Source organism: Peromyscus eremicus, chromosome 5, assembly GCF_949786415.1.
Source record: "Peromyscus eremicus chromosome 5, PerEre_H2_v1, whole genome shotgun sequence".
Taxonomy (NCBI): Eukaryota; Metazoa; Chordata; class Mammalia; order Rodentia; family Cricetidae; genus Peromyscus; species Peromyscus eremicus.
The window spans coordinates 110,045,019-110,333,376 of NC_081420.1; the positions used below are offsets into that span (position 1 = coordinate 110,045,019).

Consider the following 288,358-nt stretch of genomic DNA (forward strand, 5'->3'; position numbering starts at 1 on the left):
CACAGTAACCCAAGTACTTTTTCAAGGTCAATAAAAGTGGCAGAGATCAGTAATCAGACGGTAGCCCAAATATGAGGACTCGAACGCCAGTTATCTTGAAAATGTATGTGTGGCTTTAAGTTAATTATCTTAGTTTCAGTTTTCTATGTATAACAGATTCATCACCAAAGAGCAATGTGGTGATCCACATGGCACATTAATCAAATGCCAATTCTAGCACAGCCAACTTGTAGCCCTCTGTTTCCTGCCTCATTTTTTCACTTCTACAAATACTGTTGTGATTATTTTGAAAACAACAACAAAACAAAAACAAAAGAAACCCACCTAGTTATATAGTACACTAAAACAAAAGTATGTTTTAAGAAATGGACGTTTTCACTTTATATCATTAGTTTTCAAAGACAACTTGAATTCAACATAGTGAGTACTTAAAGTAAAACCCCATATTCCCCTTCAAACCATAACAAAATATATAGCATCAAGGATGGAGAGATTATCAAATAAAAGTTTGTAAAATTGTATATAGAAAAGTGAAGAACATTTATATTTACAAAAAAGCCTTCATAAACTCATTATTGTCTATAATTAATCAACTGTGAGAAATATTCAATATAATTTATCTCTGTTATGTTACCAAATACCAAGTCAAACTGGATTAAGAAAATTTACCTAACACTCAATAAAACAGATGCTTAGAAATTGTATTTTGCTAAAAAGTAATGTTTCCTCACTTGGACTCTGTTCTGTCACCTCGTATCTATCTCCTTTACTGTGAATCATCTTCTAATTTCAGTCAGAGTATTTCCTAACCTATTTCACCATCTCCCTACACAGCTGAAGACATCTTAGATTTCAAAAGAACAAAGCCTCACAGAAGAGATCACCACCCCAGACAAGGGTAATTTCCATGAAGGTGAAGACTGCATCCTGAAATAGAAGCAATCATCTCCTGAAAACAATTTGTGTTCTCAAGAACTGAGAACATGTTCAGATTGCTTTGTTGGACCAGAACTAGTGCCCCAAAAGAATACAACACCACATGCATCCCGTTGCTTTATTTCTGGATTCTCCAGTTTAAATCACAAACTCATCAGTACCTCAAAGACAGAGTTTCTGATCCAGCTTGCTAATGTGACCACATTGAATGGCAGTACTGTTGCTGATTTTCAACATTGCTCATTTCTTTAGTTGCTATACTGGAAAAGGGTTGCCAAGCACAGAAATGTTGAGGAGCTTAAAGCCATAGTCTGCTTTTTGGTGAACAGCAGACTGCACTGTCTGTGCCTTTCTTCTTGGCCATGTTTTAGTTTCCACACCTCAGAACTTCCTTGGGAGAGGGAAGCAAGAAGAGGAGGTGGTGGTGGTGGTGGTGGTGGTGGTGGTGGTGGTGGTGGTGGTGATGGGGTAATGAATGAAGCACACTCTACTCATACGAAAAGTAATCACAACTCTTCAGATGCTGCAGGTCCTGAAGGGAGCATTTTCCCTGTACCATAAGCACAAAATAGATTAAGACAAATCAGAGCAGAACAGCCAAAAGTAGATAAGATGCTGTGATCCCATTCAAGTTATTCATCATTTACCGTCCCCAGATTTGCTGAAATTCTATCTCCTCCCTATTTCCTTAATTCCTCCTCCACCACCATGTGTCTATTTTCTTATAAGCAGCTTAGAGTATAAAGAATCGACATTGAAACCATCAGCAACTTTGAAGAATGCAATTAGACAAAAAGGCTTTCCTGTGAAGATTCTAGCTTTCTAATTTGGAAGTGAGTTTAGCTAATAAACACCAGAGAGCTCTCCTAATTTACAGAAGAAGAAAACGAAGGAGAAATAGAGAAAGAAAGGAGGAGGAGGAGGAAGAAGAGACCAAGGAGGGAGAAGAAGGAAGGAAGGAAGGGAGGAAGGAAAGGGAAAATAGAGGGAAAGGAAGGAAAAGAGAAAATAAACCTAAAAAGCCTCTGGTATGATTGCTTCTGCCCTCAGGCAAACACACTAAGTGTATCTGGGAATTGACTGCCAGGGCCTTCCCATCTGCTGAAGCAGTCACAGGCTACCCTGCATAGCCCACTGCCTTCTGTGCATCTCAGGGAACTCGCTGGAGACGTTCACTCTAGAGCTGTCAGCTGGCGAGGCACTCCATGGCCACCTTTGACCTCTGTCCCTAACCCGCACAGACTCATTCCAGGCTGTCACACTGGATCATCCTCTCTGGTTCATTGCACAGCATTCGAGCCAACAATCGGCATGTCCTTTTTCCCATCTGTACATTTTAGTTTAGGCTGGGTCAGGAGAGATGTCACTGTTTCTCTGCCTCATTCCTGACAGCTCTCTGATCTTCAGCATTTAACTTTATAAACACCCACTTGCAAAGCCTTGAAGTCAAGTGACAAATACGCTGGTAAATTCAGCATTGTTAGAATATTTGTTTGTTTAAAGGGGCATGGAAGCGCCCTTCCGAACACAGGCAAACTCTTTTGTTTCCCGTCTTTTCCATCTCCCTGAGTGTTACAAACTGTTAGCATCACATTCTATTCTTCAAGGCTCATTTCCAGTGCCACCTGCTTTGAAGAGCTTTCTTCAGTTGTCCCACAGCCAGTGAGGATTAATCACTCTTGTGTCATTTCTAAGCATTTGGTACTGCATATTTCCTCTCCGTATTTCTTCCAAGCAAACAAGGTTTACTACTCACTTCATTGTCTTCTCTCTTGAAGTCTCTTACTAGCCGTTCAGTATATAGTGATGGGCAGGTAGTCTCATACGTCTCTCAGTCTAACAGGGCACTTGCATGACATTGTTTATTTAAGAAGGACGAGTCTAGGAAATGAAAGTAGCTACAAGGACAGAATTATTCATTATCCCATGGGGGTCAAAAAGAGACATATAAAACAAGGGTAGTAATTTTAAGAACAAAGTCAATTCAATTTTTTTTTCCCAACAGTTACTAGGTACTCCATAATGATTTAGACATTTGGTATATTTGTCATGATCTGTATACTCTCCATCACAGTCACAACAATAACTTGTTACCATATATATTATGGAGGTTTACTCCATACATAATTAAAATCATGGATGTTATACATTTTTCAGCACAATAATACTTAAATAGTTTGTGCTTCATCCATACTGGGGGAAACAGAGAGGATACCAAAGTACGAGTCAACATGAGGACACTGTTAGTAATTTTGGACCAATGGGACTATCCCAAAGACACACTGGCTAACTCCATGCCACTATTATCAATGCATCCAAAGTAAATGAAATTAAATGACAATAGCAATTCGTAGCAATCGAAGAGCTTTCCTCCACTGACTTCTCTGATTTTTCAATATCTTCATCTTACCTTGGATGAAAGATCTCCCCTCCAATGCATAAGATATCAGGGGGAGCATATGTGTGTGCACGTGCGTGTATTAATATGTGTGCATACATGTACACATATGCACATGAGTGCATATATATTGGAATTCTTACTGTACAGAGGATTATTCAAGTCTGAGTGTGCATGATACTGTTACAGACCTAGCATGAGGAAATATCTCTGACTTTATAATTATTTTCTTCCTTTGCAGTAGTTTATCCTAATAATAAAATGTATTTTTCCTGACTTAAGTTGGGAAACAGCTGGTAAAATTTTCTACCTAGCAGAAAAGAGGCCTATTACATTCACAGATGTGAAAACAGGAAGACAAAACACTCTGACTTTTGGTGGGTTATGGTTGCAATCTGAAAGCACTCCAACAGACTCTTCCTTTGAATACTTGTAACCCCGCTGGTGGTATTTTTGTGCAAGACTGAAAACTTTCAGGATATAGAGAGGCCTAGCTGGTAAAAGTAGATAGAGGTGAGCTTTTGAAGTTCATATTAACCCCTGGGTTTGGGCTCTGTCTGTGTCCTGGTCTACTGTGAGGTGATTAGCCTCTGCTGCTTACTCCTGTCACTATGAACTGAACTGCTCTGCCATGATGGTCTGAAACCAGGAGCCAACATACATCTTCTCTCCCTGAGGCTAGTTCTATATGATATTGTGGTCACAGTAAGGCAAAGTAACCAATGCATTCTCATCTAAGTGTTTAACTAGATTGTGTGGTCAAAAAAACAGGTTAAATTCCAAGTTTGCCCTTTCTACTCCTGAGGCAGACCTTTATAACCATAATCTCTTCTAAAGGGATGACTTGGGCAGTGAGAAAAAAGTAAATCTTGCCCCCCTTTAAGTAGTCATTACAGTCAGTTCAAAGCAAGGGTTTAATCTCCTGGTATTCATACTGACATATAAGCCAAGACCAAGGAAAAAGTGTTTGCAAGAGTCCTATCAATCTAAAGACTGGACAGCTTACAAAGTTGTTAAAGAAAATAGGAAGTAGGTTGTTTTTCAAGGCTCTAGCATCAGAAAAACCCACATGTATTAGAAGTAGCTGTGTGTTATGCACAACCTACTTAAACTCTTGGAACCACAGCATCCGGGTCAGTACCTGACTAGTGATATGTACTTCAAAGTGTTAATCTGAGCTTTAAACAACATTGTGTGGTAATAGTACTGTGAGCTAAAGTAAGACTTCAACACCATCCTGTGTTGACTCTGTTTCTTGCTTCTTCCCATGTAAGTCAGTACATAATACATGTTTTATAGATACAATGAGGAACTGAAAAACAGCAGTAGGAAGTGTACGGAGTATGCAGAAATGAACACAAACTTCAATTTAGGAACACAAGTTGCTGTCTTCTGTTAGACAGGACAGAGACAGCTGCCTGAAAGGGGATGGTTTCAAACTGAAAACTACACAGCATATGGAACACAGCACCCTAGAGCTGAAGAACAGTTGGTTCCGTGGACTGACTTGAGAACTTGGTATCGTGAAGACAAAGAAAGCCCCTGTGATTACAATGTTGAAAGGTAGAGGGAAGAGGATTCTCAGAGAGAAGCCACAGTTTTAGAATCAGCTATAATTAGAGTAACAACTCGAAAGGATTTAGGAAATTTCCACAGAGGCCCAATGCCGGTTTTCAGTCCATGTGATAGGAATTCCCCCTACCCCGGATCTTTCAAATTTCTTACTGTGTCTCTAATCTCTGCAGTCCCTCTAGAATCAAGGATTTGGTTTTGCTTTTCTGTTAAGGTAGAAAAGACTTTAAATTTTGCTTTCCTACTATATTCTGTTCAGAGATATCAGTGACGGGATTGTGTCTCTTACATTTCTACTATTAAGTATTTCTGACCCGCAAGGAATAGCCATGAAAGATGTTCTGGGATACACTAGATATGCCATGAAATGGAACTGAACTAAAACTCTATTAATGTCTTGGCCTCTGTATCCCTATAGTCTGAATACTAGACTGTAGTGGCACTTTGTGTGTATGGTAGTATTGAGTGACTGTTGAGAGTAATAGTAGCAATCCCTGAAAAGACTGGTTAGTCTCCCTTTCCTGTAGCATAACCACTTTTGAATTAGTCAGGAGATTCTATGTTAAACCTAAATTGATACTTGAGGTATATAATTTGTATGTTAAGATCATTCATCATCCATTCCTCTTTGCAAAACCTCTAAGTCAGTAGACAAAGTCTTTTTTTGTTGTTGTTGTTTGTTTGTTTGTTTTTGTTTTTCAAGACAGGGTTTCTGTGCATAGTTTTGGTGCCTGTCCTGGATCTCACTCTGTAGACCAGGCTAGCCTCGAATTCACAGAGATCCGCCTGGCTCTGCCTCCCTAGTGCTGGGATTAAAGGCATGTGCCACCACCACCCAGCAGAAAGTAGATGAAATTTTAGGGCTCTATAGGAAGCCTAATTTTTATTGTGAATATTCAGTTCCTGCTTCTCTTCACTAGCCATAGGGCTATTTGCTTCATGACATCTACATTCACCTTGTATCTGTCTGGTTAGTGTCATGTCTCAGTCACTGTCACTCAGGAACAGTACCTCTCCTGGATTCTAGAAATCTATGCCGTAGCAGTATTTGACATGTGTCTTAGTAACTTTTCTCATTACTCTGAGAATACAGATAGAATTTTGATAGAATTTTGACAAAGGCAGAGGAGAGTGGGTTTATGTAGGCTCATGGCTTCATGGTAGGAAACACATGTAAGAAATTGAGAAGTGGTTTTTCTTAGATTGCTTTCTACTGATGTGGTAAATACCGTGACCGAAGGAACTTATGAGCCAAAGGGTTTATTTGGCTTACCTATTATGATCATAGTCTGTTATTTAAGGAATTTGTAGTAGGAAATCTAGGGAGAAACTGAAGTAAAGACCATGGATAGATGCTGGTTATTGATTCATTCTCTGTGGATTTCTTTATTTACTATTTTTTAAAAATGTATTTTATTTGATATATTTTAATGAAACTGTAGTTGTATCATTTCTCTTCACTTCTTTCCCTTCATTTCCATATCCTTACCAAATTGATAACCTATTTTTGTTTGATTATTAGTAGTACATATATTGTTACAGATATATAAATACAACTTAATGAGTCAATACAGTTTGTGATTTTAAGGCTACCACTTAATATTAGATGAGCAATTTGAGTATCATCACAGAAAGACTAAATCTCCCTTCCGTGTCATCATTAGTGTGGAGGTTTAAATAATAATGGCCCCTTTAGGCTCATGTATTTGAATGCTTAGTCACAAGGGAGTGGCACTACTTGAGAAGGATTAGGAGGTATAGCCTTGTTTGGGTACCTGTGGTTTTGTTGGAGGAAATGTGTCCCAGGGGATGGGCTTTGAGGTTTCAAAAGCCCAAGCCATGCACAATGGCTCTCTCTTCCTGCTGCCTACATCTTCAGATGTAGCACTCTCAGATACCTCTTCATCAACATTTCTGCTTGCATACCACCATGGTCCTCACCTTGCACCCTGCCATGATGATAATGAACTAGACATTTGAAACTGTAAGCAAACCCCAATTAAATGTTTTCTTTTTGGTCATGTTGTCTTTTCACAGCAATAGAACACTGACTATAATAATTTGTCTAAGCATGAGCTCGCCTGAGATTTCTCCTTTTCTGCATTAGCTGTCTACTGATATCGTCACTGGTCAAGTTATTTTTAGGAAACATAGTCTTACAGCCAACTCCCTGATCCTCTAGCTTTTGTAATCTTGCCATGTCTTTCCCTTATCCATAGTGTTCCATGAACATTTGGCATAGTAGCTGTGTTGATGACATACCCACTTGGGATGGACTCCTCATGATCTGTTATGTCTGCATTGTGACCAGTTGTGGATTCCCACAATGGTCTCTGCTTGCTGAAAAGAGAAGCTTCTTTGATGAGATGTCAGAGCTACATCTGCAGATATAAGTTTTATAAGGTAGTAAGGCCTTATGCTGGTCTAATAAAGTGGTGATAGGAGGTGCTCTTCAGGATTTATGATGTCACTAGCCCCAGAAAGCTGACAAGGTTTTGAATACTGGGTATGATTTCCCTGAGTGAGCCTTAAGTCCCATTAGACAGTTGTGGGTTAACACTAAAATATGAGTAGCACTGTTCTAAATTTAGAATACATTGCTATGCTGGTCATGGTGGTGGTGGTTCATAGATACCACAGATCATGGATGGGTGGGATTATTGATTCCTTAACTTCCTTGGAAGCTTGCATTGTACTTTCTTGTAGAATGAAAGCTGCACAGAGGAAGGAAGCTTTGGGGTTAGATCCTGCATAAGTCATCTGAGTCCTGTGGTCCTAAGTATGTAGTCTTTTGAGCAATAGGGACATATCTTCAACATCTGAGAGGGAACTAGGAGCAATAACAATAGCCTATATTGTTTTGGGAGTCACTTGGACTACCCTGACCAACAACTCAAACTAAGGGTTCTTATGAATGGTACTAGAATTTTTGGTTAGTAGTCTATGTCTCTTGTGGGGAACACTGTCAACCCAAGTGATATAACTTCACTTAATGAGAAGGATTAGGAGTTGCGACCTTGATAGTGGAGATGTGTTAATGAGGGAGGTATTCAATGTTTCAAAAGCCCATGGTTCTCTCCCCTTCTTCTCCCTCACCCCATCCCACTCCTGTATCTCTCTGTTTCTGCATCCTTAGAACTCCAAACACAGATAGTCTTCTCCAGCTGTGACGTCTATGAACTACAACCTAACCAGAAAGAAACTTAATAGGGTGAATATACCCTATAGCACCATTTACCACATCTGGGACATGTGGTGACACTACATGAGCTCCAAGGTCCACTTCTTCTACAAAAATCCATACTTCCTATAGTCCTCAGGTGGACTCCATCTTGGACTGACTCCACTTAGTATCTGAAACTTTTTTCCATAGACATCTATGTCATGGCAATGGTACAACATTCCATATCTCCTCCAATTTATCTCTCACTTTCACAGCTTTGAACATTTGGGATTGTAGGGTCCTCTTCATGATCTTTCTTATTATATGTTGTTTTGTCTCAGTAGTGTTTTTAATGGAAGCTTGGATCTATCCTATATAAACCTTGCCTTGTGTATGTCTACAAGGTTGTACTACCTAAATGATACAAAGCTCTGTTACCAATACTTGGAAATTATGGGAGTTTGTTTTGACTCTTGGGTAGTGTTCTAGCTAGTTTCATGTCAACTTGACACAAGGTATAGTCATCTGAGAGGGAGGAACCTCGATTGAGAGAATGCTTCCATAAGATCAGGCTGTAGGCAAGCCTGTAGGGCATTTCTTAATCAGTGATTGATAAGAGAGGGCCTAGGCCACCTTGAGTGTGGACATTCCTGTGTTTGTAGTCCCAGGTTCTATAAGAAAGCAGGTTGAAAAAGGTATAAGGAACAAGCCAGTAAGCATTATTTTTCTGTGACCTCTGCATCAACACCTGCCTCCATTTTTTGTGCCTTGTTTGAGTTCCTATCCTGACTCCCTTCAGTGATGGACATGGAGGTATAATCCAAATAAACCATTTCCTCCCCAACTTGGGCTAGTCATGGTGTTTCATTAGAGCAATACTAAACATAACTAAGACAGCTAGACTTTACTTCCAGAGTTAGAGTGTCAAGTACAGTCACACAAAACTTCTACTGAGCCAGGAAACTTTGTGTTCTTGTCTCATAAGTTCAAAAATGACATTAATTGACCACGGTGATGAGTTTTAATAAGAAGGGTTTTATGATAGGAAACGTAACAGAAAGAAGAAGGACATTGCTCCTTTGAAGCGAGGGAGTTCTCTAGGGGTAGAGTACCAAAAGAGCCTCACTAACTTGGATTTAATAAGGCTTTACTGGATGGAAACTTGGAAAAGGCAGGGAGATGAGCAAGTCAGTTCAATTCTCATTCTAGATGTCTAGATGCTTCTCAGCCTCAGGCATATCTTATTCTCATCTACTGTTTCTAGAAAAGATAAAGTGCTTCTAGTGGGAAATAGATAGGGAGAATTCAGACTCTGCCTTCTGGCTCCCTAGACAGAGACTGGGATAAAACCAAAGGTATTTTGGCTTAAACACTTCAGGCATCTCTGTCCTCTGTCATAAATGCCATTTTCTACATTGTCAAAACATTACCAGATTTAAGCCAGGGGAAGAAATTAGTCAATTTCTGTGTCATTTTTACCATAAATTACTTTTCTATCTTCTTTTTTCTTCACTGCCAGTTTGACGTAAATGTATCCAGACTCCTTTTACTATAGCTGCATTGTTGGTGGAGAACCTGCATGATTGAACACAGAAGCTTTTCCCTAGGTAGCCCTGCCCAAGCAGAATACTTCTGTGTCTTCCTTAGGGTTTCTATTGCTGTAAAGAGACACTATGACCATGGCAACCCTTATGAAGGAAAATATTTAATGGAGGCTTGCTTACAGTTCAGAGGTTTAATCTTCCACCATTATCTTCATGGTGGGAAACAAGACAGCATGAAAGCAGACATAGTGCTGGAGAAGCTGAGCATTCTATATCTTGATTCCCCAGGCAACAGGAAGTAAACTGTCTGAGTGTCACACTAAGCATAGCTTGAACAAAGGAAACCTCAAAGCTCACCCCCACAGTGACACATTTCCTCCAACAAGGTCACACCTATTCCAACAAAGCCACACCTCCTAAATAGTGCTACTCCCTATGAACTTATGGGGACCAATTGCATTCAAACTACCAAACTGTGTTCTCTATCAAGGTACCCTTTTATCAGGTACACTATTTTTATTTATTTAATTTTTTTCAACTTTTATTCTTGTTCTTGCAGTGCTAGGAAGCACTTTACATCTTCATCCCAAGGCCTTTAGGCATTCTCTTTAAAGGAAGTCTTTCTCAAGTTGGAAACTTAGTTCAGTGGTAGTGCTAGCCTACAATGCAGAGATCCCTTGATTTACCCAGTACTGCCAAATGTATACATATTCAGGCATGCAAATACACACATGCCAACACTGAAGAAATAAACTCTCTTTCAAATCTGTTTGAGATTTTATACCCTGAAGCCATCTATGGGAAGTTTCTTTATTTTAAACCACCTTTCCTGTTATCCTAATGCAAATCGTCATTTTTTAACTGTTCTAGCTGCTTTGCCCAAACCTGCTTGCCTGATCTGTTGACAAATATAAACACATTCAAATTTCTTTGCTTGCCAAACTATACATTTTTTAACCTTTCTGCCCTGCTTTCTTTCCTTGAGTTCTCACTGTAAATCTAGCTAAAAGAATTCAGTAATTACCCACACAGACTAGAGAACACACTGTCTTGACATTCTCTATGCTTGTGACAGAAACAAGGATAACCTCCACACCTCTATCCCAGATACCTGCTTCTACTAACTATGCCACATGTAACAAAGGTCACACAACCTCTCCCAAAGCACCAGCAACTGGAAATCAAGTGTTCAAATATATCAACAACTTGGAGGAGGCGTTTTACATTCAAATCAAAATACTATTATTATTTGTCATCTCTAGAACAAAGTTCTTACTGAGCTTGTCAAGAATATGAATTCTTTCCTCAACAAGATATTTTTCCATTATTAATACTAACCCGTCCAACCCTGATTAATTTCTGAAATCAGACAGGATCAAGTGTTACAGTTTTAGTGAAGGTTATTTCCCAATGTTAGTGTAGAGAATTTTCCTTTAACCTCACAGAGCTCATAGTTTGGAAATGGCCAAGAAGGTCATAAATAGTCTCTAGAAATCCCGTCTTCCTCAGCTAATAATTTCCTATTTTTATGTCAATAATGTTCAAGCAGCTCAGCTAACCTCAGTAGAGGATCAGTACAGGATGTCTTTAGGGCCATGAGTCAAGGCATCAAAAAACCTATTCTAATTAAGATATATATTTCTCAGCCATTCCAACTGAATCTAGAATACCTATTGAGAAGATACACATTAATAAAACCAGATCAGTTCTTCATGCTATTCCACACACTCTGGTATGTTTCCTTCACAAAAATTTTCATCCAAATTCCCCCAATTTTCTCCACATGTGAACAGGAAAAATTACCTTTTATTTCCTTGCCATGGATCATACTTTGCATATGACACTAAGGAAACTGCTAGAAACTGAGTCCATGCAAAGGGCTGGAGCATGGAGAGGAAAAGAACACCAACTTAGGACTCAGGGATTGGGAAGATCAAGAATCTACAGCAAGGAAATATCTTTATTTCTTCAAGAGATCAAACACACAGTTTTTATTATTTTTTAATTTTTGTTTTCAATACATCCCAACCTCAATTTCTCCTCTATCTCCTCCCCTCACCTCCATCATCCCTCTCCCCCAGATCCATTCATTCTCTATTTCCCTTCCAAAAAGAGCAGACCTCCCAGGAATTGCCACAGAGCACAGCATAAGATACAATAAGACTAGGCACAAACCGTCTTATGAAGGCTGGGTGAAGCAATCCAGCAGGAGGAAAAGCATCCCAAGAGGGCCAGAAAGAGTCAGAGGCATCTGCACATCCACTGCTAGGAGTCTCACAACAAACACCAAGTGAACAACCACAACATATACACAGAGGACCTAACACAGACGCATGCATGCTCCATGATGGCTGCTTCAGTCTTTGTGAGCCTCTATGAGCCCTACTTATTTAAAGCCTGTGGGCCGTGTTCTCCTGGTATTTTAGACCATTCTGGCTTCTATATTTCTCTGCCTCCCTGTAGCATGAACCTTAAAAGGTCTTATTTATTAAATCAAACCTAAGGCCAGTTACTGTGGTGAATGCTGGAAGATCAGAGAAGCAGAACAAGCTATAGCTACCTCACCTCGCCAGTTCCTCAGCTGATCCTGTTTCCTCAGACTGGGAGCCTCTGAGTCCTCATCCAGAATGAATCTCAGCTGAACCACTGTTCCAAAGTCTGAAAGCTTAACCAGCTAAAAGCTTCTAGTTTCTGGTCTTCACGCCTTATATACCTCTGCTTTCTGCCATCACTCCCTGGGATTAAAGGCTCACTTTCTGGGATTAAAGGCATGAGTAACCATGCTTGGCTGTATCCTTGAACACACAGAGATCCAGGTAGATCTCTGCCTCTGGAATGCTAGGATTAAAGGTGTGTGATACCACTGCCTATCCTCTATGTTTAATATTGTGGCTGTTCTGTTCTCTGACCTCAGATAAGTTTATTAGCATGCACAGTATTTTGGGGAACACACTACCACCACATTTCCCCTTTTTTTCCTAAAATTAAAAAAGCTTATAACTAATACAAGAAAAAAACTATATCCAATAAGTATATACAATATATACAGTCAAGAATTACATTAACGATGTCTAGTCCATTAACATTTGACAGGCTCAGATGAAAAACTTCATTAATATATAACAATGTCCAATCCAGTAACATTTGATAAACTCAGACAAAAATTTTTATTGCTTATCCAATTTAAAACAAGTAGTTCATTTTTAAAAGTAGATTTAATAATTGACCTTTTTATCTTATCATATCCATATACTCTTCTTTTCATAATAGATTCAATAATCTACCTTTTGTCATTTTTATATCTTCCCCTTTTTCTTTTTAGAGTAGATTCAATTATCTACCCATTTATCTTATTAATTCTTTGTCTTTTTTTCTCAGAGTAGGCTCAATGATCTACCTCATATCTGTATTCTCTTTTTCCTTTTCCTTTTTTCTTTTTTTAAACAAAAACTCTGGATATAATCTCCTTGTTCAGCTTTTTTCCTGACCATTAACAATTAACAACTTGTAACCAACCATCATAAACAATGACAATATCCATAACTCATTAAACAACGGAAAAAACACACACCCCACCTCTTGGGAATATGGGTGTTGTTTCTTAAAATTACTTCCTGCTTTCTAGGGGTGAAGACATCTTTAGAGAATTCTGAAAAGAAAATTTTGGGGTTAATTATCAAGTCCTGTATCATTTGTCCAGTATCTGCATAATGGGAAAGTGCAGGGCTTGTCTCAAGTCCTTGTTCGAGTAGTCTGACAGGCTGGATCATCTCAGCTAGCCATCTTGAACTTGTCCTGAGCAATTTGTAGTCCAAAGTCAATCTTTCCATGGTGTTAATCAGCTTAATGGCTTTATCATAGTCCATGTGGAATCATCTTTGTGGGGTCCTGTCATCTTTTTGAAAATTTCAAATTCCAAAGTTGTTGTTAGGTATTGTCATGGTCATGGTTCCCTCAAGATTATTATTTTTTTTTTTTGTGCCTCCTCTGTGGTTTGGAGTAATCACAGTCTGATAAATGTCTGTCTCTCAGAACCATGAATGTTCTTCCCTAGAAGAGAAAATCTTCACAGCAATTTCCCCCCACCATTTGTCTTGCCAAACTTTTTCAAACTGACCTTTGTAGATGCTTTTTTGTAACACGATGGTCCTGGCAATTCTTCTCTGAACAAGCAGCAGTAAACCCTTAGTCCAAGGTAGCAGCATCACCACAATCACCAACATGATGAGAAGGAGCCAGCAACTCAGAGCAGCAGTCCCTGCCTCCATGGTACAGCTGCCACTGTTTGTGGCTCGTCCCAGGCCGAAGCTTCTCTTTAGCAAGCCTCCTAGGCTGGCCTCAAACTCAGGATCCTACTGCCTCTGCCTCCTTCAGTAAATCCAACTAGCTTGTGTCACCAAAACCAGCAATGTGTAGCTCAGGCCTGAGCTGGGGCTTGAAAGGCCACAGGCAAGTGGCTTTTTCATGAATTCATACCACAAACGTTGGGCGCCAGATTTAGATATAACAGGCTTATTAAATAAGAAACACAGGGCCAAATGCAGAGTTAAAAGCCCAAGAGGTCAGAGTAGTAGCTAAGAGCTAATACTAAAAACCCTTTCTTACCCTTCGCTCCCGCTGTCATCCTTCCCCTCAGAAAGAGACCTACTTCGTGTGTATCTGTCTTTTTATTGACTTTCTGTTCTGCCTTCTCATTGGTTGTAAACCCAACCACATGACCTCCTCATCACTGCCTGTCTATACAGACCTCCAGGTCTTCTATGGTTGGTATTGAGACTAAAGGCTTGTGTCTCCATGCTGGCTGTATCCTTGAACACATAGACATCTGTTTGTCATGTGATTGGGATTAAAGGTGTGTGACACCACCACCCAGCTTCTGCTATGGCTTGCTATTAGCTCTGACCCCGAGGCAACTTTATTTATTAACATACAAATAAAATCACATTTCAGTACAAATGAAATATCACCATACCTCCCCTTGATTCCATGGGTTCAATAAGCTCCAAGGGGAAGGAGTTGATGAAGATCTCCAAAATGGGCTCTTTCCACTTAATGTTTGGCTGTGGATCTCTGCATGGGCTCCTATCAGCTGCCTGCAGAAGCCTCTCTGATGATGATTGGGCTAGGCACTGATCTATGAATATATAAGGATGACATTAGGGGTCATTTTATTGTTTTTTTGTTGTTATTTTGTTTTGCTTTGTTTCTGTCATAGGCCTTTGGGTAATCCTGCATCCAGTTCCTCATCATCCAGGCAGTGTTGGGCATGGGTTCCTGCTGGTGTTGTGGACTCAAAATAGACCAACATTGGCTGGCCACTCCCACAAGTTCTAAACTCCCAGAAAATCTTGCAGGCAGAGTAGATTATAGGTCTAAGTTTATGTGGCAGGGTTGATATCCCATGACTACCTCTGGAAGCCTTGCCTGGTAACAGAGGATAGTTGGTTCAGGATCCAAATCTTCCATCACTAGGAGTCCTCCCTAGAGTCACCCTTGTAGAAACCTGAGCGTTTCCATTGGACTAGGTTTCTACATCACCCCCATAAAACACCTTTTAATTTCAGTCATCTTTCCCCATATTCTCTCCTTCCATTCCTCCCACGACCCTGATCCCTCCTGTTCTCAGTCCCACCTGCTCCCAGGGCACTCCCAAAATCGATTCTATTTCCCCTTCCAAAGGAGATTTACATGTCCCACTTAGACCCCTTCTCATTACTTGGCCTTCCTGGGTCTTTGGATTGTAGCATGGCTATCATTAACTTAACAGCAAACATCTACTTATAAGTGAATATATACCATGTTTGTCTTTCTTGGTCTGGTTTATCTCACTCAGGATGAAATTATTCTACTTCAATTCATTTGCCTGAAAAATTCTTCATGTCATTTTTTTTTAGCAGCTAAGTAATACTCCATTGTGTAAATGTACCATATCTTCTTTATCCACTCTTCATTGAGGGACATTTTGGTTGTTTCCAGTTTCTGGCTATTATGAATAAATCCCAAATGAACATAGTTAAGCAAGTATCTTTGTGGTGTGATAGAGCGTTCTTTGGGTATATGTAGAAAAATGATATAAGCTGGTCTTGAGGTAGATCAATTTCTAGTTTTCTGAGGAACTGCTGTATTGATTTTCTAGTGGTTGTACAAATTTGCACTCCAAGCAGCAATGGAGGAGTGTTCTCCTTGCCCTGTATCCTTGCCAATATGAGCTGTCACTTGTGTTATTGATCTTAGCCATTCTGACAGGAGTAAGATGGAACCTCAAAGCTGTTTTGATTTGCATTTCCCTGATTGCTAAGGATGTTGAACATTTCTCTAAGTGTTTCTCATCCATTTTGACTTCCTCTATTGAGAATTCTCTATTTAGATCTGCACCCCATTTTAACTGCATTATTTGTTTTCTTGATAACCAACTTCTTGGGTTCTTTATATATGTTGGGTATTAGCTCTTTATCTGATGTTGAGTGGGTGAAAGTCTTTTCCTATTCTGTTTTGTTCAATTGATGGTGTCCTTTGCCTTCCAGTAATTTTTGTTTCGTGGGGTCCCATTTATTAATTGTTGATCTTAGTGCCTATGCTATCAGTCTTCTGCTCAGGAAGCTGTCTGCTGTGCCATTGTGTTCAAGGCTATTTCTAAATTTCTTTTCTATCACATTCAATGTGTCAGGCTTTATGCTGAGGTCTTTGATGCACTGGGACTTGAGTTTTGTTCAGGGTGATAAATATGGACTTATTTTTAGTCTTCACCCAAATACCCAGTTAAACCAGCACCATTTGCTGAAGATGCTTTCTTTTTTTCCATTATATATTTCTGGCTTCTTTATCAAAAATCAAGGGACCATAGGTATGTGGACTTATGTCTGCATCTTTGATTTGGTTCCATTGGATCAATGTATCTGTTTTTATGCCAATATCATGTGATTTTTATTACTAAAGCTCTGTAGCATGGCTTAAAATCAGGGATGATGATACCTCCAGACGTCATTTAGGATTTTTTTTTAGCTACCCTGTTTTTTGTTTTTTTTCCATGAGTAGTTGACTATTGTCCTTTCATGGTCTGTAAAGAATTATGTTGGAATTTTGATGGGGATTGAGTTAAATTTGTTGATTGCTCTTGGTAGAATAACAAATTTTACTATGCTGATCCTACTGATCCATGAACATGAGCAATTTTTCCATCTTTTGATATATTCTTTGATTTCCTTCTTCAAAGACTTGAAGTTTTTAATCATACCAGTCTTTTACTTGCTTGGTTAGATTTACTCCAAGATATATTATTTGTGGCTATTGAGAAGAGTGTTATTTCCTTGATTTCTTTCTTAGTTCATTTGTCATTTGTATGTAGGGGGTCTACTGATTTTTTTGAGCTAATCTTGTATCCAGCCAACTTAAGGGATTTATTTATTCCTTTAAGGGATTTATTCATTTCCTCTTTAAGGACTCAATCGTCTTTATAAAGTTGGTTTTCTTGTGATTATTTTTCCTTGTGAAAGTTGATTTTATTGTGAATATTAAAATATCCAGGGCTTGCTGTAGTAGGATAGCTTGGTTCTGGGTATTGCTGATTATGCTGGTCTCTAAATATCTGGGTTTGGGATGGTTATAGCTGTAGGTGCTTATATCTGTGTTTGTCTTTGTTGGATGGGTGTTTTCACCCTTGGTTTCTGTTTCCTCTCTTGTCTTATGGTCAGAATGACCCCTGGTTGAGCAGGGATCTCTGCTTTATTTGGGAGCTGGACTTCTGGTAGATTAGGTGGTCTCTGGCACAGCAGTGGTTTCTGACCCAATTGGGTGCTGGGAACGGGTGATTGGGAGGGTGCAGGACTACAAATAGCATAGTCGATCACCAGGAGAGTAAGAGTAGGAGAGTTTGGCTGAAGGGCATCCTACCTGGACTTCTGGAAGCCTATGTGGTCTCTGGTATAGCAGGAAGTCCCAAACATCTATTTTTTACTGAGAGGACATCAAATGTAACTGGAGAAGAATCTGATGTCTTTAACATTCCACATTAAACTTCATTTTAATAGATAAGCAATGCCGTAGTTTGACATAAAAGAATCTCCTGTATTAAATTGTAAGTCAGCTATTCACATATTAAATTTTATATTTTCTAAAAATATTGAACCATTTCCTATAGAAAATGTTCATTCATAGAAGACAAATAAGCATGAAAACTTCTTGGAAACTTAGTTTGATGCCTATCATTTTCTTCTTCCAAATTTTCTTATAAACATCAAGCAGAGCTTAGGGAATCCTCCTATGGAAGAGGAGAAGGAAGGATTATGGGAACCAGAAGGGTCAAGGACACCACAAGAAAAACCACAGAATCGACTAACCTGGTCTTATAGTGGCTCAGAGAAACCAGAAATTGAACCAACAACCTGGGTGCCTGTATGGGACTGAACTAGGCTCTCTGCATATATGTTACAGTTGTATAGTTTGACCTTCTTATGGGACTCCTAAAATTGGAGGAAGTATTGTGGAATATTTTTAACTATGTAAAGTTGTGTTACATTTGTTTATGCTGTGGAATAGTACCTTAACAGTGTAAAGGTGTGCTATATTTGTTGGTGCTGCATTGATTTAATGATGTAAAATGTGTGTTTAATTATGTAAAGATATGTTGCATTTGTTTCAACCTGCCTGCCTAAGGCACCTGATTTGTCTACTAAAGAGCTGAACGGTCAATAGACAGGCAAAGAAAGGATAGGCAGGGCTGGCAGAGAGAGAGAAATTATAGGAGGAGAAATCTAGGCTTGAATGGAACAAGAGAAGAAGGAGAATAGAGGAGAGAGTGAGGGAGACACCTGTGGCCAGCCAGTTAGCCTCCAGCCAGCAAACACAAGAAGCAGTGAAAGTAAGATATACAGAAAGACCTCTTGTGGTGTGGTTGAGCATTCCTTGGGTATATGCCCAAGAGTGGTATAGCTGGATCTTGGGGGAGATGGATTCCCAATTTTCTAAAAAAGCCCCATATTGATTTCCAAAGTGGCTGTACAAGCTTGCATTCCCACCAGCAGTGGAGGAGAGTTCCCCTAGCTCCACATCCTCTCCAGCATAAGGTGTCTTCAGTGTTTTTTATCTTAGCCATTCTGACAGGAGTAAGGTGGTATCTCAGAGTTGTTTTGATTTGCATTTCCCTGATGATTAGGGATGTTGAGCAATTCCTTAAATGTCTTTCAGCCGTTTGAGTTTCCTCTGTTGAGAATTCTCTGTTTAGTTCTATAGCCCATTTCTTAATTGGACTGTTGGGCATTTTGATGTCTAATTTCTTGAGTTCCTTATATATTCCGGATATCAGTCCTCTGTCAGATGTGGCGTTGGTGAAGATCTTTTCCCATTCTGTAGGCTGTCGCTTTGCCTTGTTGATCGTATCTTTTGCTCTACAAAAGCTTCTCAGTTTCAAGAGTTCCCATTGATTGATTGTTTCTCTCAGTGTCTGTGCTACTAGTGTTCTATTTAGGAAGGGGTCTTCTATGCCAATGCATTCAAGACTACTTCCTACCTTCTCTTCTAGCAGGTTCAGAGTAGCTGGATTTATGTTGAGATCCTTGATCCACTTGGACTTAAGTTTTGTGCACGGTGATAGATATGGATCTTTTTGCAGCCTTCTACATGTTGATATCCAGTTTTGCCAGCACCATTTATTGAAGATGCTTTCCTTTTTCCATTGTGCACTGTTGGCTTCTTGTTCAGCTATGTTCATATCAGCATTGTTTGTAATAGCCAGAACATGGAAACAACCTAGATGCCCTTCAACTGAAGAATGGATAAACAAAATGTGGTACATATACACAATGGAATACTACTCAGCAGAGAAAAACAATGACATCATGAGGTTTGCAGACAAATGGATGGACCTAGAAAAAATCATCCTGAGTGAGGTAACCCAGACTCAGAAAGACAAACATGGTATGTACTCACTCATAGCAGGATACTAGATGTGGAACAAGGATGACTGGACTGCTACTCACATCACCAGGGAGGCTACCTGGAAAACAGGACCCTAAGAAAGACACGGGGATCGCCCAATGACAGAGAAATAGAATGAGATCTACATGAACAGCCTGGACATGAGTAGGGGTAGTGAAGGGTAAGGGTCGAGGGAAAGAGAGCCTGGGGGAGTGGGAGATCCCAGCTGGATCAACAACAGAGAGGGAGAACAAGGAATAGGAGACCATGGTAAATGAAGACCACATGAGAATAGGAAGAAGCAAAGTGCTAGAGAGGCCCACAGAAATCCACAAAGATACCCCCACAACAGACTGCTGGCAATGGTTGAGAGACAGCCGGAACTGACCTACTCTGGTGATGGGATGGCCAAACACCCTAATTGTCGTGCTAGAAACCTCATCCAACTACTGAGGGATCTGGATGCAGAGATCCATGACTAGGCCCCGGGTGGATCTCTGGGAGTCCAATTAGCGAGAATGAGGAGGGTTTATATGAGCAAGAATTGTTGAGACCAAGGTTGGATAAAGCACAGGGACAAATAGTCAAACGAATGGAAACACATGAAATATGAACCAATGGCTGAGGGGTCACCAACTGGATCAGGCCCTCTGAGTGGGTGAGACAGTTGATTGGCCTGATCTGTTTGGGAGGCATCCAGGCAGTGGGACCGGGTCCTGTGCTCATTGCATGAGTCAGGTATTTGAAGCCTGGGGCCTATGCAGGATCGCTTGGCTCGGCCTGGGAGGAGGGGACTGGACCTACCTGGACTGAGTCTACCAGGTTGATCTCAGGCTGTGGGGAAGGCTTTGCCCTGGAGAAGATGGGAATGGGGGGGAAGGTGAAGGGGGAGGGAGGGGGAGAACAAGGGAATCCATGGCTGATATGTAGAACTGAATTGTATTGCAAAAAAAAAAAAAAAAAAAAAAAAAAAAAAAAGATATACAGAAAGAGAGTAAAAAGACTCAAGGCAAAAGCTAGATAAAGAGAAACAGGTTATTTAAGTTAAAGAGGTAGCCAGAAACAAACCTAAGCTAGGATGAGCATTCAAAATTAATAATAAGTCTGTGTCATGATTTGGGAGCTGGTTGGTGGCCTAAAAGAAAAAACTTGGTACAGAGCAGGGATTGTCTGTCTCTGATGCTTTTGCTGGCTTTTGGGATACAACTTCTAAAACAGGATGCCTTGCCCAGTCTTAATACAAGGGGAGCTGCCTAGTCTTACTGCAACTTGATATGCCATGTTTCATTGATATCCATAGGATGCCTCTCCTTTTCTGAATAAAAACAGAAGAAGGTGGGGGAGAGGCAGAGAGGAGGTGGAGGGGAGGCAGGGGAAACTATGGTAGGGATGTAAAAATGAACATAACAACGTTAAAAAATCGTTTTTAAAAAGCAACCAATCAACCTCATTTTACTATTTGTTTCCATTAAAACATTCCACAGGCACTCAAATTCAGGAGACAAAAGATGACAATATCTGTAACTATATTTCCATCCTTTACTCAGCACTATCAATATTACATATGCTACTGGAAAGAGGGCAATCAACAATTTGTAAATCTAGTCATGCTAATAAAGCAGCTTTAGATACACTCCTACACTTTCCCAAGCCATTTGTGAAAGAAAGAAAGGAAAAAATTTCCAAAGTAAAACATCCACATGAGGGTTATGAATAAAATGTTCATTATAGAGGGAGGATGTTGGAGAAGTGAAGAATAATTTGGAGAGTATTAAACTCCGTATTTGTCATTAAAGCTCAGAGTCAAAGTCAGTAGCTCTGACTGTACAGAAAGAGAGAGGGAAACTTTTTTATTATTCATTTTATTTTTATTTTTTAGTTAATTAATTAATTAATTAATTAATTAATTAATTTTACATCCTGACCCCATCTTCCTCTCTCTGTTATTTTCCCCTTCTCTCTCCTCTTTCCCTCCCCCTAATCCACTCCTCCTCTGTTTCTGTTTAGAGAGGGGCAGGCCTCCCATGGGTATCAACAAAGCATGGCATATCAAGTTGCAGTAAGACTACACACCTCCCTTGTATTAAGGCTGGGCAAAGCAATCCCATATGAGGAACAAATTCCCAAGAGCCAGCCAAAGCATTAGGGACAGTCTGTGCTCCCATTGTTAGTAGTCCCACAAGTATATCAAGCTACACAATTGTCACATATATGTAGAGGGCCTAGGTTGGTCATATGCAGGCTCCCTAGTTGTTGGTTCAGATTCTGTGAGTTCCTATGAGCCAGATTAGTTGTTTCTATGGGTTTTCTTGTGATATCCTTGATGCCTCTGGCTCCTACAATCCTTTTTTTTTTTTCCAAACAGTATTCCTCAAGCTTGGGCCAATGTTTGGCTGAGGCTCTCTGCATCTGTTTCCATCAGTTACTGGATGAAGGCTGACAGAGGTAAACTTAGTGCCTCTCGATGTGACATTGTAGTTTCTGTTTCTAAAGAGAAGGATACATCAGTAGACCTGTGCAGTTGCTGGGAGCTGAGGGAGCAACACACCAGGAAGGAAAGAGGACAGAAGAGATCAAGGATAAGCCGTAACTCTCTCATTAGGTTTACATCTAGTCATTCCTGTACCTGACTCAATTAATTTAAAAAAATAAAGGCTTATGCCTCACTTCGACCTTCAAATTCAATGTACTAGTGAAATGAAAGGATCTGGAGATCCTTAGAAAAATGACAAAGCTGCTCGATTCTAGAACGGGGACAACGAGATGTATGGTACACCTAGAAGAGAAGACAAAGCTGGGAAACAATGAGATTCTTAAATAGCAGCAGACATAAGATAGAGGCTTACCGCAAGGATGGAGGAGCCACATCTCCAGACTCACCTGGGAAGATATAAGGTAACCTAAGAAATAAAATAAATCATGTCACTATGAAGATGTAATACAAAATTTTCAATGTATTTCTGTGAGTTTCTACTCTTAACAAATAACGAAGAAATAAATAAACGGATAAATAAAATGGAAGACATGTGTTCCTTAAAGAAGAAATCTGAGCAACTGTATAAATGGGGGGTCCTTTCTATTAAGCAGAGTCTATCTCCTTTTGAGTATGGTTAATGATCAGTGTTTCAATAGCAAAGATTAGAGTACAGGAATGAATGATTGTGTAGTATAGGAGACTGTCAAATACCACCTGTGCTAGTGAGGGTTCTCTAGATGAACAGAACATATAGAAAATATACATATTGCAAAGGGGATTATTATTCTAGTTTCACAATAGGGGATAGGTATATACTGCAGAGGCTGAGAACTCAGTAATTGTTCAGTGCATGAGACTGGATACCTCAGCAATCCCTACCAGGCACTGAAGGCCTGGATGATTGCTGGAAAGCTGCTTGACTTTGGTCTAGATGGGAAGGTTGAAAAAACTGGCTTCTGTTGTCTGAGTTGCACAAAGGCGGCTTTGGCAGTAGCAAAGGAGAATCACTCACTAGCAAGGAATGAAGGCAGGCAGAAAAAAACAACTGCTTTTCCCTCAGACTTTTTGTATCTGGGCCTTGGCCAATGATGCTGCCTTCTCTCAGAAAGGGTCTTCCCCCCTCAATTAATTGTTCTAGAAAATACCCTCATTGACCTACCCAGAGTTAGGTATTTTACTTGAATCCAGATTTTATCAGTTCTGAAAGAAAGACGACCTCTAAAAGCACCTGAATGAAACCATAAACATTAAAATCACCAATGGTTAATCACGCAGCTCTCAGTTACCCTATGTTCTGATGTCTTGCTTTTTTGATTCTTATGCTAAAAAAATATCTACACAGAAATAAGAAGAAAACATCAGTCACCCAATTTGATGGGCATTTTACCAAACAACAAATATGTCACAAAACTGCTATGTTCACTAAAAAAGAAAAACTGAGAGACATTTATAGATCAGAGAAGACTAAAGTCATGACAGTTGAATTCAACATACTTTGAATGGCATACCAGAACAGAAAAATGACCGTTGATAGAAAAGGGGTATGTAAACTATTAAACCATATTGTAACATAACTCATTGTAAGTTTTGGTGTACATATCACTGTTCTATAGAATGTTAACATTAGGCAAATTCAAGGAAAAAACTATAGTATAGTTTTTGTGAGTTAAACAAATATTGGAAAATAAAATCTTGTTTAAATTTGTAGGATACTCTTAGTTCCCATTTTTCTTTTTGATCTATTCTAAAATCCTAAGGAGCACAATTCTAAACAATCTATGTTATACCCAGCCTGATAAGAGATGAAGGCCATGATCAAACAGTGGAAGGAAAACCAACTTCAACTTAATCTTCTGGAGTTAACTGTTGGAGGTCCTTGTGTTGTCACATCAAATAATACAAAGTTTTAGCTCTCTTTCTCCTCATATGCTGTTACAAATATGACACTTTTCCTGTCATTGTTACAGGCTTTTTTTCAAGGGTAAAACTCTTGAAAATTAAGTTAATCATATTTTTTGAGTTAATCATGTTTTTATAGTTTAAACCAATATTTGCATTGTTTACTCTTTAAATATGAACTAAAGAAGAAATATGGTTGTCAGCTAGAATTCTGAATGAGGGATATTGCAGATTTTAGAAAATGAAGGAATACCAAAGTCCTATTTTGAGAAAAAAAAAAATCTAAGGATCCTTCAAAAAAATAGTAATCCAACACTTACTTTCTTTTCATAGAAATAAATTAATGGGGATGGAGAGATGTCTCAATGCTCAACCTGATTATAATCCCCAGCACACATATATCGACGCACAATCATTAGTAACTCAAATTCCAAGAAAGTTGATGCTGTCTTCTGGCTTTTGTGGTTACTGCATGCAAGTAGTACACAGACATACTTATGCATATACATAAAATAAAAATGAATAAAAAAATAGAGAATTAACAAATGCTCCTATTATTTTCCCTTAATTACTAAGAAAGATGCCTTTAAATACACTCTCTTAAAATATTATTTTGAAAATGTTAATCAAGAAATTCTACAGAAAAGTTGGAAGTATAACAGGAAAATATGCTTAACTCTGTCACTTATATATGCCACGTAAAAATCCGTCATGTGGTCATTCCTTTTATCTACTCTTGTTTTGTGTGTATGCATATTCACATTCATCCTAATGTTTATTTGCTAAACTGAGTGGATGAAACTTTAAGAGGACAAAATCTCATTTTCAGTTTAAATATGTTGACAGTTTCACAAGGAACCATTATTCACCATCTATTTATGTTTAGAATTGTGACACTCATGAAAGCCGGGTTCATTTCAAATTCAATCTGTGGCTCTACATGTTATAGTCATTGGAAAGCACTTGAAGCTTGTAGTGTTATCCTTACTCATAGTTAAAATTCTTGTTCTATTTCTATCTTGAAGATTTCTTCTGTTGTTTTAGATGGTGGTGTGCCTGGTAGAAGTAAAATATTCCTTTTAAATGTTTTATTTATGTGCTCATAGATGCATGTGCTCATGCCATGGCACATGTGTGATATCAGAGATTAATTCTTGAGTTTCCATTCCTGTCTTGTTTTGAAGCAAAATCTCCTTCATTTCTGCATTTCTGCTGATAGACAATTTTCAAGTCTCTCCTCAAATCTCTACATAGGAGAGCTGTGATTACAGCTTTGAGCTACCTCCTCTGGTGCTTTATATGCAGGTTCAGAATTAATCTCAGGTTGATATATTTGTATGTCTAATGATTTTACCTGAGGAACTACTGCCTCAGCACCTGTTTCTTCTTTTTGTCTTGATTGTTTATATATATATATATATATTACTAATATTAGCTTACTTATATACTTGAAGTTTTATATGCTGCTTCATGTATTTCCTGTATTTACATCAAGTGAGATAATGTCTTTTGTCTAGATTCTCATTTGTTTGTGATCTTCCCTCTGGGAATAATGACAAAAGCAAAAATAACATTCTAAACCAAGAAAGTCTCAGACCCTTGAAAACAGATGGTACCCTCGTTCGTGACAATCTAGTTATTACAGAAATACCTCTTATGAGATTGAATTCATATTCTTAACTTCTGGTATACTCATGTTTTAGCCTGCTAGACTACCCTGCTCCGAAACTATTTTATCATCCAAGATGATTATCACAGCAAAGAGATACAAAGAAAACAGATCTTGTACTTCTTTTGACCTTTGCCTTCTTTATCACAAAGGATTAATCATCTCCAGTCTCCAGTGGACAAAAAGTATTAATAAGATAATATACTAAAACATTAGAGAACATTCTAGAATCACATGTGGATTCATATAATGGTTCACGAGGTACCTATCCTATCCCTGAATGTATTCTTAGTGATCAGGTGTTTAAATCTCTCACCTTAACAAAACAGATGCATAACTCCATGCTAAAAAATGATGTAAATTTCTTGGGGTGGAATTTATAATTGTATAGAGAAATAATATTTGAATCACAAGATACATTATAAAACAATCTCAGATTGTAGGTAGAATAATTAGTTGCATTTCAATTATTTTGAATTTAAGAAAATAAATCATACAAATTTCAAAATTGATTAGGTGATAAAAATTATTTATTTTGTGAAATACACAAAAATATTTAACAAACATTTATTTTATTATGAATATGAAGAAAGTGCTTATGAACCAAGGAAAGAAATAAACAATAAGCAAGACCCTATACCACCTTGTTAAACTCAGTGAGCCATAAAACAAAAGAGATTTGTATGAAGGGAGAGGTAGACAATGAAGACATTTGTACGAAGGGAGAGGTAGACAATGTGGTAGGAAGTTGGGAAAGGGTGATGTGTGAGAAGGTCAGTGTACATTACGTTCCTTTGTAAAACTGTCAAAGACCACATTTAAAGAATATAAAATTACAAAGGTAACATCCATTTCTGTGCACAGTTTGTTACACAATTAATTTCTATATAATACGTAATACTGATCAACATGAACTCTAAAAAACTTACAGATTTGATGGGGATGAGAAATGTAGGGACCAGGGAAAGGCTTAGACCAAATAATATGTTTCTGAAGAAGCTACTTGGGAACCTAGATCTTACAGTCCAAATAATAAATAGAAGGGGATTGTAGAATGTCTGGTACTCAGAAGCAGAGAGGAAGGAATACAGAAGCTAAGGCCTGAAGTGGCTCTTGAAAGAGGATGGTGGGGAAGGAGAGGAAAAAGGAGACTGACAAAACTAAGGGTATTTGAAGACGTTTTGTGGAACTCCAGAAGTTTCTAAGCTAAGATACAATCTAATTTCAAAAGAGAAGTTTAAAAGGAGGTGCTCCACATTAGCAACCATGTTGCTGCTAGAAGACATGAGTTATTCAATGAAAATCTCAGAGCCATGCACAGGTTACATCTCTAAACGTTAATGGTCCCAGAGGTAGCAAAGGAACTCAAAATGATACACCCCATTGCCAGTAGAGTTTGCCTCCCACTATACTGAGAGTAAGATCCTATTTTTGAAAAACAGTACACTTTTGTCACAGGACACAGAGAAATCAATCTTAAATTGAAGTAAAATATCTTCCTGCTGACTGGCATTCAGAGTGCTGGAAAGTGCTATGTAGACTCCTGGCAGAGTAAAGAAATCAATGGTCTTACCTAGAGCTGCACCATTCAAATAAAATATACAGTGTGTCTGGTAAGATGTGTGCACTGGTATAACAGTGGCAAGACCGATTATAGGGATAACCAACTGCTTTCTTGATTGTATTTGAGGGCTGTTTCATGGGAAGGAATCCATGCCTGGTACTGTAAACATAATCAAAACTCATGGTTAGGAAAGTTATAGACTCTAGTGGGGAAGCTATTGATGACATATTGCTATTCATGTTCCTAAAGTGCCTTTTGAACATTTCTTTTTATTCATATATTATATATATAATACAATAATATAAATCTATATAACATTTTATATATATATATATATATATAAGAATTCTTTTGGAGCATTGAAAACTTTTAATGAGGCATAGATGCTATTATTTATAGAGTATTATTTCATTAACTCACGGAATATTGATTGAACACTGTCCCATACAGCAGATACTATTAGTTTTGATACTGAGGAGATAGTAGTGAACAGATGTAAATTCCTCCCTGTGGACTTCATGTTTAGTTGGAGGTAGAATAAAGTAACAACTAAGTGTAAGAAATATATAGTGTATTTTCTAATAGGGAAAATCCAAAATGAATTGAAGAAATGGGGTTGGTCAGAGTGAGTGCTCCCTTAGAAGACAATGTTTATGTAGCTATAGAGTCTGACTTCTAACAGATAAATTTCCAAGGCCAAATATTCTGATGGAGTAGCTCACCTGAAACGGATCTGGAAGAGCAAAGCACAGAAAACAAGAGAATATGGAATGAAGAGGAAACGTGAACGCGATCAGAGGTAGGATGAATCTAAGGTTGGGGGCAAAGTTAAGAGCAGGTAGTCATTAAAAATTCACAAAGGCAATCATTGGACAGCTTTAAACAGAGCAGTGACAGTTTGTTTCAATGAGGTCCTTATCGCTGCTCTGTAGGCGACAGGCTATCAAGTGACAAAGTAAGCGACACTTCTTCACCACCTGACACTGGGCAAATTAACATGTCCACATTCTACAGCCACACACAAGAAACGAGAGTGTTTTATGCCAGGATAACTAATCAGAATGTGCGAGTAGTTTGCTTCGGAATTCATATGATCTGGAACCGAAGGAAGATGGCAAAAGTTTGTGTGGGCTTAAAAAAACGATCCTCACATGGACAAAAGCACAGACTCTACTAGGAACCTCTGTGTATATTTTAGTTATTGAAATTAACTGCTGTTTTCTTTCTTTTTTTTTTTTAAGACTCGTGAGTAAATGGGTATTTAGTTAGGGCCACATGTTCAGCCTGGTCTCAAGTGTTTATGCGTTTAATATTTGTTTAACAAGAAATCTATAGCTAGTTAATTAAATAGCATGCTTAATATCTCATTTTCTTCAGTCGTATGGGTAAATGCTAATTAAATTCCTGAGAATGCTTCAAAATGTAATGTAATAATGAGAACAGCGTCACACACATATTGGTACTGCAGATTTGAATTAATTACATTGCAAGTAGATTTATCTTTCCTATATTTATACCTCAATAGGTGCTTTTCTCTGACAACCATTGGGGATTTAATTTCCATACCACCACATTATTAATTCTAAATTAAATATGTGTAGTAGTTGTTTAAAACTTACTGAAGCTAGAATTAGTGATGCTTCTTCTAGGTATCCAAATTTGAATCCTCCTGCCTGAAATTCCTGTTGTCTTATGCAGCTATAACATGAATAAGGATGATTACTAAGACCATAAGAGGAACATAAATTTTGCCTTAGAAATAGTCTAAGGAGTGTGCTGAACAGTACTTCATCAACATCTTGAGAGTTAAAGCTTGCTGTCTGGTCAATCATGTCCTGTAGAAATATATATGTTTTTGCTTTCTAATCTCATTGTTTCTTTTTATCCTTACTGAGGTTGCTGTCTGAATTATGATCCCACCCTGTCTTATTTTAAACAACTTTTTGTAATTACCCTGTCCTCATGTATCCATTCTTGATACGTCACTAGAATGATCACTCATATCCAAATCATGAGACTCTCATTCTTTTAAAAGAGTGTTTTATCTTCAATCACACACAAGTGGAGAGAGAGAGAGAGAGAGAGAGAGAGAGAGAGAGAGAGAGAGAGAGAGAGAGAGAGAGAGAGAGAAAACCCCGGGTGGATTGGAATTCACAATTCTGCTGTCTCAGTTTCTGGAATGCTGAGGTTACAAGTGTCTGCCAACATGCCTGCCTTTATTCTGGGATTCTTTATCAAGGACATGTTACTACGTCTTGCTTCTGTGTTCAACATCATAAAATTCTCAATAAACTTTCACTTTTGTGTGTAGACTTGAATCTACCCTTCCTGTCTTCACTAACTGCAAACAATTTCTTGCAATAGGCATGCAAGTTCATCCAACACAATACAAATATTTGTGCTGGTCCTAGATTACCATGTGTCTATTTTATTTTCTTTTACTTAAATTTACTTTTGGAGTGCTTATTGACAATGCATGAACTGGGTTATGAAAAGAACAATAAGCTTTCCTTTCATGTCATGATCAGTTTTCTCTTTAATATTCTCCTGGAACACTTCTCTTTATTGGAATTATTACATATTTTCTGGTTATTGGTTTGGCATTTGCTTTCAGCCAACAATTTCCTGATGAGAACTTAATACACTTATTTTCTAATCATTTATTGTTATTCTCATTTGCTTTCTAAAAACAGCTTTGAGAGAAAAGGGTTTATTTGGCTTATATATCTCAATCAGAGACAATCATGGAGGGAAATCAGGGCCAGGATTCAGGCATGAACAGAGGCAGGAATCCTGGAAGAAAACAGCTGACTGGCTTGATGCTGTTGACTTGCAAAGGTTTCCTATATAATCCTAGGGAGGTGGCATCACTAACAATGCACTGAGCTTTCACACAACAATCGTTAATAAAGAAAGGGCAGAGAAAGTGATAACCAGGAGTCATGTTCTATGTTTACAGTACTAGTTGAGTAACTTAACAGCTTTAATTTTAAGGTAATTTTCGATAGTGGAAATTGAGGTGGATGTAAACAGCTCAAATGCATCTGGATGATCTACACTCAAGCAATCAAAATCTCTATTTTAACAATCTGGTCATTAAGGAAAAACGTTATATTTTAAGAAATTTAAGAAAGTAAGCATAGCAGGTGCAGGTGCTCATAAATATTAGCTTTCATTATGACAAGCAATTTGCTTGTATTGGTAACAAAACAAAGGTTTAGCAACTTCTTCAAGGTAAGTACTATACAGCAAAGATAACAATGCCTATCCTGTTATTTGTTCTACAATAAATAATGAATGCATAGCATATATAAATAAACAAGAACAAATAAATAATTTAAAGACTGCAGTGCCATCAAATTATACATTTATTCCAAGAAGATAAAGAATTTATCTTTTTATTATGGTATTACTATTTTTGGTAGTGTGAAAAATTTTAAGAAATTAAAAAAAAATATTTCCATATTTGTTTTTTTTATTTTATAATTTGATTTAATTTTACATATCAGCCACGAATTTCCCTGTCTTCCCTCCTCCCCCTCCCCCACCTCTCCCCAGCTCACCCCCCATTCTCATCTCCTCCAGGGCAAGGACTCCCCTGGGGATTCAGCTCAACCTGGTAGATTCAATCCAGGCAGGTCCAGTCCCCTTCTCCTAGGCTGAGCAAAGTGTCCCTGCATAGGCCCCAGGATCCAAACAGCCAGCTCATGCACTAAGGACAGGTCCTGGTCCCACTGCCTGGGTGCCTCCCAAACAGTTCAAGCTAATCAACTGTCTCACTTATCCAGAGGGCCTGATCCAGTTGGGGGCTCCTCAGCTGGATCAAGAACAGAGAGGGAGAACGGGGAAAAAGAGACCATGATAAATGAAGACCCCATGGGAATAGGAAGAAGCAAAGTCCTAGAGAGATCCCCAGAAATCCACAAAGATACCTCCACAATAGACTACTGGCAATGGTCGAGAGAAAGCCCGAACTGACCTACTCTGGTGATAGGATGGACAAACATCCATATTTGTTTTTATTTTATTTTTTTATTAAGAATTTTTTTTTTATTCAGTCCACATACTAAACATAGAAATGTAACTCAAGCCAATGATACCACATACTTTGGTGGCAGGACATAAAGAAATAAGTCAAAAAGGCAGGCCAGGCAGTGGTGCCGCACGCCTTTAATCCCAGCACTCAGGAGGCAGAGGCAGGTGGGTCTTTGTGAGTTCAAGGTTAGTCTGGTCTACAAAGTGAGTTCCAGGACAGTCAGAGCTGTTACACAGAGAAACCCTGTCTCAAGACAACAACAACAAAATTTTAAGAAATTTACAGAAAGATAGTTTAAAGGGAATGACTGCAAAAGAAATGAAAATAACTTACAAACATGTATACAAATATTCATAGGTATGAATTTTTTAAAAAGTTTGGAAAATCAGAGGATTATAGGGCTAGGAAAGAAAAATAATCAAAATTTCTTTCATATTGCCAATCTTTTTATTATTATTATTATTTTTAATTTCATAATTTAATTTAATTTTACATATCAGCCACAGATTCCCTTGTCCTCCCTCCTCCTACCAACCCCCCATCCCTCCTCCTGCCCACCCCCCCATCCCCCCAATCCACACACACACACACACACACACACACACACACACCCCGTTCCCATCTCCTCCAGGGCAAGGACTCCCTTGGGGATTCAGCTCAGCCTGGTAGATTCAGCCCAGGCAGGTCCAGTCCCCTCCTCCCAGGCTGAGCAAAGTGTCGCAGCATAGGCCCCAAGCTCCAAAAAGCCAGCTCATGCACTAAGGACAGGTCCCCGTCCTACTGCCTGGGGGCCTCCCAAACAGTTCAAGCTAATTAACTGTCTTACTTATCCAGAAGGCCTGATCCAGTTGGGGGTTCCTCACCTATTGGTTCATAGTTCATATGTTTCCACTAGTTTGGCTATTTGTCCTGTTCTTTTTCCAATCATGGTCTCAACATCTCTTGCTCATACAATCCCTCCTCTTTCTCACCGATTGGACTTCCAGCGCTCCATCTGGGGCCTGGCCGTGGATCTCTGCATCCGCTTCCATCAGCCATTGGATGAGAGTTCTACCATGGCAGTTAGGGTGTTTGACCATCCGATCACCAGAGTAGGTCAGTTACTCACAACTCCAGGGAGGCTACCTAGTAAAGAGGATCCTAAGAAAGACACAGGGATTGCCCAATGACAGAGAAATGGATGAGATCTACATGAGCAAACTGGACGTGAAGGGGGGTAATGAAGGGCAAGGGCAGGGGAAGAGAGCTTAGGGGAGCGGGAGATCCCAGCTGGATCAAGAACAGAGAGGGAGAACAAGGAAAGAGAGATCATAATAAATGAAGACCCCATGGGAATAGGAAGAAGCAAAATGCGAGAGAGGTCCACAGAAATCCACAAAGATACCCCCACAATAGACTACTGGCAATGGTCAAGAGAAAGCCAGAACTGACCTACTCTGGTGATCGGATGGCCTTATTGCCACTCTTAATAATACCACATAGCCCATTAGAAGATTATTTACATTTTAAAATTATTTTTAATTTTTTTTATACAATATATATTTTGATCACATTATTTCCACTCTCCTATGTCCTCTCAGATCACTACTACCTCCATTCCCAACCAAAGTCATAGTCTCTCTCTTTCTCTCAAAAAAAATCATGAAAACAAAAACTAAAGACAAACACATCAAACCATAACAACAATAACAAAAAAAAGTACTCACAAAATATTATATAATCTCAGAATACCTTTTTACAGGGTTTACTTATTTCATATAGTGGTTTGTGGTAAAGCTAAAGACCTTCCTTTTTCAATATTAAGAGAAACAATTCATCAAAAGTCTTGGATATATTTATTTGGCTTTTAGTTACTAACACAGAATATCAAAAGAATAAATGTAAAGAAAGGGGGTCTTTGTTTTTTTGTTTTTTTTTTTAATTTTTATTTTGCAATACAATTCAGTTCTACATATCAGCCACAGATTCCCTTGTTCTCCCCCCTCCCTCCCCCCTCACCTTCCCCCCAGCCCGCCCCCCATTCCAATCTCCTCCAGGGCAGAGCCTTCCCCACAGACTGAGATCAACCTTGTGGACTCAGTCCAGGTAGGTCCAGTCCCCTCCTCCCAGGCCGAGCCAAGGGACCCTGCATAGGCCCCAGGTTTCAAACAGCCGACTCATGCAATGAGCACAGGACCGGGTGCCACTGCCTGGATGCCTCCCAAACAGATCAGGCCAATCAACTGTCTCACCCACTCAGAGGGCCTGATCCAGTTGGTGACCCCTCAGCCATTGGTTCATAGTTCATGTGTTTCCGTTCGTTTGGCTATTTGTCTCTGTGCTTAATCCGACCTTGGTCTCAACAATTCTCGCTTATATAAAGAAAGGGGTCTTTGTAAGACGAATCTTAAAAGGTCTTATTAATAAAAACCTGGAGCCAGATACTAAGGTTAAAACTGAGAGATCAGAAAAGCAGAAAGAGGCCAGCCATGTTCTCTCCACTTAGAGATGCTCAGCCAAAAAGAGACTTACTTCCTGTGTACTCACGCCTGTATGCTTTTCTGTTAGGCCATCTCATTTCCTCTCTCTGCCTAGCTACATCACTTCTTCTTCCTGCCCAGCTCTGTCACTTCCTGTCTGTCTGTACAGACCTCCAGACCTTTATGGTTAGTGCTGGGATTAAAGCTATGTGTCACCATGCCTGGCCAGTTTTCAGTGTGGCCTTGAACTCACAGAGATCCAGACAGATCTCTGCCTTCTGAGTGACAGGATTAAAGTCATGTGCTACTGTTGCCTGACCTCTATGTTTACTATAGTGGCTGGCTTTTTCCTCTAATCCTCAGATAAACTTCATTGGGGTACACAGATAAAATTTCACCAGAGAGGTTTATTGGGATTACAGTTTTAGCTTTAGAAGATTTGATCTATAGTTGAATGACCCATTTTAGCCTGTGGAGATGTAGGCATCATGGTAGGGAGAGCTACTTGTACAATTGTCACCAGGAAGCCATGGGAGAAACAAGAGGGGAACAGGATATCAGTATCTCCACTAAGGGTACGTTTCCCAAAGATCCAACTTCCTCTCACGAGGCTCCATCTCCTAAAGGCCTCAATGACTTTCTGTAGCACCCTAGGCTGTGCCTTTGGATCACACTCCTGACTCAGACTATAGCACAGGATTAATAACATGATGGGAGTCTTTGCATTTGTGCTACATGGAATGGGATGTCCTTAGCTCGACCATTGGTCCTTCCCAAGTTCTGAGGAAAGTTTCATTCCCAGCCATTCGCTAAGGTTTGATTTAACTTTACTGTGTTATCTTATATCTATTTTTTTCTTCTTATATCTAATTTTATAGTTTAAAATTTTATTCAGAATTCAACACAAACAATGAGAAAACTATTTATACTCATGGGGGAGGTAACTGGTGCTTAATTGCCCATTACTAAAGGATTCATGGTGTGTTTATTTAAAATTTCCCATTGAGAGGAAACCTTTGCATGTGAGTATGGAATTATGGCATTTGCTTTGTTCCTTATAACCTAAGAGTCTTTTGAAGATATGGAAGAATCTCTAATTCTAGCTGTCCTTACTGAATGTCACTGTTTTTTCATTCCATCCTGCCTTGCATATCATTTCTTTTTTTTTCTTTTTTAATTTTTTAATTTTAATTATTATTTTGTTAATTTTTGGTTTTTTGAGACAGGGTTTCTCTGTTTGGTTTGTGCCTTTCCTGGAACTCACTTTGTAGACCAGGCTGGCCTCGAAATCACAGCGATCCACCTGCCTTTTGCCTCCCAAGTGCTGGGATTAAAGGCGTGTGCCACCACTGCCCAGCTGGATATCATTTCAATGCTTCTAGATTTTAGCTAACCTTTGTACCCTGCCTTTCTCCTTCCTGTCTTGTGATCCATCCAGCTTTCCCTTTTGAATCATGTGTGGTTCAGAGTACCTCCTTGAGTCTATCTTTGCTTCCATTTATATCAGTTTTTTCTGTCCGGGGTCAAAATTCCCTGACATTATCTACAAATGTACATACGCACACACACATTATCTATGTGGGATACATCAATTGCTCTATGTAATAAAAGTAGGAGAAAGATGAAATCTTTTGTGTGGTCAGTCAATATACTGAAAAGAGGTGTCCAATCATTTCTTTCATGTCAAAATACATTTAGAACTTTCATATGCTTCTTCCTTATGCTACAGTCCAGGTCATCTGCTCTAGCCCTCTCTTTTTAAGCCAATAGTACTTAGGTTTTGAGGAGTATCAGAGTAACTGAAGAGCTGGATGAAATGCATGTTACTGGACTGTGCTTCCCTTGAAGTTCTCTGTTAGCAAATTGGGGTGACATCAAGAGAGTTTAAACAATTTTATTGTTTTATAGCCACATACATTTATATAAAAAATTTGGTCCTTTTACTCTGTCCATCTTCCCCTCTTTCCCCACATTCTTCTGGAAGGCTTATCTCAGCAAGTTCCCTTCTTACCTCCATGTTGTCCTTCTGAATTTCCAGATGATGCTGAGGCTTAAGTTTAGGGAATTTCTTACCAAGAATCGTTGTATCACATAAGCCCTGGCCCCAGTCACCATTATAACACAGTTCAAACACTTTTGAACTCCCTTTCCACAATCTCAAACACATGACTGAGACTAACTAGAAAGCTGCTGTGATGTTTAATATCATCAACCCAAAAGGATCTAGAATCAGTAAAGACAGTAACTTTTGGTTATCCCTGTTAGGAATGATCTTAGGTTGTGTGATGCAACACCATTCCTTGGAGTGGGGTCTTGGGCTGAGTAAAAAAGAAACTGAGCTGAGCAGCAACATCCATCACCCCTTCCTTCTTGATTATGGATGTAATGTGATTTGTTTCCAATTTGAGGTTTCATTCCATCATGGTGATGAAGTCATTTTGTCAGGAGCTTGTGACAGAAGGAAACCTCAAATTGGAAACAAATATACACTTTCCCCAATTGAGTTGCTTTGGTCAGAGTATTTTATCACAACAATAGGTAAAGTAACAAGACAACTATTCTGTTCATTTATGAACTGGGTGTTTATAGAAATCTTACTAACCCCAGGCACTAAGTTTAAACACTAGTCCCAGAAAGACTGGACCATAAAGCCAGTCTTACTATTTATGTCAGAAATTCTATTATCTTTCTTATCAGTGCTTACAACTGTTCCTTAATCCTTGGATTGCCATCACTGGGAACTCCATGGTAACACTTGGCCTTCTTTCCCACTTCTAACCTGTATAATCAGAATTTTCACTTTATGAAGAATCATTCACTTAGTTGAATCAGGTGAAAATCGGAACTTGAGAAATACTGCTTTAATATGCTATTATTCCTTTAGGTGAACATCCAAGTTCCTCTTTTGTGGACTTTGAGAAAAAGTAGTTAACAATGTATCTTGTCTGTGATAGAGAGAGAAAAGAAAAGAGGAGCAGCCAAGAATAATTGTCATGTGTCAAGAGTTACATGGTCTATGTTTAAAGCTTTAGTGCTTAGCCTGATGCAAGCTTATTTAATCTTTACCACAGAAAGTAACTAATAATTATTGATTATATTGACCCAAATTGCCTTCACTTATAAGCTTATTATTGAATAAAAGAAAACTAAAAATATATCATCAAAATGGAAGAAGATATCAAATATCCTGTCTTAAGGTGATTGGTTTCATTATTAAATTTTGTTCTTTAGGGATGCAAAGTGATTAGGAGATAGCATCCACTTTGTTTTTTTTTTTTTTTTTTTGAAGCAATGGGTTAACCATAGAATTAGACATTTTATTTGACAAAGTGAATCCTTGAGAAGATGTTATGTTTCTCATACTTGTTCCATAAATTAACACTGCATCCTGATCACTATTTCCCTTTTCTAACTCCTCCCAGATCCTCTGGTGTTTTGATCTTCTCTTTTCCCCAAATTGGAATTATCATTTAGAATTGTTTTGTTTTAAGAGATATCAACACTTGACATTTTAAACATTTCAAATTAAGATGTAATAAATAAAATAAGGATTATAGAAATCTAGAATTTAGACTAAAAACTTTGACCTTGAGGGTATGCAACACTTGGGACTACTACATCCAGAATCATGATCAATAGTGACTGTTATAGTTAGTGGGCTATTAAGAAATGAGGGAGCACTGGGCAATGGTGGTGCACTTCTTTAATCCCAGCCCTCAGGAGACAGAGGCAGGTGGATCTCTGTGAGTTCAAGGACAGCCTGGTCTAAAAAGTGAGTTTCAGCACAGAGCCAGGATGACACAGGTAAACCCTGTGTGTGTGTGTGTGTGTGTGTGTGTGTGTGTGTGTGTGTGAGAGAGAGAGAGAGAGAGAGAGAGAGAGAGAGAGAGAGAGAGAGAGAAGAGAAGAGAAGAGAAGAAGAAAAGAAGAAATGAGGGATCATCTGTATCCTAGATGTTCAAAATTGATTGGAAAAACATCAAATGTCAGCAATATCCAGTCTTAGTAAGAAGTTGATGTTTAGTTTGATGTATGACTTAACATTTTCAATGAATTGTTTACTATATAAATATTTCGAAATGATAATAAACATGTTTTGATATTTATAAATCATCACCAGAGGACTGTAGCTGAAGTTTTCCTTGCTCCTGCCTAGCCCACGGTCAGGACAAATCTCTATCACTAGTGTCCCCCAAGTAAACACACAGAGACTTGTATTACTTATAGACTGTATGGCCATGGCAGGCTTCTTGTTATCTGTTTTTATATCTTAAATTAATCCATTTCTATAAATCTATACCTTGCCACATGGCTTGTGGCTTACCGGTATCTTAACATCTGCTTCTCACTGTGGTGGCTAGCAGCGTCTCCCTCATTCCGCCTTCCTGTTCCCCCAGTTTACCTCTCTGCTAGTCCCACCTATACTCCCTGCCTGGCTACTGGCCAATCAACATTTATTTATCAATCAATCATAGCAATACATTCACAGCATAGAGAACATCCCACAGCAGAGGACAGAGCTTCTTTTTGAAGTGGTTGAATGATGAACAAAAAAGGAAAGTATATTTCAAACCAGGAAGATCCACCTAAATTTTGTTGATCAGTAATTAACATCAGAAATTAAAACTCAACTGCTTTGTTTAGGTTTGGTAGAGGATACTTATGATCCCAGCACTCATGTAATCCCTGACTATGAACTTCAGGCCTTATGGTCTTAATATTGAGTCCATCTGTGCTTAAATCTGAAGATTTTTGGGAAAGATACATGACATTTTCAAACTGAAGAAATAAGCCACAAGCAGAACATAGAGTTAATGCCTCCCTAAATTGCAGGGAATCTTAGAGTTTATCACATTCTTTTGTCTTATTTCATTTCAAAGATGAAAAATTGAGTCTCACAAGCACCAGAAGGACCTTCTTGAGGTCAAACATAACTTGATTAGAACTAGAATCCAGAGACCAGAGATTGGCTCAGTGGTTAACAGCATTTGTTGTTGCCTGCGTCCCAAGCTTCAATTCCACATGGAGGCTCACCTCCTCAGGAACAAGGTATACATGTGGTACACAAATATATATGCAGGTGAAACATCCATATGTATACGGTAATAAAAACATATCTGAGAAAAGGGAAGATTTAGAAACCAGGTCTTCGGAGTTCCACTTCAATGTGTCTTTGTGCCACAATTAGATAGACTGATTAACTTAAGTTGCTAAGTAGGCCAAGGCACTGAAAGGGTTTATTCTCATCACCTTCTGCTGTTGTGTAAGTCCCACTCATCAGCACCACTCCAGCTCCACCCTCACCTAATCTCTGGTATTCATTCTACCTTCCACTGCTGTGTAAAATTTCTGCTTAAGATCCAGCACAAGCCTGCTTACGGGAAATTGTAGGACAGAGTGTTTCAGAGATGCCTGGAGGATATATTTGGTTATTGATGCTCTCAGATGCATGAGCTGTATTCTTTTGAAATGGACAGATGATGACAACAGCTCTTACTGAAGTGGTGTTTTCTTCCCCTCGGGGCTTTGCTGCAGGAGGCATGAGAAATATGGGAGGATTACTTCATTTTGTTTATTTATTTATTTAGTCATCTTACAATCTGTGGTCATCACCTCCTCTCATCAAACCCTGACCCACAAATTCAATTAGAGAGCTTTCCTGGAAATCTGCTCTTTCTTGAGGTTCACCTGCAGGGTAAGAAGGAATACATGTTGGCCAGAAGTCAAAGACAGTGCAAACATCCTCTGATCAAATTACTTTAAGTCCATATTTCTATTAAATTTCCAGTAAAGTATGCACAATAAATCATATCATGTGAAATTAATTGTTTCAATGAGGCATTTAATTTTGCACAATCCATTGCTCTGCATGTATATTAGCTAAATATTTATGAGTTGATTATTTCCAAAGCAGTCAGATTTGTTAAGGGTGGAAGATAACTATCTTTGCATATGATTTGCCAAGATTTTTTTTTCTAAATGATTACTAAAGTGTCAAAGTTGTAAAGAATATTTGTACATTTTATAAAAAATTAAACATAATGATTTAGCTTTTCAATTATGGCCCAAGCCTATTACATAAAGCATGGCATAAAGTCTATCAGTTTAAAGGCATCTTGCACATGTCTACCCATCAAATTATATATCACAACCAATAGCTTCCTCCTTCAAGGAAGTTGCTCATTGTAGGGACACAAAAATGTCACCTTAACCTTGAAGTAATAATAACATTAAGAATCCCAATCAGGAAAATAGCTTTCTTTTTTGTAAAGAAAATGGAAATAATTGTGTTCAACTGTATAATTTCTTTGAATTTTTTCATGATGATATAATTAAAAGCTAAACAAACGAGTAATAAATCTGATATAAATTTTTCCTTTGGCTGTTTTGTGATCTAGGAGCCAAGGCTGCTCTTATACCTTCTCTGTTTCTTCACTACAACATCTGCAAAGGTCATCTAAGTGCTGCCTGTTCAACATGACATTTTATCTGAAAGGGATTTACTTAGTATTTGTATTTGAATATATTTTTTTTGGATTTGATAGAATAAAATGGATGTCTTAAAAGGGAGGATGGAGTAAACGGTGTGGGAGATGATAGCTAATGGACAGAAATTGTTTGCACAATCATTGGAGCAATTAATGCATGCTCAAGATATTCTTGTGTGTATAAATGACAATATAAATTCATAGAGGTACAGCATGAACATTGATTTTAAGCAAAAAAACCAACTTCAGAAGACTATGATACATAATTATCAGAATAATTTTAACTAAGCATAGCATAATGATACTGATACATGCCTGGAATGCCAACATTCAGGAATCAAAGATAAAAGTATCAATTTTGATACTAAACTGGGCTACATAATGAGACTCAATCTCAAACAAGCAAACAAGACATCAGCAAGAAAAGAAAGTTGAATTTCTACTTGTCAAGTTGATCTAAATACTAAGATGCTTTCACTTGTGACACATGTCACAAATAGAGCTAAGCACTAACCATAATGATGGTAAGTACTATCACCCATGTGAGAACTAAGTAATGCTAAACTTAGTTCTTTTTTCAAACACATTTTCAAAACATGGTTAAATAAGTCAAAATTTGGCAATTCAGAAAAATAAACATTACATGTTCAAAGACATGCATGTGAAGAATGTAGATATGAATTTGTGAGTGTGTGTGTGTATATGTGTGTGTGTGTGTGTGTGTGTGTGTGTGTGTGATGGAAGTAGAAAGACAGGGATGACAGAGGGATAATTTTAAATAGAGAGGGGACAGGAAAATACAGAAGTGTAATGATGAGCCAGTGTGACACGAAAGTAGAAAGGGTTATTTGGATGGAGATCAACAAGAGAGGAAGGAGAAGTGGGAGGGAAGAGAGTTAAGAACTTTTCTTTGGCCTTCTGCATTATCTATTTTTCTTCCTGTCTAATTCACTACCACTCTTCCATCTTTCTTACTAAGGCTACCAGAGTTAGCTTTCTAATATGTCAATATGATCTGTAGACAACATTACTAATGATAATCCTGTGATAAAAAGGAGAGGATGCATATGAACTCTAAGGAGGTCAATTTACAGTGCCATATTGACTGGAATTAGAATTACCTTGGAAGCATACCTCTGGCTGTGTCTATAAGGATGTTTCCAGAGGGATTTCGCTGAGAAGAGATGACCAGTTCTGCATCCAAGCAGCATCACTATTCCATAGGCTACGATATTTTGCTGAATAAACAAGGAAGTAAAAGAAACCCACTTTAGCATTAGCATTCATCACTGATTTGTGACAGCACACTCCCTGTGACCCCATCTCACTCTTCAAGACCCTTTCTATCCCCAGTCCATGAACTGTATTGCCTACGCCTTAAGTAAAATAAATCTCTGCTTGATTTACTTGATCCTTGTTGGAACTTTGGTTACAGAAATGGGAAAATTGATTACTACAGAACACTGGTAAAAGGCCTGAGTTCATTGCTTCCATAAGCTAGAACTTGTGGTTCCGTGCTTACGGAAGGGGTTTGTGGGAGGAATATGGAAGAATTTTGGAGCAGGAGGTTAACGAAAACTTCAAATATTGTAAGCAGAATGACTGGGCCATTCAGGTAGGAGTTTGGAAGACAAGATGGTGGCAGGTATACAGATGGTGGAGACTGCTCGAGAGGTTTCAGAGAGGAGCAAGGTTGGTCTCCATGACTGAGATAGAAGCCATTAGTCTTATATTGTGGGGGGGAGAAAAAGATGGCTTACATCTACGCATATCCTGAAAAACTGAATGAAACTGAATTCAGAAATAATAGAATGAGTTGTTTGGTCAAAGGTTTAAGGCAGTGAAACCTTTAGACCATGGCATGGTTATTCTCACTGGGCTTATTGAGGTTTATAATGAGAATTGAAATAAAGAAGACCTTAAAAATTGTAGTTTATTACAGACAGGAGTGAGAATGTGCTTCAAGTTGCAGAAAGGGTGAGTGGATTAAACGTATCAAAAATTTGGTGCATTTTTTTTAAAAAAAACAAAGAATGTCTTACTTTGCAGTAGAAAAATAGGAAGGTTCTGTGAGAGCAATAACACGCACTGAAAATTCCAACTTATATAAATACAAATTCACTTGAAAGGGGGAAAGCCTGGCCTGGGATTGCTACCATCGAAATTCCCTGCTAAAACTGTTTTCCCAATTTCTGCTTTGGAGGAACACAAAGGCTGCTACAGTTATAGTTCACGAGAGTCCAGGTACAACTCTTGCTGATAGTAATATTTAGCTTCATCCCGAAGCTGCTGATTTTACAGGCATTCAAGTTACAAGAGTAAGGGGGGTCTGGAGGCTCGCAGAAATGTTGCAAAAAGCTGCTGAGGCCAGGCAACATGCAACAGGGCATTATTTTCTGTGCTGAGCTACTGAGAAGGCTATGCATGAAGCTGTAAATGTGCAGACTAAGTTATAATGGAGACTCCAGGGTACTGGAAATTCCAGGAATACAGGAAGTATGCTGAGGAAATTTGTAAGTACCACGTAGAGCCAGGCCAAGAGAGAATTCACATGTTCTAGAGACTATAGAGGTGGACAGTAGGACTGAGCTGCCTGTTGCAGTCCAGAAAATGCCAAGAGCACTAGATTCCAGACACAGAGTTTTGAAATTTGGTATGTGCTCTTCAAGCTTCCAGTCTTGCTTTGGACTTTGCTGTTCTCCCATTTCTCCCTCTAAGAATGAGAATGTACTCAGTGACATTGTACATTGGAATTGTGCAAGTGTTTTATGTTTGTTTTTGTTTTGTTTTTACAATGAGCTTATGATTAAGAGGTTGCCTTGAATCTCAATAGGAAATTTTAATTTGGAGATTTCAGTGTTGGACTTTATAAGACTTGGGGGAATTAGCAGACATGAAATCATGAACACTGGAAAATCAGAGGTGAAATGCTGCAGCTTAAAGGTGATGTTTCAGTGATCAATTAGATGGAGGATTTTAGTGGTTAATCTCCATTGTCAGTTTGAATGAACTAGGAGTCACCTGGAGGACACACTTCTGAATAAAAAGGCAAACAGGAAGATGTCATCTGCACATCAACATTGACCTCACTTCCTGACATTGACAGGATGTGACAAACCAAGCCCATCCATTCTGATTTGCGTTCCTCAGCACATTGGACTTTATTCCTTAAACCCTGTGAAAAATCAATCCTTTCCTTCTTTAAGTTGCTTCTTGCCACATATTTGCTTACAGCAAGATAACAGTGACTAAAGTAAACTTTTAATTGCCTGGAGTAATTACTTTGAAATTCACATTTCTTTCTGAATGAGTTAGCTAAATTGTGAATTAGAAATCATATGGTATAAACATTATAACTGATTTGCAACAAACACTGTATTTTAATATGCATGTTATTCATTGACTAATTAAATCAATATTAATGGGTCAGTTGTGGGTCCAACACCCTATTAGGCACCGAAAATTCAATAATTCAAATTTAAGTACTATGTAATCACTTTTGTAAAGCATGTCTCATAAAAAATTTGAAGATTATCATGTAACTGTTAAATTGGACCCAGAATGTTTGACCGTGTGTGTGTGTGGGGGGGTGAGTGTGCATATGAGTGGAATAACTATGTGTTCCTCTGGCCAAGGTTACAGAAATCCTCCCTGAAGGTAACATACTGGATTAAGGTCATAAGATCTGTGTCTTAACTATGTGGGGGGTTTTCAGATATAGAATGTGTTCTTAAAGAAAAGATTTGTACATAAATGATCAAAAAGTTTAGACACTCAGAGGTATATGTGTGATACAGTGTAGGAAACATTAGTTTTAAAACTGTTAAAAATCTTTTTAGAAACACCATTTGAAAACTCATTGAAATCATGATGCATGATATAACTTGGCATGATGAAAAACATGAGCTTATGGCAAATTACACCTACATTTAGAGATGATAAATTCTACAACTTTGAGAAATTTTATGACTTGTGTGACTCTGGTTTTCTCTCTGTTAGGTCTCATTATTAAAAATAATGTCATAACAGGCTTTAGGTTTTAATATTATCAGAATTAAATTAAATAATTTCAATGATACAGAATTAAGTGAAACAATTTACAGAAATCACTCTTAAAGTTGAATGTCAAATGATCATTCTGTAAATGTCACCTCCATCATTTTGATTTTACTTGTAAGTCATATCAAATGGACTTTATTTATAATACATCTTCTATACCCACAGAGGTGTGTCCTCAGAATTGTTACTTAAAAATGAGTAATACTTCTTATTACTTTTCTTTTTTATTCCTCTTTATGACTTTTTAAAAATCATTTCTACCCCATATTAAACTTATATTCAATAGCTCAAATGCAGCTACAGTCTTAGAGATTAATAATGAAGAAACAGTCAGGGTATTTTATATTTGAATGGACTAGTAAGTTAAAAAAAATTAAGAACTGGACTGTATATCGGTGAAATTTTAAAAATTTCCATTGTTTTATACTCTGAGGTATGAATTTGTAGGCATTTAAAAAACTTGCATTTGGCCAGGCAGAGGTGGCGCATGCCTTTAATCCCAGCACTTGGGAGGCAGAGGCAGGCAGATATTTGTGAGTTCGAGGCCAGCCTGGTCTACAGAGTGAGATCCAGGAAAGGTGCAAAGCTACACAGAGAAACCCTGTCTCGAATCCCCCCCCCCCCGCAAAAAAACCCTTACATTTCTGAAAGAAATCAATAGGTAGGTATCCATGATAAAATCAGTTAAATCATCAGTCAGAAAAATTTTAGGGTATTGTCATCATTATGTTAAGAGGCAATATTGGCCTCTGTGATCACAACACTCCCAGGATGATGACAGTTGTTTATCTCACAAATATGCAATGCTCACCCTGCCTTTCACCTCTCAGTACTTTCATTCTGTCAACAGTCAGCATTTATTATCTGCAGGAAGAAAGAGATTATCTTCAGTGTGGCTTTTACTATGATTAATGTGAAGAATAATCATTGAAGGGTACAGTTTCACAAAGGAAACAAATGCCTGTCTTTATGGATTATTGAAAATCATAATGTTTCATCTTGTGGAGGAAAATGAAGTGATCAAATACCAGTTTGCAGCATTCAAAGGGAATACAGATAACATTCAGATATAGTCAGTGATCATCCATTAAAGCAAGCAATGCATTACATGCTATTCATATATGCATTAAGGCTGTTGAACAAGATTCACTGTGCAGTAGAGGAGAGAGGAGAGACAAAGGCAAGCAAGCTTGCTTCTTTGATGTATTGACAGACGTAAAATGTTGGAATTTCTTTTAGCTTCATGTTTATAAAACACTTAAGTTTTGATTTGGCCCTCTGAAGATCTCACAGAAAGAAACAAAAAAGATTTATACAACTTTCTTTGCTCTATGTAAGTTTTTATCAATTCCTGCTCCCCTCTCTCTTATCTCCAGAACACATCCTAAATCTACGCACTTACTCTATCTACATTAATATCATCTATCTCCATTCATATTTGCCTGGATTCTCAGAAGCCTCCTCACATTACTAAAATCTTTTCTCAGTTGAAAAACCAGAGTAATCTTTCAAAAGTACAAGTTGTGCCATCCAATTCCATTGTTTAAACATTGTTTGTGGTTTAGGATTAAATTTAAAATAATGTCTGTACTGCTAATGAGGACCATTAATTGTAGCTGATCTGGAGTTAATAGCCTGGTGTTTGGCATCCACTGAGTATCCTATGACCTACTGAGTGCAGTTTTTCTCATTTTAGTTCTTCTATGAGACCTCAGGCTTTCATTCATTTTTTTTTTCAATCTTCATGTATGTCTACTACTATTTCCTTAGCACAATTCCTGCTTATACTTAGGATCCAGTTAAAAAGCACAGATCTAGACAGGCAGTGGTGGCACATGCACTCGGGATGCAGAGCCAGGTGGATCTCTGTGAGTTCCAGGACAGCCTGGTCAACAGAGCAAGATCCAGGACAGGCACCAAAACTACATAGAGAAACCCTGTCTCAAAAAACAACAACAACAACAACAACAACAAAAACCAAAACACAGATCTAATTTTGTCACAATAGCATCCTAATTTCAGGTGTGAAAATACCCTTTGTTATCTCAGCCTATGTAAGAAATCACTACATGATGTGGTCTCTGAATATTATATTTAAGTTGCCTAGGACTCTATCATGTGGAAAGGAATTGGCAGAGCTAATCTATATCTGCAGCACTAAACACTGGCAAGAGTACCTCAGAGGCTTGGGATAGAAAATGCAAGATTTAGCCTCACTTGTAAATGAGCTATGGTAACAAAACATACAGACCTGTGATTGCTGAGGCTCTTGGGCACTTTTCCTTTGCCTCTAGGAAATATTTCCAAGTGCTTTTCCCAACAAATAAGTCTTTGTGCTGTTGGATTTCTTGTCTGGTGATTTCAAACTCTCAGGAAGTACAATTCCAGACTCAGCTTTCAAACCCACATAGTTAATGTTGTTTTCAATACCTAAACTTGAGAGTTTTTCTCAATAGTAGGTAACTACTACAGTTTTTAAAATTTTAATTAATTAATTAATTTACTTTATATCTCTACCACAGTATCCCCTCCCTCTTCTCCTTCCACTCCCTGGCCCTGGGCCCTGTCAATCCACCTCTCCTCGGTATTAACTCAGAAAGGGCCAGGCCTAAAACCGGCATCAGCAAAGCATGGCATATCAAGCTACAATAAGATCGAGCACCTCCCCCTGTATTCAGCCTGGGCAAGGAAATATGGCATGAGGAATAGGTTCCCCAGAACCAGCCAAAACACCAGGGACAGACCTGCTTGCATTGCCAGGAGTCCCACAAACAGACCAAGCTACACAACTGTCACATACATGCAGAGGGCCTAGGTCAGTCCCATGCAAGCTCCATGATTGTTTGTTCACACTCTGTGAATTCCCATGAGCCAGGCTAGTCATTTTTTTGTGGGTTTTTAAATGTGTACCATCACACCATCTTATGGAGAATAAGAAAATAAAATAATGGCATAGAATCAAAACAAGGTTGAAAACCACTGTAATTGAATCAGGTTAGGCAACTGATTGGGTTCAGCTTCTGTACCAAACCCAGTTCTCTATCCACAGGTATACTATTCCTTTTAAAACTATATAGGGTTATTGAGGTACAATTAATATTTGTCTCAAGTACAACACAGATTGTACAATTATATAAAGATTATATGACTAAATGTTCAAAACTCATATAATTAGTAAGATCTATCTGCTGTCTACCAAAATTTATGACTGATTTAAAACCCTTTTCTCTTTTTCTTGTGTTGTCTTTTACACAGATCTATGTAATTACTGATTAAAACTTGCTTTGCCCAAGTTATTGTCTTTTGCTGATAAGTTTGCTTTGAACATCTCTAGATGAAGTATTTAGGTAGAAATTACTGCTTCTTCTTCAGGGCTTAATACCTTAGGTTAGGATGTCTGATTCACATAGCAGGAAACTTTGATTACTTGAGACACAGCCACAAATAGGAGTCATTTATGTATGTATGCAGGAGCCAACATGTATGGAAATCCCAGAAGTTTCACGTTCTTACCAAGAACTGGCACATATGCTGTTTAATATCATAGCCACTTCAAATGGCACTGGGTTTTCGTTCACTGTTCTCCAATGGCTAGCTCTGTGTTTTGCTTAATATACTTAATTTCTATCCATAATTCACTTATTCGTGTTGCTATGTCTTTTCAAATGTTTTAAATGGTTCTGATTGGCTTATATACCTTGATACAAAGTTAATGAGATTGTATTTTATATATATATACTTATGTTATGAAATGTCTCCTGTTACCTTGTGTATTTTTCTCAATTATTCTTATTTTTGAAAGCCAACTACAAGCTGGAGAAGAGGTAAAACAAAACAAATACTGATGCTCAGTACAAATTAAGTTGGATTAAATCAGAATGTCTGGATAAGGGTGAAGGACTTAAACCTTACAAAAACTTCCTAGTTTGAGAAGTCTGATTCATTTATTCTGGTGGGATAGTTAGGGTATTTTCTCATTCTGACGTTGCCAATGAGAAATAGAAATTTAGAGATGTGATAAGTGAAAATAACCTAGATAATAAGATGAAGCAATTATTAAAATCAAGATTTAATTACAAGGCGTTTGCACCCAATTATTCCCATGTTGCTAAGCCTGTATGGTACAAATGATGGAAAAAAACTTGTCTGAAGTTAGCAATAAGAACAACAAGAGATGTTCAGAAGAACCAAAAGAATAATGCCCTAGTTTATCACAAAGCTTACTCAGAAGCATTTGATAAATGTCATGCAAATGTGGGAAGTGAAATGGCCAGTATTAAACAGCTTTATATAAAGCCTGCCCCACTTTAATATCTTTCCTTCTGAGGCTTCAAATGCCATGCTTTTCTGAAGTTTATGAGGAAAACAGTTCTTTCACTGTTGTCCTTTCTAATCTTCCTGTTATTAGCTCAGTCTGTGGACCACTGACAGCTACAGAAGTTGCATTTGTAGGACTGACACTCTGATTTTTCTGAAAGCATTTCACTCTGTACTTGAGACAATCTGCTATCCACAGAAGAAGGTAATTATAGTGCGTAGGACCTGCATTGCAAGCATTCCCCTCTGTCCGCCCATTTGAATTTTGCCTGTCTTTTCAGACCCAGGTCCAATTCCTTTTCCTTTGAAAAGTTTTCCTTGACCCTTCTAATCCTCTTGTGATTACTGTCACTTCCACTTACATGGCAATTTATCAGGAACTGTCTGATGACTTATAGTCTTACTGTTTTTCTTCAGTACTTATTTTTTCCAGTGAACTGTAATTTATTTTAATCAAATATAAATTCAGATTTTTCTTAAATTATCAGAATGTTTGTTCTCTTCTAAATTATTAAACAAATTTGGTCCTTACAGAATGTTCAATACTGAATAATACACTTCTGTGTGGGTAAACACTTTAATTGATTTCCTTAAGTGTAACTGCAACAATTTATGACCTATTCTTTTCCTTAAGATCATTAAATGAAAAGCTGATCTTACGCCAAGCATCAGGTCATCAATTTCACAGAACCTATTATTGATGTCCTTTAGATTTTCTAGCATTGGTTAAATATTTTGTCTATAATAGTTGCCTTCAAGAATTTGAGCATATCAACATTAATTGAGAAATTAGTCATTGATTATTTTGGGAAAAAAAGAAGAATGATAAAAATAAATCCAAGGAAGTATATCAAAGCAGGTACCAATGAGAGAGTGGTAGAAATAGAAAATGATGGTCTGAGTCGGGCAGTGGTGGTACACGCCTTTAATTCCCCCACTTGGGAGGCAGAGCCAGGTGCATCTCTGTGAGATCGAGGCCAGCCTGGGCTACCAAGTGAGTTCCAGGAAAGGCACAAAGCTACACAGAGAAACCCTGTCTCAAATGCCCCCCACAAAAAAAAAAAAAAAAGAAAAAGAAAATGATGGTCTGAGTTCAGCTCTCATCTCACTGAGATGCTGATTAATGGTTTAAGGGGCTTCTGACTGAAATGAATATCCAGGTATGTCTCAGAAGATGAAAAACAATATCTATGGTAAGAAAAGTTGAGGGCTATGTGAGGATCTAAGGACTCTCGTGGCCTTTGCCTGTATGCAGTGATTGTAGAAATTAGAGCCTAGCTGTCAGATATTGCTATAAAGCTACTACTGCACAGGGGACAGTTATAAGCACATCGTGTATTGCTCTGATGTGTGATTTTACAGTGTCAATAATTAGAGGCCAAGTTCTTGACTTTCAAAGAAAATTGGTGAAATAGTGAATAGGATCACTTTAGAAGAAGGAAACTTTTGATATTTCTTCATTTCACTCATTACCTAATCAAGTTACTGGATCTCAAAGAAAATACTTAGACACAAGTATATTCTGTTGTGTAACCATGTTTCTATGAAAAGGCTAAATTGTCTGTATGACTCTGTAGTGGGGGAGGGACACTCCCTCTTCTCATTTTCTATACATATGCAAATATATTTACATATGGAAATTAAAGTAAAAGACACCTGAAAAGTCAAAACTAAAGGCCTATTATTTCTCTTTTGTCCAGTTTCATGTTGAGATGGTAGCAAGCATTTAATATTGTCTTTCCAATTCTACTGCCTCAGTAGTTTCTACACTTTAAGGTAAGATCATCTGATATTTATTATGTCTCTCTCCTCTTTGTCTTGAGATTGATTCATTAGGTGTATATATAGCTCATGGAATTAAAAAGTTGTTCATATAAATTATTTTAACATACTTGAAAACATTTCAATTTCTTATCTGGAGTTTTGCACATTTCTTTTTTATTTATTATTTGTGCCTTTCACATCATGTATTGTGGTGGTATTGTGTTTCCCAAAATATTGTGCAGTCTAATAAACTTATCTGGGGTCAGAGAACAAAATAGCCACAATATTAAACACAGAGGTTAAGCAGTGGTAGCACACACCTTTAATCCTAGCACTCCAGAGGCAGGGATCTGCCTGGATCTCTGTGTGTTCAAGGATACAGCCAGGCATGGTGACTCATGTCTTTAATTCCAGGAAGTAATGGCAGGGGACAGAGAGGTATTTAAGGCATGAGGACAAGGAACTACAGGTCTAGTTAAGCTTTAGGCGTTTGAGCAGCAGTTCAGCTGAGATTAATTTTGGATGAAGACTCAGAGGCTTCCACTCTGAGGAAACAGGATCAGCTGAGGAATTGGCAAGGTGAGATGGCTGTGGCTTGTTCTGCTTCTCTGATTTTCCAGCATTCACCCCAATACCAGACCCTGAGTTTGTTTTTATTAACAAGACCTTCTAACAATTTGTGCTACAATGTATGTGTTTTTAATCACGTTCTTGAACCAACATCATTCCTCAGACAGTAATTATAATACATTCCTATGGGACTGTGAACTCCAAGATGGTATTACTTTATGATATTCTTCAAGCCTCAGGTCAATAGATGTGTGTAGGATGCGAATCGGCTAAGTCTATGACATGAACGTCCAAAATGACATTACTTAAGATATTTTCCAGGCTTCAGGTGTAAGATGCAAATGAGCTAATGCCATGGTCATAAAACCTACATCTTAGATGTTGTCTTAGTGATTTACAGATATACTCTAAAATCTAGCTTACACCCTCTTCAACTACACTCCTGTACCAGTTCCATGTTTTTCTTTGTGATTCATCCATTTTGGTTTTCTTATCAGTGATCAACTGCACTGAACTCTTCCCAGAACCATTCTGTACTCTGCCTCCAATGCATAACTGCCCCTATTCTCTGCCCAGTGAGTTCTTGAACATCAGAGTATTTGATATGTACCTCCCTCAGTGTCCCACGGTTTAGGCCAGAACACGTTCTTGTACTTTCCAATGGAGCCAGTTCCCTTTTTAGCACTTGGTCCCATGTATAACTGTTGTAACTTATTTCTGACTCTCCATGAATATTCCATTTTCCAAATCTCCATACGTGAAGTTCTCAGCCAGTGAGACCAGGTTGTTGTGCCTGATGGTGTCTCTTGAATCCCTTTTCTCCATTCAAGTTCTTATACTCATTGTGTATTTTAAAAAAGAGACTTCTTTCTAAGTGTTTATTGAACTTTCCAACTCATTGAGCCCAGTTAAATTCCCAACATTCATTATTTAACAACTTTTTGAATATGAAATTATTTGTAAGCAAGGTTTTGATTCATTGGTACTTCTGTATTTAGACACCGTGGAAGGAGGGGGATGTAAACAATTGCATTTCTCACATTGCTGCAAGCTTTGGATGAAAGCTGCAGTAGGTCTGGCGTCTGTCGGTAGTCCGTTTCTTGGTCTTTGTAAGGAGGCATTAATAACTCCATAATAGAGGAATTAATACTATTCAGGAGAGTTCTTCTCTTATGATCTAATTGAGCCCAGAGACCCTGATTCCAAATGCTATCATATTATAAGTTAGATCTCAATTTAAGAATTTATACAATGGCAAGATTATTCAATCTACTATAAAAAAGGAACAAAGATATTTTTGATTCTTACTTTCATTTATTTGGTCAATTTTCTCCTTTGGGGCGTTGTTTTTCTTTTCTATTTGTTTTATTTTTATTTTTATTTTTATTTTTATTTATTTATTTGTTTGTTTGTTTATTTATTTATTTATTTATTTTGGTTTTTCGAGACAAGGTTTCTCTGTGTAGCTTTGCGCCTTTCCTGGACTCACTTGGTAGCCCAGGCTGGCCTCGAACTCACAGAGATCCGCCTGGCTCTGCCTCCCGAGTGCTGGGATTAAAGGCTTGCGCCACCACCGCCTGGCTTCTATTTATTTTATTTTTAAATACAGGCTTTTAGTATGTATCACAAGCTTGAAACAGCTTCCACTCCAACACTGAGCAACCTCTGTATACTAGCTTGTCAGTCCACACTCTCATCTTAAGGATAAGAGAAAGAAACTCTGGACATGTACAGATATTTGTAAGCAAGTGGGGCTGGGTATTAATGTTCAGGGAGGTTTCTTTATTATCTTTAGTTTCTTAAATTCTTACACATTTGTGTTTTGAGAAAACTACTTATCCCCGAGAAATTCTTTTTTGTGTGTGATTATAATATAATTACAACAATTTCCCCTTCATTTTCCTCTTTCAAAATCTTCTCATATGCCTCTTCTTGCTCTCTTTCAAATTTATGGACTCCTTGCATTGTTATTGCATATATATATGCAATAACAATATATATATCCTAAATAAAAAAGCTCAGTCTATATAATGTTAATTATATTTATACATTCAGGACTGACCATTTGATACTGGACAACCAAATGATGTGCTCTTCCCTGGGAAAGACTATTTCTCTTAATCTCAGCATTCTTTAGTGAATCTTTAGGGAAGTAATATAGAAAACATGAGAATATAGGTATGTGGAAGCCTTTAAAGCAAATAAACTTTGTTTCTTTCCTCTATAAGGCATCCTGTAAGACCTCCGTGATGAAGCTGGACCTGGAATAATTTAAAGAAAATATGATAGAAATTGTTTTTATTTTATGCTTTAGTTTTCCAATGCAACTTTCAGTTTGTACATTATTATCATTGCCAATAACTGATTTAAAAATATTATAAATAAAATATGTAGGAGTCATAAAACTCTAGAGGCCATGGACTCCACTGGACAGAAGCTAAGTTTCTTTCATGAGTTTTTTCTCAGCTAGACTCTTAACTAATTCCCTTAACATTTCCATTTATATGTACATGAGCAATTGGAAAGGTTCACATCTTTCCAATGGAAAATGTTGTAGGGATCGCCGACTTTGTAGGGGGAGTCATGTATTCTGCTTCTCCTTGGGCTGTGTCAGGAAAGGGAAAGCCTTTCAATTCTCTCTCCAGTTGTCTAGGCTGCTCTTCCCTGCAGCATGTTAATTGCCTGTTTCCAAGGACACAGGTTTAGAAAAAAAGTTAAGAATAAATGCTCTCACTGCTGACAATCCACACATTATCACCTTAAGCTTAACCTAATTAGACTGAGCCACTCGTCAGACGTGTTGACCTTCAGAGAGAACATTGTTAGTGTCTGCAGTCAACCATGTATATTTCTTAACAAATATTACCCCTCAGGAAAGATAAGTAAGATGCTCATACCGAACCTATGATTTGTGAATAGTTTTGACTCAGTTAGTGCCTGTTTGTTCAATAAGACCCTCAAAAAAAAAAAAAACAACATTCATAATAGTATGTTATATTAATGAGGCTTTGCTCATTCTTTAAAATTTGTATAGTGATTTCCCAAACATTGTGTGTTAAAACTAATCAGTCTTTATGAAAACTGGAAAGATCTGAGTTGGGAGAAGAAAATATACTTTCTCAAATGTTACAATCTTCAAATATGCTAAGAAAAGGTACAACCCAAAGCAAATTATAACATGTTGGGGGTTTTCTGTGTCATTCCCAGGTAAGGGGCTGGGATCTAATTGCTTTGGAAAACACAGTACCTTTTTTTTTTTTTTTTTTTAACAGAAGAATTGGTACTCTGCTGTTGGGATTACTGCACCAGAAGATAGGGAAGTTCATTAGAGTCTTGAAGAAAAAGCTACTTAGTTTATTCACATTTATAAATAACACAGTAAGGGAAAATAAAAAAGCCACTGGAAAGAAAACACTGCTATCTACCAAGTACAATAGAGTGATTGTGCCAAATGCAGGGTACAATTGCAGACAGTACTTAGCATCCAACAAGTAAACACATTTTCTTGTTTTTGTATTGTGATATATTGTGTCCCCCAGTATATTGTGTACCCTAGTAAAATTTATCTGGTGTCAGAGAACAGAACAGCCATTAGATTAGGCATAGAGGCCAAACAGTGGTGGCACTTGCCTTTAATTCTGGCATTGTAGAGGCAGAGATCCATCCAGATCTCTATGAGTTCAAGGCCACACTAGGAACAGAGCCAGGTGTGGTGGTACACACATTTAATCCCAGCACTTGAGATCTCATGTCTTTACTTGGGAAGGACACACGCCTTTAATCCTAGGACTTGAGATCCCATGTCTTGCTTAGTAACGACACATGCCTTTAATCCCAGGAAATAATGCCAGGAAGCAGAAAAGTATATAAGATGTGAGGACCAGGAACTAGAGGATTTTAAGCTTTTAGGCTTTTTAGCAGCAGTTCAGCTGAGATCTATTCGGGTAAGGACTCAAAGCTTCCAGTCTGAGAAAACAAGATCAGCTGAGGAATTGGTGAGATGAGGTTCTCTGTGGCTTCTTCTTTCTGCCTGATCTTTCAGAATTTACCCCAATAGCTGGAGCCAGGTTTTTTATTTAATAAGGCCATTTAAGATCCATGTTACATTTATTTTTGTTTGTTTGTTTATTACTACTACTACTACTACTACTACTACTACTATTATTATTATTATTATTAATAATAATTGGAACCCCTGTTTTTCAAACCGTATTGGTGCTTAATATACTTTGAAACTAACTAAAATGCTTTGTTGAAATATAGATTCCTAGGCTCCAACTGAGACTTATTAAATTTGAATTAGAGAAAGGCCCCAATTCTGTATTTTCAACAAATACTGGTCCTCACTCCGCTGACATTTGAGAAGCGTTATTCTTCATGACAGTTTGAAAATCGTGTTTCCTTTAATTCTTCCCATATAAATCCAATGCTTCATGGAAAAAAAACATGGACTCCAATAGCTCTAACTCCACAAGAAACTGATATTCTAATATAATTCAGCTTGACTTCATGCTCTGTCACTATTCTTCTCTGAAGCAGTGGCGGGGTGGGGAGAAAGCTGTGTTCCTAGGACTTGCTTTCTTGAGAGGATCTCAAGCATAGCTTTGGCCTAGCCATGGGACAAGAAAGAAATTAGCAATGTTGGCGCTTAAGAAGACAGTAATTTAATGCTCATCGAGGAAGAGAATAATAGCTGGCTCCTCCAGTCCTCCGCACTCATATGGCAAGCCTTTCTCAAAGTCACCCTGGAAAATACATGACATTTTTATCACAGTCATTTTCAGGCTGGGTCATTATCTTTAACCAAACATTTGCACCACATTTTGAACAGACACATATATCAGGCAGGCAGTAGGTTGTGTTAGCAAATTCAAGGGGAGACTTTTCCATGATCTTTCAGGGCTTGTCAATCAAGAGATACAGTGATAAGGGAAAAAGGGAGAAAATGTCACAGGAAAAAGTAAAACCAAATGACAAGCCCAGTTATCAACGCAAAGGACTGAGGCTGGAGACTGAGGTTTTAGCTAAATTGACATGTCTCTTGATATAAATGGGTAGCACTTAGGAGATAATTCTACACAGTCAATCTCACCATGAAATCCCAGGCTGTTCATATGTTAGTGTTGTGACCTTGGGGAACTGACTCAACTACATGGGAAACCAGATATTAGAGACAAGACAATCTTTAACTGCTTTGCTAAGTATAGCAGCACCTCAAATACCATGCACATTCACATTGTCACTTAGGTGATCTTTATAAATGTTTCATAGTTACTCCCTAGGTGCTAAACAACTTGAGTCCTGTTAACTTAGGTGAAGAAAAGCATCTAGCCTCTTTCTTCCATGTGCTAGTCTCCCTTACAAGAAGTTTGCAGATAGAATGGCTTCAGCCCTTTTCAACTTTCTCCCCTTCCCTTGTGAATATCGCTGCAACATGTAGTGTGTTGACATTGTACAAATGACTCTAAGGTAGTAATTTATGGTGCACTGGGTGCAATTTGTTTTTCGATGTCCAATGAAGCAAGGTGTCAACAGTTTATCAATATACGACACGAGGTTATAGATCAAGCTTTTAGGAAATATAGCTGTGTATTCTCAAGGTAGATGCAGGTATGTATAAAGAGTTTCACAGAGGGAAAGGAATCTATGCCTGGTTGAATTTTAAAAGCCTAGAGAATCTGTGTAGTAATATGTCTAGCTTTGGTATTTCATGCGCACAGGACTTGGAGAAGTGATTCACTGTTAAAATTTGGGCTGTAAAATAGAATATGATATGACTCCAAATACTATACAACTCCAGCTTAAATGAGCAAAATGGACCTTTATGCTAACAATGATTTGAGCATTAATTACTAAATAAAGGAAAATAGTAAATAAGCAACATTTAGAGGAAGAAAGAAAGATATATACTAGGTACTGGTCTTGATTCTAGAAACAAAAAGATGGCAACATAAATGATGCTTCGATTATAGTAGACATCACAAATGTATGATTAGTGTAACAAAGCTCACTATTACATGACAGGACCTGCAGTTGTGTAAGTAAAGAAAACATACATGGGCTACATAAGGATATTCACAGAAAGCCTCACTAAAAATAAGAAAATCCTGAGGCTCAAGTCTTAAGAGGCTTTCATGCAGTCTTCGGGCAGATTCACAAGGGGCACAGTCTTTATGAACTTATTCTGTTAAAAGCAATGAATAGACTTTCTTTTGTTTTTATTTTTTCCCAAGTAAAAGGCTTAGATAAGCAATTCTGGGTCAAGGCAGTTAGGTAGAATAGGAAAGTCCAGCTTAATTAAAATGTCTATCTGTACTCAACACCTTATTTCACTGAGATTTACTCAAGCAGATATTTGTTGTTAATCAAAAGTCAATTGATTTCCCCAAAATATTTATTGAGACTTAACAACTCAGTTATGTGTGTTGCGTGGTTGTTAAGGTCTCAATAAATCTGTTTTTCCAAATCAATGGGAATTTAATTAAAATGCAAAAAAATAACTATATGGTTTGTTTCAAATCCTTATTTTACACAATTAATAGGATGCTATTAAGATCCTGATTTAGTGACAGGAGGGCAGGGAGGATTTAGTGTCCATTAAATAGCCTGTGAGTACCATAGCAGCAGGAGAGGAGACAAGGGGAAAAAGTAAAAAAAAAAAACAACAACAACAACAACAAAAAACAGCTAGATGTCTGCTGTGGAAGCTGCCAGAAAGCAGTGGGAGGTAGGCTAAAGCATTACAAGGTATGACAAACCTTAAATTCCAATTAGTCAGGACACAGGCTTCCCAGTACATCCGAGTCACATGAAGTTGGGTCACAGTGACTTAATTCACATCCTTGCTTCATCACTGTTCTAATGGCAATGGAAGTAGCACTGGAATTAATTAGCAATACACACACACACACACACACACACACACACACACACACACACCGCAGTTCCTTTACTGCTATAGTGACTGTGATCTTATTTGAAACGCGTCTTCCTAGAGATGATCGAGTTGGGATGAGATTTACCTAGATGCAGGCTAGTCTTAATCAGACAACTAAGATCCTTACAAAAGCAGGTAAGAGACACCAGAGGAGATGACTATGTGAAGATATAGAAAAGGAGGAAAAAATTAAAGTGACACTTCTATAACCCAAGGAAGGTGAACATTTCTTGCAGCAATATACTTATAGAACTTTGGAGGATGAAGGCCCTAAACAATTCAGAGAGACCACAGCTTTATCAGTACTTCCAGATTGAATTTTTAGCCTCCAGAAATATGAGAAAATACATTACTACAATTTGTAGTATTTTGTTATGGTGGACATTAAGTCAATGCACATATAAATAAATCTCTTGTAAAAGAATTGGTCCTTGATATACTAATCTGCCCCAGTCATACTAGAGCTATGGGAAGCCAGACCAACCCAAGATTTTCTTAGAGCCCCAATGAAAGGACAAAGGGAACTTTATTTATGTGTCTTTGTTCAGGAGTGAACTTGGCAAGACCTGTCTGGTGCTAACTTGGCAAGACCTGTCTGGTGCTTGAGCCAGTGCCTCAAAAGAGTCAAGGTTGTGCTTTGGAGGACCCGATTCTTCCCCCTGGGCTGTGGTTGTCAGTTCGGCAGCTGTGTCAGAGGTACCCTGTTTTCTTTTTGTCAACATTTCCTGACTTAGCTCTCTACTGACTTTGGCCACTTTCCCCCTTACACATAGTATATAAGCTGTTATGTTTCTCAACAAATTTACTTGGCATAAGTCATTAGCTTACGCAAGACCTCCTGGTCCCAGCCTTTGTTTTTGTCTCATCTCCTTTGTTTGTTATCACTGGTTCTCTCACTTGACACCTTGTGATTTGAGACCCTTATTTCTGCTGATTCAGGCCAATGGGACAAAGACCTTCCTAAGAAATTTATCTCATTCATGTGGCATAGCACTTCACTCTTTTGAGTCTGGAATGCCTTACCCACCAGTCTCTTTCTCTCCATCTGTTGAGGTTCACTATTTCACCTTGATCAAGAAATGTTCACTATACATTCACGAAGAAGGAAGCTCTTTTCCTGGTCTTGCTTTATGTTGATTTCTCCTTTTAAAAGACAAATCCTTATGAATTTCATAATTTAGTTATGAGATAATAAAACGTAATGCTTATTTAATTAATAAGTACTAAGGGCTAGTTTGGACAATGTATACATTTATTCAAGAAAATAATCTAATGTGTATTTTCTGTGTACAATATTAATCCCATAGATATTTCATTGGCTATTCATAGCCACAGTTAGCAGTCACAAAGAGGTAATAAGTAATACTTTTACTTTATTTTTTTACTTTAAAATGGAAAGTTATTTCTTCACAGGGTAATAGTCATAGCAGAAAAGACAAAAGCCAAGACTAGGCTTTGTAGCAGAGACCATGTTTCCAAAGCAAAGACTGGAATGTCTACTTGGTAGGGTTGGGGCAAGGACTATGAAGGTAACAACTGTAATGCAATTTAACAACTGTAAGTAGTTGTTCTAAGCTCTCAGCAGCATTATTGAATGGCTTTTCCTGTTTACCATGTCTTTTAGGAGAAAGGAACAACAATAAGAAAAGTCTCAGGATGCCGATGATTCTATCTGACCCTGTTCCAGCAACAAAATTTTCTTTTATATGAACATCCTAGAAAGCTGTTATCTGATGCTGACTTTAAAAAATAAGTAGGTAAGACAGGTGAAAGGGAAAGATGATCTTTTGAGCAAAGCCAGCTGGAGCTATTAGACTAGGTCACAGAAAAGCATTTAACTTCCAGTTGTTCTTAAGTGTATTGATTTTCCCCACCATGGCACCCCATAGCAGGCCCAATGGGCAGCTGACCTTGAGTGACCTGCCACATCAGCCAGCCCCTTCTGCAGTTTAATAACTGTCAATTTCTCACAATCTTTTCAAAGTAAAGGCTTTGGGCATGGGAAATGAAAACTGAAAAACTCTCTCATTCTCCCTGCTTAATAACCTCATGGTGCCTCTTCTGAGTTAGCTCATCTGCACAGAAATTGAGGAAAGGAGAACAAGTAGCATTGTAAATACTCCAGCAGGTGTAATAGGGTTAGAAAGCTGGCATCTTATCTAATTAAAGCTACACAATGGAGGAAACAGCTTCTATTACATATGTGCTCTTTACATAAATATACATTCAATTTATGAGTCTCCCAAAGGGCCTCTTTATGCTTAACATACAGGCAGCACAGTACATCTCAGTTCAAGACCAAGTGTGGGTGGACAGCACTGAGGAAAAACACTGTCTCTCTCAGACATGTACAGGCAAGTTTTCTTTCTGTCATTGTTCCATAAAGAGAGCAGTGTAACAACTATTTTCATTGTATTAGTTGTGGGTAGATCTAGAAGTGATTCAGACTGCAAAGGTAGATGTACATCAGTCATGTGTAAGTTCTACACAATTTTTTTATGTGGAAGTTTGATATTCATAAATTTGGACAGCTATAGGAGTTCCCATTGCACAGCTCTATGGATAGAAAGTTCTAACTATACTTAGCTTTCTCTCTCCAAATTTTACTGTTTGCCATGTCCTTTTTTTTTTAAATCTATAGCTTTGCATTCTGTCCATTCCTGTGGCAGACATAATAGGAGCAAATACATTTGAATATATCAGACTATGATAAAATGTCTTCTTAATAAGTAAGAAACCATTGAGATAATTTGTTGAGTCTTTCATTCTTTCAGTCATCCAATTAATGCCACGCTAGTGCTACGTGTACCTCAGGCACTGAGCAGCATGTCAGATTCAGAAAGACCAAAGGCTCGACATTTAAGATTCACCAACTAATGAGAAATATTTAGGAGGTTATTTTCTTGACAGCAGCATAAGAACTCCAAAGCAAAAGTTGTATGTGTTCTGCTTTTCCTCATCTGTCACAAGTCTCATTCTTTCCCAATTGTCAAATCAGGACATAGCTATTCCATTTTATAGATAAGGTAATCAAGGCTAAGTGATGTTAAAAGGTACAGAAAGAGCATTGCAACTTAGAATGTGAAATGTAAGTCACATAAATAAGTGAATAAAAATCCACCTCCACTTTTTATACTCTGTAAGACACTACTTAATTTCCATTTATTTACACTTAGGAGTTAATTTTCCTCACTACAATAGTAGGCACAGAATGTGAGGGTTGATCTTGAAACTCTCAGTTTTCCCCTGAACACACTTGCAGTTATTAGTTTATGGTCTTCCTCATCCCCTTTTCAATGAGTTTCTCTGGGTATGATCCTTGGCTAAGACTTGACCTATCATTTAGATGGTGGGCATCACCTAGTAGCAACCATTGTTCTCAAGCTTTCCATCTCTTTTCCTTTTCATCATTCTGAGGCTGAAGCAAAACATAGTTAATGAAACTACGTTGTCTAAAATCATGAGCTTATGCAGGGAGGAGTGTTGTCAATCAAAGTATAGCCCAGCAACAGGTACTTATTAATAGCTGGTACTTGTGAGAATAGCTTTCTATTGGAAATGGAATCTTTAGAGGTATAATCAAAGTAAGAGAAATATATGAGAGTGGGCCTTGATACAGTATCTCCCTGGTATCCCTGAGGGATGAATAACCAGCTATGTGAAAACAGAACACATAGGACAAATGCCATATGATAACGGAGAACAAATTGAAGTGATGCAGTTACAAGCTGATGACTGCCAAGGAATAACGGCAAGCACCCAAAGTCAGGGGGAGCCAAGGAAAGATTTAGCTAGGTCTCAGAAGGAGCATGCTCCATTTGTTACCTCACTTTACATAATCACTCCAGAAGTGTAAAAGAATGAATTTCGCTGCTTATAAATCACATATTTGTATCACTTTGATGATGTAAACTTAGAAATCTAATATAAGGGAGTCAAAAAATGTCTTAATTTTTTAAGTCTGTCTGGTTACCTTAGTCAGGATGGTATTTTCTGGTTCCATCCATTTACCTGCAAACCTCATGATGTCATTGTTTTTGTTACAGCCAAGTAGTACTCCATTGTGTATATGTACTACATTTTCTTTATCCATTCTTTGGTTGAGGGACATCTAGGTTGTTTCCATGTTCTGGCTATTAGGAATAATGCTGCTATGAACATAGTTGAGCATGTATCCTTGTGGTATGATTGAGCATTCCTTGGGTATATGCCCAAGAGCGTTATAGCTGGGTCTTGAGATAGATTGATTCCCAATTTTCTGAGAAACTGCCATACTGATTTCCAAAGTGGCTATACAAGTTTGCACTCCCTCAAACAGTGGAACAGTGTTCCCCTTTGCTCTGAATCCCCTCCAAAATAAGCTGTTATCAGTGTTTTTGATCTTAGCTATTCTGGCAGGTATAAGATGTTATCTCAGAGTCATTTTGATTTGCATTTCCCTCATGACTAAGGATTTTGAGCAATTCCTTAAATGTGTTTTGGCCATATGTACTCACTCATAAGTGGATATTAGACGTAAAGCAAAGGATAACAGACAACAACCCACAGCTCCAGAGAAGCTAGCTAACAAGGAGGACCTAAGAAGGATATATGGATCACTCAGGGAAGACGAAATAGATGAGATCTCCATGAGTAAAATGGGGGTGAAGGGAGGCAATGGAGGGTAGTGGATGGGGGATGAGAACATAAGGGAACAGGATGGTTGAACTGGAACAAGGACGGAGTGGGAGAACAATGAAAGAGATACAATGATAGAGGGAGACATCATGGAGATAGGGAGAAACTGGGAGCTAGGGAGGTTCCCAGGAATCTACAAGGATGACCCCCAGCTTAGACTACTAGCAACAGTGGAGAACGTGCCTGAACTGGCTTACCCCAGTAATCAGATTAGTGAATACATAGAGCCTCCATCCAGTAACTGACGGAAGAAGATGCAGAGATCCACAGCCAAACACCAGGCTGAGCTCCAGGAGTCCAGTTGAAGAGAAAGAAGAGGGATTCTATGAGCAAGAGGCATCAAGATCATAATAGGGAAATCTACAGAGACAACCAAACCAAGTTAGTAGGAACTCATGAACTTTAGACCAACAGCTGTGGAGCCTCCATGGGACTGGTCTAGGCCCTCTGCATAAGCGAGACAGTTGTATAGCTTGACCTGCTCAAGGAGCCTTCTGGCAGTAGGATCAGGATGCATCCCTGATGCATGAGCTGGCTTTTTGGAGCCCATTACCTATAGTAGGACACCTTGTACAGCCTTGATATAGGGGGAGGGACTTGGACCTGCCTCAACTGAATGTACTGGGCTCTAATAACTCCCTAAGGGAGGACTTACCTTGTTGGAGGATATAATGGGGATTTGGTTGTGGAGAAGACTTGGGGGCGGGAGGAGAGAATAGAGAGGGGGATCTGTGGTTGGTATGTAAAATGAATAAAAAATTTCCTAATAAAAAAGAAGAAAGCCTTCATTCTACATCCAAGGACTGTGATCACTCCAGGGACCTGCAGTACTTGGTCCACATTTCTGCTGTACTTGATGTTCAGAAGGCTGTGAGCCTGGAATCATGTCATGTTTGGACTGCAAGGAACAAACAAACTGCACATCACATTAATTAATTTCTTTCAGCTCAGTGGATTTTGATTGCAAGAAAAGTGGGTGAGTAATCAAGGATGGGAGTGAAGATCCAAATTTCCCTTCTTAATTTACTGTCTTCTAGTCTTTACTAGTCTTTTCTGTGAAGTTATTGTGATTTAAATGTTAGATACTTCCCCGTAGGTTTATGTGTTTGAATACTTGTTCTCTAGCTAGTGGAGATATGCATAGTTCAGTGCAGGTATGCTTGAGCCAATCAAGCCACTGTTGCTACACCCCCATGGCCAAGGGCAGTCATGAGGACCACACCTCCCCAGAGAAAGCAGATGAGTTCAACCATGACCTTTAGTTGAACCAAGAGTTGTTCTTCCTGGGAAAGAAATTAAAACAACTGGAGGAAGATGAAGAGGAACCTTTTTAAATATGTGAGCAAAGTTATTCTGGTTTGCTTCAGTGAATGATTTCCCAGAATGGAAGGAGCAAGGCACCAGTGACATAAAGCTCCTGAAGCATAAGAGAAAGGGATCATCCATCTTCTCATGAGGAGGGACAAGACCCTGAAGATGTGTGCCAGCCACTATATCACACTGATGATGGAGCTGAAGCCTGATGCTGGCAGTGACCGCACCTGGGTCTGGAATACACAAGCCATCTTTGTTGATGAGTGCCCTAAGTCTGAGTTGTTTGGAATCTGCTTCTTCTTTTTTTTTTTTTTTTTTTTAAATTTTTATTTTGCAATACAATTCAGTTCTACATATCAGCCACAGATTCCCTTGTTCTCCCCCCTCCCGTCCCCCTCACCTTCCCCCCAGCCCGCCCCCCATTCTTAAATGATGAGAATCCACAAAAGCTCGAAACAAAGTTTGAAGAATGCAGGAAGGAGATTGAAGGGAGAAAAAAGAAAGGAAGGCAAAAATGATAATGCCGAAAAGGTGGCTGAGAAGCTGAAAGCTGTTTCTGTGAGGGAGCCTGAAGAGAAATCTGAGGAGTAGCAATGAGTAATCCTCTGTCTTTTGCCTTTTACTTTTTACCAAGTTGCCCCACCCTTTAAGGTTTGTTTTTATTTTGTTTTGTTTCCACAAAGGACTTTATAAAGAACTGAATTCCAACCTGCCTACTGTTTTTTATTTTTTTTCCTCCCTAAGTTTTGACACCATGGAACATGACTTCAGAAGTCCATTCCCCAGTCATGAAATTGTACTTTGCTAACTTTTTTTCCATAGGGGAAACACTTATTTATAGTCATCAAAAATAATGAATCAAAACTGCCTTTGAAAACCAGAGAAAAGAATTATGACAAATGTGACAATTTTGCTTTATTATTAGACCTTTCTTCTGATAATAGAGATCTTTCAAGTTTTAGTAGGATTTACACACACACACACACACACACACACACACACACACACACACGCTCAAAGATAATTAGAGCATCAGTAGTCTGTTAATAAATTCATAAATCCATACTACAAGTTACAAATAATTTATAGTATTTGAGTGAGACTGGCAAGATTGCTCAGTGGATATAAGTGCCTGCTGCCAAGCTAAGTGCCGGGGACGGCATGTAAGATGGCTGATATGGTGCCAGCAGAGACTGGAGAAAAGGGGACCTGAGATTGTGGACCACCAACCCTCCATGTGTTCCCCTCTGGATCTTCTGCTTAGCATGCCTCTAGAGGGTCAAGGCAGAAATGCCTACGTGTCCCAAGGTCATGCTTTATGGTGTACACATGTCATGTCCTTCTCCATATACATACTTCTTGTAATACTAGTCTTTTTCTTCTATCTGATCTTCATGTTCTGTGTTCTTAGATCAATGGTGATTTCTGTGATACAGGAAAGGAGTGAAATAAATTTCACAAGAAATCATACAGAGATGATAACCCAGACTGGGGTTAAGGCAGTTATGTAGTTCATAAAAAAGAACCTGTAGTCTGGGGAAGCTTTTTAGACTTGTATAAACTGTACCAACTGTGTGGTCAACTACAGCACATGGTATAATGTGTATCAACACACTGGACTTAAATTGGCCATGATACATAATTCAGTTTCTGAGGATATTCCAATGACATTGTGTAAAACTTGAGACCCTAGGAGGTATTGGATGTGGTATGTGGTATGTGGATGAATAGATTGGATTACAAACTAAAAGTGTGGAAACCTAGAATAGAAAAAAAAAATAGTGGCCTCCACCAAGAAAGAGAGATGACTCAGAACATGTCATTTCAGCCACCAAATTTTAGCTACATCTCTCAGATACTTTTTATTCCTCCTGAAGGAGTGTGGAGATAATGTGACAATTGATGGAGTGATTGCTACAAGCTTTATCAGGTTCCTAGATTAAAAAGAGTTGCCAAGAAAGGTGAGCTTCCTTTCATAGAAGCTCTATAAATTAGATTAGGTCTTCCTTGAAATTGTTGGATATAGAAGGACAGAAGTTCCTGACTTGCAGAGACAGATTTTTTATGTGAGGTCATTGTAGCCCACCAGTCATAGGGCTTAGTGTTTGCTGAGGGCTGAGGAGGAACTTAGGTGGCTACAGGTGTCTTGAGGTTGGAGCAGACTGTGTGAGAAGGAAATGACTGGTACATTGACCACTGTTCTTATTTTTATCCTGTTTGTGAAATTGCATGTTGCTTGCTAGCCTTTGGGTCAAGTGCTCAAAAGATTATATAACCATTAATAATAAAAATAGATTATGCTTGCTTTGGTGTTAAGTCTGGGGTAGTTCCTGTGTTTAGTAAAAGATGATGAAGAATATATTGGTGATTTTCTAAAAATAATCTTTGGAATCATGAGAACATTTTGTATTGGATGATTCCCCCTTTTCTTTCTGTTTCCCCTTTACTTATGATAATAAAAGATTGAGGTTGAGGTTACCAGGACAAAAGCAAAAGCTAAAGAAGCTGTAACAAAAGCTAAAAAAAGAAAGAAAGAAAAATTTTTAAAAAACTAAAAAAATCATCTCTCTCTCTGCTTCTTGAATGGTTACCATGTGACCAGCCACCTCATTCTTCTGCCACCAGGCATTCCATGCCATGATAGACTGCATCTCCTCAACCATTAGCAAAATAATTATTAATGATGATGATGATGATGATGATGATGATTTTTTCCTTAGGCTTTTTTGTCAATTATTTAACCACAGTAATGTGACAGGAAACTGGTGTATAAAGGGTAATGTTGGGAGAGTGGGGTTGTGGCTTCAAGGTCAGTATTTAAACTCCTTTCTCTTCTCCCTAGTTCTTCCTCTTTTACCATTCAGAACATGTCATTTCAGCCCCCAAATTTCAGCTACATCTCTCAGACTGCAGAAGACTTTGCTGTCCACACAACCCTTAATCCAAAATAGTTAGATGAGTTATTTGGGTGACTCAGTTTTAGAATCCTTTCTCTGTGTGTTTTAAATTTGTTTTTGGCATAAAATTGTAAGGCAGTGACTATTTCCAGTGACAAAATCCAAAGGCTGTGGTTCTGCATGTATTGGCAGCTTGGCTTCTCAACATGCCGCATGGGAGAAGCCAGAGCCTAGAGAGATAGAAAGTTGCCAATAAACTACAGGAGGCAACTGTCCGCACCATGGAGACCTGGCAAGATGGTCCTCTCTGAACAGAGAAGCACTTGCTTTCTGTAAGGTGACTGAACATTATATTCAGTGAGAAACTATTATTTTCCATAGGTGAATGCCTATTTTTAAGTGTCTTATTTAATTTCCTTTATAATGCAATCAAATAAGTAGATATTATAGAAAAAATAAAATTTGCAAAAGATAAAACTATGCTATGAAAAAGGTCAGATTATGAACAATCGATATAAAGCTGGAGATAGGATTAGAGAGGTGACTCAAAGCAAGATGCCAGACTTCACTATCCACCCTTAGTAATGTGAGATAGAACATGTAACCAGTACAGAAAATCTAATGGAATCTCAGCACAGGCCAAGCACCGTCAATTCATGCTTTTGAAAACAACTCTCCAGTGCATATGAGAAAAAAACTTGTTGATAGACAGCAAAACAAGAAGCAAGAACCAATTTGGAAGTTATTATAATAGATGCCATGAGACTTGCAAGGCTGGAAAGTGTTGAGGTACCATAAGGAGTGTAGCAGAGGCAACTGAAAATAGTAAGTACTTTGGCAGGACATACAGATCTAGTTGGGGAGCTTTTTCTGAGACTGATCCATATATTCCAATGTCATATCATAAAGGCACAATCCAAGGAAAAAGTTAATACCCATAAGCCAGATTCTTGAATTGGCACACTTAAGCAATTTGCATTTTTTAGGTGGTGGGTGGAAAGCATTTTTATCTTTGCTTACAGAGACTAGAATATAATCAGGTCTGCAATGGAAAGCTCCAGGATGAACACTTGTGAAATAAATAGTCATTTCCATTGTCCTAATATTCAATGGGGGACGGTGCCTTCAACATAGAGGGGAATATGGGGGCTTAGAGATGGTGATGTTGCACATTAAAAATTAATGATAAGCAAAAGTATCACCTTCCTCTAGTGGCCATATTCCTTGACCTCCAGATACCTCTCAACGGCACCTCAGAAGAGATCACATCAGTCTCTAATTTCAAAGAATTGAGTCTAGCAATGTGATCACCAAACATATACTAATATTTGTCTTCAACAAGTCCCTAACTTCAAAATGAGTAAGAGCACATCATCAACCCTGTACTATGGCTCTGGCTGGGCAATTCAGAGAACTGCATGGCATTTGTAAATAGAAAGGAAATTACAGTTTTAGAAAGAAATGAAAACAAATAGGCCAAACAAGTACAAGACCTTGCCTACCAGGTCGTTTCTGTGATCCATCACCAGTTGCATTGATTTCAAAGAAGAGGTGCAAGGACTGAAGAGAATGATAGAGGAGGCATTTTGCAGTAGTGTCATGTGCTTGGCTGCAGACACAGCCTGCTACTTCCTATTAGAAACTTGTTTCCTGCTACTTTCCTTGGGCATTCACAAGCCCATAAATTCCTCACACTGAAGGATATTTATATCTCATATTCAGTTTTCTTTGAACAACTGACAAAAATGGTGTTTTTGAAATGTTCATCATAAAAGATTTTTCTTGCTCCCTCATGAGGATTTTTTTCTGGGATACTGTCCCCAACAGTATCACAACTGGATTTTTGATCACAGTGGAAAGCATTTGAATAATGGTGTGCAAGTTTGTAAGTAAATGACTTAGGATAACGTTTTTTGTGGAATTTTCTTATCTGTGCCTTTAATGTAATAATTGTATCCAGTCATGGCACTGTTTGACAGATAAAGCATGAGACAAGAAGCAGCAATTACAAGATTTTTTTACTAACATGCAAGAGTTAAAAATGGTAACCTCATATGGTTAGAACTGATGCTTAGTGAATCCTAATCAAATGTTTGGTAGAAGCCAGGTGGAGAGACAATGAAAATACAACCTTATAATCTGAACCTAGATACTTTGCCAAAGTGCCCACAAGGGGATGGGCAATAATAGCAAAATGTGTCAATTAGAGAAATAAAGGTTGCCAAAAGTCTACTGAAATAATCTAGGTGAACAATATTAAAGATACAGTTAGGAAAACAGAATTAGATTGAAAAAGAGAGATAGATCTCAGAGGTAGATGACACAGTTTGATAAATTGTTTCATAGATTGAATGAAAATAATTTAATTTAACATCATCATCATCATTTTAAGTAAGGTTATATCTCCCATAACTTCTTTGGTGCCCAGTTCATGACACCCAAACTGAAAGGTACGTTAAATTATGGAAGCCAACGTTTGGTAAGAGATGTTTAGATGGAGAATGGTCCATGCAATCTTTCCTCAGTGCTTTTGAATCTCAGCAAAAATGCATGTCTATCTGAATTGCTACTTTTCTTAGATGGAAACTATAAAACTGGAAAAACCACCTTCTGCTCAGGGGAACATTTATTATCCAAGTTTTAATCAAACAACCTCTTTTATTTTGTTGATATTTCAGCATGGATTTTTGGTTCCAATCACAATTGATCTCTGGGAAGGGAAGGTGGGACAGGAAAAGAGCATCATAAGAGAAGAGAGTCAGGGAGGATTTTTGGAGATAAATATTTGTAATGTAATTACAGATCTATCATCAACCCCACTATAATTTACTGTCAATCATCATGCTGATGATAGGATCTTCCTTCTGCGGTATAACTCTCATGCACTGCAATTATCTCCAGGATGAATCTTCATGCTCAACCTCCTGCCAACACAGAACTATGTGGAAACTAGTTTCAGCATCTGATATTACCCAGTGCCCCACCAGGTAGGTCATCACAACCTTCAGTCAAGCTAGTTGTGTACGTGAGGCTTTGTCTAGAGTGTTAGAAACAAAGGTTGATGCTTTCTTACACACTGCCTTTTTCTGACATCTGTAACTCTTCTGAATGACAGGTGGGAGGTAAAAGTTTGGAATTAAAAGGTTTGTGTCAGTCCTGTTATTTAAATGCTACCTCTACCTCTCTTTTTCTAATAGATATATTGTAGCTTAAAATATTTTTTCTCTCTTTAATATTTCCAAATCCACTTACTGATGAATATGTTTTCTTCTTTTGCCAAATTAAAAAAGAAATCATATCAATATTTACTCAACAATATTATATAATACCGTATTACCTCTTCTTTTCTATTCCAATTACTGCATGATATTAATGGGAATAAAAACTATTAATAGAATGTCTGGTTACTTAAATATGTTAGTATGACTCCACATGTTTATAACTTTCATATATTTATTTATTGTCTGAAATTTGTTTAACAGCCTGTTCTTATTTCTTTGAGTCTTCTGAAGAAGGAACCCAGCATCTTGTCTGTCGGTTAAATACATTGATACAGGACATTTTTTAAAGCAGGTCTTGAAGAAGGACTATTAACTTATGTTAACCAGATAAACAACAGCTTGAAGAGAGCACAGAGGTTGAGAAAGGAGCAGTATTTTACATTATATATATCTTTTAAAAATGCATTCAAACTACAGACTGGAACAGAGAAAAATCCAGAACAAAGTATAGATTTTTGACACAGTTTAAAATCAATATGTGATATGACATGCTGATATCAATATATTTTAGACAGCATATGATTTAGTTGCATTGGTCTGGAACTGCACATGGATTTATTAATTTTTGTCTTTATCATTCTTTTTTGGTTAAACAAGTGTTTACTTAATTAATTAATTTATTTTTATTTTAAAAAATTTCTTTCCTTTTTACATACCAACCCCTGTTCCCCTTCCCTCTCCTTCTCCCATTCCTCCCCACCTACCCCCATCCCACCCCATCCCCTCCTCATAGAGGGTAACATCACAGCAGAAGATTATGTAAAAGTCACCAGGGCCTGCAATTTCATGCTCCATAATTGTCCTGTGCTTGCACATTTGCTCCAAACAGCTTCTACCTCTATCTGTCCCTTGGTAGAGAGAATGGTGCTTAACTCTCAGCAGAATGCTAAGGACCATGCAAAGGTAACCAGATATACAAGTAAGCAACTTCAAGCTTCTGTGGAAAACTGAAAAATCAAAATGTAGCAAAGAGATACTAGAGATGTGTAAAGTGTACACAGCAACCCTTGTATTGCAGAAGAATTCGAAGAAAGGTAAGTAGAAAGGTAGATCCAAACCAAACAAGTGCATTGTGCTGTGACTGTGAAAAGATTAAAGTGTCAGGTCATTAGAAGGCAAAACAGGTGTCCTGGCTCTGACAGCTAAGTGACTACCTTTTTACCCACCCACAACTACTGCAGTCAAGTGAATATCAAGTTAGTCTCCTGGTTCAGGGAAAGAGATCTGCGGCCATCTCAGCCATTTTGCAGGCAATGACATCAAACATGAGACCAAGAAAACTTCTGGAGTAGAAATCAACAACCGTCATTTGCAGGACTGTAAAGAAACCTAGAAAAGACTTTTTCAGAGATTTGTAGCCATGAGCAAATGGACAAATCTGCTGTGGGATGTTCTGTATGTTAAATGTGTTGCTCTGATTGGTTAATAAATAAAACACTGACTGGCCAGTAGCCACGCAGGAAGTATAGGTGGGATAAGGAGAGAAGAAAATGCTGGGAACAGAAAGGCTGAGGCAGAGAGACGCTGCCAGCTGCCATGATAAGATGTTAACATACCGGTAAGCCACCAGCCACTTATAGTGGCAACTTATAGATTAATAGAAATGGGTTAAGTTAAGATATAAGAACAGCTAGTTAGAAGCCTACCACGGCCATACAGTTTATAAGCAATATAAGTCTCTGTGTGTTTACTTGGTTGGGTCTGAACAGCTGCGGGACTGGCGGGTGAGAGAGATTTGTCCTGACCATGGGCCAGGCAGGAAAACTCTAGCTACACAAATCTGTAAAACAGCAAGCTGTAACTGTTCTTGCCTTTAGTAGTCAGTCCATTAGGGAAGTCAAAACAAGAGTTACAAAGAACATGGTATGTAATTGTTCTAACCTCTTTAGTTTCATCTTCAATTAGTAAGCCCTGCAGTCCAGGAAATGTGCTAATCATTTACATATTGGAGTTCCATGGGATTCTCCACATCTTTCCTAAGAGTTAGTAATGATATGGTCTCCACCTCTCATATGCCTAAACTAGAGTCACACTTCTTGCATTTTTTTAATTTTTTTTTCTTTTCACATGTAATGTGTATAGTGTGTGTGTGTGTGTGTGTGTGTGTGTGTGTGTGTATGTATGTATGCATGTGCCCACATGAATGATGATGTCAAGAATCTTTCCCTCTTTCTTATTTTTTTTTGCAGCAGGGTCTCTCAGTTAAACCCAGAGCTCCTAAATCTAGTTATTTCCATTAGATTGCTTGCTCAGCCAATCCTTTGCCTCTGTCTTCCTTTAATGGATGGAAATTGATGTAAGGTGTCACTCTCCTCAAGTTTTTTTGGCTTCTGGTAAAGGGATAGGTCCTCTTTCCTTAAACTTTCTTTTTGTTTTTTTAACCATCTCAGCAGCCACCTCCATGTTCCTCCAGGTTAACCAACACATGATCCTCTCACCACAATCTTCCCAGATCATAAATGTGCACCAACTTCTAAAGCTATACCTGATCATTTTGCCTCTGCTTTTATTTCATGGCCACTTAAGACAGGGAATAATTCAACTACCCTGGAGAGAGTTAACACATCAATTGTGAGAACATTATTTCATCAGTCAAAAACTAAGTCCCTTTAATCCACTTAGTTATAAACTTAAAGAGATGTGGGGACAACAAAAACTACTATCTTCAGATGAGGATTTTCTACTTTAAATTTTGTAGCCCTCTCTTTAGCCAACATGGTGTATAGCCAAATTCACTGGGTGAAAACAGCATGAAGAATTTGTGATGTCTTTGGGAGATTAATGTAATGAATAGAGTCTTCGTGAAAAATAAGAATGCAATCATTTAGACTGACCTCCAAAGCCTATATTTCGTCCACATTTTCCATATCCTGCCTGTGACACCAAGAAGACAGGAGATATAAAGAAGACCCAGGGAAGAGAAAACACTGAAAACAAATTCAGTGTGGAAATGAAAAAAAATAACAAACTTGCTTTATTATTAAAAGTATTGTCCCTTAAAAGAAGAAGCATGGTTCTACATGCCTGTGAAGACATAATAAATCCTTTTTGAATGTTCTGTAAGGCACAGCTACAAAAGTAATGTGCTCTATAATGATGGTAAAACTCATTGCCATCCATCATGTGGTGTGTTTATGAAGGGCATCCAAATTTTAATTAGCTTATGCTAAATGGCTTTAGTATCCATTTAGGCAAAATGTGATTCTTGGTAGCCCTGTTTGGAAGGCCGCTAGGAAAAATAACTCATGGAATAAAATCACCAGGAGGATTGTTTCATCAACGGACACTGATTCTAATAGAAATAAGGAAATTAAGTACAAACAGAGAAGAGAGACGAGAAAGAATCATTTGAAACGACAGAGGTAAGAATTTGCAGTGGTAGCAAATTAGAGATATCCACCACTCTTACAAAAGACAGTAATTACCACTCTACACTATTACATACAGAGATTTATCATTTCTGGAGATGTGATGTCATGTAGATATTCTTCAGTGTGTCCTGTAAGTGCTGTACTATATTCATGTTCTGTGTTTGGGATAACTTCTAAGCCATACATTCAGAAATGCCTTCACTCAAATTCTACTTCAATCGTTACTTACTAAAGGAGTGGGATTTACTAAGTGACTTCACTTGCTTTGTTTTTCAAAACCATAGTTATCAGAAACAAGAAAGCAGAACAAATTGACTCCTAATTTCTGCTTTAAAGTTTCTCCAAAAATTAAAAATTACATTTACTAATTAAAAATATTTTAAGCAACTAAAACATTTAAATCTCAAGTCTACCTAGTTTTGATTTTCAATAAGTATTAAGCATGTGAGCAGAAAGGCTGAGAAAATTTTTCTATCTTTAAAGTCAACATATTATGAATTGCTCTTATTTGATTTATGTGTGAAGTAGTTGGTATCTAAGCCTTTTTCTTCTTTTTTTCCCTTTCTGAGAAAATTACTTAATAACCTCTTTTTTTAATTCATTTTATATACCAACCACAGATCCCCCTCTCATCCCTCCTCCTGTTCTCCTCACTCCCAACCCCCCCCCCAAACCACCCCACTCCTCCTACCCTCCTCCAACAGGGTAAGTTCTCCCAAGAGGGGACAGCTAAGCCTAGTACATTCAGTTAAGGCAGGACCAAGCCTCTCTGCACTTTATCAGGAGTTAGCAAGGTGCCCACCCTTAGGTAATAGGATCCAGAAAGCTAGCTCATGCACCAGGGATAGATCCTGATCACACTGCAAGGGGCCCCTCCAACAGACCCAGCTTCAGAACTGTCTCCCATATGTAGCTTTTTTCATGGTTAATATCAATACTCATTTTGAAATTCTGTAGTAACCCTTGGGGTAATCAGGATTTTAACACTTGCATCTGGGAAAGTTCAGGAATAGGAATCTTCTTGAAACATGTTTGGAAGAGAAAAAAAAAAAGATGATGAGGTTCTTGTCTGCCTATTACCTCAGAGATTTCTATAAGTTATGGTGTATTGTTGTGCATAATTAGAGAAATTATCCATGACAGCACGTTCCGGGTGACTTAGCAGAAGCCTTTGGAGGGGGATATAAGTAAAGATGGGGCATCTTCAAGTTAGGGAAAGGATCTAGAGAATGGTGTATTCAAAGACAAAGCAGCCATTTGGAAAATGTCGCAGTGTTCTGGAGAGTTTCAACAGTTAGGAAGGTATAGGGAATATGTAGGTGTACTAGAGTACAGTTGGGACTGAACATTAGGCTGATGACAATTTTAAAGAAAAGGTTCAGAAATTCTCTACATTCTTCTGTCATAAATAGTCTTTATTGAAATGGGGCAAGAGAAATTAGAAGAGGAAGGGGCTATAGACAGTCTGAGAGACAGATACAGGGGATAAGTTCAATTAATTAATTATTTCATGTTAGGATTATCAGTAAGGGAAATACATCATGTTTTTCAGCTCAGTTTACTGAGAAGCTTCTTGTTAGCCACGGGAATGTAGCTGTGCCTTCTATTCTGTGAGCTCCAGTGTACCCACTCCTAGGATGGGTTAACAACTTTATCTCTATATTCCTTGGCTGGTAATACGTGATGAACCCACTGCATTGCTTCTGCCATGTAAATTAGTATTTACAAAGCCTTTTCCCACATGCTATTATTATTCCACACCTGGCTGGGTCTGTCTTATAATGGCAGAGACCAGCCAAAATATCTATCAATTTCCCTTTTGCCTGCAGGAGGAGTTAAAATATGACCATGAAGATTGCCTGCTGAGACAATCAAAACGAATATTTACTTAGGCTAGTAATGATCAATGTCTTCTGAGTAATATGGAAATTGAGTTCAACACACAGAATAAAGCCGAGGCTCCGAAACTAAGTGAAACAGCATTGCCTAATGTACTCCCTGGCATAATTGCTTGTCTTTCTCTGCAATTTTCACAATACAGGGATCGTTTATGTGCACTTATACATTTTACTGTTGACTGCATGACTGTACAACACATTTGGGAGAACGGAAGTCACAGTAATACGAATTCATCAAACATCCACAACTGCCTCTCTTTAACAGCCTCTAAGGAGAGACACAGCATCACGTCATTTCTGAGTTGTCAGAAACTGTGGCAACAAAGCCTGGAAAGCTGAATAGGTACTGAATTCAGTTCTTCCCTTATCTGGCAACTGTTCTTGGTACTTAGCAAATTACTAATGAAAATTCCAGCCAGAAGGAAAAGAACAGGGTGAGAAGTGTTAGCATCAACCTGCCTCACAAAAAAAGTTAAAGAACTCAGTATGTAAATAGTTATTGTCGGTCTTGCTTTGAAAATCTGGTGGAAAGCGCTACTTTGTAAAACTGCTTCAAACATCTCTTTGGGAGTTGTGGTACCCATACATCTTCTAAACTGTACATGAATCATGTAAATGCTGTGTTGGATCTTGGAGCAAGGTAGTTTGCTCCTTTTTAAATACTTGTTCAGGTGTAATTAATTAAGGATATTGAATTAATTTACTACTAACATTTGCTTGATAAAGGACACAAATATGTTTCTTCTGTCTTGCTGAATTATGCAGTCCCATAATGATTGCTGAAATTCAACTAACTGAACCAATCTGGAACAATAAATGTCTGAACACGGGGCGATAGAAGGTTTAATTCTGTGAATTCTTCCTATGACACATATTTTTTATAGGTTTGTCTAAAGTGAAGAAGTCACTCCTTCTCCCTACCCACAACACTGGATGGAATACCAATATTATCTAATTGTAAGAAATAGTGATTTTCTTTTCATATGGAGATTTTACTCTGTACTTTAGTCTGTACCTAATGTTCTATGAACAAATTAACTCATTAATGTAAGTACTGTGTGTGTACTACTTAGGAAAGATAACATGCCTATTCAAAAATTCATTTGGATATCAGATGGTTCTTAGCCATGAAATAAAATTTATAAACCTTGGAATTGTTTTAAAACCTTGCTGAGTCTAATTTATATTGTTCAACTATTATTGGGATTTAGGCTGGCCCAGGAGTTTGTTCAGCCTATTAGGAGTCACACAATTAAAGGAAATAGATTCTCCCTCTTGCAAAAGCCATAAAATGCCTATAGCTTCTAAGCTAGTTGTGGGACTTCACACCCACATCTCCCTGCCTCCATGATGGGATTTTCTCTGGCTAAAACTTACAGAGTTCTTGTGCATGCAGTCACAATCAATGTGATTTCATATGTTCAACTGTACTGCTGTGTTCTGAAAATACTTCTACCTTGAAGCTAAGTACCACCTCTGGCTCTTATAATCCTTTTTTTCCCCTGTGGGGCATGGTGGCGCATACTTCTATTTATTTATTTATTCATTATGAAATTTTTTATGCATTTTAGATATCAATCACAGATCTCCTTCTTTCCTCCTCCTTCCCCCGCAACCCACACCCCATTTCCTCCTACAAGAAGGTAAGGCCTCCCATGGGGAGTCAGCAAATCCTGGTACGTTCAGTAGAGGTAGGTCCAAACCCCTCTCCTACCTCAAGGTTGTGCAAGGTGTCTCACCATAGATAGCGGGCTCCAAAAAGCCATGCTCATGCACCAAGGATGGATCCTGATCCTACTGCCAGGGGCTCCTTAAGCAAATCAAGATAGACAACTTTCTCAATTATGCAGAGATACCAGTCCAGTCCTATGGAGGCTTAACAGCTATTGATCTAAATTTCATGAGTTCCTACTAGTTTGGTTTGGTTGTCTCTGTAGGCTTCCCCATCATAATCTTGATGCCTTTGCTTATAGAATCCCTCTTCTTTCTCTTCAACTGGATTCTTGGAGTGCTGCCTGGTGTTTGGCTGTGGATCTCTGCATCTTCTTCCATCAGTTACTGGAGAACGGCTCTGCGATGACAGATAGAGGACCACTCCTCCACTGTTGGTGAGAGTGCAAACTTGTACAGCCACTTTGGAAATTAGTATGGTGGTTACTCAGAAAATTGGGAATATATCTTCCTCAAGACCCTACTATACCACTCTTGGGCATATACCCAGGGAAAGTTCAATCACACCACAAGGCACATGTTCAACTTGTTCACAGCAGCATTATTCGAAATAACCAGAACCTGGAAACAACCTAAATACCCCTCAACTGAAGAATGGATTAAGAAAATGTAGTACATATACACAATGGAATACTACTCAACAGTAAAAAAACAATGACATCATGAAATTTGCAGGCAAATGGATGGAACTAGAAAATATCCTGAATGAAGCAACCCAGACTTAGAAGGACAAACATGGTATGTACTCACTCATAAGTGGATACTAGATGTAAAGCAAAGGATAACCAGACTACAACCTAAAGCTCCAGAGAAACTAGCTAACAAGGAGGACCCTAAGAAGGACATGTGGATCATCCAGGGAAGGCAAAATAAATGAGATCTCTATGAGTAAACTGGGGGTGAGAAGAGGCAATGGAGGGTAGTGGAAGGGGGATGAGAACATAAGGGAACAGGATGGTTGAGTTGGAACAAGGACGGAGTGGGAGAGCAATGAAAGAGATACCACAATAGAAGGAGACATCATAGGGATAGGGAGAAACTGGGTGCTAGGGAAGTTCCCAGGAATCCACAAGGACGACCCCAGCTTAGACTACTAGCAATTTTGAAGAGAGTGCCTGAACTGGCTTCCCCAGTAATCAGATCAGGTGAATACCCTAACCTTCATTTTATAATCTTTTAACTCCTTTTTCCATGAAGAGCCCTGACCAGTAAGAATTGGGGGTTGGGGTGAGAAGTGAAGTGTGATATGTAAGTCCCTTTTCAGACTAATCACTTCACAGTTTCTTATTCTCTGCCTCTTCACCAGTTGAGGGTCTTTATGTTCATTTTCATCTATTGGAAGAAGCTTCTTTGAAGAGGGATGAAAGGTACATTTAACTATGGGTACCACAAGAATTCATCAGGAGTTGTTCTAATAGTATACTCACATAGCAGAATCTTATTAGATTCTCCACTATAGTCTATAACCTATCAAGTCACAGGGATTGACACAATTAACTTTCCCAGAAATTGTTTCAATTGTAGGTGGAAGTTTTTCTGTGTCCCAGCTGGCCACTGGTCAGGACAAATCTCTCCCACTCACATTCCCCAAGTAAGCACACAGAGGCTTACATTAATTATAACTGCTTGGCAATTAGCTCAGGCTTATTACTGACTAGCTATTATACTTAAATTAACCCATAAGTCTTTTTTATGTTTAGCTATGTGGCTTGGTACCTTTTCTCAGTTCTGCCTTGTCATCTTGCTTCCTCTGTGGCTGGCTGGCAACTCCTGACTCTGTCCTTCCTCTTCCCAGAATTCTCCTCATCTGCTTGCCTGCCTATACTTCCTGCCTGGCTACTGGCCAATCGGCATTTTATATATCAGCCAATCAGAACAACACATATTTCCAGCATGTAGAAGGATATCCCACAGCATTCAATCTTAGGCAGATGTCCATAGATCCAATTAGAAAATGGTTTTGTTTTTCCCATAATATTTCTGTCACTATTAGAACACTGAGGGTATCTTTTAAGGCCAGTTGTTTTTGTCACAAATACACACACACACACACAGACACACACACACACACACACACACACACACACACACACACACACACGGAGAGAGAGAGGTGGGGGAGGGGTGGATTTTCCCAAAAAGAATTGATTTTAAAACAATTAATAAAAATAAAAGCAAGGAAGAAACATGAAAGAAAAAAATGATGGCTTTCAAAATATCAGGAGATTGTATTGAGTCAGAAGGCTCAGTTTGTAAAGTACTTGCTATAAAAATGTGAGGACCTCTTAAAACCCCAGTATCCATTCAAAAAGTCAGACATGGTGCCCAGTGACTATAACTCCAGTCTTGATTGAGTGGAGGCAACAATATCTCTAAAGCTCAATGGCCAGCTACTCTGACTAAGAAAGTGAGCTCCAAGTTCACTTTCATCCTTCATCAAAAGACAAGAAGAGATGGAGAGCAATAGAGGAAGACACCTGAGGTTGACCTCTTGTCTCCACACAAGTTCACACAAAATATAACCCCCCTCTTCCTCTTTCCCTCCTGCCCTGCCTTCTCTCTCATAATAATCAAGCACCATGGATCTGTGAAACACATAATATGTAGGAGAGAAGCCCTTATATTTTCCTAGTTTAATGCATTGAGAGAGTTTCTAGCTAGCAATTAGAAGAAAGCTCAGCAAAATTTAGCAGGTTCCTTGAGCTCAGTGGGCAGAACCACAGTCTGGGAGACCAGAACAGCTGGAGTCTGTGGTAGACTGATACAGATAAGAATTCAGAGAAAACAGAGAACCTGAGATATGCAGAGGATTCCACTCCGGAATTCAACAGAAAACACATCAGACTATGTCTGAGGATTTGATCAAATACAGGAAAAGTATTTGAAAGAATGATAAGCAACATCATGTCATGTACACAAAGAGAAATGGTGACTGTTTTCACTGGAAAAGTGCAAATTAAAATTCATGGATTTGAAGATAGGCCATGTTTCACCAATGACATGTCCTTCTTAACAGATAGAGGAATGAAACAAGTGGTAGGTATTGACTTGTTTATATTCGCATGCATTGATCCCCATGTACAGTCATCACTACCTACATTATGCTAATGACAAGTCCATGGTGAGTCATATATTTATTGCACATAGAACATTTTTGCCTTCTTTTTCCAATTTAACTTTTTGTTGATTCTTTGTGGATTCCAAATTATGCAATCCCAACCATTTCTCCATCTCTTCCCATTCTCCCTCTACCTTTGCAACCTCCCCCTCAACCAGTATAAAACAAAATAAAATTGAAAAGAGAAAAAAAGGAAAAGAAAAATCTCATCATGGAAGCTGTAGTGTGATCCAGTGAGCCACCCAGTATATCCTGTAGTCCAAATACCACTACTTGCAAATGTTCATTGCAATGAGTTATTGGTCTGGTTTGAGGCCTCTGGTTTTTGAAATATCATCAATACTGGGCCCTCACTTGGGGCTTTTCTTGGATATCCTGTAGTTATTCTGTGTCTTGGAGATCCTGTAACTTTGGGTCTGCAGGACCAGTCTCTTCACATGCTCCCACAGTTCACAGATGTGGTGGATGATGGGATAGGCCAAATCATAGCCCTTTTTCTGGGTCTGGTTGGTTGTTAGGTTGTTCAGCCAGCCAGCTCTTCTTCATCCTCAACAATAGGGTAAGCTCTCTAGTATGACCCAGCCAGCTCACCCTATGTGGTAAGCAGAAAGGGGCAGGACTGGTTTTCCTGCCCCTCACCAGCTGATCAGGCCTTGCACTTCACCTGGTCACCACAGTAGTGCTGATCCTGCTACCGTGGGCACATCTCTTCTACCATGTGGTGGTGAGGGAAAGGAAAAGACGCCCTCCCCCTCTTCATTCCTTGCCACGTGCAACAGACAAGAGTTGATCCTGTCCCTCACCACTTCTCCTAGGCTACATAGTAGAGCTGACCCCATTGACAGGGGTGTAGGTGAGCTAACTGAGAACGTGAACATGAGAGATCTGGCCCTGCCCCTTATCTGCCATATGGAGATATGGTGACATGGGTAAGGAAGAGGAACCCCCCGAGCCCTGCATGCTCCTCTCTGCCTATGGCAGGTGGCAGAACTGTCCTTGACCTCAGGAGAGTGAGAAAGCTGACTCTTCTCCTTACCAGTTGCAGCACTGTGCAGAGAGGCCCCTACACCTTACCTGGGCAACACAGTAGAGCTGGCCCTGGTGGTGTAGGTGTGGACTATCCAGCCCTAAGGACATGAGAACAATATTTTGCATTTTTATATCCTCTAACCTTTCATGCAAACAAAAAAGGAAGCTGGTTGTAATCATATTATATCTACTTACATAATTATTTAATTTCATCTTCACATGGTAAATTTCAGTCATTGACAATGCCTCTGGTGGAAACAACTTAATAATTAATTAATTAATAGGTATTTTTTATCATCTCAAAAAAGTCTTGCTCTGTGGCCCTAGCACTCATGGAAATCTCACTGCCTCAGCTTGCTGAGTGTTACCATCCAGTGGTCCAATCACTACCTTAGTTAGAGTAGAATGTTGGTGTTTAGTTTCCTTTGCCGGGAGACTTCCACATATTTGTTGTTACTGAGGCTCATGTGCTTTCTACCACAAACTTCAGTGACAACTTTTTTCCATGCACTGGAATATAATCAATTCAGTTTTAACATTTTTTGCCCTGAAATTTCCATATCCAAAATGACTTTTAAAGTTATATTAATTTTGATTTTATCTTTGTGTCCTAAAGTTATTTGACTTTTCACAAAGTATGCTATCATATATTCACTATTTTGCTCTCATACAGAATATTTTTAATACATTAAATGTCCCTGGTTTTCAACTATTCAACTGTCATTTTCCCTCAATTTGAACCCCTAGCAACCATTGATGTTTTCTGTCTCTGTAGTATTACTCATTTTTAGAATATTTCATAAGAAGAATCTTATAGCATGTATTCTTTTCAAACTCACTTCTTTCATGTAGTTTCTTTCATGTAGTAACACATATGGAATGTGCCCTTCCATATCTGTGCATAGTTTATTATCTTCTCCTTGTTAAAAAAGTAAAAGACAATGAATACTTAATCACTTTGGGTGACTTGGTTGTTTTGAGCCCTTTATTCCTGTAACTGAATTAAGACAAACTTAATATAGTTTATAACTCTAAGAACATTGTTGAGGCTTATGAGAAATAGGTAAGAAGATCATAAGCTCCAAGAAAATATTTCAATGTCAAGAGGTCATATGAGAGATGATAAATAAAAAAGAGAGCATTGTTTAATCTGCCTGTTGGCTATACAGGAAATCTTAATTAATTAGTATAGAAGAGTACAGTAATGGAACATTTATATCCAAATTCCCCAACCATACTTACAAAGAAATTGCTTTTCATGTTTCTTGCACCTTGTGGGGTTCATGAAGCACTGAACTTTCATTTCTTTTGCTCTTGCATGATTTAGTTTTATTTTTAACAGCCTCTATCAGTGAGATAATCCTTGTCTTATGAATAACATGTGACTGAGCTAGTTCTATGAAATAAGAGCAAGTACTCCAAGTTAGATGGAGAAAGGACAGAACTGCCGAGATGTCTTGGTAAATAATAGAGGATAAAATGATTGTAGAAATTTGTTCGTGTTCATTCAAAAGTTCTATCATGTAGCTTAGGGATTTTTAGAAACCTGAGGCAGTGTAAAGCCCAAACCACATTTAATAGTTTCACAACTATGCTTGTATTACTTTTCATCAGAGGCATAAAAATCAAGCACAGTGATATGTTGAGACTTTTAATACCACCTCAAGAAAAAGCATATATACTACTGTGCACTTGAAAGTGGATATGTGCAGTTCATAACAAGTGATAAGCATTATGGTTTGGATGAGAATTGCCCCACATGCTCATATATTGAATAATTGGTATCTAGTTGGTAGAACTATTTGGAAAGTATTAACAGGTGTGGCCTTGTTGGAGGATGTCTATCTTTCATTGCTGATATTTTTTCCTTATCAATATTCTCCTGGGAATCGTGACACTTAGACTCAGTCTAATGAAGAAATGAAAGATTTTTCTATAGCTATTATGCAGAAAAACAAGAGAATCACTAAATATGAAAACTCCACAAGCACTTTCCTTGTTTTACACAATTATATATGTATTTAAGTTAATCTAGAGAACTCAAACATTCATCATATCACTTCATAATGTTTTTCTTCTAAATTTAGAAATGAAAATACAATTATTTCCATTTCAGTAGCAGAGAATGTACTTTATATCCACAAATCTCTTGATTCATTCCCTGAACCACAGAGAGTCTATCTCAAATAAACCATCAAAAATAATATTAATAAGCTATGTTAAATAGTGTATATATCTACTTTCTTTGTATGTATGTACAAGCTCAAGTTCAGCACATTCTATACTACCAGCCTACATTTACAGCTGCTAAAATGGAATGTTTACAACTTTGGACTAACACCCCACACACACACACACACACACTGAATGTTGGAAACAGAACTTAATGGCCATTATACTGGAAGCTTTGAAGAAATAAGTGTGAGAGAAATGCACATAGTACAGGCCCAGCCTATGAGGTTTTGGAGCGAAAAAGAGACTGGATCCTAAGCAGAAATGGAGCCACTCGTGTCAAATTTGACAGAGACTCTTGACTAAATACACTGAGAACTTCTCTGAGGAAGAATTTCAGAGAATTTTCAAGGATTATGTTTTTTGGTGGAGGAAATTTCCAAACTGTAACAGTGCGAAGTTGTGTGGGTTCTTACTGATTACTTTTTGCAGAGGTACAGTGAAAAGAGAGCAAGAAGTGGGAAGAAAGAAATACGAAATTACTGTTGGAAGAGGAAAAGAAAACTAAGAACTTTAGGGTTGTACCCATGACATGCTTATAAAGGAGACTATTATTGTTAAACAGTTTAGTGCCAGTAAACAGGAGCCTGCAGCTCTGTGCTGGTATAACAGGAAAGATGTTTGATAGCAAGACTCTACTGAGCTAAACCCCAACTGCAAAGGAACAGATCTGGGGGAGAGGTGTCCTGCTCTTGTAACACAATTGCCTGCAGAAGCTCTTTGCATGTATGTATGTACGTACGCATGCAGCTTCAGTATATTTCAATTATTTTGAAAATAATTGCTCACAAATGTAGGTGCTGCCAAAAAGTGATGATATAAATGAGACAAATGATGACATGAGCATAGTGTGACAGTTTAGTAAGGAAGAGAGTACCAACAATTCTAATAAAGCAAATATGATCAAATCTTTCTTTAAATTCAATGTCAAGTTGTAACTCCACGTGTTGCATTTTTATTGGCAGGTAATGTATTTATGACAACTCAAAACACAGTTTCAAATATATCAAAACATTATTTTCCCAGAAATCTTGAGATTTTTTTTGCAAACTCATATCAAAAATAAGCCTACATATTTTGCTGATCACGGGAGAGTTTAGCCAACATGGCAAAACTTCAAAATTTATAAAATTATTTGACTTTGTTTGAGATCACCACAATTTCAATTTTATTTGCAATATTGTTATGATTTGAAACAACTCATTGATAAGTTGTTTCTCTATTTTTTGTTAAGTTGTTTCTTTCCTTGGAGATTCATGTTTGCTTCATTCAAATTTGATGATAGATGCAATAAAATTCTAAATATGTGAGTCACTTTTTAGCATCAAATTCTGGCACCAATTTGTTTTTGATACCATAAAATACTTAATAAGATGTGCTAACCATAAAATGTTTTTGGTATTTAATGTAGACTTAGTCAACTTATTTCAGTAAAGTAAATGAAAATGCCATAATCATCATGAAGCTATTCAAGGAGAGCCTATACTGGTGATTACTGGATCCTGTGGACCATTGGAAATTAAAACTTGATGACAGCCTGTACATTGCTACCATGAGTAGTGCTTATGTATATAAATTTTCTTGATGCACTATGCAATGTTACATTATCAGCCTTGATTTTTGGATGGCAATCATGTATTTTTTATTGATTTAATTTTTTTATTAAGACTTTTTTATTCTTTTTATATACAAAAGATCCCCCTCTTCCCTCCTCCTACTCCTCCAGCCTCCACTCCCCAAGTCCACCCCCCATTTTCTCCTATAAGAAGGTAAGGACTCCCATGGGGAGGTACATTTAGTAGAGGCAAGTCCAAGCCCCTCCCCCTGCCTCAAGGCTGTGCCAGGTGTCCCATCACAGAAGTGGGCTCCAAAAGGCCTGTTCCTGCACCAGGGATGGATTCTGATCCTACTGTCGGGGGGCCCCTTAAGCAGATCATGCTACACAACTGTCTCGCGCATGTAGACTGATTTTAAAATGTCCCTTTGTTTTACTTACCATTGCTGGGATGCAATCTGTAAGCAGCAGATATGTTGACAATAAACAAGGAAAATTGCTTTAACACTTATTTTCCATGCTTTGTATCAATATATTTTAATGATGCTAAGGAAGTCATTTTTTTTCACTGACACTGTATTTGTCATCAATACCTTTAATAAAAATGACTACTTGAGCTACATTAGAAATATTGGTGTCGTCAACCACCTTAAAATCATGGTATTTAAAATTTGCCTTTCTCCTCCTCAAACTTTTCTAGATTTGTTTTTTAATTTGCCTTGCCAATTGTCTCGTGAGGCAAACTAATTTTAAAAATATTTGCCCTCCTTAAAGGCATATTAGAATCTACCATATTGTCTATGTATTGCCTAATAAACTCATCATCAGTAAATGCTTTTAATTAATTTGTTATTAAATATTACACCATATAATAGATTGTGCAATGGAATATATTTGAGAATTAACAAAATAAACCCCAACTTTTGTTGGATAAATAAACGTGCTCAGACTTGATCAGTTCCTTTAATTTGTCCTCAAGGCAGCGTCCTTGATACCATATTAATTTGGCACCACGTTCATATACTTAATGAGTTTTGGGTTTACAAATTATACATTAAAACTTTGCACAGCGTCTCAACAAATTAAGCAATGTCTTACTATTTGTCTTTAGAAAAACTTCATCTATCTTTTTTTTTTTTTTTTTTTTTTTTTTACTAAATAATCTTCCCTCATAACATCTTTATTTTTTTCTGTTGTTTTCTTTTGAGGTACTTGATAAGTCAGGCTGGGATTAAAAATAATAAGAACAAGGAGGAAAATTTACTTTTATTATAAAAATTCAATGATTTAAAATAGTAGAATATGGGTTCTTCTTCATCTTAGATGCACAGATATTGTAGAGTGAAGGGATTTTTATTATAAAAATTAAATGATTTAAAGTAGTAGGATATGGATTCTTCTTCATCTTAGATGCACAGATATTGTAGAGTGAAGGGATGATTGAAAAGTGCAATAGTCAGTGCAGGAGATGCAACCGAGTTTTGGAAGCACCGCTATTAATAAAATTTAAAAAATTACCTATCTTCTAAATAATTTTAAATGCCTGTTTTGGGGGGTCATAGTTTAAAACACTGTTAATAATTGCTATTTCTCTCACCAAGTTGCTATGAGCACAATAAAGTCTACTTTTATTTTATTTTATTTTGGATAATAACATTGGAAGCCACATAACACCATAAAATGGAAGACACGCAGGCATACAAATCATAAACTCATCCCTATGTCAGTTTCCTATGACATTTCCAGCATGACCTGTCATCTACAAAGTTTATGATCTCAAGCTTCACAATCATGCTATAAAATTTGCAATAATGTTTCCTAATGCTTGGAGTAAGTTTGCCATTGTGCAGTAGTACTGCATAGTTAGCTATTCTTGGATATATACAGAGCACAGACCATGGATTGGATACCCCTGAATACATTGTCATTTCTAGCACTCACCAAATAACAGTAGGGGGTTTCTGAGCCACAGTATAACATATATAATTCCAATGCCACAGTCCAGATTTTCCAATATTTAGAGTCTCCTTCACAGAATTTATTTGTGGTGAAAAATTTCTTAGAGTGACAATAACAAAACCTTTAATTAACGGAAATTCTGTTTACTTTTAGAATATATCTGCCACCAACTATTGAAGTTTGCATTATTCTGAGGAATGTGATAACACTGGTATGTAACTCCCCTGCTAATTTAAGCAATTCCTTCCAAACTAGCACATCAATCCCCCCCCCCATTCAGCTGATCAAGATGAGTCCCTGCCTGTTGTCTGCTGCACATCAAATATTGTCACATGGCTTAAATGTACCCTATTTTATTGTCAAGGAAGCAAACCTCTACTAAGGAGGTAAAATAATTAATTGATCCCTTTTGATACAAGTACATGTTCTACTTTTCATATTCAATGAGATTAGGAATTGTCAAAGTTAATCTATAATAGAGGAAAATCATTTCATTCTGAGTTCATGTCTTGAAAACCCTGATACTACCACTGTCTCAAGATAAGTTAGAAATGAGTCTTCCTACAATCACTGTTAAGGTTGGCATTGTAACAACTCCTACAGTAAATATAGGCATAGCAGTTGTTAGAAAGAGAATATAGAAGACTTATTTATCACTCAGTGGTATGGAGTGGGGATGGAAAGTTAGACCAGGAAGTTTCCGTGGAGAAATATTATGATTATAGTTTTAAAGGATAATGGGTAGAAGAAAATGAAACAGTTACGAAAAGTGAAATTCCATGTTCACAGCTCTCATAAGCTTGGGAGGAAATTCGTGTTCTGTTTCAGTAAAGTGGGAACATGAAGTTCAGTCAGCACATTCACTAGACATGGCATGAAGAGAATGTAGATCCTGACAAGTACATGGTACTTGGTTTTATCTTGAAAGTTACAGGGAATGCCTAAATAATTTGTACCTGACTATTCCCAAGTTCTCTGGGGTGTTTTGATCATCCTCTGAGATAGAAAGTAGTGATTGCCTCATCCACAAAGTTACAATTAGGTCTTCAACTACTCAACTTCCAGTTGCTTTAATGAGTAAATCAAACTGAACAGGTCTTTAAGATACACATTCTTTTTTAATATTATTGAAAATAGATACTTCTTTCATATAATGCATCCCAACTACCACAGTTTACCCTCCCTCCACTCCTTCTACCTCCCCTGCACAACCCCTTTCTTCCAGATTCACTCCCCCTGTTTACTCTTCAGAAAAAAGTAGGCCTCTAAGAGAGGAGCAGGCCCCCAATAGCCAAACAGGACATAACAAGACACACTGGGACAAAGCAAAAGCCCTCATATCAAGGCTGGGCAAAGCAACCTAGTATGAGGAAAAGAGTCTTAAGAGTAGGCAAAAGAGTCGAAGATATGCCCACACCCACTGTTAGGAGCCCCATGAATACACCAAGCTAAGGGCCATAATATAAACATAAAGGACCTGGTGCAGATCCATGCAGGCCCCCATGCTTGTCTTTTCAGTCTCTGAGAACCCATGTGAGCCCAAATTAGTGGATATAAACCACCCATTCTTAATGACTGAAAGGGGCTGCATCAGTAGTTGAATGTAGCTATGAGCATGAAGGAGGCTAAGAAAATGGTTATTTCTAAGTTCATCCACATAGGAATTTGTATCCAGTTTTGAGTTAGGAAGACTAGGTCTAAAACAAAACTGTTTTTTTTTTTTATTTTCTTCTTTCCTCTGTAGTACAAATCAGTCAATTTAATTAATATTTTGCAAATAAGCTTAGTTAAAACATCAGTAAAATCTTGTACAACTATTGTAAGAATTTAATACAACATATAAAATTCTTGGCATAATATTTACAGCACTGCTAATCTTTCTTAAGCACTTTGTATTAATTTCATCCCAGATATTTAAAGGACATATGTTAAAATATGGTTTGTTGGCACTTAATGTCTTTTGCAATTTACTGTAACAAAATATTTTTCAATAAGGCTAAAAAAAAGTTGATTGATCAGACTGAATTTTTTTTCATTTTTTATTAAGAAAATATTTTTTTCATTTTACACACAAATCAGAGATCCCCATCTTCCCTCTTCCTGCCCCCCAAGCCGCCCCCCAACTGAACCCCCACTCATCTCCACAAGAAGGCAAGACCTCCCAGGGGGAGGTACATCCAGTAAAGGCAAGTCCAAGCCCTTCCCTCTGCCTCAAGGCTGCACAAGGTGTCCCATCATAGGTAGTGGGCTCCAAAAAGCCCCCTCATGTACCAGGGATGGATTCTGATTCTACCACCAGGGCCTCCAAGCAAATCAAGCTACACAATTGTCTTTCCATGCAGAGGGCCTAGTCAGGTCCCATGCAGGCTCCATAGCCATTGATCCAACTTTCATGAGTTTCCACTAGTTTGGTTTGGTCATCTCTGCAGGTTTCCCCATCATGGTCCTGATGCACTTGCTCATAGAATCCCTCCTCTCTCTCCACCTAGACTCCTGGAGCTCTGCCTGGTGTTGGGCTGTGGGTCTCTGCATCTTCCTCCATTAGTCATTGGAGAAAATCTCTGTCTGTGATGAGATGGTATTCACCGATCTGATTACTGGGGCAAGCTGGTTCAGTTCAGGTACCCTCTCCACTATTTCTAGTAGTCTAAGCTGGGGTCATCCTTGGGGATTCCTGGCAACTTATCTAGCATCCAGGTTCTCTCTATCCCCATGATATCTCCCTCCATCATGGTATCTCTCTCATTGCTTCCCCACTCCATCCCTGTTCCAGCTCGACCATCCTATTCCCCTATGTTCTCACCCCCTATGCCTTACCTTCCATTGCCCATCCCTCACTCCTATTTCACTCATGAAGATCTCATCTATTTCCCCTTCCCAGGGCGATCCATGCGTCCCTCTTTGGGTCTTCCTTGTTAGCTAGCTTCTCTGTAATTGTGGGTTGTTGTCTGGTTATCCTTTGCTTTACTTTCAGTATCCACTTATGAGTGAGTATATACCATGCTTTTCCTTCTGAGTCTGGGTTAGCTCACTCAGAATGATATTTTCTAGTTCCATCCATTTGCCTGCAAATTTCATGGTGTCATTGTTTTTCTCTGCTGATTAGTACTCCATTGTGTATATGTACCACATTTTATTTATCCATTTTTCAGTTGAGGGGCATCTAGTTGTTTCCATGTTCTGAGTATTATGAATTGTAGCTGGAGAATTTCTCTCCAGCTCCCACCAAGTCCCGCCAGTCCCAGAGCCCACTTATAAAATAAACACACAGACGCTTACATTATTTAAACTGCTTGCTTAGCCATTAGCTCAGGCCTATCATTGTCTAGCTCTTACTCTTATATTTAGCTCATTTCTATTAATCTATACTTTGCCACATGGCTTGTGGCTTACTGGTACCTTACATCTTGCTTGTCCTGGTGTCAGCTCCAGCCCATCTCCTGCTCTGCCTTCCTGTTCCCTCAATTCTCCTCTCTGTTAGTCCTGCCTATACTTCCTGTCTGGCTACCGGCCAATCAGTGTTTATTTATACCGAGCGATATCCACAGCAATAATAATAATGCTGTTATTGTACTGAAAAACTTTTTTATGTCAAATAGAAGCAATTACATTCCAAATATTTCAGTCTGTTCTATAAGACACAAGTAACAACATAATACACACACACACACACACACACACACACACACACACACACACACAGAGACAGAGACTACTGAGTTTTTGTGAATGAAATAAGCAAATGAGTGAGTAAATCAATGGTTAATACGTATTTCAAGACATTTCTAATTTAATTTAAAACATCACAATTCATGTTTTAATTTTTCTTAAAATTATCATGTATTTTTATTTACTAAAATTATATTTATGAACTTGAGAATAGATACATTTTTGATATAGATAAAGCAACTGTTTTAATTCCAACATTTTTGAGATTTTGCTAAAATGTGTTGTGATATACAGTCAACCACTTACAAAGCTGTTCATTTTCTCCTTGAAAAGGATACTTTAAAATATGTCTAAACATGACTCAAAGTGATAGGAAGTGATATTCAATTCAGTGGTCCAATGAGTAAAGTAAGATAGGAAAACTAGGGAGGCTATAATACAAGCTGCAAACATATTTCCTGCTTACCTACAAGTCCATTCTTGCAGTGATTTTATGAATGTATGTAGAATACAGCAATACTAATGATTTTCCTGCCTCTGCTTACTCCAGAAACCATAAAATGGAACCACTGCCAATAGTTAAGGTCTGGTATATTGAGTCTTTTCCCCAGAGACTCATTTCATCAGATTTTGAATTCAGTTTGTTATGATGGACATTTCCTTTCCTTTTTTGAGGAGGTTCTCCTGGTGTCCTTCATCCCCTCTGGCCCTAACACTCTTTCTGAAACCTCTTCCTTAGGGTTCTCTGAGCTCTAGGGGGAAAATTTGATGGAGAAATCTCATTTAGAGCTGTGTGTTCCAGGGACTCTTCTATCTCCTTAATGTTTGGCTGTGATTCTCTATATTTGTTTACATCTGGAGGAGTGGAGGAGGAAGCCTCTATAATGATGGCTGAATAAAGCACTGACTTCTGGGTGTTGCAGCATTACGTTAGGAGTCATTTTGGTTGTTGTTGTTGTTATTATTATTATTATTATTATTATTATTATTATTATTATTATTGACCAGTAGTATTTGGTTTACTCTAGGTCTCTGGGCTATCTGGTCTCTGATTCTTGGTTATCCAAACAGTGTCAGGTGTGGGTTCCATCTTGTCAAGTGGGCCTTAAGTCAAATCAAACTTTAGTTGGCTATTCCCACAGGCTCTGTGACACCATTTCTCTAGCACACCTTAACAACAGCTTGGTCTGCTGGGATTCAGGGAGCTGGTTTAATTTTCTTGTATCTTTTGAGATTTACTTTGGACCCAGTACACGCTTAATTTTGGAGAAAATTCCATGAGGTGCAGAGAAGAATGTATGCTCTTTTGTGTTTGGGTGAAAGAAATATATGTTAGGTCCATTTGGTTTATAATATCTATTAAGTACAGCATTTCTCTGGTTGGTTTTTGTTTGGATGAACTGTTCATTGAAAGTGTGGTATTTATGTCTGCCACTACCAGTGTGTGAAGGTCAACAAGACCTTCAATCTGTAGTGGCAACCTTCCTGAAAGATGGTCTAATGCAATAGCAGCATAGTTAATGGGGCTAACTAACCAATATTTTTGTTTGTTTGCTTCTTGATTTTTCAAGTAAGGGTTTCTCTGTGTTGTTTTCAGTGCCTATCCTGGATCTCAATCTGTAGACCAGGCTGCTCTCAAAGTCAAAGAGATCTGTCTGGCTCTGCCTCCAAAGTGCTGGGATTAAAGGTATGTGCCTCTGCCGCCTGGCTCACTAACCGATGATATTGAATTTGATTTAAGGCCAACTCCATAAGATGGAATCCATCACCCACACTACTAAGCTGGTCAAGAACATGAGACTAGGTAGGCCAGGGACCTAGTGGAAAACCAAGTTTGCTACTGTTCTGCAAAAGAAAGTAACAATAAAATGACTACTGAGAACATTCTGATATACTTGTAGATCTGTGTCTTCTGCAGTAGATGGGAACTAATACAGAGACACATTGCTGGAACATATGCAGAGAGTGAGAGACTTTAGAACACTCAGGTATATCTCCATCAAACCCCTCCCTCAGTGCTCAGGGAACCCTTAAGAAGGGGAGGTAAAAAGATTGTAAGAGCCAGAGAGGATAGAGGACACCAAGGAAATAAGGCCTTCTAAACATAGTAGAATCAATGCATATAATATAAACACATAAAGACTGTAGCAGTATGAACAGGGTCTACACAGGTCTTTGCCAGATAGGGTCCAAATGCCAAGATGAAAAGTCAACACAATTCTTCCTCCATAACTCAGAGGCTACCTACAATTTATAACCACTTGTAAATGAAAAATTAGGTTTCTTCAATTGAGTCTCACTGGATATACAAACTACTCCCATGGGCAAGCCCCATGTTCATCAGTAAATGGTCAACACAAAAACTAGATGGTAGATTTGGGGATGTTTTGGCTTATAATGCTTTGTCATGGCTTTTTTGTTTGTTTTTGTTTTGTTTTGTGCTGCTACAAGTCCTTTGCATATATATATATATATATATATATATATATATATATATATACACACACACACACACACACACACACACACACACACACACAAATATATAGATCTTTAGGATGTATTTTCTAAATTGAAATTTCCTTCTTTCAGATAACTCTAGCTTGTATCAAGCTGAAAAAAAAAAGTCTGTACAGCATGAGAAATAAATACCCACATAGACACATGGATATACCCACATGTGCAAACTTATAAAAGCAGATAAACAAAAGACAAATGAGGTAGAAAATAGTTGTTTCCTGATAGCCGATGGGAGGGATTTGATAAAGAAAGTCCATTTAGGTTATGTGCTCCAAGGTCTCGCATTCTCTGAACAGTGCGTAGTTATGGGTCTCTGTATTTGTTTCCATCTGCTATAGGAAGAAGCTACTCTGATGATGGCTGAGAGAAACACTAATCTTTAAATACAGCAGAATGTGGTTAGACATCAATTTATTTCTATGTTCCCTTGGCAGCCCAATAGTATTTGGTTCTCTGCTATCTTTTCTCAAATCCTTTGCTACCTGAGCAGTGTCAGTCATAAGCTTCATCTCATGGAGTGGGCCTTATACCCAATCAGATAGTGTTGGATTAGTTGCACAACTTTGGTGTCATTGCTGCATGAGTGTATCCCACAGTTGGGTCACCATCGTAGGGTAAGGTGCCAACTACTTTCTTTTCTTTTCTTTCTTTTTTTTTTTTTTTTTTTTTGGTTTTTCGAGACAGGGTTTCTCTGTGTAGCTTTGAGCCTTTCCTGGAACTCGCTTGGTAGCCCAGGCTGGCCTCGAACTCACAGAGATCCGCCTGCCTCTGCCTCCCGAGTGCTGGGATTAAAGGCGTGCGCCACCACCGCCCGGCGCCAACTACTTTCTAGTACCATGAATACTAGTCAATAGGAGTAAAGGCTCTAGGTAGGTACCAGTTACAGTCACTATTTATTTTTTATGTTTATATGTGCATGTGGAGCCTGAAGCTGTTGCCTTCATTCCTTTTTTTGATGCAACTTTTGTTTGATTGATTTTAAATTTTAAGATCGTACTTTTATTTGCAGAAACATAATGATTGGTCTGAAAGATTGGCCTATTTGCTTTCACTAGGTCCATGTTTCCTGCCACACCCCCTTTCTACATGCATTGAAGACGTGGATATCATTAAGACAGAAAGATAAAGTTGGTTTCGGAGGTGACATTGGAAATACAGGAACAGTGCACAAATAAGGGAAAAATAAGAAAATACTTACTGATCATTTTTTATAATTTAGAATTTACCTAAAGCTTACATTTAGCAATGTGTTTTGTACTGCCAAGTAGAAAAGTGGAGAAAACTTTATGCTATTTCTATTCTACTGTAATCATATTCAGTTGTTTAAGGATATTCATCAAATTCTGAAATTAAATAAAATAACAATCTCATAAAATAATTTTACATACAATATTTTATAAACATTAGTGATTATTTTATATCTTTCTTGTTTCATTTTGTATATAAAAGCATGAATTTTTAAAGGCATAAAATTAGAAGCAAAATAATTTTAATGAGATCTAAATTTACCAAGAAATATGAATACTCTAAATCAAAAATCCTGACTTCACGACATAAGCATAAACAGTAAAAATCTGATGTCTGTGGGTGTGTGTAGAGACAAAGAAAGACATATTCCCTAAATAATACTGAATTATAAATTAAGTAATTATAGTTCCTGAAATGCTTTCCCCCATAAAAGTTTTTAATTTAACTAAAATGTAGAAATCACTTAAATCTGTTAGCAAGCTCTACTTTTTTATAATCAAGATGCCTTTATTATATAGTTTAATCTCTGTCCTAGTTTTGAAAAGAAACATAAGAAAGTGATATCAAAATATTAAATTCCAGAAGTAACATGTAAAATTTAGAAGATGATGGAATACTGTGAAATATTTTAATTTTATTTAGCAGTCTTTTTTTTTCATCCTTGTCACACTAATTTGACTAGATAATGTTTTGTGACTATCCATATAATATAGTAAATTTAATCATATTTGTTACCAAGTTAAAAAGAAATGAATACTCAAAGTGAAACTGATTATGAGAAATATGTATAAGTCCTTGTATGTTTAAACTTTAATGGAAATATAATAAATACCATCCTTTAGTATTTATTACTTTAAATTTACACTTACTGTGGAGGATTGAATACAAGTTTGCTTAATTTACACCCAATCAACAAAGTCACCTCTGTAAGTCTCAGTTTACTCATGACTAATATTAATAACATTAATCTTAAAGAGTACTATGTGTTGTGTTGTAGTTAAAGTTACAGCATCTCCCCTTTTCTGTCTAATCAAAAAGGAAATGTTTAACTTTAATGTAGTAAAATTACATATAAAAATAGTTATCAAGAATGAATTACAGTTATACTATCTAGTCTATTTGTATTTGGCAAAGTTAAAGAAAATATTCTATCTATTCCATATTTGTGAGTCTAAAGTTTTATATCTAATTTATCTTTTATCATAACTAAGGAAAATTATATCTATCCAGTCTTTAACTATATCAAAGAACTCAGAAGGATATAATATTACCTAAGTATACAGGAAGAACATTGTAAGCAACTTCCAAAAATCTAGAAGGATAGAGACAGCTGCCTGCCTGGACAGTTACCCAAAGTTCCTCTGTAATGTTGGGGCATCTGTCTTTAGCCCACAGGCCTAGAGTCTCTTAGCTACTTTTTTCTTTTTTAGGTAGAAACTCGAGCTGTTGGATGCCATTTGTAGTTAAAGGTTTTTTGTTTTTTGTTTTTTTTGTTTTTTTTATGTGTGTGTGTGTCCTGTTTGGTCCCCACAGCCTCGCAGCTGCTCAGACCTAAGCAAACACACAGAGTCTTATATTAATTAAAAATGCTCAGGCCTACCACTGACTAGCTCTCACACTTAAACTCAGCCCATTTTTGTTAATCTATATGTTGCCATGTGTTCTGTGGCTTTACCTGTGTGCCATTACATGCTGCTCCCTGGACAGTGGAGTGGTGTCACCTGACTCAGCCTTCCTCTACCCAGAATTCTCTTTATCTGTTTATCCTACCTATACTTCCTGTCTGACTACTGGCCAATCAGCTTTTTATTTATCAACCAATCAGAGTAACACTTCACAGTATACAGAACATCGTACAACATTGTGTATGTGTCTGGTGTATGCTTATAAACTCACATGTTGTGGGGAGTGTGGGTCCAGGTGTACATACGCGGAGGCCAGAGGTTGTTTGGATATCTTCTCTCTTTCATCTTATGTTTCCAGATAGAATCTCTTCACTAAACATGAAACTTGCAGTTTCAGTTCATTCCCATAGAATTTGTCAACTCCACTCCTCAGTTCTGAGTTGGAGATACATACCACTAGATCCAGTTTAGCACGGATGCAGGTTCTTATGCGTTGTTTTAACTTTGGCACGGTGGCTGAGCCCTAATCTACTGCTATTCCAGCCAGCAATTGCAACTCTGCAGTTACTAGCCTGCTTCTCTAGTAGTAGCCTGACCGCTCAGGCTGCAGCCTGGCAGGAATTCTGTTCCCACAGACACTGGCTCGGTTGCTGCAACTAAAGATAGTTTTAACTAAATCTCTATCATTCTTTTATAAATCAGAGTAGAGATTCAAATGCTGGGGTGTAAACCTGCTAGCTCACAGATGTTGAGTAGCAAAAAAGCTAACCTTTTCTCCTTGCTGGTATCTCTAAAGACCCATGCTTCTGCTCTGCCTAACCAGAAAAACCTGTACCACTCCAAATCCCACCCAACTACTTATTGTGTTGCTAACTGAGCCTCCTGACCCAAGGTTAATTTTATTTAGTCAATGCAAATGCAAACTCAGGGTTCACAGTCTGATGGAATACCCCCCAATACTTAAGCTTGTGTAGCAAGCACTTTACTCACTGTGCCATCTTCCCAGCCTCCTGAACAGTACACTTTAATCGGTTACATATAAATCTTGAACAGTTTTCTAAAAATATTAAATGTTCTTCAGTGACTGGAGACCAGTCACGTTGTAGTTTGTTTGATTCAGAGGCCGTGGAAGAATGATTCTCACTGGCTTGCTTTCTCTGGTTTACCTACCCTGCTTTCTTATAGCAGTCAGGATCACCTGTTAAGGATGCCATGCCCCGGTGGGCTTGACCCTTCCACATCAACCACTTAAAAAAAAAAAAAAAGCATGCTAAGGACTTGTCTGCAGGTCAATCTCGTGGAGTCATTTTTTCAATGGCTGGTCTTGCTTCTTAGATGACTCCAGTTTGTGTTAAGGTGACAAACAAGCAAAACAAAACAAAAACAAAAACAAAATCCTAATAAAGGGCATGAGCAAAGTGTTTCATGCGATCATCCAAAGAATTCTACATTTGAATTTCTGCCTTTGAAACAGTGCCGAAACCTACATTAAGAAAGAATTCAGGCCACAATATAAAAACAAAAGTCAGGAATTTGCCAAAGATAAGAGGGTGAGGGAGATTGATAGGGATGGGAGGGAGAGAAGGAAGGGTGAAGCGGGGAGGGGAATGAGAATCATTATGTAAGTGTATGACATTGTCAAAAACAAACTTAATTAACAATAGAAACAGAGTTAGTAATAAAGCGTAACCCAGCCCTACATTTCCCTCTAGGAATGATTTACCAACCTTCCTGCAGACTTCCCTTGCAGCTTGGTTTGTAATTCATGTTTGCTACAGACTTAAAACGTCCATCAATTATTAACCTATTCACAATCTGGCAGGGATATACTTTCACATCAAGAGTTCTTACTTTTGCAATAACTGCCTAAGTTATAATACCAGATTTCCTAGTCAGGGAAGAAGAAGGCACTGGCTTATAGATTGTTCTAGCAAATGAAAGAAAAGTACAAAGACAAGTGAAAAAACAGACCCAACAATTTTTATAGGTATGCAAGAATTGTCATGGTGTAAACAATCAGTGTTAAAATAAAGCAAAAAAAAAAAAATCAAAACTCTGTTTACTCCCCTAAATATTCAGGACATAGACTGAGAGCCCTACTTTTTCAAGATAGCTCCTCATGATATCACAACAAAATTATTCATCTTTAAACTTTGGAGACAGGGTTTTGCTATGTTCTCAAAGCTGATTTTAAGCTTGAGATCCCTTTACTTATTTCCTGCATTGAAAGACCAGTGGTTCTCAATCTTCCTAATGCTGTGACCCTTTAGTACAGTTCCTCATGTTGTGGTGACCCCCAACCATAAAATTAACTTCATTGCTACATCATAACTTTAATTTTGCAACTATTAGGAATTGTAATGTAAATATCTGTGTTTTCTGATGATCTTAGCAGATCCCTGTGAAAGCATCATTTGAATTCCCAAAGAAATCATGGCCCACAGATTGAGAACCAATGTCTTAATTGGTCATCTAAATGATAGAGGGACTTTGTTCCTTGAATTCTATGAAAATGCTCATGGATGTGCAGGGCTCATCTTCTCTCCAGCAAGGTCTGCTGACACAGTTCCTGATAATTTGATTCTTCATGAACTTAGATCACTGAACTAATAAGCTAAACAAGAAAGTAAGAGATTAAGGTTTCATTACTCTCACTGTAAAAATAGAAAGAAATGGGGAAATATTAAATGAACTAGCTTATACTATTATTATCTAAAGACTCTGGAATTCTATAGTGACAAAATGAGGTATGTCATATTTAAAGCATCTACCAAAAATGGAGGTAAATTCTGGTTAACTAAAGCTATGTAAAGCATCTTAAAATTTTTGTTAGACAAATTGGCAAAAACCTTCTCTCATATCTGGCCATTCTAACATGATGGAAAGATGTGATTATCTTATACACCTTAATGGTGACAAGCACATATAGTTAGTGGCATAGAGTCTGGCCATCATTCATAAAATCCTGAGTTTGATTCTCAGCAGAATATTAAATAAGTAATTACACAAACAAATAAAACACATAAAGTAACAAAAAGAATCAAGGAAAGTAAAGAAACATGGAAACGGTTTTAAAATAAGAAGATGTAGATCCCAAGAAAAATGACCTGAATGAAGTGTTAATTATACAGCTGACAAAGAATTCAAGAGAATGGGCTTAAGGATGATCATGGAGCTCAAGATAGCACAAATCAGTGGATAACTTTGACAAAGGGATATGAATGTAAATAAAAAAATCCCAAATGGAAATCACAGATATGAACAATATCATTACTGAACTTAAAATTCTGATATAGAGGTTCCACATAGTTTAAAGCACCAGATGATAGCTCACTAGAAGTCATTTAGTTTAAACCATATCAAACAAGAAAAATGATATGATTTGCATGTCACAGGAGATTACAGAAAGAAAACTGACATAAAGCATATTTAAAAAATGATGACAGAAAACTCCTGAAGTTTGGAAAAGGAAATAGAAGAATCGGAAAGTCCATGGAACATAAAACAACATGAATGCAAAGAGACCTGTACCATGACACTTACTAGTCGAAATGTCAAAAATGTAAGATAAAGTGAAAAACAGCAAGAAAAAGGAAGTCTGTCCAGCAGATCCCTCAGAAGAAAACTTGAAAACCAGAAGGGAAGAGAGGTAGTTTGTTTAGAACCCTGAATGACATTATCAATTATGAGCAATACTGTATCCAGTAGTTCTAACTTTCAATAATAAAAGTTAAAAAAGATTTTTCCCACAAATAAAAGATAAGTTTATCATCAGAGCATCCAGTTATGAAAAGGGTGTAAAAATAAATTTAGAAACCTTAAACAAGAGGACATTAATTAGCAATATATGAAAGTATAAATGCCTCTGATAAATTAATGGTCATATCAAACATGAAATTCTAGTATTATGGTAATACAATTATACCTATAGTAGAAAAGGTCAGAAGGATTTTTTTTCAGAAATTAAAATTATAACAATTTGCTAACACATACACACACATATTAGAAAAAATGCAACTGAGATATGAAATTATAAAGTGATAATAAAAGGGAAGAATTTATTCATGTGATCAATATTATGTTATTAGCTTAAGACAGCTACAAAACACATGTTTTATATATACTTTGGCATGCTCTCTGAGTGAAAGACTTTAAGGGTCACACAAGCCATAAAAAGAGAATAACAAAAGCCTACCACTGCAGACAGTCAGTTCCCCACAAGGGAAGAAAATGAGAGGAATAAAGGAACAAGGATCTACAAAACAAGTCAAAGACAAATCACAGAATACCAGGTGTAGCTAAATGAGTATTCTTCCTACATGACTCTCTTTTCTGTATGGACAAAGATAGGCTATAAATAAAGACTAGAATAATATCCTCCAAGTGTATGAAAACCAAAGAAAGTAGGTGTGACTATACTTAACATGAAATAGACTTTGGGTCCAGCATCATCAACACAGATAAAGACAGGTGCTCTATAGTGATAAATGGTCAGTTAAACAAATGGATCTAAAAACTATAAATACATTTTGACCCAAAACAAAAAGTCTATAAATTTATGAGTATGATTAGATAAAAATGAGATTCAGATTATGATACAGGAACAATAGGAAATTTACTACTCTCAGATAATCTCAACAGAAGATTAACATAAGAGTATTCAACAATACTCTAGAGTAAGGCTTCTTATGCTGTGGATTGTGAAACCATTTTGGGTATATAAGTGAATGTTGGGATTATAAATAAATTTGAAAAACCTAAAGTGTGTCTGATTACACAATGAAGAAAGTGAATTAAATGTAAAACCTATAATGAAATTGTGGTGTTTCTGGCAGTGCTCATTTATGTTGCATCCTCTAATTTAACTACAGCCTTGGTTCTGTGCATGCATGTGCTCTTTGGATTATGCATGTACCTATACCATGTGGTGTCAATTAACACTGCATGAATCACCTCAGATCATATTAATAACCACTGGATGTTTTTTGAACTGTAATATTTATATGAGATGCAAGAGTGTAATGGCAATGAGATTTATTTTTTAAAAAAATCTGTTGTATGTTTGTAAATGTGACTATGGGTTTTTAGTCCATGCTAGATATGTGGAGACAAGAAGACAACTTTGTGGGGTCTACTTTTGTCCAACTTCATATGGTGATCAAGATGAGGTTATAGTCTTGCACAAGACAGAGCATTTCCAACAGAGCTATTTCATTTATGCTCAAACAATATTAGTTGAAATATTAGATCAGTAAAATATTGTCTTTTTTTCAAATTGTAAACATATTTTGATTGAAGTATAATGAAAAACAGGAGAAACTGAATAATAAATCTTATTTCCAAGTGAAAAAGAAAAAAAGAAATAAAATTTTTTCTGCTTTTACAGAAAAAGTTTCATTATGCAACACAAAGAGCTTTAATATTTTTCTATTTTTGCTTTTTAGAATATAAAGCTTAACTTAGAACAACTTTGGATTATATTGTGATAAAATATTTTTATTTAAAAATAGATTTTTTTCTAACTTTAAGCCAACTGTATAAGATTTTATTAAACTTAAGGAGAGGAGGTTTTACAGGACTGTGTCCCAGGTGGAGCTCCAGGAGAGAGAGAGGAGGGATTACATGAGCAGGAGATATTAAGACCATGATTGGAAAAAGCATAGGGAATAATAGCCAAACTAGTGGAAACACATGAACTGTGAACCAATAGCTGAGGAGCCCCCATGGAACTGGACCCAGCCCTCTGGATAAGTGAGACAGTTGATTAGTTCAAAATAGTTTTATGAGATGTTGACTTCAGTTTCACACACACGCACGCACGCACGCACGCACGCGCGCGCGCACACACACGAAAGATTAAATGAAGTTTGGCACACCATTAGGATGGAGTTTATAACAATTTCTAAATAGATCCTAATATGTATTTATGTAAAATGTCATTCTTGGCATTACCAATAAGAAATGACTTCAATGTATCAATTAACTCTGGAAATATTGAAGATGGTATGCATCCTGAAGTATCAAATATTTATCCAAGTTTAAGGCTTTACATAAAGTTATACAGCCTATACATCACATTAGGTATGTAAGTATGCACTTCTTTTAATAAATGGCAAAATTACATGTGTCCAAGTGTTGTTTTAAAATAACTTCTTTACCGTTTATTATTAGTACATGTTTGATATGTGTACCTACTTAATATATACCTTTTGTATCTGGGTTCTAAGGCATAAAGAATTCCTAAGTGAAGAGAGTTTAAAAAGTTCTAGATCAAATAAATGTGTCAGATATATATAGAATATGTTATACAATATGTGAAATACATAATAATCACATCTGGACTTGAAATTTTCTGTAAAAAAAAGATTGTATTATAGGCTTCAAGAAAAGTTTCCAAGCATCTTAAAATGTGAACTTTGGAATTTTTTTTTTTCTGAATACGCTGGAATCAATACAATCTATCAACAGGAAGATATTTGGAAGCTGAGATTAAGAAAGAACTTTCAAGATTCCTTAACAGAAATGAAAAGAAATACAAATATGTAATAGTCTGGGATACAAGAAAAGCAATAGTGGAAAGGACATTTTCTGTAATTAATACCTCTTTCACAATTGTAGAACAATAAATATTAAGTTAGAAGTCATCCAGCTCAAATAGAAATCTGAAAACACACCGGAAGGAACTATGAAAGCAGCAACAAACTATGCATTGGGAAACAGTCCCAAAGTTCAGACAAAAGCAGATGAACCTGAGACCATGAAGAACATACACAAATCAAAGAAGCAAAAATGGGCACACAAATACATAAGCACAATTGATCAACTTTATTTAAACTTAGGAGAAAAGAGAGACTCAAATAAATTCAACAAATGACATTACAACTAAAACCGTACAACCATTCAGTTAACCACCAGACACAACACAAACAGCTATAGACTACAAATTAGAAAATACAGAATAGATGAATTCGGCCTACCAAGACTGAAGGACGAAAACATAGAAAATGTGTTCTGGCCAATAGTGGGTAATGAGAATAGAACAAAGATGAAAAGTACCCCCCGCCCCGCCCCGTGTAAAAAACTCAGGACCACACTCCAGAATTCCACCAAACTTTCAAAGAATAATTACTACCAATTCTTCCCCAGTCTGAGAAGTTGAAGGGATGGAAACGTAGTCTATTATACCACCACTAACCTCATCCCATAAACATACATACACACACACACACACACACACACACACACACACACACATACATACACAAACATGTGCATTACATCACAGTGTGGACTGCACTGAGGAGGCAGGGGAGAAAATTACAAGACAGAGAAAAGAAGAAAGGAGTGAAGGAAGGTCAGAAAGACAGAAAATGAAGGAGAAAGGGGAGAGTGTCTATGGCATCCTGTGGGAAGCAAGGTTAATCAGAAATGTGTGGCATTGTTAAGGATTAGCCAATCGTGGATGAAACACATTATCAGGCCTTGTCTCTATCTACTTGTTTTCTCCCTGGCCTCTAGATATGCAGTGAGTATGTTGCCTGTATCTTTGTCTGAAGCCATTTCTTGACTTACATGTAAATCATGAGAGATAAATATTTGCTTTAAATACCTGAGTTTTTTACTTTTATCAGAGCACATTTCACTAACCTATATAAACTTATACCAGCTTTTATTTTTTAACTTTTTTCTTTATTTCATTCTATAGTCAAAAAAGGATTTTCATGGCTAAAGATTCCATCATATTAAATACTTTAAGAACCTACACAAATGTACACCTTGGAAATCAGAGGCTGCTTGTTTTACTGACAGTTTGATAATGTTTACGGCTACATTGAAATAAAACCAAAATGCTTTGTACATTACATTAATTGGATGGCACCTAACTGCATGTGTAGCGCTTGAATTATAGGGGTAATGCTTTTGAATTGTTATCACATTACAAGAGGTACCTCTGAGTCAATCACATGTAAATTTACTTCTTTATATGTTTATTTTTTCCCCAATGCATACTACAGTGAATCATATTTATGCTAATCACTGCATTTAGAGAAGCTTGTATTTACATTTTATGTAACACTAGTCACTGAAGAGTGAATACTTCTATTTTTCCAATATACAGTTGCAATGTCAAAACAGGGTCATTCCTTGAGGAAACAGAGTGCAATGAAAACTTCAAATAAATTTCCCCATGAGGCCCATGACATAAAAACTCCTCAGATGTTTTCATTGACTATTAAGCATGGTAAAACCTACTTTTATTGCAACAAAAGTAATTTAAAAGCAAAGTAGTATTCATTTCACCTAGGCAATATTGCTAATAACCAAGTAGAGAGTAATTTGGGTAAAAACAAGCCCCTTAAAGAACATAAGGAGTATATGATTTGCACTCTTAAGCTGTTCTCATATTCCCAGGTAAGAAACACTGTCACATCTCTAAAAATTACAAAATAATATGTTGAATAAAATAAGTGCTACTAAGTCTCATATGTTTTCATGGTTTGGTTTTCTAAATCAGCTCAATGTAATAGCTGTAAATAGCCTTACAGAGACTTACCATCTTCTTAGAAGGCTTTTTATGGAAAAGCACATTGTACAAAGTATTTCATAAGGTGAATCTGTTTATGCAAGGAATACCTTATACCTAATTGTAACCATTTGCCTAGTGATCATTTTATATAATTTTTAATTATAAATAAATAAAACACAGATATAAACATATTGTTGTACTTGAATTTCTTGTTCCTTTGGTAAGGAGTTTGAATATTCATAGTAAAGTTTGTTAGCAGTCATATTCTCAGCACACTCTGAGTGCTCATACATTAGTGTGGGCTCTGTTTCATCCCCTCCAAGTTCATGGGTGAAACTACAGCTCCTGTTCGGATGGAGTTAGGAAGCATCAACAGATACAACTTTTGAATATTTAGAGCTAGATGAATTTATGAGGGTGGAATTGTCATTACGAGTTTACTGCCCTTTGGTAAAAATGATCTACCAGTTTTCTCTGTGTCTGAGACATCTGGAATGAAGCTCTTCCACAAATTAATTTACCTAAACTTTGATGGTAACTTTAGTATCTAGAATTTTAAAGTCATATCTAAGTCTTGTATCCTAAGTATCTTGTTTTTAAAGCCCAAATTAAGAATTAAGTCATCCATTCATCCTTCCAGAAAATAATTTGTGAGTGTATCTGTAGTGGTTTGACTAGGAATGGATCCTATAGACTCAAATGTTTCAATGTTTGGCCTATAGGGAGTGGCACTATTAGAATATGTGGTCTTGTTGGAGGAATTATGTCACTGTAGGGGCAGGTTCTGAGGTTTCATATGCTCAAGCTATGCCCAGTGTGGCTCCCAGTCTCCTTCTGCTACATGCAGGTCAAGATGTAGAACTCTCAGCTACCTCTCCAACACCATGTCTGTCTGCATGCCGCCATGTAATGGACTAAACCTCTGAACTATAAGTCAGCCCCAATTAAATGTTTTCCTTTATAAGAATTGTCATGGTCATGGTGTTTCTTCACAGCAATAATACCCTAACTAAGACAGTGTCCTAAGTTATAATACTAAGAAAGTTGATGTTTCTACCAGTCAGTGTTTGATCCTTGAATGGTAGGAACCAGCTATCCAGCAATAACATACAAGAAGAAAAAGTGACCTGAAAATTGTGAACATTTCAAAGACAAAAAGAAAGAAAAGGTAAAAATTAGGTAACAAAATATTACAGAGTTTGTCCTCAGCAAACGCTATATTGGACCTCAAAATCAGTTTCAATATTCTTCTACTCCTGTGAGGAAGATCCCAAACCAACTCACCTTCACATCAGCATCTACCATTACGGTACTGCTTCTGGGGGTGCACGGTTGACAGGACAGCTGGCCATACTGGTTTAGAGGAGAGAAAAGAAGAGATTGCTAAAAAATGAGATATTAGGAAATTGCAAACAAGAACAAAAAGGAACATGTAGAAAAAGAGGCAAAGCTAAGGTAAAGAGTACAAAAACCAAATTTGGGATTGGATTTCCCTAGCAACTCTTTCTTGAGCTCATCTGTATTCACACATGCATGTCTGATGTCCCCATCTTCTGGCTGTACTTTGGCTACTCTTTAGCTGACGATAATGTAATTGTGCTCTTCTCAGTCACCCATCAGTGGATAAATATGATAGAATTCTTGACCTTTATCCAAAGCTGAAAATATTTTAAAAATTATAGTTTTGTTCAAGATGAAACAAATCATCAGTGTGCAAAACTCTTGGAGTATTTTTGCAGTGTGAAAACCTGGACCAAAGTGCAAACAAGCTCTCATACTATGGAGTAAAACCTTAAAGTTCTGATGCAAAAAGGACAGGAGACAAAAACTCATGCTAACTGGATCCGCCCCCTCCCTTCCTCCCTCCCATCCTCTCTCTGTCTCTCTGTCTCTGTCTCTGTATGTATGTGGGGGGTGTGGGTGTGGGTGTAGAGGGAGAGTGACAGAGAGAGAGACAGAGACAGAGAGAGACAGAGACAAAGAGAGAGACAGAGACAGAGACAGAGAGCAGTGTGAAGCTGCTGTACACTGTAGCACCACATCTGGAATGCGACATCTGGTGGCAAATCACTTTTTGTCACATCCCTCCTTCATAGGGCAATATTATTTGCATTAATGATCATAAAATGAAATCAATAATAATGATAATGATGAAGAAAGTGAAGCTTATATTCTTTAAGATCTTATACACTGATAAACATTTCCAGAATACATGTATTGTGAAAATGAGAATTACAGTGTGGAAGAAAAAATGGTAATAGTTTAATAATCTTTCATTTCATTAGCACACTTTATGAAAATAAAACAATCATTCATATGCACTTTTCCTCAGCTTAAGTAAATAATGCTCAACTTTGTCCTTTTGTTCAGTGATAATACTGGTAAATTTGTGGCTGTGCAACCAAAGTTATGTGTTTTTCATGTTTTCTGATAGACTCAGAGGATAAGTTTGTGAAGTTACCTTAATTCACCATCAAGTGGATAGCACTTTTCGTTCATTCAACTAAAGTGCCTTTAAGACTCGAGCTACCACAGGTAAGGGCTTGACCTTGATCCATAGCACTGTATACAAATAAGTGAGTACATGGGGGAAAAGGAGGGAGAAAAATAATCTATGTTGCAATACTTTGTAAAAATTGCAATATAATTTACATCTTTTTCAAATATAAGTGCCTCTCTGTGATTTAGTATTTTGACTAAATTAGTTTGAGCGTAGAATTCATCATCATTTCAATTCTGCTGGTTGCAAAGTTCCAAAGCTTTTCTTACTTTGATAAAAATCAGAGATAATGACTACATGCTAGTGACCACAGACATCATTTGATTAGGTACATTTGGAAAAGTCCCTGTTCTTAGTGAAAATAATTGATGCTTTTAAGCCTTGCCTCATGCTTTCTTCGGCAATTCAAGAAGAACGTCTCCACCACCACCCCCATTTCTTCTGACATTCTCTTTTTTATTTATTTTTTCTCCTTGTAAATATCCTTTGTCTTACATTTTATTTTGTACAAAGCTCATGATTTTCTAAATAATGTATTGGAGTTGAGTTTGAAGAAAGAGTTTTGAAATATCTGAATGTCACTATCATACTAATAAAGTTGCCTATTTAGTCTTTTCACATCATTTGTTTTGCTTTAATACTATCATTTGAAACTTTATTTTAGAAGGAAGATAACTTAAAAATGACTCATATATAAGGATAAATAGAGGTTGCAGATGTACTGCTCATATAAGAACTTCTAAGAATTCTGAACAAAAAAAAAGTAATTATATTTTAAGTTTTTTTTTTAAGGTAGCCAAAAAAGATAGATTGGGAACTAACTCAGGCAGTAAAATATTTGCTATGTAAATATGAGGTCCTAAGGTCAGATTTCCAGCCTTTATATAAAAAACCAGGCATGACAAGATGAGACTGATTGTGATGCCGGTAGGCAGAGGCAGGACAATCCAGAGGTAGATCAACCAAACATGGTAGAGTGACATTTCTCCAAGACCAGGGACAGAATAAGGCAACCTTACAATGGATTAACAAATGTTACTTAATCAAAGCCCAGATGTAGCTATTTCATTTTAAGGTAACATTCAAGTGCTGGGACATCCCTGGAATGATGGCACAAGGGTCAGAAAGAAAAGCCCACACAGATCCCTGCTGCTTTCTTTTTTTTGTCAGTTTTCATGGACTATTGATCTGCATAAAAAGGTGGTTGCAGAGTGCAGAAAAAGTTGCAATCCCAGACTCCCTCACAGCCAAGGGAGTAAGCTGCCAATCCTTCCAGTATACTGCACTTCTGACACAGTATATACAGTGGGGGAAGAGTATTGGGTGCATTTTCTATCTTCCTCTATCTGGCAAACATCTGTGCTTCTATAATTGCCTGTATGTCTGTGACTGTGTTATTTTATAATATTTTGATAAATCACTGTAAAGGAACAATAGCAGCAGTCACAGATGAGACCATCAAATTGAGTGTCAACAACATCCACCAGAAACTTACAGGGGAAGCTGAGGCAGTCGGCTGAAGTTTTTTTTTTTTTTTTTTTTTTTTTTTTTAAGATTTTTAGGTATTTTTATGTTGTCTTTGATATTCTTTTTTTAATACTTTTCATTTTTTTCTTTCATTTTTCTTTATTAAGAAATTTTCTATTTACTCTACATACTATCCACAGATCCCCCCTCCTCCCTCCTCTCACCCACAGCCTTCTTTCCCAAGCCACCCTGCATCCCCACATCCCCCAAATCGATGTCTCCCATGGGGAGTCAGCAGAGCCCAGCTCACTGAGCCTAGGCAGGTCCAAGCCCCTTCCCACTGCACCAAGGCTGTGCAAGGTGTCACACCACAGGCACCGGGTTCCAGAAGTCTGCCCATAGACCAGGGACAGATCCCGATCCCCCTGCCTGGGTGCCCCCCAAACAGTTGGAGCCAAACAACCGTCTTCCATATCCAGAGGGCCTAGTCCAGTCCCATGGGGCCTCCACACCCACCAGTTCACAGTTCATGGGTTTCCACTAGTGTTGGTGAGGGACGTCGATATCATGATGGCTGAAGTTCTTTATTTAGCTTTTTTTCCTGTGGGTAAATTTCCCATGGCTGAACTCTTGGAATCTCTTTCTTGCTGAAGGCATTGTTAACATCACAGGCGAAATAAAGTAACATCTTTTGCAAATGTTTGGCCATCTAGTTATTTCCAAAGACCCAAAGATTTTACACTTGTTCTGTTTCTTCCTTACTCCCCTTTGTGTCACAGGGTAAGGACATGCAATCAGTTCCCAAACATGATCTTGCAGGACACTTTACACGGCCGTGTTTTGTCCTGAAGGGGTGGAGCAACCCTGCTTCCGATCTTCAGAGCCCACACTTAGTGAGCTGAAACAGCAAAAGAAGATTTAGCATTCAATAAAATGCATACCACAACTGAAGTTTTCCTCAGTCTCTTTCTTTCACCTGATTTAAGCATTCTAAAATCCATCCAAACTAATAAGATTTTAGCCTGACATGTGGTGAAGAGTAATTTTTAAAAAAGATACTTTTAGGTTTAACATAAGGAGTGGCAGGTGGTCCGGAAAGCAGCACAATGTGTCTTTTCTGGTAGGGTGGTTTTAGGAGTCTGACATTCTTGTGAGTCGACAAATAAATGGGATATAGATATTTTAAACTGTCAGGTTATATCAATGAATACTTATGAAAAAAATGAAAGCATGCTGAGCTATTGTTATGTCACTCATTGGCATTAAATCTAAGAATTTATGTGGAAAGAATAAAATAAAGTTTACAAATGAAGATCAGCCTCAGTGACTATCTGGGATTCAAGCTTAAATTCAGTACTCTTTCTAACTAGATTTATCTTTAGTGAAAAATTTGTCTTTTCTCTTAAACACAGAGCACTAATTAACCTTTTTATACTACAACACGAATAGCTGAGATAATGTAACAAATCAGCTAAATAATCTTAATAATTCAAAAAGAGGAATATAGTAAACTGTTGACATACTTGTATAGCCAGAATTATAATTAAAATGTGACATTAATTAGTGTGCAAAATATGAGAAGAAATGAAATACTATTCATTTTCTTTGTTAGTAAATTGGATGGCCTTTAAAAGTTATGACATCTGACTAGATTTCAGATTTGAAGAGCATAGGGTGAAACTGAGCTATGTCTGTAGTTGCTTTTATAATACATGGAAACTCATAAAATATAGTGGTGTGTGGTGAGAATAAAATAATAACCTGTCTGACTTTTTTAACATGGAAGAAAATGAAGCTAGAACATATTTCAATAATTGCAAACTAATTTATAATAAAAGACAATAAAGAGAGAAATTAAAGAGTAGACATCAATTACAGATGGCCTGAAGGCAATAATCCCAAATGTTCCTAATTTGATTTTTTTTTTTTTTTCCGAGACAGGGTTTCTCTGTGTAGCTTTGCGCCTCTCCTGGAACTCACTTGGTAGCCCAGGCTGGCCTTGAACTCACAGAGATCCACCTGGCTCTGCCTCCTGAGTGCTGGGATTAAAGGCGTGTGCCACCACTGCCCGGCTTTTCCTAATTTGATTTCAATGGTATTTTGAAAACCTACAAATGTAACTGGCTATGTTCCAAGTGTTAATAGAAATTAAAAAATTTTTTTCTCAAATAGGTATTTGTAACACATTAGCTTATTTTTTAATTGCATTGAGTAAATCAATTTTGAATAAAGAAAGCAATTTTTATAATAACCTAAGATTTTCTATTTGTTTTTTTCAATTTAATTTTATTATTAATTTTTCTTTTATTCATTTTGTATACTAACCACAGTTTGCCCTCCCTCCCATCCTCCTGCTCCCCACAACCTCCCCCAACCCACCCCCATCCACTCCTCAGAAAGGGTAAGAACTGCCCTGGGAAGTCAACAAAGCCTTGCAAGTTCAGTTGAGGCTGGACCAAGACCTCCTCATGCGCATCAAGGCTGAGCAAGGCATCCCACCAATTGGAATGGGGTTCAAAAAACCATGCACCCTAAGCGAGAATCATACCCCTAGACCAATGAGCCCTCCGTAAGTGAAACAGTTGTGAAGCTTATCTCCTTAAGGGGCCCCCTGGCAGTAGGATCAGGATCCATCTTTTGTGTATGAGTAGACTTTTTGGAGCCCACTACCTGTGGTGGGACACTTTGCACAGCCTTGAGTCAGGGGGAGGGGCTTAAACCTGCCTCTACTGAATGTACCAAGCTCTGCTGACTCCCCATGGGAGGCCTTATCTTACTATAGGAGGCAATGGGGGGTGGGTTGGGGAAGGGGGGGCTAGAGGAGCAGTGGGAGGAGGGAAGAGGGGGATCTGTGATTGGTATGGAAAATGAATAAAAATTTTTCAAAAAAAAATCATTATATTAAAAAAAATGCACCATGGATATATCCTGGTCGAACTGCCAGGGTTCACACAAACAGACTAGGCTACAAAACTGTCGCCCACATTCAGAGGTCCCCAGCTGTCAGTCTAGTGTCCCTGTGCTCCCACAAGTTAAGGTCATCTGTCTCTGTGGGTTACCAGTGATGTTCTTTACCCCTTTTGCTCCTATAATCCCTCTTCCCTCTTCAACTGGATTCCCTTAGCTTGGCCTGGTGCTTGGATATAGGTCTTTGCATCTGCTTCCATCAGTTACTGGATGAAGGTTCTATGATGATAGGGTATTCACCGATTTGATTACAGGGGAAGTCCAGTTCAGGCACCTTCTCCACTATTGCTCAAGATCTTATGTCTTAATTAATTATAAAGCACAAAAATTACTTTTCTTAAAGTTCCAGAAGCTGGGAGATCTAAGATCAAGGCAGATGCAGGTACACTTGCCTTTCAGGAGACAATCTAAGAGCTGTATTATCCAGTGGTATTCTGTGGGTTTTCAAAATACTATTGAAATCTAATTAGTAGTCTGTGATTATTCACTTTGGGACATCTGTAATTATTATCTACTCTTTACTTTCCCTCTTCATTGCTTTTTATTATTTTGCTCATTATTAAAACGTTTTAGCTTTGTTTTTTATAATGTTACACAATTCAAATCCAGGTGACTATTTTATTCTCATGTGTCCTCATAAGTCAGGCAAAGCAAAGCCTTAGTGAAATCTCTTCTACAGAGGCCTTGCTTCTATTCTCAGGAGAAAATCCTCAATGAGCCTTTTTATACCCCATCTCTTAATATGGCACACAGGCTATTTTGAAAGAGGGTATGGGCATGACAAGGGTATGATAGAGAGAAAAAGTGAAAACAGGGGACATTTGGGTAGTATATAAACAAAATATTGCAATTAATATTTCACCTTAATTCATCCTTGGTCAAAAATCAATTTCTGAGGATGTCTTAGGTTTTAGGAGGTAACTAACTATGCTTGCCTAGTTGAACTGTTGTGGCACCAAACTGCCTTCTATGTATTTTGGTTTATATCTAAAGACAAATAATAATAATCTTAGCCTTAGTTTGACCAGCTTCTCTTTGCAATGAATAGTGGTAAACATAGAGGGGCATGGCTGCTTATAGAGTGCTCAGTCCTAACTAGGGCATTTCTACTATCCACTCTCAGGCTCATGGGAAGAGAATCATGGAAGACAGAGTGGAATATAAGAGCTGAAAGACAGTGATAAGAGGTATGAAATGCTATTGTCTGGGTGTGACACAGCCAGTATAATAACGATTTCATAACAGCTAAAATTGTCTGTAATGGGCCTCTGAAGGATTGCATGTGTCTACAGTCAAATATGCATGAAAGCCCTATTCTTCGTTGCTAACCATGATGGATGCCAGGAGACAGGCAGACCTTGTCTTCAGTTAGTATGTACTGATGATTTCTCCAGGCTCCCTTGGATAGCTCCAACACTATGGCGACATTGATTTTGCAATGAGTCACAAAACAATACAAAAAAAATTGTATTTGTAAAGGATCTCTAGAGGAACAGAACTTAAAGAATGAACTAGTAGGGGGGTTATTAAATTAGCTTGCAGGCTGTGGTCTAATTAGTCCAACAATGGCTGTCTACCAATGGAAGGTCCAATAACCCAGTAGTTGTTAGGTCCACAAGGCTGGATATCTGAGCTGGTCTTCAGTACACCCTAGAATCCAGAAGTAGACACTAATGCCTGTGAAGGAACTGACTTGCTAGCAAGAACAAGAGCAAGCAGACAAAGACATAGTTCCTTCTTTTATGTCCTTTATATAGGCTGCCAGAAGAAATTATGATCCAGTTTAAAGATGAATATTCCTACCTCAAAAGATTTGGATTAAAGGTTTAAGGAAAAAAAAAAAAAAAACAGCAAAACCTCTCACAGGTGTGACCAGTCATTTGGGTTTTAGTTAATTCTAGATGGAGTCAAGGTAACATTCAAGAATGGCTATCATAGATACAAATGGGGAAAGGTATTCTTAGGGAGAAAATGGTGATTAAAAGCTCTGGGTGACACAAGGATGGCAGAGGTGACCGTAATTAAAATTTCTATGAATGTATAAAACATCAAAGGACACATTTTTTTAGTACAAGCTACTTTTAAAGAGTCCACAAATGTGTGTGTATGTTGTATTTGTGTGTGTATATATGTATATATATGTATATATGTATATATATGTATATATGTATATATATAGTGTGTATATATATAGTATGTGTGTGTGTGTGTGTGTGTGTGTGTGTGCGTGTGTGTGTGTGTGTGTGTACATGTGTCTGTGTGGTGTATGAGTGTGTGGAGGCCAGAGGCTAAATTCAGAAATCTGTCTCTAGCGAGCTTTTTTATTTATTTATTTATTTATTTATTTATTTATTTATTTATTTATTTCAGAGAGAGACATTTACTAAACGTCAACCTTTTCCTTTTAGCTCATTTAACTACCCACTGAGCTCCAGACACCTACCTACATCCACCTCCCAAGTAATAAGATTATAGAGAAGTGTCATCTTTCACCAGCTGAAAATACCAACTCAGATTCTCATAATTTGTGGAGCAAGCCCTTTAGCCAAATAAACCATCTCTCTGCCCAGATCTCTTATTCTTTCCCTTCACATATATGAATGACAAGTCAAAAAAAGACAGTTAACACTTTTATAGGATTATCATTTTTTATTTCATGACAGTATATTCAGACAAAATGTCATTGCTTAACTCTCCTGTAGAATGCTGTTAGAGTTTTGCTTACTACAGTCATCAAATATAGAAGACCTGATGTAACAAGTCTCTAAAACAGCAGAGAATAAGCCAATTAAAAATAAAATCTATTTTGTTGTCTTTAAATTTTGTATCTATTATTCCTTCAAATACTTAATATTTTATTGTTAGTTGCCATCATACACCACTAATTTTCATCTTGTTTTGTAAAATATATTTGAATTCTGTCTTTGATTTTAGAATCAAAGATATAAAATGTTCAAACTTAATGAGAATAATAATACATCAAGACTTCTTCCTTTACAACATACCTTTTATTGAAGGTGACATGGATCAAACAGCAAAATCAGTGTCAAAAGTCTAATCTACATGACCATTTTACTTATTATATGACCTCGGATTCTGGTTCTGCATTTAGATGGGCATTTCATTTGCTATATGGCTCAATATTACTTTAGATTGCTTTGATATTAATTATACTATATTCAGTTCAATTGTATGAATTGGAAATATATTACAATGCCTTTCTTAAGGTCATAATTTTTAAATGTATTGATTACTTTCCTATAAATCATTTAATGATCAATACAGAACAGATTTCTCCCCCTTCCACTTCGGAGTTTTAGTATGATACAAGAGTTATGCATTTACATGTTTATAGACAAAGATATGGTCTTAATAATACTTTTTTCCTTTGATGAAGTAACAATAGGTATTTTCATTTCTTTTGTTTGTTTGTTTGTTTTGTTGTGTTTTGTTTTGTTTTTCGAGACAAGGTTTCTCTGTGTAGCTTTGCACCTCTCCTGGAACTCACTTGGTAGCCCAGGCTGGCCTCGAACTCACAGAGATCCGCCTGGCTCTGCCTCCCGAGTGCTGGGATTAAAGGCGTGCGCCCCCACCGCCCGGCTAAGGTATTTTAATTTCTTTGTCAAACTTTTCTGTAACTCAGGAGGCTATTCAAAAATTAAAATGTTACAAATAAAAGTATTCCAGAAAGTTAATATGTGACAGAAAATGACAAAAATTGTAACATTAAGAACATTAATAGTGTGATTGTGTGCATGCATGTATATTAAAGAGTAAAGAATTTTGGGATTTGACTTAAGATATGTCAGTTTAAATGGAGCATTATAACTACAACATACCTTATATAATCTTAATAGCTTCCACACAAAATACTTACAGAACATACAGAGAACAAGAAGAGAAGAAAACAAAACATGCTGCTACAAGAAGAGTAGAATCATCAAGGTATGATGTGCTCATCTGTAAGACAGAACTAGGGGAGTGGAGGGAGGGAGATCCTGAGACCAAGATCATCCTCGGCTTTGTAGCAAATTTGAGTCATACCTGAGATATTTGAAACCCTGCCTCAAAACTGACAAAAAAACCCACAAACCATCAATGGATCCCAGAGCTGAAGAGTGTAAGATTAAAAAACATCCAGAACAGCGTAATGTTATCCTCTTTTATAACAAAAGTCATTTCAATGAAAATGCATGGAAAATCCGTTAGATAGTGAATGGAGAGATTGGTTAAAAAGAGGCTAATCAACTGTGTGGTAAAGCTAAAGACATATAATTATAGTAATATATATGCTCCCAATACCAGAACTCTTTACTATAAAAAGGGAAAAAGAATGGAGAAATTGACAGAAATACATTAATAGAAGGAGTCTTGTGTCCCTGATTTCAACAGATATTTTTAATAGAAATACATTAACAAAGAAAAGAATAAGAAAATCCTGAATTTGAACAAAACTACTGAGTACTTGAATGCAAGATACACAGAACATAAATATAGCCAAGCATTGTTTTAAATAGGCCAAGGATTAGGAAACAAGTTGATTGGGATACACAATCATATTTACTATTATTTACATAAACATCTCTTGGACAGGTTGTATGATCATGTCTTCACAAATCTAATGGGTTTAATCACGCCAAGTTTCTCTTCTGTCAGCAATATAATATAAAGATATATATACTAGTAAAAAACCTGGAAACTTCACAATATGTAAAAATTTAATATTTTACTTTCAATAATCATTTAATCAGAAAAGGGGTAAAAAGGTAAGCTGGAAAAATATCTCAAGACAAAATAAAATTCTATAGTTGAGACTGTGAGAAGCAGAAAAAGACAGAACCAATATGTAACCATGTACACTTACATTTTAATAATACCTCAAATGAATACAGAAATATACTTTAAAGAAATATAACAGAATCAAAGACAACATTTAGGAAAAAGGCAAAAATATTACATTTAGATTAAATATCTAGACAATAATAGATGATAAATAATGATAGATAGATGATAGATGGATAGATAGATATAAATTAGATATATCATAGGTAACAGCAACAGTAAACAATTGAACAATGTTTGTTATTCAACAAAATAAAGAGACATGATAAGTCTTTAGTGGATTGTTTAAAAGAGAGAAGACTGATCAGGCAAAATTAGGAAAGATATCACCATATAAGTGCAAAAATAAAACATCATAAGAAAATATGAATTATCACAAGCATCTAAACTACCATGGCTAAATTTTGAAGAGACAAAAAAAAAAAGACTGAAACAAGTGAAGACAGTGAAACAAAACATGAGCAAAATTAAAACCAAGAGACCAATGGTTAAACGGCTTCACTCGTGAATTGTCATCATATTTAGATAACTAAAACCAATTTTATCCATTTTCTAAAACACTGAGGAAACTGGAACATTTCCTCATTCTTTATGAGATCAGGTTTTACTTGATACTAAAGTAGTCAAAGATACCGTGTGAAAATAAAACAGCCAATAATTTTGTCTCATTTGTTCCTTTTTCAATGTATTTCTGTATGTGTTATTGAATTTCTCAACAGTATTTTGTTTCTTTCTTCAGACCTTTTTAACATTTCTTGCAAGACAACTTATTATATATCATATCAGAAAAAAATACTTCTCCATTACTACTGAGGGATAATTTTAAAGAGTGCAGAATTTTCTAGGTTGGTGGAATTTTTTTTCCTTCTCACTATCTTGACTGTTTTATCCATTTTATTTTCTTTTGTGCTTGCATGATTTCCCAAGAAAAGTCTGGGTCTAATTTTTATCTTTCTCCTCTGGATAAGGTAATCTTTTTCCTTGAACTTCTAAGATTCATTACTTATGTTTGGTTTTCTGTAATTTGAGAATTGCAAACGTGTGTCTGTGTTATTATTTATTTATGTATGTATTTATTTATTTTTCGGTTTGGTTTTGTTTGTTTGTTTGCTTTTTTGGCATTTACTTAAATGTACCTTGGTGTCTTGGATCTTGGTTTGATGCTTGGCACTGATGTAGAAAACCAACTCCTTGTTGCACATCTTTCTTCTGTCCCCTTCTTTCTGCCTGTTCTGGCATTTTGACTGGGCAATTGAAATCTATTGTACTTGTCTCACATCCGTTTCTGTCCAATGAGAGGGCTTTGTCTGCTTTTATTTTTCAGGTTTGGAGGTCTCTACTGACAAGTCTGAAGCTCAGAAACTGATTTCCATCCATGTCTGGCTTCCTAATAAGCCCAACATGGGCTGGTACTTCCGTTTTCTTCTCTCTTGAATTCTCAGCCATTTGTTTACCTTTATCATCTGTGTTTTCATGCCATCTTATCCATCCATTATAATTTTTTTGTATATTAATTATAGTTGCTTTCGAATGCTATTTACAATGCCCGTGCCTTATACGATTCTTATGTTTTCTCTATTTCTTCAGAACGTGTTTTTTGTTGTTGTTGTTTTGTTTCTATTTTTTTTTAGTTGTTTGTAATCACTATTTTTTTTTACAGCAAATCATAGGTATTATTTAATGGAACTGGTATAAGCAGGAGTTGGTTGATGTGGCAAGATCAGGGTAGGAGCACTTAGCAGCCTCATGATGATGCCTCCATGTTTTGATGCTGTTTGGACTCTGCAGTGTGAACCTCAAAGGGGCTCCTTGAACTTCTCTCCTCTAAGTAGACAAAAACGGCTAGTGTGATTCTGAGCTGGATCACTTATGCTTTGGGGATACCTGGCAGGTTCCGCTGTGGTTAATTAGTTTCTCTAGAGATTAACCGTTTTTAAGAAGAGAGAATCCTGTATATTTTTATATGGCCCTCCCTCTCCTCTCCCTTGTGGTAAAAGGGGAGATAGTGGGAGGTGGGTTGCGTACTTTGCTGCTGCTTTCCTGCTGTTAGCTGTCAGAACATGGTCAAGCTGGTGGAGATAAATCATGCAATATTGTGGGGACTTATGCTGCAACTCCCTTGGAAGTTTTAATTCAGAATAGATTGCATTGAGCCTCGAGCAATTTTTCCATTCTCAATCCAGGTTTTCTCTATTCTTTGGTGACTCTTCCCATCTTTTCTCTATTCATACTACCAGTACAATGGAGTGTGGTTTTCCCAGAGTCCTTGACTATAGAAAACATCTAAAAAGAATAGTTGTTTGTTAAGCTATGCTCTGCTTCTTACTTGTTAGAACACAATGAGAATCTCCAAGCTTCACGGTGTCTACACACCTTCAGCTGATTTCAATGTGAGAGGATTTGTTTCTAAAACATTAACATACATCCTACAACAATTAGAAAATCATAAGTCTTCTTTCTGCTTCTTTATGGCTAGATCAACTAGACGGGCATTAATGTATTATGAAATTATCCTAATTAGATCCATTTCACACATCTTTACCTTTAGTTTTTAGGACTGTCTAATTCTTTCGGGTATTTAATGACAGACTGCAGGAAGATTAAGATAGATTAATATGCAACAGCTTGTGAACAATCCACACTCTTTGGGGAAGTCTCACAAAAACTATTTACTTCTATAAAGATGCATTTGTTAATTTTATTATCAAAATTTAGGTATTCAAATGAAATCATCTGGGTTGCTTCTTAAAATGCAGACTTCTGGGATATACAATTACTGCTAGAGATTCAGTGTGGCATATCTTGATTGGAGTCCAAGTATCTTTATTTAGAATCTGATCAAAACAATCTGAATTGATTCCAACATAGGTAACCTTTTAGCTTGGTTTTAGAAAACACTGTTAAAGTATCTCTTAGAATGCCCACCCTAGTTGATTGTCTTTGAGGGAGTGAAAGGAGGAAACAGATGTTTTCTTTATAAATTTTGAATATGACTTGTCTTAAAGACAGTCTTTCTTATGGACAACCAAGCTCTCTTTTATCATTTACATTTGGAACAATAATGAAATTACTTCCAACAAAAAATGAATATAAATGGTTATTTCTTATATAAAAATCTTCTTTTATGTCAATCCATAATAAAATTTTTTGCCTCATGCTGAACCTTCCATTCCTTTTACATTTGGAGGCTCCGGGTAGTTAAAACCTGTAATTATAGTCCCCACAGCAAACAATGTTTAAATTCACTCCACTCCTTACCAAATTCTAAATGTGAGCTCTGATTTCCCATGGTTGCTTAGTTACATTTTTTGTTTGTCCAAATAAATCTGATTAAAATAATAAAATGTGAGCACACTCATATAACAGCAAAGCAAGACCTTTGACTATTTAGAGGCACATGCTGTCCCTTGTTTTTGTTCCAAACTAGAAGTTCAGATGAATTTTCGTGTCTTTTTCAGTTGCAGCAGAGATACGTCGAGATCGGATATTTCCATTGTGGCCCCAAATACAATGCCTCCCACGCCTCTTGCTTATCTTGCCTGTGCAGCATTGTGCCTCTTCTCTCATCAGAGATTTCAGGAAGAACTTTTGTTCCTCATTAGCCAAAATAAAGTGGCATTGGAGAAAGGAAAGTAATGATTATTCATGTTACCTCTTGCACCTAACAAATGTGCCAAAGCCTGGTTGAAATGAACACGATGGCCATAGAGCTAATTTTTAGAAAATTATTCATGACTTACAAAAGTAGTCCTTTCACCCCAAGTGATATCAAATAAGATCACTCAGGGTGGCATATGGGTTGTCTGGAGAATTCAAATCTAGTTCATTCATGAGCCTAGAACAGCATCAAAGTTCACATGAGTACTGGCTCAGCAGGGCTCCAGCCCTTGAAATCTTGGAGCCTCTATAAATTTAGCAAAAAAACAATATTTAAAGAGATCTGAGAAGAAACTTTTAGGTCCCTTCTGACATGGCCTGTGATACTACAGCAGTACTTATACCAGATTTTGCTGGTAAATGAAGATACAGAAGAGTTCAGATTCAACAGTTACATAATATCTAAGATAATCATTGAAATTCATAAATGGAAATTACAGTAGTTCTGTATCATGGCAGTAACTTTTGTAAAAACCCACTAGCATGTGTTGAGGTCTCACTTGAGTTGCTGGTCCATGTTTCTTTTCAATTTAGGTGAAAATTTAGTTTGTAATCCTAGCTTGGTTACCTTTAAGAGTGAACAGTTTATAATCATTCCAAGTCTGTGTCATGCAACATGGATGGTATGGCTGCTCATGAGCGTGCCTCACCTGGTAAAATTGCTATATGAGTCATTTTTAATAATTGTTTTCATTGGTGGAGGTGGTGATGTATAAAAATAATATATAAGCCTAGCAGAAATGATGATGCTAGCACACCACTCATCTGGACATGGCTTGCAGTCTAATGCTCTGCTCCTCTCTCACTCTAGTGACAAACCACACATTCCCCTGGGTTCTGTAAAAGAAGCAACATCTCTCTGCAGTTACTCGCCACTTTATTTATTTATTTTTTATATGTAGCACATTCTGGTGTATTCATAGTTGCCTTGCCCCTCTGGCTACTTTCCAGGTTAAGTGAGCCAAGCAGAAAAGCACACAGTGTTGGTGAGTCCCTCTCTCCACTGTATTTTCTAAAATAACTTGAGCCCTACCACTAAGCTGCTTTATGATGTGTATCTAATTACTTGAGTTTCTGTTCTTCAGGTTTTGTTTTAGTTTTAGTTTTAACAAGGAAATAAGATAATATTGAACTTGGAAGTTCACTATATTGAAATGGGACTGGGTGTTCAAAGATCATGGCATCATTTATTAATCATGCTTAACTTCCCTTTGCCCAGTGCACACAGATTCCCCTCCAGTCACATTAAAGTATGATCATACCTTTAAATGTGACTCAATTAACCTCTTTTAATTTTCATAAGCAAATAAATATGTGTTTCTGCATCTTTGGGAATTTTAGTTCATACAATCAATATTTTTTTACTTCCTCCTGAAATTTGAAAAATACTTTAAATTTTGTTCTGTCATATATACAATATATTTATTAAAGGTAGTTTTCACATTTGAACATATATAACTAAACATAATTTTTAAAGTTGATATGTTAAATTATATTTCAATTATTGTAAGATGGGTGTTAAAAATATCTTCAAATAGAAAACATGGGACTCAGGTTCTATCCTGTTTAGTAAACAGGGTGTACATGAAGATTCATATATCAACCTGCAACTTTTAATTGTAGAGCTTGAGAAAAGTAATTCAAAAGACATCTCTGAACTATCATATGTTTAAAATGAATATTAGAAATTCATTTCATAGGATTATTATAAACATTAAAAGACTTTTTAAGGCAGCAAGTACTACATGTCCATATCTGTTCATAGCTTGTACCTTAGTGTTTACCAAAGTACCAGCTTGTGTCATCTCCTTAAGATGAAAGTGCCAACTGTCTGTCAGTGAGAGAAGGGAATCCATCACCAAATATTTCCCTCATTTTTTTTTTAGGAGTAGTTTTTTTTTTTTTAAGTCTAATTGAAGTTAGTAGTTGAACTGAATTGCAACAGCCCAGATGAATAAACTGCTCATTAACCTACTCCATAGAGTCTACACCATCATCCATGTTCAATTTCCATAGTCTCCAATGTATGTTTCCAAATCAATCATTTGCATTCAACCTTTACCTTGAATCTATGCCTCTGTGACTACATCCTAAACAATGGCTTTTAGTTAATATGTGGACATCAGTAAAGAGTGGTCTAATGTACAGTAAGGAGCATAAAGCACTATGTTAAGCTCTTTTCAAACATTATCTCATTTATTCTTCACAAACAGCTTTATGAGTTCAAGATACTATTTATTTCCAACTTTCAAATGAGAATCAAAAGTAATAGGAAATGCTGATCCAATTGCCAATATGGCACAGCTGCTGCTTATAAGTTCATATTGAATTTCAGTTTATTTCAGTGTTCATGTCTTTATTCTTACTTGAATGCTTTCCTTTGACAGTTGCAACTTACGTTCTACATAGCTCATACCTGGAGAGACCACCCAACATGTCAGCCACATACTTCACCACAGTAGGAAATAGAAGCAAGGCCACTTTCACTGTGCCTTTTTGTTTCACAGTGTTAATCCACTCAATATATGTCTCAGTATAATGATAGCAGAGAGAGTTCTGAACTCAGCTTTATTTCTTACATCTTAGATAAGTCATGACCATACTTCACAGGCCCTGCTCTCTCTTTAAATCTTTCAGCATGGCTAACTCAATAACCAAACAGCTAGCATTACAGGTAAGAAAGATTAAATGGGCATATTATTTTGACATTGGAGTTAAATATAACTGGTGAAAAAGGTAAACTGTATTGTTTAGTTTCTCCATATTTTAGTTAACTGCAAACATCATAAACTAAGAAATGTAAACAGCTAATAAAAGTAAGTTTATAAAGAAAATAAAAGATAAAAGTACATGTTCATAGACATTATACTATATCTAAGTTTATATTTTAGGGCACAAAAGATTCCAGTATTCAGTGCTATAAAAACATTAGAGATGGTTTGTGATGTGACTTTTGAAACATAATTCTGAACAGAAGTCACAATGATAAAAGCAGTTTTAATATAATTATAAACCTAGGCATGTTAATACTTTTCTGAAGATGATACATGGAAATTACCAGACCCCCTACAAGATTCTGGAAGAGTATTCACATCAGTTTATCAAATAGATGCATAAAATAAATCCTTCTGGGAACTCAGAAGAGTAAGAAAATCATATTTTTTTTTGGAAAGAAAAATCTGAAGGCACAAAAATGTTGTATAACCTCCTCAAGGTCACAAAGACAATCTGTGAAGGATCCAGGAACAGTGGCCAAATCTTTTGGACGCATTGTCCAATGTTCAATCCACCATACCTTACTCTCTCCATGGTGTACAATTTGCTCCTGAGATGAAGTCATTCAGATGTGCTCTTTGGCAAAGTGGGCTATCAAAGGTAGCAGGAGACTCCTCTACTTTCAAAGTCTTCTCTGCATCAGGTCCAGCAGGAATTCTGGAATCTTTGTCATTCTGCCACAGCACAACCCCCCATAGAGATACTCCAGCAGGTGGGGCTCTGAGTGCCCACAGAGCATGCTAAGCCTTTACATACACTGTTTTTTGGTATGGAACATCTGTGAATTTGAAGAGTGAACAGATGGTGCTGAAACATGCCAGCTACAGTCCTTCTTTCCTAACTGCATTCCTCGTCTAGTACCCACAAGCCATGGACCCTGTATGTCTCTAAAGCAAGTGGGAAGAACTAAAAAAATGTCATTTTTGAAAAGGAAATTGTTTTACTGAACTCGTCTCATCCCTGGTGTTAACTAACACTAAAAGTATGCCACTTCAGTTTTCTGTTGTCAGCTAGCTGTGGGAACATATGGCCAACTGAAGAAAGACTCATTTGATTGGAGAAGTCACTTTTACTCCATAAATATTATTTTAATTGTGTTTGTAATATATGAAAGTTGGAAAGTTATAGGGCTTTATACTAAAAAAAAATGCTAGAAGGCATCTTTCAAAATATCTTTAGGCTTATTTCATTCTTCGGTATCTCAGTAAAGTCCAGATGAACTTTTAGTCCAGTATTTGTTAATATATTAGAAACTTTGTCTTAGCCAGTGCTTGTAGAAATACTGTGAACAGTTGACAATATGTTCATGTGTAGGACAATTTATTGAGGCCCATTTTATCCTCATTTACCGGGGTATTATACACTTTCTGCTTGAACTAAAGACAATGTAGCAGGAATCTTAGAAGATCTTATTAATAAAAACAAACCTGAGGCTAGTTATTGGAGTGAACTGTGAAAGATCAGAGAGACAGAACAAGCCACAGCTAACCTTACCTGGCCAACTTCTCAGCTGGTCTTGCTTCCTCAGACTGGAAGCCTCTGAGTCCTCATACCTGAATGGCTCTCAGCTGAACTGTGCTGCTCAAAACCTAAATGCTTAACCAGCCAAATGCTTAACCGGCCAAATGCTTCTAGTTTCTGGTCCTCACACCTTAAATACCTTTCTGCTTTCTACCATCACTCCCTGGGATTAAAGGCTGGCTTTCTGGGGTTAAAGGCGTGAGTCACCATGCTTGGCTGTATCCTTGAACAGATGGATTTCTGCCTCTGGAATGCTAGGATTAAAGGCGTGTGCTACCACTGCCTAACCTTTATGTTTAGTATTGTGGCTGTTCTGTCTCTGACCCCAGATAAGTTTATTAGGGTGCACAATATTTTGGGGAACACAATACCACCACAAGACAGCATCATTTTAATTTAAAATAATTAAATGTTTGCATTTGATATCAATATTGACTTACAAAATAATGACTCTCATTCTTGTTAGTGGACAAAATCTTGAAAGAGTTTTAGGAGCTTCCTTTCCTTGGTAAAAATCTAGATGTAGTAGTTAGAATCATTGTCACCATCACAGAGTCCATACTAGCTCCCTAGCCTCCTCCTATTCCATTGACCACCATGTTATTGAATATTAATTACAAGCACATAGGTTTTTGGGTAATAAAAATACAACTGAGGAAGAGAACAAATGCAGGAGTCAGATAATGCAAAGATGTGCTGTGAAAGGCTCTTTTACAAAGGGCATGGCTGCTGTATGCCTGGACTCTCGGTAGCTATGGTTATTTGTACAAGAACAGAACAATATCAAGCCAGTCCAAGCATCCAGGATGGATGTGGAGGGACTCCTGAGTAGCTATTGGCAATTGATAGCTGATGAGAGATATAGAGTTGCTTGTCTTTTGAGGCTGACACTGGCAGACTGCACATGACCTAATGGATGACCTCCATAGCCATGCACTAATTGGATTCAGTGGATTATTATGACAATGCTTCCTTGAAGAGTAAAAAAAAAAAAAACACCTAAAAAACTTCAACACCAGATATGAGAAGCCATCCTTTCAATTATTCATCAGGATTGTTCAAGATTCTCAAAATATATAGGCTATTGCTATAGCCTTTGGCCGTCCAAACCCCAAAGGTAGATTGTAAGTCCCTATTGCTGAGGACACCATGCCATTTCAGACTAAGGATCCAGAGGCCCATGATTTGGAACTGACCTGGATGCCTCTTCCCCGAGAACTAGCTTTTTTTGGTACAAAAAAAATTGCCAAGCCAGCTTCTAACAAAAGGAAGCAACTAACAATGCTACACAAATATGATGCCTATGGACCATAACAGCCATGAACAAAGTAAGGATGTAGTAGTGGCTCATATACCTTGTTGGTTACTGACAGATTTCTAATTAGATTTAAGATCCACTCAACAGGAAGGAAATCATGCCTGATACTGGAAGCCTAGCCAAATTATCAGGACTAATGAATCAGGGATCTTGGGGGAGAACCTACAATCATCACTGCATTAAACCAGTATATTCTCTAACTACCCTAAATCCTTATATACTTCTAAATATTTGTCCTTATGCCAATAGATAAGTGTAGTCCTCACTCCTGATAAAGGAACTTCTCTTTAAAACATATAGAGATCATTAGAGCCAATAAAAACCAATCAAAATGCAGAGCTTTGTAGTCTGGTCCTAATGGATACATCTACAAACAACTCCCACATAAGTCTGAAGAAACATTGCAGGAGAGAGGTAAGAAAGATTATAAGAATCAGATTATCAGATAGTTTATGTGAGAATGTCTCCTAGTAATGTCAGAATCCACATCCATAAAGATCCATCATCTTGACTGCATAAACACGTGTTGAACAAGGATGGCAGCAATAGACATGCCCAAGAGACTGGGGAAAAGCCTGTGAGGCTTCAACTCTGCATGTAAAGAACAATAGGCAAATAAAAAATGCTGAGAGTAGTAGGAATAGTCTTCCCCATGGAAAAGCTCTGAAAACATACATATAAATATTCTATAGACTGAGCAGATCATATTTAGGAACACACACACACAAACACACATATAGCAACAATTTATAAAATTGAGTTTGTAATTAACAAAATAAAATTGAAATGAATTTGAAAGAGATTAAGAAGTATATGGGAGGGTGAAGGAGAAGGAAATGGAAGGGAGAAGTGATGTAATTGTTTTGTAAAAAGAAAAAAAGACTTGAAGTAGAAAGAAAAATATATTTGAGAAGAGAGCCAGGTGCTTTGGAGGGAAGGAATGGGGATTGGACGCTACTGAAATGCACTGTTGTGCTAGAGAGGTGGCTTAGTGGTTAAGAGCATGTAATTTTTAAAGAAAACTAGTGGTTGAATCTCAGCAGCCACTTTGGGCAGTTCACAGTTGCTTTTAGCTCTATCTCTGCACAATATGTTATCCACTTTTGGCTTTCTTGGGCCGCTACTCTCAGGTACACCCATCAAGTACACATACACACATATGCACATACATATACATCACTAAAAGTAGTAGATTAAATCTTTTAAAAGATGGATTGTATACATTTATGGAGGTGTCAAGGAACAAATGAACACACACACACACACACACATACATAATTTAAATTGAGAGTGAAAGAACTGAGACTCTTACCTCTATATAAACTTCATTCTATCATTGAGATAAATAAGTAACAGATTCATAAATATAAACACAATAGGAGATAGTATTTATAAAATAAAATGTCAACATATACACAGAACTGGAGAAAGCGATTCACTTTGTAATGCATGGTAAGGAAGTAAACCATTCGAAAAGTTGCACTTTCACATTTTTTTAAGAAGGAAGAGAAATGGAAGATAATGATGCAATTAATTCTTCAAGAATTGGCAAGAAATCTAATATAGAAGATATAACTCAGCAAGGGGATAATATAGATGCTAGTTAAGAATTCAGAATTTTGAAGTCACAAAGGTCCTTATCTTGTTTTAATTAGTAAACAAACCATCAAAACACTTAAAGTTCTGTATCATTTCACCTGATGCAAATAAATACAACTGTGCACAAATAACATGGTCTGAATTCAAGAGATATGTTCTCACAGATTATTTAGACATAATATAGACACATTTTTGCCACCTGCCCAAAACACCAAACTATAGTAGTTATCATAAATTGAACACAACCACACAAGCACTGCCTAAAATCCAGGTCAAAAGGATTGGGGTTATCTTTCCCCTTGTTCTGGGAAGAATGCCTTTTATGTCCTGAGTTCCATCCTCATAGATAAATGGTTGCTGTCTTAGTCTGCGCAGCCTGCTCTAACAGATGGAATAAACAATTGGTTCTTTCCTTACATCTCTGAGACTAGCAGTCACTGTTTGAGCTGTTAACACACTCAGATTCTCCCTGGTTGCCGAAACTCACATTCTTATCTTGACTTTTCCTGTGTGTGTATATGGATAGAAGAAAGCTTTGTTGCCTCTGCTTCTAGTAAGCATGCCAGTTCTATAAAGAGTTCTAGATTTTGCTTTCAGTGAATAATTACTTCCTTATACATCCTGTCTCTAAATATAAGCCCACTAGGAGCCAGGGCTTTTGAAAAGATTTTAAGGGAACACAATAATACGTTACATTAAGTATTTTTTTTAACTGAACATGATAGATATCTTATCTGTTCATTTTATGTAACAGTAATTTGTTTGTTTTCTACCGAAACATAGTATTAAGAATACGTACACACGTGTATATGTTTGCATGTATGTATAATAGCATAATATAACCATTATTCAGTAAACATCTAAGGAAATTCTCATTTGGGAGTCCCTACAAATACTACCACTGTAAAGGTTATACTGGGTGTTTTGAAGAAATTCCTCAGCACTTACAGTGATTAAAAGCAAGATCACTGAGATTCAAGGTGCCTATGTTCAGCTTCATTATGTCCTATGGATCATTTTTCCAAAACTGCTTTACTATTTTTAGATTCATGCCGTCAGTATTGAAGCCTTCTCATTCCATTCCATATTTAACTCAATACATTTTTCTCTTTCAACTGGGCTATTTAGATGGGTACATTATGATTTAGTTTGTATTTCTTTGATATGTGTGTATGAGTAATATGCACTATGTGGTTTCTTTATTAAGTTAATTATTGGGTTTACTGTTTACTGGTGGTCATTAATATAATATAAATTAATATAAAAACAGTACACAAAGAAGCTATCAGAACTTCTTTTGGAAGAAATAAGCATTGGTATCATTCAGAACCTTGATTGACTATAGTATTGTCAGATGGTTAGAAGGTCAGGTCCATAAATGTCACAGATCTATGCTTTGATGCAAAGATTCCCAAGAGTATGAAACTTGGTGTGTCCTCATTTCTCCCTCATTTTGCTCATATGCTTCAGCTTCTTGCTAATAGCACAATTTCCCTGTTAAAGAGAAATACTTCATACTTAATATAATGTTTTCATTATTTTTAAACTTCTTAAAACATTTAATAATGAAATTCATTGAAAAGTTAGAGTTGTAGAATGCATTCTGGAGATGCATCTTCATTGGCAGAGTGATTATCTGAAATTTGTGAGGCTTTGGGTTTAATACTTTGCACCACTATGCAGGAATTGGGTGATTGTAGACACCTGTAATCCCAGCACTCAGAATGTGGAAGCATGGAGATAAAGTGTTTAAGGTCATCATAAAAAATGAGGAATTCAAGGCCAGCCTGGACTATGTCATGTCAGACTCTGTATTTAAAAACAGGAAGAATCAATCTCTATCTCTGTCTCTGTCTCCCTCCCTCCCTCCCTCCCTCCCTTCCTCCCTCCCTCCCTTCCCCTCCTCTCTTTCTCTCTCATTACAAAAGGTAGGTGTCAGATATAAATATACCTCAGAGCTACACCATTTCTCTACTCTGCACAAGACCAGTTTCCTTTCCAGCACACATAATAATAAATACAGCAGTGAAGCTTTAAGAGAAGGTGATCATTCTTACCCAGCAGTCAGCTTTCAAAGGGACAAGAAATAGGCCTGGTAGAGAAGTTCTCTGATCCTATACACTTGGGAGGCCGGGACAGGAGGGCTGTCCTAGGCTCCAAACAAGGAAGCCTGGACTACATCCTAAGTTTCAGGCGACAGAATAATGCACAGTCAGATAGTAGAGCACTTGCTTAGCATTAGAGAGATAGAAGTCAGGAAGACAGGCAGGCAGGCAGGCAGGCAGGCAGGCAGACAGAAAGACAGACAGGAAGAAAGAAAGAAAGAAAGAAAGAAAGAAAGAAAGAAAGAAAGAAAGAAAGAAAGAAAGAAAGAAAGAAAGGAAGGAAGGAAGGAAGGAAGAAAAAGGAAAGAAAGAAGAAAGAAAGAAAGAAAGAAAGAAAGAAAGAAAGAAAGAAAGAAAGAAAGAAAGGTTATATTTTATAAAAAGTAGGAAAGTAACTTTTTCTAAAAGAAATGTATTTTTCAAAGACACTTTGAAAGTGGTTATTTGAACTGTTTCTTCTTAATCAGTTGTACTGTATCAACATGCTATGAAAGTACTTACTTCTGCCATTTAAAAATCTAGAAATATAAATTTCTAACCACATCATAAGTCTAAAGATTTGCCTATTTGGATTTATGTGTTAAAATGTAATACTACAACATTTTCTGATTAGTTAGCCAAGATAATTTATTTATTAAGGAAGACTGACTTTTAAAGCCTAGACTTCACCAAAAAGCCCAGAATTGTTGAATTAATGGACAAATAAAATGAATGTCATCCTTGTTCCACATCTCGACGCAAACCGATGGGCGAGCCGCGCTGTAAAAGTTGCCTTAATGGCTGAGGGGTCACCAACTGGATCAGGCCCTCTGAGTGGGTGAGACAGTTGATTGGCCTGATCTGTTTGGGAGGCATCCAGGCAGTGGCACCGGGTCCTGTGCTCACTGCATGAGTTGGCTGTTTGAAACCTGGGGCCTATGCAGGGTCCCTTGGCTCGGCCTGGGAGGAGGGGACTGGACCTACCTGGACTGAGTCCACCAGGTTGATCTCAGTCTGTGGGGAAGGCTTTGCCCTGGAGGAGATTGGAATGGGGGCGGGCTGGGGGGAAGGTGAGGGAGGGAGGGGAGAGAACAAGGGAATCTGTGGCTGATATGTAGAACTGAATTGTATTGCAAAATAAAAATTAAAAAAAAATAAATGTCATAAAAATAAAGCTTTCTAAATACCCTTTCAAAATTTTAATATTTTTTAAAAGGTATTTTCATCCAAGAAGACTGCTTTAAAAAACAGATTAAATTATGACACAAAAATCTAGTTATAATCCCAATTCCCAAGTTAAAATTTCTAAAACTTCTAAAATTTTTAAAGATATGACTGTAAGTAAAATAAGAATATTTATTTACTACTACAATTTTTTCATAATTTTATTAAATTATTTTCAAATCTTACACCATTATCAACATATTAACTGGATATAATTAGAAATCAATATATATATATATGTATATATATATATGTTACCTAATTAGAAATGAATACATATATAGTATATATTGATATTTGTTTTATACTATCATATATACATATGTAGAATTTTGATAGAATAAATGGGATTAATAAGAAAGGCAGATAATGAGAAACTGTTAAATATAAGATAAGTTACTCAGTAGCAATAAGATTGGGAAGAACTATGAATCAGTTACTGCCAAGCATTAAATTTGATAAAGTATCCCTGACTAAATAGTTAGGATATGAATGAGGTGTTATCTCTGGGAAGAAGGCAATAAAACTCACTTACACAACACACTTAAATATCCTTATGACTTCATTTCCTAGTGTTGATTATAAATCCAAATCCAGATGTAGAATAGGAAGTTTTAATAGCTCCATCATGAAGTTGGATATAGGGTTCACTCCTTGATCTGTTTATGAGAGAATCATCACCATTAACTCAAAGCCGTGAAGGTGTAACCTATTGATTTCTGATTTGATTTGATGTCTGCTTCCATAAGAGGGAGCTCATGTCCAGTAGTGTGTACCTGGTCAAAGGACAATGGCTGGGAGGTCATAGGCATGGAGTTTACTTACCACTTTTGAAGCACTAAAAAGAAACATTGTCAACCTGCCTCTTGATGTTTGTTTTTATACCCAGATAAATGTTGTCCTCAGCCTGGATCAAATAAGTTTTCCTTTGTAACATACAGTTGTAAATACAGACATCTGACCCATCAAAGCTGAGGACAAGTGACTGATCAGAGCTTGGTATTAAAAGACACTTAAATGTCTCACCCATTCAGAGGGCCTGATCCAGTTGGGGACCCCTCAGCCATTGGTTCATAGTTCATGTGTTTCCATTCATTTGGCTATTTGTCCCTGTGCTTTATCCAACCTTGGTCTCAACAATTCTTGCTCATATGAACCCTCGTCTTTCTCACTAATTGGACTCCCAGAGCTCTACCCGGGGCCTAGCCATGGATCTCTGCATCCAGATCACTCAGTGGTTGGATGGGGTTTCTAGCACGACAATTAGGGTGTTTGGCCATGAGTAGGTCAGTTCGGGCTGTTTCTCGACCATTACCAGCAGTCTGTTGTGGGGTTATCTTTGTGGATTTCTGTGGGCCTCTCTAGCACTTTGTTTCTTCCTATTCTCATGTGGTCTTCATTTATCCTGGTCTCCTATTCCTTGTTCTCCCTCTCTGTTGTTGATCCAGCTGGGATCTCCCGCTCCCCTAAGCTCTCTTTCCCTCGACCTTCATTACCCCCACTCATGTCCAGGCTCTTCATGTATATCTCTTCCATTTCTCCGTCATTGGGCAATCCCCATGTCTTTCTTTGGGTCCTGTTTTCCAGGTAGCTTCCCTGGTGATGTGAGTAGCAGTCCAGTTATCCTTGTTCCACATCTAGTATCCTCCTATGAGTGAGTACATACCATGTTTGGTGAGACAGTTGATTGGCTTGATCTGTTTGGGAGGCATCCAGGCAGTGGGACTGGGTCCTGTGCTCATTGCATGAGTTGGCTGTTTGAAACCTGGGGCCTATGCAGGGTCGCTTGGCTCGGCCTGGGAGGAGGGAACTGGACCTGCTTGGACTGAGTCTACCAGGTTGATCTCAGTCTGCGGGGGAGGCTTTGCCCTGGAGGAGATGGGAATAGGGGGTGGGCTGGGGAGAAGGTGAGGGGTTGGGAGGGGGAAGAACAAGGGAATCCGTGGCTGAAATGTAGAACTGAACTGTATTGCAAAATAAAAAAAAAAAAAAAGACACTTAAATGACCCTCTCCAAGGTTCAGGGACCATTGCAGAAGATATGGCAGAAAGAATGTTAAAAACCAGGGATTATGGAGGGAGGCAGTACAACTGTCTATTATCAACATGCTATTTTCATGACATGCATGAACTCTCAACACCTATGTTTTCCTGCAGAGGGCTTCCATCAAACATGACCAGTAAAGATTCAGTCAAAGGTGGCAGAGGGGCTCATGGAATATACAATACCCAAGGGAACTAATGACCGATGATTGCTGGAAGAAAATCCATTTTTGTCTTCATTGATGTAACCACTGTTGCTATCTTAAGTGAATCAAATAGCAAAAACATAAGCAAGAAATAGAAAGATGTGAAAATGGAATAGAGATTTGGTGAGAGGAAGAGAATGAGAGAATAAAAAGAGGTGAGAATTGGAGTATGACAAGAATATGCTACATACATTTATGAAACTGTCAAAAATAAATTAATAAAAAAGTCCACAGAAACAAAACATGAGAGGGAGAACAGTACTGGAGTGTAAACAACAGGAATCCTGAGAAGGGAAGTGAAAGGAACATGTGAGGGGCCTCCGGAAGTTTACAAAAGTAGGCAGAGAGACAGGATGAAGAATGTGGCAAGAGAATCAACAAAAATCAATAGTGTTGGAAAATGTCATAATGAAATCTAATACTGTGTATTCAGATTTGAAGCTTAAAATTATAGAAGTAAAACAAAAGCAGTTAAAAGATCTTCCAAATAATATGTGATGTCCAAGTGAGGAGGAATGACTCGAGTGTTTAGGCTGGGTGAAATCCCAATTCTTGACAAAGAGCTGTGGAGAAACCAGAGAAATCCATGATCATGAAGACAGTAATTATGAAAGAGGAAAAATTCAGAGAGCCAGTGTTCCGACTGTAAAGTTTAGAAAACGACCATAAAAGTAAATATTATCTTCTGGTTAGATAGAGGGAAGACAATAGAGCTGTCAACAAGAGCTGGCTAGATAGCTCAGAGGGTAAAGGTACTTACCTGAGGTAGAGCCCAAGGACACACACAGTAGAAAAAGAAAACTGACTTAGTTACACGGTCCTCTTAGCCACACATGTCCTCTGTGGTGCAAGTATACATTGATACACTACACTACACACACACACACATACACACACACACACACACACACACATATACACACATACACACACAAATATACATATAATTTTAAAATATGCCAAATTTGTGGTAATTGCATGGATCAAAATGGTATATATTGACCTGAGAATGCTCTCATAAACCTGATAACATAGGAATTGAGAGATAAGGGCAGGATGATCAAGAGTTAAAGCTGGCTTGCTCTACATAGGGCTATAAATGCTAGACCAATTTAAGAAAACCCTATTTAAAATATTTAAAAATAATATGCCCAATGTATGGTGTACATAACTATTTTGAAGTATGTATTTACTTACAGGTTAATGTAACTGATATATTAAGCTAGTCGATACATGCATCACCTAACATATGTATCTTATTTGTTATGAGTGCACACTTGAAATTTCCTCTTTAACATATTTTCTAATATGTAATCCACCATTATTAACTCCAGTTATCATATAAATCTCTCTATTGAACTTTATTCTTTTTGTCTAACTAAAATTTCAGACTGTGCTTAGCATCACTTCACTTCCTCATTCCCTTCTAGATTTGATAACTGCCACTTTATTTTATTTATGTGAGTTTTGCTTTTTAGATGCCACATATGTATAAGATCATGTGATAGTTCTCTTCATATACCTTCCTTATTACATGTAGCTGTGTCTACAGGGTTTACCCATGTCTACTTAAACGATGAAACTTCTTCTTTCAAAAGACTGAACAATATTTCTCTGCATTAATCCTTTCATGGACACTTGAGTTTGTAGCTTTGCTGTGGAATATAACACTACAATGAGCAAGGGAGTGTACATTGACATCTCTATATTTAAGACTGATCTAGAGGCAGGAGAACAAAAATTTTTTCTAACTACAAACTGAGTCTCATTTATGTTAAATTATCAAGTCATTTAATATACTCTCTCAGACAAACCAAAAGCCGGAGAGAAAATAAAGCCTCTTTGTTTACAAAATATACATATACCTATAAACAGGTGGACTTGTATTAAATAGTGACTACTAAAAGCTCCTGATGGTCCCAAATTACTTTCTCTGTCACTGCTTCAAAATACTCAACACAAGCAATTTAAGGGGGGAGAGCTTGATTTGGCCTCAGAGCCTTCTGGAGGGGCAAGCATGGTAGACAAAACAGCTCCATACATGGTAACAAGAGCTGTGGCTTGGCTTAGTCATATTGCCTTGTTCATGGGATGCATAAAGAACTCAGCCAAGCAGTAGAGGCAGGTATAACCCTTAGTGACCTACACCTGCCAGCAATGTGCACTATCCTATAGGTTTCACGAGCTTCTACTGCAGCACCACCAATGGTGGGTCATGTACCCAAATGCATGAGCTGGTTGAGGATGTCTCACAATTTGCAAAAGGAAGCATCAGTAGAATAAATTATTGTTGAGAAATGAAACAGCATAGAAACATCAGTAACAGTTAAACAAAATGCAGATGCAGAGACAACACAGAAAATTAACTTTAGTTTTAATATAATAATATTGCAATGTAATAATGAGCCTTTACCCTTATTTCTGAACAGACCTTAAAGAACTAAGCCAATTTTCAATATATTCATGATCAGGAAGTCATAAAAAGAAATATAACAAAATACATACTGGACTAGAACAATCCTTTCTGTTCCACATCCATATGACATCATAGCTTGCTGAGTGCCAAAATACAGAATAGCCTTTAAGAGTTTGCAGGCTATTGAAAGAGATCTGTCTATTATTTCTGTTTTCCTATCATTAATTTCTAGCCTACAGTAGATGCTCAATAAATATCTGTTTGATGAAATCCTCACAGGAATGACTCTGCCACTGAGATAAAACAATACAAGTTGTTGAAAATCATTCTTGAGAGAAACTGTGAATTATATGCTAATGAGTTTTAAAACTTTTAACAATTCCCTATTGCCTTCCAAGTGAATCTGTGAAGAGAAGTCTCATGAATAGAGATGTACTTTAAGGAAAGAACACTGGTTATAACTAGGGAAATGGATGGCAGGAGTAAGAGTCTGAGCTCTGGTATACCTCTTAGGAGCCTATTAAAATATTCCAGTTGCAATGTATTGCAGATCTGAGTTATAGCAGCAGTGGTGGAATAGGAATGCTATTACTGAGGAAAAATTGGTAGGACTTGACCACTGATTAGATGTAGTAATGCCATAGATGGTGACTATCATTTTTAAGCTCAGTGATCCTGAAGCTCTTGGGCTATTAATGAATAATGTAGGCAGGAAGAGGGAAAGAATAGTGCAGGGGTGATAAAATGATTTGCGTTCCGGACACATATTTTAGATGACTTCTGAGAATTGCTTATGTGTGCCTTTGGCATGCTGTTATCTTCTTTAAATAAAAACGATGTGACACTGGTTCATTTCCTTTTAAGTGAGATGAAGGCTGTGAATAATTATTCAGCATCTACTTTATCCCCTTAAAAGGACTTGTATATTTGCCCTTATATTCTCTTGACATTCTAAAATCTAGAAGCATTTCTGTTTTCTACACTAATCAATCTGCACATTTCTACATCGTTTAATGTAAGACATTGTGCATAAACATGCTATCTGAGAGTGCTTGCATGGTGTTTGACGTTTCCTTAACTACAGATGAACAGACATCTACTCACACCAGAGAGGACAACAGCGACAAACCAAGAACATTTGACACCAAGGATGGACATTACTTCAGGGTAAAGGGTTGGGGAAAGATATTACAAGCAAATAGGCCTAAGAAGCAAGGTGGTATAGCCATTTTAATATATAAGAAAATAGGTATAATCTAAAGCTAATCAAAGGAGATACAGCGTACTGCATACTCATTAAAGGAATAGCCCACTGTGATGACATTTCAATTCTTAATGTCTATGCCCCAAAGATAAGGTCACCAAAGCTGAGAAGAGAAATACTATTTTGGCTTAAATCAGAAACAGATAGTGGAGAGCTTCAGTACCCAGCTCTCACCAATAGACAGGTAATCCAGACAAAAACTAGACGCAGAAATGCTGGAGCTATGTGATGATGTAAACCAAATGTACCCAACAGATGCTTACGGAACATTTCACCCTAACACAAAAGAGTATACGTTCTTATGTGCACCTCATGGAACTTTCTCCAAAATTGACCATGTAATTGGACACAAAGCAAGTCTCAAAAGATACAATAAAACTGAAATAATTGTTTGCATGCTATGAGACCACCACAGATAAAACCTGGCTATGAACATGACTGGAAAAAAAGTTAATGAAATGATTCCTAATGATATTCTACTATTCTTATAGATTGGTACCCAGCCAAATCATCATCAGAGAGGCTTCACCCAGCAACTGATGGGAACAGATACAGAGAAGAGACACATAGTTTAACATTTCTTAGAGAATCCTAGGGAAGAGGAGGAGGAGGGATTGTAGGAGCCAGAAGGGTCAAAGACATCCCCCCTCAAAAAAAAAAAAAAAAAAAACCAGAAAACCAACTAACCGGGGCTCATGGGGGCTCACAGAAACTAAAATGACAACCAGGAAGCCTGAAAGGGACTGACATAGGCCTTCTGCATATATTTTATAGTTGTATAATGTGGTCTTCTCGTGGAACTCCTGGCAGTGGAAGCAGAGTCTGTCTCTGACTCTGATGCCTGCTTTTGGGACCCTTTCCTGCTATTAGATTGCCTCAACCAGCCTCAATAAAAGAGGAGGAGCCTAGACTGCAACTTGTTATATCATGTTATACCATGGCTAGCTGATATCCATGGGAGGCTGACATGTTTCTGAAGAGAAACAGTGGAGGAGGATGGGAGGAGTGGCAGAGGGAATGTTGGGGAAAAGAATTTTGGGGAGAAGGGGGAACTTTGTATGGGATGTAAAAGCAAACAAACAAATAAACAAAAGCTGACTATCAACAACGGAAGCAACAGAAAGCTTACAAACTCATGAAAGATGAAAAACTCCCTACTGAATGAAAAATAGGTCATGACAGAAATAAAGAAATTAAAGACTTCCTAGAATTCAATGAAAATGAATACACAGCATGTCCAATCTTTTGGGACACAATGAAAATGGTTCTAAGAGGCAAACTCATAGTACAAAGCTCTATGAACTATAGAAATCTCACATCAGCCACTTATCAGCATACCTGAAAGCTCTAGAACAAACAAACAAAAAGTAATCATACCCAAGAAGAGTAGATAGCAAGAAATAATTAAACTCAGGGCTGAAATCAACAAAAGAAAGTTCTTGGAAGACACAGCTCTAAATGGGATGTCTCTGTGGTGATATATTGTGTCCCCCGATGTATTGTGCACCCTAATAAAGCTTGCTGAGGATAAGAGGAAAAAGCCAGCCACATTATTAAACATAGAAGTCAGGCAATGGTAGCACATGCCTTTAATCCTAGCATTTGGGAGGTGGAGATCCATCTGGGTCTCTGTGAGTTCAAGGCCACACTGGGGAACAGAGCCAGGCATGTTGACACACGTCTTTAATCCCAGCATTAACCATGGAAGTCTGGAGGTCTGTACAGACAGACAGGAAGTGATGTAGCTGGGCAGAGGGAGGAAGTGAGTTTACAGAACAGAAAGGCATATAGGCGTGGGTATACAGGAAGTAGTTCTCTTTGAAGACTGAACTGTCAGTGAGGTAAGGTTGGCTGTGACTTGTCCTATTCCTCTGATCTCTCAGTTTTAACCCCAATATCTGGCTCTGGGTTTTTAATAATAAGACGGTTTACCAATTCATCTTACATATCTCCACTAAATCCCTCCCTCAGAATTCCCTACATAGCTTGTAGGCAGCTGTGGTCTGAGTGCCCTCTCCTTAGGCATTGTTACTGCTTATGCAATCTTGGAGAGGGGCATTGGGAATCCTGTAAATTTCAGAAATTTCCTGAAAAAAATATATATATATATGTATGTATGTATATATATATATATATATATGTATATATGTGTGTGTGTGTGTGTGTGTGTGTGTGTGTGTGTGTGTGTATCTTCTTGAACCTTATAAGCGTATAAGCTTTGTTTACTTCCTGAATTACCAAGCTTCCTCCTAGGGTGAGGTATTGTTATTCAGAGGAAAATGCTGCACAACTTGACAAAGAAAATAGGTTTCACTTCCTTGTAGAGAGTGAAAATTCTTCTCAAGCGACAGTGTTGTATATTGATTAGGTCATAAGTATCTCCCCCAAATAATGGGTCCTAGATTGGTGTTACTGGGAGCTGAGGACACTTTCAGGAGGTAGGACCTCATGGGAAGCACTCAGGTAATTAAAGGCATGCCTTTGAAGGAGATTTGTGACCCCAGCACTTTCTCTTTCTTTTGCTCACTGGTAATGAGGTAAGCACTTTTTTTCTTCCACAAGGATTCATAACATGATCACTTGCTCTATCCCAGAAGCAAATGGGCCAAACATGCATTAATTGAAAACTCCAGAGATGGGAGCTCAAATACAACTTTGCTATTAAGAGATTGGTGTTATCTTGAGTATTTGTTACAGCAACACTAAATTTGACAAAGAAACAAAGATTTTGGTCAGAGTGGTAATGGTCTCTTAAGTTAGGGCCATGGATTTTCATTGTCATAGTCAATTCATGAATCCGCCAACCTTTTCAATAAGCTTTGCTTTACTCATTTGGTGTGGTAGGATATGTAACAACCTCTCTTGCAACTGTTCAGAATGAAATTTTCCCTCCTCAGTGAAATCATTATCTACATTTTGGCTAAGTCAATGTCTCCTATCACATTCCTCTTCTTCAGATCACTTGTCATAATTGAGAATTTAATTCCATGTATGTAATTATTTCACTAAAGTCTTTCCCCAATAGACATCTTCATGAGATTAAACTTATTCTTATTCAAAATTGTATTTATAATGCTTGATATAAGCACTTATAAATGAAAAATATCCAGTAGATAGGCATTGAGTAGGAGTGACTGAAAGATGAAGTCAATATGAAACAGATTTTTGAGTCTAAAATACGCTATTTCACTTTTCTCTAGAACAGTGATTTACTTCCCTACCAGAGAGCTTTTGCATTAGCATTAAGACTAAGAATGATCTATTAAAGGAATCTCAGATATGTATGTTTTTAAATAGAAATATGACTGTAGAGAAAACACAAAATGAAACAAATGAAGGTGTCTTAAATATGTGGGTAAGCTGAGCCGGAATACAGAAAGAATTGTTGATCTACTTATATGCATGAGATAGTTTGTTGCAAGCACTTATTTTTAGAGATTGTTATTTTCTAACCACACAATAAATTGATGCTATTTGCATAAGAGAATTGTTTGCTTCTTTGATTTTTCTCTCTAGATCAGGAATTATTAATATTTAGTCTTACTTGAGACTGGCACCTTGTCACTAAATATAAAGTATGCATATATATTATAAATTTTATTTTCAATACTTTATGGCAAAGGGCATTGCATTTTACTCCTGTCCTTCAGAAAAAATTTAGTTAGAGCTTAAATGCAAATGTCAGGGAACAATTTTAGAAATCTGGGTTCAAAGACTCCATGTACTATTCATAGCTGCATGATGGCCTTGTGCAATGGCTGACATGTCCAATAAGTGTTTAAAAGATGGGTGCTCAAAGGGAGACAAATTTAAGCACCCCAACAAGGTCAGTAGAATGAAAGCCATTTTGAACTTTCATACTGATAAACTTATATAACTATTCTATGCTAGTCAAGAGGATTTTTCTAATGAATTTATTTAATTCAAATAAAAAATGCTAGGTTCTCAGGATACGGCTCAGATGCTAAAGTGCTTGCACATAATCAGGAGGGTCAGATTTCAAACCTCGTTATTCGTGTATATCCAGGTGAGTTTGGCAGCCTGCCTGTGATCCCAGCACTCAGGAGGAAGAGGTAAGGGATTCCCAACACCAGTTGGCTAACTACTCTAGCAGAATAAATGAACTCCAAGTTCACTGAGAGACTCTACCTCAATATACACATTACATGTATAAAAAAAACATGAACTAGCACAGACAGATGCATATCACAAACACATACATCCAATAAATAAATTAATTCAAAGTAATTTTATATGAAATCATTGAATGTTACATTTCTTAGTGCTGTATAGAACATGGGCTTTTAAAAAAAACTTATATTCTTGTAATTGCACATTTAAGTGGGTAATTATGTTAATATAATAATTGGAGATTTGTTGCACTCATACTTGTTTTCTTTCTTTCCACAGGCAAAATAAGTAAGCTAACAAGACCAATAAAAAATAGAAATAGCCATGGGTCTCTGCATTCAGTTCCCTCAGTCATTGGATAGGGTTTCTAGCACGACAATTAGGGTGTTTGGCCATCCCATCACCAGAGTAGGTCAGTTCTGGCTGTCTCTCGACCATTGCCAGCAGTCTATTGTGGGGGTATTTTTGTGGATTTCTATGGGCCTCTCTAGCACTTTGCTTCTTCCTATTCTCAAGTGGTCTTCATTTATCATGGTCTCCTGTTCCTTTTTCTCCCTCTCTGTTGTTGATCCAGCTGGGATCTCCCGCTCCCCCAAGCTCTCTTTCCCTCAACCCTCGCCCTTCATTACCCCCACTCATGTCAGATTGTTCATGTAGATCTCATCCATTTCTCCGTCATTGGGTGATCCCCGTGTCTTTCTTAGGGTCCTGTTTTCCAGGAAGCCTCCCTGGTGAAGTGAGTAGCAGTCCAGTCATCCTTGTTCCACATCTAGCATCCTCCTATGAGTAAGTACATTCCATGTTTGTCTTTCTGAGTCTGGGTTACCTCACTCAGGATGATTTTTTCTAGATCCATCCATTTGCCTGCAAACCTCATGATGTCATTGTTTTTCTCTGCTGAGTAGTATTCCATTGTGTATATGTACCACATTTTATTTATCCTTTCTTCAATTGAAGGGCATCTAGCCCTGGGTGGAGCTCCAGGAGTCCAATTAGTGAGAAAGAGGAGGGTTTATATGAGCAAGAATTGTTGAGATCAAGGTTGGATAAAGCACAGGTACAAATAGCCAACGAATGGAAACATATGAACTATGAACCAATGGCTGAGGGGCCCCCAACTGGATCAGGCCCTCTGAATGGGTGAGATAGTCGATTGGCTTGATCTGTTTGGGAGGCATCCAGGCAGTGGGACCCAGTCCTGTGCTCATTGCATGTGTTGGCTGATTGAAACCTGGGGCTTATACAGGGTCGCTTGGATCAGCCTGGGAGGAGGAGACTGGACATGCCTGGACTGTGTCTACCAGGTTGATCTCAGTCCTCAGGGGAGGCTTTGCCCTGGAGGAGGTGGGAATAGGGGGTAGGGAGGGGGACAGGAGGGGGGAGAACAAAGGAATCCGTGGCTGATATGTAAAACTGAATTGTATTGTAAAATAAAATTAAATTTTTTAAAAAAGCATCTTAAAAAATAGAAATAACTTTTAACAGTAGACAGAAAGGTGTACTTAACAATCTCTCCAAAAGGATAAGAAAACTGGAAGCAATACATTTGTGAATTGTTTTAATTTTTTTTGAGTATAGCTTGGTATTCTATAAAAATAGTGACAATTTCCATCTTTCAGAATTCTATGAAGATTAAGTTGGGTAAACTAATAAAATAGCACACTTTTTAATACCAGAAAACTCTCAACTAATGGCGCTGTATATGTTTTCAACTTTTTCTACTTATAGTTTATATGTTTGAGCTAACACTAGAAAATAAAGTAATGAAAAAAATAATAACATATTGTTACCTTGTTTTTAAAATACTTTTACAATAAGAGAAGACTAGTTTTTTAAAATCAAAACTTGTAAAATAATGCTGTAATTTACTTTGGAGGTTTTAAGTATTGCTAGTAAATTATATTCAATAATCTTACAGTATGGAATTCAATTTATGTACCAACAATGTGATCTTTCTGTATTTAGTTGGGTATGTATATTACATGCCTACCAAACTTTCTTAAAAGCTAAATAAAGGGCAGATCACACAGTCCTGAACATGAAATTATTAAATGAAATTCTTTTGTACTGATGTGGTCCACTAGTTGGGAAATATTTAATAATTTTCCTCCAAGAAAGGCAGCAGTACTCTGCAGTAAATGGCAAGGTGTAACACAGGAAGTAACATACTATTGCGTAGGAAGTGCTGTAATTGTCATGTTTCCACTCAAAGTCTTAAACTGAAAAGCCAACTTGAGAATTATTAATTAAAAACAGAGTTAAAATATACTTCCAGCAGAGAAAAAGGAACAAGAAATGACATTTGATTAATAGAAACTTAAAAACCATGAAATATGCAGCCAAGGACATGCACCTTTCTGGTATAACCTTGTGTCCACCAGCCTTAGAGCTACAGAGTCAAGGGAGAATAAAAAACAAAACAAAACAAAACAAAAAGCGCCTTAGAAAAAGAATAGGGAAAATATTGATGACAACAAGAACTCTGAGTTATGTTAGTAAAATGGATCTTTCCTCATAATGGATCTTCTTAAAAGTATGGAATACTGATATATCATAACAAGGGAGGCTACAGCTGACAAAAGTGAATGAGCAAACTCTGAAACCTATAAAAAGAGAAACGCAGACAAGCCATTCTCTTCCCTAACCCAAAGTCAATTGTGTTTGTGTGTGTGTGTGTGTGTGTGTGTGCGTGTGCACGTGTGTGCACGTGCGTGTGTGCGTGTGTGTGCGTGTGTGTGTGTGTGTGTGTGTGTGTGTGTGTGTGTAGCAATGTGAATTTGTTCTATGTTGCTTTCTATTGCTGTTCTGAACATCATGACCAAAAGCACCTTGGGGAACAAAGAGTTTAACTGGCATATAGACTCTGATCAATCAGGGAAGGCAAGGGGGGGACATGGAGGCATGGAGGTGTGAACAAAAGCAGAGACCATAGAGATGCTGATTATTGGTTTGTTTTCCCTGCTCATGCAGTACCACCTTGGCCCGGGGTTGGCACCACTCACAGCTAGCTGGGCATTCTAATATCAGTTGTCAATCAAGAAAATGCCCCAAGACGTGCTCACAGGCAAATATGATGCAGACAATTTTCATTTCGGTATTCCTCTTCTCAGATATGTCAAGGTGACAACCAAGATTAGCCATCACAAAAAGAATCAGAAACATTATCTGATTCAACTTCCATAATTATATTTTCTTACATAGAGATATATGTGACATAGCTACAAAACCTAAAACCTAAAGTTATATAACTCTCGCTTTGATTGCGGCTAACAAATTGTTTTAGGAGTATTAATATTCTGAGTTAATGAACTCAGAGAAGCTACACAGATAAGTAATCTACCAAATAGATTAAATATGAAAAGGTGCATAAAATATACTGACATCCAAACAGGATAAAACCGTGCAAAGTTTATTTAATATAGCACACCTGTGTCTCAGAAGTTATGTGCCTGAAGGAAATAATTTCTGTAGAAAAAACAATGTACTTTAAGCATAATTAGAATCACCCTGGAAAATCTCTAATGCCTTTCTTTGTAAAATTATTAGTCATAATCTTATGTTACTTCCTATTGAACCAAGGTAACAAACTCTGTTTTTTTCTACTTTATTTTTTTTCTACTTTAAATATGCTTCTGTATGCTAGAACTTTTTCATACTAATCTTAGGACATCAGACTTAACTAAGAAATGCTGCCACATGGCTTTGGCATTATTGCAAAAGTACTCTGAAAATTTTCTGTAAGGAAAAATATGTGATAATTCAAAAATGAAAGTATAATAAGGTACTATCTTTTATCATAGGTTGAAGTTCATTTTCAGCTACTCATTTTGAAAATATGTGTGAAATTTTGTGGAAAACTTTAGAGGAAGAAGGCTCAAAGTTTTGAATGCTGTAAAGAGGATGAGGCTACTACAAAGGCTATGGAAGACCATTGCTGCATGGATGAATCTGTTGCTTTATGAATGTAATCCAGCAAAGTTTGTTGAAGATGATGGAGGCAGAAGTGGAGTTAAGTCTTCCCATAATTTGTTCTCCAATATTTATTAAAAATTTTGAAAGTCAACAGGGGACAACTTATAATTTGCAAACACAAGGCATGTGTGTGTGTGTGTGTGTGTGTGTGTGTGTGATAAGTAATAAGTAAAATTAACAATTTGAAAAATAAAAACTTTCAATCTGTCTAATGGTGATACCGTCTTTCTGCTGACCTTGATTTTACAATGGAAAATCCCTAAATTTTCCTAAGTATCGTGATTGGATGACTAAGTTATGGAGTATTTGTTTGAATTAAAAGAAAGCTTTCTTGGTGGTTCCCACACTCATCAAAGGTGTTCCTCTCCCTACCTTTTCTAACCCACTTGCTGACATTTTGCCATTTCTTGTGTTTCTGCAGTAGTATTGGCTTGTTCCTCAGGCAAGTTTATCAGATCTGTTTGGTTCTAGCAATCACTCTTTCTCCCTTATCCTGGTTTTTTTTCCCAGCATTCTTTTGTAATTAATATAATACATGTGGATTTGTGGATTTGTTTTGTATCTCTTTCACACACAGTCCTCTCATGCCCAGGTAATAATACAAGAAACATACTTTTTTTCTGTATAAACTTGAAATTACAAAAGGAAGCCAAGGAGAAGGGAGGGAGAGAGGGAGGGAGGGAGGGAAGGAGGGAGGGAGGGACAGAAGGAAGGAGAGCTAGTATTTGTCAGGTACTATTACATGTGTTTGTGTGCTTGCTTATTTTTCATTTTACTTTCTTGTTATGACACATCTTTCAATCTCCCTTGCTTTCTCATAATAACAAAGATCTCTAGTCAAACTTTCTTGTCAGCTGCTGGCCCCCAAATAATGACAAAGAGAATTATAAAAGCTTAGCCTTTGGCTTAGGCATGTTCCCAACTAGCTCTTACAACTTAAATTAACCTGTTTCAATTAATCTGCATTCTGTCATGTGACTTTCTACCTCTCCTTCATTCTGTATGTCTGACTTCCTCCATGTCTCTGGAGTCTCCTATCATGCCTGAGTACCTCTCTGCCCAGAAGTCCCACGTATTCTCTCCTGCCTAGCTATTGGTCATTCAGCTCTTTATAAAACCAACCATAGCAATACATCTTCACACAACAATATATTTTAACATAGTAAGAAAATAATTTCTGTGCATGAAAAAAGTGAAACAGCAGGATATTAAGTGTTAGAGCTACCAACAGTTAGAGTTAAAATGATGTCATGCTATAGAATCAGAAAAAAAAAAAAAAGCCTATCCAAACATGTTGCTTTAACTCATTTCTCATTTCTTCTAGGCTACAATGGAGCTTATTGGAATAGTTTCATTCATCAAGTACATTAATCACTATTCAACAAACAAACAACAACAACAACAACAGATCAATGGAATGAGGTATCATGACTCAACCTTTGATCTTGTTATTCGGAAGGCATAAGTAGATGGATCTCTGTGCATACCAGGCCAGGGAGGACTACTTATAAGACCCTTTCTAAGGAAACAAGCAGTGGTAGATTTAATTTCTTTCTTTATATATTACTTAGCAATATATCTCAAGATGTTATGAAGTAGATCTTTTGTAAAATATGACCATGATTGATTCCAAAGATCTCAGCCAATTATTCTTTCTATATTCAAGGGTTTTTTTAAATATATATATTTGTTTTACTTTTTGGTTTTGCTTTCACATGAATTTCACTAAACAGGTTAAAACTGAAAAATACAGTTCAGGCTCTATCCAAAGAATTAAGATAGATAGTCTAACCTGATTTTGATGCTTTATTCTCTCTCAAGAAAATGAAAATGGTGGGAAATCTATATGCTCAGTACATTACAAACATTCATCTGCTTAAATTCAAGATGAAATTTTGAATCATCTTTACCCAAAGTTAGGGAAGTAAAACTTCTTTTCCACCACAAAGGAGAGAAAATGGAGTAAGTTAAATTAATTTGTGGACATGTTGAGTAGGATGAGAGGAGTTTGATATTTGTTTGCTCCTTCAGTAGAGCCTTCCTAGTGATAAGTAAAATTAACAATTTGAAAAAAACCTATCAATTTAAAATTGTTTATTAATTGCTTGACCAGCTGAAAATTTTCACTTAAGCAGATATTTTCCAAGTAGAAAACAAGATTATCATGATTATCTTATACCAATTATGCACTGTGGTATCACATTTAATGACAATTGAAGGTTCTCTGCTGATCGATTTGAAATGTGCTTTACTAGGGGAAACTGTTGCTAAGATGAACAGCTATAAAATACCTTAAAGAATGATTACTCTGTTTTTAATTGTATTGCTGTGACCTACAAAAGCAACCTGCTGGAGAGTGGTTTTTTGCTCTAAGTGTGAGGTGGTGTAGGAAGCAATGGCAGTGGCCCTGTGAACTGCTGCTTACATGGCATCCATGCTCAGAAAGCAGATACATTTGCTTCCTCCCTTTCTCATTCAGTCAGGAACCCCGTCTCAAGAAATGTTGACATCCACACTCATGGTGGGTCTTCCCTACTCCAACAAAATCTTGCTAAAAACATCATCAGACATAGGAGAAATCTGTCTCTTTTATGACTTCAAATCCAGCCAAGTTAACAACTCAGATTATCTCTCACAGTCACTAATCACTACTATTTGCTTAGAAAAGAAATTTAATAGAGGCTATCCTAATGCCACTTACTGACACTATAATGTATACATTTGTACTGTTTTACATGGGCACATGGGAAGAGTGGCTTCAATGGATCGTATACTATTGGTGAAATTATTAAGGCCACTCCACGTAGTTAAAAGGGAGATTTATTTAATGGCATAACTTACAAATGAAGGGATAGGTAGGTTGCAGGTTCTGTGAAAGATGCAGCACAGTCCGGAGGTGTTCTCTGGAGAACTCTCCGCGGTCTATGTCTAGTGTCCCCAGTCCAAGCAGGAAGAGAGGCAGCAACCAGATCGGGCCTTCAGGGTCCTCTCTTTGCCCCGCCTTGTAGGCGTGACAGTTACCAAAGCCTCAATGGGGGTTGGAACTTCCAGATCAAAGCTGGAATGGCTACCCACTACAGTATACATATAGAAACCCTTCTTTAAAAAATCTTTTTTTATTATTAATAAAATTATTCATTTATTTTATATCCCGACTATAGTTTCCCCTCCATCCTCTGCTCCCATTCCCTTCCCCCACCTCCCTCTTGCTCCCATCATTCCACTCCTCCTCTGTTTCTGTTCAGAAAGGAACAGGCTTCCCCAGGTGTCAAGAAAGTATTGCATACCAAGTTGAGGTAGGACTAAGCTCCTCCACATGTATTAAGGCTGCGTAAGGCAATCCAGTATGAAGAATAGGATTCTTAAGAGACCTCACTAATCTTTAGAAAGCACCCTATATGCAGAAAGAAGGCTGTTTTTCTTATGTTGGCAGAATAGAACACGATGCCCTCATCTGAATGGGAGGAATTTAAGTGAAAGGTCAATTATTTGCACTTCCACTTTGATTAAGAGGACATGGCCTCATAGTTTAATTTACAATGGCTAGTTAAACTCCCTAGAAAACACTTCAGACTGCCTAAATAGCAATTAGTCACTAGAAAAAGAAAATAAAGAAGGCAGCAAAGTTCAAATAACTATCAGATTAACGCACACACACCATATATCTTAGTCTATTAACTCATTAGGAAAGTATTTGGGAAAAGAAGAGAATGATGGTCTGTAAACCACATAGACATTCCATAAAAAAATGCAAAAACCAATTTAAAAGCATATTATAAGGACAGGGGAACAAGAGAGGAAAAACGATCATGGGGATAAATTTGTGTAGAAGGTAAGAAAGAAATGACTTCCATTTGGTTTGACTGAATTGATATTACAAGTGTACAAGCTTTCAGTCATAGACATGGGCTATTTTAAGCGGCAGGTTTCTCTAAGGAGAAAAGAAAAAAATCATTGTAATTATTAACAGCATCATTTGACACTGCCTCATGAACTGGACACTAGATCACTACTTTATACACATAAAAATTAGAAAGTCACAATTCCTTTAGAGATTATCTAAGTGGTGATGGCTCAGCAATTAAGAGCTCTTGTTACCTGGTTCATTTTCCAGGTCCCATATGGCAGCTTACAACCATCTTTCACTCCAGTTTCAGGAGATCCACTACCATTTCCTGACTTCTGTGGGCAACAGGTTTGGCACATACATACATACGTGCAAGCGAACAATAATCAATGGAATAAGACAAGAGGTGTGGGATATACTAGCCTATACAATGTCTGTGATTCTCTGCAAATTCAACAACCCTTAGTCTTGAGGTGTAACACATCAATTGGTTTTAAGTTACATTATACTCTAGAAGTTATCTCAGAGCATTTGCATGGATAGTTCAGTAACAAGGACAAAATATCGATATGAAGATCCATGAAATCATCAAAACAGGGCTGAAGGAGTGAGTGTGACCTCCTTGATCTCATTGATTGAAAGCTGTTCTCCAGAATTAGGAAATGAAAATAAATACTAGTTATTTATATATCTTTTCTGACTATAGAATTGTCCTCTTTGGAAGCATTCAACTGCTTTTGTGCAGAATAGACCTCAAAGTGCATAAATCATGAAGCTCCCTTCTATGGCTCTGAAAACTTTTATTGATTTAAGGGTTTGCTTCAGGGGGAAATGTCACAGTGTCAAGACAATTGTGGGTTTCATGTGAAAAGTGCTTATTTACTTTGCTCTTTGGGAAACAATGTCATGTTGCTATGACAACTGCCACATGACTGAGTTTTTATTTTCACTGTACACGTACACACATCATATTGTACAAATTTTAATATAATGAAGCCTACTCAATGGACATTGATGTCACTCATTCATAGAAATTACTACACAGGAAATTGTGCAACAAGAATTTGTTTCTATTTCATAGTAAATATGAATCCAATCAGCAAGATCAGAGAATAAGTTCTTTCAATGTGACTATTAGCCATTCAAACATTGGGGTTAGGAAAGTAAGCACTGAACTGGGAACAATATAAATAGGTTTAGTAATTTCAAAGCTTTGAGATTGTATGTAAAATGTGGCTAGCATATTGAACTTTGTATTTCTAAAAATGATTAAGTTTAGAATTACTGAGAAGCTTGAGGTTATTTGTGGTTTTATTTTTAATTAAACATATTATACTATAGACCTGAATATTTTGTCATCCATAGATTTTCCTATGGGCTTAGACTATCTATAATTGTAATAACTCATAATGTTTTTCTTTTCTTATATGGAAATATATTAAAAATAATAAACTATATATTAAAGAAAAAGTCCAAAATCCCTTGCAAAATTATTGTTCTGTATACATTTCATTAGTTATACTCTTTTGTGGAACCATGAGTAAATTTTGTACATTAAAAAAATGTCATAGTTCACCCACCCAGTTGACAGCATCCTTGTTCTGTATGTATTTATCAATCTTTTAACAGATATTAAAGGCATCACTTACAAGGAATACTATTTTCCAACAAAAATTGTTTTCCTGATATAGAGTAATATGCCTCATATATTTAATTATTACTCATAATGCTTTTATTCAATGTCTTCAATCTCTTCAATGAAATTATCTGTTTCAATAACAATTTTCTGATGTTTTTATTTACTTGTGTATGTGTATTGTTCTCATAAAAGTTTCTGTTGTGAATATATTAGCTTGTAGTTTAGAAGAAATAGGATGGAAAATTATTTGGTCTCACTTCTTGATTCACAATATGAATATAAAGCTTGCCAGGTGGATGAGTGTTGGAACAATCTTCCGAGGAGTCTGCATACAGGCACAGAAGTAGGAGCACTCCCAGCCTGTGTAGAAAAGCTAGAACATGGAATGGCTTTCTAGGTGACTCACAGGTGGAGTGGCTTGTCAGAAGGGAAGAAGAAAGACCACAAAGCCCTTGTCTCTCAAGTAACATATTTAGGTCTTATCTTGCAGGCAATGTGGTGTCACTGAGTGATATGAAGGAGAGGGAAATGCTATATTTTACTTTCCAGACAAAGAAATGTGACAATGTGTATAGCGCAATAAGATTTACAACTGATGGAAAGAGAACACAGGGAATAGTTCAAGGTACAATTGAATAACCTGTCCAGTTAGCATGGTGGAAAGGAGAGATTGGAAAACAAGGAGACATAAATAGAAAGTTTAGATAGTGTTTGGGTTCATGTGTTGGCAAAGATGTGAAAATGGGCTTTTAAAACAGAGAGAAAACATGGTGTACTTGTGTAGTATTTCTTTTAGACAATTGGATCACCAAGAGGAGAGCTGAAGACTATGGATCTGTGGGTTAGTTTACAGAACTGGTGGGCAAGGGATGGTCAGTGGGAACAAGTGTCTAGCCTTCAGGCAATGTCACACCTAGAAATGTGATTTGGGATAAATCACTAATTATTACTAAATGAATCAATGGTTTACTAACTTGAGAAAAATACAGAAGTACCACAAATAAATAAAGGCACATGCTATAAAGACAAGACAAAAAGTAAACTCCAGCAACATGGTCTACTATTCAAATTCATAGTCACATCTTTTCCAATGGAAATGAGAATTTGACAGAAAATTTGGGAACAAGGGATTTCTACAAATATTCCCAATAGCTGACTTTCTGAGGAAAGATTCAGAGAACAGAGGTGGGATGTTGCTGAGAAGAGATGGAGAAAACGAGTGTAGAGGTGCCTTCAAAGTACTCACCTAAAGTTGAAAGGCTGGAAAGGAGTTGAAAGCTGAATAGTGTTCTCTGCAAGAGGCTGCCCTTTTCTCTATCCAGATCATGAGCTGATTTTGAAGACAATGTGGTATTCCATGTGCACCTTACAACTAGCTGCAGATTTCAGAGCAGTACAATTCCCTGTAAAAGCAGCATCAGTTCTCTACCAATAAACAAACTCCTTCTTTGCACTTCCACATTCTTTCTATAACAGAGCACAACAAAAGCCTACCTAAGCATATGCCCTCTTATGTTGACTTAATAGATTCCAGTTTCAAAATGTAAACTTTCCCCACCTTTAACAGTCCCTAACAGAAGTTAACCCATATGACTGTGCTTGAATAAAATTCCATATCTTGTGTCTACTTGAGAGCCACAAACCAGTATGATTGCAGTGCTTTGTAATTTGTTCACTTGCTAGCTTGTATTTGCTCTTACAGGTTATCTTGGGAGAGCAGAATTCTGTGATACACTTGGGGAGATGGTATGACAGGGAACACTAGACTACTTATAATCTCTTTTCATGTTACAGTTACATGTTTCTTCTAACACCCTTTGATTTATGCAATGTTATGGTCCCAGTGATTTGATTGAGGAACCTGAATTGTGGAAAATAGTGCATTCATTCTCACCTGTCTAGTTTGTTGGACTAATCTACAGAGCATATATTCTAATGATCAAACTTTATAACCTCCAATGTGTTCATTCCTAGATACTAAAAAAAGTTGCCCAGTGGGATACGGAAAGGTGGTATGGAAGTTAAGAGTGCTGGCTGCTTTTGCAGAGGACTCAGATATCATTCCCAGCATCCACATCGTGCTTCATAACCAACTGTAACTGTAATTCCAGGATATCTGGTTATGTCTTCACTCCTTACACATACATGAAAACAAAACACTCACATAAATGAAACAAAAATTAATAATTTTGTAATAAAAGTTTCTCAGTAAATGCTGTTTTCTTGAGTAAATGATTTTCTCTATCATTCCATCTTTTGCTTTTTTTTTCTTTTTAGCCTAACAAAAAATTCAGTTGGCTTCGACATCTAAACTGATACTTTACAGAGTCTTTAGCATCATTTAGAAGCTGTACTTACAAATTAATCTCTGTTAAACGTGCTTTCCGCTTGAAAGAAAAGACTTTGGCTACATTGTACAGTTTTCTTAAGTTATATTATATTAGATCAGTCTCATATCTATAACATATTACAGACTTACACAATAAATATTACATGTGAAATCTTGTTAAAACTTCTTCTCATTCAGTTCTACCTCCACAAAAGAAAACTGTAAGCTCGTAGGAATGACTTCTTGTTGAGTTGTATGGCTACAGAATTCCATAATAATCTTGTTGTTCTTACCCTACATGATCCTTCTATGTAGTACACTGGACCTGTACATTATTCTTACAATGCAAAACCCTATTAAAATCAATGGTGCATGTATCCATTTCTTTTCATTGTGACTTTGTATAATAAAAACAAAATATAGTGAGGAGAATGCATAATGAATTGTCTGCCTAAATTGTTTAAAGTACAATTAAACAACCTAGCAAGTGAGAAATTACCTTGGTACAGAGAATGTACCCACAAATAGATTAGTGTCCATTTAGGGTATGCCCCAAATTAAATACAACTGCTGAACATGTCCTTAGTCCACAGAGCATCACAGTGCCCACCAGGATGATTAATAACATTCCCCTTTGTAGAATGTAAAAATATACAATTCATTTTTCTTTTAGTTTCTCAATATTGCTCTGTACTGGATGTGACATGAACTATAGAATATGTGTTATAAGTTATGTTTAACTTTTAAATATCCTTCTCCTTTACATCACAATAGAAACACAGCAATTAGCAATTTACCAGGAATATTTGCTCATTTTCAGGGTAGTTTGCTATTCCCAACTGTACTATTTTTCAAACACTGGAAGAGAAAAACATTTTAATTGTCAAATTTTATTGTTGGATTCTTAGTTAATGTTAATGAATTGATCCTAATGAAAAGAAAATGATACGCAAGAGAAAGGGATGAGATTTGATATGTAAATCATAACAAATATACATGATTTATAATTGAATACTAGCCTGTGTGTTGAATGACTTCATTTCAAAATGTAGTTTAATGTTCTTTAATTTGTTAAGTAAAACAATTAAGTTCTAATGAATTATTCTGCACTATGATGTTCCAAGGAAGAAATATTCTTTTTCAGCTAATGTGTTCTCAAACCTTGCCCCATTTAAATTGTTTTTGGCAAACTATGTATTTCTTCATCAGTGTGAGATTACTTCAATCACTGCTGCTCATTCAAAGAAATAGTCTTTGAGGTCATTTTTATGATGTATACACTTGTACAATCTATCACCACTGAGCATCATCATCATATACAAATTTTGAAAGGGTTCATGGAGTGTGTGTGTGTGTGTGTGTGTGTGTGTGTGTGCTTGTTTATTGCTAGAAAAAACGAATATGAAGCTATTTGGTTTGTAGTGGAACACCAATGAATTGTATTTTTTTTTTGTTTTTGGAAACACGAATATTAAATAAGCTTTCTATTTTAGAGTACTCAATGATACAGTAAGTTTATTAATTTTTAGAATGACATATATATCTTTTAATCTCTGTTGCACAGCTGAGCACAGTAGATTCAGGTCACTTACCACTTCTTGAGAGCACACGTCAGTTCTTGCTTGGCTTTTAATTCTACAATTTGGATCAGTTTTCTCTTAATCTCATTTTTTGGTCATTTTAAAAACTGCATATGGTATGCCTCCCATGTTTTCAGTAATATGTCACTAGAGTGTAATGTTTCAACTCTCTAAGTGCAATGAAACCAGATAATATGGGGGAAACTACAAATAAAATCTATAGGTCTGAATAATCCATTCTAGTCATCCTTGTGTTCTTTTGATATATTATATGTCTGGAAATATATATGTGTGAGGGCAAGTGAAGTGGGCATGAGTATGAGTATGTATCATGACCCCTTATATGTCAGTCTCCCTTCTCTCCTTTCACAGAACAGTACATAAAAGAGCTCATTACTTAATTAAGGTTTAGTAATTTTACCCTGAACAGAGAAGAAAGTTAGACATACTCTTTTTTCAAACATTGCTACAAGGCTAAGGTAATCAGGAAAGCACAATGTTGATACAAAAACAAGATTAAGTACATCAGTGAAGTAGAATTGGATTTGGTAAATTACTATTTAACAATGGCATCAAGACAAATTCAGGAAGAGAATAATCTTTTCAAAACTATGCTGATGATCATATATCTACACACAAAGGAACAGTGCTCGCATATATTGAACAACATTAATTTAAAATAGATTACTACCAAAAACATAAAAGCTAACATTATAAAATTATTAGAATAAATCATAGGTATTATCTTAATGACCTTGGTTAGTTAAGGCTTTCTTAAAGAAGACAATGACACTATGAGAATGAAGAATAACTGGAAACTTGGACATTATTATAAATAAAATGGTTATTCTTCAGACATACAATGTATAATGAGGGATGTGTAGAGGCACTTGTTACTAAGCCTCAAGGCCTTAGTTCAATCCTCCAGATCTATACAGTATTGGAAACAACATACTTGAATATGGATTCATATATACACACAAGTAAATGTTTAAAAATTACCAAGAAAAATACAGAGAGAGAATATTTGATAATTATGTCTGGTAACTACCTACAATTTCAATCAGTAATAGAGAACTTTTGTGATTCATTAGCAAATGATAGTATGCAACTAAGAAGTGAGGAAAATATGAGGATAGAAATTTCTCCAAAGAAGACGTACAAATTCCAGCAAGGGAGAGCTAGTCTATTAAATAATGCATTTTAAAGAAAAAGGTTGCTCACAACTTAGCCATTAGAAAATGGAAACTGAAACTCTGAAATATCATTTCATATTCTCGAGTATGACTACAGTCAAAGTGATGAAAATTAATAATCAAGAGACAAAGCAATCGGACTTTTCATAGATGGCTGATAGAAAGGTATTGTAATTAACAAGTCCCTCCTGAAGTCAACATAAAATTTCACTGCTATAATCCATCATTTCAACTTTAAGGATATACCAACAACACTTGAAAATATGTTCAAACAAACTTGTCCATGAAAGTTACAGCAATATCATTCACAGAAGTACAAGCTATAAGCAACCCCAATGCCAATAAGCTGATGAATGGGTTAAGAGAGATGCCATACCAGCACCCATGTACTTGTTAATGGTCAGTGGAATGTGATACTTGGTCTCTTTAAACGCAGGGAAAACACTTACTATGGTAAAACAATGCAGATGAAAATCTGTAGAACTAAAAATGAGTCTGTTCAGCTATTATTCAGCCAAAAAAAGGACGAGGCACTGATACAGAGAAACAAGGATTAACAACACAAATATTATAGTAACTAAGAGAAACAAATGATAAAGACCACTTATAACATGATTTCATTTATATTCAGTGTCAAGAACAAGTAAATCTATCAACCAAACAAGCAGATTAATAGTTACTCGGGCTTGGAGGAATAAAAAGGACATGAGCAAGAAAGAGAAGCACAAAGAATTAGACACACTGCACTCTCTAGAACAGACACACAAGGGTGCCCTTACTTCAGACACCAGCTGTAAATTTTCTGGTTCTCCGGAGCATCATCACTTTTTATTTCCTGAGGACAAAAATCAAAGGTCCCTCTAAAAACCCTAAGATTCTGTGCTTTGCCAAAGCAAGTCCTAGAACTCTGGGGAGTGTCATCCTTAGGATCGGATCGTAGCTTTTCTACAACAACAGAATACAAATGGGAATTGTGCTGGTGATTTTTTTAAGTCAACTTGACAAAAGCTACAGTCATCTGAGAGAAGGGAACTTCATTTGAGAAAATTTTTCCCTAAGATCAGACAGTAGACTAGTTTGTAGAGTGTTTCCTTAATTAGTGATTAATGTGAGAAAATTCATCCCATTGTTGGTGACATCCCTGTGCTTGTGGTCCTGGATGAAAGTAGCCTGAGAAAGCCATGAGGAGCAATCCATTAAACACAGTTCCTCCACCGCCTCTGCATCAGCTCCTGCATCCAGTCTCTGTTCTCTTTCAGTATCTGCCCCGAATGCCTTCAATAATATCCTTTATTCCCTAACTTGTTTTTGGTCACGGCATTTCCTTGCATCAATAAAAATCCCTGAATAAAACGAGCATCCACTGAAGTGAGAGATAAGCCTGGGCGGTCAACCCAAATGCCAAGCTTTTTGTCATCTGTTGCACTGAATTTCTGGAAGACCATCATTTCCCAGGTATGACACAAACAATGCTCAAACAAAATATCACAAAGATGGAAGTTCATTCAAGACTTTAGTGCCCAAGGTTTTAATTGGTTGTTGATCATGTCTAACCCTCATGGATGACCTTTGATTTCTAGACTTTCATGATAATATCAGTTACTATCTTCTGCCTCTATTACTTTGAATGCTAGAACTAATCCTAGATGTCACCAAACTTCCAAGGTATATCATACTGTATAATCCAGTGGCTAATGTCTCAAAACAAAAATACTTTTCCCAGTTTCTTGATTTCAGAAACCTAAAACTCACCTCTGTGGACCTGAAGGTAAAATCTATATAATTCTTTTGGTGAAGTTAGTTATTTACTGTATAGAGTGGATATACCCATTTCTAAGTGTGGAGATTACTTCTTGCTCTAAGAACACTGTTCTGAAGTTTCCACAATGCTACATTCACTAAAACTATGGGATTGTGTACATAGTGTGCAAATTTTATGCCAAGAAAAACTGATCTCTCAAGAAAGCTGTTTAAAAAAGATAAATAAATTTCCTTTAAGTGGACTTGAGAGTTCTACAATTTGCTAAGCTATTTTTCTTACATTTTCTTTAAGTATTTAAACTTTTATGATTAACAGTTTACAAATATTTTCTGTTCTCAACTCTCAAGCTGAAAATCTAGCTTCATTTCTACACATAGACAACTTGACTAACATTTTCAAAATGCCTTCCTTCAGGAACTTAGCAAGAGTTCTCATTAAAAAAGTTAAAAATATAAACAAAATAGGGACATGGCTTCAGGAAGTTAAGCCCTCCTGGACACCATAGAGAATTCCAGGTCAGCCTGGTCGACAGTGTAAGGTTCTGCTTCGTAACAAGTGTCTAAAGAAAAAGAAAAATACAAGACCAACAACAAAGCACTATGCTAATTACTTGCTCCCTATGTTAGGGGCACATGTAAAGGTGACCCCAAAAGGTGGAAGAGATCAATGATTTTGAAAGTTGCCAAACATTATTTGGCAAATAATACATACAAAAGATGAGACCTTGAGTGCAAAGTTCAATCACAGAGCAATGACCAATGTTGAAAAGAATAAGGCCCCATGCTAGGGAGAAATGGGAGAAGGGATGGGAGATGTTTTCATATCATGTAGTTTTAAAAGAATACAAACTACTTGAAGCTTAAATCTAGGAAGCTAGATATTAATTAATACAAATCTTAGAGACAGAAACAGCCTCTTTAAGTTTTTGCAAATATGATGATAAACAAAATATAAGGCACCCCTGGAAAGAAAAAAGAGGTAAGAACACCTAAATAGCATAAATAATGTATCACTTGTGTCATGTGCATAATGTAGTAGAGAAATGAGGTACCCAGGTTAACAGAGTTTTCCATGATATTCCAATGGCAGATTTGAGTCCTTGCTTTTTCAGTGTGCCTTTGGCAAGCACACTGGCTGTAATTTTTGTCTCAGTATTTATAAATTAGAATTAACAATAGTTCACTTCTCACATACCAGTGTAAAATTGAAAAAAAATTAATAAAATACATATATGGAGAGAATATGAAGACAATATATATCTATCAGTATATATCAAAGTTCATGTTGACTGTCATTAACAGTAGTAATAATGAATAGAGTATTCTCATTACCAAGGGTGTGGTAATAAAGGAAACTTGAAGAACACATTGTCTAACAATATTTAAAAACCCTCTTTTTAAGTTTTACACACACACACACACACACACACACACACACACACACACACACATACAGCCACCTTCAAAGTAAAATAATTGGATATGAGTAATAACTACTAATTTCCATGAAAGTTGTGAGTTGCTAGTATGAAATAGAGAAATCAACAAATTGGGAAATTGTTTCCATAGTTCTTCTCTTAGATTATTCTGTACAAGTGTTAGTTAATAAATCACAGAATTCAGACCAGTTAACAGTAAACTAATTCAAGACAGCACTCAGTAAATAAAGAAAGCCAACCATGGCCAGACATACTTAGTGATGTTTTAATAAGTTTCGCTGTTAGATAATTCATTACAATAAAGTCTGGTGAATGAAGGTTTAATTATCTTCAGAAGAAAATTTTAATCAAGATAAGAGCGCCATAAAATGTACTAATCTGACAGCTGATGACATAAGCAATTAACTATGCAGTACAATAGTTAGTGTTTCAGGTGAAATGGTTTTATCAGCAAACAAAAGGTGATATTATGATCTATTTATTTTAACTATACTATGTATCTCAACAGTGCACTAGAAAAGGCATAAACTAAGAATGAGTCCATATTAATTCCAATTTCACAGTGTTAAATTTTAGTATGTCTTAGCATTGTTAAAAATAAGACATTGGAAAGGTTGATAAGGTATTTAAATATTATGAATATTTCAATTAATCACTCAAGGAGGACAATGTTTGCATCCTTGGTGATGTAACTATGTTAGTGATGATGCTGAGGGGTGGCCTTGTAATCAAGGAACTATGACTGGGTACCTCCCTGTTACTGTTGGAGAGAGCCTCACTGGAAGGTACTAAAAAGCACAAAACCACTGAACTTCATTGTGTTTTTTGGATTTATTTCTAAAGCAATCCAAACTAACAACTACTCATAAATCAGAACCAGGGAGGTTTGATGGTAAAAGCTCTTTATAAAATTGTGACAGTTTCTCTTTAAAATAGTAACTGAATAGGACTTCTTGATAAAGGGTGGAAAAGAAAATAAAGGAAGGAAAGAGATAGAAGAAAGAAGAAAGGGGGACATGAAATCAGTAACTAGTAGTAACTAGCAACTTATTTACTTAACTATAAACTTTCATAGAATTAAACAAAACTATGCTTTCTATGACCCAGATCGGTAGATGCTGTTGAAGCTTTTATTGTATGTCTGTAGTTTGTTTGCTCACATACACACAAACACACACAAATTCCTGAGAGGTATCAGCTATTGTTAATTTTGCCTATGTTTATTATTAATTTAATTTTTCAGCAGCAAAAAGAGAATTCTGAGTAGTTGTATTTGCTTAAGTATATGCACTTGAAATTATAATGATACGATTCAGACTCCTGTATCACTCATCAATTCTTTTTCACGACTTTCTTTGGGTTCAAAAGACTGGCAACAAAATCAAACTAAAGCCGACAAACCAAACATGTTTCCTCAGATCTTGGGAACCAAGAATAAGTAGAACAGGAGTAGGTGTCCAAAGGAGTGGCAACTACCAAACTCATGTCCATAGGTTATAAACACTTCACTGTCTGGACCACAATGTACCTTCAGAGGGAGAATACTAAAAAGCCAATTATTGACTGTTTCTTCTACTCTATTGTCTAGTGCAAATATCCAAGAACATATTGAGTTTTGGAATGAGGTCCCGGGGATTCAGGTACAAAGATCAGCCAGTGGCGAGAACATGATAAGCCATCAGAATGGAGACTCAGCCTGTCTTGTCAGTACAGCAGCCCCAGCATGGGAGTTCTTAGCTCACAGCTCCATCCACTTCATAAACTACAAACCTGCTTGCTCTTCAAATGATGCACATGTCCACTTCTCTGACAGCTTGTTTTCTGGCTCAAATTCACTCTACCTGTTGAAATAACAATGGCCATTATGTGGCTATGTAAAATACTTTATGACTAAAGAACATCACTTAAATTTGAGGCCATTTTTATCAATGTAGCTGAAGAAAAATGAAGAGCCACAAACATGCCCTAAGTACATAGAATCTGTCACTGCCTTCTTCCCCATCTTTCTGTGTCTTTTTTCTACATACATTCAGAATGTTCTTGCACAGTGTCATTTGTATCAACCATACTGCTCTACCCACTGTAAACCCTCATAGACTTTCATTATCTTAGTTGACACTTACAGCCAAGTAAATTATAGTTGAATATGTAAAAACAGCAGGAGTTTGTCTTTTTGTTGTTTTATTTGCTTTGTGCTTAAGATCTTTAGAAAGAAAATTCAGTTTAAAAACAAATACACAATGTTCTTTACTGACATTTTATTTTTAGTACAACGGGGTCATTGCATGTTACGGATTCTATTAACAAGAAGGCTGCCGTCAGAGCCATGGTCAGCCTCGGTATTCATTGCACTCCTTGCCTGAACAAAGATTAAGAGAAGAGCAGATGGTACCAAGTTGTATGAAACCCATTCCCCCAGTAGCAGTCTCCGTCTCTTTCATCCTCAGCCGCTTCGGCAGCCTTCTCCAGCAGCTGTGTTGGCAATGGTGACGGAACTGATCATATCCACGGAGCTGATGAGCTTTCCAACCACTCCATTAGAGTGGTTCACATTTGTTTTGCAGTCACCTACCTGTTTCTGAAGTTTGTGAATGAACCTGCCTCATTCTCCAATCAAGACCCTTGGGAGAGCTCCAGACTGGAAGATGGTTTTTCTGTTATGCAAATTGATTCATAAACCTTGGGGCTGTTTCTTTCCTCACTGGGGGCAGAGAATAGGAGCTCAGGCAAATGCTTGAGGACATAAGATAACATGTCATTGAGAATGAGGATTTTATTCATCAGAAACAAAAAGAGTCAAATAAAATATTTATAGTATTTGTATTACAAGTGATGAACAAGAACACAGCTATGGAGCGGTCTTCTTTTTTTTTTTTCCCACCTCTCATGAATTCCTTTCTACATGACATAACAGGATGGAGGCATTCAACTCATTATAAGAGGTCCACAAATACATACATACATATATATACATACATATGTATATATATACATATGTATGTATATATACATATATATAATTTTGATTTTATTGTTTTTTCCAAATGATATATATCAGTGGAGACATTTCTGTTACAACATTTTAAATGAAGAATAGATAAGAAATACAGAGTAAGAAATCTACTAACCCTTTGCCCATCCCCTCCATTCCTTATTGCCCATGAGTACTATTGGTAAGCTAGAGTGAACTGTCACACGAATCTTAGAAGGTCTTATTAATAAAATCAAACCCAAGGCCAGTTATTGGGGTGAATGCTGAAAGATCAGAGAAGCAGAACAAGCCACAGCTACCTCACCTCGCCAATTCCTCAGCTGATCATGTTTCCTCAGACTGGAAGCTTCTGAGTTCTCATCCAGAATGAATCTCAGCTGAACTGTTGCTATAAGCCTAAAAGCTTAACCAGCACTAGTTCCTGGTTTTCATGCCTTATATACCTTTCTGCTTTCTGCCATCACTGCCTAGGATTAAAGGCTTGAGTCACCATTCCTGGCTGTTTCCAGTGTGACCTTGAACTCACAGAGATCTGGATGGATCTCTGCCTCCCAAGTGATAGGATTAAAGGCGTGTGTGCCACCATTTTCTGGCCTTTGTATCTAGTGGCTTTTTGTTCTCTGACCCCAGATAAGTTTATTAGGGTACACAATATTTTGGGGAACACAATGTCACCACAGTCAACCATCCTCTTAACATAGGAAAGTGACACATAGAAGTAATAGGGTGTTTATGAGGGAAAAATGAGACAATTATGAATTCTCTTTGGAAAAAAATCATCCAAATGTACTAGATCTAGGGGCCGAACTAGAGTTAGCTTGTTGAAGACCATGAAAAAATCATCAGATTGGAGATTGAACCTCCTCTTGCCAGTTGGATAGCCTGAATGGTTAAATAGAGTGATGGGCATTTTTTTTAAAGATTTATTTTTACTTTTGTATGTGTGTAGTTAGAGTTTTTTTGTCTGACCAAAAGTTAGGACAAATCTCTCTCACCTGCCAGTTTCACAGCTGTTTAGACCCAACCAAGTAAACACATAGAGACTTAAATTATTTATAAACTGTATGGCTGTGGCAGGTTTTTTGTTATCTAGTTTTTATATCTTAAATTAACCCATTTTTATTAATCTATACCTTGCCACGTGGCTTGTGGCATACTGATATCTTACATCTCACTTGTCATGGCAGTGGCTGGCAGGGTCTCTCTGTCTCAGCCTTTTATTTTTTTAGAATTTTGTTTGTTTGTTTGTCCTGCCTATACTTTTTGTTCGACTACTGGCCAATCAGTATTTTATTTATATAGAGTGATATTTACAGTACTTTTCCTTTTTTTAAAAAAAAAAAGGGTTTTAACTTTTATATAGTAAAATTACATATAACAAAATAGTTATCAAGTAAGAATTACAGTTATAATATTTAGTCTATTTATAATATCTAGTCAATTTGTATTTGGCAAAATTAAAGAAGATATCCTGTCTATCTTATACTTGTGAATCTAAGGTTTTATATCTAATTTATCTTTCATCATAACTAAGTTAACTATCTAGTTTTAACTACATCAAAGACCTCAGAAGGATGTATTACTACCTGAGAAATGGGAGAAGGATGTAAGCAACTTTTGGGAGTCTTGTAAGAGTAGATAGACAGAGACAGTTTGCAGCCTGGACAGTCACCTAATATTTTTTTGTAAAGTTGGGGCACCTGTCTTTAGCCCACAGGCCTAGAGTCTCTCAGTCATTTTTCTCTGTGTCCTGTAGAAAGTCTGGCAGTTTTCTCTGTGAAGCAGGAACCTGAAGAACCATTTTATCAAGCAAAGTTTAGTGGTTGCCTTTTTATGGGTCCTGTATGTCCAGTTGATCAAGCAAACCAGGCAAGAACAGTTTCTTGCCCAAATGGCTATTTTTGTCAAGAAGAAGATAAATTCCATATGGAGTGTCTTTGATGTCCATCCTCTTCTCTGAAGTAAATCGGTGCTGCCAGGAACAGACATGTCTCATTGTCTAGAAAGTCTAAATTTTTAAAAATACTTTAAATGTCATATTCTGTGGGTCTTTGAAGTGTTTGAAGATTACCTATCTATCTGAAATATATCTATGTATACCTAGAAAACTTAACTAACATGTTACAAGTTTGACTATCATAGAAGACTAATTATTAATCTGTATTTTTTAATTATCCATTACAACCTAATGAGTTACATAAACATAATATCTCAAACGAGAATAGAAATATATATACAGTATAACAAAATTAAGTTTAAACTTGTATCAATAAACTAAAATCTATATTAGTGTAAAACATTTTAAACAAGTTGTTCTTTTAAAGTAGGTTCTTTTATCTACCCTTTTATATTATCATCTTTATATCTTATATATCTATATCATATGTGTGTACAACTGACCTGCATGTATTTGCATGTGCATGCAGGTACATGCAGGTACCCACAGAGGTCATAAAAGGATGTCAGATTCCTGGAGCTGCAAGATTCCTGTCAACTTGATGAGATATATAATCACACGAACAAAGAAAAAAAAACCCTCTGGGCATATCTGCATGATTGTTTTAGTTATGTCATTTTAAGTGGGAAGATCCTCTCCAATTTGGGATAGCATCATTCTATGGGCTGGAGTCTCATACTGAATGAAAACTAGAACGAGTTGAGAGGTGAGTATTTATTGCTCTCTGTTCCTTGACTTCAGACCCAGAGTGACCAGTCAGCCTCATGTACCCCCTGCCATGACTTTCTGTCTTCATCAGAGTTATTCTCTTAAACAGAAAAGCCATTCCTTGTTTAAGTTGCTTTTTCCTTGTATTTTGTCACAGTAATGAGACAGGTAGCACATACAGGTAGCTATTCAGACCTTGGAATACTTGGTGGTTATTGACTAGGTCCTTCTCCCTCATAACCAGCTCTAGCTCAACTTCTTACATCCCTGGTAGACACTAATTTTGAGGAAGGGAAAGCTAACATAACTAATCCTCCTTGGAATTTAAAACACCCTGTGTAAGGAGGGAGGAAGCACCAAGACTGTCCCTTTTTAGGCTTAAAATACAAATGGAAGAAAGGTATCAGTAGCTGAGCTTGGTTGAGTCCCATTAAGGACTAGTAAGGCATATCTATTATATAAATTTATTATTTATTTTCCTTTATCTTTTTAATCTACTGTTAGATTACTTTTGTTTAAAAAATTGGCATGGGTTATAACTCTGGTCTTAGGTGGAGACATTACATTCTAATCTGCCCAAAGGATTACAAAGACATACTATTGTCTCCTCCCTTAAGAAAAAGTTCAAATGGGCCTGTCACTCTTCCATATAAGTAAACACTTGTGATGATGAATTGTGATTGGACTGGGAGCCAATGAAGGGACATACCATTGTGATAGGGTGATTAAAGCATTTGCTGTAAAGAATAGGGAGACAAATTCCTCCAACAGAGTAGGAGTCAATCTACTATTAGGCAAGGTCTAAAGAGGTCTTAGGAAAAGCAGTGCTGCCTACTAGCCCACCTTCACTTCTTGCAAGCCATTGCACTATCTCAATTTTTGCTGCCACTGCCATTATTCACTGACAACAGACACCAGCTTATTCAGGGGACTATGTGGACTACAGACCAATGACTCCTCAAGAACCTTCCAGACCTTTGGTACCAAATTGAGACTGGTGAGGAATTCCACTTTGTAATCTCAGAAGCTAATGGTCTCTCGACTTTCCCAGTATGTAGAGAGCCATTGTTGGAATACCCAGCTTCAATCATTTAAGCCAATGTAACACACACACACACACACACACACACACACACACACTCACACACACACTATATTGTTTCTGTTCCTGTAGAAAAGTCTGACAAGTACACTATCCACAGAAAACTGTTGGTTCCAGCAATTTCAAGAAACATGATAGAGTTGGCACTCATTAAGAACACCAAAAGTGAAAATAGTTTCTTCATGAAAACTTAGACACTTAGACAATATGCATTCCCAAAGCCCCTCCCCTGGTTAAGTTGCTTACAGATCCTCACTGCTAAGTCAGAAAACTTAGACACTTAGACAATATGCATTCCCAAAGTCCCTCCCCTGGTTAAGTTGCTTACAGATCCTCACTGCTAAGTCAGACTTTCTGAGTTCAATAGTTTTCTTTCCTTTTGTTCTAGCTTCATTTTTCAGATTCCTGGCAAAAATCTAAACCAGCTTGCCCTGACATGTGGCAGTCTGTTTGTATTTCTGTCTGTCTCTCCTTCTTTCTGCTAAGACCACATCTCCCCAAGTGCCTGCTCAAAGACTTCGCTTGCTGAGCTTGTCTTCTTTCTCATCATCTAACTTAGAAAGCATCATTACCTCTCTCCAGCAAGCTGCCTTACCTACCCCATTGATTTTTGTCCCAAACTCCAATAAAATTGGCCTTTTTTTTTTCTAGGTCCATTTCTTAAACTCCCTATTAGGTTAAAAATCACCAGTAACAGGAGTTATTCAGTTGAAGCAATATTCTTATGGTATAGATGGAAACTTCTAGAAAAGTAAGTATAAAGCAAGGTTATGGTTAACTAAGTAATGGAAGGGCTTATTTGATGTAATTAAAAAAATAAGAGGCTTTTAAAAAAGCACAATTTTCTTTAAGTGTAAGCATTGAGAGAGAGAGAGAGAGAGAGAGAGAGAGAGAGAGAGAGAGAGAGAGAGAGAGAGAGATATCAAAGATAGGACAATACTTCATAACTGAGGCAATGAGTGGATTTTTTTTTGAGTGGGATTTTGAATATTTCCTTTTTATGGGCAATGGCCAGGAGGATCATTCATAAGTTAAAGCATAAGAAAGGAGGGAAAAAAATCACAATAACAGGTTTCAGAATAGACTTATTCCACTTCTCTGTGATTATATAGTGTTTCATGTATGTGTCATGGTACATTGTGCATGGAGGAAAAAGGTGATTTTGAAGGACTATATGGATAGACAGACCACTATAATGAAATAAAGGATAGTTAGCATTCATTCCAACAGTCGTCATTTATCCCATATCTTTTCAGATGACCTTGTTCTCAAACAGCTCTGTGATTACAGCCATCTCATGACCTCATGTTACTTTAGACATTTCCCCACAACTAGTTAGCTTTAATTTGTATCGTTCTGGGGATCAGAAAGAAGTATTATAAAATGGGTTTATATTTTATAAGCAGCACAAAGAACAGAGATGTCTGAGCTTCACAGATACCCAAAGAAAACTGCAAACCTAGACATACAGCAGTCTCATGTCTAAGTCTTGCTCTCGACTTTTCTTCTACATGTCACCAAGGTAATTAGGAAACACTAAAGAAAACTCAACACAATCAAAATGATGAGCTAAAGAGAATGCCACACAGACTCTGAGTCTAGGAATAGCTTGCTTAGGTTATCCAAACCAGATTCTCTTAGTGTTGCAATGATTTTCAAAACAATCAAAATTCAGTTAGTAGTGATCTAATAACTATATGTTATTATTATGGACCCTTTCTATTGAACAGAGAATGATGGATGAGAATTAATTGTACTTGACTGCAATTTCATATTGAAAGATGTCAAATACCTGACACTAAGTAACTATCAGTTACAGCCCCAATTATCACGTTTAGTTTGTGGAGGAGGGGAAGCCAACCTACGTATAAAGACTTTACTCATGTCCTCTAAACCGCTTTACTCGTGGCAGTGGTAGTTTGGGAGTTTGTTTAGTTTTGATTGGTTACTTCTTTTGTTTGTTAGTTTTTGTATCCACAATACTCTGTCACATAGCATGACATTCTGTGTTTTATGTAGCTTTAATTATACCTCATAACTGGTAAATGTACACTATAATCACATGAAAGTAAGTAGTTATAAAATGAATATATTAAGTTACCTGTTAACTACCTAATTTATGAAGCTGAAATTAGGACACTTAAAATCTCACAACACTAAATAAAGTATGTGACCTTGGTAAAGTATGTGACCACCAAAAGCTCTCCCCTTAACAACTATGTATTTTCCCTATAATTCTGTGCTCAGTGGAAAGTGCAGCACCTAAGAAGGAGAATGTTAGGTCTCAGGAAGTCCATATATCCAGAAATGAGCTCAACCTAGACTATAGAAGGAATTCTGGGTATTGAATAAAAATTAACATTCCCCAGGAACTCCTGAAACAGATTCCTGTCATGGAGAAAAGAGTCATTTCCCTTACCTCTGGCAGGAGGGACCTATGGTTCTCCATATACCTATAGTTTTATATCAAAGCCCACACAGGCCTCTAGGCTCCCTATTCAAAAGTATCCCTTATACATTCCAAAGTCTCACTCAAGCATCCTGGCCCTCTTCACCTCACCTCAGGACAATCCCCCACCCCCATGCCCAGGTACTGTTGCTATTCTCTTGCAATCCTTTTGTTATCCCATTTCCTGCTTTCACTATTCCCTATGTCTTGCTATCTCCATTATTCTCTCCTACTCTCCCACCTCCCTAGCCCTGGCCATGTCTTGCCTACTTTTTTTCTCTCTCTCCTATAGACTCTTCCAGATATCTCTGAACATTCTCTATCTCTTATTCACAATCAAAACCTTCCTCTGTAGTTGGAAGTTTTTTTGTGTCCTGCCTGGTCCCCCAGCTGCTTAGACCCAAGTAAACACACAGAAGCTTATATTATTTACAAACTATATGTATGGTCTATGGCAGGCCTCTTGCTAACTAGCTCTTTTTTTTGTTTTGTTTTTAGAGACAGGGTTTCTCTGTGTAGCTTTGTGCCTTTCCTGGAACTCACTCTGTAGCCCAGGCTGGCCTCGAACTCAGACATCCACCTGCCTCTGCCTCCCGAGTGCTGAGATTAAAGGCATGCGCCATCACTGCCCAGTGCTAGCCAGCTCTTATATCTTTTTTTTTTTTTTTTTTTTGGTTTTTCAAGACAGGGTTTCTCTGTGTAGCTTTGCGCCTCTCCTGGAACTCACTTGGTAGCCCAGGCTGGCCTTGAACTCACAGAGATCGGCCTGGCTCTGCCTCCCGAGTGCTGAGATTAAAGGCGTGCACCACCACCACCTGGCTTTTTTTTTTTTTTTTTTTTTGGTTTTTCGAGACACGGTTTCTCTGTGTAGCTTTGCTCCTTTCCTGGGACTCACTTGGTAGCCCAGGCTGGCCTCGAACGCTGGAATTAAAGGCGTGCGCCACCAGCGCCCGGCATCTTAAATTAACCCATAACTATTCATCTATGTATCACCACATGTTCTGTGGCTTTACCTGCTTCCCATTACATGTTGCTCCTTGGGAGGCTGGCTCACATCTCTCCCTTTCTGCCTTTCTTCTTCCTGTCGGTCTGCTTGTATTTCCTGCCTGCCTTCTAAGCTGCCTTGCCATAGGCCAATACAGCTTTACTTATCAACCAATCAGAGCCACACATATTCCCAGCATGCAGAAAGGCATCCCACAGCATTCCTCCGTAATGAAGCAACCATTTCAGAGGTTTCTTTACTGAGCCTCCTCATATACAGATAGAAAGATGGGAAATTATACGGTCATGAAGAAGTAAAAGGGCCACTGACTCACTCTCTGAATCCAGTTCTGTCTCTCACTGCTTGAGAACCAGCAATTTCAACACAAAGAACATGTGTGCAGGGATTAGCTCACTTTTCTGTGAGAAACTCCAAACGAGAGAATTAAGCAGCTGGCAAGTAATGCTTGATGTTAAAGCATACACCTTCAAACCTTGTAACTTTTAATTTTTAACTTTATCAGCAGTCTTTTCATGCTGTAAAGTCCTGAGAGCTGACCTTAATCAACCACTTTACTATCTCATTTGCTAAAGGAAATTCTGTGTGGGCATTCAGGCATTTATACTGGTCTGCCCTCCAGGGACTAGCAGGACTTGTCACCAGCAGCAGTCAAGATGTAACACTGTGACTATTGCTGCCACTGAGTAGAGCCTGTGCGCATGTGCAATATTCCCTTATAAAATGCAAGCCCTTCTAGCCCCACTCTCTTTTCATTCTGCTCTTGCTCAGAATCCACCTCTCCCAGCCCAATAAACCTTCCGCATGAGCTCTATTGCATGGTGTGAGTTTGTGGTGCCCCCTTGTCTCCAATCTTCCCAGGTTGCCTTCCATTGCTATTGAACTATTACATCAGGGATATAGATCACTGGAAGACCACTTGCCTAAAAAGGGAAATTATTTAAGGTCAGAGAAATAAGTAAGCTGACTCCTTGTTACTTAATGTATAAATTTAACCGAATCTTTAAAAATACATCTATAAAATTATTGGTTCCATCTTTTAGACAAGATCATTTTAAATACCGCATAATCACATGTAAACCTATTGTAAAGACACACAGGGTTTTGTCTTTCCCAATTCCCACATTTGAATGTAACTCAGATTATGAGACTTTTCCTAACAGACTCATCCTGAAGGTCGTTTCTGTGGTGTAATTCAACAAGTTCACTGAGGAGAACTCGGCTTCTCAGTCCACATCACTGAGGGGCGTTTCCTGCTGCAGGTGGCAAGCGCTGTACTGACTCTTTTATTATGTTCCCAGGAACAGGTAGATGACTGGTCCTAAATTCTGCCTGCCCACGTAGGAAGATTATTTAGTAACAAAATGTTTTAGCAGGGTAATTATGGGGTTATATATTTATAATCCACAATTCCTTTCATCTTGTTATGTAGCTGAGAACAATAGGGTAAAAAGAAGTGAGACTTTGTTGAGATTGTGTTACTGTGAGTTTGAAGGACTGTGCCAGAATTCCCTCATGCTACTGAGAAAATCGTGCTTCCTTTTTGGAGTTCTTGTTCTCCTTAATAAACTAATTTAAGAACAGACACACACAAAAAGGAAAAAAAAAAAAAAAACACCACCAAAGTAAAAAGCTATAAATCTCTGCAATTGTTTGGAGAGGGGCGAGAGAAAGTCATGTCCTTTAGTTAGGCAGACATGGCGTCAGCCACATAACATACTAGCAGCCACATATCAGGGAGTGGAGATTTAGAGAAAGAATGAAGGCCAACATGTTAGAGAACAAATTAGACAACAAGAAATCAAAAGCGAAAAGTTTTGAGTCTGGAGTTTAGAAAAGCAGATGCCCAAACCTAATGATATCTCTGTAGCAATTTCACAGGTGGGAACTCTGGGAAGGAAAAGTGCATTATCTCATGGAGAGATGGTTATTCCTCCTATCTCCTTAGCGGGCCTAAAAAGTGATCCCACCTTCCTGGGGGTGCTTCTTCGACCTGTGCAATTGGATTAACTCTTACAGGCAGAAGCCGATGCTATGCCTCCTTCTAGAGCAAGATCCTTCTTTACTAGAAAAATTGGCTGCTGATCTGACTTTAAAGGCTGTTGTTTTCTCTTTGATTTTCACTGAAAGGAAAGTGCAATGTAAGGAATTAGTATTAAAAAGCATTGAGTGAAAACATGAAGAGATGCAAAGCGCTCCAAATTAGTTCTCCTTGATTAAAGTGTTTTAAAGGGTTATGATAATGTTGGAAAACAACTGCAAAATATAAAAACAATTCCACTATTGGTGCCCAGTGAACACTTTTATGTAGATGGTACATTCCTTGTTTTGGGGAATTCATATTCTGATTAGATAGAGAAAGTGTGTTGGCCAGACATTACTGGAATTAATAATCTGTTCTCTTCAAAATGTTGTTTGTAAAATTCCATTCTCTCCTAGCTTAAATGAACCTCATCATCACCCAGTACCATTATGCACTCCTGCTGTGGAATGGTCTGTATGTCAAGTGTGTTGCTGATTGGTCAGTAAATAAATCACTGATTGGCCATTGGCTAGGCAGGAAGTATAGGCGGGACAAGGAGAAGAATTCTGGGAAGTGGAAGGCTGAGAGAGAGACACTGCCAGCCGCCACCATGACAAGCCACATGTGAAGATGCCGGTAAGCCATGAGACATGTGGCAAGGTATAGATTTATAGAAATGGATTAATTTAAGCTGTAAGAACAGTTAGCAAGAAGCCTGCCACGGCCATACAGTTTGTAACCAATATAAGTCTCTGTGTTTACTTGGTTGGGTCTGAGCGACTGTGGGACTGGTGGGTGAGAGAGATTTGTCCTGACTGTCAGCCAGGCAGGAAAACTCAAACTACACACTCCTGAACTTAAAAAGTGGTTATTCTCATTTTCTTTCTCTTGCTGGAACAGACACACTGCAATGAAAAGCGAAAGAAGGGAGAAGGGAGAAAAGCGTAAGTTATTTGGATTACAACTCTAGGTTAGAGTCCATCATTTCTGGTAAGTCAAGGCAGGAATTCAAGCAGCTCATCACATCACATCTATAATCAGCATCAAAGACAGAATAAATGCATCCTTGCTTGTTTTGCTTTATATAGGTAACTTTCTCTTCTCCTTTCCTGTCCAGAAAGCCCTCCCTAGTGAACAGTGCCACTACAAATGGGTCGGGTCTTCCTACGTCAGTAGCACTGAAGAAAATCCCTCAAAGACATGTTGGAAGGCCACATTGAGCTAAATTCCTCATTAAGACTTCTTTCCTGTATGATTCTAGGTTGTGTCAAGATGACAATTAAAAGTAACCACTGTAGTGTTCCATTAAAAAAAAGAAAAAAAAAACCATAAAACCCACACACGTCTCATGCACTACCTCACCTATCACTTTGTTGAATGAACTTGAAAATACTTCTGTTTATAGTCCAAGTGTATGCTTTTCTATTTGCGTATCTGTATATATCAAATCAATAAGCACAAAAAGTTAAATATGTGTTGCTACAACTCCATGTAAATGTCATTCTGGTGAACTGAGTTACATAAAAGTAAAATGGTGTCTATGTCTAGGAAAAGAAGTGGTCCAGTTTGGGAAGAGTTTGATGACAGGCCAAAAGAGGAATGCCAGGTGGAAATTCAGCTGTTTGGGCACTTTTCCAAGGAAGCCTCACCTGAATTGCCATATGTTGCTATGTAGCCAGTAAATCTGTACTGAGACAAATAATCATACATATAAAAATCACAAAGTTTTACTCCAAAGCTACTTTCTAGGCTGTGGAGACACTGTGATACTAATTAATTTATGGTTATTAGGAGCAGAAACAACTATTTATAAACATGCAGAAGTATTTGATTATACAAACACTGACCCTGATATTATTTATAAATAACATTTAAGTCATTAGTAAAAATAAGGAGTTACCTTGACTGACTAAAGGGAATTTTTTTGTGAATTATGACCCATGGAAAGGAAGTCTACAGGAGTAAATTGACCCAATTACTCTACCTTCTTGTAGTGAAAGAAATGTGTGTGTGTGTGTGTGTGTGTGTGTGTGTGTGTGTGTGTGTGTGTGGATGTGTTTCTTTCAGTACCAGCAATTTATATTCCTTCTGTAAAGAAGTGACATAATGTCTCCCTTAAACTAATGGAGCTTTATTCAAAGAAACTTCTTATGCACTATACCATATGCTAGAGAAACCTTTCCTCTACTCCTGCTATCTTGAGTGGACATGGGCACAAATGACCTAATAATGGAATACCAGTGGGGGATTATGGAAGGCTATTAGCATGAGAAGAAAATAAGCAAGATAAAAGAGAAGAACCACATATTTTGGATGGTCAGGTAGTTTTAAAGACAAAGTGTTCTTCCACACACACACACACACACACACACACACACACACACACACACACACACAGAGATATACACACACTGGCACACACAAATACTAACACACACTCACACACATCTTTGAAATTTTAGAGTGGCCTAATTTACTAATTTCTACCATATCCATAATCTATAATCTTCCTTCACTATGACCACAATACTCTATGTGTGTAAACACACAGACACTGAAACACACAGAGCACATTCTAGTACTCTCAACATTACTAAACTTTGAACAAATATGGAACTGGAAATGACCCCATGCTTGGTAACCAATACTGAAGAGTCTATAAAACAATAGAGAATGAAGAAGATCAAGTAGCCTGCTTGAAGACTCCCCCTTTTTCTGTTACCCCAGCAACCCAATCCTTTAAACTCCTTTCTAGCACTGTAACAGAATACCACCTCTAGCCTCCCTTCCCCCTCTGCCACATCTCTAGTGGATGCAAAAGACCATCTCCTCCTGGCATCCCTCACTCAATTCATTGCTGTGTCCAGCCCCTCCATATGGGCAGACACTGCTTGCTCATCAACAGGTCATGTTTGCCAGAACAGGTAATCAGCCCACAGACCTTCATTACTCTCTATGTTCCCCCAACAGACAAATCCCTCAGGTTAGTCCCTAGTGCTACAACAAAACATCAGGTTCAGTCTCCTATCCTCTCTGTCCATGCCTCCTGTGGATCCCACAGGGCATCCAATCTTCACCTTCCTACCTCGACATATTGCTATATCCCAATCTCCAACATCAGCAAGATTAACTGTGAATACACTAGAAAAGCAGATCAGTGAAACAGGCAACAAACAACCATAACACCATCGGAAAACCCAGAGAGGAAACAGAAAGCAAGGAACAAACTAAACAGGAAAATACTGAAGCTAACAGAAGTTACACACCAGACAGAGACCGAAGGGCCTGGATATATGAGCTGCAGACTCTAAGACACCACAGATGTCAGCCCAGACTACTATAACCAATAAAACATGCAATCTCCACAGATGGAGAAATTAAGCCATTCACTGATAAAGTCAAATTTATACAATGTATATGCTCAAATAAAGCTCTAAAGAAGGTACTAGAGGTAAACTCCAAACTACAGAGGTTAACTATGACAATGAAAACACAGGAAATAAATAATCTTATACCAGAAAAGCCAAAAGAAGGGAAACACACACGCGCGCACACACACACACACACACACACACACACACACCCTACAAATATATACTCACAAGCACATATACATCATCCACCCACAACACAACAACATAACGGGAACCAACAAGCAGTGGTCATTGATATCTTTCAATATCAATGGCCTCAATTCCCCAATAAAAAGACACAGATTAACAGAATGGTTGGAGAAACAGGATCCAACCTTCTATTGCATCCAAAAGCCACCTCAGCATCAAGAGTAGACATTACCTCAAAATAAAGGGTTAAAGAAGATATTCCAAGGATATGGACAAAAGAAGCAAGCTGATGTATGCATTTTAATATCTAACAACATAGACTTCAAACCAAAACCAATCAAAAAAGATAGAGAGGGACACTTCACATTCATCAAAGAAAAAATCCTCCAAAATGACATTTCAATTCTTAACAGCTATGCCCCAAACCCAAGGGAACCCACTTTTGTAAAAGAAACACTACTACAGCTTAAATCACATATTGACCCTCACACACTGATAATGGGAGACTTCAACACTCCACTCTCACCAGTGGGTAAGTCAGTCAGACACAAACTAAACAGGAAAATACTGAAGCTAAAAGACGTTATAAACTAGATAGACCTATCAGATACTTCCAAAACATTTCTTCCAAACACAAAAGAATATACCTTTTTCTCAGCACCTCATGGAACTTTCTCAAAAATTGACCACATACTCAGACACAAAGCAAGTATCAACAGTCACAAGAAAAGTGAAAACCTTTCTGTATCCTATCAGATGCAGACAGATTAAAGCTGGATATCAACAACAGAAGCAGCAAGAAGCTTAGAAATCCCTGGAAACTGGAAAACTCTCTACTGAATGTAAAATCGGTAAAGACAGAAGGAAGAAACAAATGAAAGACTTTCTAGAATTCAATGAAAACGAATACACAACATATCCAAACTTAGGAGACACAATGAAAGTGGTGCTAAGAGGAAAGTTCTCAGCACTAAGTGCCTACATAAATAATTGGAGAGATCTCATTCTAGAAACTTAACAGCACATCGAAAAGCTATAAAAACACTGTGGAACTGGGTGTGTCTCTGACTCTTTTGTCTGCTTTTGGAACTCTTTTCCTCCTCTTAGGAGTCAGGTTCAGCCTAGGTGTGAGGGGTTTTGTCTTGTCTTAAGGTATTTGGTTTTGTCCTGTTTGATTGTTGTCTCTTGGAGGCCTGATCTTTTCTGAAAGGAAACAGAAGGGAACTGGACATGGAGAATAGGAGATTTGTGGAGGAGCTGGGAACAGTAGAGAGAGGAGAAACTGTGGTCAGAATTTATTGTATGAGAAAAGAATCTATTTTCAATTAAAACAAATAAATCAGTAAACAAACAAACAAATACATAAAAATATTTTTTCTAGTGAAAAAGCAATTAAAAATATTTTGATGAGTGGAATTTTGAAACTAAAGTGGGAAGAGGCAGTGAGGAGTGACACAACTATGAATTTAAGAATTTCACAGACATTGGAGCAGGAGCGGACCATGTAAAAGAATCGCATTTAACATCCTCCACAGGTATTTCGGCTCTCAGACAGATGAAGATTTAAGTTTGTTTCACTTAGCTCTTACAAGTAAGTGCAGCCCAACAGGCCTAGTGACCATGCATCCCAGGTAGCTGGCTCGAGTTTAAATACACACTTGCTTACAGTTGCTGCTTTGCTATTAAAAAATCATATTTTCCAATAAACAAATATATAGTAAATAAATCAATTAATTAGCATAAAAATATTTGTCATTCATTGTAATTTGGGAACATCCTTAAACATATTCGTGTTTAGAGTATTCATGGATGTTGAAAATGAGGTACATTTATTCTCGAAATCTGAAGACAAATGTTTTGAATTTTATGTCTATGCAAAAAAAATTTTGCTGGCCGATATCTTCATGAGTAAAATGTAAAAGTATGAGAATGACATTATTGTAATGTTTTATATATCAGCTTAAAACAAGTTAATTTAAATAAAATAACTTTATATATAAGATAGCCTACCATCACTTTATATAAAATGGATTATTATTTAGAATTATTAGAGTAGTTATTTGTACTCACATTTGTTATTCAAATTTGGCCATTACTATTTTTCAGTAAGAATCCAAAATAAATAAAGGGAAGTAAGTACATGTTTGTGCACGCTTGCAAGTACGCACGTGTGTGTGTGTGTGTGTGTGTGTGTGTGTGAAGTATGCACATATACATGTGCATGTGTGTCTCTGTGCACGTGTACATGCATGGGAATGGATGATCCTTCCTGGTACAAAGGAATGATTAACATATTTAGAAAACAAGAACTAACTGTCTTTCTACAACCAATCAGAATACACCTTACTCAATCTTGGCACTCTTCAATCATCAGGTCATACTATCACTCACATGTATTCACCATTTGAAATAGCATTGATAATGAAATGTTCCTGTCACCATAAAAGTACTGCCTGCATTAGAGAGGGAGGGTGGGGATGTGAAGATAAAGAGCAGAAAGACAAAAGTGATGATTCTATTCTGTTAGTATCACAGAATTCAAAATGGAGGGTCCTCTAAGATCCTTCTGTCATTTGGGGAAAGTTTTATTGTATGTTTGTTTTTTCCACATTAGACTCTTGAAACATATATATTAATGAGAATCAGAGCACAAATTATGCAGTTTTAGAGAGATTTGCTTTCTGAGGTTTACCTTGGAGCAAAAATGTTTGAATCTCAACATGCATCACTTTTACTGGATCCTTCTGAGATTCTGAGAAAGACTAAGCAATGCTGAGTTTCTTGAGGAATATTCTACCAGTAAATAATTGGAACTGTATCAATGGATAAGATTGTTCTTTCTTCAATTTACCTTTAATCCTGAAGTTGGAAAAAGACAGGGATTTGATGTGGAAACTGTAAGCACCACCACCTGCACACAGTACTGACTACTTAAGGCTTTCCATTTAGGCAATTCTGCTGGAAAAGCATTCTTTTATGGGAAACACATGCTTAGAATTATAAAAGTTGCAAATAACTATTTGCTAATTTCACAAACTAAGTAAAAATGTTTAGTGAGCATCAGACTCTTCACCTTGAAGCATTAAATATACCTCTCAAAATTCACCATAATGGACAGCAAATTTCACTCTGTATTCTTTAGCACTCTAAATTATTATATAATGTCTCTTATTCAATGCTAATCACACCACACAGATAAAGATCTGCTTTAAACTAGATGACAAACCTTATTGTATATGGATTTTGCCTCTAGTCTTATTACAGATTATTTTTCTAGTACTTAAGAGGCTAAGATTTCACATGGGAATCTAGTTAGGAGGAATTACACTTAGTTTTATTTTAATAGTCTATACATGGGCAGTTTAAAATTATTTCTGTGCCTAATGTAATTGCAGCTGTGTTGGTGAGGCTTCTGTGTACTCTTTGTTGTGTTAGGAAAATTGGAAGGATTTCTAGACACATCTGACCCACCTGACATAAACAAAGATGACATCACTCATTTAAGCAGACCTATAATAAGCAAGGAGATCAAAGCAGCAATACAATATTTCCAGACAATCAAACAAGCAATCCAATTCAGGTCTAGATGGATTCACATTAGAATTCTACCATTTTAAAGTAAAATTACAACCAATATTACCAAAATTAGCCCATAAACTAGAATTCACAGGAACACCTTCAAATTCCCTCAATAAAGCCAATATTACTCTACTACTAAAGTCAGATAAACCTGAACAACAAAGAGAAATATAAATCAACATCTCTAATGAACACCAACAGAAAAACATTCAACTAAAACACTGGAAAACCAAGTACAGGTGAACATCAAAAACATCACTCACTGTGATAAAATTAGCCTTATCCCAGAGATGTGGATCCAGTTCAATATGTGAAAATCAATAATTGTAATAAGTCATATAAATGAACTCAAAACAAAAGCTCAAAAACTGAAACATTAAAACCCAAATCACCAACTTTTAAATGTTTTTAAGATCAGAACAGAAGTGTCTCAAAAGAAGAAATAGGAATAATTTGAGATTTCATCCCACTCCAGTTGGAAGGGCTGTCATCAATAAAACAAATAGCAAAAAGGCTGGGGGAGAGGGAGCTGTTGGGAAAGAAGAGTTGTTATTCACTAGTGATGGACTTGCAAACTCTTACAGCCTCTATAGAAATTACTGTGGAGATTCCTCAAAAAACCTAAGAGTAAAACTACCATATGACCCAGTTCTTGCATCCTGGGCACATACACAAAGGACTCTCTAACCTAGAATAGAAACACATGCTCATCCATGTTCATTGCCACTCCACTCACAGTGAGTAAGAAAAAGTAACCATTGTGGATGCTCATCAATTCTGATGACTGCATAAAGAAAATGTGGTACATGCACAGGATAGAATTTTATTTAGCTGTAAAGAAAAGATAAAATATGAAATTTACAAGTAAATGAATGGAACTGAAAGCAAATATATTGAGTTATGTAGACGAATTTCTTAGATAATCTTGGAATATGCTACATAGTCCCATATATGTAGGTCCTACCTCTGAATCTATAAATTTTTGTGTACAACTTGGAGTACCTGTGGAAGCTGTGATATCACAAAGAAGCCTTTGGGATTCTAAAGTCTTAAGGGATTGAGTTAGTAGAAAATAGGTGACATGGAAGTAGAGAGGGGGAATACTGGGGATGGGAATGTTTAAACAGAGGATGACAGGAGATTAGTGTAGATGAGGGAATAATATGTGAAAGTATTCATGGAAATATGTGAATAAATGTCTACCTACCCATATAGGTAAACAAGCACAGACCAGTGTTAAGTGCACCACCAAAGTTCAAATTGGTGAACCAATGAGTTTACTGAGGTTAAGTACCGGGATATGGGTGAATAGTTACTTGCAGGATCATAAATGACTCTGTAGCTAGAGTTTTCCTGCCTTGCCCATAGTCAGGGCAAATCTTTGTCACCCACCAGTCCCACAGCCGCTCAGGCCCGACCAAGTAAACACAGAGACTTATATTGGTTACAAACTGTATGGCTGTGGCAGGCTTCTTGCTAACTGTTCTTACAGCTTAAATTAATCCATTTCTGTAAATCTATACCTTGCCACATGGTTCATGGCTTACAGGCATCTTCACATGCAGCTTATCATCATGGCAGCTGGCAGTGTCTCCCTCACCCAGCTTCCTGTTCTCTCAATTCTCCTCTGTTAGTCCCGCCTATACTTCCTGCCTGGCCACTGGCCAATCAGTGATTTATTTATTGACCAATCAGCAACACATTTGACATACAGACCATCCCACAGCATGACTCAAAGTCAGCTGCATCACCACAATTCCATCCCAGAATGTATGACAAAACACAAAATCTGGAAACATGCAGTATGCTGCACACCTTGCATTAGCTCAACCTGCTTCTGAGTGTCTAGGTGATCTGAGCCCCTTTCAGGCAGCTCACTTGGTCTCTACTTCTTCCAGTGCACTTGGTTAGTCTGCCTTTGCCAGGCATGTGGCTAGTCTGAGAGTCTTCTACACAGCTCAGCTTACAGAAAGTATCCCTTAGCAATCCTTACTGCCTATGTTTGGCAAAAGAGGGGCCTAGTAAATCTAGTCAGTTTCAGTCACATCCTAAAGGCTTTGAATTGTTCACTCCCTGACCTAGCAAGCTTGCCTATAGAATAGAATGTTTCGCCTACTTTTAGAACATCCTGTGTGTCAATGAGCTTCCCTCCAAGTTGGATAGTTTTATCTTATTGGAGATTGCTATGTAACAAAGAGCTGGACTGGGGGAAGGAAGAAAGGCAGAATTAACCAGAGTGAAGAGATATGAAAAGCCAAATTCAAATGTACCATCTTGTAGTCTAATATTTAATATATTAAAGAAAATATAATTTAGGTTTTATAAAAGAGAGTCTTAATGGAAACCATGGGTTATTAAACAAAAGCTTTAGTGCCAGTGTGCAATACTTTTGTTGGAGTTGCTGGTGAGGGAGAACTCAGAGGCCCCCCAAACTATATACACTTGTCATTTCTCATGATAGCACATTAGCATTACATGACAATACTATTTCTGAAGATACTTCATACCTTTGATGCATGATGCTGATAGAACAAGATGAAACAGATATGGGAGCTTCCTGCCCTTGGCTGACTTCCATATTCCCAGAAGGAGCTATAAAAGATGCAAGGAGAGAAAATATATAATCTTATCCAGTTTTGAATTCAATGATCTACAGGTGAGATAAACCTGTGGTATAACAGTGACACCACTGTTATAGGGGTAACCAATTCCCTCTGACTAGATTTGTGATCCACTCTACAAAGGGACTCCATGTATGTTACTGTGAACCTGGTTAAAAAAAAAAAAAAAAAAACATGGCAGCAGAGATTGTGAGTCCTGGGGATGGGGGAAGGGAGAGAGAGAAAGACTGGATGCAACAAAACGATGCAGTTAAACTCACATGCTATCATGTTGAATTTAACCACTTATGTTTACAATATAGACAAATGTTACTCTCAACATTGGTAAGAGAAGCTTCTTTTTCCAGTAAATGCTGGTTGCCCATGACTGCCTATGATGATGAGAAAGTGATGTGTGAGAACTCAACTATAAATAAGACATTTATACCTCTTCCTCTATGGCTCAAGAAATATTGTAGAAGTGGGAGTGAAAAGAATTTAAGATCCAGATGATAGAATGGCTGTGAAATTTCATATTCTGTTAATGATACAGCCAATACAATCACAGAAGTTGCAGGTGTCTGCATTGGGTTTGCACAAGAATGTGCCTGTCAACAGACAGACAGGAATAGAAGAGAGGCTCACAGGGTCTGACCACTTATTACTGAGCTAGTCTTTGATAGATTCACTGATTTTACTTGTTTTCCTGTTAATGGCCCATCAGGGTCTAAATGGGTAGTACCAATCCAATGGTCACACAGCTAGCACTAATTAAACTAATGGGTCACAAAACAAAATCAAAAGTCCTGAATCCTGGAAAGGGACTCATAGGGAGGAGGAGGATTGATGCCCATGGAAGGTATGGAAGAAACAGGGTAGAAGGAAAGAGAAAAAGCAGAATACTTTGCATACACGCATGAAATTATCAAATAACAAAACTAATAACTTTCCCTCCCAAAAAATGACTAGAAAATATAGGTAAGGAGGTAAATGTGTTTGCTGCCAAGACTGAAAACATGTATTTAATCCTTAGAACACAGAAAGAGAAAATTGACTTTTGAAAGTTGTCTTTTTGCCTATTTATCCATGGAAAGATGGGAGCATCACACAAACACACACACACACACACACACACACACACACACACACACACACTCACTCACTCAAATGAACTATATAAAATATGCCAGAAAATTATTGATATAAGTATCATTTTCAATATTCCTTCATTACTGAATTTTTTTATATTTGTATTTTTAAATTTTGTATACAATTTATAATGACAAATTTTCTGATGTTAAATCAATTTCATATATTTTCAATTCCATGTTTGTGAACCTGGGTGTTTGTATGCTCTTTTAAGATTAAGACTTATAGACTTACGATTGTGATTTAAGGAGGAAAGAACATGGTAAGAGAAACAGGACTCTGAACTTTGATTTCACTATTAGCTTATCATGTCATATTAGAAAAGTTCATTAGTTTCCCTGAGCTTCATTTTCTCTTAATTATTTGAAACAATGGATTACTTTTAATGTCTTTCTATATGTAATTCAATAATCAAAACTATGACATATGGTGAAATAATGCTTTTAAAAATGTTATATGACTTTTCCTTTTTGCTGCTATTTATTTTCAATAGATACATGAAAAATCTTCAATGGAATTCATCTCCATATCTTCTGAAAAGACATAACAAAACTGGAATGTATTCTGAAGGTGAGGAACATTAGTACTGTGACATTCCATGCAAAACTATAAATGATGGAATTAAAATCTTTGTCATTGTTGGCAGACCCCTTTGGAGAGATCATAGAAACTCTACACTTTTTGCCCATAAAGAAAAGGAAAAACCAAACAATATAATTTTAAAGAGAAATTGCATCATTTTCTTAGAAAGCACTTTCACTGAATGCTTATTATTCATAATAAATAGTCTCTTTTGAATGACCTGATTATTTATTTAAACCTTTAGTAACATTACATTATAAGAACATCCACCAAAGAGCCTGCTCAACTTGGCTGTGATGATTCAGATTACCAGGAAATGATTGTAAATGAAAAACTCTACCATGAGCTATACACTGCAGTGGCTGAAGATAAATGCAACACTTGAATATGACTTGGCTTTTTTCTTAGGCTGAAATATGACCTTGTCCCAAGCTCATTTTCCCAAATGTTCAACACACACACACACACACACACACACACACACACACACACACACACACACAAAATAAGTAGATAGATAGATAGATAGATAGATAGATAGATAGATAGATAGATAGATAGATAGATAGATAGATAGATAAAATAAACATACACACACCTGGACAAACACACATGTAATATGTGTGTATATACCATTGTACCGTGTTCACCCACTTAGGACAGCTGAGTTGATGAGCCTCTTCTCACCAATGCTGCACCTGGATCAATGACGAGCCATAGAAGATTTGAGTTTGGCATTGTTTCTGAAGTTCTGAGAAGTTTTGTGAACAAAAGCCCAAGCTTCATCATATAGAGATGTCTTTAGTCCTCTAGCCCCAGCATTGAAAAGGTAGAAGAATACAGTGGTACATATGTCTACAGTAGTGTTCATAAAGCTATTAATACCTCTTAGCAGCAAAAGAGATGCAAAGGGAAATAGGAACTTCATTTAAGATTCAAGTCATTTCCCCTTTCTGCTTCCTGGCTATACATAACCTCATGAGATACTACAGTATAAATGGACAATTAACTAAAGGTAGGATTCCATTATGCAACTGGCATGAATTCAACACCCATGATGACAAATGACTTGGTGATGTAATAGTTTTTGAGTCTCTCATGCTCATGTTGTCACAATTCTTCCACATGCAAGTAACCAAGCCAAGCATTGGTTCAACATCATTTGTTGAGATAGCATCATTTCTTCTATTGTTGACACTTGACCTGAAGGAAATATGTATCTTCTCACTTGCAATAGTAGAGTCTACTACAGCAGCTACTGTTTTCAGAGTTGTTACGGTCTGAGTCTGGATCTTGGTAATCCTAGTAAACCAAGATTTCCTGCAATAGGTAAAATAAACAAAGTGAAAAAAAGTCATATGATGTGACTGCACAGTGAAAAAGAATAAAGCAGTCCATGGACACCTCCCCCAAGTCCGTCTTTGAGACTCTAAAATGAAGTTGAGGTTTATATCAAGGGCAAGAAGTGTCATGTTCTGAAGGAACATGTGGAACATGTGGCCCCACCCAGCATCATTGTTATCTAGATTTTTCTTGCAAGGTGGTCTGATACGTTATCAGAATTGTGTGGAAGAATTTCTTGTAGAGAGATGATTTCCACTTCTGGCTGACACCAGGCTTCTGGCATGAAATTCCTGAGTGGCATTCCAATTTCTCGAGGTCCATTATTTAAATAGTCTGATAATCAGATGGAGGGATATATGTGTCTCTTCTAATATCTTTCTCTCTTGCCAGGAAGGTTACAATGTTACTACTATTACTATCTGCATTTGTAATTCCACTAGAACTTTGCTCAGATGGACACATTACTAACACCTCTACTATATTAGCTTCTTCACTTAAGATTGTCTCATAATCTTTTCCCACTCCTCTTCCTACCACAATTCCTACTTGTGGAGAGAAGGCTACGATTAAGGACCAAAAAGAGAATAAGTATCCATCAGAAAATATCTACAATGTAAAAGTGGTCCAAGCATTCCTCAAAAGAAAACAGTGGTTCATTTCCAGCCAAATCTTAGTAGGAAAATGTCATGATGCAACAGAACCAATCATTGTCAACTGCAACCAGATACCACAGTGCTGCTATCCTACTAACCTAGCCTCTACCTGCAATCAAATACTAACCAATTAGACCAGTGTCCTCTGCATTATGGGAATTGCATGGTAGGTTTCACAGCCATAGCCTCTTGTCTCATGCTGGTGTTTTTGATATTTCTAAGTCTGCTGCATGCTTGAAGTCTGTTTAACAAACTTACCTCATCCCACTTTGGTCTAATAGAGAAGTATTTTCAACAACTTGCCAGTGCACCCTGGTCATGTCTGGTAGAATTTCTCCCCTAAGGTAAAGGTAAAGGATACTAAGAAATAATAATAAAGAAATGATGTAGATAGTATCTTATTATTTTACATTGTTAAATCATAAGGCAAGGTTACCAAAAGAAAGAAAAGACAAATAATTGTTTACTTAGATGGGCATTAACAGGGTCCTTCACATTGAATTTCTAAGTACACAAACTTTAGCTCTTTAAGTAAATGGCAAAGCCCAGTGTGGTGGCTCACATCTGTAGTCCTAGCACTCAGAGGCTGAGTCAGCAGGCTTGCCAACATTTCAAGGCCAGCTTGAGCTATAGTGAGCTCCAGGTCTACACTAACAAAGGATCCCCATTTTCAAAAAAAAAAAAATAATAATAGCAGCAATAACAATTCCTCAGTGTCAGATTGAGTTGTCATATCCCAGGAAAGTGAAGTGGAATTAGCTGCAAGTCACCCATGAACCTCCACCTTAGCTAATAAAATAGTTTTGTTTTTTTTTTTACTTCATAATCACCTTATCAAAGTTTTCCCTTAGCATTTCCTTGGTGAAGTTCAAATGTCTGCAATCTGAATCTTCCTGACTCATGAGTAATTTCATGTTCAAATACATTTTTAAAAAATTGAATATGACATTTTATTTTGCTATCTTTTGTCATATTGTTTTGAACTTTGTTTTAATATATGTGTGTGTGTGTGTGTGTGTGTGTGTGAGAGAGAGAGAGAGAGAGAGAGAGAGAGAGAGAGAGAGAGAGAGAGAACAAAATGTTGAGTAGCAAAGAATGTGAAGAGGATCTGGGAGGGGCTGAGAGGAGAAAAGATATGATACAATGCTTGTAAAAAACTTTTAAACCAAATGTTTTTAATTAATATGCCTAATTTGTATTTTAAAACCAGTTACATTTCATTTTATATACATAACCTATATTTTATTTGATATATATATATATATATATATACATAAATATATGAATGTTGTAAATCTAAAATTTTAATTTAGCTTCTGGCCATGTATTTTTATTTCCAAATCTAACAACCATTCCACAGTATCAAGTCATGCTCTATCTTTTTCTATTCCTTTCAGTAGTATCAATTGACAACTTCTCAGCATAGTTTTGTATAACTTGTGATAAGTATTAAGTGATTTAGTATCTATCTAGCCTATTCTCTCTATTGTTAAGAAGTTGTCCTTTAGATACAGAAAACACAAGAATCATGTTGTGTACATAATGCACAGTAAGGCCCCTTCTAATGTCTTAGAAGAAATTGGCAATGTTGATCAAGTTCCTTCCTTTTTTGTTTGCTTTGTTTTTCACCTTTTGTGAAGATTTTAGGAAGTTCCAAATAGTTTCCAATATGATACTGTGTTTTCATGGTTATGGTCACTGTGGTTTTAGAAAGGAGTTACAGTTAGAACACTTGCTGCGCAGCAAGTGTACATCTACAATGTGTTCCACATACATGTAAAATACAAGAGGAAGTACGGGATAATATAGATAGCCATGGTTTTATTGTCAAAGAACTCAAAGTTCATAGAAATGGGTGATCTGAAATGCTTATCTAGGATTTCAGGTGCATTCTTCAATGTGATTTGTCATCATTTTTGATTCTTATGAAGATAAAAGAATGCAGAAAGCTCTAACAGTCTGTACTTAAAGATCTGACATCACAGAATCAGTAAGGTTCTAAGTAAGAGCTAATTCATTTTTTTTTTTGCAGATGAAGAAATTTGAACTAGATTAATAGTTTCTGTTTCATGATCAAAAGGGACTGAGGAACTTTTCATAAATGCAAATGAGGAAAAAAAGAAAGAATGTTAGGGAAGACCATGCCTGGTTACGTGCCCTTCCTATGTGAACACTTACGGTGTTTCTTTGAGCTGCAGAATGTTCATGCTGGTCACCTCACCATCACTTCCAATAAGCCAAATCTGAGATGACTGATACCATGTTTTATGGAACGTCTATCTTCTACAACAAAAACAACTCATTTACATTCCATTCAGCTGTTAGGAATCTAACTTAGACATAAGTCAAAATAAACACACTTTTCTGAAACTTTCATAAAAACATATGCCTACTTTGATATTTTCATTTTTCAACTGTGTTTTCCAAACTGGTAACATATGGTGGGATTATCACAAAAGTCAATGGGACAAAAGACTCCCTTTAAGAGTCTTTTGCATGCTCTTTGGTATAATAAATAAGACAAAACTTGAGCAAAGTATCAAAGTGTTTGATTGCATGGACAAATATGTTCTTAAGATTCACTGTTATTATTCATGGAATGATTTGTTGAATGCAGATAAGCAGTAGGCAATTAATATTTATGCCATTAAAATACATCTCTAAAAGCACACTACTAATTTTTAATTTTAAATAGTAAACTTCATGCTATTATCATGGTTAATCAAACTTTAGCTTTCTCATAATGGAAAAGAATTAAAAGAAAAATAACTTTCTTATTGTTTTTACCAATGTTATTTGACTTTCTATTTCAATTTTAACAATATTAACCTCTAATAGAGGAAAGCCATCTTTCTGATTTTTAAAACATACCCATCTACTGTACATTTTTTTAATAGAGGAGTTTGGTGACCAAAAATGATGAGTAAACTGAGAACAGGAGTGATGCATTCCTTGTGCAGAGAACTGTAGAATGGAAATCAGTGGCTTGAGGACTTGCTCACACATCTTAATCCTTGCTTATAGCTAGAGTCTCCTTTGGGCTTTCCCGGTTTTTAAAGTTTCCCTGGTGATTAAGATTTTGAAAGAACTATATGCTTTCATGTTTTTTTTCTGAAACTTCGAGTGTGTTCTTGAATGAAACACGCTTACACTCTCCAACCTAGTGTCATCTTTTACAGTTGAAGGACATTTGTGTGGAATGGAGAATTACAACCCTGACTAATTATGAGAGCTAAAGTGTTCATGATGTAGAAACTTGGAGATATGGGACTAAAGAATATTTATATATTATACATATAATATGTACACAGAGAGATGGGATTAGGGAATTTGTATATATTATATACACATTATTATAATTATACATTATACAATATATGCACATTCTCTAATCTTATCATATAAATGTGTATGCATATATATGTGTGTGTATTATATTATATACTATAGTATATTCTCAGCTTTAATGTAGCTTTACTGTGAATTTAGTAAGCAATAAACATGGATTCTTTAGCCCAGGGTCTAACCAAGTAAACTTAACTAGACTCAAAAATTGTTTACTAAAAAGTGATTCACATTGGATGATATACTTCCTTAATAGAATATATCCATGGCAGATAAAAGGCCTCTCTCAGCCGGGCAGTGGTGGCGCATGCCTTTAATCCCAGCACTCGGGAGGCAGAGCCAGGTGGATCTCTGTGAGTTCGAGGCCAGCCTGGGCTACCAAGTGAGTTCCAGGAAAAGGCGCAAAGCTACACAGAGAAACCCTGTCTCGAAAAACCAAAAAAAAAAAAAAAAAAAAAAAAAAAAAGGTCTCTCTCTCTTCCTGATATGAGAGTTTTAAAATCACTAATCATTTTATGAAATCGTTTGGCTTTAGTATGTCACAGGCAAAATACTGTTTATGGTTAATAATCTATGAATAAATTTGGAAAACAGACTCTACTTATCAGCAATATTTCCTCCTTTTAATTTGTAACAAAGGCATAGACTACTTTACTTGGCCCAAGTGTTTATAGTGCTGAGTATGTATAGGTCAGCATCTATACATGGAACAGATATACACATGCTCACCACAGGGATTTTTAAATGATAGTATGCCAAAGCATTAGAATCACACACAATATGAGCCAAACACACGCTGATTAATCTCAGACTATCTTTATGTGATAGTTGAAAATATACAAAGCATCACAGTTTAAGATCTAAGCCAGATCTTGAAATAGGAATTAGTCCAAGAAGCATGGATGGGCATTATTAAGTATTTGCCATAGACTAGCCTAACACAAGAGAGAAAACAGCATCATCAAAGTGAATAAAACACTTGACTTAGGAAAACAAAACAACACAAACAAACTTCTAAAGCATTTGGTTACTCTAGGAGATTAACTTCATTCAAGAAAAAATGCTGGGCACTGAGATTATACCAAACAGGAGGATGTGGAATCTGTCCTTGTTTACAACCTCACTGAAGCAGCATTACTAGTTATGGTGTGTGTATGTGTGTGTGTCTGTGTGTGTTTGTGTGCATTATCCTAAAAAGGAAATGTATTCAAGATGAGATCGTACCAGAAAATAAAGTTATTAGATGAAGAAAGATAAAAATAAGATTGAGAAATATGTGGAGACATAGTTACAGGTTGAGTTAAGTTATAAGTGCTAGCTAGCAAGAAGCCTGACCCATAGGCCATATAATTTGCAATTAATATTAAGCCTCTGAGTGATTATTTTATAAGCAGCCATTGAACTGCGGGGCTGGGTGGGACTGGAGAAAATTATGGCTACATAGGTAATTTTTAAGTTCAATTAAAGATAAAGATGTTTTTGAGTATGCAGGGGTGGGTATAATATTGGGTGACACAAACACGCACCTTTTATTTATTTTTTATTTATCTTAAGAATGGGAAGCCAAAAATATTTGCCGTGAAAATTTCAGATCACAAAGCACTATTTCATCACTAGCATATTCGGCACTAAAGAGCATGGAGCCATTTTAAGAACAATATATTTAACAAATTAAAAGTTAGATATACTAGATTACACACTGGACCTTGGAAAAGACAGTGGCAATTCATAAATATGAACATCTTTTAGCTACGGATAACACTAGCCATATGAGTGCCTTAATATTTCTAGAGCATTAGAGAACACATGTGAAGTCCAATGACATGTGAATTTAAATATCATAAAACTATGAGGGATTGTGAGTGTGAGGTTAGCTGATGTGTCCAATATGGCTCTTCCCATGATCTTACATCCCACAAATTGAATGATACTTGGATATTAGCTCTGTCCACACAGGAAGGTCAGCTCCTAGGACATAACCATGGCTAGTGATAAATGAGTATGTCTGGGCATGAGGAGAGCTGGCTGTAAGTTGAGGGAGTTGAAGGGCAAAAGCAGTCTGGGTTTGTTTGTTTTCTTTTCCCCCTTTATTAATGATCTGATAGATCTGCAGAAAGTGGGTGGCAATCAAATTTGCAGATGGTGTGACACAGTGATCAATGTGAAAGCATCTGAACCAGCATAGCCAGAACCTAGAGGTTCAGTCAAAATGAGATAATTAGAACACAACACTGTTAAGACAGACCTGGGGTTGATAGAATGCATTAAACAATTAGGCTGGGGAGGAAAACTCCAGAGCATAGAGGAATGCCCTGAGGCAGTCAAAGTTCAAAGACAAACCACTGGCCCTTGTTGTTGTGAATTGGGATTCCATGTTCAATTCTTTAAAGCAGACAATCTTGTGATTTATTCCTACATATTGGATTAGCCACATTAACTTTGCAAGGAGGGGGGACTTACATTCTCTGTGAGAAAAAGTATAAACCACCAGCATGGTAAGTAGGTGGAAGGTATTAATACAAGAATGCACAAAGTCCAAACTTTGAGCATCATTGACTCCAGTTTTAAAATAAGTATTTTACACTCTTTATTAACAAAATGCAAAAATGCAGAGCTTTTTATTTTTTGGACAATGAGCTCTGATTAGCTTAGTTTAACAGTTTTCCTAGCCCAAAGCAACCACATTCATATGCTTGTTAATTTGTGTGGCCAAATTGAAGTGAATAATTTGTGGTAAAATGGCAGAATATTAATTGCCTAAGTTGTTGTCCCAGGAGGCTCCAGGCATTTCAAAGAGTGGTTAAGAGTTGCCTAGGTTCCAATAGCCTGAATTTTGTGTCTAATTGGTTCCACTACCCAGTTTATTTACATAGTGTAAATAAAATGACGAAAATTTCAATTAATTCATAAGGTTTGTGGCTATTGTGGAGGGCATGGAGTGTGCCATCCCCAAAAGCTCACTCTGAATATGGGTTATTTGAAGGGAAGTAGAAAGGAAAAAGAGAGGCAAGAATCTCTTAGTCTTTCTTTTTCTTCTCAAAACAGACTAGTTTCGTCTGTGGAAGCTTTATCTCAGGCTATACAGATCCATAACCTATGGCTTTAGTTCCCCTACACTCCAAAAGAACTAGGAAGCAGAGACTGGTAAAGAAAAAGAGCATTTATTTATGGCCTTGCCCAAGAATAGTGAGAGAGACTATTTTTCTTCCCACTGCACCTGTGGCAATCTTAAAGTTTGTAGAAATCCATTAGACAAAGGCAAGACAATATGTAGATTCAGATGTCTGGCAGTGTAGCTAGTTCTGTACTGTGGGGAATTTGGTTGGGCTTAGGGTTGTTTCCACTTCCATTCCAACAGAAGCTTTAGAAGAATCATGATATCATAGAAGGGAAGTAGCATCAGCAATGTATCTGCATGGACAAACCTTCCTAACTAGCAGCTGATAGACACTACTACCTGCATACCACCTGTGGAGGGAAGGCAACCATGAAGAAGCCAGAATGGTAAATGGGGCCCCAGTGCACACATATATCAGAAAGTAACCCCCAACAGTGAAACAGGAGAACGGAATGGCCAACCAAAATTAGTACAGACCCACAAGGATTCCTCATTTGCATCATGGGAATTACATGGTTAGTAATAACATATGTAGTAGCTCACTCGAACTGTTTGGGACTGAATACTCTTCACTAATCAGGACTGCTCTCATTTGGAGATGGAAATCATATGAAGTTACTTTGCAAAGTGTCAGAGGACTTCTTCAGAATGAAGTCCTTTATAAGCCTGCTGCCCTCTCACAGTAAATAAAACTTTTCTACCTATCCTGGCATAATCTGTAAATTCTTTCAATACTCTATCAAGTCCTCCATCTACATGTTTCCCCATGGCTGCCTTCCAAGATTATTGGTCTAGAGGCTGAAATTTTCATTCTTACATCTTAATACATTTTTTTTTTTTTTTTTGCAAAATCATACTTTTCTTAAGGTGCTCAAGATTATAAACCTTTAAGAACCCACCCCTGAGAATCGAGGTGTGATGCACTTATTAAAAAACCTTCTCGGGCGGTGGTGGCGCACGCCTTTAATCCCAGCACTCGGGAGGCAGAGGCAGGCGGATCTCTGTGAGTTCGAGGCCAGCCTGGGCTACTAAGTGAGTCCCAGGAAAGGCGCAAAGCTACACAGAGAAACCTGTCTCAAAAAAACCCAAAAATAAATAAATAAATAAATAAATAAATAAATAAATAAATAAATAAATAAATAAATAAAAATAAAAAAATAAAAAAACTTCTCTTTCATAAAACTGTATTTCTTCAGTCTCATATCCAGGACCACAGGCAAGGGTACTAAGGTAAATGAGGAAAAAAACAAACCAAAGAAACTTTTTTTTTTTTTTGTCAGCAGCACATGGTAGAGGAACTAGCATTTAGTAAGTTTATTTATTTATTTCCAACATAATGTTTTATTGATCATTTGGAAATTTCACTTAATGCACCCTGGTCACACTCATTTCTCAGTCCTCCCAGGTCCGCACCCCTCCCGTGTGATTGCCCCCAAAGGAAAAAGAAAAAAAAAAAAAACAAGTCTAACTTATGTTGTCCATATACTAACCAGAGCATGGTCAAGCTCCCAGTGGTCAACCCCTTCTAAGCTATCATGTTATGTGTTATGATTATTTAAAATTCAGGGAATGTATACCTAGAACCACATTGTTAATTCATTGTTAGCATCTTTCTGAAGGAAATGTATGATGAAGTTATTCCCATATTTTCCACTTATTCAGCATGTTATTTGGGACTCATAGACATCAGGACTCTCCATTGTTGAAGATTCAAATTATGATCATCTGAACTACAAACTCTAACTCCATGGTCATATAAGGAAACAGTGTTTATCTTTTAACCTCAGGAGTATTTGTCCTGTAATCTCATTCCTGCTTGTTTTCTTTCTTCCTGTTGATTCTCATTTTTTTAGTGGGGGGAATTTAACACCAATATTCCCACTGTAAACTGAGCATCAAGCCCAATTCTATTATTAATCTGTCAATACAATTCCTGTTAATCATGTGCTTTTACTAATTTTACTCATTGGGAGCCTATTTGCAGAGACTGGATGTCCCCACATGGTGGCTGGGGTTTGAAAGGTTATTCTTTCCCTTGGGCATCCAATGAAGCTCCAAATGTAATATAAATTATGTTCTATTTAACTTACCCTGTAAACATCATTGTGTTTTTGTATTAGCTTACAGAAAGTCATGATACATATTCAATTTTTTCTCCTCCATTTCTTTCTTGTTTTTTACAGTATACCATGTAAGGATGGAATTTACTCTTTTTCCCTACCCTCTTTCCACTATCTTACTTTATATATATATATATATCATAGATAGATAGATAGATAGATAGATAGATAGATAGATAGATAGATAGAACTCTTGTCTGGTTGTTATGGTCAATGCCCCAGACTGGCTATAGCTTGTTATTCTCTTACCTCAGCCTCCAGTACTACTATGACTGCTTAAATATTTTATTTTATCTTGGCCACATTAAATATCTAGGGTGTGTTGGCTAGATTTATATCAATTTGACACTAGCTATGGTCTTCTGTGAGGAGGAAACCTTAGTTGAGAAAATGCATCCTTAAGATCTGACTGTAGAAAGGCCTATAGCACATTTCCTTTATTAGTGATTGGTGAGAAAAGGCTCAGTCCATTTCAAGTCATGTTATCCCTGAGCTGGTTGCTGTAGGTTCTATCTCCTGCCTTCAGCTTCCTGCTCTGTTTGAGTTCTTGTCCTGACTTCAGTGATGAGCACTGATGTGAAAGTGTAAGCCAAATAAATCCTGTTTTTCCCAACTTGATTTTTTTCATGGTGTTTTCTGACAGCAGTAGAAAAATTACTAAGATAATGGCCACATGCCAGCACACCCACAGAGATTATTTTTTATGATTGGTACTGACAGATGTGACAATCAGTTGTATCACTTATTTGAGAAGCATTTCCATATTTAATGTACAAAGGTTGCCATGGTTTCATTGTAAAACAGTCCTCACAGGCTTACATATATATGAAAGCTTGTTCTCAGTTGGTGGCAGTGTTTTGGGCGCTAGACCCTTTTGATGGTTGGGACTAGCTAGAAGAAGTATGTTACTTCTTTTTTATATTAATATTTTATTTATTTATTTATTTATTTATTTATTTATTGGTTTTTCGAGACAGGGTTTCTCTGTGTAGCTTTGTGCCTTTTCTGGAACTCACTTGGTAGCCCAGGCTGGCCTCGAACTCACAGATATCTGCCTGGCTCTGCCTCCTGAGTGCTGGGATTAAAGGTGTGTGCCACCACCGCCCAGAAATATTAATATTTTATATTAATAACCTTTGAGAGTTATTGCCCTTACTCTTGCTTGACTCTGGAGCTGTGACAAGCCTGTCTACAAGCTTTATTTGTCATGGTCAGACCACCAAACTGTCATCTCTGCCCAGGATGGATTATATGTCTTCGTGGATGAGATAAAGAAACAAAAACAAACAATCAAACAAAACCTCTCTCTGTTAAGTCACATCTTCTGTATGATATTTTGTCTTATTGTAAATAAAGCCAACTCACATTTATGGTACATGAAGGGTTAAGTATGTAAAAACCTCCTCAGGTGGACTGAGAAATCAGCAGAAAAGTTGACTTCACTGATAACACATGTGGAAAATTATGAATAGGAGAGCTACACACCTTACCTGTTGGTATCTAGCTCTTATACATTCAGGGCAACTGACTTGTAGAGGGCCTTTTCCATTCCCACAGTCTCCCCTTTTCTTTTCTATAAAACCACAAGAATCCCATGGCACCTTCACACAATCTCACCTCTGTGAAGCAACTGTGGCCCTTTAAATACTATTAAAAGAACAATTCTGCTTCTACAGATGCCTGTCTTTCTTTTATTTCTATGAGGCCTCCATCAATCTCAATATAATACTATAGTAATTTTTGACATTTAATTACTTTCATTAAAAAGATTGAATTGGGCTGGAGAGACGACTAAGAGGGTAAGAGCACTGGTTGCTCTTCCAGAGGTCCTGAGTTCAATTCCTAGCTGCCAAATGGTGGCTCACAACCATCTGTAATGAGATCTGGTTCCCTCTTCTGGCATGCAGGCAGAACACTGTATACATAACAAATAAATAAATCATTTAAAAAAAAGATTGAAATTTTCTTTATAAAGACCTATCTATCACCTAGATATACTCTTACCCACATGTTCATTGTTTTCATTGCAATTTTGAATAGCATCTCTTGAAAATAATGCTGTTTTCAAAGTGGCACAAATAATTATTTTTATGTTAATTGATCCAAACATCTTCACAAATTCTCTCTTCTGTCCCAGGAGTTTACAGTCAGCTTGTTAAACGTTCTATATCTCTGTATGCAGAGATGTAGTTGTAGGATCTGATCAAATGATCACATTAGAAAAAAAAGTCTGAGTAGACAAAAACCATTGGTTTATACAAACCTATAATACAACTGAGCTTTAGGTCTTTATTGTGAATCTCAGTTCTGCTTCCCTTAACCCTCTTTTGACTTGACATGACCTGCTTAGTCTTAGCTGCACTGAAGCAGTGCCATAGCACCTGTTATTTATTGCAAATGATACAAACAAGGTGTATAATCACCCATCACGGATAATTTATTCTATAATTTTATCAGCTTGAAAGAAAGTCTTATTTTCTGAAATTTCAATTGTATGAAGAAGTCTGTCAATCAATCCTTTCCTTTACATTTAACAGTTCACATGAAAAATCACATCTGTAAAATCACATGCTTCAAAACCTGTTTGATTTTCTCTGAACACACACTACCATCTCACAAAATAGTAGAATTTTAAAACTATACCAGTGGATTTGGTTTGATAATTGAAGGGAATTTTGCATCTGCTTTTCCTTGTGTGTATGTAGGGATGTATATGTCAAAAGTATTGTGTATTGGAAGCCAGGAGTCACTCTGGGTAGGTTGGGCTGACTGACCAGAGAGTCTCAGGTATCTGCCTGTCACTGCTTCCCCAGGACTGGAGTGTGTGTGTGTGTGGGGGGGGGGGGGGGGGATGTGTCCAGCCCAGCTTTTTTACATGGTTTTGGAGATCAAACTTAGGTCCTTCGGTTCGCACAGCTAGCACCTTACTGACTGACCCCTTTCCTCAGTCCCTCTTCCTACATTTCGAATTTCTAATTGTTGAACTTCTCTAGGTTTTGTCTTTAAGCAGGCTTCTTATCACAAGACAGTGATAAATACATTGACATTTCAAATTTCCATATTACTAAGATAAACACTTCTTTTCTACACATTAACCATTAGTTGCTTTCATGATTTTCTTTCTTTCATTTTCGTTTCCTAAAATAATAGGAGAATAAAAATAAATAGGGCTCACAAAACAGGCTCAGGGTGTTTGTTGGACTTAAATAAAATGCCACATGTTAAAGTGCCCAAGGCCATGTGTGGCACACTGGAGGTCTGCTGTAAGTGGCTCACTTGCCCTTTCCTCTTGGCTATGTGTTTTTAAAAGAAGAACAGGCAGGCCCTGGAATTCTTTTTTGTGGCACCAGCTTAAAATACTGTTCCACACTGGAGTCATTGAGTGTGTTTGGTTTCCATTAAAAATGTTACTTGCAGAAATGCACACAGAGTTCTTTTGCTTAGTCACTCCCCAGGCTAGAAGCCTGTCCCAGAGGGGTTATTATTATTTAAATCTAAGCCATGTAATTACAAAGCACATGCTGAACTCTGGCTTCCTGTCCTTTCTTTTCCCTGGATTGCTACAGGTCCAAGGTCTCAAATTGAAGCTTGACCTTGGTTCCAACACTGGGAAATTTAGGCAAAAGGCACTATCTCCAGGATAGACTAAAGGGCTTGAGGGAAGTAGGTGGAGCCTGTGTATCAGCTCCATTTTCCACTGACAAAAATAGTCAAAAAGAGATTTCACTCTTTTATTTAGCCAGGGATTCTGCATTGACTTCAGGGATTAAGTTGTTGGAAAGTGTAATTGATGTTTCTGAGATTACAGTGGACCATTCTAAAACAAGGGAGACTCTGATTATATTAGTCCCCTCTCTGCCTTTCTCTGGTTATGTGGAAGAGATAAGAAACACAGAGAGATTAAAGAAATCTAGAATACAAGGAAAAAAAAACAAAAACTTGCAATGTTCACATAGAAGAATACATTACACCCTGAGAATTATATGTAATAGGAAAGAGGTGTACTGGAGATACTGGAGAGCATGTCAAGAAACATAAAATTTCTCTTCAGGTTATTTTAAAAGGAAAGGAGAGAGAGAGAGAGAGAGAGAGAGAGAGAGAGAGAGAGAGAGAGAGAGAGAGAGAGATTGAGAGAGATTGTCCATGAAGAATGCAACAGAGAATTTAGAGAAAACAGTGATAAATAATGATTGTCTTTGAACACCTACCAGGTGAGACTTGTATCTGGGAAAGGACAGAAACAGGAAAGGCATCTGCCAGGAGTTATCTGTTGTTCTGTCTTGCTCAGTGCAGAGGACTTAGCTGATTCAGTGTCCCCATGACTCCTCAAAGAGTCTCAGATATTGCTTTCTATTTTATGAGTGAGAAAAATGAGTTACAGACACATTAACAAATTGTATAAGCAAATTGTCCAAGGCCATTCAGTTAAAAACTACAAGTTGAATTTGAATCTGTGTCTAGCTAAATTGTTAGGATGCCATGTTTCCCTCATGGGAAACTAGCTTCATTGGCTCTTCTATTTTTTTTTTTTTTTTTTTGGTTTTTCAAGACTGTATAAATGAGCACTCAAGATTAGGAATTGTGTGGGCCAGTAAAGGAGTTCAAAAAAGGATATTTATATATCACAGAGAGTTGAGGGAAGTGTAAATATTTATCGCAACATAAAATGAGTGAAGTTTGATGTTATCAAAGGGAATTTTAATAAAAAGATGAAAATCTAATTTGACTAGGTTGTTTCCTTCATCATTGTGCATTGTGGTGTGTTATTTTGTTTTATTTTGAGACAGTCCAGTGAATAGTCTAGATTGACTTGGCAGTGAGTATTATGTTGCTAATCACTAGGAATGAAATGTAAAACAAATATTTTGTCACCCAAAATTATGCTGTTCCATCAGATCTTCCAGAGGCCAAGTGTAGATGTTTGGAGATACAATATTTGTGTAACATAAAACATTCATCCCCCTTTTCTCATTAACAGTATTTTAAAATCCATGATAAGCCAAAATGGTTAGTGTTGTCTGTATTGAACAAAGCAGTTATAGATCAAGTCTATCATTCTAGAATATTCTATTTAACAGCTAAATGTCTTGAGAATAAGATACTAACTTACTGTTACTAATGACTCTAGAGATACCAACAGTCTACCAGCAGGATCTAAAATGCTTAACCTTCTAAATTATCATAAGGAAAAAAATGATGGACAAGGACAGTAAGACTCAAAATACTTATTTATACAAGGTTTATACAAGAATTGTAGGCTAGTAAATAATGGATCCTAGATTCATATACAAACAAGACTGACAGCAGAGCCCAGGACCCTACCTACCCTTAAAATATGGAGTGACAGATGGCAAGGTATACGTGTACAAGTTATGTTAGCAGTGAAGAGGGCAGGGGTCCTTTAGGGAGGTCGTTGGCCTCTAGGCAAAGCATTGAAAGGCAAACAAGAGTTGTTTGGGCTGAGGAGATGAGTAGTAGAAGTGTAAACTAGAGAGGAGTTAGATCAATGTTGCTGCATCTTCTTTAGCCAATACTATTTTTGATACTGAGGTTTTCAAAGGCCTATATAAACTCTTAGTATCCCCAGGATCTAGTACACTGAGCACAACAGGGATATTAAAGTCAAGAGTTTCACATTCTCTTCTCAAATTGAAAATGTATACAAAATCTTGTCAATAAATTTGTTAGGGCAGCTCTAGAGTAAATTTTAAGCCACATTGCAGTTCTTCCATCTAGTGCCATAGTGAGAATCTAGCAGCTTCAGTGTTATAGGAATGTAAAGAAACATGACTCTCTCTATGGAAAGACAGTCTTTATTTGTTCATGCTTCTTCTTTGCCTTGATTGAACCAAGGAAGGGTTGATATAATTGTTAAGAAGTCCTACACTCAATAAGTCTTAGTGTGAAGCTTTTCTCTTCTGTATTTACTATAGACACAATACAGAAAAAAAGTGAGTTCTAAATATTTTTTCTAGCCAAGAAATAACAATATTAATATTTTAAAAATAATTTCTTTATTTATTCTTTGGGAATTTCACATTATGCACCCCAGTTTCAATTATGCTCAATTTCCCAGTCCCCTCATATCTGCCTTTCACCTTTGCAGCATCCCTACCAAAAGAAAATTAATAACAACAGAAAAGTTAAAAACAAACTAGCCAAACAAACAAACCAAAAAATACCTCTTCACTCCCTCATATTTCCCACTTCTCCAACACCACTTCATTCATCTTAGTGGCATTGGGAGCCACAGTGTCCACAGTACATACTTTAGTCCAATCAGCTTTGTTTGCAAATGTTCATTCCAATGAGTCACTGGTCTGGTTCAAGGCCTCTAGTTTCATGTACATCATTCTCACTGGGTCCTCACCAAAACTCCCCTTAGATATTCCTGGGCAGCCCCAAGTCATGAAGATGCTGCAGGTATCATTCCATGGGACCAGTCTCTTTAAAGGTCCAGCTGGTTATGTTGGGGTAGATGTTAGGATGGGCAAACCTAAGACTTTGGATGTGTGCCTGAGTGGTAGCTGAGCTGGTCAGTCTAGGCCACTGGAGCCACCACCCCCATCACACGAGGGGTGGAGCCAGGTCTCCTGTGCTCATGCCTTCAGGGCCACTTCTCCCTTGCCCATGGTGAGGGTTTGGGCCATCTCTCCAGAGTGCTGAGGAGTTGAGGGTTGGGGGTCTCTTCCATGAGAGTCAGGGCCAGCTCTCTTACTGAAGTGTCTAGTGAGGGGCAGGGCCAGGTTTCCCAGGGCCAGTAAAGGGCAGGGACAGCTCAACATGACCCCCTGATTTCATTACACATAGTTTCTATGGCCCTGTGGTAACATGAACCACAGACACCTATAAGGACATAGATTTCAACCCAGACCCTGGGCTTCCATGTGACCTTTGGTGGCAATACAGGCCTCAGACATTAACACAGACCCCACCTGCAGTAGGACCACAGACCCAGACACGGTCCTTAGTAGCAAGAGGACATGGATGTCACCACTGCCCCAGATGACAGCTCAGAACACTCAGATTGGCATGGTCCCAGTGGCAGCATGGCCCTTGGACACCAAGATGGTCCCAGATCATGGCCCAGACCTTGGGCATCCACATGGCCTTCTATGGTAACAAGAGCCACAAACATCAACACAGACCCTGGTTTCAATAGGGCCATGGACCCTGACATGGTCCTCAGTGGCAGCCCTGGCAAGGAAATCATCATGACATGTGGTAGCAGCACAGTATTAGTATTTTAAAGTGAGTGGTGGTATGAGTACTCTTCACGTCATGTGATGTTGTAGGACTTTCTTGTGGGGCTTTCTTTGGACCACCAATCCCCAAATAATAACACGAAGACTTATTATTAATTATGAAAGCTTGGCCTTAGCTTAGGCTTGTCCAACTAGCTTTTATAACTTAAAATAACCCATTTCTACTAATCTACAATCTGTCATGTGGCTTTTTACTTTTCCATTCTGTACATCTGACTTCCTCTGTGTCTTGCTGGCATCTCCTGCCTCTCTTCTTCCCAGAGTTCCTATCTCTGTCTGGCTATTGGCTGTCCAGACTTTTATTAGACCAATCCCAGTGCCACATGTTCACATAGTATAAACAAATACCCTGAAATAATGCAAAGTATTACACAAAGCAGAGTGTCAGTCCCCCAGGGGAAATCAAGAAATGAAAAGAACATCACTTCTGTAGGAAAAAACAGGACAGAGAAGTTCTCATAGTTAAACTCTTCTTATAACTAGCAAAGAAGGCATATTTTGTCTTCTGGAAGTATTTTACATATATTGTGAGTGTGTGTATGTGTGTGTGTGTGTGTGTGTGTGTGTGTGTGTGTGTGTGTTTATGTGTACCACAACTCCAGTGTTGAAGCCAGACATCTTTTAATAGTCAGCTTTCTCCTTCTACCAGGTAGATGCCAAAAATCGAACTCAGGTTGTCAGAGTTAATGACTAGCCAGCCCTCTTACCCACTGAGCCATCTCAACAATCCATGGAATATTTATTTTTCTCGTTCTTAGTTTAGTACACTATCTCTTTTCTCAAAACTTTAACTTGGTTTTTTAAATTGTTATATTATTTATCTGATGGTTTTAACATTTAATCCATAGCACAAGATTAGAAGGGCCATGTACTACTAAGTAATTATTTAAATAATCCTTTCTGTAGCTTCTCTGCCTCCTTGGCTTCAGAGTCACCAAGTTATCTACTCACACTCTAGTGAGCATCATAAGAATTTTATGAATTTTCCCTTTGAATAGGAAAATTCAGGCTTTTATACAGCCACAATGTCCAGTCCTACTTTGTCACAAAATACCCTCTTCCCCCATGCGGTCAGTCCTCTATCCGTTCTGCATGAGTCCATATTGAACAACTGCATGGTTAGCCCAATTCTCTTAAGAACTGTGGCTCTTCCTTCCTCATGACCTTAAGCCTGCCCTGAATCTTTTTCACTTTGGCTCTGAAAACACAACAGCTATGTGTTCGCTCCCTTTAAAATTAGTCAGTAAAGCTAAGTGTGATTTCTTTTGCTAGACTTAATGGGGTTCCTCTAAACAACTACACCCTAACTATATATTCCACACTTAGATTTCACGGCATTAAATTTTTATGAGCTCAATTTTCATCAGTTTCCTAAATCTGAGCAGCAATTTCAGTAATGGTATGTGTGCTTCACAAACAACAACTGAATATGCATAATGCTGTTTAATTAGAAAAACTCAAAAGTTAAGTTTTCTGTGATCATTTTTTAAAAGCAATTTTTCATAAGATGGCATAATTTTTAGAGTTTTGTTGAGCCTGGTGCTTTTCTTTTGCTTGTACTCTGCAATGTTGTTACATTATGATCAAATGATTAAAATAACACAGTACCACATGACTTAAAAGACATTTCTGAGAATTAGCTAAAATTATAATACACTTATACCTGCAGCTTATACTAGGAAGGTAGGCTCAGTTAGTGTTGGCTACTGAATCTGACTGATGAGAGTAATCTGCATTATTGGTGACCTCCATCTTATTCTTAAATATTTCTCAAAACTTCTAGTTTATTTTATTATTGACACTCTAGGCACAAAACACAACATTGTCCTTTCAAGCAGTATTGTTGTTTTCCTCAGAAGATAGAAGTTGTTCCTCAGCACAAGTTTTGTATCCAGCTTTGTGAAACAAGGGAGCAGTGAATACAGCGGCTACAGTTTCCTATAAGTGAATATGCATAGGAAATAGTATATTCTTTTTTTTTTTTTTTTTTTGAGACAGGCTCTCATTTAACCCACACTGGCTTCATACTTGCTGTGTTGCTAAGTATGATCTTGAATTTCAGATTCTTCTTCTTCTGTCTGCTAAATTCTGGGACTGTAGGCTTAAGCAACTACACACAGTCTTTGGGGTGCTGAAGATGGACCCTTCCTGATGATTGGCAGGCAGTCATCTAAACTCAATAAGTCTCTAGCTCCAGAAGAGAGAACTCAGCCAAGCCACTGACTTTGTTTTCTTTTCCTTGCTGCAATCTGTCTTCCTTCCTGACTTCCAGAACCCTTCATTCTACAGTCCTGATACCCAACAATTGGGTGAAGAAAATCCAACCAAACTTCCCAAGGACTACAGCAGTTTCCAGGCTTCAGGGCTCTTATTGCTACAGGAAGAAATACTCTAGAGTAACTGGGGTAAATATGTCATACAATATTATCAAGTTCAAACACATATTTATTTGTTCAGCATTTACTACAAAACTTTCAGTGTGAGTTTCTAGGCGAGGTATGGTATATTAGTCAGGGATCACAAGAGTCACAGACCTTACAGAATGAATTGCTCTCTCTCTCATCTATCTATCTATCTATCTATCTATCTATCTATCTATCTATCTATCTATCTGTCATATATACATTGTAGAATGTTATTTTAACAATGTAAATTTGTGTTACATTTGTTTATGTTGCAGAATATTACTTTGATTATATAAAAGTGTGTTACTTTTGTTTATGCTGCATTTGTTTAATTATGAAAAGATGTGTTGCATTTGTTTCACCTTGTCTACCTAGGCACCTGATTGGTCTAATAAACTGCTGAACATCTAATAGGTAGGCAGAGAAAGGATAGGTGGGGCTCTCAGGCAGAGAGAATAAATAGGAGGATAAATCTAGTCTTGAGAGGAGGAGAAAGAAGAAGGAGAGGAGGAGAGAACTAGGGAGATGCCTGGGGCAAGAGGCCAGGTGGATGCCAGCCAGCCAGACATAGAGAAGCAGTGAGAGTAAAATATACAGAAGCAAGAAAGGCAATAAGTCCTGAGGCAAATGGTACATAAAGAAAAACAGGTTAATTTAAGTAAAAAGAGCTAACCAGAAACATGGCTAAGCTAGGCCAAGCATTCAAAACTACTAAATCTCTGTGTAATGATTTGGGAGCTGAGTGGTAGCCCAAAAGAAAAAAGCCTGATATATATATATGTGTATATATATATATATATATATATATATATATATATATATATATATATGAATTTATTGAAATGACTTACAGGCTGCAAAGGCTAGCTGTGGATGGAAAGTCCAAGAATCTAGAGTTGCTCAGTCCCAAGAGACTGAATGTCTCAGCTGGTCTTCTGCATACTCTGGAATCCTGAAGAAGTAAGCTCCAATGCCAGTGAAGGAATGGATGTGCTGACAAGGTAAGAGCAGGTAGTCAAATAACAGCACTTCCTTCTTCCATTGGACTTATATCAACTTCCCCCAGAATTTGTGGCTCAGATTAAAGATGTGTCTTCCAACCTCAAGATCTAGATCAAAGGCATGATGTCTTCCTGCCTCAAGATCCAGATTACAAGTATGCCTTCCATTTTTGGATTGTAGTTCATTCTAGATATAGTCAAGTTGACAACCAAGAATAGCCATCACAATCCACCTATTATCAATTTAACACACAATCATATCTCCTTGTGTCATGATTAATTTCTTTTTTTTTTTTTTTTTTTTTTTTTTGGTTTTTCGAGACAGGGTTTCTCTGTGTAGCTTTGTGCCTCTCCTGGAACTCACTTGGTAGCCCAGGCTGGCCTCGAACTCACAGAGATCCGCCTGGCTCTGCCTCCCGAGTGCTGGGATTAAAGGCATGCGCCACCACCGCCCGGCTCATGATTAATTTCTAAATGGAAATAATAACCAGGTTATAATAATGTTAAACGTAATATAACCATCCCATGTACAATTGAAAAAGTATCATATATTTAATCAGGTCATAATTATGCCTAATATAATATGACTATCCATTTTAAATCTGTAAATGCATTATAAATTTAAAATAGGTGGCAATGTGTCTTGGAGGACATCCTTCTAATATCTCAAACTTACATATGATAACCATTAATGCAAATACATTCTTGACAAAATCCAACAGAAGTATTCATTTCAGTTATAATCCTCATTTCTGCAACTGGTACATGGCCTTAGATGGTATTTAGAACTACCTTCCTCTACTACTTTGTATTTCCTCCACTTTCTGCAAGCACTTCAGCAGGGCTTGGTTCTTTTCCTGGAAGAGTGACCCATACCTTCATTCCTGAGGGATCTGTGCCCTTTGTCATCCTGCCTGGATTAGGCTGTTGTAGCTTCCCATTAAGCTTAATCACAGTGCATGGTGGCACCAAGAGATGCCCTAAAGGATCTCTTGCACTCCTTCTTACCTCTATTGTGGAGAAGCAATCCAACTTCCCCATGGTAATCTGGATCTGTCACCCATCCAGACACTGTTATTCCTTTCTTAACCTGTTGGTTGAAGGACATCAAATGTCCAAAGTGATCAGTGGGAGGTCTGAGCTTCCAGTTCAATGGAATATTGGTTGTGGCTCCTGGCAGGAGCACTCTTCCCTCTTGAACTAAAACTTCCAGGCCAGCAGAACTTAGAGTTGCAGGAACAGGAAGCAAAAACTGTCCTAGTGGGTCACTAGGGGTGATAGTGAGTGAAACTGTTCCCTTTTCCACCCTTGATTCCTGGACCTGTGGATCTTGGTGTTATACCCAGAGTCCCTCAAAGACCATCAAGAGACCAAATCCTCTGCAAAAGAAGAGTCTTTTTATTGCGAGTTAACTCAGGCCTCTCTGTCCATCTGATGCAACAGCGGAGCAGGAGAGACCCTGAGTAGCAAGGGGGCAGAGTGTTTATAGGGAACAAAGAAAGGGAGTCTTGGGGTCTTCAGACTACATAGAAACAGACTCAGGATTGGTTTATGTGAGTGACAATCATGTTAGTAACTTTTAATTGGCTAGCGTTAGTTGGAGGTTACAGTTATCCATTTTGGGGCAGACCTGGACAAGTCCCAGACTTTGTTCTTGAGCTTCATGGAGGCTGCCTGGCCTAGCATATACTGACTGTGGGGGTTGGCTCAGTGGCCCAGGCTTGGTGCATCCTTTCTTCCTGTCCCTGATGGCAGGGGCATCAGTGATTAATTGTCTTTTGTTCATGCCCCTCCCAGAAACTGCTTGCTTAGTCTCAGGAAACTGAAATTGAGGCTTGCTCTCTGAGAGAAGACTGAGCAGCCTCTTATGGCATCTGTTTGGTCCATTCATTGGCTATGGGAGAAACATTAATATATATTGGATGATAATTCAAAATATATATTACCTTTTGGAGAACCCTGGGAATCCATATAATTGGCACTGTAACTGTATCTTCAAAAGGCTCTTTCATCTACCTGTCAGGCCAGCTGCTCCAGAATGGTGGGGAATATGGTAAGATCAGTGGATTCTGTGACTGTGGGCCCACTGTTTCACTTCTTGGCTGTGCAGTGATTTTCCTAGTCAGAAGCAATACCATGTGGAATACCATATTGGTGGACCAGGAATTCCATAAGTCCACAAATCATAGTTTTTGCAGAAGCATTACATGAAAGAAAGGCAAATCCATGAACAGAGTAAGTATCTACTCCAGTTAAGGACAAAGTGTTGTCCTTTTCATGGAGGAAGTGGTCCAATGTAGTCAACCTGTCACTAGGTTGCTGGCTGGTCATCCCAGGAATAGTGCTATATCTGGGGCTCAGTGAGTGTTGGTCTCTGCTATTGGCAGATCTGGGACTCAGCAGCAGCTGTAGCCAGGTCAGCATTGGTGAGTGGAAGTCCATGGTGATGAATCCATGAATAACCCTCATCTCTGCCACCATGGCCAGTTTGTTCATGGGTCCATTGATCAGTGAAAGGAATTGCTGAGAAAAGAGGTTGTCTATCTACAGAATGGGTCATCCTATCTACTTGATTATTTAACTCTTCCTCAGCCAAAGCCACCTTTTGGTGAACATTTACATGGGGCACAACTATCTTCACATCCGTTGCTCATTTGGAGAGATCTTTCCACACACTTCTTCCCCAGATATCTTTCTCACCAGTTTTCCAATCATGATCTTTTCAAGTCCCTGATCATCCACCCAAGTCATTGGCTACAGCCCATGAATCAGTGAATAATTGTACATCTGTCTATTTCTCCTTCAAAAAAAACAAAACAAAACTGTAGTACTTACTATGTGCAGTACTCAATGTTTTGCCCACTATGAAGATTTCTCTTCGCCAGTATTTTTCAGGCTTGTCCAAGAAAGGAGTTGTAATGCTGTAGCTATCCACCTCTGTATGGTACATGTATAATGTGCAGAACCATCAGTAAAACAGGCCCTAGTCTTCTCTTCCTCAGTCAACTGAAAAGAGGAACACCCTGTGCGGCTATAGGTGCATGCTTGGCAGTAGAGTACATTATAAAAGACGTAGAAATCATAGACATTTGGGCAACTTCTTCATCTAACTTGCCTGTGCCTTCAAAACCTGCTAGGGCCTGATCACATATATACCACATTCATTTGATAATAGATTGCTGATGTGCATGTCCTACTTTAGGACTTGGTAGGTACTGCTTCCTCAGGTGAGATAAACCCTTGAGGATCTGAGGGTTCAAATTCTTAGCTTCAATAGGGTCCTCCCACACTTCCCCATTCCAGGTTATAGGATCCTATTCTTTACCAATTCAAGGCCTTACTTTAGTCACTGACACCCTTTGAGGCTGAGACTTGAATTTTTGCTGTAATTTAGCCAAACTTATAATGAGGGCTTTGGTTTGATTTTCTGCAACTTGAGCTCTGTGGCTGCTGGAGAGAAGATTTTCTTCTAGGACACACTTAGAAACCTTTAGACTGTTTATTTGCATCTGGAGCCCATCAACTTTATTACTGTAGTTCATTGTAGTCCTTCAGCATATTCTGAAGTTGGTTAATTTTATCATAGGAACTCATTCCTGTCCTTTATCAATTTATCCAGAGATATTAAGAGCAACCAACCAGCAGCATAATTTTCCTTATTTACCCTCAAACTGTCAAAAGTTTCATCAACAGGGTCACTAAACCCATTGGCACTCACTATTGATGAATCAAAATAACCAAAGGCATTTATCTCTTTAAGTTTGAAATACAGTTTTCTTTCAGTACTTTCCAAGCTCCCAGGAGAGAGAAGAAATGACTGGACAGGCTTCAGTAGCTGAAGGTGCTGGTGAATTTGAAGGTATTGGTGAATTTAAAAAAAAAAAAAAACTATTTCAGATATTTAATATCTTCATCCTCATACTTCTGTTTTTCTAGAACGACTCTGGTACCAAAATCTGTATTAGTCTACACTGATTTTAATTGTCTCTGTTGTGTACTTATCAGGAAAACTTCACAGGGAACAAGCCTGCATTCAGCCCTATGTCTAGACCAAGCATATGTCTAACTTAAATGCATTCTAGTATATGTCTCCCAGAAGAATAGTATCCTGGAGAGTGTGGTTATAAATTAAATAACAATGTTCATTGCCTTCAGATATATGACTAGGTATATTTGTATGAGTCTTGGCCTGGACCCTGTTCTCTGTGTGCAGAAAATTACTCTGAATATTATTGAAATAGAATATAAATACTTCTTGAAAATAAGTGACTAATTTTCATTTTGGATACAAAAATGAAGTTAGGGAATGATATATAAGACTAATAGAACCAAGACCTTGTGAGTGTGTTTTTTTTTTAACTCCCTATATCAAGCATGAACATCAAGAGTAAAATGTTTCATGTCAACTAAAGTAAAACTTTTGCTGAATAGAGAAAAAAAAAGAGGGCAGTAATACACGGTTTCTTCAGAGATAAACTCTAATTACTCATGGACTTCCCTCAAGCTGTAATTTTTTCTTTCAGTATTGTTGTTTTTCTTTTATTGAAAATAGGTTATTTTATCACACAATATATGTTGATTATAGTTTCCAATCCCTCTATTCCTCCAAATTCTTCCCCACCTTCTTTCCTCTCTAGATTCACGTTCTTTCTGTCTCTCAGTAAAAAAGAATAGGTTCTTATAGACAGCAACCAAACATGAAAGAATAAAATATAAAAGGATGAAACAAGACTATCATATCAAAGTTGGATACCTCAACCCAACAAAGGGAAATGATTCCCAAGATCAGGCACAAGAGTCAGAGACACACTTGTTCTCACAGTCAGGAATCCCATAAAAACATTAAACTAAAAGCTACAGTATATATGCCGAGGACCTGGTGCGTACCCATGTAGACCCCGTGCTTGCTGCTTCAGTCTCTGTCAGCTTATAAGCATCTTGCTTGCTTGATTCAGAGGGCTGTGTTCTGCTGGTGTCCTCCATGCCCTCTGGCTACTACAATCTTCCTGCCTCCTCTCTCCCCAGATTCCTTGAGCTCTGAGGTGAGTGATTTGATAGAGACCTCCAATTTAAACTCTCTCTCTGCATAATGTCTGGTTGTGGGTGTCTGCATCTGCTCTCATCTGCTGCCTGAAGAAGCTTCTGCTGATGACTGGATAAGGCACTGATCTATTAGTATAGTAGAATACATTTAGGAGTCATTTTATTGATTTTTTTTGACCCTTAATATGAGGTTTTACCCTAGGTCTCTGGGCTATCTAGTCTCTGATTCTTGGTTCAAGCAGTGCCAGATATGGGTTGCTTCTCATGGAATGGGCCTGAAGTCAAATCAGACATTGGTTGGCTACTCCCACAACTTCTGTGCTAACATTGCCCTAACGTATTTTTCACACAGCACAGACTATAGGTCAAAGAATTTGTGGCTTGGTAGGTGCCCATGCTTCTTTTCAGTAGTCTACAAAGTACCTTCCAGGACCAAAGAGACTAAGAACATAGGGGTGAGGGCTCCACGTAGGCACCAGCTCCACTTCTTCATATTCAATAACTTGCATGAGTGTTTTCCTCAGCAGTGGAATCCCACTGTCAGTTTGCAGAGATCAACCCTTTGTTTTAGCAACAGCTTGGGTTGTTTGGAGATTTCTATGATACAACCTTGGTCAACAATGCAAATGAATGTAGCCCCAGCCTACCATAGGAAGCCTTGCTTGGCTACAAGAGATGACCAATGGAGACTCCATATATCTCATACTAGGAGTCTTCATTAGGCCCACCTTCATAGATTCTAGGAAGTTGCCACTGCACCAGGTTTCTCTATCAGCCCCCAATGCCAACCAGTTCCAGCCATTTCTCCCAGCATTCTCTCCCTTCACCCTATGTGCCACCACTTATTATATCCCTCCTTCTCACATCCCAAATTGTCTCTGGTCCACCTGTAAAATCTATTCTATTTTTTTTCCTCTTAGGGAGACCCATGCATTGCCTCTAGACCTCTCCTCTTTACTTTACCTCTCTGTATCCACAGATTTAGCTTGTTTATAATTCACATAATAGCTAATACCCACTTGTGAGTATACACTATATTAATATTTCTGAGTCTGGGTTACTTCTCTCAGGATGATTTTTTTTTTCATCTTTTTGCCTGAAAATTTCATGATGTCATTATTTTTTAACAACTGAGCGATACTCCATCATGTAAATGTACCACTTTTTTTTTTTTTTTTATAATCCATTCTTTTGCTGAGGGACATCTAGGTTGTTTCCCATTTCTGGCTATTATGTGTAGCTAGAGTTTTCCTGCCTGGCCCACAGTCAGGACAAATCTCTCTCACCTGCCAGTCCCACAGCTGCTCAGACCCAACCAAGTAAACACAGAGACTTATATTGGTTACAAACTGTATGGCTGTGGCAGGCTTCTTGCTAACTTTTCTTACAGCTTAAATTAATCCATTTCCATTAATCTATACCTTGCCACGTGGCTCGTGGCTTACCGGCATCTTCACATGCTGTTTGTCATCGTGGCGGCTGGCAGTGTCTCTCTGACTCAGCCTTCCACTTCCCGTCTTTATTCTCCTCCTTGTCCCGCCTATACTTCCTGCCTGGCCACTGGCCAATCAGTGATTTATTTACCAATCAATCAGAGCAACACATTTGCCATACAGAACATCCCACAGCAATTATGAATAAAGTTGCAATGAATATGACTGAGAGGTGTTCTTATGATAAAATAGAGCATCCTTTGGGTATATGCCCAAGAGGAGTATAGCTGGGTCTTGGGATAGATGGATTCCTAGTTTTCTGAGGAAGCACCACATTGATTTTGATAGTGGCTGTACAAGTTTCCACCAGTAATGGAGGAGTGCTCCCCTCTCTCCACATACTTGCCAGCATGAGCTGTCATTTGTTTTCTTGAGCTTAGGCATTTTGAAAGGTATTTAGATGGAATCTCAGAGTAGTTTCGATTTACATTTCCCTGATGGCTAAGGATGTTGAACATTTCCTTAAGTTTTCCTTGGCGATTTGAAATTCCTCTATTGTGAATTCTCTATTTAGATCTGTATCCTGTTTTTAGTCATTTAATTTTTTAATATCTATATACTTTTTGCTAGTTAGTAGTAGTAGTAGTAGTAGTAGTAGTAGTAGTAGTAGTAGTAGTAATATTCTGGTTTTTCAAGACAGGTTTTTTTGTGTGTGTGTGCAGCCACTGCTATCCTGGAACTTGCTCTGCAGACCAGACTGTCCTCCAATTCAGAGATCTCCCTGCCTCTGCCTCCCAACTGCTAGGATTAATGGCATGCACCACCACCTCCTGGCTATGATATCTATATTCTTAAGTTCTTTATATATTATGGTATTAGTTCTCTAGTGGATGTGGAGTTAGTAAAAAATCTTTTCTCATTCTGTAGGCATCTGTTTTGTCCAATTGACAGTGTCTTTTGTCTTACAGAAGCTTTTCATTTTCATGAGGTCTCATTTATTGGTTGTTGGCCCTAGTACCTATATTGTGGGTATTCTGTTCAGGAAGTTGTCCTCTGGGCCAATGAGTTCAAGGCTATTTCTCATTTCTTCTATTGTGTTCAGTGTATCTGGTTTTATATTAAAGTCTTTGATCCACTTGTCCTTGAGTTTTGTACAGGGTGATAAATATGGACCTATTTGTATTCTTCTATATGCAGACATCCAGTTTGATCAGCACCATTTTTTGAAGATGCTGTCTTTTCTCTAATGTGTATTTCTGGCTTCTTTATAAAAAAAATCCACTGTCCATTGGTGTGTTGATTTGTGTCTAGGTCTTCATGTGGATTCCATTGTTCAACTTGTCTGTTTTTATGTCAATAACATATGTTTTTTTGCTACTATGGCTCCGTAATACAAGTTGAAAGTAGGAGTGATGGGACCTCCAAAAGTTCTTTTATTGTTCAGAATTATTTTACCAATCCTGGGTTTTTTGTTTTTCCATATGATGCTGAGAATTATCCTTTCAAGGTTTGTAAAGAATTGTGTTGGAATTTTCATGGTGATTGCATGGAATCTATAGATTGCTTTTGGTAAGATTGCCATTTTTACTGTGTTAATCCTACCAATCCATAAGCATGGAGAATATTTCCATCTTTTGATATGTTCTTCAATTTCTTTCTTCAAAGACTTGAATATTTTTTTCATACATGTCTTTCACTTGCTGAAGCTGTAATTTTTTCTGAATGCAGAAAGAAGGGAGAGCAAAAGCTAAGGAACAACTAAAGAATTACTATACATAATGTGATGATCCTATGTAAAAATTAGGGAGACAACTTAGAAACATGTTTGTCAGGGATAGGATTATCGACACATTAAAAAATAGACTGTAATGCTTTAGAATTGTATGAACATATAGTAAAATCATAAAAGTCGTGAGAACAGTGCAAACAATTCCACACAACCAGCGCAGTTTTTCTCTTCATTAACAATTTATATTGTGATCTTACAGCTGTTAAAATGAATGGATTCATATTAACAAATTAATATGAGCTAAAGCCTGGGCTTATTTCATACTTCTTTCAACTATACCCAACGTCCCTTTTCAGTACCTGGATCTCAGATAACAAGCTACATTAGTTATCAGTAATTTCTATATTTTGCTGGATACTTTTCAGGCTACTTGCTCCTCATCAGATTTTCTTTGTCTCCATAACTTTCACAGTTTTGTAGATCAATGTATTTGTAAAAATGTTTCACCAGTGGGATTTTGTTTTGATGTTTTTTTCTTGTGATCTGACCAGAGAATGAGTTTTATGTAGGAAAACCACAGAAGTGAACAATTCTCTGGAGACACAGACTAAAAATTTAATCCATCACTGGGGATTTTGACTTTGATCAACTCATTGAGATATTGTCTGCTTTATTTCTCCAATGAGATGTTTTACTGTCCTCTGGGACTTTAGCATGGTACTTTCCTTAAACTTATACTATTCCTGTCTCTGTGTGTAGAATACTGGGATTCGAGTAAGTACCTGTACCTTCAACAAAGAATTGTATTATTTAAAAGGAAGTGATTTGCAAATTCTGTACTGATAGACTGTGAGGCTGTGCTCCACCACTGTGAGGGAGAAACATCTGCTTAAGTGATTTGGTATTCTTCTGTCTGTTTCTTCTTGAGGAGACTTTGGCCACCTGCTGCTTTGTATAGATTTGCCCACTACATTGACATTTCCTAACCTACTAGTATAAATCTGTTTAGAGTAATTTTTACACCCCTTCTCATGTCTGGAATGATAGTAGTATTGTCTCCAGTTCAGCTTATCTTTACTTACCATTTGGGGTTCCCTACCCGAAGTACCATCTCCTTCCCTTTTCTTTCTTATTCATTTTGTCCTACTGCCATTGTGGTAAAAGCTTAATCACTTGTGTTAATCTGTCTGAACGATAGTCTCTGTATTATTATTCCACAAGTTTCTGATTTGTTTAAGGATTTGATACCTTTCATTCTGCAGTTTCCTAAGATGGAAACTTAAATTAGAGACTTGGTGAGGCTGTAGATGGCTCAGTGGTTAAGAGCAATTGTTGCTCTTGCAAAGGATTCTGGTTCAGTTCCCAGTACACATATGGTGGCTCACAGCCATCCTTAACTCCAGTTCCAGGGGATTTGATCCTGGAACCTCAGGAGGCAACCAGCAAGCATGGGGTACACATATATACATGCAAGCAGAACCCCCATATACATAAAATAAAATAAATAAATCTTAAAAGAAAATAGCCAGGTGGTAGAGGCACAAACCTTTAATACCAGCAATTGGGAGGCTGACGCAGGCAGTTGTCTATGGGTTTGAGGCAAGCCTGATCTACAGAGTGAGTTCCAGGACAGCCAGGACTACATACAACATAGCAAAACAAACCGACAAATAAACAAACAAAAAATATATATATATGTCATATATAATTATATAATAATATATATAATTATAATATATATTATATATTATATATACATATATATATAATTATAATATATAATTATATATTATATATACATATACAAACATAAATGTGACTTCTTTTTCTTTTTATCTTACTTCCCTGTGTCTTTGTGTAACATATCTCCTTTCAAATGCTTTCAGTGTCTTATGCCTATTTGGTAGTCATTGCATTACTCTTCATACAGTGCTGGGAGTCATTTTTTTTCAGTGCTGGGAGTCACACTGAGTTGTTTTGCTATTGAAAGGCTTTCCTGGGTCTTGCTTATTTAGAGAGTGTCTTGCTATTAGCTCAAAGTGTCCTTGAAGTTACTATCCTCCTGCCTCATCCTCCAAAGTGTAAGGGTTATAGGCATGCAATCACTTACCTTCTGGTATGAATTCAAAATATTTTTGAGGTCACTTAAAATATCTTTCTTGATCAATGTATTACACAGACATAGGCAGGTTACTTTTTGAACATTTAGGGATTTTATAGCTATTGCTCTGTGACATTTAGTGTCCATTTTTGGACAAGAAATACTTATTATATTCTTCTTCTGGCCATAGACTCCTCCCTTATCATTATGTGTCCCCTTATTTATCAATACTTATATTCTTTTACCCAAACTCAATTGTCTGGTACCTAGCTACTCATAGCTTTCTTCATCTTTAATTTAGAATGGTATTTCTCTCCATTCACATACTTTTATAGCATCTGAATATTTGAAACAAACATTTACTTCTTAGTGATAGTATACCTTCGGGTCTTAATATTTTAATTAAATCATATCCTTTAAAATAGGCTTTGGGGATGCCCACAGTTGAAGTGCTTCATGAGATAATTTAGCTGTAGATGCCAAAGAATTTTTTGAAGAGTTTGTTTTGTCTCAGCTGTTGAATTTTCCTTTCCAAGTTAGGAGACAAGGGACAAAGCACCCCTTCTAAGAAAGAGTTCCTGGCAGCTCTTTTGGGAACAGTCACTTTATACTACAAGCTTAGCATGCTGGATGTGCAGAAGGTGAATCACCTGAGCTTAAAGTCATACCTGACTGTTAGTAGACTTATGTATCTACACTAGTTATACAAGTTTTGTAACATCATCTGCCCTTGGGTGGGGCAGGAGAGTCAGAGCAGATACAGAGAAGTAACCTTCTCCTAGTCATGCAGGAATCAGGGATTTAGAAAGTCCTTTGAAATTTCAAAAGCCATAGAGAATAGCTTTTGGCTTAAAGAATATTCAGTAGATTTCACTTAAGACTATTTGTCTACCATGCTTCATGAGTGGCTTTTTCTTTCCTCCTTCTAGGAAAGTTGAAATACCCAGATATAAAACTCACAAATATGTGGCACCCTTCCGAATACTGCAGTTTTTTTTCTCATCACAGTTCCATTCAATTCTGTACCAGATAATTAATTCACTTGCTATGTCTCTGTCTTTAGATCTTATAGAGTGTTTGTTCTATGACTTTTGTTTTCTAACAGTCCCACAAAGAGGCACTGAAATTCACTTTGGTTGGGTTTCCTTAGGATGTAGAGCTAAGAGGGATGAATTTCTAAAATTATATATGTTGGAGCTTATATTAATCAGGGTTCTCTAGAGTCACAGAATTTATGGAATGAATCTCTCTATATCTATATCTATATCTATGTAATCTATACTCTCCATCTCTCTATAAGTAGATATCTATACCTATCTATAGATAAATATCTATATATATATATCTACTGATAGATAGAGAGAGAGAGAGAGAGAAAGAGAGAGAGAGATAGAAAGATAGAAAAATAGAAAGATAGATAGATACAAAGAGAAGCTATTGGAGTGACTTACAGGGTGTAGTCAAATTAATCCAACAATGGCTACTTATGAATGGAAAGTTCAAGAATCTAATAGCTGCTTAGTCTCATGAAGCTGGGTGTTTCAGCTGGTCATCTGAAGTAGGTTTCAATGCCAGTGAAGGAATGGATGTGCTAACAAGGTGAAGGTAAACAGGCAAAGAAGGAAAAGATTCTTCTTGGTCCTTATATAGGCTTCCAGCAGAAGGTGTTGCCCAGAATAAGGTGTGGCTTCCTGCCTCAAGATGTGGATTAAAGGTGTGTGTCTTCTTGCTTAAAATCCAGATCAAAGGCATGTTGTCTTTCTGCCTCAAGATCTGGATTACAAGTGTGTCCACCATTTCTAAGAATTGTAGTTCATTCCAGATATAGTCATTTTGACAACCAAGACTAACTATCACAGAGCTAAAATTAGGAAGTCCTTTATGAGTAAGCATTTTAAATAATGAACAATAAATACCTTAGGTTGATTTTTAACATGAAGCAGGTCAAAGAAAAGGATTCCTATAGTGGTGGTTCCCACAGTTGGGCTCCAAAAAGTGATGATACAACTTCAGAAACATGAGACAGAGAAAGGCAATAAACCATAACAAGATATTGAGAAATAGATGCCAGCTACAGCTTGGGTGCTGTATCGAACAGGAACCAGCCAAACCCTCCTGAGTCTTTAGGTGTTATATAGATGTAGAGGCAAGAAGTTTGGTTATCCTGTACCATATTTCTTTCTCCTTGTGAAGACACATCCACAAGTTCTTAGATCCACAAAAATCCTGAGTATCTCTAGAGAAACCCTTCAAGCAATTTCTGTAAGATGCCATTGCTGAGGGAATAAGTGTGGTACTGACAGTTTTTACCATGACCAAGTTCCATAATACCATGTAATACAAATCCTAACTTAGTGGAGTAAGGGGTACTACACTAACTCTCGTGTTTGTTCTCTTGTGTTTCCTTCACCTTTTACCTACCAACCTTCTTCCAAAATGTATATCATTTCTAGGAATTCCTTCTAGCAAGCAGTCTATTGAGAGTTTGCAGAGTGCTTCAAAATATAAAAGATCGTGCTGGTGTTTTGGTCTGACCTTGCAAGAGTGAATCTCTAGCTTACAAGCTACTGATGTTAAGCTCATCATCCAGAATACATCAGCTTCTGAGGGAGATGTTCCCAGAAGGTCGGTTGCTTGCTGCCTTGCTCTTTCCTGGAAAATACCTTCTTACCCCGCTTTAGGATGTAGACTTCATTTTCATTTGTAAGCTTCGCTGCTTTTCCATCTCAAGTTTTAAAAATAACTCAACTTGTACTTTTTCTAAGAACTTCCATTAAAAACCTTTTTGTTTAAATTATCTCACAATGTATTTTTCTAAATTGTGGAAAGTTCAGTTTAATTTCAGACATTGTTCTTCACATGGGAGAAATGGATGGGAAGATTTAATATTCAGCATGCCCAAGAAATCAGAAATCCAGAAACCCTTTGTACTACTTTATTTTCAACAATTGTACTCACTAAAACACTTGCAAAATCTCCATCCCTCTCTATTTGATTATTGCTACTTCTCTTTTAATTCAGAAAAAGCCTTTTATAATTGAAAGAGCTGTGAATTGAAAGATGCTTATTGATAAAATAATCCCATTTATAGTAGATCAAATATATACATAGGAGCCTAATGAGATGTACTTCTAATCAAAATACTTTTCCTAGCTCTGTCACAAATTTCTTGAGCCTTTATGATATGTTTATTCATATATGAAATTTATATATTTATAATACACACACATATATACATACACACACACACACACACATATATATATATATTTGTATATTTGAGCAACTTTTTGATGTTCAGAAAATTTTGTGGTTTTTAGAAAACCACAAAATTGATTGTCAGAACTGGTGGGGATGTTTGGTATTTATTTGTCTAGTTTGTTATATATTTTAGATATTAAACCCTTGTCTAAGGAATAATTGCCAAAATATTTTCTCATTTTATGCATTGTCTCTTAGATCTACTGATAGTTTCTTTTGCCATGTAAATTGTTTTAATTAACTTGATCTAGTCCTATTTGTCACCTCTTGGGACAATTTTCTCTGCTATTTGGGGTTTATTGGGGTTTTGTGTGTTATTTGCAGTTTTTGTCTATATCTTGAAGTGTGTCCCTGCATTTTCTCAGATCAATCACCCATCAGGGAATTGCAAATTAAAAGTACTGCAAGATTTCACTTCACTTCAGCCAAAATGGCTGTCATTAAGAAAACAAATGGCAACAGATACTGGCTAGGATGTAGAGAAGGACAAACCCTTACTCAAGGCTGGATGAAATGCAACTGGCAGACACTGGGTATCAATATGGAGTCTTCTCAGAAAAACTAAAAACACAACTACAAAATGCCTTAGCTTCCCCTAAGGATGCTATAGAGATATATATTAAATCTATGTTTATGGCTGTTCTTTTCATGATAGCAAGGAAATTGCACTAACCATGAAAATACATTGCATATGCACAATGGAAATTTATTCAATATAAAGAGAAATGCCCCCACCTGCCTAGCAATACATGAGGCAGGTGAGAGAATTGGCCCTGAGGCCATAAGGGCAGGAAAGCTGTCTCTGCCCACCATCAGCTGCAACACTCAGGAGAGCAGGCCCTTCACCTCTCCTGAGCGGCACAACAGAGTCACTCTATCATGTTGGTGGAGGTGTGGGTAAGCCAGCCTCCAAGTTGTGAGCATGAGAGAGCTGTCCCTATTACCATCTGCCATGTAGCAGCATGGGTAGGGGAGAGATGCCCCCCATCAACTCCTGAGATAGGTGGGAGGTAGGTGGGAGAGCTGGTCCTGAGGTCATAAGAGCCGAAGAACTAGTAGCCCTGCCTCTCATCAGCTGCAGTACAAAGCAGAGTGGACCATACACCATGCCTGAACAACACAGTAGAACTGACCCTGGAAGTGTAGGTATCGGAGATCTGACCCTGAGGACATGAAAATAGGAGAACTGGCCCTGCCCCTTGCTCATCTATGCAAGGGGTAAATTTGCCAGGACAATCCAGAGAGCTCACCCTGGTGGTGAGAACAATGGAGAGCTGGTGGGATGACCAATCCTGCAACTACCTAGGCCCAGAACCAGAGTTATGTGTTGGCTCACCCTAGTATCCTGGGGGTGGAGCATATGAAGAGACTGTTCCTGTAGACCCAGAGCTGCAGGATTTCCACAACACAGGACAATAGCAGGATAACCAAGAGCAGTTCCAGTGAGGGGCAGCATCAATAGTGTAGCAGAAACTAGAGGCCTAGAACAGGACCAATAACTCTTTGCAATGAACACTTGCAAGTAAAGATATATAGATAAAAGAATTTACTTCATGACTTACTGTGTCATACTACAGCTTGCACGACAAGATTGATCTTTTCCTTATCTCTTTTTTTTTCTTTTTTCTCTTAAATTTTATTTTATTTTGGGAGAGGTTGCTAGGACAGAGGGTGGATATGAAGGGACAGAGAAATGAATGGGATGGAGATGTATGATGTGAAAGACACGAAGAATAAATAAAAAGAAGAAAAAATAAAGAAAAATAAAATTTTTATGAACCAAAGTGGATAATAATATGTGAGGTAACCTAGAGCTTAGAAAGGTAAATACTATATGTTCTTTCAAATATATGGATCCCAGCTTCTAATTGTTAAATATGTATAGTTACACAAGAGTAGATGTGAGTAGAGGGATTACAGGCCAGTAAATGAGAAAGGGGAGCACAAGATAGGAAAAACAACAACAACAACAAAAACAACAACAACAAAACAGGCTTTGAGTGGAGGGGTTGGAAAGGTAGATGCAACACCAGATAGGAAAATGGTAGGATAGCACTGGGGATGGCAGGCTACAGGGTTACAACTGAGACAGGGAGAGGGAAGTAGGATGGGAGAGAGGGGGGGTATATGGGGCAAGAATGAACCCAAACTAAGCACTTATGAAAATACCTCAAAGGAACCTGGTATTCTGTAAGCTAATTTAGAAGAAAGAAAGAAAGAAAGAAAGAAAGAAAGAAAGAAAGAAAGAAAGAAAGAAAGAAAGAAAGAGGAAAAAAGAAAGGATGAAAAAAGGGGAAGAAGGAGGAAAAGAAGGAAGAAACTCTGTTAACTTGAATCTGTTTAACAATTAGCACTTAAGGTTCTCTCATCACAATTTTTAAAATAATATTTAATATCACTAGAATATAACAATGTTTGTATGTGTGTGAGCATGTACATATTGTGTTTGTATGTGTATGATATTTGTGTGTATGTATTATGAGTGTGGGCACTTGTACACCATGCATACTTGTGGAGTTCAAAAACCAACATTGTATACTGGTCCTCACCTATCCACCTTGTTTGAGGCAGGCTCTCTGTTGTTTCCTGTGGCATAAGCCTGGTGGACTAACCCACTAGCCTCTGGGATCCCCTATCCCTGCTTCCCATCTCAGCTTAGGACTGTTGGGATGTGTACTACCATGCACAGCTATACCTGCTTCCTGAGGATTTAAACTTAGGTCCTTATACAATTATGGCAAGTACTTTATCCGCTGAGACATTTCCCCAGCCCCAAGGCAATTTTTGTTCCTTTTTTTTTATATTCTGTTTTTCTATTCACATTTAGTCACTAAAATTAAGATATATTAATTTTAGAGACATGATCTCCAAATGTCCTAAACCTAGATTATCAAGTTTAAATTACTTAAGTAGTTGAAAACATTTTTAATATTTTTAGAAATGTTCTAAAGTAGTATTACCCCAGCTTCCATCAGTAGCAACTAAAACTAGATGCTGATGAAAAAAATAAGACCAAATATTGCCCAAATAGCTCCAAAATAAATCATTTAAGAAGTAGAGCCATTTTGCTGATCTAATCAGTGCACTTTATTATTGGCTTGTTCTAAAACAGACTTCTTCATTAATTTAAAATTTTACAGAATTTTTATGAAGTTTGATGTTGGTTGGAATCATGACTTCACATTACTTACATTTGGATAAGTCTATGCAATATTTTCAAATGCGTGAAATTCTCATGAAAGTAAATTGTGAAAAAACAATTTATGCTTGACAAGAATTCCACTTCTTAGTCTTCTTGTTCTATAATATGAAAAAATCATTGGTTCAATTATTATTAGAAATGAGTCTTTAGTTGCAGAAAATTATCAAGTGTTTTAGATGAACTATAAGATTATAGTAGTCATTTCTAACTTAAAATGCAATTTTTCTAAAACAAATATATATATATACAAATATATATATATATATATATATATATATATATATATATATATATATATATATTTGTAGTACACTTTACTTTGAGAACATAGAATCAATCATCCACACAGTGTTAAATTCATGACATATTAGAACCTAGAAATTTGACCCTTCTCCATTCAGAAACATTTTCTGAGCATCATAGGTCAACAGTGTTACATAAAGATTATTGTATCAAAATATTGGATAACAACATTTTCCTGCATCATTTTCCCCTATCCCAGCCCTTTATGAGTGTGCATATTATAAGAAGATGTACAATGCAGAAAAGCCTTGGGAACAGCTTGTGATTGTTTAGTAACAATTTGTAACAGGAATCCAAACTCAAACAGGAAGAAAATATTTTGAAAGGTCTGCAAGGAGTCTGAGCATATGAAAAGCACTTCCCTGTGTGGACATAAACACTATCATAAATTAAATGCGTGCTTACCTGCAAACATTTTCTGATGAAACGTGACTTGTTGGCTATGCAAAACCAGATATTAAATAGTAAAATTTATTTATTTATTTATTTATTTATTTATTTATTTATTTATTTATTTATTATAGTTTTTCGAGACAGGGTTTCTCTGTGTAGATTTGCGCCTTTCCTGGAACTCATTTTGTAGACCAGGTTGGCCTCCAACTCACAGGGATCCGCCTGCCTCTGCCCCCCAAGTTCTGAGATTAAAGGCACGCGCCACCAACGCCTGGCTAAATAGTAAAATTTAAAAAGCATTATGTCAGGGACATATTAAACATTCTTTTTCGTATAGATGTTTAAAATGATTTTGTGTCTATATATTGACATGAGTGAAGAATAATAAAGGAGACTAGGAAAAAAATCAGATGTTTGGAGGGCCGTGAAGGCAAAGAATAATGGATGCAGAAGTAAAGAAACAAAATTTTCTAAGCAAGGTAAGTGTTTTCTACCAGGAAAATTCATGATCTACACATAAGTTTTCATTTAAGAAAATTTAGCAAATTAATAAATACAAAATTTAAAACTTAATAAACCCTTACTTATCTATATAATGAACTGATATTGCAATCAGAAAACCAAACCCATTTGTGGGAATGCAACTACAAAGACTTAAGAATACATTTAGTAGAAGATATGTAAAATCATTATAGAGAAGTGCATTGTGCTAAAGGCAGAATAACCATGAAGAATATTGAGAAGGAACCTGAAGCCTGTTTCATATCAAGTATTAAGAAAAAGCAATAAAGTTAATATTGTTTCATAGCAATAGGAAAAACATAAAAATTAACTTAAAGCTTAAAATGATTGCAACTCTATTTTTCCTTATCTGTCTTTTTGAGGTGAGCGGCAGGGTTGAGTGAGTGTCTGTTATAACCCTGCCTTGTTCCATGCTCATGTGTAGCCAAGACTAACCTGGAAGTTCTGTAGATTCTTCCTCCACATCCTAAGTGTTGGAATGATAGCCATGCCCCACCACATCCAGGTACTCATCTCCTTTATATTTTAAATAACTTTGTTATAAATGAACACATATGTTAAATATTAAGACAGGTTTGTGGTACTCCATAATAAGAGTGTCCAACCTTTGGATATCATGACACAATATTGTATTCCAAAGTTAATATTCAAGAAAATTTGGGAAAAAACTCTCATTATGTTTTAAGTAAATTAACGATCTTGTATTGGGCCATTCATATCTATTTTGTGGTCCAAATATTCATATGACACTGGCTGGATACACCTGTATCCAATGAGATGCTGATGCTTCCTAAAGAAAAGAAGTCAGAACACAGATGGAATACAAGGAAAGATGATGAAAAGATACAGGATGAAAATTACTGTCTTCATGCAGAACAAAGATGTCTCAAAAGAACTACCCTGCTGACACTTGGGTTTGGACTTTTTGTTTTGTTTTGTTTTGTTTTTCCCGGCAGGGTTTCTCTGTGTTGTTTTGGTGCCTGTCCCTGGATCTTGCTCTGTAGACAAGGGTGGCCTCAAACTCACTCCCCAGTGAGTTCTGCCTCCCAATTGCTGAAATTAAAGGCGTGAGCCACCACCGCCTGGCTAGTTTTGGACTTCTGTTCTCCAGGATTAGGAGAAAAAAAATATTTGCTGTTTTCACTGAAAATAAAAAAAAAGAAGGTGAGGAGTGGGGGTGGAGAAAGGCACTGGTAGAATGGAACTGACCATCTGTAAGACATCCACGCCCATGCAGGCATTTAGCTTATGAAGCAAAGCAAACCTGTAGCTCTGTCACACACTGCATAACAACAACAGCAACAGCAACAATACAATAATCTCAACAGATGTGACAGGGATGTGGGAAAGTATCGCAGGGAGGAGAAGGCTTGATGAGAGTAGAAGGGAGAGGGAGGGGGAGAAAACTAGAATGCTTTATATGCATGGATAAAACTGGGAAAGAGTTACAATTTATAGATAAGAAATAAATATTACACTCCTATTAAATTGCACTCCTATTGCACATCCTTAGTAGCCTTTTTAGAAAATGTGAAATACTATGACACCCAATAAGAGCAAACTTGAAATAACAAAGTGAAACCTGTAAGTAAAAACAATGTTTCAAAATACCATTAATTCATGATGTAGAAATTATATGAAATTACAAGTAAATGAAAATAGTATTCCAACATAAATATCTTAAAGTGCTAAATATCTAGAATTTTGTAAAAGGTTTAAATATAAATCCTACTTTATGACTTTATAACTTTTAAAATCCAAAATACTTTATGACAATAAACTGGGAAAGCCCTTAGAAAAATGAATAAAGATATTGATAAAGCCAAAATATAGAAAAAAACTGTGGCCAATAAGCACAAGATTTTTTCTTTTGTATTAAAATACACACAAATTATGGACATTGTTTTATACTCTATATTTGCAGAATTTAGTAATTCTAATATGTGTATACTTAGAAAGGTAGCAGAACAGTATTTTTTTAACGCAGCTGGTAGGAATGTAAAATTTTATAACCAATTTTGAAAGCAGTTGAACATTCTGGTGAATTTGAAGATAGGATTGTCAATATCACCTAGCAATTTTACTTTTAAAGACACTCTCTGGTATATTCCTAAAAAAGATAAACTCAATATTTGAGCATCAGGAAGAAGAAAAAGCAAAAGTCAATATTTCTGATGAGGCAAATGAGAGATCCATGTTGAAGTTAATATCACACAGTACAGGTTAGAAGAGGACCGGTTTTAAAATGATTAATTCTCAAGCTCATACATGGAGCATAATTAGAAATTTGCTGACTGTAGCATTCATCAGGGCTTGGAGCAGTTACAGTTTGACTGCGAACCTGAGGGAAGCTACAGCGATCTGCAACATTGTTGTTCTTCAGACACACAGCCTGTGATGTTATCAGCAACTGCCACAAGCGTGGTCCATTTGTTGAACTGATGGAACTACACTGACACATCATTACCACTCAAAGTCCATAGTTCACATGGGGCTCACCCTTTGGTGGTGTTCATTCTGTGTGTTTGAACAAATTTATGATGTATCTCTAGAGTTATAGTATCTATCAGAAGAGGTCCACTGTGCTGGAGATTTAATAAAATACAACGCATGATTTAAATCATCAGAAAACTTGAAAAACACACCTCAGTACACAGGTCACTATCTGTAGGTAACTTAGTATAGTTAAAATGAATGGCAATTGTGAAATATTCAGTTCCAGTCCCTCACACATACACACTCACATGCAGTCACTCATGCAAGCACAGGTGTGCACATGTACACACACACACACACACACACACACACACACACACATATACATACACAGAGCCAAAGATTATTTTCCATCTTTGTCTTACTGTTAAGCAGCAGGTCTAGCAAAACTTTGGAACTCATGATGCACGCTTTAAACGAAAGTCCACAATAGCCCATTTGACAACACAACAAACACATCTTTCCCTGTATTCACTTTTGTTGCATTGTTAATAATGAGCGTGGTTACTGACAACATTTAAGAGAGTCTTGCTGGAAAGGAAGTCTGCTGAAATTAGGTTTCTAAGTAGCATAGCAGTTACAAAGAGAGAAATCGGACAGGCCGTTTTCATCCTCATTTTCGAGCACTCTCAGGTCCAAGGGACCTTTCTCAGTTTCTAAGTCAACACAAATCAAACATAATCACACTGGTTTGTCCTTCATGTTTCACAGCCTAGCTATCCCAAGATTATCCACTGTCCTCTAGGCTGGACTTTTGTCTTGGCATCTAGGGCAATTTGGTGATATCTTGGCATCAGAATCTAGGCTAATCACAGTGAGGCACAGAGGTAAGGTATTTCTGACTTCAGACACTCATCATTCTGTAAACAGCTTTCATGCACAACAAAATTTAAAGGCTGGCCTGTGTAGTATTTAGCTCAAGAGGCACACAGGCACTCTTCATTGAATAATTTAAATAAGATATCATGAGGACTGCCTCAAGAAAGTAAAACACAAAAATTGTGTCCTGGAAAGAAAAGCAGTGTTTACTTTTAAGAGAAAACTGGGAAACTTGACAAATCAACGCCCACCTCTGCGTATCTTCTCAGGCCTCACTTGTATGTGAATAAGATCAAGACATTATTTTATGCCTAAGGTACCTGTGTACCTTCTGGGAACGTACTCTTCCCCAATAAAAAATCCTGTTTTTGTATTACAGTTGTCTTCCATTATTTTTCAGACCCAATATTTATCTAACTTTTTCTATTGTTTCCCAGGCTTGTCATTTATATAGCATGAACATAATATACACACATATATGTGTAAATTTTGTCCTGGGCACATTTAGAACATATGAATTTCTATATATATGGTTCATATAGTCATACATGCATATATACATGTAGAAGTCACCCAATGCTATCCTCAACTTGCCTTTGAAGGTGTCTGCCTGTTGGGGCAATTTCAATGTTTGTTGCACAACTGATTCGGGAAATACATTTTCTGGACGTTTTATCCTGCTTATTAGTGGTTTCTCCAAGTGTGAGAGTAATTCCTCAAGTGCTGAAATTATGTGAAGGGCCTTTGACTTGAGGTATTGACACAAGCCAGAAGGAGGGCGCACAGACACTTTTGCACTGGGCATAATGTAACCCCCTGCCAGGAGAGTGCATTTAGCATTCTGAACCCTTTGTGCCTCCCTACAACCATTTTGCAGAAGCGTATGTTTGTTGCTGGTGTGTATTTAAAGGCTACTTGGGGATCCAACTATCACTGCAAGCCTTTAAAATATAAAAGAATACAAAAGTAATAATACATGGCTCTTTCTTTTGGGTTTCTGTAAAGGATAATTCTTGTTTTACATTTCTGTGGGCTTTTAGCAGGGCTTGGAGACTTGGGCCACTCACAGTGCAGTTTGACCATACTTACAACTGCAGAATAAATGCTGGGTCATTTCTATACTCACCAACAGTGTAAATTAGAAGCCTGTGGTTTGCAGAGAACACCAGTGTTAAGGAAGGATGCCTACTACGCAGTGGCACCTACTATGTAGTGAATATTCATCTAGTGACTGCTACTACTCATCACGCATTTACTAATGAGTCTCCATCCCCCGTGTAATTATATCCCCACTTTGTCTCTAGGCTGTAGGTGTTCTGTTCTAGGAGGAAGAAAAATGAGCTACATAGAAATTAAATAATAAGCTCCAGGGTTGCACACCTATTATAGTTCAGCAGTGGGATTAAAGAACAACGGAAGCAGCAAAAGTCTTGTAAATATTGGCAGTGGGTTATTAAATACTGAGTTGTAACATCTTTGTTTTCTACTGTTATGCTAAGGAGAGTATAGAAAGAGAACAAACTTCAAAGTGATAACGGCCCAGAATCAATGTTCCCTTTTCCCTATGGGAATAATATCCCTGAAAGCTATGAGTTATAGATATGTACTCATATCTATCTAAATGTATGTATATTTAACACAAGTCAAATCATACCACAGTGTGAAACCACATACATGCAAGTGATGAGGATGATCTGGGATCATAAACCTTGATGAAAGAATGGTGGGTTAAGGCAGTTCAACACATAAGCAAAATTTCCTTCACCACGCTGGTGGCCACAGTTGCTATCAGAGCAGAAATTGGGAAAGTACGAATGTAAAGGTAATTTGATGATGTGTTTGATAGAAGTTTAAACTTATCCATGTTTGTAAACATATATTAAAATTTACATTGCGTTCAAGTTGAATTAAGGGCTATATGCTTAGATTCACGTTGTGTGTTTTAATCTTGTTCTTGTGGGTTATAGAAAGGCAAGGCTGTGCTTATTTTTCTTGAACTTCATTACTGAAAGCTAATGATCCTCCATTCTATTTTATTACACCCTGCAGTTTTTTGAGAAACCCATAATTTCTAAGTAGCACCACTAATTAACTAGATGCTGTTGTTTGCATACAAATAATAGTTACTGTAATTCTGCTCATCTTTGTATTAGAAGCAGAGCACTTTGCCATGATCAATTCCTTAGCCATATGATAAAGTGGTATACACAACTCCCCAGGTATAACATGCTAAATAAGGTATGTAAGTCGTTATTTTCAAACATGGCATTTAATTCTAACCAGAATGAGCTGTGAGTATTACGAGGTGCTGAGACTGAACGTTATTAAACTAAAGCTTTGCATTTTGGCGGGGGAGGAGGCATGCAAAGATGAAGGGGTCATATGGTAAAAAACACAGCATTCCTAAGGGGTCTGTCTAGACCTCATCAACAGACTCAACACTAATTGGCACCACTTTCTGCCTGCATAAATGCTGTGGCTCGCGTGTAAATAAGAAAAGGAGGCTTTTAAAATTCTGATTTCAACTCATGACTTAGAATTTAATGAAACCGTTCAAGTTCAGCACTTTAATCTCACAAATTGGTTTATCACAGCCTAGTGGCCACTTCTTGTTTTATAATAAGCACAACAAAAAATATCTATGAACACTTAGAAAATTAAACCAAGGGAAGTGTGTGTAATTCTGAGCTCATTAGAAGCAATTCATATTTTCATCTGTCTCATTAGAGTAGTGTTTTTATGAACTGAAAACTGTACTTTTGTATCTGTGTTTTTTATATATGTCTTTTTAGGCCAGCTGGTAGGAGGAAAGTTTTCTTACAAATCATATACAAATATATTTTGAAAGTGCATCTTGTGATTGCTGGAATAGGAAAGCATGGCAGTGAAGGAATCCCTAAAAGGGAGGACACAATTAAAAAATTACTCAAGCTTTCTTCCTTGGGTGTTTAAGTGTTACAACAGCATTTAAAAAATAAATATGTCTATATGTGTGTGCACATGAGTGTGGGCTACTCATGTTCATGTGCTCCCCAAAGTCAGGAGAGGTCACTGGATTCCCTAGACCTTCAGTCACAAGCAGTTGTGAGTAGTCTTAATTGGATGGTGGGAACCAAACTTAGGTCCTTAAGAAGAACAGGGAGACCACTTAACCACAGAGCTGTCTCATCAGTCCATAACTTAGGAATTTAATTTCACATTTTAAGGAGATTTTTTTTAAATTAATTTTTAAAAATTAAAATATAATTTCAACATCTGAAGGAAGCAAACTTCACATTCTACCTAACTTCATGAGGGACAAACTTACTAAAACAATGTACCATTTGTCAATGACAAATGACTGTTTCTTCAGCCTACCCTTTTATACATTATTAGATTCAATATTTGACATTTAGTAGTGAGTATAGAAACATTTTCTTCTATATTTCCTTGTAGCTAGTGTTTTCCTGCCTGGCCCATAGTCAGGACAAATCTCTCTCACCAGTTCCACAGCTGCTCAGACCCAACCAAGTAAACACACAGAGACTTATATTGCTTACAAACTGTATGACCATGGCAGGCAGGCTTCTTGCTAACTGTTCTTATATCTTAAATTAACCCATTTCTATTAATCTATAAGTTGCCACATGGCTTGTGGCTTACGGGTATCTTTACATGTTGCTTGTCATGGCAGCGGCTGGCAGAGTCTCTCTGCCTCAGCCTTCCACCTCCCTGTATTTTCCTCTCTGATTGTCTTGCCTATACTTCCTGCCTGGCTACTGGCCAATCAGCGTTTTATTTATTAACCAATCAGAGCAACATATTTAACATACAGAACATCGCACAGCATTTCCTCACCTAAAATCAAAAGTTAATGTTTGTGTGCATATCAAATCACAATGACATGAGGCAAAAATCATTTACTGTCAGACTGACCTGAGAAAGCAAATATAAATGTCTCTGGTTTTGTAGTTGTTAAGTCTTTGGAATAAGCAATATTGTTTCCAATGAGTTAAGTATAGTTGTTTAATTCTATAAGTAACATGTGATATCATTCAGGCTTGAGCATGGCTTCAGGGTGCACCTGCATATGCTTTCTCATGATCTCCTTTGAGTGAGAATGTTGTCAAAAAAAATCTTAGAATCAATTAGAAGTGTATAATGTTTATTGATTTCTAAACCTATCTTGAACATGCCTGAATTAAGTGTATTGAATTAGACTGCCCTATTATCTTAGTTACTCCCATGATGCAGTGTCTGCCTAGGGACATTACAGTGTTTGGGTGAAGAACTGCAATTCATGTCTTTGTTTTATCAACAGAGTAGTGAACCAAATCTAAGTTTCTTTCCACCCACCATATAAACACCTTCATTGGCATTGACCCTAGGATTCTAAGCAACAAATTGTTCATAATCCATACACTGTTGAATCTCTGTACATGGAAGCCAGAAACATGATAAGCCCCTGACCCCATCTCCCTTTCTTTCTCTCCACTTAAGTATGTAAAAAGTAAATAATTTAGTTGTAAAGCTGAGCTGCTGAGATGTCATATGTGTTGATGGATCTCCAAGCTTCATTCTTCATCTTTCATTCTAAATCACTTCTTTAAGATCAATTTCCTTGTCCAGATTTAAATAATTAGGAGTACAGGATAACAAATAAAATTCAAGTGAGATTATTTGTCTTACTATATTTTTTTCCAAAGTAATTCCAACACATCATGAAGAACACAGAGATATCTCTTTCCCCACTGTTAATCAATAATTTTTACAATGAATATAATGGGTTAAATTGTGTGCCCCAAATTCATTTCTTTCACAGAACCCCAGAATGTGGCCTTATTTGTTTTCTGAAACATAATTGCAAAATGTGAAGTCATACTGGAGTGGGTGAGGCCTTGATCCACTGTGACTACATCCATAAGCAAATAGAAACCTAGGACAATGTACGTAGGAGAAGAACACGAGTGACGTTAGAGGTAAAGATTAAAGTTAACGGAAAGTCAAGAAAGACAAAAGAAGGACAGAAAACACCAGAAATTAAAACAAAAGCACGAAAAAGAATTTTTACTAGACCCATCAGAGAAAGCATGACTCTGTTATCTTCATTTCAGGTGTTTGCCTTCAGAATTGTTTTAATTGATCATGTTTTTAGCCTCCAGTTTGTGCCACTTTGAAATGGCCGCCCTATAAATCTGATAGAGTGTTCACTTATTTTCTTAGCACATGGCTAATGATTTTACTTATGTTATCTGTAAATACAGTTCTGTGTGTCCCAAGAAGAATTATGTCCTGAGATGAATTATATTACTCTTATCCTCAAAGATTCCCCATGAATGTGTGGGTTTCCCCCCTCCCCCCAATACTATAAGTTGGCATGTAGGATGCAGATGGTTGAATGTGGTATGGAAAAAAAATCAGACAATACTAGATTATGAGACAGTATCTTACAATGCTTAATAAATTTTCCTCACTTGGGTATGTGGCAAATATTTGTTGATGAAAGGCTTAATGATTCAATAAACAAGACGATCGATGAGTGAAAGAAAACATAGAGTAAGTATATCACCAATCTTCTCCCAGCAGGATGGGATTTATGTGGTGTCTGAAATAGTTTAGAAATGGTGCTGACAGAGCTGAGGCTAAAGCTCAGCAATAGAGTGTGCATATACTGTGTATATGGCATGTGTAGACAATGAATTCAATCATGAGTTCACAGAGAGAGAGACAGAGACAGAGACAGAGAGACAGAGAGACACACAGAGAGAGATATGCTGGAGGGATGGGCAATAAGAAAGGAAGGAAGGAAGCAAGGAAGGAAGGAAGGAAGGAAGGAAGACAGAAGAGAAAAGAAGGAAGGAATTTAATTACTGAGAGTTTTAGACCAAAAAAAAAAAAAAATAGATGAGTGCATGTGAAAACAGACCAAGAAGCCTATGGCTAGGGAAGCATGGATTCTTCTGAGAACTGTATAGCATTCAGACTGGGGCAAAATCAATGCAAATGTATACTGGGAGATGGTGAGCATCTCAGGAAAAACCAAAAGCATGAAAAACTATTGAACTATTGAAGATGTTTATGTTTTGCAAAAGAATATAGATTTTTTTCATCACAAAAGTTGACTGAATAACCAGATATTTCAGTAGAGGTGACATTGTCATGGATATTAAGGAAAATCTATTCTTCCACCAAAGCATTAAATATTTGGGGTAGACTTCACTCTCTTGGTGTGTATAAACCAGCTCCCAGTTTAGCCTGGACTTATACTGTTTTAGTGAAAGCCTTCCATTGTTGTGGCTGAATTTTGAGATTCAGAACACAGCTTCAGATTACAAACTCACCCTCCATACACGGCCCTGGAAGCTGTCCATGTTTACCATTACTCAACTGCCCATTTCTACCTCTTGGCTCTCACTTCCTGTCCATTTAAATCAACTTTCCTGGATCCTTTTCTATTTCATTCTTCCCAAGATTGTTGGAAAAAGAGTGGGAGGGAAACACAGAAATTGAGTGGCTGCATATAAATTTTTCTTCTGGCATATTATATTTTATTAAGCATATAATAATCCATACCTAGAATTGTAATATAAAGGAATAGCTGATATTGCCTTATTGTTTACAATATAAATTAATAAGTACATTCAAACTGAATTCCTAATGTAAACCTACCCTTTGCCAGTGTATAGAATATAGGTAAGAACCCGCAGGATTTGTAGCATGTGAAGATAATGTGGGTGTGAGTTGGAAGTCAGCCCAGTATTGAAAGGCTGTCATTGCTCTAAGATGTCACCTGGGACCATGCCATAAATCTACCCACCTTTCCTGAATGGCTTTGATGCCGATCAGTCTGGTTTCCCTTAGTATTAAAGTAATGGGCTCCTGGCTCTATTTCAGCTCTGTCAAAATAGCTGCTGAGTCTCTGTATTGCCTTCCTACAAGGATTTAATCTACTCCAAGCTCCCTGACACATTATAAGGAGGAAATCTGTTTTCTCTGTCACTTTTCCTTTCTCAGCTGGGTCTGCAGCAGAACATCTTTGCTTTGGGTGAGACAGTACAGACTTGCCATGAAAGTTGGTGTTCCCATCAGTTCTGAGTTGTCTAACTTAATCGTATTGTTTCCCCACACCCTGGAGGCTTCCTGCATACTGCTTCGTCTGGAAGGGGGACCTTGCACACATCTTTACACTACTCATGTTCTCTTTTGTGAAGTGTTTGGCCAAGCAAGGAGACAATATTATTTCTTCTGGGCTTGCAAAATTGTACTTTTTAATGCCTTCATTATTGTGATGTATTTTACCTCTGTTCCTGCTACTGGACAAAAAGTCCTTATGACAGAAAGTGGATGCCTGGATATATCTAATAAGAAAATGTTTTTTTTTTTTTTTATTGCTTATTCTGGGAGAAAAAAAATATACCAAGTATATTTAAAGAAGCTATCATTACAGAATCACTGTAGACCAAGAGGCAGAAAGAGAGAGAGATGGAGGAGACAGAGAGGGAGGGAGCGAGGAAGAGAGAGAGGAAGAGGGAGAGGCAGAGATTAGTCCAGATGTGTTTCAGTGATTAAAAGCACATTCTGCACATGCAAGGGGACTCAAGTTTGGTAGCCAGCACCTACACAGTGTCTCACAGCCCCCTGTATCAGGCACAAGATATTTATGTTTGTCAACTCAACCTCAGTTACCTGTAGAGGAATTGGCTTGTCACCATCTCTTTGTAGAAGATAAAATGATAGACCAGATAGATCAGACGTGAAGTTTACCAAAACCCAGAAGCATTTCACCATTCTGAGTAAACTGTAAACTGTAAACTAATAATAATAATGATAATAATGATAATAATAATAATATAGGAAAATCCAGTAAGAATTAAATATCTTTTTTTTTTTTTTTTGGTTTTTCGAGACAGGGTTTCTCTGTGTAGCTTTGCGCCTTTCCTGGAGCTCACTTGGTAGCCCAGGCTGGCCTCGAACTCACAGAGATCCGCCTGGCTCTGCCTCCCGAGTGCTGAGATTAAAGGCGTGCGCCACCACCGCCCGGTGAATTAAATATCTTAACAGATAGTGCATTGGAGAATATATGGCCAGAGGAAGAGATATCTTGACAAATACTAATAAAGAAATGGTTTGATTTAAAAAGAACAGCAATAGTAAAGTTAACTGTTAAGTTTATCTGCACAAAGGGGGCTATTTCTATATAACAGAAAAGATACTACTGACTTTGGGGGAAATCTAAGTATTGTTAAGAAAGTAAAGGGCTCTAAGACAAAACTTCCTATTTATTCTTCATCTCTATCTTTCCTGTAAATTGGAACAAGTAATTAAAGCCTAGGACAAGCAGAAAACAATCTAACCAAGGAAACCTTGCACATACACTACGGAGGAAAACCCCTGGAAGTCTGAGTTCTATTCAGCACAGCCATGAATTATCTGGCACCTCTGTTTGGTGTTTTTCAGCTCCTTGGAGTTGTTGTTGTTTCATTCAGACATTTCTTTTCTGATTACAACAAAAGTAACATAAAACTGTAGTCAGAGACTCCTCAATTACAGTTCTTGTGGGAGAAAGGATAAAGGTGGCAATTTTCATAAAAAATATTTTATTTGGAAGAGATTTTTTTTAAAGTATAGCTTTATCCAAGAAAGAAATGGAAAAAAAATACTTAGGAAAAAAAGAACTACACAGGTAAGCTATATTCTTTGGAGTATTTCTGAGATGTCAATTGCGTTTATTTCTTCCTGCAATCACTGACAAAATGTGTCTTCAATGTCCTTGGTGGCAATGCTGCAGCCAGTGTGTGTGTTGATCTCTGCTGAATTGTATTGAAAATGTACACGGTACACAGCATTTTCTAAATGAAGAGACACCAGGGAAAAATAGAAACCTCAAAGTTCTCAGACAGCTGACTAGTTCTCAAATACATTCAAATAGGTTGTGCTGCTCATTAAGTTGGGACTAGAAGTAGCTTAATGAGTAAAACCTTTGGCTTGGTAACCTAATACAGCACATATCTTCAATACTAGCTTCCTTATTGTCATATGGAGAGAGGCAGCAACAGGAGAATCCCTAGAAGCTATTAGGCCAGTTACCCTGGTGGTCATAGCAGTGAACAGCAAAGAAAAGTGGTTTCCAATAAGGAGGAAGGCAAGAACTGAAACCCAAGGATTTTCTCTTACCTCAGGCATATTTTGCACCCTCCACAAAGGACACATAGACATGTAAACATGTTATATATACAAGCACACTCACACATGTATACACACACATGCCCAAACAATTATGCTGCTTGATATCATCTGAGTTTTTCTAACACCTTCCTATAGGCTCATTAGGTGCTCCACAATCTGTCATTTTGATTTATTTGAAGTAGTCTTGTTGTGTAGCCCAGAGTGGCCTAGAATTTACAGTTCTCTCCTCTCCTCTTAAGTACTGGGGTGTGGAGGCCCTCAGAGGCTTCCTAGTAAGACCTTATTCAAGGTCAGAGAATCTGAGCTTGCTTTACCAAGCAGGGCTGCATAATGGGATGATTTGGCCACAGGCATGGTTACCAGGTGTCTTGAAGGATCTACATTTGGCTACATGTTGTGCTTTGATCTTAATGGGGGGAGGTCATTTGCCTTGCCCTTTGGCATTGTATAAAAGCCCTTTGGGCACATTTTTTTTTTTTTTAGTTAAAAGGAAGTTTATTTAGTGAGTAACTTACAAATGAAGGGATAGGTAGGTCGTAGTGTCTGGGGAAGGTGTATCGCAGCAATTCCATAAATCTGTTTTCATTTTTCCAAAAGTATAAAAGAGACTTATACCCTTTCAACAATGCATATACCAATCTCAAAGAATTTTACTATAGTGAACAAATGTTACATAAAATTTTCCTCATCATTAGAAGTTCAATTATATAACTAAAAAAAAAAAGCCCTTTGGAGTAAACCTTGAGGCAGCTGGGTATTGACCCAGGATCCTCCTGAAGATATCCTGTGTCTCTGTCTTTTTTATCATCCCCTTCTATCTTTCTATTATTTCTTCATTCCTCTCTCCTCCCCCAAGGACCCCTCGACAAGTCAGAGCTGGACTCCGATGGACTTCCACACTGGGATTACACATGTGTGCCTCCTATCCATTTGTAATTTTAAGTAATTTTTATTAATGTCTATATTTTCATGTTGGGCAGAGTTCTTTTTGTATTTATATGTTTAATAAATGTGCTTTATTCAGAAAAATGAAATTTTACATATTTTTCTCTACTCTGTTTTATAATTCATGGAAGATGTACATGTGGATAAAAGTGCTTTAATAAAGGTCCATACTGAGCTCAACTTTGCTTCTCATCTTTCTTTTGAAGATTGGTATGAACTACTCCTTCCAGTTGTCTTTCTAGCGGTATCTTCTAAAAGATTAATTACTTGAAAATGTGAAGCTTACGCATCCCAACATCCTCTGCACACTCATAAACTTCACAGTGTATTTCTAAAATTGCTTACTTACACGCACAACTTACATTTTTTGAAGAGGGTGGTACTCACCTTATGTTGCCCATTGCTATTTTGAGTGCCCTTTCCATTACCAACCAATGGCTTGCTTCACCTGTGTGACTGAACACCGTACCCAGCTTCCTTTGTGTTCATCTTACCCTCCTTCCTTCTTGAGGAACCATTTCACCAGATTGCTTCTTTCTTTGGAGACATGGTCTCATGTGCTCCCAGACAGCCTTGAACTTATGATTCTTTTCTGCCTGTTTCCACAGTGCCGAGATTAAAAGCATGTGCCACCGAGCCCAATTTTGTCAATGGTTACTTTCCTCGTAGGTGGGGTTTAATCTTGAAAGTTGAACTTCCTGTTTTCAGAATCTCCTATTTTCTCTCATCAACTCTCATCATCGCAGGCCCTGTTTCATGTTTTCTCAGCTCTCAGAATGGTTTCAATGATTACCTGGGAACCGAAAACTGTTTTCTAGTTCTTCCTCCTCCTCAGTAGCTTGAATCCTGAACCTTAGACCCAGATGTTCATTAAATTCATCAACACATTCTGCATTTATTAAACTCAATGACTATCATAAGAATAGAAATGCTCTCATTGTACATGAAAACAAACAAACAAAACAGACAAAAATCAACTTAAGGCCAATAATAACATACTATATGTTTTTAGATGATTGTAGATGGTACTTTCTCAAATAGTCACAGTGGCTTTAGGGGCTGAAGTTATGTTGTGTCAGCCTCCTGGTTATTCTTCAGTGCTATTATTTCATTATCTATTTGAATACAAACATGATATCATTGTTTATTCCTTGCAACTGGTCTGTGAGCAGCCAACCTTGATTCCTTCAACGAAGAGGAAATGGAGGTGTGCTCAGGCTCCTGCAGCCAAAGTGATAAACTCTGAGTTTGACTTCAAGTCTGGCTGGCCATCCCCCTATTCCTTATCAGTATGATATTTTATTAGAAAGATAAAAATATAAATTTTCAATTTTATTTCTGCATCAGTGTGAAACCCGTCACAGGATGATGTGGGCCATTCTTAGCCATCATTGCAAAATGAATTCACCCCCCACCCCCCAAAAATAGTCTTGAATTTTCAGCTTGCTTCCTTGTCTAGACATGATAGCAGGGTTTCTGAAAGAAAATGAGGACTTACATTTCCCCTATCAAAGTGACCTAGGCACCCTTATGAGAGAAGTCAGTCTGCTTAACATATCTCAGGGGCTGCTGAATTATCGGTGCTCTACTACAAGGTCGCTATAATTCCTCACGAGCTATCAATTGTTTGACAATAGGGTGTCATCCATCAGCCTGTAACTTTCATTGCCAAGTGCATTCTATTTTTATATACCCATGAACTCACACATTTAGCAGAGACAGGAAGACGTCTTTCTCTATAGGATAAGCAATGAATTGTGTGTTTCATCTGAAATACATTATTTTACAATGTATTATTCAGAAATAGTCTTTGCTTCAGACAAAGAAGACTTTGGAAAAATTGTAATATATTCCTCCTTAAAACTATTTTTTTTACTATGAAGGTTTGCTCAGAGAGATTGAAAAAAAAAGCCTTCTATTCTGCCATTTTATAAAATATGTCTCAGCAAATAGTCATAAATCTGTCAGATATTGCAACCCAGTTTGGTATTATATACTAGGAAAATGAACTCAATAGCAATATAATCTTACTTTCCAATATAACTGAACTCAGAGAAAATATCTCAGGAAGAATGCAGGCATGGAAAGCAAATAAAATCTAAGTACCACAGATATAAAGAAGTTTATGATGGCATATACAACTTTGGATATTGCTGTTTTCGTTTTATTAATTCCAACACAAACTTTCAATCATATCTTTCTTTTTAATTTGCCTTATCTGGTTTTTTTCACTTTCTCTGAGAACAGTGAAATTGCATTTTATCTTTTATCTCTATTTTGTTTGGGTTCATTTTCTATTAAGAATGTATTTAGAAATTAGCCTATTCATGCAAACAAAAATTTAAGAATGTCATGGGAGACTTGTTTAGAAATTTGCCTTTTTACACAAAAGAACATTTTCTAGTTCATTATATATATAATTGATATATTTATATAACACCTATACATTAGAGATTCATAAGTAACAGACATTAGTTGATATTTATTGATTTCTCTGTTTCTCTAACAGATCAGATAGTGTGTCTTTATCAAATTGCAGTTTTAGTTGAAAAGTAAATAGAGATCACTCAAATTATTTTAGCAGTGTTTGAGGGTTGCCACTTTCCAGCAAGGTTTGCTTAATGAGAAGACAGAAAAACATTTTAACAAATAAACATAAAACACTAGCTACACTTTCAATCGATCATTCTACTTCTTGTATTCTCTTTCTTTTTTCCATTGAAGCATTTGGAGAATGATCACAAAATGATTGACTGAAAAGAAATGGAGTTGATTGAGCCTTTTTGGAATAACTCTGTCATTCATGCTAACTACAACACCATCCAGCAAGTAATTATTGAGTAATATAGACCTCAGAAGGAGCAAAGGACGGAGGAAAAACAGATGAAGTAGTTAGTGTCTCAAAAAGAAGGACCTGCCTATGATATATGCTAATTAGCCAGTGCAAAAAGTGGCTTCTCATTGATCAGGAATACAAAGTCCTTAATTTGGTTCACTGTAGCTTTTATGAGCTGTTGCTCATTTGCTTTCCAGCCTCAGTGCTGATGACTTCTCCACATTTTTCTCTCCCAAACTCTGTGCTACAGTCAGAATAAATTGCTTTCAATTTCGTAAAAAAGTTAAACTGCCTTTTTACTCAGTCACCTTAAATATGCAGAAGTCTTTCCATAGATCATTGCCATTCTTGCTTCTCTCTCTCTCTAGATCTTTTTTCATAGGGATAAAAGTTGAATGTGGTCTCCATGAAGCTTTGCTTAAATTTTCTATTTTATTTGCACGGGGTTGGGGAATGTAACTTAGTTGGCAGGGTGTTTGCTTGGCATACAGAATGCCCTGGGTTTGATCCCCAGCAGCACATTAAACAAGCATGGTAGATGAGCCTATAATCCCAGCACTTAGGAGATAGGCACAGGAGGTTCAGAAACTTAAGGTCATCTGTGTGCAGGATAGTTTTATGTCAACTTGATACAAGTTTACCTCATTTGGGAAGAGGAAACATCCCAACAGAATGGCCTGTGGTACATTTTTTTTGGTTGATGATTGATAGGGCAGTGCCAAGTTCACTGTAGGCAATGCAACTACTGGTCTGGTTATTTTAAGTACTATAAGAAAGCAAACTAACAAGCCATGAGGAGCAACACTATAAACAGCACTCCTCAGTGGCTTCTGCATCAGTCCTGCTGCTATGTTCTTACCCTGTTTGGGTTTCTGCCATGACATGCCTCAGTGATAGACCATAATGTGGAATTGTAAGCTGAAATAAAACTTATCCTCCCCAAGTTGTTTTGGTCATGGTATTTAAGTAGAGCAATTGAAACTTAAAGACCATCTTCTACATAGAAATCAAGACAAGGTTAGCCCAGGATACTTGAGACCCTGTCTCAAAAACAACCAGACAAAGCAAAACTCACCCAAGAACTGTGCTTTCTCTATTCGGGCATCTTGGCCTTATAATTCACTTCATTACTTATTTGTCAAGTATTTTTTCCTAAACAAATTACATTTAAAACTACACTAGGAGAAAGCACCTCATATAGAGAGAGGAAAACATAAGAGGCATGAATTTAGCAAGTTATAGGATATGCTGAAAGAAAAAAAAAAGAATTTAGAGATACTCTGGAGAAAATGATTGTGATAAATGAGTTGTAAAAGTTATATTGCAATTACACTGTGGGGTACTTTTAATGAATTATTTCATCTGGAATCTGTTTCAAATGAGTGGAGAGTGAATACCGTCAGAATAATGTCTACAGATATTCTCAAACTGAAACAATATACAATAAGTGTATTTCTTGCTCTGTCTATGTCAGTTTGTTAGGGTATCTTAGTTTTTAAGTTATTTCTTTTGTTTTTGAGATTATAATATAAATTACATCATTTATCCTTTCCATTTCCTTCCTCTAAGCCCTCCTCTCATATAAACACCATGCTCTCTTTAACATTAATTGCCCTTTTATTCACTAATTGTTGTTACATATATTATACCACAATAACCTTAAGGCTGCAGCAGTGGCACATATACCTTACCAGTAACCAATAGCTCTCTAATTGGACTGAAGACCCTTTCAACAAGATGGAAATCATGCCTCTACAGGACCAGTGAAGTAGTGAAGAGAACCTACAACTACCACTTTACTAAATTTGAGGTATTTTATTGCAAACATGGCTGTAAATAGAAAAAAAAATGATAGAGAGCAAAGCTCCACCATAATAATTCCATTAATAGTATTAATATTTGAACAATGATATAACAACATTAGTGAATCACTTTCTATATGACAGATTCCTTGTTTTGTACTATGTTACTAATTCTTATCACTTTTCTTTGGAGAAATTCAGTATGTTGTTTTTTTAAATATGAAATGACTAAAGTTTACACACACTAAACATCAACATCTTAAAATATATTTTCAAATTATTTTTAGAAGTCTAGGCCACATCCTGGAGACACCAACAACACTCTTAATGTTTTAGTGCACATACTTTAATAAAAACGCATTTATTACATCGCATGTGATCTATAATAACCCTCAAGATAGATAGGATTATTTTCCATTATCCAAAATATGGATAATATATCACTTATTCATATTGATCTATCAAAAGAAATTGTCATAAATAACTTGGCTTAAACAACAGGAACTGGTTTTGTCAGCCTTTGAGAGCATGAAAACTTGCAATCAGTTTGGCAGAATAGCTGGGTTTTGGTGAGGGTTACTCCCTGGCTGACAGATGAATGTTTCCTCACAGACAACACAATGGATGTTCTTCAGATTGTGACTATGGAGAGAGACTATATCCAACCCTTTTTATCTATAAAGAAATAGAAATGGCTTATCAAGTATTAACACCATCAACAACATCTGATTCTTACTGACGTTATCCTAATAATCCCCTAAATCAGTGGTTCTAATCCCCTTGGTGGTCACATATCAGATATTCTGCATATCAGATATTTACATTACAACTCATAACAGCAGCAAATTACAGTTATGAAGTAGCAACAAAATAATTTTATGTTTGGGGTCATAACATGAGAAGATGTGTGGAAGGGTCACAGCATTATGAAGGTTGAGAACCACTACTCTAAATGTTCCATTGCTAATATCAGCACCTTAACAATTTGGAATTAAATGAAGGAATCTTAAAGTGTAGAAAAATTCATCCATGACAATGTATGGAACTATAAGATGCTTCTGATGAAGGAATGTCTTTCTGTATGCTGTGAAAATATGTTGCTCTGATTGGTTGATAAATAAAGCCATTTGACCTATGGAATGGCGGCATGGCAGCTTAGAGGCAGGTGGAAAATCCAAAGAGATAGACTGGAAGAGAAAGGGGAGGAAAAAGCAGCTGCCAGCTGTCACTGAAGGAACAAGATGCCAGTAAGAAAGGAACAACACCAGACTGGTAAGGCACAGCCATGTGGCAACTTATAGAGTAATAGAAATGGGTTAATTTAAGTATAAAAGCTAGCTATCAACAAGCTTGAGACCCAGGCCATGGCCATGTAACTTGTAAATAGTATAAGCCTCTGTGTGTTTACTTGGGTCTGAGCAGTTGCAGGACTAGGCGGGACACAGGAATTTTATAAATGGCTATGGGACCTTGGTGCCGGGCAAGACCAGGAAAACTTCTAGCTCCATGCTTCCCTTCCAGTGCTGTACTGGCTTGAACAATTTCCTGACCCAAACCCTTGGCTTTCTGGGATGTAGTGGGCATTTGAAAATTAGGTTGTACACAGGTAATCAGTTTATGATATAGGATAAGGGCTTCTAATTCATAGTATCTGGTGTCCTTACTAAAAAAGAGAAGAATACAAGACATGGACATAGAGAATACTATAAAACAATGAAGGCAGAATGGGGTGGGTTATGAATCCACAAGCCAAATATTGCCATCAAACTCCAAACTCTGAGAACAAAGCTTATGTGTGTATACATATACATACATACATACATACATACATATAAAACTCATTCTACCCTCAGCTGATCTCAATCCAAATTTTCTTTTCACTGTTTTTAGTTCTTCATCCACACACTGATTACATATAAAGTTAGCATATAACAGGCATCATTTGCATTGCTTCCTCTTGTGTTGGTTATTATATTGAACATGATTTTCTTAAACAAATTCCAACTGCTACAAGTAATTTCAGTACCACAAGGACTCTTAAAATTGTAAAAATTAGGAGTAACTGAAAGGGTAACTTTATTTTTATATTGTAAATTACAAGCATATGCTAGTGTCTTTACATCTTTTATCCCCAGCTTGTGCCAGGAGGAAATAAGAGGTTTTTAGTGTCTCATTGACCTTTCCATTAGACTTCTATGTTTTCTGCGCAAGAACATGGCAATGGCATTAGAAACTTCTATTTTCACCCCCCACATATTTTCTATTTTATGGAAAGAACTGTAATGTTCAGTTCTATATAGGAATCTCAAATTCAATTGTGAGCACTATCTTCTAAAATGATGAAAAAAATCTGAATAGAGGTTATTTGGAATCTTTGAGAAATTTACTACCAGCTTTTCTGTAAGCCTCAAATTGCTTAAAATATAGCTTATTAGTTATGATCCATGAATTTCAGATGACTGGACCCATAATTAAGAACAACTAAGCTATTTATCTGGATTCAAGAATCAATAGGTATAATAACATTTTAAATATCCTTGTTGTTGATAGGACCAAGCCTTGAAATGTATACTAGATCAGCCTTGAATTAGCAATCTCCCTGTCCCAGTTTTTCAACTGCTGGGATTATATGCTACAACATCTGGCTCAATAGATACCATTTTAATGCTCTTTTTTTATTATTATTCAGTGCATTTCTGAATTATTGATAAATTTTTGATGGTGGTATGTAGTATATTGTATGTGTAAACTTGAAGATATTTAAGATATTCTACTTTTGTCTTTGTGAGACACACAGTTGTTCTATTTGCTCAGAACCTGGTTACATACAGGTGTTCCACATGTCTGGCTAGATTGGCACATGTCTTACACTCTGTGGAAATTATTTTGGATAGAAATCTACTTGTTTTAGTTGGAAACTATGTACCTATTCTTCAATGTGTTGAAGAACTCTTAAACTAGGCTGAAATTTTAGGCACAAATTATGATAAAAAGCTTTAACAGTATCCACCAGATTGAAGACAAGAAAATTGAACTTGGAATTCTAGCAATACAGACACTGAGGCAGAAGGACCAGAGCCCAAGGCCAGTCTCCACCACAAACTAAGTTCCAGACTAATCTGGGCTACATGACACTGTGTGTGGTGGTATTTTAATTGTGCTGAAATGTGATTTTATTTGTATGTTAATAAATAAACTTTGCCTGCAGATCAGAGGTCACATAGTAAGGTCACACAACCATAAACAAGAGTTAGGCAGTGGTAGCACACGTCCTTAATCCAATCACATAGCAGGCAGAGTCTCTGTGTGGTCAAGGACATAGCCAAGCTTGGTGACATGAGCCTTTAATTCTAGGGCCAACCATAGAGACCTCCAGGTCTGTATAGACAGGCAGTGAGGACGAAGTCATGTGGCTGGGCTTAGAGCCAATGAGAAGGCAAAACAGGAAGGCAATAAAAACACAAGTTAGATGGGAAGGGATGGTGGTGAGGTGGTAAGAAAAGGTAGTCCTAGCTCTTCACTAGTTCTCTGATCTCTTTGGCTGTTGCCTTTGTATTTGGCTCTGTGTTTCTTACTTAATGAGTGTTTAGAAATTTGTCCACAACTGTGTATTGGGGAGGGAGGCAAAAATCTTTCTCCATGTTTATTTTCTAGGATTACATATTTAGAATAACAGGATAAGGGGCCTTACAGATCACTGAAGAATTGGAGTCATAGCTTGCTAATGACAAAAAATTCATATAAAGTACAACTGTTCTTGTTGAAATATTACAGTACTATAACCTAAAATGAAAGCTTGTTTAAAAACACAACCTCTCTACCTGGCAAAATACATAGGCTATATAAAAGGATTTCACCTAGATATATAAACAATCAAAAGCTCAAAATATAAAAGGTTAGTAGCACATTTAATTAAAATTAATGACCTGATTCTCCCAAATAAAACAAGACTTTATGAAGCAATATAAAAGGTCAACATAATTTTATTGGAGAGACATCATGTGATTCTAAATGTGAAACACTATATTATAAACCCATATTATTCTATCAAACAGAAATAATTCTTCAAAATGGAAAACATTTTGTTCCGAACAATTTTAAAATGATCCTTTAATTATTGTGAAATAGTAAACTGATAAGTGTAATCAATTAAAATATTCTAACACTATGAGTATAATAGATGCAAAATATCCTTTGGTATCACAGGAAACTGCTTCCAGGGTCATAGAACTTCTGATGACTGTCCAGGCAGGCAGCTATCTCTGTCATTTCCAGAATTTTGAAAGTTTCTTACAATGCATTTCCTGTTTACTTTGGTAATATTATATCCTTCTGGGGTCTTTGATGTAGTTCAAGACTAGATAGTTATAATTTTCCTTGGTTATGATAAAAGATAAAATAGATATGAAACTTTAGACTCACAAATACAGGATAGATAAAATATTTTCTTTAATTTTGCCAAATACAAATAGACAAGATATTATAAATGTAATTCTTGCTTGGTAACTGTTTGTTATATGTAATTTTACTACATTAAAGTAAAACCTTCCCTTTTGTTTAGACAGAAACGGGGAAATGCTGTGGGATAATGCTTTTGTACACTGGTTCAATAAAACCCTGATTAGCCAGTAGCCAGGCAGGAAGTATTGGCAGGGCAAGCAGACTAGGAGAATGCTGGGAAGAGGAAGGCTAAGTCAGGAGTCACCAGTCAGACATAGAGGAAGCAAGATGTTAGGCAGAACTGAAAAAAGGTACCAAGCCATGTGGCTAAACAAAAATAAGAATTATGGGTCAATGTAATTGTAAGAGCTAGCCAATAGTAAGCCTGAGATAATGGCCATACAATTCTTAATTAATATAAGCCTCTGTGTGTTTTTTAGGGTTTGAGTGTCTGCTGACTGGGTGGGACACAGGAAATCTTCCAGCTACATACTTTCATAATCCCATTGTGCTTCTGTTTTCTCTCTGTTATCCATAGCTACAGGTACACGAGTTACATATCATATGTGCTTCACATCATCTGGAGTGACACATTCGTCTCTTTTAAAATGGACTCAAGGAGAAAAATGTTGATGGTGAACTCCATTTAACAACACCTTACATATTTTTCAAATCCATTTCAAAGTTCCCACAAAGAAAAAGCATGTAATTTTATCAAAGTTTATATATATGTATATATATATACATACATATATATATGTGTGTGTGTGTAGTTCATATATATATGTAGATCATTTATATAGTTCTTATATATGTGAAATTATTATATATGAACTATATATATGAACTTGTATAAATTCCATGCTTTAACTTTATATGTGTGTGTGTGTGTGTGTGTGTGTGTGTGTGTGTATGTATGCCTGTTTTCTTTTTCCCATTTGAAAAAAAAAATACTCAAATACCATTGGAAAGAAAGTAGCATGTAAGGCATGTTGAGAAAGAACTAAAATCTTCAAAAGGAGAATGCATTATTGTTATTTCTGGACACTTTAACAATCAGCTGAAAATAGAAAACTGCCCATAAGTACAGTAACATATTGACAATATATACATGGAATATAGGAATACAGTACTCTTCAAGTCAAGAACTCCAGTGCAATTCAGTGTTTTTTTCCCATGTTGTAGTTTGTGAACTAGCCATTTTAATCACAATTTCATGTTTTAGATTTAAAGAAAATTGACATTTAAATGATCTATTCACACTTTCAAATGACTTAGAAAAATAGGAAATATTTGTCCCTTTTTCTCCTTTCTCTAATGTATTAAACACATTCTAAAGTATTACTTGTCATGAAAGCATATTTTTGGACCATACACTGTTTCTTTATCCACAGATTTTCTGTCTTATTATTTAAATTTTTATTTACTTACTTTTGAGATAAGATAGCTCTACATATCCAGGCTGGCCTTGAACTTTCGCTCTCCTGCCTCTACCTCCAATATGTTAGGATTATAGACATTCCACACCTCTCCTGACTTGATATTTCATTATGCTCATCTAGAACACTTTTTAAATCACTTCTGTTCCCAATGGTATTTGTTAAGTTTTACAAAGAAACACCCACATACAACATTGCCTTTAAAAAAGGGATTGACTGGACCTGGCCATTCAAATCTATAATTCTAGCACTCTGGAATAAGTCAACACCTAAGTCTTTATTTAGCAAGTGTCATTGGAAAGGTGGAATAAAAGACAATGTAAATCTCATGAAGATAAATGAGAAAATAAGACATCCTGAGCTACACTGTGAGTTCCAATCTAATCTGGACAATAGATTGACACCCTGTCTCAAATAAAGAAGGGAGGGAGGGAAGGAGAGAGAAAAGGGAGAGAGGGAGGGAAGAAAGGGAAGGAAATGGAGAAGATAGCAAGAGAATGAAGGAACGAGTGAGATGAGTGAGCAATGGAGGAGAAAAAGACACATGGATCAAAAGTAAAAATTACTGTGTTTTTTGATACAATATCTTTTTACTACTTTTTGGTTTTGATGAAACTTTAATAAATAACTAGAAATTAAAATATTCATAGAAATGCATTTCTAAAAAGGATCAAAGCTAGGTGTAGTGGCACAAGCCTTTAATCCCAGCACTTGAGAGGCAGAGTCAGGGGTATCTCTGTGAGTTTGAAGGCTGCCTGATTTACAAAGTGAGGTCCATCACTACACAGTGAGATCTTGTCCCCACAAAAAAATTAAGACAGAAAAATAAAATAAAAAATATAAGAATGTTCATCTTCAGTTGGTTTATACACACACAACACCTGTCACACTGCCATTGATAATGTGGGGGTTTGAAAAAGGAGTGTAAGAAAGGAGCAGAGTGGTCTCAACCAGGAAGATGTTTGGAAAACTTCAGGAATAACTGAAGTGAAGGGAAATACACAAGTGCTGAATTATTTGGCAGTAGCTGCTGCTTTGATAGCCTTCCTTCAATTTCTCATGAAAATGTATGAATTTGCAATTCCTAATTAATGCTACAGATAGGATTTGATTTTGCTGCATGGGAAAGGATGGGTATTTTTCTATGTTGGCACAGATAAGAAAAATGGCTCTCATGAATATCCAGAGATATCTAGTCAAACTGGTAAATAAAATGAGATCTCAAATCTATCATTATTTTAATCCTACCTCTTATTACTTAAGTGGACTTTTCCTCCTCCTCCTCTCCCTCCTTCTCTTCCTCTTCCTCCTCCCAATCCTTCTGCTCCCTCCTCCTCCCCCTCCTTCTCCTCTTCCTCCCGTTCTCTACCCTATCTTCCCCATTCTTTCCCCTTCCCTTCTTCTGTCCCTCCACATTCTATCACCTTACAAGTTTATAAATATTTCTAAACGTTTTTGAGTAGGTGACATCAAATTGCCACAGAATGCCACTGATACAACTATCAAATATTTTCAAAATTATTGCCTTCTGCATATTTGTAAAATGCAAAAAATGCCATGTATTTTTAAAAAGGAACTTAATTATCCTTGTGTATAACCTAGTTCTCTCTAGAGGCACTAGAGGAAATAATTCTGTGCACTCTAATTACTTTTAGAATTTCTTCTTGGTTAAATATTTGTTTATTTTTGATGAGTCTGACTTGGTGTGTGTGTGTGATACTGAGGATGTGTGTGTGGTATATGTATTTGTTAGTGTAGGTGTATGCATTTGAGAACTGGGAATGTTCCCTACTCATGTCTGTGACTTCCATAGGCCCATAAGAGAAATGTGGTGTTTCTCTTCCATTGCTTTACGCCTTCATTTTTCAGGAACAGGTCTCTCATCAACCTTGAAACTAATCCACCAGACTAGTCTGGCTGGCCAGTGAGCTGCAGGGATCCCCTCATGTCTGCCACCTCTCCCTTCCTCGTGGCTGGGGTTACAGGTTTGTGACACTTTGCTCAGTTGTTTGTGTGGGGTCTGGGGTTCTACACTCTAGTTGTATGTTTGTGAGGGAGATAATTTTCTGACTGGGCCATTATTCTACATATTGCTATTTTTAAAATTTCATTAGAGAGTTGGTTATTTTAAACATATGTACAGAGACATAGGCATATCCTTGTAGACATATTTTAAAGCAAATACCAACATATCCAGGTTACTTTTGATATTTGTTTCATGTTTCATAAATACCTAAATATTCATCCATTTTTTAATATTATTATATTAGGGATGGATCACCTTATTTAAAAATATGTAATCCATCTTGGCCTTACATATGTTATGTGAAGTATGGTAGTACAAATTCTAATTGGTCTTAATAATAAAAACACAGAGTCAGATATCAGGGTGAAAGCTGAAAGATCAGAGAAGCAGAACAACCAGCCACTAGAAAGAATTCTTACCTCTAGAAATCCTCAGACTGAAAAGGCCAAGCTCCTCTCTCCACCCTGCCTTATCACTTCCTTTTCTCCACCAAGCCATGTCATTTGGTGTTTCCTTCTCGGAAGTGTTGGGATTAAAGGCATGACATCTCAAGTGCGGGGATTAAAGGTGTGTGCCACCTCTGCCTGTCCTTTAGTGGCTAGCTCCACACTCTGATCTCCAGGCAAGCTTTATTTGTTAGAGCACAAACAAAATATCACCACATTTCCCCCATTTTGTCTAAAATAAAAAAGAACATTATAACTAATATAAGAAGAACCATATAAAATAAGTAAAATAACTATATACAATATATACAGGAAATAAATACATCAACAATGTCTAGTCCATTAACAATTGACAAATTTAGAGAAAATACTCCATATCTATCCTATCTTGGTGAGACCAAAAGGTTATACCTAATTCACTTTCTATTCTAACTTGAATTACTAACACTATCTGTTAATGTCCCTCAAACTTATACACTTTATACCTCTTTAGTGAATTTCTTTTCTGAATATGGTAACAAGGAAAACTATAAGTATAAAGTTTTCAGCTCCATCAGATACCTGAGACAGAAATAATATTACCCGAGTAAGCAGGAAATGCAAGTGAGGAACTTTCAAAAAATGTAAGAAATGACAGAAACAGCAGGCTGCTTGGACAGTCACTCAAGTTTCCTCTACAATGTTGAGGCATCTATCTTCGACCTACAGGCCTAGCATATCTGACAGATATTCTAGTGAAGCAGGGTATTCTGAAGGGCTGTCCTACCTTGTCTTTGAAAACTTCAGCAGTCACTTACTATTGTGTCCTGCTTGTCCACTTTGGACAGTGCACTGTCAGAGTTGAGGCAAGGGCACTTTCTTGCACAGTGGCTAAATTTTGCCACAAGAAAGTAAACTCCATATGGAGTTTCTTCAATGCCAGTCATCTTCTCTGAATTAGATTGGTGCTGCCAGGAGTATACATGTTTCATTGTCATAAAAACAAAACAAAACAACAACAAAACCTATGCTATTAAAACATCTTAAATGTCATATTTTGTAGATCTCTGAAGTGTTTGAAGATGATCTATCTATATACCTCCATTTGACCTTGAAAACATACCTAATATGACTACAAGTTTGATTATAATAGGTAACTAATTACTAAACTGAATTTCTTTATTATTATAAATAGTTTGTAATAACTTTCAAGTACTAAAAATTTGCATTTCATTGATAAATGAGATGTATAGTTACAACACTTTTAAAAAGATTACGAATGTATGTACAGTATATTCTAAAAAATAATCTCAATTTTTGTCACTATACAAAGATCCATATCAATGTAAAATATTTAAAACAAGTAATAGCTTTTTAAAAATAGATTCAGTAATTTACCCTTTTATCCTATCTCTATATCCCCTTTTTTTTCTTTTCAGAGAAGATTCAATAATCTACTCTTTTATCTTATCATATCTATATCCCCTGTTTTCTTTTTTCCAAAAGAAGAACTCTGAATCTAATCTCCTTTGTTCAGCTTTTTAAAACCATGACCAATAACAACTTGTAACCAACCACCCTAAACATTGACAAATATTCATGACCCATTGAAAGACCAAACAACACCGACCCCATCTCATGGGAACGTGAGTGTCATATTCTTAAATTTACTTCCTGCTGTCTGGGGGTGATGACATCTTAAGGGGATCCTGAAAAGAAAAATTTGGGTTAATTGTCAAGTCCTGGGAGAGTTAACTGTATCATTTGTTATCTAGTCTGTGTAATGGGAGAGTGCAGAGCTTGTCTCAAGTCCTGGCTAGAGTAGTCTGTAAGGCTAGATCATCTCAGCTAGCCACCTCAAAATTATCCTGAAAAATTGGTAGTTCAAAGCAGATCTTTGGGTGACATTTTTCAGCTTAGTGTTGTTATTGTAGTCCAGGTGGAACCATCATTGTGGGAATCCCATCATCCTTTTGGAGATTTCAAAAGTCATTGTTAGGCATGGTCATGATTCATTGCAGAAAACTTAAACACTAGAAATGTCATGTACAAAGAAAAAAAAAAGAAATGTCATGTACAACATATCTCAAAGAGGTTAAAGGAATAATATTTGTTATGTACATCCAGAATATAAAAACTTATTCCTACCTGATAGAGACTCAAACCTGAAATCATGTACAAGAAACTAGATGAAGCATTTTTCTAGAATTAGTTCGTACTCTATATGACCATTAATATCATGACATGACAAAAAGTTGAAATATATATATATATATATATATATATATATATATATATATATTAATCTTACAAATTTTGAGGTAATATTTACACTTTAAGAAAAGTATTAAGGAGTCAAAATAAAACCAAAGGATTATGAGATTACTAGAAATAGACTAGTCCCTAATTTTGGTTTTTCTTCTGTCCCATATCAGGTGGCTTTTCTGAAATGAAACAGAGATTTTGGATTTTACTTTAACAAGCATGCTTGGATTTTAGAGGAGAGACCCATACTCCAACTCCAAAGCCAGCTTTAATTTTTAATTTGACTGAGACTACAGAAAGACCATTTGCATTATATGTCTGTAGAGAACAGCAGAAACAAACATTTAGGAAGATTTAAGAAATTTTATTCTGTTAGAGATGTGATATACCAATAGGCTAGTTTACAATTTTCCTTGGGATATTTTTTTCTGGATGACTGGTCCTTTTTCTTCACATGTCTCATTTGTATCATGGTCTTAAGATTCCTTAGCTGGATGACTTCATTCTCCTGAAAAGACAAAAACAAAATCCTTCCCTAACTTTATTTGGGGGAGGTTTCCTTTAAGTTATATCTGATCAAATGAAAAGCATGTGTTAGTCTTAAAATTAGTTTAGATTAAATTCTCATACTGTTTGATGAACTATCATCTCTTTTATTTAAGAGGTCTGTCTAGTTCAAATCTAATCTTTATCAATTTTTTTTTTGGTTTTTTGAGACAGGGTTTCTCTGTGTAGCTTTGTGCCTTTCCTGGAACTCACTTGGTAGCCCAGGCTGGCCTCGAACTCACAGAGATCTGCCTGGCTCTGCCTCCCGAGTGCTGGGATTAAAGGAGTGCGCCACCACCGCCCGGCCATCTTTATCAATTTTGATTTATGGTTTCTCCTGAAATTTTTGTTCTCTCTTCTATAGCTGTTCTATCATCCAGAGCAGTATGGTTTCTTACAATTAGCATTAGGTTCTCTAATTGCTGTGGGAAGGAGTTTCCTCCATGATGACAAGAAATGACTGAACCGAATTTGACACAGGCCCCCCAAATATTTCCTGATGGCAAAGGGTTACTTTGTCTGTCCCTTGTTGAACTACATTCATTAGACCAATGACTGTCTTTGTCACACCTCATGCATAATCCAGAAGGGAGGAGCATTCTGTTGGGATTATTCTCAGAAAAAAACATTTGTTTCTGGGAACACCCTCTTTACAATACCTTTTTAGGTGACCTTGTTTACTGTAATTGAAACATCTGACAGTTCAATTTTTCTTCAAACATCTGGAAATTAACCCTCCTATCCAGGCATCATCATAGTTATGAGATTCAGTAATGATTGTATCTTGGTACCATTCTGCCAAAGGTGCTGATCTTTCTTTTAACAGCCTAATTATCCTTTTGCATTGTATATTAACATTTTCAAAAGCCAGAGATTCAATTATTATTTGTCTAGCTCCTGAATTTGGTATCATTCTTTTTACTGCTAAAGATAATCTTTGTAAGAAATCAGTGAAGGTTTCTCTTGGTCCTTGTATAACTGTAGTGATATATTGTGCACCCCAATATAACTTATCTGGGGATCAGAGAAAAGAGCCAGTCACTAGATTAGACATAAAGGCCAGACAGTGATGGCACATACTCTTAATCCTATTACTTGGGAGACAGAGATCCATCTGGATCTCTGAGTTCAAGGCCACACTGGAAAGAGAGCCAGGCAGTGGTGGCATACACCTTTAATCCCAGTACTGGGAAGCACACATGCCTTTAATCCCAAGAAGTGATGGCAGGGCTGAGAAAGGTATAAAAGGCCTGAGGAAACAGGAACTAAAAAGCAGTTCAACTGAGACCTTCAACGTTGATGACTCAGAGGTTTTCAATTTGAGGATTCATGGAAATAGGATCGGCAGAGGTGTTGGCAAGGTGAGGTTGGTTGTGGCTTGTTCTGTTTCTCTGATCTTTCAGCTTTCACTCCAATATCTAGCTCTGGGTTTTTTATTAATAAGATCTTTTAAGATTCGTGTTATACGTAACTTTAGTAAATGACTCAATTTTCTTCCCTATTCCTTCAATTCTCTCCCAAGCATTCAAGGCTGCTATGTGGCATAAAGTCAAGGTGTGGTCATCATATAGAGATTGTCTTTGTACATTAGTATAATCTCCCTCTCTAAGAAGAAGGGAGATTTTCAGACCTCTAGCCTTATTTCATTTTTCACTGGTCTCGGCCTCATCTTTTCAGCAAGTCCTCCACTGTAACTGAGGACCAGGCTCCAAGACAGCTGTTAACCAAGTATCTCTAGTCTTGAGGGATAATTCTATTACAAGTTGACAAGGAGTTTAACATCTTCTTCACAAAAGGTGAATGCATGCCATATGACACTATCACTTCCTTGAATCTCCTCAAATCTAACATTTACACAGGAGTCCAATCAGCTCTAACACAGACTTGGGAATATCTATCATTAGACAGTTCTGGTAAGGTTACTGAATAAATTAAGGTTGGCTCTTTGAGAACCTTAGGCTGTTCCTCTCTAACCTTATAATGCAATGCTGAGATTGGTTCTCCTTTAAATTCCTCTGTCTGGGTCTGAATATCTCTACAATATGTTTTAATAAATTTTACTAAAACTTTTATCTTGATACACATATTAACCAACTTTTTAATGATGAAACAAAAATGATCAAACAGATATTTATGATTGACATTACATAAATCCCACTTAAATTAATTATCCTCTCATCTAATTATTCTGTTTTCAAACCATGCATCATGTAATTATACAGAGATCTAACTCTCTCCATCACAATAGTGTTTCTCATTTTTTAATGTGGTAAAATCTCTCTCTCTTTTTTCAAACTAATTCCTCCCTCTGGGAATTCCAAAATGTCTCACCAACTCTGCCAATGATGACAATTCAGATGTGAGACTGACTGCTTTTGCACAGAACAGTAGAAGCTGGAGTGGGCTTTCTAGGCAGCTACCTAGTTTGGCAGCAGCCCAAGAAGGGGGGTCCAGGGGAAGCCACAACCCACTGGGAGTAAAGAGGCCGGAGAGCCAGCTATCTGCATGGGAGAATGTGGGAAAGCAGTTAACTCCTGCAGTGTTTTGAGCCCAAATGCCTGTGTGAGGGCTGTAGAAAGGCTGTAACAGAAATAGCCCAATTCATTCAGAGGCTTGAGGAAAAGAAAGGAAAACCTTAGCTAGTGGGGTAGTGACTCCAGCTGCATGCAGCTCTTGCCTGGGCAAGTGGCTATGGCTTTTTCATGAATTTATGCCCAACATTGGGCACCAGCTGTATCGAGAATTCTAATTAGTCTCCCTTCTTAGATAGAGAGATTATACTAATGTACAAAGGCAATCTCTATATGATGACCACACCTTGACTTTATGCCATGTAGCAGCCTTGAATGCTTGGGCCAGAACTGAGAAATCGGAAAGAAAATTGAGTCATTTACTAAAGTTATGTATAACACAAATCTTAATAATAAAAACCCAGGGGCAGATATCAGAGTGAAAGCTGAAAGATCTGCGAAGCAGAGTAGCCAGACACTAGAAAGACTTCTTACCTCTAGGAATCCTCAGACTGAAAAAGCCAAGCTCCTATCTCCTCCCTGCCTTATCACTTCCTTTCTCTACCCAGCCATATCATTTGTTGTTTCCTTCTCCGAAGTGCTGGGATTAAAGGTGTGTGCCACCAATGACTGGCCTCTAGTGGCTAACTCTGCGCTCTGATTGCCAGGCAAGCTTTATATATTAGAGCACAAACAAAATACCACCACAAAGTATTAGTCTACCTTTAAATTTCTTCCTGAAAATTGGCAGTTTTCTAGAAACTGTTTAGTGAATTACACCATTTCCTAAAGGTTGGAGATGAGTAACATAACCTATGGTACATTTTCTTCATGCATTTATTTTCATTTTAGAGACAAAATCTTTCTGGTTGTCCTAAAAGCTGTGTATATCAGACTTGTCATGTAGTTTTATTTTGTTTAGATTTAAAATGGGGGTCTCATTATGTATCCCTGGCTGTCTTGAACCAGAGTATGCAGATTAGGCTGGCAGCAACTCAGAGAGATCCTCCTGTCTATGCCTCCCAAATAATGGGATTACAGATGTGCTCTACTGTGCCTAGATCATGTTCTCTTATTCTGAGTCTGTTCTTCTCATCTTGTCAGTGCCAAAGAGCTTCATCAATGATGTACTTTGAAGTATGAAATTCTAGAGAGCAAGTTCCATCTGAGCTGTACTTAGTATCTAGACTGTTTCTAGACTGATTTTAGAATATCACATATCTCATCTGTGATTTCAATTATAATACTACAAGGATATTTACAATATATTTTTCCTACCTTTATTTTAAATTTCTGTAATTCCCACTAAGAAGAAAGAGATGTCTCTAACCAAAGGCTTTGTGGTATCACATCTGATAGAGCTCCTTCACTGAGCTATTGTTTTCTATTCAACTTTCAGATGAACTTTCCTAAGCACAGGCACTGCCATATACTTTCCCAACTTAAATTCCTCACTCATTGACTCTTCACTGAAGATATGATAAGTTGGTATGAAGAGTGGTAGATGGCAATAGCTCATGATTTAATGTGTGCATGTTGTAATGTTGCCCTATTTCACAGAGTATCTGCCAAACTAAGTATTATTTTAGAAGTATTTTGTGACCAAATTACAATAGTGACTTTTAATTCATATAGCAGCAGAAAAATTGTGTCATATCTTATTGTTTTTTATTTAATCAGAGCTAAATCACAAAGTTTCTCCTTGAGAGAAAAATATGACCAATTTTGCTCTTCTTTCTAAATTTGGAAAGACAAAGTCAACAAGAATAAGATGAGGTAATAATCCATTTTCCCTGACCTTGTGCTTTAGAGTCTTATGGGGGAAGGGAAGTAGAGTTGCTAAGTGCTCGAACCTTGCCTACCATGTACTTTGAAATACTTTTGATCCAAGCTAGTACTGAAGGCAGATGATCTCTTTTCCTTGAGAATTCATCATACTCTGCACAGGGATCCAGGCCAGTAAAGAGACAAGCATCATCTATCAGAGTCCCAGACCATCACTCAGCTGTGACCCCATACAGCACCAATGACACTGACAGTAATTACGAGTAGAATTCTCTTTCTAAGCTGCTTTTGAATAGATAGTGGATGCCAACTTCAAACAGAGCAAGTCTTAGGAGTTGAGGACAGTTTAAATGGAGTTCAAAGAGAAGGAAACTGATTTTCCTGTGAATACGTTAGGAAAGGAGTTTCTTCTTACTTGAAAAAAGATAAGGATTGTGGATTTACTTTATGATTCTATGAAGCAATGGTTATATATCACAAGCAATAATTTTATTAAATATATCTAGTGATTATTTATTTTTAAATTCTGTTTACCATGAGGATAGACCAACTAGTGGCTTTATCTATTTGTTTTTATTTTTTATTTTTATTTTTAATTTTTTCAAGACAGGGTTTCTCTGTGTAGGTTTGGTGCCTGTCCTGGGTCTTGCTCTGTAGACCAGGCTGGCCTTGAATTTATAGAGATCCACCTGTCTCTGCCTCTCAAGTGCTAGGATTAAAGACGTGTGCCACTGACGCCCAGCCTATCTTTTTGTTTTTAATATATGTCAGTGGTTAGACAGAAGGGAAATTTCTTGGAGCATGGACACTCTTTAGTCATTCTGATGCTAAAGCTGGAGTCTTTTGTATTTGAAGTCTACACCTTAACTATTTTCTCCCTTTACATTAAGCTTCTTCTTGTCAGATATCAAAATCAATACCCATTTATGATGCCCACAAATTGTAGCATACTGCCCAGCTCTTGATAAATGTATGTTATTATTATTATTATTGAGACTGGTTCCATATTCCAGTCACCTTGCTCTCAGATTATTGTTCCACTCATAATAACTATGTCATCTCTTTTCATTTTACTTTACAAATCATGACAACATTAATCCAAACTAAACAATTACACACTCATACTTACACAGTTGAATGAAGACACAAAGGTCATGTTCATTCTGCTACATGGCAATCCTTGCCAAGTGCTAGACCAATAATGTTTTGGATATTTTAAGAATAAAGAAACAGTGTCAATTGGGACACAGTAGAAAGAAACAATCTTACTCACAAAAGACTTTTTAAATTTCTGTTTCATCTTAATTTAAGTTTTAATATCTGGTGTTTCTATATTCTAAAGTGACTTTTAAAACACAAAGGCAGAGACACTTCTGCATTCTTTGTAAGGATTAATTACTTAAAAGCCTCAGGTTGATTGTGAGGCTTTGGGCAGGAAAGTTGACTTGACTAGTAACACCCGTGGAAACTTCTAATAAGGGGATCCACACAGCAAACCCAATATCTACCACTTCTAGGCTGCAGGGAACTGACCTGCAGATGGACTCTCTCACCCCAAATGAAAGAGTCTTTTGCTCATTTCCATCTTACAGTACCCCAAGACCTCCACACCATTTGCTTTCAGTGTCTCAGGCCCTCAGTTGTTTTCATTAAAAGAACAATTCTGCTTCTGGAGATGTCTGTCTTTCCTTTACTTCCACATCTCCTTAATATTCCCAATTTAATACATTTACATAGAGATTTCCCCGGTTTCAAAGTGGCGAGGACAGAGAGAGTGAGGCAAGGATACCCATTTTACCAGGCATCTGACTTCCACATTACATGAAGTTCTGTTGAAATGAATGAATGTTTGAGATGACATCTCTCTGCCACAGAGAAGCCTGACATTAATAAAGAGATGAAGACATGTGACTTACCTGGAGGCTTAAGTGTTTAATATAGAAGTCATTATTCTATGGAGAATGGAATATTCTATTCAGCCAGTTCATCATATTTATGTATCTAAAGGACACATTGTCTTGGCACCAAGGGCAAAATAAAATCTCTTCTGTAAAAGAGTAAAAATGCCACCACAATTTGTAAAAGATAAATCAAGCAAATAGTTCTACTGTCTATTTCAAATTGGAGGCTAATTCAGAATATATAAAAGAATATAGAAGGGAATAGGAGCATAACCCCTTTGCCCTTCTATTCTATTTACCATTAATAGAGCTGATGTAGTGTAGCAAAGAACCCAATGGATGTACACTATTTACCTACTTTGTTGATGCATTCTTTGTTGACATAATTGTTTAAAGGTGAAATTTTAACTGGTAATATTTAAAATTTAAGATTCTTACCACTTCAATTTGAAGTGCTAACTTCATTTTTAAAAGTACTGTCCCATGTTCAGAATTCAATCCAGAATTTTCCATTGAAAGGGACAGCAACAATAGCATTGTTTGCCTGGTATGGTGGCTCATGCCTTGAATCCTACTCACAAGGCAGTGGTAAGATGATCTTTGTGAGTTTGAGGTTATCCTCCTCTTCATAGTAAATTACAAGGAAGGCAGCACTACATAAGAAGACCCTGTCTCAGAAAAAAAGTACAGGAAGGAAGGAAGGAAGAAAGGAAGGGAGGGAGGAAGGAAAGAAGGAAGGAAGGAAGGAAGGAAGGAAGGAAAGAAGGAAGGAAGGAAAGAAAGGGAAAAAGAAAGAATAGTATAGCTAGTGTCTGTTGGTTTTCTTCTTCTTTCCTTATTGATTAACTGTTTTTAACCTTTTTTCACTCTGCATCCATCCCTGTTACCCAATTCAAGATGATTGTTTCCTGTCTGTAAGTGAGAGGTGGAGAATGGACCATCATATACTTATCTGAATTGCTATATTTTTTTTTTCAAGACAGGGTTTCTCTGTGTAGTTTTGGTGCCTGTCCTGGATCTTTCTCTGTAGACCAGGCTGGCCTCGAACTAACAGAGATCCACATGGCTCTGCCTCCCGAGTGCTGGGATTAAAGGTGTGTGCCACCACTGCCCGGCCCATAATTCATTTTTTATACATTTTATTTCAATTATTTATAATCAATTATACAAAATATTTCAATCTCCCATTAATAGCTGCAATTTTTGTTGTAAACTTCTTAATTTGAAAAGCATCTGGAGGCCAATTCCCTGTGAGGTGAATTACTTTTGGATTCTCTAATATTCCCTTAGAACATGTTAAAGCTTAGTGGCTGCTCCGTTACTGACAGCTTGCTGCTAATCTCACATAGGGGCCTCCTCATAGTCCCAAGGTTGTCTATTCCCAACTACCTCAATGTCAGTGAGAGGCAGACCTAGTTTATGGAACACTCAGGGATCATGAGGCAATCCTTGCACTGGAGAGTACTCCCAACAGACTTATGATTTCCTTATTTCACTACTGAGTATTTAGTGTCTTAGCTTCTTACCTTCTGCTACTGTCTTTTCTTTCCCTGGAGATATTTAACTGCAGAGTATGCCTTCCACATTCCAGATCTCTCAGTTTGTTTTGGAAAGATTCATTCAGTTTTTCCAGAGGAGAGAAGACCACTGAAAGAGTCTCTAATACATGTTCTGTGTAATATCTATATTTTATTTGTGAGTATGAATATCAGACAATACTTATTTGGATGTTTTTTTCCTGTACTCATCATCATTTTGATTAAGGAAACTACATAAAACTACTTATTCAATAATTGCAATAAACTTATAAATGGGTGTCCATGCACCCATTCTACCAGTGGCAAAATTGAGTCTGCATATATTAATAAATTGATGAAGACACCTAAGCTAATAAGAAGGGTTATGGGAAACAGCTGTCTTACCACAAGGACTTTGTTCATAACCACCATTGTTGATTATTATCATCTTGTTATTACTCTTCTTTACTCTAAAGAGCCTATTTACTACCTGGTGAAAGTCTGAATTTTTAAAAGACATTCTCCTAAGAATATCACATTTACTTCTCTTCATCACCACAAAAGAAGACTAAATATCGTTAGAATTCTCAATTTATAGTTGAGAAACAAAGGTCCAGAGAGGTTGAAAAACTTACCTAAGTGATACTTAACATGTGGGGCATCTCAGCCTTGCAGCCAGAGTTGCTTCCATTGATTCTGCAATCTCCTCCTTTAGGATACTGAGAATTTGCTAATTTAGGGTGGTAGATAGAACTTGCTACTCTGTTGGGGCTAAGGAAATTTAAGAGTCTATTAAGATGTAGTGAATATTTCAGTTTTATTTCAAGCTTTAGTTCAATTATATGTGAGCAGGTTATATAAGAAATAGAGATCTTTATTGCACTACTGAGGACAAGGTGAAAAATATATATCAGCTTATCATCCTCCCATATATATGTCTACATGATTAAGTGGTTTAATAAGTTTTATAATAATCATTATTGTAACACATGGCATCATCTTATATCATATGATAGAAAGTTATGGTAGTATACTTTATGTTACTGCAGCTGACTCTTCCAGAACAACAGGGCACCATATTAGCATGCAAATTAGAACTGTATTAATTGTTGAGCAAATGCTCACATCTTACAAGTAACAGATAAGAAGTAATTTAGACATATTAACTTCACCGCCATGATAACCTTGCCAAATGTAGCTCCAAACAGAATATGACTTTGTAATATATCATTTTGGCTTTCTACCCAATACCCATTTTCCTCTTTTTTTTTCTAACATACTCTAGTACAAACTAGTTAAAATTTTGAAAAAAAAAAAGTTCTAAGAAAGGAGATATGTATACTGTAAATTATGACTGGCATAAATATAACATTACTGTCTTTAACTCCTTTGCCATTCAGCCTTGTTTATAACATTGTTTGGGTCAACATAATGAATGTAATATCCTCCATGGAACATTCTGGAAAAATATGTGAAAACAGAATACTTACGCTACTTTTTCTTTATTCTTTTTGAACTACTATCATAAAATAGTATTTACAGGGGGAGGCAACATTCTTGTAATTTACAGGTAAGGATCCCAAGGAAGTCTTCACATCTGAATATGGTGTAGGGAAAAGAGAAGACAGTGTCCTTGATAGAAACAGTGAGACACTGAATGGATTTGAATTTCTTTGGCTCTATCACTATTTTATTATCTTTATTAAACATACATGAAGGTACTAAGGCATTTAATCTTTAAGGATAGTTTTGGGTTCAAGAGCACACACATTTTGGATTGTTGTTCTGGCTTTACCTGATAGCACATTCTGACCTTCAATAAAGGACTCAATCCCTATTTCGCTGTTTCATCAGTCATAAAAATGCTCTGTTATTACTAGTGATGGTTGGAAGAATTGTTACCCAAGGTGGTGGATATAAAACAGCCGACACATCTAATTCTATGACAGACTTTCTTTCTCTTAAATTGTACTTTGAATTTCCCACTTATCAATTGTCTACACTTTTTTTTAACCTAATTAGATATCACATAGATGGTCATTGTGTAAACAAATATGAACAGGACTATTTAGTTAGATGTAAACCTTATTACCTCCCTGTGGGATGACTCATCCCTAGCAGGCTTGAGGCCCAGCCAAGCAAAAAAGATACTTTCTGAGAGCCAGCCTGGGTCTGCCTAAGGGTCTTAGCAACAGCAACTGAAACACGATCTGGAGATGACCTGGACCAATGAGAGGCAGTCATGTCACACCAGCAGATGCATATTCATCAGACCTCCCCCCAGGGTGAGGAGGAGGATATATAAGGCTTGCCTCTTCCTGAATAAACTAAGCTTCTTGTTTCCACATTCTCCCGGATTTTGTGTGCCATTGACTCTGCGCCTTCTTGGCCCCCACCCCCAAAGGGAACAACAGCAAGGACCCTGCTACACCTCCCTAGATAATTCCCCTATGGTATGGGTTTCTGAGTTGTATCTATGGGGATTGAAGGACAGAAAGAATGAATTAAGAAAGAAGGAAAGTGAGAAGTAAAGACAGGAATCAAAGTCCCCAAGTGCTCTGTTTTAGGTTCATCGGACTTTAAAATTACAAATTCTCGAGTCATCTCAAAAAGACAAAACATAGTGCAGATGATTGCTAACATGCAAAACAAAGTGCTTCCTATTGGAATATTCTTACATTGTATTTACAGTCACAATTTTTGCTACTTTTACTTCATAGAAATTGTTTTTGTTTTGATTGGTTTGTGTTTTCTCTTCATGGCTTTTGTGAATTGCTTTCATTCCTCCCCAGTCTTTCATTTCCCATCCTAAGCTGATGTCACTTTCACATTGCTATTCAAAATAATCACGATAATGTTGATTATCTATAAAACAAGATGAAATGTACTCTGAGGGCAGTGTTGGAAAAAAGAAGATGATGCATCAGCAATTTTGGATCCCCAGAAACCTAGGGTTATTTTGTGGTGACCCGCAAATGAGTTAAAGTTGTCACATTCATGTATCTTTTTCCATTTCAGACAATAAGCCAGACTCTAAGACTACATCCATGTTTCAAATGTCATGTTGCAGTCCAACATACTGAAGAAGCTAGCCTCAAGGTCCAGAACTACCCTGCCGGCAAGGAAAATGAGACATCCCTCCAGCTAGTTGTAAGGGAGCAGTGGATTGGGAAATGGGAGACCTCAGCTCCTCAGTCCTCCCAGCCTCTCACTAATTAACCTCTTACTAATTAGAAATGCCATTTTTAATTACCATCATTTCCCTCTAAATGTGGTGAAAGCTATCTCTGTAAGGCTCTGGGGTTCCATTATGTTTCAACAGCTGTAAATTACCTAAGTGATTAATATGGCCTCTTCCGATGGCCCTGGAGGCCTGTTCTCCCTGGGGAACAACGATGTCAAACACAGAGCTCAGCATCATGGGATGGAGCACATGTTTTCATGATCTAACTTAATAAAGTGATCTGAAATGCAAGACCTTGCCCTGAATCTGGTACAGCAGATGCTTACCAGTGAAAGGCTGGGGCTCAGCTATCATGGAGAACAAGAGATTTTCCTTCCACACCTCTTAGACGTAAAATCACCTTTCAGTGAGATGCCCATGTCCCTGCTCCTGCCCTTACATATTCATGTGCTGAATACAAATCTGTCTGCTCACTGCTGAATTGTGATCACTTGAAGGGGAAGTGTTCTGTAGCCTGCACAAAACCCTTTGGACTTACTTTTCAGGCCATCTTACCTGATATTCACCGCATTCATACTTCTTCATGCCCCATATCCATACTTCCCCTGTATATATAGAAAACTGTCCTCACATGTCTCAGTCTGCTCCAACCTAGCTGTGTTGGCTAGTTTCCTGTCAACTTAACACAAGTTATAGTCATCTGAGAGGTGGAAACCTCAGTTGAGGAAATGCCTCTATAAAATCAGGCGTGGATAAGTCTGTAGGGCATTTTTTTAACTAGTGGTTGATGGAGGACCCAGTCCATTGTGGGTGGGGACACACCTGGGCAGGCGGTTCTGGGTTCTATGAAAAATAAGACTGAACAAGCCATGACAATCAAGCCAATAAACAGCACTATTTAATGGCTTCTGCCTCTAGGTTCATGACCTGCTTGAGTTCCTGTCCTAACTTCCTTTCACAATGAACACTAATGTGGAAGTATAAGCCAAATAAACCCTTTCCTTTCCAACTTGCTTTAGTCAAGGTGCTTTATCATAGTAATGATAACCCTAAGACACTACCTTTCTAGTTTCAGTTCACAGTAGCCATCTTTTAATACTAATGTCAACTGGACAAAGTTGTCTTCTATGTTGTTTTTCATCTAGCTCATCATAGCATATATATCAGTTGAAAGTTAATGTGTGTTTATTTTTCCATTTTAATAGCGTTAGTTTTTTCCTAATTTAGTCACAGGCTACAGAAATACCAAGAACAGAAAAGTTTTGACCCACAATGTGTGCTTATATATCAGCTGTGAAGTTTGGTACATAGTTAAGACCTAATAAATATTAAAGGAATAAAAAACTGGGATGCTAGCTCAGTTGACAATTCCCTGTTAGGAGTAAAGAGACAAGAAAAGGTCTTTACAATCTTTACAATTTGGCTGTCAACTCATCAGAAATAAGTTTTTATGTGACTGTCTTCTGAGAATTTCACTTCTTTGAGATAACTGAAGATGTTCAGAAATGTTTGCATTGTTTTCTATATTCTGTTCCACTATTATGGTCCAAACAGGCTGGATATCAACTATTTTCTTTTCTGTTAGATAATGAGATATGGCATCATGGTTCAAGCACTTGAAATGGTTCTGTAAATTAAAGAGATTAAATGTGGATCATCATTTCCCATGATATTTTAGTATGAAAAAGAACAGCTTATTTATTAACTGAGAAAACTATGTGTTAAATTTACTTATATAATGATATATTTACTATAAGAATGTAATTATAAGTCACACATACAATGAAATTCCTGGCATACAATCATTGAAAGATTCTATTTCTTTGAGAGGAGGATACAAATTAATACTGTATCAATTCCGAAAATAGGCATAATAAAGAAGCCTTTCTCTATGGTTACATACTGACTTCCAAAAACAGTGACTATGATAATGATTTTTAATAAGCTGACCTCAAAATTAAAAAAAATTACCCAGAGTCATCTGTGTAGACTTCATGTAATCACCTGGTGTGTGTGTGTGTGTGTGTGTGTGTGTGTGTGTGTGTGTGTGCGTGTGTGTGTATGTGTGTGTGTGTTTGTGAAATGAAAGATTATATCGGAAAAACAAGTATCTAGGTGAGGATGTACGAAGTGTGAGAGTTAGCCAGTCATAGATCAGGGGATGTGGACAGCCAGCCTGTAAAAACAGGAGATGGAAAATGGGCATTTGTGCCCCCAGCCTGAAGAAGGGAAACAATCTTGTAGATACCTTGATTTTGTCCACAGACCCATTTTCTATTTATAGTCTACAAAAATAGGAATAAGTTATAATGTTAAGACAAGATATTTATATTTCTTGAAGCCATTATATGTGTGGTAATTTTTAAGTTGTCAACAGAAAACTAAAGTAATCATTGTGTAGGTCTTTCTATTTCCTTCCTCCCCATACACAGTTGACCTTTAGGAGCAGTTACTAGAAAAACCAGTTTCCTATGCACTCAAAATTCTCAGGAATCTATTGGTTCTCCAAAATCATAACTACTAAGACACCATTTTTGACTTAATTGACTTAATGACATAAACTACTGACTAATATATATTCTGCAAGTTGTATAGGTATCAGATACAGTAAGGAATAAATGAAACAGCATAAGGCTGGTTTACTATATTCAATAGTATATTAACAGAGTGAATAACATATTTACTGTATTACTATAAACTAATGTTTACTATGTTCACTCAATAGTGGCATGAGATTTGTGTTGCATGATATTAAGAGTGGATACTTGGCTCAACACAATCCCAAAGTCATGTCAGTACTATAGGAGGCACTGATGTAAATTCATGTAGAATTTTAAAATTAATTTTCTGTTGTTTGGCTTGAGGATTCTGTTGTTGTTGTTCATTTGTTTTGTTTGTTTTTGTTTTTGTTTTCAAGATAAAGTTTTTCTGTGTAACCCTGGCTGTCCTGGAACTTGCTCTGTAGATTAGGCTGGCCTCAAACTCAGAGATCCACCTGCCTCTGCCACCTGAATGCTGGAATCAAAGGTGTGCCCCACCACTACCCAGCTTATGGATTGGAGATGTTTTTTTTAAAGACAGGCTTCTCCATGAATAACAGGATGACCTCAAAGTCAAGATCATTCTGCATCAGATACTTGAATGCTGAGAGTTTCCTTCTATACAGTGATGATGCATTATTGCATGTTTATGCACATTGTGTTTCTCTTTATTTTGTTGTTAAATTTTGTGCATAAGTTTGGAAAACTTAAAGTTTATAATAGATTGATGTTTATTTAATGGTAATAATACTGAAACAGATTTCTATTTGTATGTATTTTATATAGGCATGATATATCTTTTCAAATCATTAATTATAATTTCTAGGATATTGTTCATATAAGATTTTCATAATTGTCACATATTGAGAAAAAATAAAAAAAATAAACTCCATGTGACTGTACCCACTAGATTCAAAATTGTGTTGTTCAAGGGTCAACAGCTGTTTCTGGAGGCACAGGCCTATAACCCCAGTTACCCACAATACTGAGACAGGGAATGGGTAGTTGAAGGCCACCAGGCAATTTAATGTGATACGATATCAAAATAAAAAATGAAAATCTGACTGGTTCACTTGTCAAATATTCGCTTGACATATATGAGGCTCTGAGTTTAACGCCTAGTGCCCCCAAATGAACAAATCTCAACTGAGATCAACATATAAATATGTGACTTTATAAATTAATATTTATCATTACAACACAATGAAACATTTCAATTCCAAACAAACTGGACAGTGATTTCATTGGTATTTGGGACAGACATGATTCTGAGGGGGCTTACTCTTCCTTCTTACTGAATTCTTCCATTAGCCCAAACGCACATCATTGTCATTAATCTACTCATGTGGCAGTAATTTTATGGTGGGATTAGTTTCCCATTATCAGTCTCATTCCCTCTACCAGAAGGGGCTTCCTGTCACCTTGAAAGTGTGTCTCAGCTGTGGCAAGTGCCCTTCATAAGGAAAGGGCCATTGAGAGCAGAAGGGGGACCCTATTAGCTGGACACATCTGCTTTCCAGGTGGCAGCAAATTCTATGCTTGGCTCTTAGGTGAAAAGTTATATGTGCCATCAGTGAATAAATAGACCAGAGAGAATTAAATAGAGTTGATACTAGCTAGGAGTCAGACTCATATTAAAAATAAAGACAAAAATAACAATAGACAGAAGAGCCTTTACACAGCTCAGTCTTATTGAGTAATTCCATTCTTCCGTTGGTTCCCCACAGATGGTGAATTTTAGATGTTATTCAGAGTTTGAAGGACAAAGCAGGTAATAAAAACTACCTGGTGATAGTGAAGTTCAAATACTTGGGGTGTGTGAGTGTGTTTGTGTGTGTGTGTGTGTGTGTGTGTGTGTGTGTGTGTGTGTAAAACTCCTCAACACACTGAAGTTGATAACTATCTTCTATTCCATTTGGTCTCTACATTTTATGGCTCTTATTTTACTATGAAAATAGATAAATTAGATGTTATAGCTTTGTTAAGTTTAATTTGATGTGCGGCTGGAGAGATTGCCCGGTGGTTAAGAACATGTTCTACTCTTCCAGAGGACCAGCATACAGTTCCCAGAATACTATTCATAACAACAGGGAACTCCATCTCCAAGGGATCTGACACCTTTTCTGACCTCTATAGGTATCCACAAATGGCACACATACACAGATACAAATTAATAAATCTTAAAAATAATATATCTTTGCATGGTTAATATGAGCAATATCTATTGTTAAGCATTTCTAAAATCCAAAGATTTTTCATACCAAATTTGTTTCTAAACAAAAATTTATTCTATTAAATGTCTATACTTCACTATAACAGAACTTCTCTGTGGATTCGTTTATTCTAAAATCATACTGCCTCCCTCAAAACAAATGGTGACAACTTAAAAAAAGAAGAAGAAAGAAGACTCATATACTCATCACTCTGACTGACAATTTGCTTTATTGTATGTTTTCTTCAGTTGTGTTCATGTTTTCTCCAAAACAGTGAATACATTAGAAAAAGTTTCAATTATTTTGATTTCAAAGATTTTATGAAAAATATCAAACATAAATTAAAGTTGAAAGAATGTTTTGGTGAACACATGTGTACTAGCACCTGTACTCTATTAATATTTGTATATTTATTTTAAAATGCTGCTATCCATGTATCTAACTAGTGCACACATTTGATTCATTCTAATAGATAGTAATTTTTTCTTCTCATTTTGCTGTGTTCCCATATGGCAATAATTTCATATTAACTATCATCTATAATGTTTGCAAAGCACTAGGTCCTTTTCATAAGCAGAGTAAAATTTTCTTTTAAAATGAAACCATAAATGATATATTGAATTTTAAAATAACTAAATTTTTGAATACAATTTATTTTCCAATTATAGTTAATAAATACTCATTGCGAACCAATTACAGACCAACCATTGTTACTTACAGTAGCTAAGAAGATGAATAAAACACCTCTCTTGTTCATAAGGAGTTCACCAATGGTGGGGAAACTCATACTTAATTTTATCCTGTGAAATATAGAAAGGTAAAGGCAACAGTGAAAACATGAACAAGGTCCAGAAGTGCTACTCCCTCTTCAGACTTCTGAAGCCATTGCATACTCACAGGGCATAGACGCATGTGCAGGAAAATCACATATACACAGAAAATAAAAATAAATAAATTCTCAAAAAAATTAAAAACCAATAGTTTCTTGTCTAGCCCTCTGTTACAAAACTATAAATATAGCCAGTTAGAAGTTTGAGACAGGAGGATTGCAAGTGAAAGACTGCTTGGGTTATGGAGTGAATTTAAGACCATTTGGTAAACTGAACAATATCTGTCTTGAAATAAAGGGCTGGCTTTTTAGATCAGTAGAAGTATAGATCCCTTACATACATAAGTCCCGTTACTAAAAACAAAACAAAACAAAAATTAAAAGAAATGAAAAGAAAAATATCTTTTTTTTTTGAAATCTGATTACATCTGCATTTAGGGTTTTGAGATATTGCCTACTTTCCTAAGACACACATTTTTGTTTTCTTTTTAATCTCATAGATATGTGTACACATTCATACCCTCTTTTATTCCCATCTTCTCTTCCTTTGCATGTCTAGGTGTACTGCAACCCTAACTCTTATTTTAAAATGTAGGCAAGATGTAGCAATGATGACCCAGTATTCTGTGGGTTCTGGTGGAGAGGAAGTAAGAAACAAAAGAAGAGGAGAAAATGGAAGGAAAGGAAAGGGGGACAGGAAGAAATGACAAGGGAGAGTCTTTTTGATGTGCACGTAGAGTGAAGACTGGATGCACATAGGGTGAAAGTCCATAGTTTACCCATTTGCTTTTTATAGTAATTCCATGTGTTCCACAGTTTCTATTTCCATAATTTTAGTCACTTGCTTAACCATGTTCTAGGATTAGTGCAGGGGAAAATTTAGAAACAAACCACAAATTTTTAAAAGCATATGCTTTTTCGGTGGGGTGAAGCTGTAGTGATTTGTTTCCCAGGCTAACCTCGAGCCGGAGTACTTACTGCTTCAGCATCCTAGACGTCTGCCTTGAAGGCATGTGCCAATACACTCAACTCAAATACAAGTTTTAAATTATCTCCCACCCGGCTCTGCCTCTAAGATGTGAATAAGTTATTAGTTTGCATATCTATACTATGTAGGACAACCTCCCATTGCTGCCTTCAATACAGGAGAAATCCTGGGTTATCATTGACACAGGGTCATTTTGGTACTTGAGGACATACATTGAGCCCATATATTTTATAAACAACTTTGTAACCTACTTCTAGATTTCATATTTAGCTAAAACAATTTCCTGTAATATTTGTGTGTATATGTGTTGGTGTGTGCAGGCACATGCATGTGCCACAGCAGGGTATGAAAGTCGGTGGATACCTTGCAGGAGTCAGTTCTCTCCTTCTACCACATGTGGATCAGAGATCCAGCTCAGTTCTTAGGCTTGACAGCAGTTGTCTTTATTCACTGAGCATCTCCCTAGCACTTAATGTATATTTTAAAAAGAGTTTTTCTGTGCAATACATTTACTGTGGCTGTAGTTGAACTGCATCTAAAAAAACACAGTTCTTAGAGCAAATATGTCTGGTTTTAGTGATTAAGGAAGGGTTGAGTTGGCATCTTTAGCAGAAGGGCAAGTGAAACAAATACACATGTTCACAAAGAAATGTTCACTGGCAGTGAACGAATTTTCTAATATAGAAGATGAGGTAGGGATGGTATCTGAGATAGAGAATGCTTACACTGGCCCAAACCAGAATAAAACTTTCCAGGGTTCATAAGATCTAAGTAAAGGACATGTGCCTTGGGGCTTTTGAAATATCTTACTGTCTTGGAAACAATATAGTTATTGTCCTTATGATTTTCTTTTGGCCTAAATTTTTCTTTGTTATCATAAATCTGGCACCAAGTCATACAATTTTAAATTAGTAACTCAGGAACTTCTTCAAATAGAGTACTTTCTTATCAAATTCAGCTGACTGTATCTGCACAATGTCTACTTACATAATTTATCAGCATGGCATGGTCAATGAATACTATATTTCCAAGAACAATAGTACTGAATAACCGAGAGCAACATTTAAAAATGCAGATATTGTCAAAAATGGATAGGAGAATTATTTCTCTAGGCTCTGACCTTTTTTTCTACTTGAATTATATTAATAAGTACTTCAAAATTCTGAATTTTACTTTTCTATCTGAGATAAGAGAGAGATTAAAAACAGAACATGTTACTAAAGCACACACATGTTCTAGAAATAATAGAACACACAATTTAGGAGGTACAGTTGGCCACTTCATTATCCTGTGCCTGAATTTTTTTTCAAGACCTCAATGAAAAGTATTAGATTGAAATTCAAGGAAACACACTGCCTACAGGATAAAACTGAAGCCAAGGGCTGAAGAAACACGAAGCTGCCCTTGTCTGGCAGAGGTTAGAGCAATTTTCACTGATGGTAACATCTTTGGTAATTCATGCCCACTTCTAACTTTTGATTGTCCTTGCGGAGTTTAGAAATCAGGGGTGCATGTGTGACACCAACAGAGGTAGACATGAATCAGAACTCAGGATATAATTTTTAGGAAGAAAAGGAGATAAATCCCAGTCTCAGTTTAACATGATTCAAGGCATGATGTCCTCAGTGTGGAAATACGGATGCAAATGACAAGTTCCTTGAATATCTAGAGGTTTCAAGGTACTAATCAGCTTCATCTCAGAACTGGAAGTCCAAACCCCAGAATTAGATCTTATGTCACTCTCCACCCAAACACTGTCTGCTGGTTAGTTTGTTGTTTTATTCATTCCCAGAGGGTGAAAGTTGTATTTTGCAGCAATTGTTTGCTTTGGTGTTTAGCAGCAGTGAGCAGCCACAGTTAGCAAGTGGATGCAGCAATATGGGTTAAAAGTTCTCTAGCAAGGCTCCATTATCAGGTCCCGTAGTCTTAGAAGATGGGATTCTTGTGTCTGAAGGGGGCTAGGTATTATGGTTCTACCACCCTTTGACAGCAGCCATTCTTACAGCTCTTGGCCTGGGGGGCGGGGGGAGGTCTGAGACTTGCTGTTTGTTGAAGAAGTGATTGCTTTCTGGACCTCATGCAGTGGGCCAGGCCCTTTTCTGAGTCCTTACTGCCTTTTATCTTCAGCCTCAGCCCTCGGCCTGCTCAATGGGTATCACTATTTCTCTCACCTTCTTCCTGCCCGTTCTGCTGCTCCTTCTTCAGTGGCTTCGCGACTTGCACAGCTTACTCTATGAACTACTGCCCAGCTATTGCTGGTACTGTGCTCCCTTGCCTCTGCCAAGGCAGGCAGTCTCTTGCCTCTGCCGCTTCCTTCTCAAGTCACTTCTGCAGTCTGCACTACTGAAAGTAGACCATTCAAGGAGAGCCTTTGATCAGGACGAAGCTGCAGCACAAGGGAGCCGGCACAGAAAGCACCCTGCTCTCTGACTCACTCACCAGGCCAACCTGAGCCACCTATTTAAGTAGACTTTGCAATATCTGCACCAATCACAACCAATTGTTTTGGACCAGTCACAGCCTTGATTTTTTTAGCACCGGTCATAGCAGACCCTCTCTGTATGCCACTAAGGTAGGTGCTCTCGCTCTCACTTAGGTGAATAAGTATGGTTGTAGGGTCACCTACACTTCATTACTGCTTGTGATGAAGACTAATCTAAGAGTCTTGGTTGTGGCCTTAGCTTCCAGAGCTCAGCAATCAGCTGTGATCCTCGTGTAGTTTTCTTAATATGTTCCAGATGGTTGGTTCAGCATAAAGGTGGAGAGGCTGGCTGCTTTTCTTCAAGACAGCTACATTAGCATTGGAAATTCCAACAGCTTCAAGGCTATCAGGATAGGAAGAGAAAGTCTAACTAGTTAAGAAGTTAATTTGCCACTCTCCCATGACTGCCTTTTCTTCCTTATGGAAAAACGAACATGACAAGGACTGTTTTCAATATAAACTTGAGGAATTTACAATTAACACTAGTAAGTGTTTTGACAGCGCTTACCAGGGGGAGGGGGGACCTGACTCAACCACACCCTTTTGACGTTATCTCCTCACAAGAATGATGGTATTTGTATACTCACTGTTTCAGAAAAAGAAATATAATATAGGAAGTTCAGATGACTTGACTATGTTAATATTGGTCAGTAGTTACTTAAGAAACAATTGGGGTGGTGGTGGAGAATGAGAGCATACTACTGACATATACAAGTCCTTTTGTAGAATCAGTCTTTTACACTTAGCTCTTTCTGGATTTTGAATATATGCATCATGTAAAGAAGAAAAAATGTGTACAAATTTCAAGGCATGCTTCAAAGTCAGCTGCAGATGGAAACAATGGCAGTTTTTTGATTCTTGAGCATAAAGTCATGAAGCAATGCCTAGCTGTACATACACTAATATGCACAAATTAGTGGTCTGAAGTGCCTGGTTTAGGCTAGGTGTGTGTGTGTGGGGGGGTGCAGGTTGTATAGAGAGTATATAAACTCTAACACAAATAGTTAAAGACAGTTGGGAATTATTTTTGTTCCTAGGATAGGGGGATGTTGACAATTGTGGAGTCTGTAGAAGGCTAAAGGGAGGTCTCCATTTCCTTTTATTGTATTTCTATTTATGGTAACATGCAATCCACCATGCAGGAGCCAGGACCATCCTGCTGTGTTCTCCAATGTCAATAAACTTACCCTTGAAAGTATTGATCCAAGTAATATTCTCTCTCTCTCTCTCTCTCTCTCTCTCTCTCTCTCTCTCTCTCTCTCTCTCTCTCTCTCTCTCTCTGTGTGTGTGTGTGTGTGTGTGTATGTGTGTGTGTGTGATACATTACCCTTAAAAAAACTCTGTTTAAGAACAAGAAATCCCAGTTTTGACTTCTCTAAATACCTCTCAGAAGGAAGTTGTCTGATCCAAGAAACAAATTTCTATGCTTCTCAATTCTCAGAAAAAATTCTCTCTCAACTTGACTTGGCATGTTGACCTGATTTTAGAGATCTCAACATTTTTATGAACATGAGAGATGTCTTTCTCTCTCTCTCTCTCTCTCTCTCTCTGTGTGTGTGTGTGTGTGTGTGTGTGTTTCCCTTTCTAGATTTCCATACAACATTTTCACAAGCGTAGCTTGGTATATGCAAAGGCAAGTTTTTATATTCTCTCTTAGACATAGGTAAAATACCTTTTTTATCTGATACTTTTTCATGGAAATCATACATTTTCCTTAGGAATTTGTTACTGTCTTTGCATTCTACCTACATTCTTTCCCACCATTTCCTAAGGCAACTAAATATCCAGAAATGTTACTTGTAGAAATATGTTTATTGTTATTCAATGTGTTCCCCTTTCTCATAGAGGATTTGAAATAGCTTTTTGGATTATTTGAAAAAGGAAAATCATTCAACTCTAGGTGAATAGTTGTTGTTGTGAAAGGTACTAAACTTAGTTCATTATCTAAATATTCAGTATTTTTCTAAAATACCTTTAAGTGTTAGTAATGTGCCAGTCAAATTGAAGTAGTGGATAATGACCCTGGTAACGACTGAGGGTCTCGGTGCCAGTAATCAAGCTATGTGTTATTTATCACATTTAGATACTTACAACAAATATTTAGTCTAGATGCACTCAAATGCAGTAATTGATGCATTTATTCCACTTTGCAAAGGAAAAGAATTCTTAAAACAGCCATTTGATGTAAGTGCACCATGCCTGTTCTGCAAATAGGCAAACATACTTATCCAAGGTCAAATAAATGTAAAACAGAATATAGACCTACGCTTTGTGAACCAGAGCCCATTCCCACAAACAATATGCTGTACTGCCTAACATGATGTCCCCAGCATACCCTCTAAAAGCACTTAGATATGTATAGGCAAATGTGATAAATGTACCCATCAATCAATATTCAAGTTAACAAAGCTGTGACTGAAGTAAATAATTGTCCCAGTAGACTGTATCACAGAGAACTTCAATTCATCCCACTATCTATCTATCTATCTATCTATCTATCTATCTATCTATCTATCTATCTATCATCTATCTATTATCTATTTATCCATCTTCTATCTATCTAATATCTATCATTAAACTATCTATCTATCATCTATTATTGATCTATCTATCTATCTATCTATCTATCTATCATCTATTGTTACTGGTTTTGTTTTTTTCTTTGTTTGTTTTGTTGACATAGAATCTTCCTGTGTGGACCAGACTGATCTTGGACTCAGGATTCTTTTGTTTCATTCCTCCTAGAGTTGGGATTCAAACCATGGAAGCAAGCTCACCTTCTAAGCTAAACTCTGCTGTCTCATCTTCTCTCGAAGTACACATTCTAAATGTCATAGTCCAATAGAAACTTGGTTCAAGTTGCTTTCCCAGGATGCAGTTACTGAAATGGAAACTTTCAAGCAAAGGGTTTATTGGGTAAATTATTTTAGGGCTATCCTTTAGTGACAAGGGGTAAGCAAAGCAGAACAGAGCATGAGATAAAGTACAGCAAAGCATCATTTTGCCTGATTTAGGACCCAGACTGGTCTAGTGAACCTCAAACATATGAAGTATCTCAAAGTCTGCACAGTAAGAAGGAGGAAAATTGGACCTTTGCATCCTGCACAAGTTACTGATTAAGCACAGATACAGCTGTACAATCAGTACAAAACAGATACAATCTGGTAAATGTTTAGCAATTTGCAAAGATAAAAAATAAAAAACAAAACAAAACCCTCCAATTTGCAGAACATACTAATTTCTATGTTTCAAATGTTCCTGGTCACAAGTCCTAACATCATAAATGTTCAGAGGGTTATGGATGACAGTTGGCTCACACAAGTCTGCGTACTCCTGGGGATAACCTCCTAGACATTCCTGAGGGAGAATCTCTTCAAATTGATTCCAGGAGTCTTTTGCCACTACTACTAGAGGGAGGAAACAATCCATTAGCCAAAGGAAAGGGATGAGGGAGGTCATAACAACTCTTCCCACAGGCATTAGAAGTTTTATGACTTTACGGACATATATATGAATGGATCACTTGCATAAGGATGCTTTTGTATCTTTTATGAAGATTACTTTATGTCCTTTAGTATATTTCAGTTTGAGATGATATTTCAACTGGATAATTTGTTTTATAATACTTGCAAAAGTAAACACACTTCCTTTTTTTTTTGGTTTTTTTTTTTGGTTTTTCGAGACAGGGTTTCTCTGTGTAGCTTTGTGCCTTTCCTGGAACTCAGTTGGTAGCCCAGGCTGGCCTTGAACTCACAGAGATCCGCCTGGCTCTACCTCCCGAGTGCTGGGATTAAAGGCGTGCGCCACCACCGCCCGGCACACTTCCTTTTTTATCTAGATTATCAATATGACTAATGTTTTATGTAAAAGAAAGATAGAAACACCCCTGACAGCATACACACACACACACACACACACACACACGCACACGCACACGCACACGCACATGCACACACACATGGACACGGACACGGACACGGACACGGACAAATAGAGTCGAACTAGTGAATGATATTTGTACCATCCATACTGAAATGAGGTATATTCCTACTCACCTGTATATCCTTAGGTTCTACTTAAAAATATGGAGTCAAATAATGCAGGCATTATTCTAGCACTTGGATGACCTAACAAGCAGTTGGGACAATTTTAATACTCTCTAAAGTTCAAGAACCTTTGTACTCTCTTATCTTTTTTTTATTGTATGCATTCATTCATTGGAAGTCTTGTGCCTTCTGTAAAACAGCTTTGTCTGAATTGTGATTCTGTGTGACACAAATAACCTACTTACAGCAAGCTCTAGAAATATCAGTTATGAAATTTACTGAAGAGAAGTACTTGTTGTCAATCACAGTAACTCGTACATGATTATGTGTACTTCCTGTAGGAATTTTACTTAAGATAATAGTTATAAAAGCTAAGTGGCAAGGAGATCTGCTTTTCTAAGAGAAATAATGTTATTAAAACAAATGAAAAGTAGTTTTTTTTTTTCTGTCTGTGCTTTAGTGAGAATCTTGTAATTGACTTTTATATACTTTCAATAACAGAAAATCTCTATGGTCAGATCATGTGATTTTCCTTTACATGCTCATACCTTGGGATTATGACAACAATAAATATACTAATAGTTATAGTTTAATAAACACATTAAAATGAATTTAAATACAGGTATTGTGCATATTAAATACAGTAGCTCAGTTCTCAATCATTCTAAAAGGTTAGAGGTGTGCTTCCCATTCTACAAATGAGGAAATGAAGTTACAAATAACTATAAAACTTGCTCAGAATCTGAAAATGGCCAGAAACATGTAAAATATTTGACCAAGGAATTAGAACCCTGGAGAGAGCCTTTGTTGAGTCCTTCCTGCAATAATTTATGACATCAAATAAACAAATATTTTTGTGAACTCTAGTAAATACTTTTGTTGAAAAAGATGCAGTAAAGGAGAAATACAAGAAGAAAATTATACATTAAATAACTAAATGAATCAATAAATGAGTTTTAATATCAAAGTGGTACATTTACTTGAACATTTTGTAAATGACACAAAGAACAGCAAGGGTTATTTTCCAGTTTTTCCTTTAAAGATTTTATGTTTTTCATGAAGAATCTCAATTTCAGGTCAGTCAATGATTACTCCACTTATTTCTTTTTCTGAGAATGGTTCATAATGAGCAATCATAGCTTTAAGTCATCAGTCAATCAATATTTGCTATATTAGTTATATTGCTGAGTCTTAAGAAAAAATATCCTTTGTGTTTCACATACTTACAAACTGAATTAAAGCTTTTGTAGAATTTTAAGCCTTACATTCTCTCGATAATAATGCTTCGGAACTTCTTACCATTATATCTTTGATGTTTAGCTAAGTTTCCAAGAATGTGTGTAAGTCAGATGGAGATCTGAGAATTAAATATTGGCTTCTATAGGTCCAAAGATCATGATTTTCATACTTTATCCTATCTGCCAGATACCTTTGAAATTGTTAAAGAAATTGAGGAGTCAAGATTTTTCACTTTTAAAAATATCTAACTCAACAATATAATAATTTTGAAAAAAATAACAAAGTATTAGAATTCTATGAATATTCTTGTGAAAATATTTATGGGAAGCTTTGGGTAATTAAAATTATCAAAAGTGTACAATCATTTTATTCAATCAAATAGGATAAGAGTCTAAATTTTTCTCATTAATAGCTTTAATTTATTGGTCATAGTCTTAATTTGACTAAGCTTAGAGCACATACAGGATAAAAAGATGAGAAAAATATAATTTATAGAAGTGTCAATTGTTGGAATATGAGAATTAGCACAAATTTCATTTATTTATTTGAAATTTTAATTATTATAATTTTAAATTAATTATTAATTAATTAATTAACTTTATGTCTTAGTCACAGACTCTTCTCCATCTTCTCCTCTCAGTCCCTCCCTTCCACCTCCCCTCTTTCCTCACTCCCCCCAATCTAGTAATCCTCCATTCTTGTTCAGGAAGTGGCAGACCTCCCACGGATATCAACAAAACATGGCATATCAAGTTGCAGTAAGACTAAGCACCTCCCCATGTATTAAGGCTGGACAAGGCAACCCAGTATGAAGAATAGGGAGCCAAAAAGCCAATAAAAGAGTCAGAGACAGCCCCTGCACCCACTAGTAAGAGTCTCACAAGAGGACCAAGCTGCACAACCATCACATATACTCAGAGTGCCTAAGTTAGTCCCATGCAGATTCCCTGGTTGTTGGTTCAGTTTCTCTGAGCCCCTATAAGCCCAGGTCAGTTGATTCTGTGGGTTTTCTTATGATGTCCTTGATCTCTCTGGCTCCTACAATCCTTTCTCCCCCTCTTATGCAGGATTCCCAAATTCCTCCTAGTGTTTGGCTGTGGGTCTTTATCTATTTCCAGCAGCTGCTGGGTGAACACTCTAATGATATTTGGGGAAGGTACCAATCTACAAGTATAGTACAATGTTGTTAGGTATCATTATATTGACAGCTGTTTTTTTTTTTTTCCCTCCAGTCATGTTTAGTTCTGTCTTAGGTCTCTGGGTCATCCATCCTATAGGACCTGGGGCTCCAGGCTGTGTCAGAGGTGGGCTTATTCTCCTGGCATGTGTTTAAGCTAGACCAGTCATTTGTTGGTCACTCCTCAGTCTTTCAGCCATCCTTACCCAAGCACATCCCATAGGCAAGACAGACTTCAAACAGAAAGTTATGTATCTTGGTTGTTGTCCCAGTCCTTACACTTGAAATCTTGCCTGATCATAGGAGATGGCAGTTCAAGCTACAGATCTGCCATTCCTAGGAGTCTTAGCTGGGGTCATTCTCATAGATTCCTGGGAGCTTCCCTTGTACTGGGTTTCTAGATGACCCCCAAATCCTCTCCCTTTCCATTAGTCTCTTTCTGTTCCCACACATACACATGATCACTCATATTCTCATCTCCACCCACCCAGCAGTCCACTCATGAAATCTCTTCTATTTCACCATCCTAGGGTGATCTGAGTGTCCCCTTTGAACGCTTCTTGCTATCTAGTTTCTCAGGATCTGTTGTTGTAGCATAGTTATCCTTTATTTTATAGGTAATATCCACTTATGAGTGAGTACATACTATGTTTGTCTTTCTGGGTCTGGGTTACCTCACTCAGGATGATATTTTTTTCTTGTTCCATCCATTTGCCTGCAAATTTCCTGATGCCATTGTTTTTAGCAGTTGAATCATACTCTATTGTGTAAATGTACTACATTTTCTTTATCCATTCCTCAGTTAAGGGACATCTAAGTTGTTTCCAGGTTCTGGACATTTCAAATAAGGCTGCTATAAACATAGTTTAGCAAATGTGCTTATGGTATGATTGAGTATCCTTTAGATATATGTCTGTCAGTGATATAATTGGGTCTTATGGTAGATTGATTTCCAGTTTTCTGAGAAGCCTCCATATTGATTTCCAAAGTGGTTATACAAGTTTGCACTTCCATCAGCAGTGGAGGAGTGTTCTCCTTGTTCCATATCCTCTCCAGCATGAGCTGTCACTTGTGTTTTTGATCTAAGCCATTCTGACAGGTGTAAAATAGAAGCTCAGGGTCCTTTTGGTTTGGATTTCCCTGATCACTAAGGCTGTTCAACATTTCTTTAAGTGTTTGTTGGCAATTTGAGACCTTAGAAGAACAATACCCTACTTCACATGGAAAACAAAATAGCAGGATAGCTAAAATAATCCTGTACAATAAAAGAACTTCCAGAGGTATCACCCACTTTGATCATATCATTTTTGAATATATATATATATATATATATATATATATTCTTCTGATATATATATATATGTATATATATATATATCAGAAGCAATATTTTTTAATAGAATGAATGCTAAACATGTGTGCTTTGTGTGAGAGTAGAACATGTAGGAAAAAATCCTGAGAATAATTATATATTTTTATTAGGGGCCATATCATTGACTACTTTCATTCACTCTGGTGTGGAGTGAGATTATACAATATAAATTAAATTTACTATGTTTTCAGAATAGTGGTATCATCTTGGAATGGAGAAACCTAAAATTCTATTTTTCAGATGAGAAAAGTAATTTATAAAATATATCCAACCAGCATACTACACATCAATCAATTTTTATTATGTCCACTTCAATATAGTTGGAACCATTTTGCTTCTGAACAATAGTAAATGGCCATAGCCAAAGTGATTTTCAAAGTGCAACTAAATGCAAATTGGTTAATTTGGCGGTGGTGGCGCACGCCTTTAATCCCAGCACTCGGGAGGCAGAGCCAGGCGGATCTCTGTGAGTTCCAGGCCAGCCTGGACTACCAAGTGAGTTCCAGGAAAGGCACAAAGCTACACAGAGAAAACCTGTCTCGAAAAACCAAAAAAAAAAAAAAAAAAAAAAAGAAAGAAAAAGAAAGAAAGAAAGAAAGAAATAACCAAATGTCCTATTGACTCTGTCCTTCTCCTTACAGAAGCTTCTCAGTTTCATGAGTTCCTATTTGTTAATTGTTTATTTTAGTACCTGTGCTATAGTGTTCTGTTCAGGAAGTTGTCTTTTTTCCCAGTGCATTCAAGGCTATACCCCACTTTCTCTTCTACCAGTTTAAATGCATGTGGATTTATGTTGATGTCTTTGATCCACTTAGATTCAAGATTTGTAAAGGGTGAAAAATATGAATCTGTTTGCATTCTTCTACATGGAGAGGTCCAGTTAGACCACCACCATTTGTTGAAGATATTTTCCCTTTTCATGGTCTGTTCCTGACTTCTTTATTAAAAATCTCACGACCACAGGTGTGTGAATTTATGTCTCCTTTGATTCAGTTGCATTGATCAACTTGTCTGTTTTTATGTCAGTGCCATGAAGTATTTATTATTATGGTTCTGTAGTACAGCTTGAAATCAGGCATGACGATACCTCCAGAAGTTCTATTATTGTTCAGGATTGTTTTAGCTACCCTGTTGTTGTTGTTGTTTCCCAAGTGAAGTTGAGTTTTGTCCTTTCAAGATCTGTAAAGACTTTTGTTGGAATTTTGATGGAGATTGCCTGAATGTGTCTATATTAGGTATTCTGCCTATATGTGATGGTTGTTGTCTTAGTGTTTTAGGTGAACTCCTGAAGTGGGAGTGGGTGTGTCTCTGATTGTTTTGCCTGCTCTCCAGACCCTTTTCCTCACAGTGGGTTGCCTCATCTAATCTTGATAGATGGTTTTGTGCCTGGTCTTACTGTATTTTGTTGTGCCTTGTTGGACTGATGACCCTGGTAAGCCTGCTCTTTTCTCGGGGAAGACAGGGTATGAGCAGGAGTGGATCTGGGGGAGAAGGGATGTGTGGGAGGGAGTAGGAAGAGTGGAGGGAGGAAAAGCTGTGGTCAGAATGTATTGTATGAGAGCAGAATAAATAAAAACAATAAAAACCCCAATGTCAAATGAGAACAGGTAGGCCAGAATTCATAAAATAAAATCATAAAGGGATTTGTGAGTTATGAAAGGCATATGGCAAGATCATGTGACAGAGAACTACCTATTTCCTCCAGGAAGTGAGAATAGACATCTACTGACCACAGGACTCTTGCAGTTTTATAATAGTGAGGAAGGGTGGTGATATCAACACCTTTCAAATGAGTTTAGAAGTTCCTAGGAGACAGGAAACGAAAGTGGCTCACTGGATCCTTTGATTGCAATCTGAAGATACCTTCATTGGTGGATGTTAGAGGTAGAGTCAGATTCAAGAAGCATGAAAACTATAAGAATGTAAGAATTATTTTAAGCAGCCAAATATTCAGTTGTTTGTTAAGAAGTAATAAAAAAGCAATTTGAAAGACTTATCATGTTGTTGTCCTGGGTCATGGGGATCCTGTAACTTTGGGTCTGCAGGATCAGCCCCTTCACATGCTCCAGCAGATTATAGATGGGGTGGATAATGGGATTGGCCAACTCAGAGCCCAATACTGAAGATGTATCAAAATCCAGAGACCAGACAAATGACTCAATGTGATAAACACTTGAAAGTAACTAAAGGACTAAATGATTGTGTGATTTACTGTGTCGCACTACAGCTTGCACAATGAGATTTTTTCTTTTCTTATCTTTTTTTCTCTTTTCTTTTAAAATTTATCTTGTTTTATCCTGGAGCGAGTAGGGGTTGCAAGTGTAGAGAGTGGATGGCAAGGGACAGGGAGATGAATAGAGTGGAGATTCATGATGTGAAATCCACAGAGAATCAATAGAAAGTCAAATTTGAAGAAAAAAATATTTATCACATGCTTCTGAAGAGAAAAATAACCAATGCCTTCTTATCAAAGCTTGACCTCTTGGTCATCACTGATTCTTTATTTTTTGTTTTTGATCCTCTTAACATACTCTTTACCTTTACTATGCTGACTCCTGTATGGTTTGCATTTTTTATTCTTTTACAACTCATAATTGTATACCACTACCACCACCAGCAGCCTTTCCAGGAATGCTCTCTCCTTTCATGCCAAGTCTTCATGATTCTGCTTTAGTAGATATCTACCCTTTGGCCATAGTAGAACTGACTTATTCTGAAAGTTTTGCTGTGTCTCTCAACCCAATACTTAGTTGTTACACTTGGCTAAAGATTTCTTTACATTTAATACAAAGAAGAAAACAAAACAAAACACAACAAACAAAATATTTGTCTTTTTCAATCATGATATCTTTTTGACCATGTTGATTGGAAGTAGTACAGGCTTAAATTTGCATTATTTCTCAATATTATCTAATCAAAGATTTATACAGAACTATTTAAAGGGAAGGGGACTTTTTTGTTTCTTTAGAAATTTCACAGGTAAGTTGGGAAGTCTTCGGCATTATCTTTTTCAAACTGGTAAAGACGTAAATATAGAATGAAAATGGAGAGAAATGTTATCTAGAGACATATTCCTCAACATTTGGGCATCTTTATAGGTAATGTCTAAAGCTACTAAGAAAATCACTCAACTTCAGTTTTAACTATGTTATGTTATTAGACATCAGTGACCCTGAACCACTAACATTCAGGCAATACTTAAGTACTTATTTAGCAAGAGTTATTTGCAAGGCAGATAAGCAGACATTTTAATGTTCATTCAGAAAACCAGAAGTTGTGCACAATGTTTTGAGGAGTTACAAAAACATTAATACATTTTTTTGAAAATGTAACAGCAATTAAAATATTGTGAAAGAAAAATTAAAGTAGAAATACAGAATATATCTCATAAGAAGATGATATTCATTTAGAATTACAATAACAGTATGTGAAGGTATGAAACAGTGGGAAGTCATCTTTCAATACATGTTGATGATGGGATGCCTTTACAGAATGTGGTCAAATAAACCATGAAGAATAGTGTATTTGGATAATGACAATTACTCTGATGAAAAAGAACATTTTATCAGGAAAGTGACAGCAGAATGAAAACAGGAAGTTATTTTGTAACCACACAGGGCTTACTCCTACACATCAGGGATTAAAGTGAAGGAAATCAAGTATATATAATCACTTGAAAAGTGAAGTTTGGCTTTTAAGATGCTTTAAGGCAAGACTTGTTAAAGTTTAATGTGTATTGTAATAAGTTATAGCTCTTAAACAAAAATGCCCAGTCCTTTCCATCAATGTTCATTAATATTCATTAAGTCTGGGGTAAAGCCTATGAATATACATTGTTCCTATGTACTCAAAGAAGAGTGACCACTACTGGCCCATTGTGGTTTAAACAAAGAAAATGTAAAGTGAGTAAAAGTATAGTTTATAATTACCCCTGATAATAGCCAAATGTATGCTGTTTCCTCTAATCTAAGTTACATGTAAATTTGTTTAAAATTCTTTCAAAACCAACATCTGAGAATAAACTTGAGACCAACTGACTTGAAGGCAGAAATAGCAGTGATGAAGTATACAGAAAAAGGTGAAGAGAAAGCATACTCAATTGTGCTGTGAGCAGATGAATCCACTGGAAATTTCTGAATTTTTCATTTTAGTAAAAAAGCTAATAGATGTTGGGTAGAATATATAAGTGGTGATAACTTGCGGAGAACTTTGAACTCCAGGAACTATATAAGGGATGATATAGAATCTATTTCATGTGTTTGTCAAATCATGAGCTTGCCTGCCATACTCATATAAAATTATATTTATATATGTATATATAAATTTTTCATTTGTCACTTATACATTAACAAAGGAAGAAAAACTAACAAAAAAGAGTTGGATGCACTTTACATATAAATGAAACAAGTTAGAAGTAGTAATATATATAAGGACCAAAGATCAGATTTAAAAGATACAATAATAGAAATGAAAATTTGAACCACCCTTGCATCCCTAAGATGAAGCCTACTTGATTATAGTGGATAATTGTTTTGATGTGTTCTTGGAGTCTGTTTGCCAATATTTTATTGAGTATTTTTACATCAATGTTCATGAGGGAGATTGGTCTGTAGTTCTCTTTCTTTGTTGCTTCTTTGTTTGGCGTGGGAATCAGGGTAATAGTAGCCTCATAGAAGGAGTTTGGTAATGTTCCTTCTGTTTCTATTGTGTGGAACAATTTGAAGATTATTGATATTATCTCTTCTTTGAAGATCTGGTAGGATTCTGCATTGAAACCATGTGGTCCTGGGCCTTTTTTGGCTGGGAGATTTTTAATAACTGTTTCTATTTCCTTAGGTGTTATTGGACTATTTAAATAGTTTATCTGGTCTTGATTTAACTTAGGTATGTGGTACCTATCCAAAAAATTATCCATTTCTTTTAGGTTTTCCAGTTTTGTGGAGTACAGGTTTTTGAAGTATGACCTGATTATTCTCTGGATTTCCTCAATGTTAGTTGTTATTTCTCCCTTTTCATTTCTGATTTTGCTAATTTGGATGCTCTCTTCTGCCTTTTGGTTAGTTTGGATAAGGTCTTGGGGGTGATGAGGGGTGATGGAGGGCAAGGGTCAGGGGAAGGAGAGCTTAGGGGAGCAGGAGATCCCGGTTAGGTCAGGAGCAGAGTGAGAGAACAAGGAAAGAGATACCATGATAAATGAAGAGCCCATGGGAACAGGAAGAGGCAGAGTGCTGGAGAGGTCCCTAGAAATCCACAAAGATACCTCCACTGTGGACTACTGGCAATGTCAAGGGAGTGCCTGGGCTGACCTGCTCTGGTGATCGGATGCCCTAGCACCCTGGCTGTCATGATGGAATTCTCATCCAGTGACTGATGGAAGTGGATGCAGGGATCCATGGCTGGGCCCTGGATGGAGCTCCAGGAGTCCAATTGGCAAGAGAGAGGAGGGATTGTATGGGCAAGAGATATCGAGACCATGATTGGATAAAGCACAGGAACAAATAGCCAAACTAGTGGAAATACATGAACTGTGAACCAATGGCTGAGGAGCCCCCATGGAACTGGACCAGGCCCTCTGCATAAGTAAGACAGTTGATTAGCTTGAACTGTTTAGGAGGCCCCCAGGCAGTGGAGCTGGGACCTGTCCTTGGTGCATGAGCTGGCTATTTGGAACCTAGGGCCTATACTGAGACATTTTGTTTAGCTTTGGTGTAGGGAGGAGGGGACTGGAGCTATCTCAGCTGAATCTACCAGGCTGGGCTGGCTCCCCAGGAGAGACCTTGCTCTGGGGGAGTGGAGTGGGAGGTAGTTTGGGGTGAGAGCTGGGGGGTGGGATGGGGGAGGACAGGGGAGTTCGTGGCTGATATGCAAAATTAAATTAATTATAAAATAAAAAAAGAAATTAAAATTTGTGGAACTTTGCATAGAAGTAGTAGACATTGAAGTAGGAATTAACAAAATCTGTTAAAAGTAGTGAGAAAATCATGGAAATCAATCATAAATCATCAGTGTTGGTAAATGAATATTAATAAACAATCTACAATATGTTGATGGAATTCTCCTGTCCCGACCACCTGCTCCCAGATAACCAACACAGAAGCTTGATACTATTTATAAACACTTAGCCAATAGCTCAGGCTTGTTACTAGCTAACTCTTACAATTAAATTAACCCATATTTCTTATCTATGCTTTGCCATATTGCTCATGGCTTGTTACCTCATTTTCAATAAAGTCGTGCTTCCTCAGAAGCTGGCTGGCATCTCTCCTTACTCTGTTCTTCTTCATTCTAGTATCCTCAGTTTGATTATCCCATATAACTTTATCCTGATTTGCTATAGACCTATCCACTTCTTTATTAACCAATGAGAGTAATACCTATTCACAGTGTATAGAAGGAGTATTCCACAGCATTTCTCAATTTTTGTGTAATTAAAAAGGAAGGATTTAACCTTAACATAGTGAAATTATATATAACAAAATAGTTATTAAGTAAGAATTACAGTTAAAATATCCAGTCTTTTTGTATTTGGCAAATTTAGAAAAAAATATTCAATTATCTATCTTATCTTAGTGAGTCTAAAGTTTTCTATTTAATTTATTCTTTATCATAACTAAGGAAAAATTTTAAGTTTAACTATCTAGTCTTCAACTCAGTCAAAGATCCCAGAGGGATAAAATATTTTCTAATGACAGGGACACCAGGCTGTCTGAACATTCACCCAAAGTTCCTCTGTAAACTTGGGGCATCCAACTCTGGCCTACAGGTCTAGCATATCTCACAGTATTTCCTGTGAAGCAGGGAATTTTGAAGGACTGTCTTGCCTTGTCTTGACAAACTTTGGCAGTCACCTTTTTTGTGTCTTGTTAGTCTAGTTTGGACAGTATATTGTCAGCAATTGAGGCAAGGGCAGTTTCTATGCCCACATGGCTAGCTTCTGTCATAAAGAAAGCAAACTCTATACACAATTTCTTTAAAACCCATCATCTTCTTTGAAGTAGATTGGTGCTGCCAGGAGCAAATCTGTCTCAAATATGACTATAAACTTGACTATTATAGATGACTATTAATCTGTATTTCTTAATTATATATTACATGTTTAAATGAGCTACATAAACACAACACTTTAAACAAAGTAGAAATACACAAACAGTATAACAAAATTAACTTCAGATTTGTATCAATAAACTAAAATCCATACCAATGTAAAAATACTTAATATTAATAGTTGTTTTTGGATTAAAGTAGATTCAATAATCTACCCTTTTATCCTATCATTTCTATAACCCCCTTTCCTTTTTAGAATTATGTCCTGGTCCTTGAATATAACCTCCCTTGTTTAGCTTTTTTTCCTGACCATTACCAATAACAACTTGTAATCAACCCCTCTTAAATGACTATAAATATCCACAGCCCAATTTTTGGGAATGTGGATATAGTTTTCTAGACTATTTCCAGCTGACTGGAGGTGCTGGTAATCTTTCAGGGACCCTTGAAAAAATCATGGTAATTGCTAAGGTCTTGGCTGTAGTATTCTGTGAAGCTGGACATCTCCATCACCAGTCTGGATATTGTTCTGAACGCTGGATCATCTTGGCCATTATTTTCATTGGTGTCTGGTCCCCTTGCTGTGAAAATACATAAACTTTTAAAGGTAACATATATGTCTGTATTAGTACAAATAGATTATGCATTGCACATAAGTCAGTTAAAGGTATTTTTTGTTATATGTTTAAGCAGGGAAAATACACATCATATGTCTCATAGTTCTTTTAGGTTTTTTTATGTTTTTTAGCCAGGATTTTCAGAGGGTCTTCCTTGATCTAAGCTGATTTTCCTTAACCCAGAATGAATCCATAGCCCTCTCATTTCCTGTGGAAACAAAAGCATAACCTCTCCCCCAAGTAACATACCTTTTGACTTAAATTTCAAAATCAAGATGCTTTTAAAGTACATAGATTGTTTTAATCCAGAAGTTTCCATATTACAATGTCTCTTAGCAGCCAAAAAATCCAAAGACTAAACAATAATATACAGGATTCAGACTCTCTTGTGTATTTCCCCTCTTTATGTGGCTTACCATATTTTTATTACTCTATTCCTTTTTTAAGGACTTTATTATTTTAAACTATATTTTTAAATCTAAGTCTGCATATATTCTTATTTTTCCCTCTCCCAAGCCTATGCATATTTTTAAACACATCATGACCTGTTTAGAAGCTCTTTTAGTCTTAATCTGTCCTTAATGTGTATCTGTAACCTTTTTTGTCTGTGTGAGCAAAAAGAAAAAAAAAAACTATTGTGTAACTTAGATCATGGCATACTGGTTCTGGATCCTTACCCTTGGTTCCCTGAGAGTTTAGTCTCATGATTGAAGCATGTTTACCACCAGCTCTGGGAGCTATGTTTACATCCCAACTCTGGGACGTTTCTGAGTGCACATAGCCACCACCACTGGTTGGTATTGTGCCACCAGCTGGCCATCATACCGTACAAGTGTTTGATAGCAGGTCCTGTTAAATGAGCCACCTGCTTTTGCCAATAGCACTGAGCCAGGAAGTTGCCTCTTAAAGCAGCCATGTCCCTGCTCACCTTCAGCAAGTAGAGCCCACCCTAGAAAATGCATCTACCAAGAAGCTGTGCTTGACTCCATTCTTGTGTGTCTAGAATCCCTTTTTAAACTTTTCTTTGGTTTATGCAGAAATTCAGTTCAAATATCCTGTCCATTTGTATTTGGCAAATTTAGAGAAAATATTCAATTATCTCTCTTATCTTGGTGAGTCTAAGGTTTTCTCTTTTTTTTGTGTGTGTGTAACATCCTTTTATTAACATAATTTTACATCTGTTGTTGTAGTGGAGAAGGTGTAATTTGTACCATTATTTAATATGAATGAACTGAAATCGTGGAATTACGGGCTGACATATTGAGAAAGGGATGCCAAATGTTGAGCCTCTTAACTGCATCTATTTCAGTAAGATGTGCATCTGGTATGTTATGGACAAAAGAAAGGAAGGATTATGATGGTTTTATAGTCAGGAATAAACATTGATTTACTTACTATCAGGTCAACATTGATATTTGTAGATTTAGCCCAATGATACATGGGAACATAGCAGAAATCAGAGCTCTAATAGGCAGATGTAGCTCTAGTCAGCTAGAAACAAAATATACTCACATATAGAAGCTGAAAGCTAAATGCCACCAACTACTACTTGTGAGTCTCCTTGTAAGTCTTCCATGAATAATGACAAATTTTTAGTTGTGGAAACTAGCCACCTATGCACACATATGCCATAACCCATTCAATTCATTTGTAGAAGGTTTTTCAGAATCTCTGTGTGCTGCTGTCCTTGGTTTGGACATCTATTCCAGGTATTTAAATTTTTTCTTTCTGCACAAGACAGAAAAGTATGCATTTTAGATACTATAAGCCAAAGAATATTTTTATATATGACATGTATTAATTTCTGGTATTATAAAGACATAGATAATATATTGTCACATGTAGAGATGTGAGTCTAGAAATGCTGAAGTTTACAGGTTCTCATACTGCCTTACAGTAGAGACACATGGAAAGTTGCAGAAATGGAGATAGCTTGTTTAGGGAAAGGACAGGGAGTTTAAAGGTGAGCCAGCTCTCCCATGTGGCCTGTCTATCAGAAGATAAGAAGGAAGAAAAGGAGAAAATGGGGGTCAACAGTGACATTTTATGGGTAATTAACATAATGATTGCCTCCTTAGGGTTCATATAAGGTCTCTGGCTTTTCTGAGCATGCTCCCCTGGCTGAGTCTAAAGTTTTCTATTTAATTCTTTTTTATCATAACTAAGGAAAACTTCTAAGTTTAACTATCTAGTCTTCAACTCCATCAAAGATCCCAGAAGGATGAAATATTTTCTGATGACAGGGAAGTCAGGCTGTCTGAACAGTCAACCAAAGTTCCTCTGTAAAGTTGGGGCATCCAACTCTTGCCTACAGACCTAGCATACTTCCTGTGAAGCAGGAAATTTTGAAGTGCTGTATGTAGATGGACTTTTCTTGTCCTAACCACCTGCACCCAAATAACTAACACATAGGCTTAATATTATTTGTAAATGCTTGGCTAATAGCTCAGACTTGTTACTAGCTACCTATTACACTTAAATTAACCCATATTTCTTATCTGTGCTTCACCATGTTGCTCATGGCTTGTTACCTCATTGTGTACATATTTTACTTCTTGGCAGCTAGCTGGTATCT

At 37.2% G+C, this 288,358-nt stretch overlaps 1 pseudogene; it reads left to right on the forward strand.

Annotated features, from left to right (window-relative positions):
* The first annotated feature begins 63,633 nt into the window (after positions 1 to 63,633).
* On the forward strand, positions 63,634 to 64,345 carry LOC131911125 (ran-specific GTPase-activating protein-like; annotated as a pseudogene).
* The last annotated feature ends 224,013 nt before the right edge of the window (positions 64,346 to 288,358 follow it).